The 288,358-nt window shown below is 43.3% G+C and overlaps 1 protein-coding gene across 5 annotated transcripts; it reads left to right on the top strand.

Moving 5' to 3' along the window:
• The first annotated feature begins 124,978 nt into the window (after positions 1 to 124,978).
• SMOX (spermine oxidase) lies at positions 124,979 to 267,811 on the top strand. 5 transcript variants are annotated; one of them, XM_029593407.1, is made up of 9 exons: positions 124,979 to 125,183; positions 125,599 to 125,759; positions 184,613 to 184,847; positions 192,583 to 192,809; positions 213,126 to 213,194; positions 237,706 to 237,879; positions 248,880 to 249,576; positions 258,574 to 258,734; positions 267,301 to 267,811. In XM_029593407.1, the coding sequence occupies exons 3-9, from the start codon at positions 184,640 to 184,642 to the stop codon at positions 267,445 to 267,447; spliced, it is 1,683 nt and encodes a 560-aa protein (XP_029449267.1). In that variant the 5' UTR covers positions 124,979 to 125,183; positions 125,599 to 125,759; positions 184,613 to 184,639; the 3' UTR covers positions 267,448 to 267,811. The 5 variants fall into 5 exon arrangements, with proteins under 5 accessions (XP_029449267.1, XP_029449276.1, XP_029449286.1 ...); XM_029593416.1 differs by having other exon boundaries at positions 124,979 to 125,263; XM_029593426.1 differs by lacking the exon at positions 125,599 to 125,759 and having other exon boundaries at positions 124,979 to 125,263.
• The last annotated feature ends 20,547 nt before the right edge of the window (positions 267,812 to 288,358 follow it).

The following is a 288,358-nucleotide window of genomic DNA, read 5'->3' as shown; positions in this document are numbered from 1 at the left end:
GGCGCCGGCAGGAGATCGACTGCAGGAGGTCGTTCAGCGAGGGTTCCGGCGCCTCGCTGAACGACCTCCTGCAGTCGATCTCCTGCCGGCGCCATTTTCCGTACGAAAACGATTCGCGGCGGGAAATCGCTCCCTGACCCCCGCTGGACCTCCAGGAACTTTTGGCCAGCTTGTGGGGGGCCTCCTGACCCCCACGAGACTTGCCAAAAGTCCAGCGGGGGTCCGGAAGGACCTCCTGCCGTCCAATCTTTTTCGTCTATGGCCGCCGCCATTTTTCGGCACCATTTTGGAAAATGGCGCCGGCTGAAGACGACAAGATTCAGGAGCAGGAGCCCGTTCCGGACCGCTGCCGTTCCGGACCGCCGCTGGACCCGCAGGTTATTTAAGTTATTTGGGGTGGGGGATTTAATTTAAAGGGTCGGGGGTGGGTTTTAGGGGGTTTTAATGTGCCGGTTTTTCGATTTTTCGATTTTTAACGATTTTTAACGATTTTTCACGATATTTTACCCCCCCAAACGGCAACAATACGATTCCCTCCCCCTCCCAGCCGAAATCGATCGTTAAGACGATCGAGGACACGATTCACATCCCTAGCATCTTTTTCATTTCTGAAAGATAATTCAACAGAGGATCCTTTTAGAGCAATAGAGACTGCCATTTGTGAAACAAGAACTGAGCTGGAGATTATTTTTGAATACCCAGAAGCTATTAACTGTACTTATGCACTTCAGCTGATGACAAAGGAACATGAAGAGCTCTCAGAAATAAGAAAACCGCTACTCAAGTCAAAATCTACAATATCAACCTATGTTGACTTTGTGGTTTACACAGTGCTTCTGTAAACAATGGGAACACAGAGGATGAACTAGAGTGCAACTACCACCAGTTTTCGATAGTACTAGAAACATTACTGTTGGCAAGGTCATGAAAAATATTGAGCATATGAAATATGCAAGCTCCAAACATCTTAAGTCAGCTTTTTATGTTCTTACATTCCAAATGTGGACGGACAGGCACAGCGTTAGAGGTCAGGCCCTTGTAGGGACGTATGGCCTGGACAGTGGATAGACAGGCACAGCATTTGAGGTCAGGCCCTTGTAGGGACATACGGCCTGGACAGTGGATGGACAGGCACAGCGTTTCAGGTCAGGTACATGTGCTGCAGTGCTTATATTATCTGGAGCATAGGATGCTGTTGGAGCTGCTGCAAGGCTTTCAATTGCTTTTAATCATCTTGCCATTCACAGGGAAAATTTGGAAACCCAAGCAAAGGCAGGTTTACTTTCAAAAACACTAGCATTTCCATCAACTATGGTGACAGCCTTGAGCAGTGAGAGCTCATGATATCCCCTGTCATTGAAAGGACACGTTCACTGGGCACACTGGTTGGTAGACATGACAGATATTGCTGAGCCACTTTGGCTAGGTGTGGCCAGACAGTGGACTTGTGTGCCCAATATGCCAGCGGATCTGGCTGCATGTTCTCTGTTGGCTCTGAGAGATACCATGTCACTGACAGCTGTGCTGGTGTCCCCTTTGCTTGGGTGTGCTGAGAGTCACTCAAGCCAGCAGCTTTCTCTCTAGCCCGTCACACAACAGATAAATCTTTATGGGCAACATGCCTTTGGTGTTTTAAAGTGGAGGAGGAAGAGGTACTAGCTGTCGCTGATAGAGTACTACTCCTGTTTGGGCTAGCACAACTCTCTGAAGTGCACACTGTTTCCACCTCTGCTTCACACCTAATCTGTCTTTGCCTATGGTGCTCCTGTTCACGGACGTTTGCTAATAGCATGTCTTTCACCAATAAGAGACAATCATACTGTAGGGTGAGTTTCCCTTTCACATGGGGATCACAGACTGTGGCGAGCATATATGTGTTCTGTTCTGTTAAAGGCCTTAATCTCTCTTCCACTTGCTGCTGCAAAATGTCCAGACAATGCAGCACCTCAACTGTCATTCCCTCTTCCTGTTTAAAGGCCTCCAAATTGTCATATCTCTAGAGAACAGCAATCTCACCGCTTCTCATCCAACCAACCCACCAACCACTCAAGTGAGAGATTTAGGAGTGATAATTGACAACAGGCTGAACTTCAAAGCCTCCATCAACAGAACGACCAAAGACTGCTTCCACAAACTCCAAGTTTTAAAAAGGATAAGACCTCTCTTCCACGCCCAAGATTTCAGAACGATCCTCCAAGCAATTATTTTCTCAAAGTTAGATTACTGTAACGCTATCCTACTTGGTCTCCCTTCCTCCTACACCAAACCGCTCCAAATTAATTTATTTTATTTATTTATTTAGCACTTTTATATACCGATTTTCCAGTAACAGAATTACTAATCAAGTCGGTTTACATTCAAACAATAACCATGACAAAAAGTTGTCTTACAAAAAACAGGGTGATTCAAAACTTGGATACAAATAACTGGGGAATAAACAACATAAAATAAAATAGATAAGGTGCCTAATAGAGGCTGGAGTTAAGACCAGATGTTAAGTGTAGGACAAGGTTTTTTGAGATTTGACTGCATAGAGATAAATAGATAGAACGTTCTCTTGGGGGGGTTACCCTTGGAAGGGATCATTGGCTGAAATACAAATAAGACACTGAAGTTATGAGAATGCTTGGTTAAACAACCAGGTCTTGAGTCTTTTTTTAAATGTGGTTGGGCATTGTACTAGTCTGAGGTCTGTAGGAAGAGAGTTCCAAAGTTTAGGACCGGCAGTGGAGTAAGCTCTTTTACTTAATGCTGTCTTGATTGGTGGGGCCTGTAGATTGTCTCTATATGCTTGTCTCACCGGTCTGGCGGAGGTACGAGGTTGAAGTGGGATCATGAGTTCGAGTGGGGTGATGTTATGTATTGCTTTGTGGATTGATGAGAGGGCTTTGAAATGAATTCTGAATTTGATGGGTAGCCAATGTAGGTTCTTTAAGATGGGTGTTATATGGTCTCTTTTGTTTGTTTTGGTTAGAATCCTCGCTGTGGCATTTTGCAACATCTGTAAAGGTTTTGTGGAGTTAGCGGGGAGGCCGAGTAGCAATGAATTGCAATAGTCAATTTTTGTGAGAATGATTGCTTGTAAAACTGAACGGAAATCTTGAAAGTGAAGGAGGATGGTACAAAACACAGCAGCCCGTTTACTAACAAACACCAGGAAAAGAGACCATATTTCCCCAATTCTAAAAGACCTTCATTGGTTACCAATTCACTTCAGAATCATCTACAAATCCATCTCCTTGATATACAAAATCATCCATCAACACACAACAATTGACCTACAATTTCCTCTCCGCTTACACAACTCCACAAGACCTACCAGAGACGCATACAGAGGATCCCTCCATGTACCCCCTACTAAAACCACTAGTCACATTACCTTAAGGGATCGAGCCCTCTCCACAGCTGGCCCACCGTTATGGAACTCCATCCCTCCCGATCTCAGACAGGAGCCTTGCCTCCTAACCTTTAGAAAAAGACTCAAGACTTGGCTGTTTATGCAAGCTTTCCCAGACTTAAATTAATGCATCTCGCCATCAACATATCCAACACAGCAGCTGTACCTCATCTCCTTGTATATAATTTAGTCTCTGCTAAACTATCTTTATTTCCTCTGATCCCAGTTCAATTATACTTGTTAATTGTAACTGCTTTCTTTGACATGTTATTTCTGTTTTGATGTATTTATTGCACCCCTGTTTATTTGTAAACCAGCATGATGTGATCGTTTCATGAATGCCGGTATATAAAAACCTTAAATAAATAAATAAATAAATAAATAAATAAATGTCAGGGGGTTGCTTGCCTGCCACCTGACTGCTAGAAGGGGATGAGGGTGTGGGCTGACTCTGCTCCTTTTCAACCACTTTACGCTGCTTGGAAGGGGTCCCCTGACTGGTACTACCACCATCCCCAGATGGCAGTACTGTTGTTGGGTGTTGCCTCTTCATATGATGCGTCATGCCAAAATTAGATAGATGTCCCATTTGCTTGCCTCTGCTAATAGCCCTGCCACAATAATTACACCGAGCAAAATGAGGGTCCTCCATCACTTTAAAGTGGCTCCATATCGCAGATGTATTTCATGATCCTCCCTTCTCAATAGCCTTGGGGGTGGATGCTGGCACTAGAACTGAAGTAGTGGGTGCACCCTCAGAAGCAATGCCAGGGGCCTCAGTCACCCTCTGTGCCTGCGCTGACTGCTCTTCCTCTTCCTCATCAGTTTCATCTCTCCCCTGCTGCACTGAAGTGGAGGCTAAGACAGGACTAATTGATCCTCCTAAAACTTGGTCAGCTATTACTTCTTCCGTTTCTGATGAGAATCCCATACAAGATGATTCTTCATCGGAATCAGAAGCAAACAGTGCCTGCACTACATTATCAATGTTAAGTTGACACTGCTGTCCCACTGCTGCTTTTGGGTGTTGACATTTTGTCTGGCATGACTCAGCCTCCCCTTCCCTCACCTCCAAAACTACAGGGTCAGAAACAGGTGGTGGCGATGCATCATGTTTAGATTTCATTTTTTCCCAGATGGAACTGCCTGCCACTACAAAGAATTTGGATTGCAACAGGTCCCTTTTTAACTTTAATGAGGGACTGGCACTAGTACCTTTTGAAGTGCCTCCTCTGCCAGTCCCAATCACTCGACCACATCTAGCTTTCCCTGACATTATGGATTTAATGTCACTGCCTAGTGCCTACTGGCTGCCCACTGGCACAGTGACTTGATATGCACTAATGTAATGTGCGTGCACCAACACAGAGCTTGTAACTATAAAAGAGGCCCACTGGGGATTTGGCTGCACACACAGACCACTGCTGTCCAAATATATTTGAGTCTGCTAAACTACCCAGTGCCTTGATATGCACTAATGTGATGTGTGTGCACAGACCGAGCTTGTAACTACAAAAGAGGCAGACTGGGGATTTCACTGCACAGACTGTCCCAATAATATACTTGAGTCTGCTAAACTACCCAGTGGCAGTGCCCACTGTCACAGTGCCTTGATATGCACTAATATAATGTGTGCACAGACCAAGCTTGTAACTACAAAAGAGGCAGACTGGGGATTTTACTGCACAGACTGTCCCAATAATATACTTGAGTCTGCTAAACTACCCAGTGGCAGTGCCCACTGTCACAGTGCCTTGATGTGCAGTAATGTGATGTGTGTGCACAGACCGAGCTTGTAACTACAAAAGAGGCAGACTGAGGATTTCACTGAACAGGCTGTCCCAATAATATACTTGAGTCTGCTAAACTACCCAGTGGCAGTGCCCACTGGCACAGTGACTTGATATGCACTAATGTAATGTGCGTGCACACACACAGAGCTTGTAACTACAAAAGAGGCAGACTGGGGATTTCACTGCACAGACTGTCCCAATAATATACTTGAGTCTGCTAAACTACCCAGTGGCAGTGCCCACTGTCACAGTGCCTTGATATGCACAGCTGCTTTCTACTGCATTTGCTCTGCTCTGACCATCCCAACTCCCTCCCCCCCCCCCCCTTCCCTGGCGGTGGACGGACTGGCTCGGCGACTCTTCTACCCTTTCCTCCTTCTGTGTGTAATTGTCCGGCAGTCCCTACTCCCTCCCCCCTTCCCCAGCGGTAGAGGAACGGGCTGAGTGGCTCAGTCTGGTTAAATGGAAAAGAAAGAAAAGAGAAGCGGACGTTTGTACTATGTTTAATTTCACAATGCTTGTGGGTATACAATATTTTTTGTTGTTCCATTGTCTGTGCAGATATAGAGATTGTCTGGTTTGCCGACTCTAGCTTTGCTGGGAGTGGGGGTGGTGATGCCCATGTAAACTATTCCCATGGTGGCTGAGACCCACGGGCGGCTTGACAGCACTGCCTTCCCCCTCCAGCCCCCTCTCCACCCCCCCCCCCCCCCACAGTTGTGGGATTTTTACTTGGCTTCTCCTTATCTGCGGGACTCAGGGGGCGGGGGAGGAGGGCGAGCTGTTCTCTGTTCAGCTCTTTGCACTTTGGCTGCTGCAGGCTGCAGCTGCTTATGATCTCTTCACAGCCGCTTTCTACTGCATTTGTTCTGCTCCGGTCGTCCCAACTCCCTCCCCCCCTTCCCCGGCGGTAGACGGACTGGCTCGGCAACTCTTCTACCCTTTCCTCCTCCTGTGTGTAACTGTCTGGCAGTCCCTACTCCCTCCCCCTTCCCCAGCGGCGGAGGAACGGGCTGAGCCGTTTCTCAGAGCAGCGACTCATCTGCCCTTTCCTCCTCCCCTCTGTGACACCCAGCACGTAGCGCAGAGCTCTATGGTCCAACCACGCGTGGTAGAGCTTCTCTCTACTGCGCATTTGCGGTCCGTCGGTCAGAGCCCATTTATATTGTAGATATCATATATTGCTTTTACGTCCAACAGATGGCACTGTTTTTCCAAAAAAGTATGTTTTTACCTCTCACAGGTGTGACATCTATATAATATAGGTATATAAATACATAAAAACACGTGCGTATTTGAATGCAACGTTGTGTCAAAATTTCAAAGCAATCGGTGAAGAACTTTCGGAGATTTAAGATTTTGAACAAACGAACATTTACATTTTTATTTATATAGATAGCAGAGTCAAAATTGCATACCAAATTTTAAATGCAAGAGAATGCTTAGATAAATTGGTTTTCCTCAACTTTTTGTTTCTTGGGTGGTTTTTTTTTTATGTTCATTTCCTTTTTACCTATCTACTTTGTCACCTTCTCATTCATTTCTCTTCGAACTCTCAACTTTGTCCTTGTTTTACTATTGTTTTAGCATCTTTTCCTCTTTCTTCTCTCCATTTCCCCAAACCAACCTTCTGCCCCCTGAAGTTCTCTCTTTCTTTCCTCAATACTTGTTCCCTCTCTTTTTACTCCCCAAACTTCTTACTCTCACTTTCTTCAACACTTCATTCACAAATATTTGTTCTCTCTGCAACCTTCAGCCTTCCTTATCCCCCTCTTCATAATCATCTTTCTCTCTTCTCTCTTCTCACCTCTCCCTCTGCATTCTATTTTCCTTCTTACCATATCCAGCTTTTTATGACTCTCTTCACCTTTCTTCTCATTCCCTCTTGACTCTTCTGACTTCTTAAGCCCTTTCTTCTTCCTTCCTGGTCCAACTTAGTTCGTCCAAATTTTCATTATGACCACATTGGCCCCGTGTCTGCTCTAGCATCACCTCTATCTGCAGCCCCCGCAGCTGCAGATAGAGGTGATGCCAGAGACAGCCCTGCAGTGCAGCAGCAGTGCTCTCCCCAGTGACCCACACCTGCACCAGCACCACCTTCCCCAGTATTCCCATGGCTGCACCAGCACCACTCTTTCCTGTGGGCCTGTGGCCACACAAGTATCCCTTTTGCAGATGGCCCCCTCAGTACAGTTACATGAGCACTGTTCTCCACTGGCACAGCCCCTGGAAGAGGAAACTCAGCCAGTCTTCCCACTAGTACTCTCTGTTGTGTGGAAGACCTAGTCTCTTTCACACAACAGACGGAGAGGCATTGTATCAATGCTGGTTTGATGTTGCATTGTGGAAATCAAGTAACGCCTCAGATTTATTTATTTATTTTTTTTACATTCAGTATTAGGGAATTTGCTCTCTGACCTGTTAAATAATTCTGCTATACTGTAGGGATGTGAATCGTGTCCTCGATCGTCTTAACGATCGATTTCGGCTGGGAGGGGGAGGGAATCGTATTGTTGCCGTTTGGGGGGGTAAAATATCGTGAAAAATCGTGAAAAATCTAAAAATCTAAAAATCGCAAAACCGGCACATTAAAACCCCCTAAAACCCACCCCCGACCCTTTAAATTAAATCCCCCACCCTCCCGAACCCCCCCCAAATGAGTTAAATAACCTGCGGGTCCAGCGGCGGTCCAGAACGGCAGCGGTCCGGAACGGGCTCCTGCTCCTGAATCTTGTTGTCTTCAGCCGGCACCATTTTCCAAAATGGCGCCGAAAAATGGCGGCGGCCATAGACGAACACGATTGGACGGCAGGAGGTGCTTCCGGACCCCCGCTGGACTTTTGGCAAGTCTCGTGGGGGTCAGGAGGCCCCCCACAAGCTGGCCAAAAGTTCCTGGAGGTCCAGCGGGGGTCAGGGAGCGATTTCCCGCCACGAATCGTTTTCGTACGGAAAATGGCGCCGGCAGGAGATCGACTGCAGGAGGTCATTCAGCGAGGGTTCCGGCGCCTCGCTGAACGACCTCCTGCAGTCGATCTCCTGCCGGCGCCATTTTCCGTACGAAAACGATTCGCGGCGGGAAATCGCTCCCTGACCCCCGCTGGACCTCCAGGAACTTTTGGCCAGCTTGTGGGGGGCCTCCTGACCCCCACGAGACTTGCCAAAAGTCCAGCGGGGGTCCGGAAGGACCTCCTGCCGTCCAATCGTGTTCGTCTATGGCCGCCGCCATTTTTCGGCGCCATTTTGGAAAATGGCGCCGGCTGAAGACAACAAGATTCAGGAGCAGGAGCCCGTTCCGGACCGCTGCCGTTCCGGACCGCCGCTGGACCCGCAGGTTATTTAACTCATTTGGGGGGGGTTCGGGAGGGTGGGGGATTTAATTTAAAGGGTCGGGGGTGGGTTTTAGGGGGTTTTAGTGTGCCGGCTCACGATTCTAATGATTTATAACGATAAATCGTTAGAATCTCTATTGTATTGTGTTCCATAACGGTTTAAGACGATATTAAAATTATCGGACGATAATTTTAATCGTCCTAAAACGATTCACATCCCTACTATACTGAACTGCATTAGAAAGTAATTTAAGGTGCTTCCTATTCTGCTAAAGAGGTTGTTAAAAACGGAAGCCTTGGTCCTCAAAGTAGATCTTGTACAACCTTTATAACATTTGTCACAATTGGCTATAACAAATCTTCTTTATTATATAAACACATTTGTTGACGCCAAGCTGGTTTGTTATAATGAGGAATTGCTGTACCTAAATTTGAACAATTGCATGTAAAATTTGTCTCATATGTAGCAGCTTTGCAGATCCTGCACTTTGATTAGTTTGTAGCCTTAAAATGTACCTTTTGAGAGCTCTTCTTCTAGAGAATTGACTGAATGTCTGAGCCTGAGGACACACGTCAGCAGGTCTGGAGGACACTGCAGTGCTGCCACAGGTTGCTATGGTGTAATTAACATCAACGGTGCAACTACAAGTTGCCACAGCAACCCATGACAAACCTGCAGGACGCCACACAGTGCAGTCATGTTGAAATGGTTGTGTAACTAGGCACAGACTACTTTCCTTATGAATCATCTGCAAATTCCCAGCTTGGGTACCATGGGACTTATTGCACGCATTGTATGCATTCAGGGGTCCTGTACGATCACAAAAATGTTGCAGTGGGTACAAAAAGGGAGAAATAATTTTGAAAATAGGGCCCAAAAAGCCATTCTTGTATTAGGTGTGTTTATAAAGTCAGAACTGTATTCCAGCGTAGTTCAACAACAGATTTCAAAGCAGACAATATAGATGTTCTGATGAGAAATGTGTTATTAAAACAAATTTCAGCAAATATGTGTTTCTTTAAAACATTCTGGATTGAATAAATAGCATTCTAGGAAGCTGTGTGTGTCCATTTATTCTCTGCTTTTTATCTCTGCTCTGGTAAAGTAGGCCACTAACAAATAACAGAGCACATGTTTTATAGACTGACCTTTTCTCTTTTATTTTTTTTCACCACAAAAAAGGCACAGAAAGAATGAAAAGCCCATGAGGTAATTCCGTGGATATTATGAAAGGCTTCTGAATGCTCTGAGAGTTTGCTCATTTGTACTATTGCATATTCTTTGATATTTGTTAGTTATTGTAGACGTTTCGCACACTGCTGAATTTGGCAGAAAGGAGGGTTATTTTATTAAAACAATTAACCAAGTGCAGTTTTGCAGTAGCTTTTTCATCAACCCCCTCCCCCTTTGCTTCAATTACTTCTGAGGCTAGGAGGCTTTAAAACAGGAGTTTGACAAAAGTGAAAAACGTAATTAAAGTGCAGTGTGGTTGGCTTTCTTCATGACTTTTCTAAAACTTTATATTTATTCAAGCAAGCATGAGAAAAAAAAAAAAAAGAGCAGGTCCAGTTGTCCCTGCAGTACATAGGCATACTTTTCTCCAATTCAGCCTGGCATTCTGCAGGATAATTGCAAGCATAATTGAGCAAATTGTGTGTGTCTGTAACAGCTAGAGACTAAAGCACAAGCAAACTGGCATGATTAAATACAAACTGGGCACAGGGAAGTACATTTAGAAAGTCACATAAACAGAGATGTCCTCCCGAAGTAATACAACTGTCTAAAAGCAGTAGTTACAGAGAGAAGCCTGTGAAACTGGCTCTTAGCCAAAGAGCTCCAAGCCAGGGAGCTGGATGTTCAGGCCTAAGCTCCTTCTTCTTCCCTGGGTCAGCACCAGCAGCTGGGCTATGAGTTTCTGAATACAAGTCCAACCCCCGCCCCGCTGGCACATGCTAGGGATGTGTGTGGCCACCAGGCTTCAGGTGGAACCAGATGTGTCACCAGATAGGGGAAGGATACAAAAAGGAATTCTGCTTTCTACTGGGTCTCCTGTAAGATGGAAAAGGGGTCCAGAACCCATCCAGTACATCTCCCAGGGGCAAGGAGGAAAGGCAGAACCCCATGATAAAAGACAACGTTGAATGTAATCGGATGAAATCACTTTAAGCATTCAAGACACTTCAAAACCGATACATTTTATTTTCAAGCAAGAATTAACACTGGTCTATTTGCAATGAGAGTAATGCAAACAGACACACAATATAGCAGATATGTCAGCAACTGCTAACTAATAAGAGCTCTTTTCTTATCCTTTCTAGCTCAAGGATCTAGCAGAACGGGTCCTGAATGTCAAGGAAGCTATCAGATAAGTACCTTAGTAGTTCTCTCTTAAGCACCTCTAAATGTGATGATTTGAATCAGTAGTGGTTTAAAGAATCTGATTCTTTGTGTGAACTCTGTTTCCAGATGTTACCTGAATCAGGTACTAGGAAACAGCTGAATAGGAGATTTTCAGGTAAGCATTTGCTGCTAAATATTTGTGACTCTCTTGCTCTTTCTGTCTTCTCTTACTTTTGCTGTCACTGTTCTGATTTTGTTTCTTTATATTCCTCTTTCTTTCTCTCTCTCTCCCTCTGTTTTAATTCTTGTTTGAAAATAAACTGTATCCATTTGGAAGTGTTTTATATGCTGAAAGTGATTTCATCTGATTACACTTATAGTTTTATTATTTGTTGTTTATTATTTTTACTGTTGCATTTCTTGTCTGGAAGTGTCTTTTCCTTTTCTTACAGTCCCCCAAAGGTCACCTTGGTGGTAACAAGGCTGCCCTCACTTGATCACCTCCATCAATTAGCTTGAATTTTGGCTATTATTTAATGGGATATTGCATCTGTTGTTTCCTCGGGGTCACCAAAGTCACTTGAGAGTCCTAAAATGCACAGGGGGCCACCTCAGGAGGTCTCCCTGGCATGTACACAGTCTTTATTTTACCAGATTTTTAATTTTTAAGGGAGTTCTGGGCAATTTAACTGATGGGTCAAGTGACTTTCACCCAGAACTCTGAGTTATGCAGAAGCATTTTCAAGGTCTCTCCACCCCAAAACAGCATTTATTTTTTAATTTCAACACTTATTCACACTTTTATTTTAAAATGAAAATCCCCCAGTTTCAACAAAATAATGGGTCACTTCCAGTTCACGGCCCACATACTTTTGGCACCAGGGACTTGCCTTGGAGTATCTGAAGTTCAAATCTAGCCTCTCTAGGCAACAGCAGTGTCCGCAGTGCTGCCACTGCAGCAAAAACAGTACCTCAGGGCTTTTTCCTTCAGCCACGGGTGATTGTGGTCCAGGTCCCATCCCCACCCCATCACTCAACACCATGGCCTGGTTGGCATATTGCTGTCATTTTTATTTATTTTTTTATATACCAACATTCATCTCAATTGAGATATCACACTGGTTTACATTCAGGTACTGTAGGTATTTCTCTATCCCCAGAGGGCTTACAATCTAAGTTTTTATACCTGAGGCAATGTAGGGTAAAGTGACTTGCCCAAGGTCACAAGGAGCGACAGTGGGACTTGAACCTTGGTCTCCTTGTTCATAGTCCACTGCTCTAACCACTAGGCTATTCCTCCTCCCTTATCCCTCCTCTCTTGTCATAGTTCCCCAAACAGCCATGAAGCAGAAAACCCTTGTGGCTGTTCCAAAAACAGCTGATGGCTGTCTCCTTTAGCGGTGGGGAATAGGAGGACAATCTCTAGCGCAACTCCTGTCCTGACACAACACTGTTTTTACAGCAGCTCACCGGCTGCCTCTCTCAGTCGTCCTATGCAGATCAGAGCCGTTGCCAGCTTTTTTGCTGCCCTGTGTGAAAAATTACTGTGCTAACCCTCCCCCTGATTCATTCAGAATCTGTCCCAGGCTCATCAAATAAAGCCCAGCTCCGTCCTGCAATCTATACTTTTAAAAACTGACATGATGTCCCACCCCAGAGCCCATAGATAGGGAAGGGTATTAGGTAACCAAGGCAAACCATACAGCCTTGCACACACGCCACCATGCCATCTCCTCTCACACACACTCACATCCCCACACACCCTTTACAGACACACACAATTAAATTATGCATTGGCAACAAATTTTACATGAAAAAGAACATTCAAAAGTACAGTCTTCTGAGGCAATAATAATACAACATGCATATTATATTTACATGCACTCCTGTGGTGCGAACCAGAAAACTCTGCGGAAAAAGACACTTGGAGCTCCTATGGAATTAGACCTTTTGTAATGCATGTTGGGTGTGAGCTTGGCACTCAGAAAGCCATTGATAAACAGAATTACCATTACAGTATAGTAAACCTCCCATACCAAAACACGTCTAACAACCTTATCTATGAAAAGGCAACACTGTTACGCTCCTGCCCACAAGAAGCATGGGCAGACTCTTACCTTGTCACAGACAGCCAGTCTGGCTGCTGACTCTGCTAGCTTTCTCCCTGAATCAGCTGGGGCCGTTTCCACAGCTCTTGCCATGCGGTCTGCCCCTCGGCTGCTGTCTCTGCATTTCCCCGACGTGCTGCTGCGATCCCAGGACCTTCAGCGAGCAGGCCGTCTCTCCCAGTGCCTGCTTCAGCCCGGGTCCTTGCCTGGCTGGGAAGCCGTCCCTGCCAGTGCCTGCACTTACTTCTGCTTCTGGGGCTGTCTTCACGGCATGGAGCCGTTCCCGCAGTCAGCCCTTCCCCCGTTTCCTCTGCAGCCTGCTACAGCTCCCTGCTCGTCATGCAGCCAGCACTTCTCTCTCTCTGCTTCAGTCCTGGTGGCTGGGAGCCGCTCCAGCGACCTGCATTCACCCAGCTCCAGTCCAGGGCTGCTCCACGGCTTCCTTGGGCCCTCCACGTGGCTGAGGACGCCACCAGCTTCCAGCTCTTCTCTCCAGCCTCCTAAGGCGCGAGCGCGCTCCTCTCTGCTTCTCTTCAAGGGCCAGCCAGGTGTGGCCCCCTGCTAACCCCTCCCTGGGCGTTGTCCACCTCAGCTCTACTAAAGGGCTCAGCTTTCAGTGTATCTTTGCCTTTGCAAGGAGTTGGTCACTCCTGAGTTCCTCGTTCCAGGAGATGCCTTGTATTCCAGCCTTCTGCAAGGTCCAGTGTTCCATGTTTCCTGTTGAAGCTTCTTGTCAACTTGTTCCAGTCCTGATGTCTTCAGTGTTCCAGTCCTGATGCCTGCCTGCCGTTCCAGTCCCAAGGTCTGTCTCTTGATCCAGTCCTGATGTTCCTGATGTCCATGTTCCAGCCCAGAGGTGTGTCTCCTTTTCCAGTATATGTGTTCCAGTCCTGATGTTCCTGATATCCTTGTTCCTGATCCTGATGCTACTACCTGCCTTGAGCTGCCAGGAGAGCAGCGTATATCCTTGCCTTGTGCTGCCAGGAGAGCAGCGTATATCCTTGCCTTGTGCTGCCAGGAGAGCAGCGAACCTGCTTCCTCTTTCCTGTGCTCTCCCGCTCTGCGTGGTCCGCGACCAGCCTTCCAGGGCTGTGTAGGGTGCGCATGGGACAGGGTGGTCCGCGACTCAGTCCCGCGGGTGGCCTGAGTAGGGCGCCCTGAGGGTCAGTGCCCATGTCTTCCTTCAGCCCTCGTTCCTGACTCCACCTCTGTGCATCCAGTACCTCGACCTGAGTCCTCGTCTTGCCTGCGTCCATGTCTATGCATACTGCACCCCGTTCCTGAAGTCCACGTCTATGCCTGAGTCCACGTCTAAGGATCCTGCATCTATGCCTTTGCCTGAGTCCACGTCTATGGATCCTGCACCTCGTCCTGAGTCCATGTCTAAGCCTGAGTCTACGTCATTCCTGAGTCTCGTCTGAATCCATGTTCCAGTCTTCACTGCCCTGGCCTCCATCCGGCCTGCCGCTTCGTGCCGTACCCTGCGGCAGGTCCGAAAGGGCTGGGAACGGTCGGAGGACTGTTCACAAGACCAACATTGCGTTGTTGGGTCTTCCGAAGCGTGCAGGTCCGGAGGAGGGCCTGTCAGCCTGTCTTCACTCCAGCCCTGCTCCCGTCCAGCCCATGCTCGGGCATGCCACGCCTCCCACGGCACCTCTTCAGAGCCCTCTGGGGTCGAGCCGTGGCCCAAGGACACACATCACCCAGGAGTGGGATCGCTCTCCTAGCGCTCCACAACAAACACTGCACATATTACACCAGGCCCTAGAACATCAATTAAACTCTTACTAGGAAACCAGGATCCTATAGATCCCTACTCAGAAATTACATGCCAGCAAAATACCGCACCTAAATACCTCATCTCGGTCACAAATGCAGAAAATAGACAGACCCTCACCAAATAAAGAATAAAGAGATCAGAAAGTATAAACAGAAATGTGCTGAGAAGAACTGAACTGGAACCTACAAAAATCCAGCCTCTACATGCAGAGCAACAATGGAAAAACAGAAACATTGTATGGAAAAATTATTCATTCAATATGTCAGCTTAACTTTATTAATTCTTAAAAAATCTTAATATTTTATATATATTTTTAGAGCGATTTCTTTTCCTAAACGCTTTGGACCATTCATACCACCCCACCGTCAGACAAGTTTTTAAGTCTTCACTTGCATGTCTACCGCTCGGAATCATTTTTAATCATCGGTCCACTGAAAACATTTTTTTAAAGATATATATATATATAGAAACGAGTTCCTCTTTTTCTTAAAAACAAGGAAATGGTACTTCCCTTTGCGTGTTGATTTAAAGACCAGAGCCAGAGCCCGAGTCCCATAAAGAATACAAAGCTTAGTAACAAGGAAATGCACATCACAGACGACCTGATAGAAGCCTTTAGCGAAACCTGCTTACCCGATACTGTGGCCATTCTCTGCTTCAGCGTTTATGTATTGCCGGGCTGAAATCAGATCTAATTTATATGTTAGTCACTTGGCCATTACCATACTATGATTGATAGACAATTTCATGTAGATTAGAACAGAGGATCACATGAACTGGATCCTCTCTATCTCCTTATTTAAGCCATCTGGAGCGACTGAGTGTAATTGGAAGATTCATTTTTTGTTCTTGTTGCCTAAGTCCTTTCACTCTATCGCCCCCTCTCCAATACAGCAACACTCTCTCTAACACTGTCCACTGAATATCCTCAAATAAATGATTAAACTCTTTGAAATAAGCCACAAGAGGTGCTTCCATTTTGCCAGTTTTTAAGCAACTTTTGTGCTCTGTCAATCTTGTGCGGATCTGACATTTCGTCATGCCGACAATTATCAGCTGACACGGACAATATATTGCATACACCACAAAGGTTGTTTGACAGCTGAATTCGGTTGGTAATGTAATTGTCTGACCCGATGAGATCTTGATTGAGGTTTGTGTTGATTTGAGTAGGCAAAAGGAGCACTTTGAACATAGTTTAACAGTCTCTGCTACAATAGAAGGATTATGACAGCTAGTGTGTACAACATGGTCCTCCTTGATGTTTAAACCTCTAGAGAACGTAATTTGAAGTGGCGCCTTAAACAAAGGGTGAATTTCTTGAAGGATGGTCCAGTGTTTACGGATAGCTCGACTTACAGGGGCGGATGCCAATGTATGTCACAGCCTGTGTTTGTGTGTGTGTGTGTGCGTGCCTGTGAGAGCCTACATGTGACACATTAGTTCTCACAGCCACACAAACATACATACACAAACACACAGGCTCTCACACAGATGCATTCTGTTATAATCTGCTATGCTGATGGGAGGAGCAAGCAGATGGAAGTTAGCAATCTGTTAGGAACTGGCTGCTGGATACTCCCATTGAAGGAGGAGTTAGCAATCTGTTATGGACCTGCTAGGGAGTTAGCAATCTGTTATGGTCTGCTCCTGTAGAGGGAGGAGTTAACAATCTTGTTATGCTCCAAAGGCAGAGTTAGTAACATAGTTAGGATATAGACTGCAGAGTTAGCAATCTGTATCAGTGGAGTGTAGAGAGAGCACTCAGCTATAGAGGAATGGAAATAGGTGGATTCTTGGGCCGATGACAGATGACAGTGCCCCCAGGAGGATAACCTGAGAGGCACCACCAGCTAGGCTTGGTTATGAAGACAGACCAGATAGTTCTTTTATTAGACAGGTTAGTAGAACCACCAGAGATAGTGAGCTGTTGTGCCTGGCAGGGCTGAAGTCCCTCAGATACTGGAAGCACTCCCAGGGTTGCTGAGCTGTAGAAAGACTATAAATAGTGAGTAGACAGGGTATGCTGTATTCATAGCCAGAACTAGATGACAAATCTCACATAAGGTCTTAAGGAGGCTCAGTAGCTGGAAAGAGTTAGGCCCTCGAGGAGCGAGTACCTGGTTCCAGGGAAAGCTCTGAGAGAGTGATGGTAACTCACAAATGTCTGTATCTGCGATAGCTTCCAGGCAGTAGAGAATCTTCAGAGTGTCCAGGAACATGGGCCCTCGAGGAGCGAGTACCAGTTCCTATCTGCAATCTGAAATAAAGAAAAGAGAGTGAGGCCCCCGAGGAGCGGGTACCCCTGGTAAGTCCGAGGAGGCAGAGTAGCTTGGATGAATCCATAGTGAGTCCGAACTGAAGTCCGAATTTGTGTCTGATTCGTAGTCCTTGCTAACTCAATCTGTTAGCGAAAGTATGAGACCTTTTATATTGGAAGCAGATGACGTCATCTCAGGGGACGCCCCTGAGGTCCGCGCCCTTGCTGGTACATACATTGGAGCGCGCACGCGCGTTCTACGTCATCAGGAACATGGCGGATCCGCAGCATTGAGCCAGTCCGGGTGCGCCGGAGAGAGGCGGCATGGAGACGCCGCGGCAGCAAGCCGTCCATCAGACCCAGAGGGAGTCACCACAAAGGTAGAGAGGGTGGAGTGAGGGCGTAGAGCAGCCAAGAATGCAACATATTCACAGGCACACAGGCTCTCACACAGAACACACACACAGAACACACACTGGCTCTCACACACATACGCACACATAGGCTCTCACACAGCCACACACACACATGCACACAAACACAGGCTCTCAAACGCACACTGGTTCTCATTTATTCACACACACATACAAGCTCCCACACATACATACATTGCCTCCTATTGTCATCGGGCCGTGGTGGGATGAGCTCCTCCATGGCCCTGTATGCCACCTGTATGCCACCCCATGCAACTGCATAGTATGCATACCCAGTCATGGCGAGCCTGATGCAGATCCAGAATCGCCTAGGATCACCTTTCCTGTAGTAGGGCTATGACAGCCCTTCTCCGTTCTTGCCGGACACTACAACTGGATCAGCCCCTTCAGAAAGAACCTAGAGCAGGCAATTTAATTTTATTTAATTTTACTATATTTCTCAGGGTTCTTTTATTTAAAAAAAATTTACGCCCGCCTCCCCAACTTTAATTTTAACCCCAGGTGTTACACTAGCATGGTCTTTCCAAAGTAGACTTGGACATCAGACACCTCTCCTTCCTAAGGACACTTTTCGCTCTGTGATTCTTGCTGTGTATCTGTGCAGTGACTCAGAACCACTGGTAAGTTTCCAAACTATCTGATCTGTATTTTACAGGACACAAAACATAGAGTTTCCAGTTCACAGATGCACATAAGTGTTTACTCAAACTGCTTACAGGCATTTGTGTGGATGGTACATTCTCAACATCATAGCACTCATAACTCTTCCCTTTTGGAGTTCTCTGTAAACATAAGTGAGAAATTTCAGTGTACCTGCATAACCAGAATCCATGAAAGAGATGTTTCCAACATGGGGATTTCACAGGGGAATATGCTTGTCCCTCCTTAGAAGCAGTAGAAATGCTAGACCAGGGAGGTGAGATTCTTTCAGCAACTTTCATACTAGAAACTCCACTATACCAGAAGGACAGTTTATTCCCTGGAACACTCTCCAAGGATCTCTTCCAGTACTACCTCCTATATATATAGTAAACCCAGAGCACACCTTGGCTAGGCCCTGGAACCAGCCAATAGCGGGTGTAACAGGAGCTTACACATGCACTCCTGTTAATTTCTGTTTTCAAATGTTTTCTTGTTTTTTGAGAATGTAGGGTAGAGTGGAAGAGAATTTTTCAGAGCAGTGTAAGGCAACTTGTACTGTCACTGCTCATGATACACTGGAGCTTTGGATAAATAGAGAATATTGCATTTTTTGTGTCAGTCCTGTTCCTTTAATAAGTACTAAATCCACAACAATTTAAAAACAATAATACACCATTATTAATGTCAAATGATGAGATGGTGTTTCCAGCCTGTAAGTGGTTTTTTCTTTACAATATGGGGCAGATTTTAAAAGCCGTATGCGTGTAAATCCAGCTGCATTTACTTGCGTAGGGGGGGGGTTACACGCGCCAGGCCTATTTTCAAAAGGCCCGGCGATACGCATAAAGCCCCGGGACGCGTGTAAGTCCCGGGGCTTGAAAAAGGGATGGGACATGGGCAGGGTGTGGGTGTGGGTGTGAGTGGAGCTGGATGGTCCTGGCAGGGGCAGGGCCAGAGCCTCCAGGCACAGTGGCCATTTGCTGCTGTGCCCTGGATCCGGCCGGCGCGCGCAACCTACGCCTGCCCAGAGGCAGGAGCAACTTATAAAATAAAGGTTGGGGGGGTTTTAGGTAGAGCTGGGGACGAGTTAGGTAGGGGGAGGGAGGGGAAGGTGGGGGGTGGAAGGAAAGTTTCCTCCGAGGCCGGTCCGATTTTGGAGCGGCTTTGGAGGGAAAGGGGAAAGCCAGCAGGGCTCCCCAAGGGCTTGGCGTGCACAAGATGCACTATTGTGCCCCCTTGCGCGTGCGGACCTTAGATTTTATAACATGGCCGTGGCTGCGTGAACATGTTATAAAATCGGGAGTACATTTGTGCGCGCCAGGTTGTGCGCACAAATGTATGCCCGCGCGTAGATATTAAAATCCGGCCCTATCTGTGTGTGTATATATATATATATATATATATATATATATATAAATCAGAGTTTCCCAATCTTGTCCTAGAAGACCCCCATCCAGTCGGGTTTTCAGGATATCCACAATGGAGACAGTGCATGCAGATTTATTTCATGCATATTCATTGTGGATACCCTGAAAACCCGACTGGCTGGGGGTCCTCCAGAACAGGTTTGGGAACCACTGATATAGATAAACCAAAGATAAGTTTTGAAACCATGCTGTACATGTCTGGGATTAACATATCCCTACCCACACTGACCAGCATTGAGTAGAAGAATATATATGCAGAGCAAATATGAAATCCTATTTATGTCTTCTACTGCCCCTATAGTTTAGCCTAGATATTTTAAACAGTCTCTCAGGATTAGATTTTTAAACATATATATCTGGCTCTTTAAGAAGTTAGCTAGTGGGATCCACAGGGGTAAAAAGCTTCTTCCTTTCACTAGGTGGTCATATTTAGCAGCATACCGAAAGGTGTGGATGGATTGGGGGTGGAAGGTAATATAAGCATCTTTCATATATACAGTACATTTATATTTTCTGGCATGTAACTGAAGTTATTTATATAGTAGGTACAAGCTATGCAGATGTGTTTGTACCCAGTTAACTTTTAGAGTATTTTTAAAGACAAACTACCTGGGTAGTTGCTAAAAGTCATGCAGAAACAAAATTACTTGTGCAATTTACTGTTAGGCAACTTAATGAAAAACTTCCCAGTGAGTAACCATAGACAACAACCCTAAACTGAAGGTGAGGATTTGCAGCATCAGATCAAAGGTAATTAAAAGAGACCTCACACACCAAGAGGTGATTTAATTTTCAAACATGAAGAACGTTTGTATAACACATTAGAAAACTTAGCAATAACTTCTCTACTAGTACATTTATTTCCTCAATTGTTATTATGAATAGTATGGATAAGCTGCATATCAACTACATTAAAAAAAAATCTGAATCAATAGCCAATTGTTCTAAAATTGTAAAAATTAAATATAGAATCCTTGTAGAGGTATAGATAAACTAGTATTTGATACATGCAGGTGCCATAGTATTTTGTTCAGTATCAACATTTTTACTGTCTGTGTGGCCAGAAATCATTCCATGGCTTTGATGTCAGTGTGCGTTCCAAAATATGATATTCTTTTGTAACCAGGATGTCGATATTATTAGCTTTCCTGTGATTCAGCCTTCAGATGTTCTCCAATGGAAACCATCTCCCAGGACCTTATCGTGGTGTGAAGGGATGCAGCATCTGATTGCACTTAATTTTAGGTTCTCTTTGTGAATCATGGATAGGAAGTTGGGGAGCGGGGGAATGTTTTGGGTGTGCTTAAGGATCATAAAAAATTATTTTTGCCTCTGTGGTGGAAGCAGAATCAGGACTAAATAAACATGGAAAACACTAAGAATGCTTCCAGAGAGCCAAAATACTCAGAGCATTCTGAGCGTGGAAAGTGGAAACAGTATTGTTTCGGAAATCTTTTTATTTGTTTGACTATATATTTTTAAAAATCTATCAGTGCACACTCCTAAATAATGTCATAATGTCAGCTGTGTCCTAGTCGTTCAATTAACATAATTATTACAATAAACATTGTATAATTTTCAAATGCTTTCCCAAGTTTTTGTTAATGAACAACACTATGAGAGTGACTTTTAAACAAGAGTGCATGCGCAAATGAAAGTGCGTTCTTCAGCTCGGACGCAGGGACACGGCCATTTTATAACATACATGCGTATATGTGAGTATGTTATAAAACAGCCTGACCGGATGCACATATATGCAAAATTTTAAGTGTACAGGCACCTATGCACACAAATGCCACTTCTACCATGTTAAGTGTGGGGATTTTAAAAAAACAGGCACGCTGCCCCCATAATTACTTTTACCACTTCATTCCCAGTTAGCACATGTAAGCAATAGGACTTTCATACCCTCTAGTTTAATAGCATCCCTAGGGCCAGTGCAATCATTACACAGGATTAGTTAGTCGCCTAGGGCGGTGTTAGGGACGGGATGCTGCCAGGATACGAGGGCGATATTTTCAAAATGTGAGGGTCAACAGCAGTCATGGAGCACTCGCTAGGTTTGTGCAATGAGAGAGAGAAAGAGAGAGAGAGAGAGAGATGAGACCGCACCTTGAATACTGTGTACAATTCTGGTCACCGCATCTCAAAAAAGATATAGTTGCGATGGAGAAGGTACAAAGAAGGGCTACCAAAATGATAAAGGGAATGGAACAGCTCCCCTATGAGGAAAGACTAAAGGGGTTAGGACATTTCAGCTTGGAGAAGAGATGGCTGAGGGGGGATATGATAGAGGTGTTTAAAATCATGAGAGGTCTAGAATGGGTTAATGTGAATCAGTTATTTACTCTTTTAAAAAGGTCCGGCATGCGTAGGGCTTTTAAAATCCGGCCCATAATTCCTTTGAAGATTACCTCTGTTTACAGAGAAAATAATAGTAATTAATTTTGAGGTGAATATTGAGTAGGGCAGTGAGCGGCAAGCTACCTGGGAGATATTATTCAATGGTATGTGTTTCTTGCTGCATATTGTAACCCTCCCAGGGAGGGATGAGTGCTCTTACAATCTCCTGGGTCCCTCCCATTGCCATGCTGTACATAAAGGCACAGTGAGGGTTTACACTGAGCTGACACAAGATAGAAATACTAGGGACCCTGATGATCTTCCTCAGAGAGCTACAAAAGGTGAATGGTCCTACACCTCTGCAGGTTTACTGGAAAATTTAGAGAAACACCACTTTGTCAGTGTTTCTCATGGAGATTAAGAGGAGAGTCTAAGATGGAAAATTATTTAAAAAGAAAAAAAAATTTTCTATTCCTTGTAGATTAGAAGTTCAGTAGTGTGTATGCTTACACTTATAACAAGAACCAAACAGTAAGTAGTAATTAATTAGCATAGATTTTTATTGTTCCCTTCTGCGAAACTGAGAATGGCATTCCAGCACAAGAAAACAATTCTAGCTAGGTAACAGTTGTTTCAAATGATACCTTACCTCTTCTTTATGTTTCTTTTCAAATTCTGTTATTGCCTTCAGTATCAATGCTTTGCATGCAACTTGCCAGTGCTTATGCTGTTTCCCGTTTTCTCCATTCACACAAATATGATCACACAAATATAATCATATATACTACTTGAACATTTTTTATTTTAGCATATGAAATAATTCTTCTTTTAAAGCAAAGACAAATTTCAAATGAATATATCACCCAGCTGCATGGCATGATTATTGCTGAATTTTGGTAACAAATGCTTGCTTTGGGAGTCCAACTTTATCTATAAAAAGAAAGGATGTATTCTTCTTTTTTTTTTTTATTGTTAAAGCCAACACATAGTTGATTCTGTAGAAAGTATCCTATCTGCTGCAAATCCTTAGACAAAAACATGCTGATGAATGGGCACATTCGTATACTTAAGGTGGACTGGGCCAGGCCTCTGGATCTGGTCCTTTAGGGTATGCTGGGATTTTCTTGTATATACCTTGAAATATCATCCCCCTCAGCTTAACCTTATTAGGTTGAGCACTTTCCCTTGCTAAGGGTATTTTCTTAAGAAAAGTCCCCATTTCTCTCTTCACTCCCATCCTATGCTGGGGCTGCTTCACCCGTTTTAAGGTTTTCCCTCCCCATGTCATTTGGGAAACCACTCCATGGTTCATGGGGTGTCCGCTGTTCCAGTCTGGCTTGACTGTCCATAAGCTGACCCCACAGAATTTTAAATGGGAACAATCACACCCTAAAACCACTGGATAAGGGAGCTCGGGGAGTAATCCCGCTTCCATAACCATTTGTCCTGCTGGTGTTTTCAGCAGGATCTGACTGGTGGGGAACTGCTGCCTGTCACCATGCATACAGATCAGCATTGCTTCCTTCTTCTCATTGATATCCGCTCTCATGATCAATTCCTTATGACTAGTGTCTTACTACAGCCTGAGTCTACCAGGGCTTGAATTGGAACTTCATCCAGCTCCACCTGGACCACAAATTCCTTAAGTTCCTGATATGGGATCTCCACCAAGTTACAGCTTTGAAGTTTTTGAAAGTGTTTGTCCACTCCTCCTGTTCCCACTTTTCATTCTCATTCTGGAGCCCTGCCTCTGCCCTTTGCTCCTTTTTGCACTGTTCCACTAGCTTGCACTCCCATTCAATGTCCTCAAGCCATAGGCACTCTTCATCCATATGGTCCTCTGCCTTACAGTAGGCACATGCCCATAGGGCTGGATCTTTTTTTTTTTTACTTCACCCAATCCTCTCAAGGGCTCTTCATTGTCTTACCCATATGGGCATCAATTGTCCATATGCCGATTCCCTGCATAAAGGGTACAGAAGGAGAAAGTAGCTGTACCCTTATAACCAGATGTGTGAGTCCCTCTGAGATGTCCTTTTTTTTTTTTTCTGAGACTCCCTTTTTTTCTGACTTGAGGATCAGCCTTGCTTTGCAGAATTTCCTTTCTCCATATGGGCTTTAGTCATTCGTATTTACTGTGTCACCATATTGACATCCATTACTTCACTTCAAACATATCAAGTGTCCCTGGCCAAGAGGTATCTCCTTCTACAGTTGTAGCAAGTGGGAGAAGCTACGTCTTGTGAGCTGTCCGCTCCTGAAACCCGGTGCTGGGAATCCTCTGCTCTCGTTACTGTGCCATGAGGCCTGTGCAGGCTGCCTTTCTAGCCTTTGCAGCAGGATAGGCATTAAGTAGACCTGGTGGATAGCTGCTGCTAGTTCTAAAGCTTTGTCCAATGTGAGTCTGGCATGTTGACAGACCCAATTCTGCAGCGAATGGTTGAGGCCATCTAGGAACTGTTCCAGAAGCACATGGTTGGCTATCTCAGGACCAGTCTTTGTCTTAGGCTGAAGCCATTTCCATCCAGCATCTTTCAGTTAGTGGAAAAGACTTTGTGGACTTTTCCCAGGCTGTATCATGCCCTTACAGAACTCCAGTTGGAAAGTTTATGAAGTATATACTTCCCTTTTGAAGATGGCTGACTTGATTTCCACATAAGTGGCGCTTCCCTCTGGATTGGCTTTTTTTGCCCATAAGCAAATTTGCCAGGGAAGTATTCCATTTAGCTTCAGGCCAACTCATCATCCGGGCTGTCCTTTTGAAGTTTCTCAGGAAGACCTCTGGTCCTCCACTGCCTTCATCTTATATAAGACAGGAGGAGGTGCATTCATTTGGGTTGGGGCAGTGAACTGCTGGGTGAGCTTTTCACCTAAAGTTTGAAAGGCTCTATGGAGGTGCTGCTGGGCTGTGCTGGCTCTCCACTAGGGCTTGTATCATCTGGTCCATGATGGCTTATTAGTCCTGGATGCTTCGTGATTCTGAGAACGGCTCTGCGCTGCTTCTGAGCACTTGCGTTAAAAGCTTTTCCCTCCTCTCTCTTTTTCTTAAAAATTAAATCCTGCCTGTTCAGCACTGACTTACTATTAATTCCCTCTCTGCAGCTGGAGCTATTCTCCTTAGGCTGTTTAAAACCTTCTTCTGGACAGCTGCTATCTCTGGGCCCCAGGAAATAACAGAAAAACTATTTTTTTTCTTCTTCTTTTGGCATGGGTTTCTGGCTGTGAAAGCTTACCTCAGTGATCCCACTTCTTACACCATATGTGACACTATGTGCTGTCACAATGGCCAGAGAATAGATGTAGGCTAGGCTCTGGCTGGTTACTCAAGAACTTTTTATTCATTCAGAACAGAAAAATAACTCTGCAGCTCTCCACAGCTTATAAACAAAGCTAGCTATGTCTCAATTTATAGTCTGGGCTTGCTAAGGTTCCCCCTCAATCCCTGGGGCCTCCTGTTTCCTCCTGTGGCTGGCTAGATATAACTCTTCACAGGATCCTCCTCCTGAACCAGAATTCCCTGCTGTCTGTACTTAAGGTGGACTGGGCCAGGCCTATGGATCCGACTCTTTAAGGTATACTGGGGTTTTCTTTTGTATACTCTTTCACAGTGGGTTACAGCATATTATAGGATTTAGTCTACAAACAGCTCAGTTGTACCTCAAAAAAGCCTCAAAAAAGGATCCAGAGCAACTTATAACAACATAACATAGATACAATAAAAACACTGAATACAGGTGACCCCCCCTCCCCCTTCCTTTTCACAAGGGGGCTACACTTCAGATACTGATGATCATTTTCCAACTTGGTGCAGCATTTGGAAACTGGATTCTGCTCATGTGGCGGCAAGTTAACTTGTAAGACCCAGGGGATCACACTCAGTCACTCAAAAAATACAGTCCACACAAGGAGTTATCTTCCAAAACAAGAGTGACATTGGTTAAGAAAAAAAATAAACGAAATTCAGCAGTACAGAAATGTACAAAACATAACAGCAGATTCAAGAATAGGACCGACAACAGTCCTTTAAACAGTCCACTATCTCAAAATACAATTTCATGTATCTTGAGTAAAGTTAACCTTGTCCTTTATTTCTGAGCATTCCTTTAGCTGACAGGATTGATTGGACTCATAAATCTGGACAAGTCAATAGTAGGTTAATCTAATCAGTGTAGGCTGTATTCCACTGTTTAATAAGAAGGCTGCATTGTTTTTGAAAGTGTGACTTCCTGCAGAACTATGAGGGAAATCAGGAATTTGTAGGTCTTTAACTGTACTGTGTAAAGATCTTTTGCATCTCTGGTTACTGGGCTTTTAACAAAGAACTGAAGCAGTCACAATGCGGTGTGAAAATAAGATGCTTCCAAATTATCCAGGCAACCTGAATTAGTTTATGAGCCAGCAACATCTGGGCTCTGTTGAATGTATAGACTCCCAGATTAGTGTCAAGAGTCTCCATCAAGGTAAAATTGACAGCAAAGGTGACCCTTAGTCTACAGAGTGGAAGCATTTGTTCAATAAAAAATATACATGGTATTGTTCTTCTAGTGAATTTAGTTTAGCAAAAGATATCTAATTGACATACTTTCCCTGGATCCATGCCAAATCAAGCCTTGGGGGCCAATGTATTAAACAGTGAAGCTCTCTTTGTCAAAATGAGCCAGTACCACCAGCTCCTTTAAATATTAAAGAAATGGTTTAACAGGGATTTTTTTATTTTTTTGTGATAAAGTCCATACTAAATCATGGGCTTTATCACAAAACTATACCTCCCTTAGGTATAGTTAGGTTTCGTGGAGAATTGCTGCTTTACGTGAATTTTTTGCATTTTATTTTGCTAAGGCACAGTCACTAATGAGCTGCATGATTCTTCAGCTCATTAGCAATTTTGCACAATTTTTGTGAACAGCTTAACAAACGCAAAACTATGCATGGAGAAACAGCAAATAGCGCATGTAAAGATTTACAAATGTGATTTATGAATGCTATTTGCCATTTTTGCACTGTTATGCTAGTGGACCATTGGACCAAGGGGGAGTTGGCACTACCTGTGGGGAGGAGCACCCCAGGTCCCCACCGTTGGTAGGTGAGGCTGATGGAAATCAGAGACCTCACTGGAGCTTCACCACTACCAGCCCACGTTCCCCTTAGATTGAGCCCTCAGGTGCCAGGGCTGACTGGACTTACATGGGGGCTCTGCAGAGATGGATATCCAGAAGGAAGACACCATGGCACAGGTTGAGGTCAGGCACAGGCAGTGAAGCTCAAAGTCAAGAACCAGGCATGGGTCGTGGCAGGCGGCATAACTTGTGATCAAAATTCCAGGCAAGGGTCATGGCAGAGGGCGTAGCACATGGTCAAGTATCCAGGCAAGAGTCGTGGCAGGCGGCGTAGCACATGGTCAAGTATCCAGGCAAGAGTCGTGGCAGGCGGCGTAGCTCATGGTCAAGTTTCCAGGCAAGAGTCGTGGCAGGCGGCGTAGCTCATGGTCAAGTTTCCAGGCAAGAGTTGTGGCAGGCGGCGTAGCTCATGGTCAAGTTTCCAGGCAAGGGTCGTAGCAGGTGGATTAGTTCATGGTCAAGTTTACAGGCAAGGGTCTTGGCCAAGATCAGTCTAAGGACCAAAGGATGGAACTCAGGAACTCTGGAACTCAGGACTGCAAAACACTTTGCAGAAGCGAGGAGACCTAATGCCAAGGCAAAGGCTGGAAGCAGGGTCCATCCTTATATAGTCTCCAGTGGTAATATCATCAGGGAGGGCTGTGGTTACTTTCCTGCCATAGGCCCTTTAAATGACGCGAAGAGGCATGCACGCGCGCCTAGGAGGACACCAGGTGGAGGAAATCAGCAGCATCAGGTCAGTGACTCAGGCCATGAGGAGGTGTGGCAGCATTGGCGGTGTTCCAACAGTGAAAAGGAGGGATCCTGTGGCGGCAGCTGGCGGCTCAGGGCCGCGGAGTCAGCATGGTAGTGGCGGCGACTCCCTGCTTCAATTAGGAGGCCTGGGGATGGCCCGACCACCCTGATATGGCGTCGGGTGAGTGAGGCCGCTGTGGGTTCCCACGACTGGCAAACTTAACAGTACCCCCTTCTCTAATCCCCCCTTCTGAGGGTTCCGGCTCCCTGGGGTGAGAGGCATGGAACTGCTTGATCAGGTTCTTATCTAAAATGTTGGAGACCAGCTCCCAGGTATTCTCCTCTGGGCCGTACCCTTCCCAAAAAGGGAGGTACTCCCATCTTCGGCCACTTCTTCTCACGTCCAGAACTTCACACACCTGGTACATGGTATCACTCTCCGAGGCTATATTCTTTGGTTCTGGAGTCCTCTGAGAGGGCCAGGAGAGTACCAGGTATTTCAGAAGAGAGACATGGAAGGAGATATGGATCTTTAAAGAGGCAGGCAGGCGGAGTTGCTATGTTAATGGTGCCAATTGATAGAGCACAGAAAATGGTCCAATATATCAGGGAGCAAGCTGCATTGATGGAACTCTGAGCTGGATATGATGGGTGCTGAGCCATACTTTCTCTCCCTTTTTGAACTGGGGTGTGGGTCTGTGATGGAGGTCAGAAAATGTTTTGGCTTGCTTTCTGCAGCATCTGCTGCATATTGATCCAGAGTTTTTTCTACTCCTCCACTGTCATTTGAGCTGCCAGAGAAGGGACCATTAGCGGATGTGGTAGAGGAGGAAGGGGCTGCTTTCCATAGACTATTTGGAATGGAGAGGCAACCACTGCAGTGCAGGGATGAGAATTATGGGAGTACTCTGCCCAGGGAAGTAGATCTGCCCAATCATCCTGTTGGTTGTTGACATAAACCTAGAGGAAATGTTTCAAGATCTGACTGGTCCATTTAAACTGGCCATTAGCTTGTGGATGGTATGCGGTAGGGAATTCTAGTGTGATATTGAATTTTTACATATCAAATTCCAATATTTTGCAGTAAACTGAGTGCCACAATCAGAGATAATATGTTTGGGAAGTCCATGGAGACGAAACACATGTTGAACGAAGAGTTGCGCTAGTTGTGAAGCTGAAGGAAGACCAGGTATTGGTGTGAAGTGTGACATCTTAGAGAAACGTCAACTACCACCCAGATGACCGTGTTGCTGTTTGAGAGGGGTAAATCCATGATGAAGTTGGTGGAGATGTGAGTCCTTGGGAGCTGGCAATGGCTTTAACAGCCCCCAAGGTCATCCCACATCCTTTTGCATTTCAAGCAACCAGTAGAACTGCTGGAGTAATGCAAGGGTCCAGGCTCATTTAGAGTGGCCTGCAACATAGGAATCATGGGACCAGCTAAACACTTTGTTACAGAGCTTATGTGGAATGACCATCTTTCCTGGAGATCATGGGGCTGTGAAGAGAACCCGTGCAGGGTCTATGATGTGGACCCTGGTTCAACAGAATCCTCAGTCAAAATGGAGCAAGAAAGAACGTCTGCTCAGATATGTTTTGCTGTGGGCCTTTATCTGAGTTTGAAATCGAAGCAGGTGAAGAAAAGTGCCCAACGGGCCTGTCACGGGTTCAGACGCTGGGCCTGGTGGAGATGCTCAAGGTTTCTATGGTCAGTATAGATAGTGATACAATGCTGAGCCCCTTCTAACCACTGGTGCCATTCTTCCAACACGAGCTTAATGGTCAGTAACTCCTTGTTGCCAATTCCATAATTACACTCGACTGATGAAAATTTCTTCCAGAAAAAGGAGCAAGGATGCAAAGTTCCTGAGGGAGAGTATTGACTCAAGACAACCCCTACTCCTTTGGAAGAGGTGTCTACCTCCACGATGAAAGGATGCTGAGGACTGGATGCCAGAGACAGGGTTCCTGGAAGAAAGCCGCCTTTAATTCTTGGAAGGCTGTCATGGCCTCCTGCAGCCACAGTTTGGGCCGATTTTAATAGCTACGCACGGGCGTAGATTTGTGCGTGCAACCTGGCGCACACAAATCTACGCCCAATTTTATAACATGCGCCCACAGCCGATTGCGCATGTTATAAAATCCAGGGTCAGCGCGCGCAAGGGGGTGCACACTTGAGCACCTTGCGCGCGCCGAGCCCTAGGGGAGCCCCAATAGCTTTCCCCATTCCCTCCGAAGCCGCTCTGAAATCAGAGCGGCCTCGGAGGGAACTTTCCTTCTGCTTCCCCCACCTTCCCCTCCCCTCCCCTATCTAACCCGCCCCCCAGCCCTACCTAAATCTCCCCCTACCTTTATTTTGCTATTTACGCCTGCCTATGGCAGGCGTAACTTGCACATGCTGGCCAGCTGCCAGCATGCGATCCCTCGGCATGGCCGCTGTGCTGGAGGCCTCGGTCCCGCCCCCGGACCAGCGCCCCGCCCATGCCCCCGCTCCCTTCCCGCCCCTTTTTCAAAGCCCCAGGACATACGCGCATCCCGGGGCTTGTGCGCGTCACTGGACCTATGCAAAATAGGCTCGGCTCGCGTAACCCCCCCTGTATGTGTAAATCCAGTAATTGGTGAAGCCGAGGAACCTCTATAAGGCCCATAGATCACTAGATTGTGGCCAGTCTTGTTTATACTTGAGCTTCTCAGGGTCCATGTGAAACTCTCATTTGGAGACTATATATCCTAAGAATGGGAGGCTTTTTCTCTCAAATAGACATCTCTTGAGTTTAGCGTAAAGCCAGTTATCCCAAAGATGTTGGAGAACTTGAGAGACATCTTGGCGATGGGTATTCAGGTCCTGTGAGAAGACTAAGATGTCGTCTAGGTATACGACTAAATATTCATATTCTGAAAATATTGCTCATCATATTTTAGAAGACAGCGGGTGCATTGCACAATCTGAATGGCATGACTAAATATTCATAATGGGTGTCCCTGGTGTTGAATACTGTCTTCCATTCGTCTCCTTGTCAAATTCAGATTAAATTAAACACCACCCTGGAGATCCAATTTGGAAAAGATTTTAGCCCCTTGCAGACGGTCGAATAACTCCAAGATCAGGGGCAAAAGGTAACAGTCCTTCCAGATAATGGCGTTCAGTCCCCAATAATCAATGCATGGGCGATCCCCCTCCTTCTTCACCACAAGGAAAAACCCGACACCTGCAGCAGACTTAGAGCAGCAGATAAATCCTTCGTCAAAGTTTTCCTTTATATACTCAGACATGGCCTTTGTCTCAGGTAGGGACAAGAGATAAATCCTACCCTGAGGAGGTTTGGTACTGGGTAGCAGCCCAATGGTACAATCAAACTTGTGGTGAGGAGTTAAGATGTTGGCTTTCTGCTTAGAGAACACATCAGTGAATTGAGCATACTGCCGAGGGAGACTCAGTGGTACCTTGGTGGTGGTGAGACACGGCCGAGTTTCTACATTCTCCATACAAGTCATCTGGCAATCAGGACCCCAGTGGGACATTTAATGCAAAGTCCAATCAAACTGTGGAGAATGTTGCTGGAGCCAGGGTAGTCCAAGAACCATTGGGTGGATAGACTTTTCAAGAACATGGAATGCCAGGTGTGCCAAGGGAGCAGTGATTTGCATAAATCTTCCCAGCAGGGATCTCTGTGGATGGAGGAGAGAATCAGAGGAACTGGGCAGACCTCTGTGGGAATCTGAAGATGTTCCACTAGGGCCAACATGAGGAAATTTCCACTTGCCCTGGAATCTATTATGGCCAGTGTGATGAATTCCTGGGTGCCCACATAAAGCGTGACTGGGAGCATCAATGGGGGAACTGGAAAAGTGATGACAAGGAACCGTCCCCCAATGAGTCCTAGGCCTGGAAGTTTAATAACTTTACTGGGCATTGTGCAATTACATGACTGGCCTTGCCACAGTATAGACAAAGTCTGGCCTGGTGGTGCCGAAGGCATTCCTTCGGAATCAGCCAACCACTGCCCAATTGCATAGGCTCCTCTGTCAGTGTTCCAGATTGGAAATAGTTGAAGTTGAAATGGGGAAAACTCAACAATGTAATGGGAAAATTATAAAAGATCTAAACGTAGTATCCAAAAGGCTAGAATATTTAGAAAATTATTCGCGTCATTTAAATCTAAGATTTCTTAATTTTCTGAAAATGGTAGGAGAATTACCCTATGTTACCCTTATGAAATATTTCAAAGAAGTGTTGAAATTTAAAGAGGATGAAACTCCTTCTGTTACTAAGTTATATTTTTTGCCTGTATCTACGAGAAATAGAGAACAACATCAATCTGTTGATATGAATAAAGGTAATCTGACTAGGTTCCTAGAAGATTCAGCTTGTGAATATTATGAATGTGCTACGCTTTTAGTATCATTTATAATTGAGAAAGATATTACTGAGGTCATGAAAAGATATTTTAAAAATGCGGATCTCCAATTTAGGGGATCACAGATTCGTGCATTTCCTGATTTTGCTCCTGTTACCCAAGACAGGAAAAGAGAATTCCTCACAATGAGATCACAAGTGTTGGCTTTAGGGTTTTCTTATGTTTTATAGTACCCTTGCAAGTGTGTAGTAAAATCCCCAAAGGAGAGTTTCATTTTCTTTTACCCCGAGCAACTAAAATCTTTTCTAAATGCTAGGAGGGTAACTGTTACCCCCGGGTTAAAGCTGTAAAATGAGGATCACATTTTATGAATGATGGTCATTAATCTATGTAAAGGCAATACTTGCATTATATGTTTAATTGTTTAATCTTCCTATTTTCTGCCCCTAAACAAGTTTTCTTGATAGGAGAATGCATTACACTGTAATTAGGTGAGGTAATATTTTGCAATTTGTATTTCTTTTTTGAATGTATAATGCATTTCATTTTCTGTAAGTAAGTTGGATAACTTGCTGTATAATTTAAAATGATTAAAAATAAAATTAAAAAAAAAAAAAAGCTGAAAATGTGCTTGCCGATATCACTTTTATCACCTCCTGGTATGTATGCAACACAGAGGGATTGATAATCAAATGATTTATACTGTTAAATTCAGCTTTTAACTGCATAAATCTAACTGGTTAAATATTGCCCCCATCCAGCTAAATGTTTTTCTATGTAAAATCTCAGGTTGCATAGATTTATCTGGACAAAGAAAAGCTGGGTCAGGGTATGCCTAGGGTGAGCTTTTCAATGCAATATTCAGCACTACCTGGCTGAATTTGGAAGAACAACCTCTGTTCTTACAAAGGGCTGTCCTTAATCTAACTGCACGTTTATGCAGTTAGCGCTAAACAAATATTCAACCACACACTTAACTGGTTAAGTGCAGCTGAATACCCAGACAAAGTTAATTAGTTAAAGTTGACCAGTTAACTTTCTCCATTCTACTGCTGCTGCTGAAGATCGATCTCATTGTTATAAATGGCAAAAGCATATTAAGCCTCCTTTTCTAAGGTGAAGGTATAAGTTAATGGCAACCTCCCCATTCCCCCAATAACTCAGAAGTCAGTGTTCACCAGGCTGCTACCCAGATAACTTTACCTGGATAGTCAATGAACCATACCAGAGAAGTGTCCTGATGAATATACCTGGCTGATGTTACACCGTACGCATGTAATCTTAGGATGGCCATTTTTCTGACCAGACGTACCTAGCTTTCTTCAGTTGCGTAGCGCTAAATGTTAGCCAAAGTCTAGCCCACCTCCAGATTGCCCTGAATCCCACCTCTTTCTAGCCGTCTAAATTTTATCTGGATAATGAGTTACCTGCATAAAATGCAGGTGGGGAGTGAGGGGAAATATTTACCTGGACAAACCCTTTAAATATTGACCTTTCAAATCTTTTATTCTGTCAATGTGTATCATTATGAAGAGAGAATAACAAAATAGGGCAGGCAGAGGCTTGCAAACAAAATCCGTTTTCCTTCTGGTATTCAGACTCAGAGCAGGTAGTTTAGGGCTTTTTTTTTCTAAAAGAACACATTTTCCATTCGGTGTCTATGGAAAAAAAAAAATCTTTAATTGAATAAGGCTCCATAGAAGCTTAGCTTTATTACTAGGGATAAGGTTCATTAGGATGCAATAGTAAGATCATGTTTTGGAGATCCTAATATCAATAGTGCTATAATGTTATCTGTGCAAGGGCATTGCTGCAATAAGTTGGTGTGATGGAAATATGTGCCTGGAGATGTTGTTGAATTCAAAGATATGGGAAAGAACTTCAAGTCTTAAGTATCTAATAACCTGACTTCAGGGACAAAGTTACAGCACAGGCTTTCTCAGCACTAAAAGAAATACCGGTAGTCAAAATATTGCAATGAAGGATGCTTCCAGGGTCTAGATAGTTCAATGCATTGGCAGTAGACCATGGCTGTAACACCAGATTGCTGCTATGAATCCAGCTTAGACTGGTAGGGAATTATGACCTTGTTCAAATACGGTTTTTTTTTCCCCATAGGCACAGAATGCTGCATTAGGTGGCTTACTGGGAGGAAAATTGATTAATGTCTTTTTTTTTTTTAATAGATTTTATATTGGATATTTATTTCAAAGAATAAACTACAATACAGGACCATGTCAGGAATCCTGCACAGTGTCGTGTAAGAAACTCCTTTCCGTCCATATTTTGCTTATTTTACTTTTATTTATTTTACCTGAAGAGTGCTTAGCCTTATTCAATGTCCTAGTGGATAGGTGGCAACATTAGAAACACTGAGGGGGTAATTTTCAAAAGGAGTTACACATGTAAATGTAACTACTATTGTAGCAATTTTCAAAAGCCATTTACTGGAGTAAAGTGCACTTACACAAGTAAATCCTATGGACAATTCAATGGCATATATTATAGCAATTTTCAAAAGCCCACTTACTCAAGTAAAGTGCATTTACTCGAGTAAAACCCTGTTTTACTCGAGTAAATGCTTTTTAAAATCAGGCCCTTAGAGTATAACTGGGCCTGCCTGACAAGATAATATCCAGCCCACTGGAGGGATTCTCCAATGCCCACTGGAGGGATTCTCCAATGCCCACTGGAGGGATTGCTTACATCGTAGGGACCACCACGCAGTAACAGAGAAAATGATGGCAGATAAAGACCCAAATGGCCCATCCAATCTGCCCAGCAAGGGTGGTAATTACTGCTCCTTGCAAGTTACTCCCATGCTTTCAGTTAGGGTTTTTACTGCTGCTCCATGAATATTAACCCCTTTTAATTAATACCTTTTAAGGTACTTAAATATTGCTAACATATTCTCCCTCGCCTCTCCTCCTCTCCTCTGTCTCTCCTTTCCTGCAGAGTAGACATGTTTAGGTCCTTCAATGTCATCTCATACAGCTTTTGCCGCAGGCTAGGGTGTGCAAACATTCTTTACATTTTGTTTTGTTTTTCCTTTCCATTATTTTTAAAGTTTTTCTATTTTGTTTTACCTGAAATGAATGAAAATACAAACATAATTAAAAAAAAGAAATGAAAATAAAAAGAAAACAAAAAATATTGCTGGGTTACCCCTGTGGCAAAACCAAACAAACAAACCACAAATTCCTCCCAGACTTTCCCTCGACCCTCCCCCCCCCCTTCCCTCCAGCATCCCCTGTTCTTCTTACCCCAATTCTTATTTCTTCACAGGGCGGGGATGATCTCAGTTTGCTCCTGCCCCAACAGAGTTACAATTGTAAATGGTGCTGGCAGATTGATAGCGGAATCATTATCAATTTTTTCCGTTCAAGAAAATGGCATGGGCCTGAACTCTTGCCCTTTGAAGAAAGAAGATTTGAAGTTAAGACAATCTGAGGAGGCAGAGGGTGGGGGAAGGGGGTAGCGTTCAAAGATTTTTGTGTTTTGTTTGTTCACCCCTGTTTTTAAAATGGAATGAATGAAAAACAAAATTTTAGTCATTTTCTTTCATTTCATTTTAAAAACAAAATGAAATGGGAAATTTCATGTCTAACGAATGCACATTTTAGTTGCTCTTCTCTGGATCACCTCTAGTCTATGTTTATCCTCGCTGAGATGCTGCCTCTGGAACTGAACAAAATGCTCTAGGTGAGGCCTCACAAATGAGCTTACCTTACCTCCTTTTTTTTTCAAATGGTTAAGCCTTTCCCTATGTACCCCAGTATCCCTCTGGTTGTGGCCACTGCCTTATCACACTGTTTTGCTATATTGAGATCATCACACACTATCACCTGGAGGTCAGTATTTCCTGTAAGTTGTGCACGTTTGCGTGCGTACACAAGTCATGAAACAAGCAAAATGATAAAGGGGATGGAACAGCTCCCCTAAGAGGAAAGGCTGAAGAGGTTAGGGCTGTTCAGCTTGAAGAAGAGATGGCTGAGGGGGGATATGATAGAGGTCTTTAAGATCATGAGAGGTCTTGAATGAGTAGATGTGAATCGGTTATTTACACTTTTGAATAATAGAAGGACTAGGGGGCATTCTATGAAGTAAGCAAGTAGCACATTTAAGACTAATCGAAGAAAATTCTTTTTCACTCAACGCACAAAAAAGCTCTGGAATTTGTTGCCAGAGGATGTGGTTAGTGCAGTTAGTGTAGCTGGGTTCAAAAAAGGTTTGGATAAGTTCTTGGAGGAGAAGTCCATTAACAGCTATTAATCAAGTTTACTTAGGGAATAGCCACTGCTATTAATTGCATCAGTAGAATGGGATCTTCTTAGTGTTTGGGTAATTTGCCAGGTTCTTGTGGCCTGGTTTGGCCTCTGTTGGAAACAGGATGCTGGGCTTGATGGACCCTTGGTCTGACCCAGCATGGCAATTTCTTATATTCTTATGTTCTTAAGCATACACAGGAAAACATAGCACATAGAAGAAAAGGAAACTAGAATGTTGTTTCAAAGAACACTGTATTCAGATTTGTACACTATGTTCCACACAAGAGCATTTTTGCTCATGCAGCCCACAAAAAATTGGTGGGAACGTCAAGGTCCCTCTCCTGGAGCGTGCACATCTTATCCCCCATCACGAACAGCTCCTGCAGATTTCTGCATCCAATTTTGGATGACTTTGCACTTTTTCGCATTGAATCTTAATCCAAACATTTTACCATGTCTCGAGCTTTCTTAGATCACTTCTCATTCTGTCTACTCCCTCAGTGGTGTCCACTCTGTGTCAGACTTAGTGTCATCCACAAACAGACAAACATTTCTTTCTAACCCCCTGCAATATCCATTTTACAAGTAGAACTGGCCCCAAGGGCTGATCCCTGAGACACTTCACTAATCACATTTTTATCCTTGGAGTCAGTTCGGTTTACTACTACCCTCTGTTGTCTATCACTCAAGCAATTTCTAATCAAGCCCACCACCATGGGTTCCACCCCCAAGCTGCTAAGTTTATTAACAAGCCTCCTGTGTGGGACAGTATCAGAATTTTAGATGAAATTCAAGTAAACCAGATTTGTGATATTTATTGCAAATCCTGTTTCGGGCAGGAAGAGGGGAGGAGGAGGAGGAAAGAGAGCCTCTGGGGAGGGACACACAATAGTCTACTTTCTATACCTCTGTAAGAGGGAACATTCTGAACTCGGGGTGAGGTTTTGGTGGTGAGTGTATGTGAGAGAGAGAGAGAGAGACTGACTCTTCATATAAGTTTACTATTTATACCACTGTAAGAGGGGGCAACTAGTTACTCGAGGTGAGGTTTTGGTGGTGTGCTAGGTTGTGGGGGAAGTTTTACATTCACAGTCAGTGGTATGAACAGCACAGTTACCATCGGTAAAGATTTTATATGAGTTTGGAGTGATCTAGGCCTTTGAGGTAAGGCTAACTGGTCTGTAGTTTCCGACCTCCTTTCTTACTACTTTAGTGAAGACAGACCACAACCACCTGCATTCATTTGAAACAAAATAGAAAATACTGACTATATTTCCTATTTTGTTTCATTTCTGAATTTAAAAAAATCAATAGAAAATAAGAAATCTCATGTTGGTTTTTCTATCTTTTTTTTTTAATTTGAAAATGCAACATAAAAAACAAACAAACCCCAGACCTTCCTTTTTAGTAGAATATTGAGCCCCTCGTCTGCCAGCCCTTTGTCTCTATCATGTGACAGGGGCTGCCCAATGGCACCAGTAGCTCCTTTTACAAGATAGGTGCAAAGGGCGGCCAGTGTCATTTTGACTAATGGCAGCCACAGGCCCAGGAGTGCGAGATTGCTCCCAGGCCCCCTGCTAGACTACCGGGTCAGTATTGGTGAGTCCTACGGGGGGTTAGAAAAGTGAGCTAGGGAGGGCTAGAGTTTTCAACTGGCGTGGGGGCGCAATAATTCTACTAAAAGGGAAGGGTTAGGGCAGGTTGGGGTTTTTGGTTCTGTTTTTTAAAACAAAAAAAATAAACCCAAACCAAATATAAAAACCCAATCTGGGGGTAGAACCAAAATGGACCAACCCCCTAAACAAAAATAAAAAAACCAAAAAAAAAATGTTTGAAGGCTATCACCTCTATCTTTCAGTAGACCCAGCAGAACCTCGCCAAGCTCCCTTAATATCCTGGTATGTATCTCACCTGGTCCCATGGCCTTTTTTTTCACTTTCAATTTGCTAGGTCCAGTCCACATGAAAACTCTCTTCTGTAAATGGTGCTATATCCACCCAACTCCATAATCTATGTACACTTCTCCAAATTCTTATTCAGTGAACAGAAATATTGTTTAGCATTTCTACTTTTTACTCATTTCTTTCTCTTTCCATATTTTGTGCCTTATCCCCTTTTAATCTTACAATTCTACCCCTGATCTTCCTCTTTTCACTGATATATCTGAAAAAATTCTTAGTACCTTCTTCTACCTCTTTAGTTATCTTTCTTCCACTCTTGCTTTTGGCATCCTGATTCCTTTCCCATGTCTCTCTACCTTATGTTCTTGTTTTGAGATCCATTGTATTTTCTGAGTGATTAGAGCCTAATTGAGCAGTAGAGGGGTGACTGAACTGCTACTTTCTACACTATGCCTGTTCTAAATAGTGGACTTCTGCTTATCAGTTTCCTAAACAAACAAATCATTATATAGAATTAAAATGAGAAAAAAAAAAGAGAATTTGGCACTTTACAGAAAGTTCTGACAGAGATTACAGGGATTCTTGGAAAAGGAGGAGGAGTGAGGGGTTGCATGCTAGAATAAAAAGAAAAAATCTTTGGTTTAAAATGAGGGCATACACTGCCTTATAGCCTTATGCTTTGTTTCACATTGACTACAGATAGGGCGCAGATAGCAAAAACAAAAATGTGGGAACAGGTTAAAACATAAGTATACCCATTATGAGCAATCAAAATGAAAAAGACTTAATGTACTACACACACAAAAGTTTGCCTGCGTAGTCATAAATTAGAATGCTCAACCTCATATTACAGCCTAATCATACCCTTTATTTAATTATACTCTAATAGGTTTTCCATTCTCTGAGTTGAGGACGTGTTATGTTCTTTTGTTTTCCTGCAAACAAAAGCAGCTAACAGAGCTGTGCTACAGACGTGCAGTATGTCCCCACTGTCTAAATCTTCTAATTGCTGCTACATCATACTTTACAGTCCTGCTGGTGACAACTGGGGCTAGAGCTATGACTGCCCACAGTCACAAGTCCAATGCTTGCACTAATCACTCCCCTTGCCTCTGCTCTCCAGGGAGTGAAGGGTGAGCGCTATTCTCCATATTGGAACCTTCCTACTCAGTTCCTACCACAATGAGAGAATAAACAGACAAGAACCATTAGCTCCATCCAGCCTTTCCTCCCTCCCAGAGCAATGCCACAGATCCCAGCCTCACCTTTACCTCCTTGAACCTAGTGATCTTCTCTGCTTATTCTATGTTTTGTTTAATTTCTGTTACTGTTTTTATCTATGCCACCAACTCCGGGAGGACATTCTATGCATCCACCACCCTTCCCATGAAGAAATATTTCCTGATGTTGCTCCTCAGTCTACCCCTCTGGAGTGACCTCTCATTCTATAGCACACTTTCTCAGCTCAGCTGAACCAAACAGTTGGCTAGGCTGAAAAGCTCCCAAGGCAATATAATGCTAACAAATACCTGGAAAAGAACATGTATAGGGGTTAATGTACTAATGTGCAATAATTTTGTTACATTACCCTTGGCAACGTATCAAATTTATCTCGCAAAATAACCCCCAAAGAATCATAAAAGCTGAGCCAGTATCACACCATGTACAAAGTTAATGAGAAGCAAAAATATTATGAAGTATTATAGTTACCGCATGGGAACCTTTAATTGCTGAGTAAAAGTCAATACTGTGCAGTGTTTGACTTTGCAAGACACAGAAACTACTGCAGTAAACACCATCTCACCATAAAAGAAGAAAAGTCACTTGCTGTCAACAGTGAAAGAGGGAAAGAGCTATGGGACCCAGACATAGAGGATATGTTTGTTCTAGGAGAGAGAGGGAAAAGAGTGTTTTAAGTTCTGAATATGGTGTTTCTTATTGGTCTATTCCTTTAGTGTTTCCCTTACTTTTAGCTTGTCTTTGCAGGAGTATTTGAGTGTGCAAAAGTGTCTGTTGGTTTGTCTTCATCTATCCTGATAGTATTTTCTGTCTCTAAGGTGACAGATCAGTGTATGTGTGTACATGAGATTTTCAGGAAAGAAATGTAAGTGGTGACAGTGGAGTGGCAAAAAGGAAGGCATAGGAATAAGGAGTGGATGAGGAAGGAGAGAATGAGTGAGAATAGGAAGGAGTAGGAGGAATGAGGAGGGGGTAGGATGGGTTGATGCTAGCAGGAGGGGGTGAGCAGATGAGAGATAGAGGGTGGAAAAAGGAGAAAAGAGGAGGAGGGGAGGTGAGAACAGAGAAAGGGGGAAATGGCAGGAAGGATGGAAGCCTCCTCAGGAATCTGAACTGGAATACGAGCAGCGAGAGGACACCTTGACCCCCATCCAGACCAAAACCTAGATCCAGGATCTGAAACATCATATTCAACATGGTGGAGAACAACCATATTCTGGAGAAGGTCCTAGAGCAATACCATGTCCTTTTTAGAACAGTCCAGCAAGAGGTCTATGGAAGCCAAGGTCAAGATGTACTGATGACCTCCAGAAAAAAGAGATAGGGGGACCTCAATTGAGCATGCTGGGTAAAGGAATAGATTTGAGCTCATGAATGCTAGACTGGAGGAGCAAGGCTTTGCATGACAATGCTTAGTATGATGGAAGAAAGGCTGAACATGTCAAAGGTCTCTTGGGAAATCAAGACATGGCTTCTGCCCCAGCTGCAATGAAAACAGGTGAGAGCTCATACTTGCTTTATATGTCAACACATCTTTGGGACAAGGAGCTTCAAACTAATACCAAGGGAGTGGTGGGGTGTGGCCATCAACACACAGGTCTTCACATGGCACAACAATATTGGTAGTTAGGAGACACTAGGGGAATGCTTCTCAACCAGTCCTCAGGGCACACCTAACCAGTTAGGTTTTCAGGATATTCACAATGAATATGCTTGAGATAGATTTGCACACAATGGAAGCAGTGCATGCAGATCTATCTCAGGCATATTCATTGTGGATATCCTGAAAATTTGATTGGCTAGGTGTGCCCGAAGCACTGGGTTGAGATGCCCTGATCTAGAGGGACCAAAGCCAGTGCCACAGAGCTCAGGAGAACATTTGTAAACTTGACTTTGACCATTACATTATTTATTTATTTATCATTGATCTGATTTCACAGCACAACATAATCATTGACATCTATACCACAGAATAAGACAATCACATCTCCCCAAGAAGGCTTTGCCATGATATCCCACATCAAAACAATGTATCCAAAGTAAGTATCCAAAATACAACATTCAAGGACCCTTTTCTCCATGATCTTTACCAAATGTAAGACCCAAATGCGACTGGGACTCCTGCTCCCTGCCCCCTCTGAAAGATGTCTTCAGAAGCCAGAAGATGAAGAGGAGTGAGCAAGCTGGCTCCCAAAATACATCTGAGGGCTCCTCTCCCACTCCCCTTACCAGTGGTAAGGCCTAAACACAATTGGGGCTCCTACTCCCTGCCCCCTCCAAGGAACATCATGCATCATGGCCGGCTATGATGTTGGTGAGCCCCTTCTCCAGTGGGTCTAAATCAAAGGGTGTGCCTCTTTGTGTGCTCCTTCATGCGCAACTATAGGGAACAGCCAAACCATGCAACAAGCAACTTAACCTATGACCCCCACCTGCTTTCACTTTCAGTTTGCTATCAGTGGTTCCTGAGTCTATAGTGGGGGGTATGCAAAGTCTCTTCATCCATTCTAGTGCCCCCCTCCACCCAGTTCCAATTTCTGCTCAGAGCTGTGCTGATTCAAAGAACTTGGGATCACCTGCAACTGAGTTTTATCAGTACTCCTGCAACCAACCAACTCCAAATGCCACACCAAAGGGCACACCCATTGTGCACTCAGGGGGCTAGGCCCTATACTCAGACTCTGATTCAATATGATCCATACTATCAATACTACTGCTAACATTTCAGTCCATTGTTCAAATAAAGAGTTTGGCACAGCCTAGAATTCTTGGGCATGCTATGGCCCACTGCACCTGCCTCCTACCCCCTCTGAATTGTCTGCCCACACAAACAACCTTGTACTTTTACTGCCCCACCATCCACATGATGTGTTATACATGGAATCTAACTACTACCACTCTCCCATCATACCCAATACCTACCATTACGAGCCTAGACAAACACTCACTTCACTACAAGTCAAACAACTACAGGCTGAAGTCCCTGCTCAGATCCCTCCTCCACCCACTGGCAAACTGTTCTTCCTGGAACCAGGACACTGCTCTTAAACACTTGCTCCATCCACAAAACTAACCGTCTTGAAAACCTACTCATAGACAAGAATGCAGACATCCTATGCCTTACAGAAATCTAGGTGCAAGACACCAGTAGCCCCCAATGCAACCAAATTTGTCCCACCCACTACATCTTTGCTCACATCCCATGCCAATAAAGGAGGGGTGGATGGGTAGCCATCTTCTCCCAAAAAATGCTGAGCCTAATACCTCTCCTTACATGAAAACCTGAATGCATCAAAACTATCCTTCTCCAGGCAGACACCCTAGGGACTATTCTTAATATATATTACCCACCATCAAGCAAACATGAAGCTTTATATGGCCTCCTTCAACTAATTTTGGAAAGTATCCTAGAATACCTAAGGAGCCTGGTCCTGGGTTACTTCATCATACAGGTTGATGACCCTTATCTGGTCCTCCCCCAAGAGTTCCTTACCTCCTTAGAACTCTTTGCCTTATCCAGCTTATCAATAACCCAGCATTTCATCAACCTGTTACTGACACTATTACAACTATAACAAGAATAATTGCCAACAAATATACAGACTACTCAACTCTCTAGTTCAACTACCAAGTAGTATGTTTTGTTATGCACCCATCTCTTATATGGAAGTCAGTCCAGGAAAAGACCACAAAACCATTCCACTCAACATTACATCTTTACTCAGAATTCCTACTACTTGCTTTGCCATGTCCACTTGAAAGCATCCAGTCTACTACCACACTGATAAACACTTGGAATAATGATCTTAAAAGAGCCATAGACAAGATCGCACCTTAGAAAACCATCAACTCTAAAACTTCCAAACCACTTTCCTGGTTCACACAGGATTTGCTTGAAATGAAAAGAATTGAAAGAATACTCAAATGGAAATGGCAGAAATCAAAGTCACAATGTGATAGAATTGATTGCAGAAAACACCAGATTGCCTACAACCAGGCAATCAAAGAAACAAAGAAAAAGCCTATTATACCAAGCAAAAAGATCACCTATAGAGTTATTCCAAACCACTAACAATCTCATGCAGTCTCAATCTCCCATATCTACAACATCCAAGCCATAACAAACATCTCACTTGCAGAAGTCCATCTATCAAGCAGCCTAAAAAGATCAATTGTGTGTAACCACCCCCCACCCCCTCAGCTTCCAGCCCCAGAGAACAGTGATTTGACTCAACCAGAGTGGAAAGATAAAGTTTCTGGGTCCCATTGAATAGGGCAGGATCTCCTGCATGGCCAAATTGGGCAGATATTTTATTTATTTATTTATTTATTTATTCAAACATTTTATTTATCTTCATTCCATATAATGATCACAACGGTTTAATGAGGTAACATTCATAACTATTAATCAACAAATCTTGATGGTTTACATAGTTATTAGTAGTGATTATCATATCTCAAATGAAATGATATGTTCCAATACATATTATATAGCTTACTAAAGATCTAAGACTTAAGGCAAGTAATACAGGAAAATATTAATATAACAAATCTAACATATTAGTCTGTATATTTTTTTACGATTCTTAGGTTCTGTTGTGGTCCCGACCGCCTTCCCCATGTTCGGGGTCGGGTCCGCTTACCTTTGTCTTGGTCCACGGAGGACCGCGCCGGGCCCCCGGTCCAGCAGGCCACCAGGCCACTGCCTCGCCACGTGGAGAACGCCGTCCAGGCCGCCAGAAGCTCCGCCCCCCTTGTTGCCTCGCGCGAGGAAGGCCCTTATGTGCGTCCAGCACCCGGAAGTTCAGGATGGCCCCTTTCTCTGACGTCACACCCCGGACCGCATTTAACCGGCGTCCAGTCTCCGACTAAACGCCTTGCAACGAGGTTCTCTGAATACTAGTTGCCTTCCGTTCCTGTACCTGCTTCAGTGACGTTCTCGTTTGACTTCCTGGTTCCAACTCTGGTTTGCTTCAGTACTCTGCCTGCCTGCCTGCCGCCTGCCTCGATCCCGGTTTGCTTCAGTACTCTACCTGCCTGCCTGCCGCCTGCCACCTGCCTTGATCCTGGTTTGCTTCAGTACTCTGCCCGCCTGCCTCCCGCCTGCCTTGATCCTGGTTTGCTTCAGTACTCTGCCCGCCTGCCTGCCGCCTGCCTCGATCATAGTTTGCTTTAGTACTCTGCCTGCCTGTCTGCCGCCTGCCTCGATCCCGGTTTGCTTCAGTACTCTACCTGCCTGTCTGCCTGCCGCCTGCCCTGATCCTGGTTTGCTTCAGTACTCTGCCTGCCTGCCTGCCGCCTGCCTCGATCCCGGTTCGCTCCAGCACCCTGCCTGCCTGCCGCGAGTCCGGTTTGCTTCAGTACTCTGCTTGCCTGCCAGCTGCTGGCCTAGACCCCGCCTTGCTACTGGACTCTCTCCTTTGGACTCCTGCCCTGACCTTGTCCACGGAGCTTTGGCCCTGTCTCTGTTCAGTATCTGAACTTCCTCCTTGCAGCCTAAGTCCCAAGGGCCTGGGTCCATACAGGCTCCTCCCGGGGGGATTCCGGGTCCCGGGTGAAGTCCTACCTAGCCTCTGACTCCACCTCCCGGCCTGCCAGTCTCTCTACCCTGGCAGCCCGGTCCAAGGGTCCACTAACTGACTAGCACTCCCCTTGAACGATAACAGGTTCTCTCATAATGTTTTATTTCTCTTGCTTCAATTAATATCTCTCATCTATCTTGTTATTGCATTTCTTTACATTCTCATGTTATTAAGTTAGGTTACATGCATTTATGAATAGCCATGTTTGTAGCTCACATTTAAATCTCTTTGGGGCCAATGCAATAAAAGTGCGTCGAAAGTGGGCACTCAGTGTTGAGCGCTTGCTTTTCTAACGCACACCCAGGCACCTCTCCTGGGTGTGCGATGCAATATTTAAATGAGGGGTCTCGCTGCCAAGGAGGCGCTAGGGTCGATTGCATGCCCCTAGCATCTCCTTTGCAGTAGGTGCCCAGGAGAGGTCAGCTGTCTACAGGTTAGGAAAGTGGATGCTCAATTTTACAAGCATCTGTTTTCCTAACCGGTGCACAGCCATGGGTTAGGAAAATGGAGGCTCCTTAACTGAGCATCCTTTTCCCTAACTTGACCACAGGCACTTTTTTTTTTTAACTTTTTAAACTTTTGGTTCCTCCAACTTAATATTGCCACGATATTAAGTCAGAGGATTACAGAAAAGCAGTTGTTTGATTTTTTTTTCTTGCATGTGGGGTGAATAATTAATAGCCTCATCAACATGCATTTGCATGTGATGAGTGCTATTAGTTTCACGGCACGCTGGACGCACATTCTGGATGCCCTAATCCCCTTATAGCATAAGGAGCTGTAGACGTGCATCAAAAATGTGAGTCCAACTGCTGGTTAAACAGTGCGCTTGGCTGAGCACATTGTTTTAGGGATGTGAATTGTTTTTGAACGATTAAAATTATCGTCAGATAATTTTAAAATCGTACTAAATTGTTAGAGTGCACGATACAATACAAATGCCCCCGATTTATCGTCATAAATCATCCTAAATCATTAAATAGGACACGGGAATTATTTGGGGGAGGGCGGGAAAACCGGCACACCAAAACAACCCCTAAACCCACCCCGACCCTTTAAAACCAATTCCTTACCCTCCCCCCACCCTCCCAAACCCCCCCAAAATGTTAAATTACCTGGTGGTCCAGTGGGGGGGGGGGGGGTGGTCTCGGCGCGATCTCCCACTCTCGGGCTATCGGCGCCATTTTGGTTGCCACTAATTAAAATGGCGCCGATGGCCCGATAAAAAAACCCCACCCGACCCTTTAAATCGACCCCCCTTAGCCTCCCCCACCCTCCCGACCCCCCCAAAAACCTTTTAAAATTACCTGGTGGTCCAGGGGGGGCCTCGGGGAGTGATTTCCCGTTCCCGTTCCCAGGCATCAGCTGCGCTAAAAAAAATGGCGCCGATGCCCCTTTGCCCTTACCATGTGACAGGGTATCCGTGCCATTGGCCGGCCCCTGTCACATGGTAGGAGCACTGGATGGCCGGCGCCATCTTTACTCATCAGCCCCTATTATAGAGTATAGTATAATAGGGGCTGATGGCCGGTGCCATCTTTAAAGATGGCACCGGCCATCTTTACTCATCAGCCCCTATTATACTATACTCTATAATAGGGGCTGATGAGTAAAGATGGCCGGCGCCATCTTTAAAGATGGCACCGGCCATCAGCCCCTATTATACTATATATAATAGGGGCTGATGAGTAAAGATGGCGCCGGCCATCCAGTGCTCCTACCATGTGACAGGGGCCGGCCAATGGCACGGATACCCTGTTACATGGTAAGGGCAAAGGGGCATCGGCGCCATTTTTTTTTAGCACAGCTGATGCCTGGGAACGGGAACGGGAAATCGCTCCCCGAGGCCCCCCTGGACCACCAGGTAATTTTAAAAGGTTTTGGGGGGGTCGGGAGGGTGGAGGGTCGATTTAAAGGGTCGGGTGGGTTTTTTTTTTAGCGGCGCGGGCCTCCCTAAAAAAAATTAGCGATGTGAATTGGAATCAGAAAGATTCCAATTCACATATCTTAACGATCAGATTTTTCCCCCCACCAGCCGAACCTGATCGTTAAGACGATCTGGCACACGATTCACATCTCTACATTGTTTTGCATAGCCCATTGCTATCTGATATCACATGTAACATCTCAGGTAGAGAATTCCAAAGCTTTGAACCTGTTATGGAAAATGCACTTGTGTCATATGTGTATAGTTGGAACAGTCAATAGTCCTTTATTTTGAGATCTTAGTGTTCGCTGAGATGTATATGGTTGTAATGTCACACCAATCATACCAGTGTTACTAGAATGAATGATTTTGAATATTAACATGAATACTTTGTAATAGATTTGGGATTGTACAGGAAGCCAGTACAGTGAGATCAGTGACAGTGTAATGTGATCATTTCTATAAAAATAATAACACACAATCCACACAGTAATTCATGCTCCATAAAAAGGAAAGGTTTACTAGAAAAATAACCAGTTCAGCAAGTACAACAATCAAAGTCCACAGCAAAGCAGTAGAAAAAAAATCCAGATCAAAGTACAGAATTTCACCACTCCTTCAAATTACATCTTCAAAATTCAGAGCTCATACTCTGCTAAGTCACTCCCAAGGTTAGCTCCCTGCTTTTCTTTCCCCAGATCCTCTGTGGTCACACTTCGTGCACAAGTTATAAAATAGCTGCATGCCTGGGTGCAAGCCGATGCACGCGCACACATGTGTGCCTGCATGCCAATTTGAAAGTTACCGTCCCTGTGTACAAATTATGTATGTGGGTAGTTTTGGTGGGATAATTTTCAAAGGGAAATAACGTTCATACTTTTCCTTTGAACAGTGCTGTAACTTATGAAAATGTATGCAGGCTGTTACAAAACTAACCCTATAGTGTATATTTCATTTATATGACCTATGCCACTTATATCTGTTATTGTCCATATAGATTTATTTTTTTTGGAAGGTCTTTTATTGTCTCATCATTCTTTGGTTTTGGGGTGGGATAGATGGCTCTAAAATGATTATACATCTCTCTTGTACTCAGTAACCCAGATGAATATTAGTGCCCTTCATAACAACTTACTAATCAAAAGGGCCTGTAGATTGGCCCAGGGTGTGTCAAGGGCAATTTTCAAAAGTTTTTACATGGGCAAATGTTTTTATCCATGAACAAATGCGTTATGTTTGGGGGCTCGCAGGATGGCCCTGCAAGCCCTGCACTTATCCCCTGCACCGCTGGGCAAGAAGAGTGTCCTGTGCACGCGCCGGGCCCGCTCTCCCGCATTTTTTACTATATCGGCCCGAATGAAAGTGAAATAAGTCATCCTGTCAAGCATGGGCTTTTCTCCCTCATGCAAACGGCACAAAAAGGGTAATTTTCAAAGTCATTTCCATAAGTAAAATGGTACTTTACCTGTGGAAATGGCCTATTATGAAATTGCCTACTTGAATTGCAAGAAAAGTTGTGCACATATGTCCTGTATGCATATAACTTTACATGGACTGAATGGAGGTGTTCCCAGGGATGGGGGTGGGGGAGGGGTTTGCAATTGCGCATATGCAGGTCAGTTTTAACAGAGTTGCTCACACAAAATTGCCCACATATGCAGGTATATGGGCTGCATGCTAGCAATGGAGTAGGGAATGGGTGGAGCAGGGGCACTGTGGGGTGGGGCCATGACAGGCACGTAACTCAAAATTTTAAAATAAAAAAATCACAGCACGCAAATGCTAGATATCCGTGTAACTTTGCTGCTGCTCCTGATGAGGAACAAGCCTGTAGATCTCAATTTTAGGGCTTGTAGAACAGATGAGGGGTCCAGGTCAACTAGGGGCATGTATGATGAAGAACTAGAGAGGTTTGAAAGAACTCGTTATTAACTGGACAAACTAGTGGACTAATTGCAAAACTGTGAATGTGCCTTGTGCGAGCAAGTTTTGAAATTCATATTTATACGTGTGTAAAAGCCAACAAGGTCCTATGGAAGGCACACGCGCAGTAGCTGTGCTCAAGTAACCTCAGTTAGGAGCATACTTACGTGCGCTTGGTGCATTTTAAAACATATGTGTGCAAGTGTGCACATGATTAAAAATTCCAGCGTATCCTTGCTGATGCGTCCGCACTTGTTTTAAAATCAACCTCATATTTTTGCATTTTCAAATGTAGTGCTTACATTTTTCCCAGAAAACATCTGAGCACAGATTAGCAGGTGCAATTGTGTGCAGGTGTAATTTTCAAAGTTAACATACATATACAAGTCAATTTTAAAAGAGTTGCTCACACAAAAATACTCAATATGTGCGTATGTGGACCACGTGAACAATGCAGAATTTTAAAAAAACATAAAATACATGGATACATACCGGTGCATGCGTGAGGAATAAGGGGGTGGAAAGGGGCGAGTCATGGGTGGGGCATAAGAGTTCCGGGGCAGGGCCTAGACTTACGCATGTATCTCCATATTTTAAAACCAAAATCGGCAGCACGCATATGCAAGATATCCCCGCAACTTTACTGCTGCACCTGAGGAGGAGCAAGTCTGTAGATCTCGAGTTTTAGGGCTTATAGAACAGGGGTAAGGGGCGAGGGTCGATTAGGCAGCGTGCAGGATGAAGAACCAGAGGGGTCTGAAAGACCTCAAAATTAACTGGAGAAACTGGAAGACTAATTGAAAACTGGGAACGGTGCCTTGGACGAGCATGTTTTAAAATCCACTCATATATGCTCGTAAAAGTTGACAAAGTCCTATGGAAGACATACGGGTTTTAGCTGTGCTCAAGTAAATTCTTAAAATTAGGTGCATACTTATGCGCAGTTGGTGTACTTTGCAACATACGCACTCAAGTGGATGCACAATTAAAAATTCCAGCATATCTTCGCTCATGTGCCGATACATGCGTGAATGGGTGCATGCGTGGTCATTTAAAAATTACCATCAGAAAATGTACTCATGTGTTTTTGCTCATACATGCATAAATTAGAGGGGTGGAGATACACACAGAATTTAAAATATGGGTACAGATTTAGGTGCACTAACTTATGTGTGTATATATTGACTTAGAAGTACTATTGAAAATTTCCCTCCCTAGGACAATATATAGACAATTTCACAAGTTTTCTCAAACAAAAATGTTTTAAGCAGTGAGTAGAAGCATTATCAGTGAGGTTTTCCTGCATGGTAAGAGGAAGATCTATAACAGTATGGAGTAGACTGATGCAGCTTTGCCTCCTGAAGCTTAGTTTCTTGAAGATGATGATACTTTTGCTGGTGAACATCAGAAAATCTTCTTTGATAATCTTCTAATGTGTTATTATTAGACTCTATACATTATCAAAGAGCAAAATGTTAAATAAATATTTGTGATAACAGCCAGGCTCTCAAATTACAGTACACTCTGTCAATAAGAATAAGATCCATTCAGCTGATAAGTAGGAAGCCTTGTTCCTTTCTGATTAACTTTAATATTATCTTATTTCTTTGAATGACAACCAGATGTGTAAACAGGAAACTACCACAGCTGGAATCTAATGACACATAAATGTAATGAAGCACAAGTTGCAGTAACATTCACGTAACAGTAGGAAATCACTACTTTAAAGCTCCTTTTGGAATGAGAAGTTAAAATCTTTATTAAAACTCTATGTACAATAAAAACAAGAAATTGGGGGGCTGGTCCATAGCTTGTCTGCTGTCTGTCAGAGCTCACTAGAGACATGTGGCCACAGAGGCGATGTGCTTGATCCTGGGGAGGGTGGCCGTTGCCACTGTGGTGGCTTCATAAAGAATGGTACCGAGGGATTGTCTCATAGAGAACATTTACCTTGGGGCCCTAGTGCTGCCCAGACAGTCTGCCTGAGGTAGGGCGGGATTTTAAAAAGAAAATAAAGAGGCCATTTCACCTTCCTACCCCTTCTTTCCTCCCCCCCCTCCCCCCAAAATGGGAAGAAGGCAAAATGTAGCACAAGATATGCTACACAATCAACTTGATGATTTCCTATTGAGCACAGCTTTTACAAATGCCAGTGCTTGTCTTCTGACTGTGCAGTGAGCAGTCTGAATGTGTGAGGCTCACTTTGTTGGAAGGACAAACAGAAACCATATCACCTAAAGTAGCAAGTCAGAATCATTTGATTTAACCTGTTGAATGATTAAATGAGGTTTGAATATAATTTTTAGATATACTAGAATGGATCTCATATTACATTTGCAAAATTTTTGAAGTCCATGGAGCTGAATGACATGTCTAGGAAGGCAGTGATCTAACTATGAAGTGTTTTCACCTCTTGAATAAGGCATCTTTTAAACATTTTAGCAAGAAATCCTCTTTTAATATTCAAGCCAGGGGCAGACACAGATTTTCCTGGGACTGTCGTTTGGACCAATAAATATTTCTACCAAAAAAGTCATACATTCAGAGTTCCTCAGAGCTCAGTCCTTTCACCAATCCTTTTTAACATTTACAGTACATCCAGCCAATCTGTGACATCATTTAAACATATAACATTGAATGTCATTTATTTGCTGACAATATCCAGCTACATATTAAAATAAAAAATGACCAGTACTCAGCATTTCTAATCTTAACAACTATCTCTCAGCAGTAGCTCAGTGGCTCAGTAATCACAAACACACTCAACCCATCCAAATGCAAGTTTCTTTGGATAAACTGGTCTGGATGATCTCTGTTACTCCCATTCTCCATTTCAGAGACCACCCTTGAACTCTCAGGCTCTATGCATACTCTGGGGGTCCATCTTGATCACCTGCCCTCAATTGAAGCCCACATCTCAGCCGTGATGAAGTCCATATTCTTCCATTTATGTTAACATCAACAATCATGCAACTTTTTTGAAAAATGCCCTCTAGCCACAATTATTTACTCCCTGATCACCAGCTGTAATGACTATTGCAGTTCCCTATCACATGGTATTCCATAGCACAGCCTCAAGCACCTCCAACTTTTGTAAAACACAGCAGCAAAGCTTTTAGCAGGGGCCAAATCTGGCAATCCAGTCTCAAATTTAGGTATAGCAAACATATGCAATTGCCTAATATGCCAAATTTTGAAGGTATCTAATAGGCCAAAGATGAACTTTCTCCCACTTACTTTAGGCCATGGTGGTGCCACTTCAAAGAAGCACTACCATGGCACTATGGTACAATACACCTTCCTCTGTTTTCCAATGTTGGAGGGTTAACTCCTCCCCTCCCCCCCCCCCCCCCCCCCCCCCCCCCCAGCTGTCCTATCTGTGAGGGTGGCCCTGCCCTCCACTCTGGTCCTCTTAAATCTAGCCCTGTAGCAAATACATGAAGACAATCCTATAAAAGATTCATTGGCTTCCCTTTGACAGCAGGATATTGTATTGTATTCAAATGCCTGATTCAAACACCACCAGCATACTTTTTTCATCTCCTGCCCACATGCAATTTAATGAGGAAACTTCAATCCTCCCAAAAGATTTCTTTATCCACTCTTTCACTTAGCTACAGCAAGAGTAGCCTGTGAGAGGCTTTATGCAGACAGTTGCTTCGCATCCACCATATAGAACAATATCCCAGAGGACCTGTGCAAAGAAAGCAGCTACTCTTCCTTTCAAAAAAGAATCAAAACCTGGCTATTCAGCCTAGCCTTCCCCTGAACTCTGCATGTTCATCCATCTTATTGCTAGGTATCCTCTTTTAACTATGAAAACAGTATTCTAATTGTATGTGCCATACCTGTTTGTTTTATTGCTAGATATCCTCCCTATACTATGAAATCAGTAGACATTGTCTATTGCTCTCTATACAGTTTTGCATTGTTCAATACCCAATTTTATATTATTAGGTACCCACCACCCCACCCCCCACACACTCCCAGACAAATGCACTGCAATTCACATGGAAACAAATAAATAAAGACAATTTTATAACTGGCCTCTAAAGTTCTCAGTCTAGTCGCGCCACCTAATTCACATGTCATATACAGCTTAAAGAAGGTAAACTCAGGAGTAACATCAGAAAATATTTCTTCCTGTAAAGGTGGTGGGTGCATGGAATAGCTTCCCAGTGGAGGTGGTGAAGAAAAGAACAGTAACAGAATTCAAAAAGTCATGGGATCAGCCCAAAGGATCCTTAGTTGCGAAAGAGTGAATAGGAGGATAGCAATCAACTGGGAACCTATGACAATATTGTAAGCCCCATCGTGGGATAAATAAATTATGGGAGGGAGTTACCTATATGTGGAAGGGTTCTTCTCCCACATTTATTTAGGGTATTTCTGTAGTTTGGTCATGCAGATGGTGAAGTGGACCTTAATAGAGACAACAGGTGGGTAGCTCACTACTCCCTTCTACTGACTGGGCAGGGACTAGGACACTATCCTATTCAGGCCCCAATACTATTCCCTACTCCCTAGCGCTGGCACAAATAAAGCATAAGCAGAGACACACCACTTTCAAACAAGCAAATTCTTAACTTTATTTTTTCTGGCTCTGACACCAGGCACTAATAACAGGTATAGCATGGTGCAAAAATACTTATACTGAATAATCAGAATTCATGGGATACATAGTAACATAGTAACATGGCAGTAAAAGATCAAATCCAGTCCATCCAGTCTGCCTAGCAATTTTCTTATGATAGTAACTGCCTTTCCATGCCAGTTATCCCTAAGCCTTATGTTAAGACTAGTAATATTTACAATCAAAATCAAGCAACTGTCAAACCCATAACAAAATTACTGCTAGCAACATATTTACAGGAAGAGCAGCCTTCTTGATAATTCAGACAGTGCTGTTTGAATGTGCTTTGTTTTTGGATTTGGCCATAGAAGCTGTCCTGTGCTCTTTCCCTAATGTCTACATATCAGTATCCCAGACCATAAACAGCATTGAATGTTGACTGAATCCAATTCCTCTTTTTACCCCCTCCATCAAAGAGGAGAGCGATATTGCAGTCGTGTCAAATACATTGAGGCTAATTGGTTAAGAATTGTAATCTCCATGCCTTCTGTTAAGGGTAGTAACTGCCGCTCCATGCAAATTAACCCATTTGCACTCTTTTTCTTTATTTTCAACTTCTTGCCTTGAAGGATCCAGTGTTTATGTTGTCTCAGGTTCATACTCTGTCAGGTAGCACTGGATAAGAGAATCATTAACAATGAGTACCTTTATAGTTCACCCTCTCTTTCTCCAGGATCCTATGTCATATAAGTATAACACATCATTGCTCCTAAGAGATAATGTATTAGTGTGAGAGCAATAATTATTTATAAGGATAGAGCAACTAGTAATCAGACAAAAGACTATTTAGTAAAAGAAAATGCTTATATATTATGGGGCGGATTTTAAAAGGCGCGCGAATAGCCTACTTTTGTTTGCGCTCCAGGCGCAAAAAAAAGTACGCTGGATTTTAGTAGATACGCGCGGAGCCGCGCGTATCCACTAAAATCCTGGATCGGCGCGCGCAAGGCTATGAATTTTGTATAGCCGGCGCGCGCCGAGCCGCGCAGCCTACCCCGTTCCCTCCAAGGCCGCTCTGAAATCGGAGCAGCCTCGGAGGGAACTTTCCTTTGCCCTCCCCTCACCTTCCCCTCCCTTCCCCTACCTAACCCACCCACCCGGCCCTGTCTAAACCCCCCCCTTACCTTTGTCGGGGGATTTACGCCTCCCAGAGGGAGGCGTAAATCCCCGCGCGCCAGCGGGCCTCCTGTGCGCCGGGCCGCGACCTGGGGGCGGTTACGGAGGGCGCGGCCACGCCCCCGGGCCGTAGCCACGCCCCCGTACCCGCCCCCAAAACGCTGCCGACACGCCCCCGAAACGCCACGACGACCGGGCCCGCCCCCGACACGCCCCCGACACGCCCCCCTCCGAGAACCCCGGGACTTACGCGAGTCCCAGGGCTCTGCGCGCGCCGGGAGGCCTATGTAAAATAGGCTTCCCGGCGCGCAGGGCCCTGCTCGCGTAAATCCGCCCAAAACCGGGCGGATTTACGCGAGCAGGGCTCTGAAAATCCGCCCCTATATATGAGTAAAATTAATCAAGTATTTTCTAAAATGGATACAGAAAAAAAAATGGTTAAACTCCCATACAGGTTAATGCCAGGTCTTGTACTGCAATTCCCCAATGCATCAGAGAGAAGACAGCAGTAGTGAGTTCACAATTTGCATCATATGTATTCTTTATTTGTTTAAATTTATAATCTTAGAGACTCATTTCTCTGAAACATATAGACTTATTTCTCTGAAACTTATAGTCTTAGTACTCTAACTTATGGGCTCAGTATTCAGAAATGTATGGTCTCAGTACTCAGAAATGTATACACAGAGGTTGTTTTTTTTAAATGTTATTTTTACCATTTTCAACAATATTACAAGTAAGAAACAACCCTTACTTCCAGAAAAATATAGGAAAGAATGCTTATACATACAATTATTAAAGCAGAAACAATTTAAATTTCAATAAGCAACTTTTCCATCAACATAGGTAACAGTTGAAGGGGGAAACAGAATATAGGAAGATAATAATAGTAATGAAATACTAAAGAAATAGGCAATTAACGTGATCTCTGCTTCAAACGTAATCTAATATCTTCTCAACCTAGATGGTAACCAGAGTTAGGGAAGCTATATTCCTTGAATTTATGAATGATTTCAATTGCTCTGGAAAGAAAAATATGAAGGAATCATCACGTGAAGGAATCAAACATTTACATGAATATCTTAGTTTAAAAGAATATCCAAGAGATAGAATCTGTGACTTTAACTTAAGAAACTTACATCTCCTCTCCTGGGTCACTGGTGTGAAATCCGGATAGACTCGGATTTCTTGTGTATGAAAACTTGCAGAGATATTTTTAAAATATCTGCGCATCACATTACTAACATCATACTCTGATGGAAATGTAACCAAAAGGCTTGCCCAATCATAGACCTTGGATGAGGAATTTTTCAAAAACTGTATCTGGTTCTCTATCCCCCCAAGTTGATTCTGAGAACTTTTCAGTTTAGAGGAAATGGGCAAAAACAGCAACTTACTAACAGCGGGACTTTATCCTCTTCTCATTTAATACTTCCCTAAAGTAATTTCTTAAAATAAGGTAGGGATCTTTAGGGATGTGAATCATTTTTGAACAATTAAAATTATCGTCAGATAATTTTAAAATCGTCCTAAATCGTCAGAGTGCACGATACAATGCAAATGCCCCCGATTTATCGTCACTACCCGGTAGTGGTAACTACATTGGCAGCAAGCGAGGAGAGAAGCCCGGCAGCTGGAGCGATGCAGACCGAGAGAGGACTTGTATCCCCAACAGAACGGTCAACTCAAGTGGGTACTTTGATCCTGGGTAGCGAGGCAACAGACAAGGAAAGTAAAAAGGTTAAATGTCCATCAGTAATTCCTATTATAAGAGATGAGGAGGGTGAAAGTATTGTTGAACCAGAAAATGTGACTTTGTTGGATGTATGGAAACTGTCAGCTAAAATAGATAAGAAAATGTCTGGGTTTATATCCAAAGTGTATACGTTTTCTGTGGAAACTAAAGAGAAATTTGAAGATTTAGAAATAAGAACAGAAAAATTAGAAAAGGATGTTGCAAATTTGAACCCAGTGGTGGATAAATTACAGGCTGTCAATATATCCTCCATTAAAGATAATATGATGTTACATAACAGGATTGAAATATTGGAGAATGAGATGAGATCTAGTAATCTTAGATTACTTAACTTTCCGATTTCAAGACTGTTATCTCCTGATGAATTATATAGAAAATATGTAATGGAGGTTCTGTTATATGATGAAGGGAAAATACCAACACTTTCGAAAATATATTACTTGCCAAGGAAAAAAATCTTGCAAAAAGTGGAGGGTGAAATAGATGTTTTGGATAGTCCAGGAGTCTCCACTTTTTTGGAAGACTCCTTGGACTTGATAAATTCAAGGGCAACCTTGTTAGTTTCCTTTGTATTGAAACGGGATAAAGATTTGTTTTTCCTTAAATATTTTCAGAATAAAGACCACATTTTTTGTGGTCACAAGATACAAATCTTTCCCGATGTTTCCCGTGCTACACAAGCACGGAGGAAACAATTCTTGTTATTAAAACAATCTGTGCAAGACATGGGAGTTAGTTTCTTTTTGAAATTTCCCTGTAAATGCCAGATAATGTTTCAGAATAACAAGTTTATTTTTCTTGATCCCTCCCATTTGCAACGTTTTATTTCTGATAAATCCCAAGCAAATTGAGTTAGGGTAAAGGGAGATTTTGATTGTAAAAGAGAAAGTCTTAGCAAAATAGATTTAATTTCTCTCCTTTCCTCCTAGATGTGGGCTGGAATATATTTGTTTTCCTTAAAAATTTGTGTAAATGTAATTATTGCTATAAATGCTTGATTATATCATTTTCTTTTGTAAATGCTATAATTTCAAAAATATAAATAAAAAAAAAAAAGAAATACTAAAGAAATAGGCAATTAACGTGATCTCTGCTTCAAACGTAATCTAATATCTTCTCAACCTAGATGGTAACCAGAGTTAGGGAAGCTATATTCCTTGAATTTATGAATGATTTCAATTGCTCTGGAAAGAAAAATATGAAGGAATCATCACGTGAAGGAATCAAACATTTACATGAATATCTTAGTTTAAAAGAATATCCAAGAGATAGAATCTGTGACTTTAACTTAAGAAACTCACATCTCCTCTCCTGGGTCACTGGTGTGAAATCCGGATAGACTCGGATTTCTTGTGTATGAAAACTTGCAGAGATATTTTTAAAATATCTGCGCATCACATTACTAACATCATACTCTGATGGAAATGTAACCAAAAGGCTTGCCCAATCATAGACCTTGGATGAGGAATTTTTCAAAAACTGTATCTGGTTCTCTATCCCCCCAAGTTGATTCTGAGAACTTTTCAGTTTAGAGGAAATGGGCAAAAACAGCAACTTACTAACAGCGGGACTTTATCCTCTTCTCATTTAATACTTCCCTAAAGTAATTTCTTAAAATAAGGTAGGGATCTTTAGGGATGTGAATCATTTTTGAACAATTAAAATTATCGTCAGATAATTTTAAAATCGTCCTAAATCGTCAGAGTGCACGATACAATGCAAATGCCCCCGATTTATCGTCATAAATCATCCTAAATTGTTAAATAGGGCACGGGAATTATTTGGGGGAGGGCGGGAAAACCAGCACACCAAAACAACCCCTAAACCCACCCCGACCCTTTAAAACCAATTCCTTACCCTCCCCCACCCTCCCAAACCCCCCCAAAATGTTAAATTACCTGGTGGTCCAATGGGGGGGGGTCCCGGCGCGATCTCCCGCTCTCGGGCCATCGGCGCCATTTTGGATGCCACTAATTAAAATGGCGCCGATGGCCCGATAAAAAAAAACCCTCCCGACCCCCCCAAAACCTTTTAAAATTACCTGGTGGTCCAGGGGGGCCTCGGGGAGCGATTTCCCATTCCCAGGCATCAGCTGTGCTAAAAAAAAATGGCGCTGATGCTCCTTTGCCCTTACCATGTAACAGGGTATCCGTGCCATTGGCCGGCCCCGTCACATGGTAGGAGCATTGGATGGCCGGCGCCATCTTTAAAGATGGCGCCAGCCATCTTTACTCATCAGCCCCTATTATAGAGTATAGTATAATAGGGGCTGATGAGTAAAGATGGCCGGCGCCATCTTTAAAGAAGGCGCCGGCCATCTTTACTCATCAGCCCCTATTATACTATACTCAATAATAGGGGCTGATGGCCCCTGTCACATGGTAGGAGCACTGGATGGCTGGCGCCATCTTTAAAGATGGCGCCGGCCATCTTTACTCATCAGCCCCTATTATAGAGTATAGTATAATAGGGGCTGATGAGTAAAGATGGCCGGCGCCATCTTTAAAGAAGGCGCCGGCCATCTTTACTCATCAGCCCCTATTATACTATACTCTATAATAGGGGCTGATGGCCCCTGTCACATGGTAGGAGCACTGGATGGCCGGCGCCATCTTTAAAGATGGTGCCGGCCATCTTTACTCATCAGCCCCTATTATAGAGTATAGTATAATAGGGTCTGATGAGTAAAGATGGCCGGCGCCATCTTTAAAGATGGCGCCGGCCATCCAGTGCTCCTACCATGTGACAGGGGCCAGCCAATGGCACGGATACCCTGTCACATGGTAAGGGCAAAGGGGCATCGGCGCCATTTTTTTTAGCGCAGCTGATGCCTGGGAACGGGAAATCGCTCCCCGAGGCCCCCCTGGACCACCAGGTAATTTTAACAGGTTTTGGGGGGGTCGGGAGGGTGGGGGAGGCTAAGGGGAGTTGATTTAAAGGGTCGGGTGAGTTTTTTTTTTTAGCGGCGCGGGCCTCCCTAAAAAAAAAAATTAGCAATGTGAATTGGAATCGGAAACGATTCCAATTCACATATCTTATCGATCAGATTCCCCCCCCCCCCATCCGAACCTGATCGTTAAGACGATCTGGCACACGATTCACATCTCTAGGGATCTTCCCCTACAATTTAGGGAAATTCAAAAACCTAAGGTTTAAACACCTGTTGTAGTTTTCTAAATATTCTAGTCTTCTTAAGATAGTGCTTGAATCTTTAATTAATTTAGTGTTATAGACCTTTAATTTTATAGAGGAAGTTTCAAGCTTCTCTAATCTTGTATTAGCTTCAACAAAGTAATTGTCCATTTTTCCCTCTAAATCAGTAAGTCTTTTTTCTAAGTTTATCATTTTTGTCCCTTGGTCTTTGACAGTGCAGCCAAAACTGGCTACAAGGTCCCATAACGCGTCCAGTGTTACCACCGCCGGTTTAGTTGGAAAAACAAAGGACTCCCTCTCTGTTTCCTTTGAGGGGTCCCTTTTTCTCCCCTGCTGGTCTCAACCTGGCAGCCTCCACATCTCCACATCCATCCTGGCTCACGCTTGGGGTCGAAGTCACAGGCAACTCCTCTACACCGGCTCCAGCGAACTCCAGCATCTGCAGTGGGGAACTGTGTTGCTCCAGAAACGCTCCTCTCAGGTCCCTCACCTTCCAGGGCTGTCGCAGTGACCTCATCACTTGGCGTCCTGGGCGAGGGAGGAGCTCTAGCAGTCGAGGTCGACGGTGGGTGAAGATCAGGGGGGCTAAGCAAAACTTCCCCAAGTGATTTCACTGCTCCCTCGGAGAGAACCGCAGCAGGGTTAGCACACCTCAATTGTGATGCAGGACCCGGGCTGAAGGATGTGATCAGATGTTGTCCCGGTAGGGAAGTCACTTCGGTGGAGTAAGTCCTGACTTTACCCTTTCTTCTTGCAGGCATCTTCAAAGAAAAAAATAACTCACAAGGGACAGCGTTGCTTGACCCAGGCTCACGCCACCATCTTGTTTCCCCGTCTAGTCATACATAGAGGTTTATACTCAAAAACTTGTAGATACAGTGGCATACAGAGTCTACTTACATTATCATCATCTATAGATGGCTGTATACCTAGTCTTTCTACATTGCTGTAATATAGTTATATTATTCAGAACTGACAATAAGAACTTGTTGCTACATTGCAATTATAATTACTTATAGTTTATATTACTAGTTTAAAGCTTTTAAGTATTAAGTATTAAATGTTAGCCTATACGCTATTTTTCTTTGTTTTAAAGAAACTGTTGCTTCTCTTCAATGACAAAACATAGCAAGTCAATTGCTTGCAACAAATTTTGTATTAAGTTGTATTCTGGGATGTCTACCAAATCTGGGATTCCTGCCAATTGAAGACATGTAGTCTTGTGGAAAGATAACAGTAAGTCCAGCAGGCAAAGTGTGAGAAACTTCATTATCTCATTGTTGCCCATTTGTACTTGTCTGGGATTAAATGGTGGCCAATGTCAAAGAGTGCTGTCTGCAAAGCTCTACTCTGTATCAACGGTGCTTTAACAGGCAGTATTGGTCTTTGGGTTGGTAAGGGGTTTCTTAACATTTGAGACCCCCTTGACTGTGATAATCCCCTGTCCTTTTTGAATTCATTTACTATTTTTATCCTTACCACTTCTTCCAGAAGGGAATTCCAGGCATCCACCACCCTCTCTGAGAAGAAATATTTCCTGATGTTGGTTCTGAGTTGTTGTCCCCTGGAGTTTCATTTTGTGACCCCTAGTTCTACAGGTTCCTTTCCAATGGAAAAGGTTCTAAGCTTGTGCATCATTAACCTTTCAGGTATCTGAAGGTCCAAATCATAACGCCCCTGCACCTTTTCTCTTCAATGATATGCATATTCAGATCCTTCAGCCTTTCCTCATAAGTCTTCTTATACAGATCGCATAGCATTTTAGTTGCCTTTCTCTGGACCGCCTCCATCCTGTCTCTATCCTTTTTGAGATACGGACTCTAGACCTGAACACAGTACTCCAGGTGATGCCTCACCAAAGACCTGTACAAGGGCATTATCACCTCCTTTTTCTTAATGGTTATACCTCTCTCTATGCAGCCCATCATTCTGCTAGTTTTAGTTTTTGCCTTATCACATTGCTTCACTGCCTAAAGATCACCAGACATTATTCCCCTAAGATCCCTCTCCCAGTCCATGCACATCAGTCTTTCACTGACCATCACATACAGCTCTTTTGGATTACTAGATGCATGACTCTGCACTTCTTGGCATTGAATTCCAGCTGCCAATTTTTCAACCACTCTTCAAGCTTTCTTTACTCACTTTTGATTCTCTCTGTTCCTCCATACATATCAGCAGTAAAATCTCTTTCCAACACATAATATATGGTACTTCCTATGACTTAGTGTACTAGTTCCTCAGCCTTTATTTGAAAAATCATTTAGACCTCCTCATTTCAGCCTTTTACAGGAATATAAGGTTTACATTCCTCACAGTAACATCTCACTTCTTCCAAAGAACACTCCTCATTCTCCATATAGCTGTCTAGTTCCAACTCGCAAGAGTCAAAACTAGACTCTCATATTCCTCTTAAAGTTTAACTCCAGTCTCCAACTCCTTAAAGTTTACTCACAGTACTTCTTCACTTCACCGATCATTGATCCTTTACTCCAGACTTTGCATGCCCTGTTTCTATTGCTCACTCCTTTTTCCTGTCCATTTTATTCAAAGGGAGGAATTGCCACTTCTCTATTCTGGACTCCTAGACCTTTCCTCAGCAGGAGGAAAAGTCTTCTTCCTCTCCACGCCTTCAGGCCTTTTCCCTTGAAGAGAAAAGTCCCTGCAGGGCCCCAATCCCAAACTAAGATGATCTCTGGGGCCATCAGCCTGCAGGCTGGCTACTCCAGGCCACCACATCCTGCATCCCAAAAAGGGCAGTAAATAAAAGGGTAAGCTCCTGCCATATCCTCCAACTTTTATACCTCCTGCATATCCATTTCACCTAATTACACACTCTGGGTTCTTAAGGAGACATCCACCTCCCTTAAGCCAACTACATTAACACATCCTGATACTTTATTCACCTCCCACAAAATGCCATCCAGTGGTCATTTAATAGTATTACAATTACAAACAGTCAAAAGATTTCCCAAATAGAATAATCTCAGAATATCTTGTGTGAATATAAATCAAACAGACTCAGCTCTTGAAGATCTTCACCAAAATATAACAGGAATTTATTGATCAGATGAAATGTGCCTTATGTTCCTCATTTGCCATCATAATCTGTTTCTATTGCCAATTGAGTACCTGAATTAGAGCGGGCAGAGGGGGGTGGGGTAATATCAATGCAGCCCAACTGGGACCAGCACCCACAGCATGGGTACGGCACTGCAGCAGCACTATAGATAATGTTGAATAGGGAATACAGTGATAGTCGTCAATTTTTACACATTCTTTTTTTTTTTCTCTTGTTTTCTTCTATCACTTCTTTATGTGTCTTCCTCCTCTTCTGTATCCCATGGTCCACATCTGTCTCTTATTTCTCCATCTCTCCTTTTTCCACCTCTCCATCTGTATCTCATTACAATTGCTCTTGGCATGTCCTCTATCTCCTCACTGTCCTTTTTATCAGCATTCCTGGCCATGCATCTCTCTGATTGTTAAGAATCTGTTAGGAATCTCCTCCAGGAGAGGGAGGAGTTAGCAATCTGTAATGAAACAGCTCCCTTGGTGGGAGGAGTTAGCAATCTGTAATGTTCTTCTCCAGGAGAGGGAAAAGTTAGCAATCTTGTTAGGGTATAGACTGCGGAGTTAGCAATCTTGTTGTGAATCTACTCCTGTGGAAGGAGGAGTTAGCAATCTGATATGCTCAGCTCCTGTAAAGGGAGTAGATAACAATCTGTTATGAACTGTTGCTGAAGACCCCTGATGGAAGGAGTAGCAATCTGTACCAGCGGAGTGCTTGGAGAGGGCACTCAGCTGTAGAGGCAGGTAGATAAGTGAATCCTTGGGCCGATGGCAGATGACAGCGCCCCCCAGGAGGATATCCTAAGAGGGACCACTGGCTAGGCTGGCTTATGGAGACGGACACAGATAGTTCTTTTAATAGACAGGTTAGTAGAACCACCAGAGGTGGCAGTAGTGAGCTGATATGCCCGGCAGGGCTGAAGTCCCTCAGGTACTGGAACAGCGATCCCAGGGTGGCTGAGCTGTAGAGAGACTATAAATAGTGAGTAGACAGGTATGCTGTGTTCATAGCCAGAACTAGATAACCAATCTCACATAAGGTCTTAAAGAGGCTCAGTAGCTGGAAAGGGTTAGACCCTCGAGGAACGAGTATCCGGTTCCAGGGAAAGCTCTGAAAGAGCGATGGTAACTCACAAATGTCTGTATCTGCAATAACTTCCAGGCAGTAGAGAATCTTCAGAGTGTTCAGGAACATGGGCCCTCGAGGAGCGAGTACCGGTTCCTATCTGTAATCTGAAATAAAGAAAAGAGAGCGAGGCCCCTGAGGAGCGGGTACCCCTGGCAAGTCTGAGGAGGCAGAGTAGCTTGGACGAATTCGTAGCGAGTCTGAATCCTTGTCCTTGTCCTTGCTAACTCGATTAGTTAGTGAATACTGAGACTTTTTATATTGGAAGCGGCTGACATCAGGCAACATGGCAGATCCGCAGCGTCGAGCTGGTCCGAGGACGTCGGAGGGAGATGGCATGGAGACGTCAAGGCTGTAGCCGTTCATCAGACCTGGAGGGAGTCACCACAGAGGTAGAGAGAGTGGAGTGAGGGCGTCAAGCAGCAACGGACGCAACACTGATACCACCTCTAACTCTCTCTTTCCCTTACCAACCTCACGTTTTCTTTCCCTTACCTCTCCCCATCTTCCATCTTTCACTCCTTTCCCAGCTTTCAACTCATTACTGCTGAGCGTTCCATTTCCTCCTCTTTCTCACTGCCTCTCCCTCCATCTCTACCATCTCACTCATTTCCTTTTCATCGTATCCTTTCTCTTTCCCTCTACCCTCCCAGTCTGCCCTTTCTCTCACTTCACAATACCTCTCGCTTCTCTTTACCCCTTCCTTCTTCTCACATCCTTCTTTACTCTCTCCCTCTTTCTCTAATTCTTTTTTCATCTCTCCTATCACTTTCAGATCCAACCTTTTTTCTGTCTTCCCACATCTCTATCTCCTATTTTTTATTTTTCTCATGGCATTATGTCATAAGGAACAGGGTAATCCTGATCTGGTTTTATCCTATTGCCGGAATGGACTTAAAGTTCTGATTTTCTCATCAGATCTACAAATCTGTGCATGCATTGGAGTAAAGACATGACTGGATTACCATATTCCTTATGACTAGGAGTTAGATGGCAATCTTACTTGTAATGCTCGAACCCTTCTGTCTCCCGTTCCTCTTCACCTCCTATTGTCTCTTCCCTTTCTACCCTCCTTTCCACCAGGCTGCAGTCCTCTTCCTATGTGTCAGCTTGTATTCCCTTTGAGTGCCAACCCTGCTCTTTTTCACTGCTTGCCTTTGTTCCTCCTGCCAGGAGTCTCCACTCTTCATCACAGCCCTTGGCCTTTGCTCTCCTTCATCACCAGCAGCTTAAATTCCTCCCACCAGTAGTCAGTGATTCTCTTTACAACCAATGACTCACATACCTCCCAACCACCAGCTATGGTGGCCAACTGGCTTCTCATAGAAAACTGACCTGAAGGCTACAGGGCCATTTGCACATCATGAGGTTACATTAAGGATCTGAGACACTAAAGCTTTTTTCTATAGTCACAGAATTATAAAATGGCCTCAGTGAATTGGGGCCTAAGGCTGTTAATCGCAGAAGCTCTAATTTCATTTGGTGGCCTATGTAAAATCAGTTGCCATTCTTAGTCTAGTCTGCACTGATAGAGCATGAAATCTAATTTAAATAAATAAATTAAGAGATAACATGTCAGGATCTTTAGAAATACCATCACAATAAGCACTCTTCTTGGCAGACTCATCCTGCATGCCAAAAACTAAAGTAGCAAGAAGTCAATTTTTAAAGATTTAGGTGCCTAACTTGGAAAATTGGGAAACTAAAATGCCCCCTTTGAAAATAGACTAGAACTGAGTACCTAAGTTTAGTAGTCTATTTTCACTGGGCACCCGCATTTTGATGCCTAAAACGTAGGTGGCCCTGGGGACAGAGTTAGGGCAGTACAAAGAAGTTACATAGGGGCTGATATAAAAAAAACCTGCGCTAAAATTTGTGTTTAATTTTAGCGTGAGTTTTATCTATTACGCATATTAAAATTGGGGGTCTCCTCGGGATACAGTAAGCTAATGGGATGCAAATCAAACAGGAATTAAAAATGTGCGCTAAATGAAAAATGCACACTAAATTGTGAGCTAAACTGAAAAATCTGGACTAATGCAGAAAAGTGTTTTTAAAAGTGCTTTAAAATGAGAGTAAAGAGGTAAGTACTTGAAGTGACCAAAATGACCTTGCATGCAAAATTGGCACTGGGCATCCTGACTAGGGCACAATCTCACTTGCAAGGTCATTTGGACAAGGCATGTCATGTAAAATCAAAGGGTAAGATCTCTAGGATAGACACCTACAGCTGAAAAGTATTCATTTTGGTGCTCTGTAACTCAAATGGATTGTAGTTGCCTGTTCCAGAAGCTTACTCTTTGATATCATTTGGCAAAATGGCCTTGCATGCAAGATTGGCACTGGGCATTTATTTATTTATTTATTTATTTATTTATTTATTTATTTGTTTGTTTGTTTGTTTGTTTGTTTGTTTAAACTCTTTTCTAAACCGTCGTTAAGCTAGATACCATCACAACAGTTTACAATAAGGCACATAAATTAATATTGCTAACTGTATTAAATTATAACAACTAAACAGGTGCCATTAAGTTACGGTAACATAGTTTCGTAAAAAATACTAATTGGTGGGTGTAAAAATCATGTCCATCCTTATCTGTATCAGTTTTAAAATAGATTAATAATTGTATCTTATCCTTTGTTGGTGAGCGAAAATAAAAATAAAAAATAACATACACACATATTGATTAAGGTGATGTGTGTGGGTGTTCTACTGGCCGCATCCTACATTTCCCTGTATTCTATTCTCCATTCTCTTTTTGAAATGCTTGTTTAAATAGCCATGTTTTTAAACTTTTCCTGAAGGTTTTACTGTCTCTTTGTAATCTGATTTCTAAAGGCATGGTGTTCCATAGCATCCCAACTTGCGCACAATCTTGCATGCAAATCCATTTCGATCATTCTCCTTCCAACTTCAACTGCTTACCTCGGTACTTCTGGTTTAATACACTTAATTGGATTTTCAGGTTAACTCCTTGGCCTGGTGGCCATGATATTCTATTGCTGAGCCCATATGATACTGCTTTTCTAGCAGACTGGGCTCAGCATTAGAATAAATTTGGCCCCCAGAAATGTGAGTTTACTCCATCTCAGACCAGAGAAGGCATAAGTTCTCTGGGGCTTGCACCTACAGCTGAACAAAACATATGCTCTCTTGGGAAAGCACCTCCAGCACATAGGTATGTACTTGGTGTTGTGCATCCTGACTTTTAAGTACTGTTCAGCTGTAGGTGTCCACCCCAGAGAGCTTACATTGGAAATGTAAATCCTCCTGTGTCTGAGAAGGAGTACCACATTGGGCACAACAATAGACATTTGCCACCAGAAATATGAGTTTACTTTTCTTCAGACCCAGGCATTACATTTCCAAAATAGGCTCTCTAAGGCAGGCACCTGTCACAGGTTTTCTTTTTTCTTGAACATCTAGACAGCACACGCACATGTAGTGCTAAAGTGTGTGCTGTTCAGCTTTTAGTGCTCACCCAGACAACCTATGCTTTGCTCATCCAGCTGTAGGTGTGGTCCCCAGAGAGCTTATTCTTTTATTTTACTTGCCATTCCTTATTAAATTGGCCTTAATGAGCGAAAGTGCCCACAAGTTGTGATGCACAGAACCAATCTCACATGCGATGCCATTTTGGCAAGACATGGCAAGAAAAATCAAATCATAAGCTCTCTGGGGTGGACACCTTCAGCAGAACACTGTGCACTTTGGCACTGTGCATCTGACTTTGGCATCCTGTTCCACTTTTGGTGCCCCTCAGATAGTTTATGCTTTGTTAAGCTAGCTGTAGATACCTTCCCCAGAGAGCTTATGCTTTGATTTTACTTGCCAATCTCTGCCAAAAAAGCCTTGGAATCAAGAATTTGTTCTTTGCAGTGGGCACTTACAGCTAGCTGAACAATGTGTAAGCTCCTTCGGGCGGGCATCTACAGTTAAACAATACGCCAAAGCTGGATGCACAGTGCCAGTATACTATTCAACTATAGGTGCCTTCCCCGAGAGCACCAGAAATTAAACTCCTGGGTCTGAGGTGGAGTAAACGCACATTTCTGGTGGCCACAGTTATTCTATTTTTTTTGCCCAGTGTGGTAGAAACAGAAAGATACTACCACATTGAGCACAACTCTGGCAACCAAACTTGACTTAAGTTTTACTCCTGCTGTGACCTAGGAGTTACATTTCCAGTGTTAAGAAAATGTGCTTAAGGTGTCTGCCCTTTAACGCACTTCCAAGCATTGCTGAGGAATAGCTAATGTCTCCTTTTACACACAGAGGGGAAGATTTTCAAAGGGGTACGCGCGTAAGATACGCGCGTACCCCCCAAAAACCTGCCCCAAGCTCCCCCTGCGCGCGCCGAGCCTATGTTGAATAGGCTCGGTGGCGTGCGCAAGCCCCGGGACACACGTAAGTCCTGGGGCTTTGCTAGGGGGGCGTGTCAGGGGCATGTCGGGGGCAGCGCGTCGTTCAGGGGCGTTCCGAGGGGGCGTGTCGGAGGCGTGGTGCCAGCCCGGGGGCGTTCTGGGGGCGTGGCCGAGGCTCCGGACCAGCCCCTGGGTCGGGTGATGGCATGCCAGCAGTCCACAGGTGTGCGCGAGTTACGCCTGCCTTGGGCAGGCGTAACTTTTCAAACAAAGGTAGGGGGGTTTAGATAGGGCTGGGGGAGCGGGATAGGTAGGGAAAGGGAGGGAAAGGTGCGGGGGGGGGTGGAAGGAAAGTTCCCTCTGAGGCCGCTCCGATTTCGGAGTGGCCTCGGAGAGAATGGAGGCAGGCTGCGTGGCTCGGCTCGACGCGCGCAGGCTGCCGATTTTGCACAGTCTTGCGTGCGCCAACCCCGGATTTTAAAAGATAAAATCCGGCATACTCTTGTTTGCGCCGGTCGCGTGAACAAAAGTACGCGCAGGCGTACTTTTTTAAAATCTGCCCCAGAATTTGTATGCGCTAATCTTAGCGTGGATTTTTATGCCTGTTTTAACATTTTTTAGGAGTTAAAACTCCTGTTACTTAACAGAGTTAATTTACTCCTGAAAAATGTATACGAAAACAGGAGTAAAAACCCACATTAACATTAGCGCCCCTTATTACATCGGTCCCATAGTAACATAGTAATGACAGCAGATAAATAGTCCATCCAGTCTGCCCAGCAAGCTGCTTATAGTAGTAACTGCTGATCCATGCAGGTTACCCCAATGCTTCTATCAGGCATAGTAACTGCCACTCTGTGCATGTTACCCAGGGGAGGGGCATTCACTGGACCACTAGGGATCATTTTGTGTATGCAGGAGGGGTGGTCCGAGGGGGTCCCAATGTCCTGCCCTAAAGGGGCCGAATTATTTTAGTAAAGGGGAGGTGTTGGTGGTTGGGGATTGGGGGCAGGGCTTGTGCTGATCTTTAAAAAATAAATTTTAAATTTTGCTACATCAGCTGCCTCCAAGGGCAGTGACGGGTGTGCGACAGGGAGTCGATGCAGACCCTTGGGTGTTTGTTAACCTTCCAGGGGAGTTTACTCGGGGCTGTTGGGCCCTTTAAGACAGGACCCCGGAAGCCTCAGGACATGCATTAACATCTGATTCTCCCAAGGGAAGTTACCTACAACTCTTGAGTTGTAGCTAACTTCAATTCAAATAACATGGCTTGTGAATTTTTCAGCAAGCCGCGTTATTTGATTTACATAGTTTAGGGTATTAATGAGCTCCTTAGAATGCTAAAGAGCTCATTTAAATACACAAGATGCCAAGATTCAAATAAGACAAGATTTTTAAAATATCTCGCATTATTCCCACTTTATGCTATTTACCGCACAAAAAAAACAGCGATTTTCGCACTGTAAATGGCCTAACATGGTTTAGTGAATGAGCCTCTAAGTCTGGAGTCTGGACAGTGAATTCCAGTGTAACCCCAATCTGGAGTACATAAAATGATGGAAGGGATTTCTCCATGTGTGAAAGGGTCATTCTCGCAAATTTATTTTGTGGGTTCAGAATTTAGGTCATGCAGATGATGACGTGGACCTGAATGGAGATAGCAGGGGGTAGTTCACAACTCTTCTGTTGACTGGACAAGGAGAGCACCATCCTTCTCCTCTTCATGAACTCTGGCCCCAGTACGACCCCCTTCAGTGTTAGCACAAATAAAGCATAAGAAGAGACACTCCTCTTTCAAACAACCAAACTTTTAATTTTATTTTCTGGTTCCAGAGCCAGGCACAAATAACAGGTATACCATGGAGTAATAAAAATATACTGAATAGTAAGAATTTTAGGACACATACTCAGATGATTACATGGAATAGACTTAGTTTTTGGGTACTTGCCAGGTTCTTATGACCTGGATTGGCCACTGTTGGAAACAGGATGCTGGGCTTGATGGACCCTTGGTCTGACCCAGTATGGCATTTTCTTATGTTCTAATGTTCTTATGAAGCATCTCACAATATAACTCATGAGAACAGTCTCTCAGCCTTCCTATGAAAATTAATTTAATCTCCCAATCTCTCCTCCAATATCGAAATAAGAAACATAGAGGCCAATATTCAGTTGGCCGTTTAGTGGACAAGTTATCTGGTTAAAGTTAGCCAGATAAATTGTTCCGGATATTCAGTAAGCTTCTATCATAATAGCCTAGCAATGGCAGAAGTGCAAGCAGAAATACCAGTCCTGGATCACGGTAGGAGGCTACCACGATCCAGGAGACCAACTACAAATAAAGGCGAGGGGCATAGAAGGGAAAGGGTTGGGGTGAGCATTGGAGGGGATTTGGAACCCGTGAGATATGCTGAAAAAGACGTCACGTGATTCCCGGCAAGTTCGCGGGGTCACGTGATTCCCGGCAGCTTGGGGGGTCAGGAGGCCCCCCCAAGCTGGCCAAAAGTTCTTTTTGGGCCGAACGAGCCGTCCGGCGCGAACGAGCCGGGAATCACGTGACGCCGCGTCACTCGACGTGCCACCGACGTCACATGCTTCTCGCCAAGGATTGCAGAAATGGCGTCCTCACTCCTCGCTCCATCACCAGGGAGTTGTGGTAAGTCTGGGGGGGGGATTAAGGAGGGTGAGGGGGTTTAAATTTTTTTTTTGCACATATGTACATATACCCAACTCATTGGATTTTTTTTATGTCCATATTGGCCGCAAGTGGGACCCCCTTTCGGACATAAAAAATATGAACATAAAATTTTGCTCTGCACATCCCTAGTCATTACTATTATTATAAATTCTTTTAACACATTCCCCAACAAGTCAACCATGATAAGTCCTGGGTTTTCCCCACCCGGAATATCTTGTGCAACTAGAGGCTCCAAATTTTGGGATCTCCCTATACCAGGGAAGTAACTTGGTATGACAAAATTTGGACAAAAACACCCACTGTGAGTGATTGCTGAACTGGGTTTTGTGTGACTTGTAAAGAAAACCTTAGTCTGTAAATAAAACTCTGGCATTAAATATGAAGCAGAGCTGCGACTTTGTCTGTGTTGTGTTTGGCAGTCTGCGGGCTCCTGCTACGAACCGCCACAATTATCCCTAGGGCCAGACCTTGCCTTTCATCCCCCAATAATGCCGATCTGTGCTTCCCTCTAGCATGGCGGGACACTGCCAATAATCTTCACAGTGGGATGCCATCGACACTCAAGGCAGGCTCCCCTAAGGCATGCACGTGTCCAATGTCTCTTCTTTTAAAGGACCCATGGTGGGAAAAGGCTGGTGGTAGCCCTTGATGACCTCATAATACTAGGCATATAAAAGGCCTCCAGTACATCCCTTCTTGCCTCAGCAACAGGCTTTCCTACTTGCTAAGTAGTGTGGGTGTTGTCAGTGTTCCCTGTCTTTGGTCCCAGTGCTCCAGTATCTTCATTCTCCAGTTCCTATACTTCATTCTTCAGTTCCAGTGCCTTTGTTCTCCAGTCCCAAAGCCTTAGCTCTTCAGTTCTAGTGGTCTTTGTCTTCGTTCATCAGCCCATGTGGTCATGTCTTCTGTTCTTCAGTGTGCTATGCTTTCTGTGCTTCTTCTCTTCTGACCTGCCCTGCCTATCCATCCCACCTTTCTCTTTGGACTACGGTTGCCAACCAGCTCCAAATTTTCAGGACAGGTTTTACCCCATTGCATACTGGGACTTATTCTGATTTACCTATTGAAGTCCCTCTGAAAATCACGACTATAAGTACCTGCGTGCAGGGGAGTAAAACCAGGACCGGATCAACCTGTCCTGAAAATCTGGATCCAGTTGGCAACCCTGCTTTGGATGGATACCCAGTATTGGCTTTGGTCTGACTCCTGGACACTCTCTTGAATGCTGCCTGCCACTAACTCCTGCCTGTTTCCAATTAGTCTGTGCAACCTCTACTCCAACACAGTGCCTCAATGGATCCCCATCCCATCAGCAGAGGTCCCTAGCTAAAATCTGCCAGCCCCAGCACCCAAATGCTCAGCCCAAGGGAAACTCCATTTGGGACTCTGCCTCATCTGAATCTGCCTGCCGACGGTGGGGACCTGCAGAGTTTCTCCCTGCAGGTTGCATCAACTCCACTTCAGCCTAAGTGTACACAAAATCAACAGATTGCCGAGGTCATGGACCCAACAGACCTGACTTCCCTGCAGGCCATCCCAGGCCTTGCCTATAAATTACAGGACCAGCAAAAGATCCTGGATTTCCTGGTGGACTGGATGACTACTCAACTGGATGCTCTGGCTGCCTCAGCAGCTCCATCACTGCCAGCTTCAGTGACGCTACTGCCTGTGGTTGCCATCTGTCCTAAACCCCAACTACCAGCTTCGCCCCAGTACATGGGAGACCCCAAGCAATGCCAGGGATTTTTGAATTAGTGCCAGATGCACTTTTCTTTACAAGCATCTTTATTTTCGGATAACAAAAACAACATACATCCTCTCCTTATTGAACGGGATGGCACTAGTGTGGGCCTCTCCCCTATGGGAGCATATAGACCACTTACTGCATAACTTACAGCAATTCATAGAGGTATTCTGAACAGTCTTTGAAGAGCCTGGCTATATGGCCACCATGGGTTCTGACCTATTACACCTCTGCCAAGGCTCCTGAACTCTGGCCGAATATGCCATTGAGCTTACTTGACAGGAGGTGTGCCTCACTACAATTTTTATTGAGGGCGTCTCCTCAAGTATCAAAGATGAACTCGCTGCTCAGGACCTCCCAACCTCCTTGGAAGGACTCATCGCGCTCATTAGGAAGACTGACCAGCAGAGGGTAGGAGAGGTTCAACCTCCTTGGAGGAACATTATCTTGGCACCCCAGTTCCAGCCACCACCTTGTCACCAGCCTCTGCTCCTCCGATCTTTACCTTTCCTGAAGAGCCCATGCAGATGGACCACAGCTGTCTGTCCCCTGAGGAGAGGCTCCACAGTAAACAGCAGGGCCTGTGTTTATATTTCGCTAGCCAAGGGCATCTGCTCACTCAATGCCCACTGAAACTGGGAAAATCCAATGCCTAGGGTCTGGTGAGAAGGTGATCCTAGGCCTTACTTTTCCAGCTCCCCAACTACTACTACCTTTGAGTTTTGTCACATCAGATTCTCCACACAGGCATTTGTGGACACGGGTTCCAGCAAGAACTTTATCATAGAAGAGCTAGTAGATCAACTCCTCATCCCTACAGACTGGCAAGCCTCTCCCTTGATAATCTCTTCTATCCATGAGGACCTTCTTCCTGGCCATATCACCTTGATGACTGAGCTGGTGAACTTATGCAGGGGTCTGTTCCACCAGGAAATACTCCGTTTTCACATGATCACCAGGGCCATAAACCCTATTGTCCTGGCGTTATCCTAGCTCCAACAGCATCATACCCAATTTGATTGAGCCACCCTACAATTCACCAAGTGGGTCCAAGACTGTACAAACTCTTGCCTGGAGCACGAGGAGCCTCATTGCTGCCTGACCATAGCTACAACCCTGCTGAGGCTTCCCCCTCAGTATGAGGAATCCGAAGATGTCTTTTCAAAGAAATGGCTGAAATCCCGCCGCCCCACTGCTTATACAACTGTGGGATTGAGTTCCTCCTAGACACCAAGCCCTTGCGCAGAAGAGCCTACCCATTGTCGCTACCCATTGTCGCTCCTCTCTGCAGGTTGCATCAATTCTACTTTAGCCTAAGGGTCCACAAAATCAAAGGTCTGGGAGAGGTCTTAACCTAACACATTAGCACTAATACACTTTGATAAAGAGACCCCTTAATATGGTAATCCAATGAATTGAAAAATCATATGTGCACTTTTTACCAATTTTACAGTATAGTGAAAAAATTACATTATAATCGCATATACAATGATCATTTAAAGTAATTAGATCAGCACTCTTCTCTGTAATCTAACAGTATCATCATACTCACTAAATTTTTCTCCTACAGTAATTTGATGGGTTTCCTTTTAAAGTTATGTAATGTTACAGTCATTTTGGGAAACAATGCCAAACACATTTTGCTGTGTCTAGTGTATAGATAAATGGAAGACTTCAACTAGCATGGAGCTGGCCCTTTTCGAAGAAAATCTCGTTTTGTTTCTTGACCAAGGTTGGAAACACAGGCGAATGGATAAAAGCCAGAACAAGCATCTAGCGGGAGGTTTGCCAAGGTTGACACCAAGAATAAATCAAAGCTTTCCTTTCTAAACAGAATAAATCCTACTTCCCAGCAGAATTTCCAGATGTTCCCATTGACTGAGTTTTTATTTTTGTCATTAGAAATAGTGTTTCCACAGGAAATGTCACTCATTTATGATTCTTCTTTAGGATCAGGTTATGAGACATTCTGTTGACTATTGTAATCTTTTTTTTTTTTGCTTGGAGTGGGAAATCAAATAATAAAGCTTAATGTTTTCCAGTATACTTATTTAGGGCCTTTTCTGTCTAATTGATGATCACATTTCAGTCCAACAGACTTTCTCAGTTAGAGTGTCTCTACCACCAGTTCAGCTGGATTCTAAGTAGTCTGATTAGTCTGAACACAGAACATTAATTCTCAAAATTCCCTCAAACACGAGGTCTGGAATGTTTGTTTTTCTGTTCCTTTTCTAAAATTGGCAGGAAAACATAACAATATATAATGCAAATCATATGTAACTTGTTAAGGATGGGCTAACTAACAAATAGTGAATATGAATCTTTTAGCTAGAGATATGTGCTTTGTTATTATTATAATTATTTTTTGTGGTTGCATTCAATCATTTCTGTACATCATGATTCATGGATAATTTGGGGGAATTTGTATGTGCAAGGGTAACTTTTTTTTTTTTGGTTCATTCATTCGTTTCATAGGCCACCTCCATTTCTTTCATTAGTTTCAAATGAAAAACAATTTGTATTCATTTGTTTATCATGAAAGTCTATGGAAGAAATAATGCAGTCTATTTTGAGCTTCAAAATTGTGGTTTTGTATTCAATTCTAATGAAAATTGAGGGTAGACAACATCAGAAGGGGGAAGACTGTGGCATCAAAAGTGGCATGAATAGCCTAAGGCACCATAAAGAGGCAAAAGTACTAGCAGTGGCAGGAGCTCACTAAGTCATCCTCAGAGGAAAAAGCAGCAACAAGAGTGAAGAACATCCCAAGGCTTCAAAAGAGAGCAACGATAACAGTGGCATGAACCCCCACAGACAGCACAAAAGGGGCAAAGTGGCACCAAGTGTGACATGAACATCCAAAAGCATAAAGGGGGAACAAAGAAGCCAAGATGCAGAAATATCCCAGGCTCTGACAGAGGAAAAAGCAGCACAAAGAGTGGAGTGAAGAACCCAACTATGAGAGGTACAAAGCAGCCATCCACAGTGGCAGGAACACCCCAAGGTGTAGAGTCAGGGGTATGGCTGCAAAGCTGAGTGGCAGAATAATCCCTAAGATGTGGTATAATTGATATACCAGCAAGGCAGATTGACAGCAAGACCTTCGAGGTGTACAGTCTGAGGTTCGGCAGCAAGCCAGAGAGGCAGAAAGTACCCCAGGATGTAAAGTCTGGGGTATGGCAGCAAAGCAGAGTGGCAAAAAGACCACCAAGCTATAGCATAAGGGGTTCAGCAGCAAGGCAGAGTGGTACCAAGACTCTCAAGGTGTAGCATAAAAGGTATAGCAACAAGGATGAGTGGCAATAAGATTTCCAAGGTATAGCATCAGGGGCAAGGCAGAGTGGCAAAAAGATGTCCAAGGAGATGTCCAGCAGAAGAAATACCTTTACAGATGTGAGGATTCTGTTACATACTTTGGGTGATTGATTATTCATTTTATTTATATGAGATTGTCTATTTCTGTTTCTGTGAAACATATGCAATTCGTGTGTTATTGTATTTGTTATTTTTATGTTTTTATTATGTATGTTAAGGTTGTAAATCGCCTAGGCCTCCCTGTGGTAGGCGATCAATAAATTTTAATAAATGAAAAATGAAATGAAGGAGTAGTGTCAGAAGCAGGTTTGCAAGTAGAGTGGCAGCAAGACCCCCAAGGTGTAGAGTCTGAGAGATGGCAGCAATGCTGAGTGGTTGCAAGCATGGTTTCCTTCTTAGCTGTGTGCATGTGTATGCACACACAGGTCATGGCAAAACCTAGTGTGCATAAGAAATCCCAATTATTTTTGCATTATATTGGCTTGTTGTGTACAAATTTGAACTCAGCTTATAAAACGTTATACATAAGAACATTTTTTGCACATGGGCTTTCAAAAATTAGAGAGAACATTGGTTGCAAAATGCCCAAGATGGTAAATCAGGGGTATGGCAGCAAGGCATAGAGGCAGCAAGATGCCCAAGGTGTAGCAAAAGCATTAAAGCAGGAAAGAAGAGTGGCTACAAGACCCACAAGGAGTAGTATATGGGATATAGTAGCAAGGCAGAGAGTCCATAAAATCTCCACATGTAAAACATCTCTAAGAAAAAGGGCCTTTTCTACTGCAGGTCCTTCTAACTGGAACACTCTCCCTCCAGACCTCCGACAAGAGACTTGCCCAATCTCGTTTAAGAAAAAACTTAAAACTTGGTTATTCAAGCTTGCTTTTCCAGAACCCTCTTGTTAGTTTATAGCATTCCCTCCTTCTCTCGCTACACCTCTCTGTTTATTCCTCTCACCTATTTGGTTTGATATGTTTTTAGTCTCTCACATTTACTCAGGTTCCCTTTTGAAGAGTCCCTCAGTCACTTTTTTGACTTTTCCTTTATTTTATTTTTATTATTTTTATTATTTATTCATTTATTTATTTCTACTTATCTTCTTTCCTTATCCCTAACTAAGCTTAACATAAGGACAACAAATGTTTACCGTGATTACTATGTAATTCAAATTGTATACTTGGTTTTTTCTTCTCTTGACAATGTTATTTAAAGTTGCATAAATGTTCATTGTTTCATGTAATGCCATCAGGCAAGTTTCTTTTTGTTCTATGTAAACCAGTTTGATTTGCATCTAATGTAGGAAGATTGGTATATAAAAACTAAAAATAAATAAATAAATGTAGTATCAGGGGCATAGCCACTAAATAGTGTGGCAGCAAGATCCCCAAGTTTAGCAAAAGTGGTATAGCAGCAAGGCACACTGACAACAAGACCCCTAATGTGTTTAGTGTGGGTATAGTGGTAAGGCTGAGTGGTAGCAAGACCCCCGAGGTGTATCATCAGGAGCAGGGCAGCCTCACCTTGATTAGTTCTCCATCCTTTCTACTTGCCCTCTTCTTCCGCCTTGGCAGTGTCCTGGCTACTACATCACTCAAGAATTTCATGCTTGCAATACTTACTAGTCTCACTGCAGCATTTTTCAATGGGCCATAGACTTGAATGGTAAACAAACCGATGTAACTAAAATTTTTGTTTAATTTGTGAGCACACTCCATTCATTTCAGGAATCCACAAATTAAACAAAAATGGTCTCACTCATTGCATTTTACCCATTTGTTTCAAACAGATGCAAATCCCTACTACTTATGCCTGAGTTGCTTATAAACAAGCCAATACTGCTGAATGAAGCTTTTTTGATGTAATAATATAGATAAATGTGAGAACTAAAAATAACAAAACAGAGACCTCACACCAAGATGCCAAAATTAGTGAGCATAACTAAATAAAGTCAAATAATGTCTGGATAATGGAAGCTGGAACTGCTGTTATTCTAGCACTAGGGATGACATAGTTTGCTTCTTCCACTTTAGGAATCTGGAGGTCAATATTCATTAAGCCGGCTAGCGTTGACCTAGCCAGCTAGGATTATACACAAAAAAGAGCTTGAATATTCAAACAAACAATAAATATCCAAATACATTTAAATGTCTGGCTGCAGGTTAATAAAATTATAGATGGTTAACCTTGCCTAGGAATATCACCACATAGCTGGATAACTGAGTTATGCGGATATGGGTGAATATTGCCACATAGCCCAAAAACCTTTATTTATTTATTTATTTTATTTATTTAAAATTGTTTATATACTGCCTTTTCAATTAAAAACTGATCAAAATGATTTTCATTCGATCATATGCATAATATAATAAAATAACAAAATCCATGAAATCAGATAAAAAACATACCGGAGCATCACAGTCTTGTATGGACGTATGCCCTGTAGGGGACTGTGTGTTCATTTCCCAAAATGGCAGGCAGGAACAGAAAAAAAAAAATTTCTGCTCGAGGATAAAATACTTCTGGCTTGCTTGTTGCTGCCAGAAGAGAAAGTGATCTATCCACCTGGCCTCGAAAGGGCAATCTAAGGGCTTGAATCACCATCTGGGCTGGAATCCAGCTTGCTTTTAATCAGAAAGCATACAGATTTTTCTGTTCAACCCCTGGGGGAAGACTGCATGTCAAATGTTGGGGAGTTACTCCATGAGACTGAATTCAGTCTCATGGAGTAACTAACAGTTGAGTAGTGCTTGGGAGTGGTTTCCATACAGAAGTACAGTGGCATCAATGAAAAGGAAATGAGGGGTTGATAGGTAAGAGTGTGAGCACAGATCCGTCATAGGTCAGCCTCTACATGGGTCTTAGTGCAAAATGGATAATAAGGTAAGAGGGTGCTGAGATTCAATAAGAACATAAGAACATGCCATACTGGGTCAGAGCAAGGGACCATCAAGCTCACCATCCTTTTCCAACAGTGGCCAATCCAGGTTACAAGTACCTAGAAAGTACCCAAACACGAAATAGATCCCATGCTACTACTAACGCCAGTAATATGGCAATATGGACTTGATTTATCACACTTACAAATTAATATAGTCTACAAACAATGTTACTGAACCTTTACGGCACCTGTGTAATTTGATATATTTTAGCAGCATTTTTATGTGCCTTACTGTAAACCGTTGTGACAGTATCCATCTTAATGACGATATAGAAAAAAAAGTCAAATAAATAAATAAATATCAGTAGCTAGTGTCTAAGACAACTTGATTAATAGCCGTTAATGGTCTTCTCCTCCAAGAACTTATCCAAACCTTTTTAAACCCAGCTACACTAACTGCACTAACCACATCCTCTGGCAACAAATTCCAGAGCTTAATTGTGCATTGAGTGAAAAAGAATTTTCTCCAATTAATTTAAAATGTTGAGGTTCATAAGAATAAGAAAATGCCATACTGGGTCAGACCAAAGGTCCATCAAGCCCAGCATCCTGTTTCCAACAGTGGCCAATCCAGGCCATAAGAACCTGGCAAGTACCCAAAAACTAAGTCTATTCCATGTAACCATTGCTAATGGCAGTGGCTATTCTCTAAGTGAACTTAATAGCAGATAATGGACTTCTCCTCCAAGAACTTATCCAATCCTTTTTTAAACACAGCTATACTAACTGCACGAACCACATTCTCTGGCAACAAATTCCAGAGTTTAATTGTGCGTTGAGTAAAAAAGAACTTTCTCATGTGGCATAGCTGCCATATGTTGAACCTAGCAGCTCCAAGAGGGTGCCAGATGTGGGGGAAGGGCACAGGTTCACATCTGGTGACAGATGAGGGTAGACCAAATGTTTTACTATGCTGTTAGTTATAGTAAATATGCTACCTTCTTATGTGCTGCTTGCCAGGTGAGCTAACAATGATATTACAGTGCTTGGTCTCTAGGGCAGCAGTTCTCAACCGGTGTGTCGCGGCTCACTAGTGTGTCGCGCACCCACTGCTCTCCCCCCTCCCTCCTTGCACTGCTGCTGTTCCTGTCCGGGATATCAGCACATTCAAGCCCTGATGGATGGATGTCCTACAGCACTGCAGACAAAGATGGACACCATCTATAGCTTGGGACTCCCATACAGCATGGCTAAATCAGCCTGCTATCGATGGGAAAAAGCAAGTTTGCTTACCGTAAACGGTGTTTCCGTAGATAGCAGATGATTTAGCCATGTGTTCCCGCCCTCCTCCCTAGACAGTCAAAAAAAAAAGGGCATTTGCTAATGCATTCCATCTTGGATACAAAGAGACTGAAGAGGAGATGACTGATTCGCGTGGGAACACACCACACAGCTGCACAGAGTTAAACACTCTGTGACTCACTGAGGAAAGCTCCGCCTACCAGGATCGCGACACACTCCTATACAGCATGGCTAAATCATCTGCTATCTACGGAAACACCATTTACAGTAAGCAAATTTGCTTTTATCACTCGATCCCGTGGCAAGAATGCTTTCTGCTGGACAGTATCGAACCTCACTATAATGAAGTCCAACTGTAATGACAGCTGGAGATGAGATTTTGGTTAATTGATTTGAAATCTCAGGTTGTCCAGAATATGTGTGGTAGAATGTAGGGAACATAACACCCCCTGACAATCATCAAGGAAGGGGAAGACATGTATCCCTTGCCTCCTGAGATAAGCCCCCACCACCGCCAGGCATTTTGTGAAGATGCAAGGCACTGATGCCATGCCAAAAGGAAGCACCTGATATTGATAGTGCTCCCCTTCTACCATGAATCGAAGATACCTTCGATCTGCAGGAGAAATGGGAATATGGGCATATGTGTCTTTGAGATCGAGGGTGCAGAGCCAGTCCCCAGCTCTGAGGAGAGGGATCAGAGTTCCCAACGAAGGCCCACGGTTTTCTTGGGAATCAGAAAATACCTGGAGTAGAACATCGCCCTGCTGGTCTGGTGGTACTGGTTCGACCACTCGAGCCATTAAGAGGGCAGAGAGCTCTACTTTAAGTATTTGCTGATTCTCTGAACATCTCTACTGAGGACACAGAGGGGAATGAAGAGTCTATTGGAAATGCAACCTATACCCCTGCTGCACGATGGAGAGAACCCATTGGTCCAAGGTGACTGAAATCCACCAGTTGGCAAAAAGCTGCAGGTGGCCCCCCACTAAGGGGTCGGTATCCTGGGGTAGGGTTTGCTGGCTCAAAACCCCTCATCACCAATCAAAACCCAGTGATGGGGTTCTGAGGTGGGGCAGGGACCGGTCGAGGGGCATGTGGCTGCCATGCCCTTGATCGAGCTGGTGTCCACTGGGGTCTTTCTTGGGGTGCTGGCAAATAATACTTTCATGGCCAGTAAAAAGAGCATCTAGTGTATTGCCTGGGAGGCTTCTTGCGTGAGGGCTGGGTGTCTGAGGTGCTAGCTGAGAACTGCTGAAGGATTTTGTGATAATTTCGTGATAATCCTTCAGCTGTGCAACTGCCTCTTTAATTTTGTCCCCAAAAAGGTTCTTCCCTGTACAGGAGAGATCTGCCAGATGATCCTGTACTTCGGGATGGAGGTCAGAAGCACGAAGCCAGGCCATGCGACGAGCCCCAATGCTTGTTGCTGCAACCCTCATTGCGATTTCAAACACATCATATGCGGAGTGGATTTTGTGTTTGTCACACTCTAGGCCCTGCTGAATTACCATCTGGAAATTGTCCTGAAGTTATTGTGGAAGGTGTTCCTCCAAATCTTGGACCTGTTTCCAGAGGTTTCTAGAGTATTGGCCCATATAAAGTTGATAGCAGGCAATCCTGGCTTCCAACATTGAGCCCTGGAATAACCACTGTCTAAGAGCGTCCAGAGCCCTGTGCTCAAGACCCAGGGGAGCCAAAGCATGAGTCTGGAGCCTCTTTGCTTTCTTCAAGGCCAATTCCACCACTACCAACTGGTGTGGAAGTTGCTGGTGTTCAAAACCTGTAGAGGGCTGGACGAGACAGACAGCGTCGGTCTTCCAGTTCACTGGTGGGATGGAGATGGGATGTTCCCAGAGCCAGACAACTAGCTCTTTAAAAATGTCATGTACTGGCACAGCCACCACTTCTTTAGGAGCATCAATATGTAAATAGCATAAATAAATAAATAAATAAATAGATGTAAACTTTACCTCGAAAAAGGAAGAGAAATGCTGGAAAAGCCAGCGATATATGTTTTTGTTGTTTTCTCCGTTATGGTGAGCAGTTGTTTTCCACATTAAAAAAGTGCAAGCTCCACAGCTGCAAGTCTTCAGCTTCGCAGAAAAAGAGAGACTGGAGAGGGACCCCACATGGATGCGTGGATAGTGGCATGCTGGGCATGCTCAGTGTGTCAGTCAAAGTTTCCTGTGCCGGGCTCCATCTGATGATGTCACCCATGTTTGAGGACCACCATCCTGCTTGTCCTTGGAGAAGGACTATTAACAGTTTCTGCACCAGCAAATCGGCTATTCAATTGTCAAAAAACATGCTCAATATACTTGTCCAGTTTTCAATATAACCAGCTAAGTGCCAAAACCATCTAAGACCTGTTTATCTGCATAAACTATATTCACATTTTAAATTAAATTTCTAACCAGATAAAATATATCTGGCTATGTGGTAAATCTTTATCCAGCTATCATCTCCTTAAAAGGAAGATAGCCATCCATTTTACAAAGTTAGGGTCTGTTTCATCAAGGTAATTTCCCAAAGTCATAGAATGGGAGAAAAGCCTTAGTGAATCGGGCAGTTAGACAGATATATATCTACTTGCTTCTTCCCAGAGGTTAGCAGGTTGGCAGCAAGTGGAATAGTGGGGTGAAAACCATTGTTACATTCTGAGCACTGTTCCTATCTGTGTACCTTTTGCATCATCCTACACTGTCATTATGAAGTTCATGTTTACCTAGAAATGTTCCTCTATTAAGTTTTGTCTTAGATGTTGGCCAGCAGCTGGTGCCTGATTTAGTATGTCTTGTACATCAGTTTCTGAGTTATCATCAGAGTCAAGAAGTTCTCCTTTGCCCTCCTCTGGTGCTGGGATTCCTTGTTGTGCTACTCTGTGGTGAATATAGCAGATGATAAAGATCTGGCACACCTTGTCTGGACTATAAAGTAAGACTCCTCCCCTCTTATCCAGACATCTGAAAGATGTCTTCAAAATGCCAGAGGTTCGCTCAGTGACAGATCTGATGCATTTGTGAGAGCTATTGTACCATTCTTGTGCTGGAGTCTGTGGATTTCTAAGGGGTTGAACAGCCAGGTTTTTTTTTTGTGGGTAGCTTTTGTCACCTGTGCGGTGGAGAAGATAGGTAGATCACAGCATCTAATCTTTATGGAGACCAGCATAGTGTAAAGTGTAGAGTCTGAAAAGAGGACCCCTAGTATCATGCATGTCTGTCTGTATGATGTAAGGCACTTCTAGACAGCAGGAAACTCCTTCATAGATCAGAGGTGACTATGGGCCTGAAGTATCTTGTTTGTGCACAAGCCAAAAGAAGCTCCTGGGGGTACGTCATAAGGAGAGAATTCTATATTTCGGATTTTCTGCATTATTCCCAGTGTCACATGCCAGATTTGTACATACTAAGCCATATAATAGTATTGTGAATGTTTTTTGGGAGCTCTGACTTACCTAGGAGCCAAGCCCTTGTTATTTCTCTAGTCACAAAGACCTCTGCCAATCCAGACTGTGATTAATTTATGACCCAGGCATTACAAGCTACTTGCATATTCATTGAGTGAAAACTTTTCCTGTTCCTATAGACTCTGTCCTGCTGCATTGGAGGCCTTAATGCCACATGCGTGCAATCAATAACACCAATCACTGATGGAAAATCCGCTAAGTCATAGAAGCCCCTCATGATTTCTTCTCTGTAATGTCTTGCTTATGGCAAGGATCTGTAGTCATTCATTCTTTGGCACAGAGCATGAATAAATTGGTTTATACAATGAGAATTGGCTGACTGAGGTATGCAAGTAATATCACCTACAGTGGTCTGGAAACTGCCAGTGGCTAAAAAGGCCAAGGTGACTTTTATGTGTATTGGCAAAACATGGCTTCTCTGTGTGGCATTCGCTCGATCCTCTTTGAGCAAGCTACAAATATCTAAAATAGTTTGCTTGTTCAAACAATATATAGGGAATATTTACTCTTCTGAGAAGTCAAAATAGTTCATTCTGCACCTGTACACTTTTTCAGGGTGATATCTTCTTCTTGTTTACTGCCTTTGCTGCGGAGCCTGTCTCCTTTGCTGCCAATGATGAAACCAACACAAAATGTTCTCTTGCAAGCCTACAAGCCAAAGCTACTCTGCTACAGACTCTTAAAATGCTATCCAGATAAAGTTCTTCATGTATATTGAAAGGCCTGCTAAATAGCTGACCTACGTTTTGCTGGACATATGTCAGAGTTAGGTACCTCAGAAAAATATGAATACCTGACTTGTCCAGCTATATTTTGACCATGCCCTTGATAGGCCCTGAAACGCCTTTTTTCTTATGAGGCTAAATGGCACCGCTCATCTAAGATATTCGGATTAGTTGCAGCCAATGAAATGTCCTGTAGCCAGATAAGTGTTATTTATTTGGCTTTGCACTGATTTTATTCGGATATGTGGCCCCTAAGTTTTTCAGTATCGACCTCGACTTTTTAAAGAGTTTATCACTGTGCAACTGCAGGAATTGCTGCACTGATTTGCTGAAGCCAGTCTTTGAGTTAAATTAGAGAAGTGTGTTTGGTGTTCTCCAGGTTTAACTTCTTGGCTATACTGGGCCCAATATTCAGCATCATTTGTTCGGCTAAATTCAGACTTAAATGAACAAATGGTGTCATTCAAATACTGGGCCTTGGTGAGTGGCCAGCACTTATATGGTTCAATTTTTATACAACTAAAATGTAAAAGACAGAGCAAGGGCATTCTGGGACAGAGTCAGCTATCCAGTTAACTTGGGATCTCATTTTCAAAGCTGTTTTAGGCTATTTACCATGCAGAAAATGACCTAATGCAGAAATAACACACTGTATTTAAAATATTATGCGTTATTTTGCCCTTGGCACTGGAAGTATGCTAATGAGATTATTAGCATGTATTAGGGTAGTATTCAGTTCATTATTACCCTAATACATGCAAATCAAATAACATGGCTTGCCTCAAAAATTGCAAGCTGCGTTATCCGATTCAAGGTTAGCTACCACTCAAGAGCTGAGTTAACTTCCCCTGGGAGTATCAGCATGCTAACACACATTCGGACGCTCCCAGGGTCATGTCTTAAAGAGGAAACGTCCCAGGGGTCTCCATGGAACCCTGTCTCACCTATCAATATCTCCTCTTTGATAAAATATTGTCCCCGTCCTCAGCCCCCCCCCCCCCCCCACTCCAGATTTACCAAAATAGCTCTGGTGGTCTCGTAGGGGTCCATGGGTATGGGCGCACATGTACTCATTTTAAAATCGATCTCAAAGGTTTTTGCCCATGTTACTGAAACGTTATCTGGACAAACCTACTTGAATATGGATCTGACAGTGAATAATGGTACTCTGGGTGCTATGGCTATTTCTTTTCTGCTGCTGTACACACAATGCCAACAACAACACCCTTGCAGGCACCATGCACACGTTAAGAAAGCGGGCACTGACTTTTCAGCGCCCGCTTTCCGCAGGTATTTTTTGCATCTGCCCCTAAAATAGAAAAGTAAGACATCACTGCTAAGAATATGACAATCCTACAGCAGGATATAACATGCATACAGATATACAGTATTGGTATAAGGCTGGTTTTCACACTTCTTAAGGCTCCTTTCACTCTCTCACTCTCTTTATCTTGTTTTTTTCCTGATTTTATTTGTCTGTTTTTACCATGTTTTTATTATCTTTTAATCACCTTGCTTTGCTTTCCAGTCTCCCATTTATCTCTTGCTTTGCCCAAAACCCCTCTCAGAAAATAGGGAGATGCTTTCATTGTCCAAAGTCTTTGGAGAAAACAGCAGACAGCACTCCAGGCAAGCGTTGCTTTCAGCACCTCCTTGCAGCAGCCAGTGTCCAACTTTCCCCTCTGAAAGCTATTTAAAATGGTGGTTGCACTGGGAGTATTCAGAAATACTGGGAAGCTGAAATACTGAATGAATTACTGGAAAAGTTCATTTCTGGAGTCTTGCAGAATGAACTGGAACTGGAAAAAATGCAATTTATGCTTATGATCTGTGGGTCAAATCTGCCTCTTTCAGATTGATTTTGGATTACAAACAATAAAAAAAATCCCAGATCAAAGAGGATTTCAGAAACATTTTTGAGTCACATTTATCACAAGTTTAGAATATTAGAATACGGTGGATATATCAAAAGGGATCATTTTTACGGCCATTTGCATGCAAAAAAACCCCACAAGTTTTATGCATGCAAACGCTGTTACAAAATTGGGGACGGTGCTCTGTATGCATAAAAGCACACGCCTAGCCTATTTTTACAGGCCTCTTTATACGACCTGAGCAGAGATGCTCGGGGGGGGGGGGGGGGGGGGTGCGCAGAGTCAACCTTTATACGTACAATTTTTGGGATTTTGAAAAGCATGCAAGCAAGTGTACGCACACAAGTTATTCTCTGTAAAGAGGAGGAATAACTTTACGCCAGTGAATCTCTGTGTGCACCTGGCCACTTACCTGAGAATTTACAGCATTGCCCCCCCCCCCCCCCCCCAAATTCCCCTTTGACACAACGTTAACCGATCGCATAGCTCCAGTTCTGCGGGCCACTGTGAAATGTCTTATGAATAGTCTTTCAGGCAGAGCTGTTATGCTCCCTCAGTGACTGAAAACAACTGCACAGGAAATACAAATTGATAAACAAAAGCTCCTAACCACTCTGCCAGCTCTGTTTCTTTCTGTTTGGAATAGGAAAGTAACTTTTATTTCTTGTGGCCCCCGTGATTCCTAGCTTCTTTCCAGGAGGGAAAAAAATGTACCCTCTCACATGGCTGTGGAATACAGTGCCTTCTTTATAGGCTCGCACCAAGAGCCCGGGAACAAAGAACAGCGTTTCCAAGCAAGAATTGGCAACTGAAGCAACAGCAGCATTCCTTCCCCTTCACAGCGACTCCACACCATCAGTGAACGGAAATCCTATCCCATTGTTGGCAGAGTTAGTAAAGCTCAGTAAAGCAAAGTGGGATTGTGATTGCTCGCATTTGAGATGGAGGGCACTGGCATTGCTTTCAACAGCTGCGCGCATCAACATAACTCCCCTGGACCCTGAAGATGAAACTCCAGAGTACATCTGGCAACACAGCTGCAGATCAGGAACATTTTGCACCTATTTTACTGTGCAGTTCCTGAAAAGAAGGTGCCCGGTTAGGAAATACCTACCAACTGATGTCGCCACTGGATTGAACTCTATGGGGAGGTCTCGAAGTTTGCTTCAGAATAAACATTGTTCTGGTTTGAATTGGCTTTTTCCCACTGAAAAAAAAACAAACTGTGATTTTTTTTTCCCTGAAAACTTTGAGATAGTTTTTTTTTTTTTAACTGGAGCTAAACTTTTTTAGAGAGTAATTTTCAAACAGTCCACAAAGGGCTAACATCAGCCAGTACAAATTACTTCAGTTCAGATTTTTCAAAGCAGACTTAACATGCACAAAATTTGTGGTTTGTCTCAATGCATGCAAACATTTGCACCCAGGACATTTCACCTGCTCTGGAGCAGCTGTAACCTTCTGTATGTACATTTCCATGTATTCTTTCAGAAATGAAATGTATGCACGGAAATGCTTTCCCCGCCCCTCAACTCTGCCCTCTGGAACACCTACTGCAAATGTGGGGAAAAGTACTTGTGCAAGCAAGTTATGCATGCACATTTTTCTGCACACCCCTCTACACACAAACCTGCAATTTTCTAGTTAATCACGGTTTATGCGCATAAATCATTTTGAAAATTTCCCCATTATGGTTATGCATATAAGCTACACCAATTTTCAAACCAAACGTATTTGTACGCACTGATTTCATCACTAAACGCTATGATATAAAATTGGGCCCTCTATGGTATGTGACCTTGGAAAATGGTGTTTGACATGTTTATTCCAGGATATATTTTTAACATTTAATTTAAATTACATAACTAGTAGCTGCGGAAATTCAGCTGGGAGATCTCGGCAGTATCAAGAAATAATTGGAGTTATCCCGATCAAGCTGTATTATTGTTTTTCTCTTTACATAAGGGCGGATTTTCAGAGCCCTGCTCGCCTAAATCCGCCCAAAACCAGGCGGATTTAGGCGAGCAGGGCCCTGCGCGCCAGTGAGCCTATTTTACATAGGCCTACCGGCGCGCGCAGAGCCCCGGGACTCGCGTAAGTCCAGGGGTTCTCCGAGGGGGGCGTGTCGGGGGCGGGCCCGGTCGTCGCGGCGTTTAGGGGGCGTGTCAGCAGCGTTTTGGGGGTGGGTACGGGGGCGTGGCTATGGCCCGGGGCGGTCCGGGGGCGTGGCTGCGCCCTCCGTACCCGCCCCCAGGTCGCGTCCCAGTGCGCAAGAGGCCCGCTGGCGCGCGGGGATTTACGCCTCCCTCCGGGAGGCGTAAATCCCCCGACAAAGGTAAGGGGGGGGCTTAGACAGGGCCGGGTGGGTGGGTTAGGTAGGGGAAGGGAGGGGAAGGTGAGGGGAGGGCAAAAGGAAGTTCCCTCCGAGGCCGCTCCGATTTCGGAGCGGCCTTGGAGGGAACGGGGGTAGGCTGCGCGGCTCGGCGCGCGCTGGCTATACAAAATCGATAGCCTTGCGCGCGCCGATCCCGGATTTTAGCGGATATGCGCGGCTCCGCGTGTATCTACTAAAATCCAGCGTACTTTTGTTTGCGCCTGGAGCGCCAACAAAAGTACGCCTATGCGCGCTATTTGAAAATCTACCCCATAATGTCTAATCTTAATGAGGGTGATAGCTCGATCTAGCTGGATAAGCAAGGATTTATCCAGCTAATTGGCAGCAGCTGAATATCAGCTGGGGATCAGTGGCTGCCACTTAGCCAGATAAGTACTTACTGTTGTGGGAGACGCGAGTAGCGATCTCATCTCGTGAGTTTTTGTGTGCCCCTGGGCCCCGATACAGTCGCAGAGGAGCTCCGGCAAGCACCGAGGCAGGTGAGAGGTGCCCCAGCATGGGCGGAAGATGGAAGAATGATGGCCTCGACCACAGCCACACCTGTACACAGCAGAGAGAGACCCAAACAATGCAATGTTGGTCTCATGAGTGGTCCTCTGACTACTCCAAGCCCTTTCGGACCTGCCGCAAGGAGCAGCAACTGCGACAGGGCAGACAGTGGTCAGAGGATGAGGACAACAAAGACGAAGACGAAGTGAGACAAGACTCTGGATACGTGAAGTGGAACATCATTCAGGATACGTGAAGTGAGACGAGACATCTGGTTCCATGAAGAGACAAACTCAGGATAATCCAATGAAGGGATGTAGAGTTGTAGGCTAAGGCGAGCCTTGGATATACGGAGGACTCAGACTGAGTCACATGATATGAAGTTCGATGTAGAAATCTGCAGTGGTACTGCCACATCACGCGCCCTACACTACCAAGCAAGGCAGGTCGCGGACCACACATACACGCGCCCTACTGAAGGGATGGGATCTCTGAGAAAAAGCTTCCCTATAAGGACGAAATCGCCTATAGTCATGAGAGTAGTCACTTGTCTGAAAGGGCTGAGAAGATAACTTTTCATCCTCTGGCAAACGAGGGACCTGGGCTTCCCCCCATCTATTTCCCATCTTTTCCAACTCACTGCCAAACAAAAGGAAACCCATGAAGGGCAGTTTAGTGAGATTGGACTTAGAAACAGTGTTGGCCGACCAGTTATGCAGCCACAACTGCCATCTACCTGCTGTTACGGAAGCAACCTCTCTGGTGGTTGTGCGAACCAGGTCACATCCCACATCAGCCAAGAAGTCTATTACTGAAACGGCTCCGCCAGAGATTTGTGAAAGATGCAAGGTAGCTCAAGCCACCTAGGCACAACAAGAAGCAATCTGCAAATTCATTGCCATGGGCTCAAAGGCTAGTTTAAGGATAGCCTCAATCCTCCTATCCTGAGCATTCTTTAGAGCCCCTCCTTCCACTGGGATGGTGGTTCGCTTAGTGACAGAACACACCAATGCATCCATCTTTGGGAAATGCAACTGCTCTCTGGCTTGCATATCCAAGGGGTATAAACCCACCAAGGCAGCCCCCCCCCCCTTTAAAAGTCACTTCTGGTGCATGCCATTCAAGGTCAATCAACTCTTAAGTAGCCTCCAGGAGGGGAAAGAAACGTGAAACCTTGCGTAGGATGACCAATATGGAGCCCTTTGTCTGCACACTTGAAGAGTTCTATGTGGCTCTAAATCCAGGGGAATCTCCCCTTCCTCAAGCTAGGAGCCACTCAGATCATCAGTGTCATCTTGATCCACATCAACTCAAACACCATCAGGATGTGGAGCTCCATGGCATTTGCCCACGGTGGCAGACACAGGGGAACTCAAGTATGTGATCCTAACTTAGAAGGTATCACCAACTCAGAAGAAAGCCCGTGTAAAAAGGCCTATAATCCCTGGAAGAATTCCACCCAGGAAAAGGAGGATGGCTCATGCCAGGCCCCATAGGCCCAAACCTGATGACCTGAGAGCAAGTATCTCCTGAAGACAACTCAGCCAATGGATCAACTGAAGAAGGGGACACCCTTTTTGTGTTGCCTTTGGTCCCACTCTACTGAAACTGAGGGGATGGACCACTGTCGGCAAAATCAGAAGGAAGCAAATCTCCTCAAGCATTCAGGCAGCACTGACACAGGCTTGTAGAAAGCTCTGGCTGTATCACCCTTATGTGGCATGCAGCACAAATGGCTAAGTGCTTTGACTTCTTTGACGCCAGTGCCATGGGTGGTATGTGCTCAATACACATGCAGTGGTCAGGTACGTGCTTAACTACATGCACACTTATTTACTTAACAATACGCACAAAACGCGCTGAAATACGCGCACAGAAAATGCACAGCTACACGTGCACAAAACATGCTGAATGACGCGCTCAACTACGCAAACAATACACACACAAAAGTATAGGCACAACAGGGAACACGGATTTGGGGCACAAGAAGGCATACAGGCACGCGCCAACTTCACAGACAAAAACATGCAAAGGAACCGCTGTGGCCTACTACGCAGCCCAGGAAGGAGCCTATCCAAAAGGCTGCTCAACCTGAGCTGCCTTCACACCTCACATAACTCCCCAGAGACGTGAACAGCAGACACCGAATGCCATGGAGAAGGACCTGGTAGGAAGGAAGTAGCCTTACTAAAAAAAACTTCCATTTTCTTTTTCTTCTTCTTTTTTTTTTTTTTAATAAAAACTTTCACCTGAGCTCAGCCTCCCTGGCTGAGAGCAGTAACAGATTCCCAGCTATGGGGGGAGAGAGTGAAATATTTCACTGCAGAGCTTCTCTCAGCCTGCAACTGCTTTTTTTTTTAAGTCCATGCCAGAACAAGGCTATTGGACTGAAGGTTCTCAACTGAGGAAGGGACCTAACGGTATCACCTCAGGAGGCAAGCGGTGCTATATAATCATCTCATCTTTCTTCTGTTTTCATCTATTTTTTTTTATTTTTTTTTACGACAATCCCCAGTAGGTAAATGCATGTCCACCATTTGCTGGAAACGGAGAATACTGGTTGGCTGATATCAGGGCAAGACTATATATCCATGACGTCAGATTCTTACTACGTGTCTGCTGGCAGAAGTGCATAACCCACTGGTGGGGATTGACCTGCCTGAATGCAGAGGAAGGGGGCTTTGAGCCAATGATTGGCTGAGTGGTTGCCTGGTGAATACCCTTCTTGTATGTGTATGTGTGTGTGTATATATATATATTTTTTTTAAATAAATTATAAATATCTATATATATCTATCTATATACTAAATAAATGCTTGATCTCCCTCTGATTTAAATGAACAACCTAAAAATACCCTACCAAAAAAACTTAACTTAAAATGCATATATTTAAAGAATTTTAATAACATTTAAAAATTAATACGCTTAAGTGGCTGGATTATAATCAATTTATTTCTTGTAACCATTCCTTAATAAATAGTATCTATAAATCCATAGTTTCAACAAATAAAACAAAAAATAAAACAAACATATGACGCAGTACTTCATTCATCCCAATCATTCACACAATAATACACTAATTAATGTATACACGGTATATTAGATCAGCAATGTGTGATTATTTAAAACAAATCTTTAAAGCTATTATGACTACAACTAATACACAGTGAATATCCTAGAATAGAACAATATGCATATTCTCTGTGCATGTAGCTGTAACATGTATGTGTCCATAAATAATGGCTCCTAATGCCAAAGGCCTTTTTGTTGAATTTAGATTTCATGGACCCTTGAGCCGGCTCAGACAGGTGATGGCGCACTGTGTGAGGACCCACAGTGGAGTTCGAAGCCGGGAGGTGGTATGGGGCAGGAGACCAGTTGAATCTTCACCACTGGAAGCCGAGGTCCCCCCAGGAGGAGCCCTTGATGACCCAGGCCACTTGGAACCAGGCCGGTCTCCTGTGGGTGAGTCTTGAAGAGGAATCCAGGGATCCTGAGGAATACCAAAGCTGAAGCCAGGAGGCCAACTGGAACTTCACTACTGGAAGCCCGAGGTCCCCCCAGGAGGAGCCCGTGAGGACCCGAGCCACTTGGACTTAGGCGAGGCCTCCTGGACGTAGTGGAACAGGACACCAAGAGCAAGTTGAAATCATGGACTGGGAACAGAAGCTGAAGTCAGAAGCCAGGGACGAAGCCAAAGTCGGGAACCAGGAACAGCAACTAGCAACCTCTGGAACAGAGAGAACCTCGTTGCAAGGCAAGGAACAGGACTGGCTGCAGGGCTTAAATCCCTGCCAGCATCTGATGTCCTTCGGGGGTGGAGCAGCAGGTTTCCTTGCTGGTTCCTTTAAAAGCTGTGCCCCAGCGTGCGCGAGCGCCTAGAGGGATGGAGCCAGAGGACATCGGTGGTGTCTCCCTTGTGAATAGAGCACCACGAAGAGAAGCCAGCCAGGCCCGAGCAGGCCTCATGGATGCCGCTGCTGCCGCGAGGCAACCCGTAGTAAGTGGGGGGCCAGCCCGCGGGGGTCCGCGGGTCGGAGGCGCAACACTTTTACTAGTGCACAAGATGAGAGTGGCCCAGTAAGATGTCTCCAACAACTTCCTTCATTTAGTTCTTTGTGCTTATGAACTGGGATTTTTTATGAGATTAGTATCCATTAAAGAATCCTTTTACAGGATGAAACAAAGGCCTTTGTTGGGGTCTTTTGGATAATTAAGGTTTCTATGATTATATAACCCTTTGGCAACAGGAGCCATTATTTATGGACACTTGTACATGTTACAGCTACATGCACAGTGAAGATATAGCAGAGTTGCTTATCTGTAAAAGGTGTTCTCCAAGGACAGCAGGATGTAGTCCTCACATGTGGGTGATCCCATCCTCTCCTACCCCCATAGTAAACTCCCACCCTAACTCTAACTTGATTTTGAACTTCTCTTACAATAGCAACAGGGAAGATAATTTTCAAAACTGCTCGCGTGTACCCATTTACGTGTGTATATGGGCACATGCAATGTTGCTACTGTATTTTATAACCTGCACAGAAACTATGGGGACGATTCTGAAAGGAGCGCGCATGCGTCCATGTGTGTGCGGTTCCCGGTGCGCGCACTTGGAAGCGTCGATTTTATAACATGCGCGTGCCAGCCTTCCGGTATTGAAGTCCAAATACCGGATATAAGGTAAAATTATTCAATGACGTTGACTGTAACACTGATCACATTGTTTATTCACTTCAGTGCCCATGTCCAAAACTTTAAACGAAAAATAAGAACACGGCTAACAGAACATAAATGCCACATTAATAATGGAGATATTAAGGCACCTACTGTACAGCATTGTATTGATATTGGACACAAGTTTGAAGAATTTAAATGGGCAATCATAGAACATGTTCCCTCATCATGGAAACAGGAAACAGAAACACAATTCTCAATCGCAAGGAAAACGAATGGATCCACCATCTTCAAATGATACAGCCCACAGGTCTTAATGACAAGATTGAATGGTTCTCATTGATATAAATCCACTTTAGTTTTGCAAATTCAACTCACAGTGTCACAATAATGACATCACTTCCGCCTGTCAATCCTTGACAGATTTATTTATTTATTTATTTAGAGGCTTTTTTATACCGAAGATCATGTACAAGTACATATCGCTTCGGTTTACAGAGAACCAACAATAGGAAATTACAGCAAACAAAATGAGAGAAAATCGAACATGGATTACATAATAAGGATTAAGGGGAACTTCGAGAAGGCAAACACGAAAAATCAAACATGGATTATATAATAAGGATTAAGGGGAACTTCAAGAAGGCAAACACATCCGAACTTAAGAACTATAATGTAGGATGAGGTCTAATAAGGACTTTAAGTAAATGCTCTTGAGAAGAGCCAGGTCTTCAGTTTTCTTTTGAACGTCCGCAGGCAGGGTTCTAAACGGAGTTCCGGGGAAAGATTGTTCCATTGTATGGGACCAGCAATTGAGAAGGCTCGTTTCTTGAGAGCTGACTTGGCAGGGGGAACATGAAGGGTACCTAGGTATGTTGTTCTAATTGGTCTGGAAGCTGAATGATGTTGAAGAGGGCAAGATAGTTCGAGCGAGGTTAGGGAGTGAATAGTTTTGTGAATCATGGTTAGAGCTTTATACAGAATTCTGAATTTAATAGGGAGCCAATGTAAATTCATAAGAATAGGAGTGATGTGTTCTCCTCTGCTGGTATTGGTTAAGATCCTGGCTGCAGAATTCTGTAGCATTTGAAGTGGTTTGGTAGTGATAGCTGGAAGGCCGATTAGAAGGGAATTGCAGTAATCTATTTTTGAGAATAAAATGGCTTGGAGAACTGTTCAGAAGTCCTGAAGATGGAGAGGCTTCAAATTTTTTAAAATAAGTAATTTATGAAAACATTCTTTTGTTGTGTTGTTGACGAATCTTTTTAAATTCAGCCGATTGTCTATAGTTACTCCCAGGTCTCTTACATTTGTGGTGGTGGACATTTGGAGTGAAGGGAGGTTGTGGATCACTTGAGCGGGATTGTTGTCCTCTTGAGTGATGAGTAGAAGTTCCGTTTTTGACGTGTTGAGTACTAAATTAAGGTTGGTAAGGAGGACTGTTATAGACTGTAGGCAACTGTTCCAAAAAGTGAGCGTTTTTGCGATTGATTCTTTGACTGGTATCAGGATCTGGACATCATCCGCGTAAATGAAATGAGTAACCTTTAGATTTGTGAGAAGTTGACAGAGTGGAAGGAGGTAGATGTTGAATAAGGTGGGGGAGAGAGAAGATCCTTGGGGGACTCCGAATGTGGCTTTGACAGGCTTTTAGTCTTTGTTGCTAATTCTGACCTTGAATTTCCTATTGTTGAGGAATGACTTGAACCAGTCCATGGCTGTTCCTGATATACCCCTTTAAATCCCCCTTTCAAAATGGTGCAAATCCAGCGTTTTTTGGTCAGTTAAGGGTACAGCACCCGCACCGCACCGGTAGCTCGCAGCACCATAACAGTAAGTACCAAAAACGCATAGGAACCACTCACTATCCATTTTGAATTTTCCTCTCAAGCCCGCTCTTTAAATTCTTTTTTGTCACAGCATTCATTGTTAGCGCGATTTGACCACACCGCTAGCAGCTGTCAGCTAAAGCAGAAGTCTGGTGGCAAAACTGACAGCATAGCGAACAATAAGTATGTGTCACAACCTTTCTGTACTAGCCTTCTTAGTTAATTACGCCTGCAAGACTTAAGAACTCTTTGATTTCTTCTCGCACAGATCAGTTTACAACTACGTCCGCATCTATTCACGCCAAGTCACCCTGAAGAAGGAGCCGCAGAGCTCCAAAACATTGCGACGTCGGCTTGATCTTCAGAATAGTGGACATTTGCAGATAAGTGTGACTTTTATGACAAAAGCTCTCACAAGAATCGCTCATAATACCACTATAAGTGACCTAATGATTAAAAAAAACCCCGCAAGCTTATAGGGTTCATCTTCACGATAGCCACATAATGAATAGTGGCTACGTATGAAGGTCACTTATTACGCAATGAGTTCCTCTATGTAGCAAGTCGAGATTTATATTGTATTTGCTTATACATGCTACCACGTGGGGTTTCTTCATTATAGCAAAAGACTTATACGCATCACTTTGGCAGTTTAAAAAATATCAACTTACTTGTGTAAATGTTGGCCCCTGGCCTGCCCCTTTATTTATACATGCAAATTTGCTTGCAGCCCCTGTTTATGTGAGTATGTTACAGTTTTTAAAATATCATGTACTTGCATATATGCTATTTTATGCATGCAAGTGCTCATTTTTTCACGAGCAATGTTTGAAAATTCACCTTTTAGTCCACATCTGCCCCCCCCCCCCGAGAATGCCCCTAGACTGCCCCCTTTTTAAAGCACATACTTCTGACTTCTATAAAATATCAATGATGTGAGTACAGGCTTCTTATGCACATATACGCTAATTTTTACATGTGCAACTCTTTGAAAATTCAGCTCGCTATGAATTGTAGAAAGGTACAAACTGAAGGCTCAAGCTCTACGCCTCCATAAGGTCTTCCTAAGCACCAGAGTCCCACAGTTTTCACACTGAATAAATCCCATTGTTTCAAATATTTGAATTCTTTGTGAAATATATGTCTGCTTGTAAAGAATTTCAAATATCCCTTAGATCAGCATTTCATTTACATAAGCAAGCCCACTTACAGAGAAATCTTGGCTCAGATATTGGTAAAGAACATAAAAGTAGCAGAAACTGGGTGGGTGGGTGTGGGTAGGGTAGGGTAGATGAGACCCTGCAAGGCAAGCAGCACTTCAGAACCAGTCTTATCTGGTATGCCAATTAAGCTTCCCCAGCTAATTCTGTTGAATAAAAGCTGAAAAAAATCACAGCAATAACAAAATTTTAAAGCTAGAAAATAGATGACACAATCCCTCAGAGACTCAGTTTTGTTTTGTTTTTTATGTTTTTTTTTTGCTTTTTTTTATCTCTGCAAAGAAGGAAATGGGAAATTAGCACTGGTCAAGCACAGGCCCTGAACCTAATGAAACTTGTCTCCACTTGAAACTAACCTTTAAGACTAACAAAAGCTTGTGGATACTTTCCCAGAGACTCTTGTGAACAAAGGTAAAGAGCAATGAGGACTTTTTAAATCACTTTTTATCTCTTCATAAAAACAGGAAATGGAAAATCAGTGCTGACCATGCACTGAGCCTGAACCTAATGCAAGTTTTCTCCACATAAAACAAAATTTTAATGCACACAAAAGCCCCTAGACATTCCCCCAGAACCCCCCCCCCCCCACCCCGGAAACAGGTGAAAAAAAAAGCATGGTACAGCAGTATAATTATATTGTGTTTTATATTGTATTATGTTTATTATATATGCTTATTGCACATCATTGTTCTCACTACCCATATGAGGTGGCTGCTATTTGTTTCGCATTTCAGTGTGCCATTGCACTAGTCTGCATTGAATATACAATATAACTGTGAGTCTGCATGCTGGAAAAATGGGGCCATTGTTTTCCATTTAATTCCCCAAAATAAAAAAAACTAGAGCCCCTCGTGCAATGCAGGAACCGTTCGCAAGTAAAAAAAGGAGAAAAGCTAGGGAAGCAGAGAAAATAATTCAAGCCTTCAGCTCAGTTGTTTCTAGGCTAGAGGAACAACAAGGTCTTTTTTTGTGACATCTCTCATAAAAAAGAAGCCCATACAAGTATTTTGCTATTCATGGGAATACAGTATTTCCACTCTTTCAAGTTACGTAGGCTTTTCCTACCCACTGGAGAGCTGCACCATTGTTCCAACTGTGCAGGCACAGTGAAGGCCCCAAGCACTTGCTGCCTTATCACATCAAAACTAGTCATACTTTCGAGTTTATGACCCAGGAAAAAGTGGCATAAAATGTGAGGAGAAATATGAATTGACCAATAAAAGCTATCGGGTAGATTTTAAAACCCCTGCGCGCAGAGATCCAGGGGTTTATGCGTGTGGCCAGGTCTTACGAGTGCCGGGCAAAATTTTCAAACGGACCCGGCCACACGCGTAAATCCTGGTACGCGAATAACTGCCGGGGCCGGAAAAAGGAGCGGGACGGGGGGGGCGTGTTCTGGGCGGGGTGGGGCGGGACGGAGGCCAGCCGGAACAGCGGCCATTAGCCACTGTCCTGGAGAAGCGCGAGCTGGCAACCAGCCGGCGCACGTAAATTACTTCTGCTCCAGAGGAGAAGCAAGAAACAAAATAAAAAAAAGAAGTAAGGTAGGATAGGTTTAGGGGGTGGGGAAGAGAGGGGAAGGGGAAGGGGAAGGAAGGTTAGGTGGGGGGTTAGGGAACTGGGGAAGTGCAGATTGCATCATCGCGCAGACTTCGCAAAAGTACATCCCCCCTTGCGCGCGCCGCACACAGTTGCGCGCACGGATTATAAAATCAGCAGGTCCATGTGTGCGCACCGGGTAGCACGCGCACAGGGACGCATGCGTGCACGTATTAAAATCTACCTCTTAGATTGTAAGAATAATTGTAACTAAACTGGAATGGCAGGGAGAAATGCTCCTGGTCACAACAGTACTAGGGTATATTTCAAAAACATGGAATTCCTAAATAGATCAAACCTTCTCTAAGTTAAAGAATTGTGATAGATTAATCATAGAAATATCAAATAGATGACTAGATATAATAATGTAATTATGCTACATTAGCACCTCTGATTCTCCAAGGCAGACACAGAATGGTTAGCAGCAGTTACTTTCAGTGCAACTGAATAACTTGAGGTTGTTGCTACCATGTGGGGATTACGTATATTATTAATAATTGGATTTTACTATTTGCCTTTCTAATTCCAGTCTCAAGATGAGTTACATTCAATTAGAGTAGACAGGGCTGGATTTAGGATTTTGCCAACTGTAGGCACTTTTGATGATTTCACTCCCCCATCTCCTGCAAGGGTTTGATACAGGGTAGCAGAGGGCTGTTCCCTCCTGAATGAGATTCAGCAGAGCTGGAAGACAGCAAGTCTTAAGTCAGCCTGCTACCCCTAAGAGTTTGCTGCCCTAGGCCCAGGCATAATGGGTGCATATTGACAAATCCAGGGCTGACAGTAGATCAATGGTTCTGAACCCAGTTCCTGGGACAAACCTAGCCAGTCAGGTTTTTCAGGATATCCACAATAAATATGTATGAAACAGATTTGCATGTATTGCCTCCTTTGTATGAAAATGTATCTCATACATATTCATTGTGGTTATCCTGAAAACCAGACTGACTTGGTATGTCCTGAGGACTGAGTTGAGAAATTCTGCAGTAGATAGTTCCCTGACCAAAGAGGGCAAAAAACAGTGGTGTTCACTCCCAGCCCTTGAGGGTCGCCAGCAGGTTGGGTTTTCAGGATATCCCTAATAAATATGCATGAGATAGATTTGCACACAGGGATGGTAACTTTTAAACAGGTGCGTGCGTCTGTTGGCCCGTGCCCAGGGACATGGCCATTTTACAACATATGCATGTATATGTGCGCATGCTATGCAATAGTCTGACCACGCACACATGTGCGCACAATTTTAAGTGGAGACAAGCCTAATCATGCAAATGCCGCTTCTACCACTTAAGTGGTTGGATTTTAAAAGACAAGCACGCAACGCCATCATCGCCTGTTATACCAGTTCATTCCCAGTTCTCCCAGGTAAGGAATAGGAGTTCCAAACCCCCATAGATGAACAGCCTCCCTTCTCCCCTGTTAGCCCTGACCTTTAAAATCCCGCCGATCTGTCTATTTATCTTTATTTTATAACTCGCATGTCATCCATGGCATAAGTAAAGTGATGCGGCAGGGGAGCCTGGTGCGTGCCTGTGTGTGTGTGAGTATTTATGCGCAGATTTCAATGTGAAATCCAGGAATGCCCATGTCCCACCTGGACCACGCCCATGCCTGGCCACTTTTTTGGGGAAATTTCCATTTGTAGGGGTAGCGGAAAGTAGGCATGTACTGGGGTGGCTTTTAAAACCCGCTCAGCGTATGCTGGCCCAACTTGTGTGCATATCTCCTGATTTTGGCATAGGCCGGGGCTTTAGAATTTACCTTAAAGGAGAAGGGGGATAACTCTCAAACAGAGCCGTGGACGGACATGTGCGCACACATGCCGGCTCGCGTCCAGAGACACGACCATTTTATAACATATGTGCGTATATGTGCGTATGACATAAAATTGGCGGTATGCGCAAACAAGTGCACGCAATTTTATATGGACGCATACATTTCTTGCAAATGCCGGTTCTACCACGTAAGTGGAGAGATTTTATTAGATACGAGCAATTACCAGTTTCCCCAGTCCCCAGTTTGCCCAAGTAAAGCATAGGACTTCCTAAACCCCCCCTCCCCCCCAGTTAATATGATTCTCTTTTACCCTTTTAGCCCCAACCCTTTAAACCCCGCTAACTAGCCTCATTTTTTTTTGTTTGTTTCATTACTTAACACGCCAACCTTAGCAGAAGTAAAGTTACACGGGAGGGGACTCCGGCATGCGCTTGTGCACGTTAATACTTATGCGCATATTTCAAGTTATATACCTGGAACCGCCCATGTCCTGCCCAGACCCTGCTCAGGCCCTGCCCCTTTTTTTTGCCTTTGCCATTTGTGCACATACCGGGAGATGCGCACGTACTCGAGCGCTTCCCGCCGGCCCAAGATACTTGCATATCTCCAGGCTTTGGAGCATGTAGGGCTTTTAACGTTTGCATTAAAGTGTGCATGCACATCTACCTCATATATATTCATTAGGGATATCTTGAAATCCCAACCATTTGGAGGCCACTGGCTTAAAATCTAAGAGGCCCATTCACTAAATATTTTCTTCCATTGTGTGCCTATTTTTTTATTTATTTATTTAAGACTTTTTTATACCGAAGATCATGTACAAGTACATATTGCTTCGGTTTACAGAGAACCAACAATAGGAAATTACAGCAAACAGAATGAACAAAAATTTGAATTGAACATGGAATTACATGAGAGGATTAAGGGGAATTACGAAAAGGCAAACGTGAGAATCAAACATGGATTACATGATAAGGAATAAGGGGAACTTCAAGAAGTCAAACACATCCGACCTAAGTACTATAATGTGGGATCAGGTAAAAGGGACTTTAAGTAAGAGCTCTTGAGAAGAGCCAGGTCTTCAGTTTTTTTTTTGAAAGTCCGCAGGCAGGGTTCTAGGCGGAGTTCTGGGGGAAGATTGTTCCATTGTATGGGTCCGGCAATTGAGAAGGCTCGTTTCTTGAGAGCTGACTTAGTGGGGGGAACATGAAGGGTACCTAGGTATGTTGTTCTAATAGGTCTGGAGGCTGAGTGATGTTGAAGAGGGCAGGATAGTTTGAGCGTGGTTAGGGAGTGAATAGTTTTGTGGATCATGGTTAGCACTTTATACTGAATTCTGAATTTAATAGGGAGCCAATGCAAGTACATAAGAATGGGGGTGATGTGTTCTCCTCTGCTGGTATTGGTTAAGATTCTTGCTGAAGAATTCTGTAGCATTTGAAGTGGTTTGGTGGTGATAGCTGGAAGACCGATTAGAAGGGAATTGCAGTAATCTATTTTTGAGAATAAGATGGCTTGGAGCACTGTTCGGAAGTCCTGAAGATGAAGGAGAGGCTTCAGATTTTTTAAAATAAGTAATTTATGGAAGCATTCCTTTGTTGTGTTGTTGACAAATCTTTTTAAATTCAGCCTATTATCTATAGTTACTCCCAAGTCTCTTACATTTGTGGTAGTGGTCATTTGGAGTGAAGGGAGGTTGTGGAACACCTGAGCATGATTGTTGTCCTCTTGATTGATGAGTAGTAGTTCCGTTTTTGACGTGTTGAGAACTAAATTAAGATTGGTAAGGAGGACTGTTATAGACTGTAGGCAACTGTTCCAAAAAGTGAGCGTTTTTGCGATTGATTCTTTGACTGGTATCAGGATCTGGACATCATCTGCGTAAATGAAATGAATAACCTTTAGATTTGTGAGAAGCTGACAGAGAGGAAGGAGGTAGATGTTGAATAAGGTGGGGGAGAGCGAAGATCCTTGGGGGACTCCGAATGTGGCTTTGACAGGATGCGAGTCTTTGTTGCTAATTCTGACCTTGAATTTCCTGTTATTGAGAAATGACTTGAACCAATCCATGGCTGTTCCTGATATACCAATGTCTGAAAGGCGGTTGATGAGGATGGAGTGCTTCACCATGTTGAAAGCTGCAGATATATTGAGTAGTGCTAGCATGTACGGAGTTTTTTTATCAAGGCCTGTGAGGATTTTGTCCGTTAGAGAGATTAGTAGAGATTCCGTGTTGAAAGATTTGCGGAATCCGAATTGGGCGGGGGCGAGAATCTTATGTTCCTCTAGGTAATCCGATAGTTGTTTGTTCACTATTTTCTCCATGAGTTTGGCGACAAAAGGGAGGTTAGCAATGGGGCGATAGTTAGCAGGGTCCGTTGGGTTCAAGTTTGGTTTCTTGAGTAGAGGTTTAAGGGTGGCGAGTTTCAGGACATCAGGGACTGATCCTTGTGTTAGAGAGCAGTTGATAATCTTCGCTAGAGGCTTGGAGATAGTTTCTGGGACGGTGAGCAGTAATTTTGAGGGAATGGAGTCAGTCGGGTGTGAGGAGGGCTGCCTATAGAAAAGATGCTAGTAAATCAGGGCCTCAGGGGCTGTTTTACTAAGGCTTTTCCCCCATTATTCTGTGTCTATGGAAAAAATGCTTAGTAAATGAGGCCCTAAGTTTGTAGCTGACACAATGGAGGGTGAAGTGACTTGCCCAAGAAACATCAGAAGAAGAAGTGGAATCTGAAGCCTGGATTCCCTGGCTCTTAGCCCACCCCTCTAACCACTAGGCCACTCCTCCATTCCACAGTTTCCATTACAAAATTTGAAATCCTTCGTTGTGCCATGAACAGAATCTCGTTTAATTTTTAGTCAGCAAAACAGTTAGATTATCGTAAAGACTGATAACCAGTTAATCAGACATCGCAACCAGAACGGGATAATTAGTGCTAATACGAGTTTAATATGTATATTATAGTAATTATATTGCTTGTATGTTAATTTGTGTGTTCTGACTAGTGAAGATAAATCATTAAGTATAGAATATGATCATCTATTAGGGATGTCCTTGGAACAAAAACATTCAGATTGGTTCATTTTTTTTTCATTTTTTTCAAATTTCTTTTCATTTATTTAAATCCTTCATTCAGTTACCATTAAAGTTAACAGGGGAAGCAATGCACCATATTTTGGTCTCAAAATTCAAGTTTAGTGAAATTTTCAGGCAGATAGCAGCAGCAGCAGCAAAGGGAAAAGCGCTCCGAAATATCAAGAGTGGAACAAAGTGCCACCAAGAGTGGCAATGAATAGAGAAAAAGGGCCCTGTGACAGGGCAAGGTAAAGCCCAAACAGAGGCCTCAACACCTCAAGGCACTTGTAAGATGAGCAAAGGAGCACGAAAAGTGGCAAAAGACACCTCCCCTAGGCTCCAAAAGAGAGGCAAAAAGCACCAAAAATAGTGGCATGAACAGCCCAAGGCACCAAAAGAAGGGCAAATCAATATCAACAGTGGCATAAACATCCCAAAGGACCATGAGCGGTGTGCGGCAAGTGTGTAAAGCATCTGATTGGCATGGCAAAACCAGTCGGTAAATAGCATAAGGGAATTTGAAAAGAACTTGGAAGACAGTTGGAGAAGAAGCAGAAACACTCCGCTTGAAGCAAGCTTGAGCACTGGCATTTAAAACCACAATTATAAAAAAAAAAAAAATAGTGAGAAAACCAAAATTTCTTCAAAATTTTCTGTTAAAAAATGCAATTTTAAGGAGTAGAATCAGAATATAATATGCGCTGAGGGTTAAATCTACAGTCTTGTGCCCGCAATGAGTTTCAGACATGCCCATACATCAGCCTTCGATATCAAATCATTTACTGCTCTACAATTCCTCTAATATTAATTTTGTACCCAGACCTCCTATTCAGTGTGAAATCACTGGTATATGAATATGTGAACCTGCAAAAGAATAATTAATTTATTTTCTATGTAGATCTAGATGCAGGGTTGTCCGAACCAGCAAACACCCACATAAGGCTGCCCATCGCCCGTCGCCCGACACTGCAGTGTTCTGCCTGCTTCAGGGGCATCACTCCTAATATTGCACTGGCAGAACAACACAGCAAGGAGCTGAATCGTGAGAAAAGCAAGGCACAGGGAGCTGGCCGGGCAAAAGAACGGCAAATGGCAACAACACAGCAAAGTGCTGAGGGCTTAAACTGGGAGGTTGATGAGAGACAGCAGTCACTGAGGAGTGACAAGAGCGTCCATCCCCTAAAGGTCTTCTCCATTCCTAACATTCTGTTTGCTTTTTGACCACTGTTGCATCCTGAGCTGAGGAAATCAAGGACAAAGTCTTTTGACTGGGTGGTGTCTCCCAATACAGAACCTAGCATTGTGTACCTGTAGATGGGATTGCTTTTCCCTACGGGCATCACTTTGCACTTTTCTACATTAAATTTCATCTGCCATTTACATACCCAGTCTCCTGGCCTCACAAGGTCCCTTTGCAGTACCTCTCAATATGCTGTGCTTTGACAATTTTGAATAATCTTGTGCATCTGCCAATTTGATCACCTCATTTGTTCCCTTTTCCAGATCATATTAAACAGCATAGATCCCAGTACCATTCCTTGTGGTACTCCACTAATGAGCTTTCTCCATTTGGAAAACTAAACCTCTGTTTACACAGTAACATAGTAATGACGGCAGAAAAGGACCCAATGACCTATCCACTCTGCCCAGCAAGCTTCTTCAGGTAGGATCTGTAGAGCTGTGTAAGTTACTCCCATGTTTCTGTTAAGAGTAGTAAATGGCTCTCCATGCGGTTAACCCCAAGCCTTATGATAAGGGTAGTAATATTTAAAAACAAAACCAAGCAACTGCCAAAACCATTAAAAATTACTGCTAGCAACATTTTCACTGCATGAGCAGCCTTCTTGGAAATTCAGAGAATGCTGCTTGATGTGCTTTGCTTTTGGACTTTTGCCTTAGAGGCAGTCATGTACTTTTTCCCTTATGTCTGCATATCGGTATCCCAGACCGTAAAAGTCGGGGCCTGTATTGGTTGTCATCTGAATCCAATTCCCCTTTGTTACAAATCCATAATAGGACATTGCCTCCTATCCTATGATGTTTTAATTTCCAAAGTTCTCATGGGGAACTTTCACAAATACCATCTGAAAATCCAAATAACACTATATTTACACTTCATTTACACCTTCAAAAAATAAAAAAAATGGGTATGGCAAGACTTCTCTTTGCTAAAATCATGTTGATGCTTCCCCATTCAGCCATGTCTGTCTATATGGTAGTGATTTTGTTTTCAAGAATTGCTTTCACCATTTTGCCTGGCACCGGCATCAAGCTCACTCATCTATAGTTTCTCGTATCAACCCTGGAGCCCTTTATAAAAATCGGCATCACATTAGCCACCTTTTAGTGCTCAGGCATTGGAGCTGTTATAAATGATAAGATACAGATTAGTAACCTATCACTGAATCATAAGTGTTCATGATTCAGAGGAACTGATAAAATCACTGTGACACGAGAAGATGTAATGAGGCAGATTGACAAATTAAAGAGTGGCAAATCACCTGGACCAGATGGTATACACCCCAGAGGTCTGAAAGAAATTGTTGATTTGTTACTAGTCATTTGTAACTTATTGTTGGGGTTATCCACCATGCCTGAAGACTGGAGGCTAGCCAATATAACCCTGCTCTTTAAAAAGGGCTCCAGAGGTGATCTGGGAAACTATGACCGGTGAGACTGACTTCAATGCTGGGAAAAATTGTAGAACCTATTCTAAAGAACATAATCACAGAACATATAGAAAGACATGGTGTAATGGGGCACAACAAGCATGGATTTACACAAGGGAAATGTTGCCTCACCAATCTGCGAATAAATATTAAACTTTAAATAAGTCTTTAAATATTCCACAATCGCAGATAAGAGTTTCAAAAGTACCGGTTATTTATTTTAAAGGTAATTCACATTGGTATATTCCCCGAACACGGCCGTTTGTCGCCGATGGGGCTGTGTTGGAAGGGACCCAGGAAAACCTCTCAAAAGTGGAATAAAGCTAGGCCACCGCCAGAGTGGTTCAGCAGCTCTCAGTACATTCACTGATGCCCTGGGGTTGCATTAAATACTTACTATTGGATTATTTATTTGCTTTTGCTACATTCCTTTCTATTGATTTAAACTACACTTCGCCTGTTTCAAGCTGCTATTGTGTCAGCATCCTGCAGGATTTTAATCATCCTTGACTCTATGCCATCTTTTGCATATAGTGGTACCCCTTTACCAAATTGATTTGCCTTTTCATATCAATATAATTTCTGCCCTGGCATCACAGTATCCCACTGATTGTCCTCCTTCTGCCCTGTCTCTGAAATGCCTATAATGTCTACATATCCTCATATAATCCCATACATTCTAACTCACCAGTCTTACTTTTCACACGTCTGGCATTCACATACTGACCGTACATTTTTTAATTGTGCTTTCATTTCACTTTGTATTCACAACAACCTGCTTATTAGCAGATGATAAAGGCAGAGTAAAATCATTCACTTCTGTGTGCTGTTTATCTACATCCGTCTGGGTTACTTCAGCCTTAACCACAGCTTCTCTACTGGGATATTCTAACTTCCCTGTTTTGCAAGTATCTTTGGAAGATTCCTCCCTTTAAACCATGCGCTACTGAGAGACTGTCTTCTTTCCCTCATGGTCTAGTTTAAAAGCTATTCTATCTCTTTTTTAACGTTTGGGCCATAAGTCGGGTTCCACTCTGGCTAAGGTGGAGTCCATCCCGTTAGAATAGGTTTCCCCCTTCCCCAGAATATTCCCCAGTTCCCCGTTAGGACCCTACAAGGTTATCATGTCCCCATCACAGAATCTGTATGTCCCTACACTTTCAATGAGTGCATCGGGACTCTGCAGGTATTAGAAGGGTCTGACCCCCCCCCTTTAGTAAGTGGGGAGGGGGTGCAGGGGTTACATATGCAAACCATATTATCTATTTGTTTTTAAAATCTTTCAAACCATCCTTTCCTAGCAGTAAAGGTTTCTCTTTCAGAGTTCGCTCTGTTCTCACACACTGCAAGTCTCCGGTTTCCAATCCAGTGAAATGGGCACTCATTCCTCTTAAGCTTGATGGGATGGGCAAAATGTCCAAATAAATTTAAATTTATGATTGAGTCAATGCAGTAATTAAAAAAAAAAAAAAAGGGATGCATAATCTAACCATTAAAAGAGAAGAATCTCTTACAACTGGATTGCTTTAATCATTGGTCAATTTTCAAGCTGTCTGCATGGGACACAGACCATGCATACATTTACCTGCAGGATTTGTGCCAGTTCTCAAAGCTATAGTACAGGAATGCTTTTGCTTTGAAACTCACTGTGGGTATAAAGTACATGCATTCGCTAGCACCTGCTTCTTCTGCAGGTGGCTTGTTAATGTAAAAGTAAATGTGAAGATTTGGAAATACCATCTACATGCGTTTTCCTATTCGGACTCTAATCCAGGATTGCTAGAAGTGCACACACTGCAGAAAAGTGCACAGATTTTTAGCAAATTTCAGACAGCTGATGAACATGGATAAAACCTTCTACCCATTTAAATCGCTTTTAAAATTGTCCTTCAAGAGGGTAATGTTTGCAGCTTTTCATACAGGTAGTGTTTACCCGCATTAAAGAGGCCCTTTTAAAACTAATCTTCCTCACTGCAGTTAAATGTGTGCATGCTGTGAATTGCATGCATACTTTTAGCTAAAGGGGAAAAAGGCTGGGGGGCGGGGGGAGGAAAATTATGCACTGGCATTTTATTTTAAATCCCCATGCATGCTTTCTCAGCGGTACTTTGCATCTCCTTCAAAGCATATGCAAAGCATGTAAGTACAAGGTACCCATTTTCCCCGCTGGCCCGAAACTATGGGGATTCCCTTTGAAAATTAGCTGGCAAGACCTGCAGGCAGTCTCAACATTGTTCTCTAAAGGCTTTTGGTGTTTACTACACAATTAATTTCAATAATGCGCAAAAAGCAAAATAGATCTTCTGCGTAAAATTCCATATAAAATGTATAAAAGTGCTAGAGTATCAGTAGTATAAAATCTAGGAAAAAAAGAGAATGCTTGCTAAACACAGTACTTTAATTGAAAGTGAGTTGTAATAAGCAGGATAAAGAGTCCTCAAATGCCCCTAGAGCCTTTCAGCAAAAACCAAGTTGTAGTACGAAAGAAAATATCCAGACAGCCCAACTAAATAAGTTCAAAATAAGGCATACTTGTCATCAGAAATTTATATTAAAACATAGTACCGACCGAATGGATAGATTATAATTGTCCAACAAGCGGTCCATTTCATAAGAACATGCCATACTGGGTCAGACCAAGGCCAATCCAGGCCATAAGAACCTGGCAGGTACCCAAAAACTAAGTCTATTCCATGCTATTGATGCTAGTAATAGCAGTGGCTATTTTCTAAGTCAGCTTGATTAATAGGAGGTAATGGACTTCTCCTCCAAGAACTTATACAATCCTTTTTTAAACCCAGCTACACTAACTGCACTAACCACGTCCTCTGGCAACAAATTCCAGAGTTTAATTGTGCACTGAGTGAAAAGGAACTTTGTCCGATTAGTTTTAAATGTGCTAAATGCTTACTTAGTCCTTCTATTATCTGAAAGAGTGTCCCTTAGTCATTCTATTATCTGAAAGAGTAAATAACCGATTCACATTTACCCATTCTAGACCTCTCATGATTTTAAACACTTCTATCATATCCCCCCTCAGCCGGCTGAACAGTCCTAACCTCTTTAGTTTTTTCTCATAGGGGAGCTGTTCCATCTTCTTTATCATTTTGGTCGCTCTTCTCTGTACCTTCTCTATCACAACTATATCTTTTTTGAGATGCGGAGACCAGAATCGTACACAGTATTCAAGGTGTGGTCTTCCCATGGAGCGATATAGAGGCATTATGACATTTTCCATTTTATTCACCTTTCCCTTCCTAATAGTTCCTAACATTCTGTTTGCTTTTTTGACTGCCACAGCACACTGAACCTGTGATTTCAATATGTTATCCACCATGACACCTAGATCTCTTTCCTGAGTGGTAGCTCCTAATATGAAACCTAACATTGTGTAACTATAGCATGGGATATTTTTCCCTGTATGCTTCACATTGCACTTATCCACATTAAATTTCATCTGCCATTTGGATGCCCAATTTTCCAGTCTCACAAGGTTCTCTTGCAATTTATCACTATCCACTTGTGATTTAATTACTCAAAATAATTTTGTATCATATGCAAATTTGATTACCTCACTTGTCATATTCCTTTCCAGATCATTTATAAATATATTGAAAAGCACAGGTCCCAGTACAGATCCCTGAGGCACTCCACTGCCCACTCCCTCCACTGAGAAAATTGTCCATTTAATCTTACTCTCTGTTTCCAGTCTTTTAACCAGTTTGTAATCCATGAAAGGACATCGCTACCTATCCCATGACTTTTTACTTTTCCTAGAAGCCTCTCTTGAGGAACTTTGTCAAATGCTTTCTGAAAATCCAAATACACTACATCTGCTGGTTCACCTTTATACACGTGTTTATTAACCCCTTCAAAAAAGTGAAGCAGATTTGTGAGGCAAGATTTGCCTTGGGTAAAGCCATGCTGACTTTGTTCCATTAAACCATGCCTTTCTATATGTTCTGTGATTTTGATCTTTAGAACACTTTCCACTATTTTTCCTGACGCTGAAGTCAGGATAACTGGTCTGTAGTTTCCTGGATCGCCCTGGGGCCCTTTTTAAATATTGGGGTTGCATTAACCACCCTCCAGTCTTCAGGTATAATGGATGATTTTAATGATAGGTTACAAAGTTTTATTAATAGATCTGAAATTTCATTTTTGAGTTCCTTCAGAACCCTAAGGTGTATATCATCCGGTCCAGGTGATTTACTACTCTTCAGTTTGTCAATCAGGCCTACCACATGTTCTAGGTTCACTGTGTTTTGGTTCAGTCCATCTGAATCATTACCCATGAAAACCTTCTCCGGAACGGGTATATCCCCAACTTCCTCTTCAGTAAACACCGAAGCAAAGAAATCTGCGATGCCTTATCTTCTCTAAGTGCCCCTTTAAACCCTCGATCATCTAACGGTCCAACTGACTCCCTCACAGGCTTTCTGCTTCGGATATATTTTTTTAAAGTTTTTACTGTGAGTTTTTGCCTCTACGGCCAATTTCTTTTCAAATTCTCTCTTAGACTGTCTTATCAATGTCTTATATTTAATTTGCCAATGCTTATGCTTTATCCTATTTTCTTCTGTTGTATCCTTCTTCCAATTTTTGAATGAAGATCTTTTGGCTAAAATAGCTTCTTTTTTACCTCACCTTTCAACAATGCTGGTAATTGTTTTGCCTTCCTTCCACCTTTCTTAATGTGTGGAATACATCTGGACTGTGCTTCTAGGATGGTATTTTTTTAATAATGTCCATGCCTCTTGCACACATTTTACCTTTGTAGCTGCTCCTGTTGTGAGTGAAGTGTTTAGTGGACCCTTTGGCCGACCTGTGAGAGACTGGGGAGAGGTGTACTATAGTCTCTGGGGAGTGACAGGTCAGGAGGCAGATACCAGGCAGGAGCAGAAGGTGAGGTTCACCCTGGAAGCCGGTACTCCCCCGGGAGGAGCCCGGCCGCTGGGACTTAGGTGATCACTGAAGCTGGAGCTGAAGCAGGCAGGCAGGGCTCTGGTGACAGGCAGGAACTGAAGCAGGCTAGGACTTAGGCAAGCAGGAACTGGAGCAGAACTGGCTACCGGAACCAGACAGGAGCTGAAGCAGGACTGGCTACTGGAACCAGACAGGAGCTGAGGCAGGACTGGCTACTGGAACCAGACAGGAGCTAAAGCAGGACTGGCTACTGGAACCAGACAGGAGCTGAAGCAGAACTGGCTACTGGAACCAGACAGGAGCTGAAGCAGGACTGGCTACTGGAACCAGACAGGAGCTAAAGCAGGACTGGCTACTGGAACCAGGCAGGAGCTGAAGCAGGACTGGCTACTGGAACCAGACAGGAGCTGAAGCAGGACTGGCTACTGGAACCAGACAGGAACTGGAGCAGAACTGGCTACTGGAACCAGACAGGAGCTGAAGCAGGACTGGCTACCGGAACCAGACAGGAGCTGAAGCAGGACTGGCTACTGGAACCAGACAGGAGCTGAAGCAGGACTGGCTACTGGAACCAGACAGGAGCTGAAGCAGAACTGGCTACTGGAACCAGGCAGGAGCTGAAGCAGGACTGGCTACCGGAACCAGACAGGAGCTGAAGCAGGACTGGCTACCGGAACCAGACAGGAGCTGAAGCAGGACTGGCTACTGGAGCCAGACAGGAGCTGAAGCAGGACTGGCTACCGGAACCAGACAGGAGCTGAAGCAGGACTGGCTACTGGAACCAGACAGGAGCTGAAGCAGGACTGGCTACCGGAACCAGACAGGAGCTGAAGCAGGACTGGCTACCGGAACCAGACAGGAGCTGAAGCAGGACTGGCTACCGGAACCAGACAGGAGCTGAAGCAGGACTGGCTACCGGAACCAGACAGGAGCTGAAGCAGGACTGGCTACTGGAACCAGACAGGAGCTGAAGCAGGACTGGCTACTGGAACCAGGCAGGAACTGGAGCAGAACTGGCTACTGGAACCAGGCAGGAACTGGAGCAGAACTGGCTACTGGAACCAGGCAGGAACTGGAGCAGAACTGGCTACCGGAACCAGACAGGAGCTGAAGCAGGACTGGCTACTGGAACCAGACAGGAGCTGAAGCAGGACTGGCTACTGGAACCAGACAGGAGCTGAAGCAGGACTGGCTACTGGAACCAGACAGGAGCTGAAGCAGAACTGGCTACTGGAACCAGGCAGGAACTGGAGCAGAACTGGCTACCGGAACCAGACAGGAGCTGAAGCAGGACTGGCTACCGGAACCAGACAGGAGCTGAAGCAGGACTGGCTACTGGAACCAGACAGGAGCTGAAGCAGGACTGGCTACTGGAACCAGACAGGAGCTGAAGCAGGACTGGCTACTGGAACCAGACAGGAGCTGAAGCAGGACTGGCTACCGGAACCAGACAGGAGCTGAAGCAGGACTGGCTACTGGAACCAGACAGGAGCTGAAGCAGGACTGGCTACCGGAACCAGACAGGAGCTGAAGCAGGACTGGCTACCGGAACCAGACAGGAGCTGAAGCAGGACTGGCTACCGGAACCAGACAGGAGCTGAAGCAGAACTGGCTACCGGAACCAGACAGGAGCTGAAGCAGGACTGGCTACTGGAACCAGACAGGAGCTGAAGCAGGACTGGCTACTGGAACCAGACAGGAGCTGAAGCAGAACTGGCTACTGGAACCAGGCAGGAACTGGAGCAGAACTGGCTACCGGAACCAGACAGGAGCTGAAGCAGGACTGGCTACCGGAACCAGACAGGAGCTGAAGCAGGACTGGCTACTGGAACCAGACAGGAGCTGAAGCAGGACTGGCTACTGGAACCAGACAGGAGCTGAAGCAGGACTGGCTACCGGAACCAGACAGGAGCTGAAGCAGGACTGGCTACCGGAACCAGACAGGAGCTGAAGCAGGACTGGCTACCGGAACCAGACAGGAGCTGAAGCAGGACTGGCTACCGGAACCAGACAGGAGCTGAAGCAGGACTGGCTACCGGAACCAGACAGGAGCTGAAGCAGGACTGGCTACCGGAACCAGACAGGAGCTGAAGCAGGACTGGCTACCGGAACCAGACAGGAGCTGAAGCAGGACTGGCTACTGGAACCAGACAGGAGCTGAAGCAGGACTGGCTACTGGAACCAGACAGGAGCTGAAGCAGGACTGGCTACTGGAACCAGACAGGAGCTGAAGCAGAACTGGCTACTGGAACCAGGCAGGAGCTGAAGCAGGCTAGGACTTAGGCAAGCAGGAACTGGAGCAGAACTGGCTACCGGAACCAGACAGGAGCTGAAGCAGGACTGGCTACCGGAACCAGACAGGAGCTGAAGCAGGACTGGCTACCGGAACCAGACAGGAGCTGAAGCAGGACTGGCTACCGGAACCAGACAGGAGCTGAAGCAGCACTGGCTACCGGAACCAGACAGGAGCTGAAGCAGGACTGGCTACCGGAACCAGACAGGAGCTGAAGCAGGACTGGCTACCGGAACCAGACAGGAGCTGAAGCAGGACTGGCTACTGGAACCAGACAGGAGCTGAAGCAGGACTGGCTACTGGAACCAGACAGGAGCTGAAGCAGGACTGGCTACTGGAACCAGGCAGGAGCTGAAGCAGGACTGGCTACTGGAACCAGACAGGAGCTGAAGCAGGACTGGCTACTGGAACCAGACAGGAGCTGAAGCAGGACTGGCTACTGGAACCAGGCAAGAGCTGAAGCAGGACTGGCTACTGGAACCAGGCAGGAGCTGAAGCAGGACTGGCTACTGGAACCAGACAGGAGCTGAAGCAGGACTGGCTACTGGAACCAGACAGGAGCTGAAGCAGAACTGGCTACTGGAACCAGGCAGGAGCTGAAGCAGGACTGGCTACTGGAACCAGACAGGAGCTGAAGCAGGACTGGCTACTGGAACCAGACAGGAGCTGAAGCAGGACTGGCTACCGGAACCAGACAGGAGCTGAAGCAGGACTGGCTACTGGAACCAGACAGGAGCTGAAGCAGGACTGGCTACTGGAACCAGGCAGGAGCTGAAGCAGGACTGGCTACTGGAACCAGACAGGAGCTGAAGCAGGACTGGCTACTGGAACCAGACAGGAGCTGAAGCAGAACTGGCTACTGGAACCAGGCAGGAGCTGAAGCAGGACTGGCTACTGGAACCAGACAGGAGCTGAAGCAGGACTGGCTACCGGAACCAGACAGGAGCTGAAGCAGGACTGGCTACTGGAACCAGACAGGAGCTGAAGCAGGACTGGCTACTGGAACCAGGCAGGAGCTGAAGCAGGACTGGCTACTGGAACCAGACAGGAGCTGAAGCAGGACTGGCTACTGGAACCAGACAAGAACTGAAGCAGGACTGGCTACTGGAACCAGACAGGAGCTGAAGCAGGACTGGCTACCGGAACCAGACAGGAGCTGAGGCAGGACTGGCTACTGGAACCAGACAAGAACTGAAGCAGGACTGGCTACCGGAACCAGACAGGAGCTGAAGCAGGACTGGCTACTGGAACCAGACAGGAGCTGAAGCAGGACTGGCTACTGGAACCAGACAAGAACTGGAGCAGAACTGGCTACCGGAACCAGACAGGAGCTGAAGCAGGACTGGCTACTGGAACCAGACAGGAGCTGAAGCAGGACTGGCTACTGGAACCAGGCAGGAGCTGAAGCAGAACTGGCTACTGGAACCAGACAAGAACTGAAGCAGGACTGGCTACTGGAACCAGACAGGAGCTGAAGCAGGACTGGCTACTGGAACCTGGAACCTGGAACCAAGCTGGAACTAAAGCAGAACAGGTTACTGCAAGCAAGCCAGACAAAAGCAAGACTTGAGCACGGAGAGAACAGAAATCTCAGGCAGGAACGGAGTCGCTAACGCAATAGCGCACTCCGAGGCATGGAGCAACAGAGGTCCGCAAGGAACCCCATTGCAAAGCAAAGTCCTGGGCTCCACGGTGACCTTACATAGGCCGCGGCGTCTGACGTCATCGATGTGGCGGAGCTTCCGGTGGTGGGACATGGCCTTCATAAGCGCGGACTGTGCGCGCGCGCCTAGGGAGAAGGCGTCCAGGCAGGGCTTCTTGGCGTTGTCCCCCCCGCGGGGATGCCGCGAAACAGGCCGCAGACCCTCGGAGACAGACCGGGGCCAAGGAAGTAAGGGCCGCGACTGGGACTGCAACAGCTCCTTTCAGTTCTTTTCTATTTTTCTCATTTTATCAAAGTTTCCCTTTTGAAAGTTTAGGATCAAAGACACATCCAAAGACAAATTAAGTAAGGTCATCAAACAGGGATATGGTAAAATACACAGTCCAGGAAGACTCTCATTTTGGAAGCTCCCCCTGATGCTGATACTTTGAGACATTTCCATGTGTTTCCACTGAGAGAAGCAAAACCTCATACATAGATGTGGATCTGGCCGCAGTTTGAGAAAACACAGAAAAATAATAACATGGCATTCAGAGATGGAGCAGCATAGGTAAAAGCTCTTGTTAACTAGGACTTTGCTGTTCACCTTCAGAAACTCAAACGGCACCAGCAAAATTAATCACAAAATTAATTATAAACTGCAACTCTTGAATATCACATTCATAAAAATCCTATCTGCCTTTAAAAATAAGACTGGAGTGGTTTCAAAGTGCCACTTTATGTAGGGTACAAAGGGGCAGTTCAACCTGCTTAAATATCCAATTGATTCAAAATGCCTTGACGCAACATGACCTATGACTCATGGGTTTACAGTACCTATTTGCTGGCATTTTTCATCAGTATTATTCCTTTTTTTTTTTATTTTGCTACAGTACATTCATAAATTGCACCAAAGATAGTGTTTTCCCCGTAGCTGTTTTCTGCACCAATGCCTTGGCTAAGCGGACCGATAGCAGACATTAAAGGACTTCAGCCCCCTGGGCTGGATGCCTGGCCTGACTGACCTGCCAGTGCAGGAAAAGGAAAGTCTATGGCACGGACAGCAGCTAAATAGGAGGAAAGGCAGAGAACGTAGAATCAGGCTTGCCACTGTTGAGTGCTTGCAAGTGATAGCCTGGCACCTGCACTTGTCTTGTCTTTTAAAGACAGATTCAGATTTAAGCCAGTTCACCTGCTTAATCTGCAACTGTTCATTGTTTTTCCATTACTTTGAATGAAAACCATACTACTGCTTACCTTAAGAAGTGGTTTAATACCACCTTTTGCATTCATTGTGTCATTTATTGATGCGTGGTTAAACATGTTAGGGTACTATGTATATTGTATCTATAATTTTATTGTAATTACCTAGGTATTTGTTTGATTGGTGTGTAATTAAATCTGAATGAAATGGAATAATTAACATTCAAGTAATGCGAAAAAGGTCAGTAGCCTTCAATCCCTTCTCTGGAGGGTATCTCTAGAGGTGACAGATTTCTTTTCCTAACCATAAAAGAAACACTGTTATGTTTTCCGCTGATTTCTCTTGATGCAGGACCTTTAAATGTTCTGCCTGATACTGCATTTTCTGCTTCAGCTGCTTAATTTCACTTCTTGAAATTCTCCCTGCTGGTTTCCTTCTTTAATAGCTCTGTCAGCTGATGCCTTTGTGACTGTCCATGGTTTTTCTGCTGTCCCTCTCACCTTTCCAAGTGAGTTTCAGCGTCCAGCTCTCCATCGCTAGTGGCAATGGGCCGCCAGCCCCGACCTGGGGCTCCCGCCTGCGCCTCTGGCCCTGCCCCGCTGCCCGGAACCTCCAGCCAAGATGCCTCCATATGTCGGGCCTCTCCGCGGGACTCACAGAGAGACGCTGCCAGCAGCACCGCGCCTCTCCCTAGACCAGGGGTCAGGAACCTTTTTGGCTGAGAGAGCCATAATCGCCACATATTTTAAAATGTAATTCCATGAGAGCCATACAATATGTTTAAAACTAAATACAAGTAAATGTGTGCATTTTATGTAAGATCACACTTTTAAAGTACAATAAGTCTCTGAAAATATTACACCAGGCCTTAAGACACCAATACATCTCCTATTAGGAAAACGGACCAAGTCAGGCTGCTATAGAGTCCTACACAGAAACTACACGCCAGCAGAATACCTCACCTGAATCACATGTGCTGTCCCTCACCTAACATAGAATAAAGAGACCAAAACGCATAACAAGAAGCATGCAGAAAAAACTGAATTGGAAACTGCAACAAGCCAGAGTCTCTGTATGCAGTGTAACAAAGGAAAAAAGAACATCACCCATCCTTATAAAACAAATCAAGAAATATAAAATCATCAGCAGTAAAACTGTACTAACAAAAAGAACATATTTCGAAACAGCTGATGAGTGGAATATCCAATAATTAAAAACGCATATAAAACATTTCCAGATACCAACAAAATATTTCAAAATAGCAGACACAAAGACCCAGTAATGAAAAATAATAAGGATACAAAATTTTTTTTGCTCTGCATACCTGGGAACGTTTGATATCCAGGTGTCCTGAGATTGTTCTGAATTAGCAGGAGGCGGGGTGGTTTGCTTGGAACTTTCTCCTCTCTCAGTCACACCAGCGCTCTCTCTCACACTGGCTCTCAATTACACACCTATACACACATGCTCTACTCACATATACACATGTTTTTTCTCTCTCACTTATATAGGCTCTTAATTACACATTTACACACATGCTGTCTATCTTTTCACGCTTACACACACACACAGGCTTTCAATCACATAAATACATGCTGTCTTTTTCTCTCACACACAGACTCTCATTCACATGCTTACAAACATGTCCTCTCTTTCTCTCATTTACACACAGGCTCTCAATCACATACTCACATGCTACCTCACCTAAATCAGCTCTCAATCACACACAGACACACATGGTCTCTCTCTCTCATTTAAACACAGGCTCTCAATCACATAAACCAGCTCTCAATCACACACAGACACACATGATCTCTCTCTTACTTATACACACAGGCTCTTAATCATACATACACATGATTTCTCTCACACACAAAGGATGTCAATCATACACACATACTCTTTCACACAAACAGGTTTTCAATCACAAACTTACACATACAGGTTCCCAATGGTAAACTTACATTCATGCTCTCTCTCTCACAGGCAGGCTCTCAATCACAGACATACTCTCTTTCACATGTACAGGCTCTCAATCATTCACATACATGCAATCTCTCTCACACACACACACACACACAGGCCCCCCCGCGGCCCGGAAGAGGAAGTGGAGAGCGAGCAAACTCATTCACTCTCTCTCTCCCCCCCCCCCCCCCCCCACCCCGGGAACTCACGGCAGCAGCAGCAGCAGCCTCCTCCCAACGCTAACCTCTTCATTTTCAGCCCTCGCGGAGGCGGAGTCCCATCGGCCGCGGTTGAAGTTCTTCATTTTCCTCCGAGCCGCGCTGCAGTCTTCTTTTCTTTGGGCCGATGCCGAGCGCACTAGCGTGGCCTCTTCTTGCCGTGCACGCACCCGATACTCTCCACTTCCTCTTCCGGGCCGCGGGGGGCGGGAAGAAGAGACCACACTAGCGTGGTCTCTTCTTCCTGGCCGCTGGGGGGGGGGGGTCTGGGAAGAAGAGAGCACGCCGGTGCCGCTGACTCCAGCTGTCCTGCCGCGTTCCGCCCGGGCTGACAGCATTTTAAGCCCGGGCAGAGGAGGACCGGGGAGCAGCTGGGTCAGCGGGAAAGTGTGGCGACTGTCTGCGAGCCAGATGCAGCCCTCAAAAGAGCCATATCTGGCTCGCGAGCCATGGGTTCCCGACCCCTGCCCTAGACGCATACGCACGCATCAGTGAATCTTTTAAAGGGCCCGCGGCAGGAACCTGGCCACAGACCCGGATCTCATATCAGATCCTTCAGCGTATAAATGCTCAGGCTTCACCCCATAGCATTGCCTTTGCAACAGGTCTCCTCTGGGTTCCTGTTCCAGGTCTTCGAGTACTCATTGCCTCTTTGCTTGTCTTGCTCCATGTTCCTGTTGATTCCTGGTTCCTGATTCCTTCTCAGTTTCATCTGAGTGTTGGATTGACTTCCTGGTTCTGACTACTGCTACGTCTGACCTTGCCTGCCTTCTCCAAGCCTGACCACTGCTATGTCTGACCTTGACTGCCTTCTCCAAGCCTGACCACTGCTATGTCTGACCTTGCCTGCCTTCTTTGTGCCTCAACCATTGCCTCGCCTGACCACGCCTGCCTTCTCCATGCCTTTACCATTGACTTGCCTGACCATGCCTGCCTTCTCCGTGCCTTGACCATTGCCTCGCCTGACCACAACTGCCTTCTCCGTGCCTAGACCATTGCCTCACCTGACCACGCCTGCCTTCTCCGTGCCTTGACCATTGCCTTGCCTGACCACGCCTGCCTTCTCTGTGTCTTGACCATTGCTTCGTCTGACTTCGCCTGCCTTCTCTGTGCCCTGACCATTGCTATGAATAACCATGCTATAGACTTCCTTGAGTCCAGAGTTCTAAGTTGCTTGTTACACCTTCCATTTGCCGACAGCCTTGGTTCAAGCTTGACAGTGACGCCTCTGTCCCTATCCTCTGGACGTTGGCTATTAAGGCTGTGGCCTTTCCTTGCTCAGGCACCTTCAGTCTCTTCTTGTTCCCTGGTGCCTGAGTTTCTGTACCGGATCCCGTCTGGGATAGACCTACGCCATCTACCTGCTGCTGTCTCTAGGCTGAACCACCTATTGACTTTATCTAACCTCGAGGCCCGCCTAAGTCCTGCCGGCCCCGGCACCCAAAGGCTCAACCCGAGGGGAATGTGGGCTGGTATAGGTGAAACTCCAGTGGCCTCCAGCTTCAGCCCACTCCACCTGCTGACGGTGGGGACCCGTAGGTGCTTGCCTACGGGTTGTGTCATCCCCACCTCAGCCCAAGAATCCACCTCCAGCGCAACAGTATTGTCATATCTCTTGTTTATTGCACTTTTTATTCCAGCAGCTACTTCTGTAATATTGTGAGAACAGCTGCAAGGCCTATGTGTGGACCTGGTTGAGGTCACCTGGATCCTGTCTGATTGTCTCCTTCCCAGTGGTGTAGCCAAAACTGAATATTTTTGGTGGGGCCCAAGGTTTACATGAGTGGACAGTAGACATACAGATCTAGGCCCTACTAGTTGTACGCATATTGATAAATAATTTATTAGCATGCACCTTACAATGTATTTCTGAGTAATTTGCAGCAGCCCTCCTGCATGAGTGACATTTTTAAATATTTTACTTCACGAGCAGGACCTGTTGCCAAGGCAAGGTGCAGGAAGCTGATGCGGCCTTAAATAGCCCTGAGCTGTGATGTCACCTTTGGGGCCAGGCAAAGGTTTCCCGCCGCAGCTCCTTTAAGTAGGAGCGAGCGCCGCGCACGCACACCTAGGGGAGCACATAAAGAGAGGAAGTTGGCGGCGTCCGGTGGGAGAGACGCAGCCACTGGATTTGGGGCCCAGATGCCCTGGGCTGTCGAGGAGGGAGTCTGGGTGAGGCGCCTGCCGGTCTGGGTATGGGGTACCGGCCATGGGTTGCTGCGGTCGGAATTCCCAACACATGCTGAATTATTTGGAAAAAGAGAATCAGTAATCACCGTTGAAGAAGACTTTGTTTGAAACGGGGCTATGTGAGGATAACGATTAGAATTTTCTGTTTGGATAGCTAAGTACAAAGAGTGTGATTTGCATTGGTGTTTTGACGGCATCACAGCAAACAAATGAACGATTAAGGCGATCACAAGTGATTTTTCATAAAGGTTTTATAAATGTTTGAATTTCATAGGCATTTTTTATGTGCAGAAAGGAAAAATAGGGTGGGTAGGTGACAATGATTACACAGATGGCATCGTAACTGTGGTTGGTACAAGCTTCACCTTTAAAAGTTTTTTCCATTCCACATTTTTTGGGTAATTGCAGCAGTATGTTTAGCTGCACAGTCGGGAATGTTATTTGAGAAGGGTGTTGGGAGGGGGGCGGCATTTTAAATTAACTCATCCCAGCAAAACGCATGCACACATGTGAAAAAGTACATGCATACTAAAGTTCCTGAGTACACACTTAATACTGCATGTACTGTAAAATATGTGTGCACTTTATGGGGCAGAGACCAGAGATAGGCAAAGTTTAAAATCTAAGCAGATGGGTCTGTACAGGTTGTAGATGCTATATTAATTCTCTGCAGATCCCTATATGCACAAATATTGGGCCACGTAGAAATGTTTGAAATTTAGGTCTAAGATTTAGCCTAGCTTTCTCTGGTAAATCTATTTTCTCTATTAAATCTATCACACACACTAACAATTTTTATAGCTTTCTTTATTTGCAATTTTCCCCATAAAGCATTATTTGAAATTTGTAAATGTAATATTAATATGGCATTTGTAAAGTGGATGGTTTAAGTGTCTGTTAATTCATGCAAAGGCACTTACAAAACTCTGATTTTTACAAATGGATAAACTGGCTTTATACAGTTCTGTAGAACACTATTTGAAAAAATCACAAACCCCAGGCCATGAGCTATTATCCACAAAAATGTCAATTATCCAAATTTGTGCACTGCAAGATGCCATAAACCAGAGCTTTAGTGGATTTTTAGCTATTTGTACCCAAGACTGCCATGGCAAATCAACATTTCTCCTCTCCTGTTCACAGTGTTTCTCAATATGCTGAGGCGGAGAATTGGATTGACCGTGGCAATAATGTTAGAGTTCTTAAACTCTAAATGACTCTGAAATTGTGGCTATTGTTTTGAACCCCTGGGATGCAGACAGTAACAACAGTGATGAGGAAGAGCAAACACATAGTAGATGATGTTATATTGACTATAAGCTGACTGATATACTTTCTGGAGCAGAAATCTTATATTACCCAGTAGGGAATCATACAGATGTAAAGACTGCAGGAAAGATTTAAAAGAGAGAAGTCTAGTTGTATGAAGAGATGACATTGAGGGAATTATTCCGAAAAGTGTCAAGTAATTGTGGGTAGCAGACTAATGTAACATCGACCTTCTCAGTCATTAGTGACAAGCCTGACACTCTAGCCACCAGCTCTGAAGATCTGTCTGTCACATTTCCAGATGCAATAGATTCTCCTACCCCAGATAATACTTAAAATGGATGGACATTGTTACTACTCATGCTAGAATGTGCAATTTGTTTTACTGAGATTGCATATACTTTAGCCTTGATATGTGGTTAGGATATACAGGCTAAAAAATGTTGCATGTCATGTCATGTTGGGGGTCGATTTTCATTAATGGTTTTCCTTTTTTATTTTTCTGTTTTTTTACTGTTTTCAAATCATGTACACTATTTTGAAAAAAACATACCCACAAACACTACAAACAAGACAAACACATAATGAGGAAATACCCTGTGTAGCTGTCCATAAAGGCTCTTAGGGACATAGCCCAAATCGGGCCCGATTCTGATTGAAATGAAAGCTTGAAGCAGCAAGAGGAAACTGCCAGCCCATTAAAGAAGATGACAAGAAAATACAGGCAGTAAATCCATCATTGAACCATGGTAACAAAAGACCCATGAATTTATTCATAGTTCTCTGTTCTAATTTGCAGTGTGATAATATAACTACATTTTGATATTTTCTGACCAGTTATATGTCGTTTTTAACAAATGCACATTCCTAATATGTAGTAACTGGTCAGAAAATATCAAAATGTAGTTATATTATCACACTGCAAATTAAAACAGATAACTATGAATAAATTCCTTGGACTATGGCATCATGAGTCTTTATGGTTACTTGAGCAGGGTGTTTCCGCATTATGGATTTGTCTTTAAAGGTTTTCTTGTTTGTTGGTTTGTGCTGTTTTGTCTTTTTTATGCTGAGATTCTGAATGAAATATCCTCTGATGTACCTGGTGTTCCAAATAAAAGCTACAAGAGGGAACCCCATCTGCTATGATTACTCTGCTCCTGACATTCATCTTTCAGACAAGCACTGGACAATATAGTATGACATATAGGCTTTATTGATATTTTTCAAAAGATATTATTTTTTTGCATTGTCTGCTACATCAGCTCATCTTTTTTTTTTTCACAAGGTGCTGCACTAGCTGATCATCTGGTTGAAAATCTTTCTTCGTCTTTGGACTATCTTCTTTCAGAAGGAAAACATTTCTAAATTTGACTTTGCGTTGACTATTTCCTTGCCATGTCTGAGAAGCAGGCCAGTGGATTCATTCTGCCCCAGCTCTCACAGAAGATGTCCATTGCTGACCATTACCAGGCCTACTACAAACCTCTGCGCCAAGACCACAATGACTTAGGATGTGATATGTGTACAAAGATGTCGCCCAGTGCAGTTCACCTCTGGAAGGATAGGCTCCAAGCTTGCTGATGAGCTCAAGTCCAACTCCTCGAAGCTAGCTTTGAAGGCCCGATACAAGGACAAAGCCATTTGGAAATGTATATTCTTAGGTTCTAAACCTTATGGAGGAGGTATATCAAGAAGGATTATACAAATAAGAAATATCAGTGATCGATGGATTATACAAATATAAGTTACACACTGGCATGTAATCACCATTTAATTGGTGTGATACTCAGAGCCCTGGATTCAACCTGAGTGGGGGAGCAAGATTTTCTTAGTCTCCTGGTCCTATCCTGAAGACATTGAGAACCTCTTCAATGTATCCTGGTCACTGGTGGTGTGATCATAATGTAACATTTTATCTGTAGCAAGCTTTACCAGAACAAATCCCATAACAGTATCCTCAATAACAATATAGCAAGGGAATAAAAACAGTTATAAGATATAAATGCCAACATAATATAACCTAAGATTTGCCATACTGTGTCAGATCAAAGGTTTATCAAGCCCAGTACCCTGTTTCCAACAGTGGCCAATCCAGGTCACAAGTACCTGACAGGTTTGACCTATGTTTTGATGTAATGTCTGTATTCTATATCTTGAAAGCAAGATATATTTGCTATAATACCTGTATTCTGTGAAATCCTGCAACTACCAATTATAACTTTGACCTACTGACTCTCTTTTTCAGAGGCACCCTTTTATGTAATGTTTAAATATGATGGAACATGCTTTGAATTCTTCTGCTAGAAAAGCATAATAGAAATAAAATAATGTTTTTAAATTGCAATTTAATTTATTATATGTGTTGTGATCTGTAAATTGCTCAAGAGTTCTTAGGAAGCTGGATGATACCGGTAGTTACATCTTAAGGAAATAAACATTTACATTTATTTGTTTTCTCCCTTTCATCTAGCTCCAATATCATAGTGACAATCCTAAAATGAAGCTACAGACCATGGCCTCCCTTGAAATCTGGTATACATGATGAACCCTAAAGCTGGTCAGTGGTAGTGGTTGTTGCTGCTGTTGCACCATTGTTGGCGTTCTCTCCCACGGTTGTCCCATTTTGTTGCCCTCCTGACTGGACGCAGCTTTCAGAGTATGTACTTGGGTATACTCAAGAAAACAATGATGAACATGCACCAGTGTGAACATATTTAAAAAAAGGTTTAGAAATAAAGACTAAAACAAACAAAAAAATGTTTTTAATTGGATTAACAATACATTTCTTGACTAGATTTTAGGAGCTATATTCTCTCCTTCCTGCCAGAACAGTGAGCTGTTCATGCAGCTCTACTTTCTTCGCATCTAGGACCACAAGATTATTATACATTTACACCCCCTGGAGAAGCGCTTACTTTCTGTAGGGCCAGGGGACGCGAGAATTTTCCCATCGCTGAAGAACTATTTTAAAAAGCTCAGCACAGTGCAAACATCTGAGAGTGATCACAAACTACCTCTATTGTGTTTGACTATGCCTCCGCCTCTCAGACCTTCATTCTTCAAAGCTCTGCCCTACGAGCATAAGAGCATGGAAAGTGTTGCATTCCTGCACCGCACGGTGTTAGAAAATGATAAGGTGAAACCGACCTGCCTGCTAACCACCTACAGTACACACAAAACGACTGAATGACGCTGCGCCCCCATCCCTCCCATTCGGCCACCCGTGCTGAAACCGGATCTCTACTTCTCCGGAGCCAGGGCGGGTAAACATCCGACCCCGGCCCCGGCTGAATGACGAAATGAAAGGGGCGGGTCCAGGCGGGATGACGTCGGCGAAGCTCCCGCCGGCGATTCTTCCTGTAAGGCGGAGGCGGGGCCACGGGGGGGAGAAGGGGCGGGGCCTGGCTGGTTAGCCGTGGGGCAAAAGTGTTGGTGGCTGCCGTGAGCGGTCAGTGCTGGCTGCGGCGGCGGCGGAGGTGGTAGAGGTAGCGGCAGTGGGGGAGAGCTGAAGCCTGAGTCGGAGCGAAGCGGAAAGTGTAGGACGTGTAGGAGGAGATCGCCGGGGCAGCGAGGCATCGAGATCGCCGGTTCTCTTCGGGAAGCTCGGAGACAGGTATCCCCAGGGCGATCGCCTTGCTGTCGGGTGGAGAGAGGCAGCAGAGGCCGGCGCGGTGCTCCCTTGTTTGAAGACATGTACTGTATCTTAAATCTGTGTGTCTTTCTCTCTCACCCTCACACCCCCCCCCCCCAACTCTTCCCCCACCCAAGCCCTGCGGGCGCCATAATCATTTATAAGACGGAAGAGAGGAGCGTGTGCTGTGTGCCCTGTAACCGCTACGTCCGCACTGTGCGTGTATGTGTGTGTGTGTACAGACATAAATATTTATATGTCTCTCTGTCTGTGATGGTTTCACTCCTGATTCATGGGAAAAATTTACGGTTGCACCGGCTTCATCTTCAGGAAGAGCAAACACGGGCGGAATCATTGTTCTCCTTTTCCTTGTCTGATTTATTTATTTATTTACAAGGTTGCTGAAGATTATTAACGCGCTGCAGTCATAAATTTCACCCATGAAGTGGGCATGTGAATGTGAAGACAAGAACAACGGCAGCACGCGCGTATCGGAGGACATGTACAGCCACGGAACAAAGACAGATGATAAATCACTGATCCTTAATGCTGTTTACGGTATTTGCACTGGAAGTATATGTGTATGTACTTTTAGTGAGCATTAGCAGTGAATAAAGCTACCTCTATCTAGTCTTACCTACTGTTCAGTGTGGCAGGCTAGTCCAGTGTTAGGATGTGCTAGAGCATTCTTGACTACCTTTTTAGTTTTGTAAACATGGTGTGCAACTTGGAATCTGAAACAAAGCTTTGTGGTTTAGGCTTTAGTATGCAAAGCTGCTTCCTGTAATTCCATTTCAATTGAAAATGCCTTTGTCTGTCTTGAGGCATATATCCTGTGATGTGTTGATATAGGGTACAACATTCACGTTTAGAGGTTTCATATAGTTTTCGTATATCTTGGTAGTTCCAAGTATGTACTGGCTCTGGATAGAGTAGTTGCATGAGCATCCTCAGTGTGGAACAAACTCTTTCAGTGTGTTCAAGAAGGGGCAATTTGTGTTTAGCATCTCCTAATCATTTTGAAAAGTTGGCTTCTGTGATGTGGGTATTCTTTAACATGCATACTTATGGCTAATGTTCAAAGATAAGCATTTACTTTTCTCCTGTTATTTGGGCAGGGTACAAAAAACATGCATAATTTTGAAAATCCTGAGTACAAGTACTGTTTCTCCCCACCCCCAGGAATGCCTCCTTTTACTCTTAACGCTGCATACCTCTTCTACATGAGCAGAGGATGGCAATTTTTCAGACTGGCCACTTTACCCGAGTAAATGGCATTGCATAATGCCCTTCACATGACTTGTAAAGTCATATGATCCAGTCTGTGTTGTGCATACATCCGGTGCAGAAAGATCAGAATAAAAAACAATGTAGATCTAGAAATGGTTGAGGTGCAAGGTTTTATTACAAAGCCCTATTGTCCCTATGCTGCCGCACTACAATAATTGAGTAACCGAAAGGGACTCTAAAAGAATTCCTCTTCAGACAAGGAAAAGGTATTTTCATGATCGCTTCTTACTGCATTTTTGTTCTAGGAGTGGTGCTGTTTGGGCTTTTTTTTTTTTTTAAAGTTCTCCATCAATGCAGTTGTGATGCTGTGTAAAAACTTAGGTGGTGAACAATAACAGGTGTTCAGGTATGACCCTGTGGAAGAAGAGGGCTGTATTGTTTTCACATTGCTGTCCTAATGGAATCCAGTCAGCTCTGCTTTTCTCTGCCTGTCTGTCCTCTGGCTCATAGGAGAAACCACAGTGTGAACAGTGGTTTGGTTTAGAAATGGGTTTACAGAGACTGCTTTTCAGAATGGTGTAAAATTTGAAACATCCTCTTCGGCATTGTCTGTCTGTGTGTACCTGCTTAAGAAGCTATGCTTCTTCACACAAGTCTGTACTTGCTGAATAATATACTTTTGCGTAAAGAAAGACAATAAAACTGGACCCTCTTTCTTTTAAGGCTGCTCTGCTTTAACATGCAGCTCACTTGGACACAATCTTTCTCCTCATTCTGTCATTCCTGCTGCCTGGTTTATGAGACTAGCTTCATGGGATTAGTACCATGTATACTGTCAATGTAGAACTTAACAGTTGTTAAGTGCATACAAATACCTTTAGTGGACTGATGACATTAGTTTTTATACTTTTGGCATTTTTGCATGGTTACTAGTACCTCAACACCACTGTACTCCACTTTGAAATTGTACATGCCATTAGAAAATGGAGCCATGTGTCTTTTTCAGTACAATTAGCAATGTGATGAAAACTGTCAAAGCTGATTCACACTGCAGCCTGCTGATAAGCATTTGTTCCTCCTAGCTATCAGCCCCATGTGTGATAAGAGAATGGGAGATAAACCTTTGGATAAAGGGTAAAAAGTAGAGTTTATGACCCATATAAAGTGGCAATTTGTGCAATAAGTTATGCCATTAGACTTCCTGCTCTAAAAGGTGTGCAGGTGTCACATGAAGACGTGTTTTAAGTAGCTGTCACTCCTTTGCTCAACCAAAGATTTTTCACAATCTGTCAACAGTTATCCTGCTCTCAGGTTTTATGTGCATTTGTGCATATTTTTGTGTGTATAGTAAGACTATTCTCTTTTCCACCTTGAGTCCTGAGCAATGTTGTCAGTCACTGCGTCAACAGATTTACTGAAACTTGCTAGGGAGGATAACATTTTCTTTCTAGGGTCAGGCCACCTTCCAAGCAAAGTATCTACCTGGAGCATTTCTCTGGGCCGCTTATGGCAAAACATGTCTATTCTACCATGACCCAATACACAGATGTCTTGAAAATCCAGTTTTTCTAAGGAGGGTTGAAATACATTTTAGAAGTTGTTGCTTCCCATCTTCAGCTCATCTCCAAACAATAAGTGATTTGGCTTATCTTATTTGTAGACCCATCAGAAAAATGTGGTTTATTTATTGTGGGTTTTTTCCTTTTATTTAAAAATTACTACTGAGAACAAAAGATTTTGAGAGAGAGAGGAGGGAGCAGGTTAGGGAATTTCTATTAAAATCAGAAACAAACTAAAAAAAAACTTTGAGGGCCTGGGTGCTGGATTAAACATGGGATCTGTAAGAACCAGAGAGGAAGAAGATATCTGAAGTGTGTTATCAGCGGAAGTGAGGAGGCCAGCACTGTAATGGAATTTAAATGTGCATGGGGTCGAGATAGAGGGTAGTATCTGCAACAGGGTTGAGAGGTTGGCTATAAAAAAAACACAAGAAAGCGGGAGCTGCTGTTTAAGTATGGAAATTCATATTTTCATTTATCCAGCATGATAAGAGAACCAGAGATGAAGATAATTGAGCACAGTGCATGGGCCAATTTGTACTTCTTATCTACTACCAGCATCTGTTATGCTACCTGACTTTTGATAGGTCAGAATAAGATGGTAGACCTGAATTTCATTAGAAAGACATACTATGCTAAATGGGGTAGATTTTAAAAGGGGCATGTGCGTGCACATGGATTTGCTGATTTTTAAAACATGCGCATGCATGTTATAAAGTCCGTGGGCGGCACGCACAGGAGGGAAAATTTTTAGTAAATTACGCATGGCGACACAATCAGGCCTTCTCCAATTCCCTACCCACCTTCCCGAAATTTTTTATTTTGCGACTTACGGCTCCTCCTGAGCAGAAGTAGTTTGCGCACTCCGGCCGGCTGCCAGGCATACACTTCCCCAGGACAGCATCTAATGGCCATTGTCCTGTCCGGCCTCCGGCCCGCCCCTTTTTCAGGGCCCAGCACTTGTGCGCATATCAGGACTTATGTTCATAAGCAACCGATTTTTATGTGCGCGGCCGTTTGAAAATTCGGCCTTGTATCTATATCTTGAGCCATGTTTTGGGCGTCTGTTTCACAGCATGCATTCTGAAGTGTTCTGCCAATTTTTATTATTTTCATTCAATTTCATTGACTATTCATATTTTTGTGGCTTTTCAAGTCATGTAAAAAGGCAGTGCTTACAGCGCCTTGAAAAAGTATTCACTTCCTTGTACATTTTTCACATTCTGTTGTCTAAAAAATATTAATTCAAAATGCATGAAAGCAGGAGTTTGTCTTGCTGATCTACACAACATATTCTACACTTCCATCATGAAAGAACAACTATAGAAATATTCAAAATTAAGAATAACAGAAAAAAAACGTAAATCCATGCATACATAAGTGTTTCTACCCCTCAACTCAATGGAAGGCCCCTTTTTCTGCATTTATAGCCACAAGTAATTTAGGATAAGTGTCCACCAACTTAGCACAGTGGGATGGCATAGTTTTTGCCGCCCTTGGCAGAAGAGCAAGCTCTTTTAGGTTGGCTGGGGATGGTCTGTGGACTGCCATCTTAGTCTTATTTATTTAACATTTTGATATACCAAACATTTTGTTTATCACTTCATGTCAGTTTACATTGTGACTAAGACCAGGTTTTAATCCTGGTCTAATAAAACAAGTAACTTTAATTATATAAAAGCATTTGTAAATTATCAAAAATAGTAGATAACATAAAACTAAAATACAATAAAATAAAATCTAAAATTAAAAATTGCCCAATAAAATATTTAAAAAGAGTAAGCAAAACAATAATACAAAATAATAAAATACATAATGTTTTCTAAAAGCTTCCATAGAAGCTTGCCACAGATTTTCTATTGGATTCAGATCTGGGCTTTGACTGGGTCACTCGAGGACATGCTCTTCTTGCTAAGCCATGCCACTGTTGCTTTTGCTTTGTGCTTGGGATCCTTGTCCTGCTGAAAGGTGAATCTTCTCCCTGGTCCTAGGTCTGTGGTAGACTGGAAGCAGGTTTTCCTCCAAGATCTGCACCAGCCATGTTTTTCCCACAGTCTTCACAAGCATCCCTGTCCCCGTTGCTGCAAATCATCCCCACGAAATGATACTTTCGCCACAATGCCTTGCCATAGGGATGGTGTTAAAGTGGTATTTTGTTTGTTTTATGCCACATATAGCATTGAGACGAAAATGTTCCATTTTGACCTTCTCCTGCATGTATACACTGTCTCTTAAGAGTTTCTTTGCAGATGCTATGCGGAACATTTGGCTTTTCTTCAGCAGTGGCTTCCTTCTTGCCACTCTGCCATACAGGCCATGTATGTGGAGTAATCTTGAAATCCGTCAACATTTTTCTCAATATACTTGAGAGACCTCTGTAATTTTTTTTATAAATAAGCTTAGGCCTCACAGGGATCTTGCGCAGCAGTTTCCTTAACCCACGGCTGCTGGATTTGGCGTGACAGCCTGATCGCAGCAGTGCCTGGGTGGTGCCAAACTGTTTCCACTTTACAATGATGGATCTGACAGTGCCCCAAGGGATATTAATACACACTGAAATTTCCTTATAGCCGTCCCCCAATCTGTACCTTTTGAATATCGTTATCCCAGAGCTCTTTTTAGCAGCTCCTTGTTCAGCATGTTTTGACCTTTGCTTCACAGTGACTTCATAAAACGGTAACAGTTTGATTTGTCATCCAGGAGTATAGAGACCAGCTCAGCTACTGTGACTGTAAACAGGCAGGCTCTACCTAACTTATTATGTTCAGTAGTTTAGTGCCTATCCACACCTCCTCCTTTTTTTTTTTTATATGGTGTTGGTTCAGTCTGCAGCTATTAGTTCACAGGTTAATGCCCAAGTTTGCAACAGAACTGAGCCAACCAATGTAAAGACCACCTTTTAAACAAAACACTTAGAGGTAGATCTTTAAAGTACGCGCGAACAAAAGCACCCCGGATTTTATAAGATACGCGCGTAGCCACGCGTATCTTATAAAATCTGGGGTCAGCGTGCGCAAGGCTGCGCAAAATCGGCAGCCTGCGCGCGCCGAGCCACGCAGCCTGCCTCCGTTCCCTCCGCATCCCCCCACCTTTGTTGGGCAAGTTACGCGCGCGCCGCCTCGCATCTCCCGGCACAGGCCGCAGTGCCGGGGGACTCGGGACTGCCCTCCCGGCCCGCCCCTGCACCGTCACCAGGCCCCCTCCCGCCCCTTTTACGAAGCCCTGGGACTTGCGCGCGTCCCGGGGCTTTGCGCGCGCCGGCGGCCTATGCAAAATAGGCCGCCGGCGCGCGAGTGCCCTGCACGCGTAAATCCGGGAGGATTTATGTGCACAGGGCTTTTAAAATCTAGCCCAATGGGTATGAAGAGTATGCATGATCCATCATTTGTATTTATTATTATTTATTTATTTAGAGATTTTTTTATAGACCGCGGCACATACAGTACATCACCTCGGTTTACAGCAAACAATAATTCAGCAACAGGCTTTACAATAAGATATTAAACGGAGCAAAGCATGCAGCATGCTTAACAGTCAACTTAGCAACTAGAACCTTTTTTTTTTTTTTTTTAATGTTTTTAAATTTTTGTAACACTGGTCTTCAGTTACAATCCAGGCTGTTTCTCATTTTCCATTAGAAGAGTTTGTTGGTGAATCTTCCATGTGATTTTCTTATACAGCTGAATGACTGTTCAGTTTTTCTGCTTTTCTTTAACTATGTCCTCCAGTAATGAATTCCAGAGCTTAATTGTGCATTATATGAGACTTTCTCTGATTTGTGTTTTGAATTTTATTTATTTATTTAAAAAATTTTCTATACCGTCGTTAAGTTAAATACCATCACAACGGTTTACAGAAGGGCACGATAAAGAGAAATATGGGTGGTATAGATTACAAATTACTCATGTGCCATCATAGTACGGTAACAATTTAAAATAATAAACTAGGTGTGTAAGTTAAACCTGATTGTTAGGAACAAATTAGGCAGTTTGATTTTAACATTAATATGCTTATGTAGGTTACTAAACTTCTAGCTTGGTGCATCCTTATCACTCAACTATTTTTCTCTTGTTAACTTCATGGAGTGTCCCCCTAGTGTATGTATATGTGTGTATGTATATATAATATAATTGGGGGTTTTTTGTTTTTTTTTGAAACAGTAAATAACCAAAATACATTTACTTGTCTTTTACTCATGATTTTATAGACGTCTATCATATCCCACCTCAGCCATCTTTTCTGAACAGTCCTAACCCCTTTAGCCTTTCCTCACAGAAGAGCTGAAACATCCTCTTTATCATTTTGGTCACCTTATTCTGTAGTTTTTTTCCTGTGCAACTATCTGATCATTTAGTCCTACACTCAGTTTTCTATTTTTTAACCAATTTGCAATCCACAATAGGATATCCTGTTGACTTTTATCCTGTTTAGAGTAGTTTACATGATTTTTCCTGGCACTGAAGTCACTCGCCATTCTATAGTTTCCCAGATCACTCCTGGAGCCTTTTTAGATTGGGGTTACATTGGTCATCATCTAATCTTCAGGTACAGTGGATGATTTTAATGATAGATTACAGATAATTAGTAATAAGTCTGCGGTTTCATTTTTTAGTTCTATGAAAACTCTGAGATGTATGCCAACTGATCCAGGCAATTTATTACTCTTTTTAGTTTGTAAATCTGTCTTATTATATGTTCATAATTCACTGTGACTTGTTTCAGTTCTTCTGAATCATCACCATTGAATACAGTTTTCAGCATAGGTATCTGTATAACATTCACTTCAGTAAAATCCGAAGCAAAGAATTAATTTACTCTTTCCATGGTGGCCTTATCTTCCCATGGTGTCCTTTGTTCATCTAACAGTCCAAATGACTCCCTCACATGCTTACTGCATTGGATATGTTTTTAATAGATTTTGTTTTTTCAGTCTCTCTTCAAAATCTTTTTTAGTCTTATCAGTGTTTTTTTACATCTAAATTGCCTCATTTTGAGTATTATGTACAGTTCTGGGCCCTACATCTCAAAAAAGATATAGAATTAGAAAAAGTCAGAGAAGGGTGACCAAAATGATAAATGGGATGGAATGATTCCCCTATGAGGAAAGGCTATAGAAGTTGGGACTCTTCAGCTTGGAGAAGAGACAGCTGAGGAGGGTGATATGATAGAGGTTTATAAAATATTGAGTGGATTGAAACAAGTAAGCATTAATCAGTTGTTACTTGTTGTGACCAGGGAACACACAATAAAGTTAGGTGATGTATTTAAAACTAATAAGAGAAAATAGATTTTAATTAAGTTGACAGCCTACACAGGAAGTGCACTGTGTGACTTGCTGCCCTGAGCCATCGATCCTCCTTTTCCGTGGCATCTTCAAGAATTATTGGCATTATCCCAACTCCTGCCAGTTATAAGCCAAGGTCACGATTTATGGAATTGTTACACTACTATACTCCTCCTACTCACGTTGATTGATCCAAAATGTTTTTGATTTTATTTAGTCATAGCTTCTACTTTTAGGATGTGGGGAATTTCATTACCTATCTACACACCCTCAAGGTCTAATTGCTTAACTAATGTATATAGAATGTTCCACAGACAGTTGTTTGATTGCTTAACCCAACTTTCATGCTTTTTCCCATTCGGTTGTATCCTTTTTCCAATTTTTGATAGAAGTTCTTTTGGTTAAAATAGCTTCTCTCCTCTCACTTTTTACCATGTCAGGCATTGTTTGGCTTTCCTTCTGCCCTTTTTTTTTTTTATATGCATGGAATACCTCTGGACTTGGATTGTAAGATGGTATTTTTAAAACAACCTTTGTAGCAGCACCTTTTCATTTTTTTTTCTCTTTTGACGGTTTAACTCTACAGCTGTAGATTTACTTAAATGTTCTGCTGCTAGTCACTAAATCAAATTTGATCACACTATAACTGTTTCTGAGCAGCCCCAGTATAGTTGCTCCTCTCACCGAATTATGTCTAAAATAGCTGCCCCTCTCGTTTGGTTCCTGGTCCAACTGCTCCATGAAGCAGTCATTATTTCCTCTATAACTTTACCTTCCTAGCATGTCCTGATGTTATTTAACCATTAATACAGTGCTTACAAATTTGTTAGCTTCCCTATGTTCTGTTTAGCATTTCATTGTCCATCTGTTTGTTTTGGCCTAGTAGATGGTAATATACTCCCACTGCTATACTCTTTCCCCATCATACATGGAATTTCCACTCATAAAGATACTGCTGTGCATCTAGTCTCCTGCAAGACATTTATCCTGTTGAACTCTATGCCACCACCAACATAAAATGCCATCCTAACGTTGTGATATAACTTGTATCCTGTGTAGCACTATCCGATTGGTTATCTTCCTTTGACCAGGCCTTTGAGATGCCATTTATGTTAATCTCTTCATTCACTGATATGTATTCTAAAATTTCCATCTTACTTTTTGGACTTCTTGCATTAGTATATAGACATTACAAAGTATGTGTTTTGTATTAACAACCTGCTTAACAGCTGACAGGGTAATTTTGGAATTGTTTTAACTTAGGTGGTTAAATAGACTTATGGGCTACTTTTGCTTGTATTGGAACCTCTCTATCGGAATGTCCTAACTCCTCTGTTGTTTTAGTGTCCTTTGAAGATACCTCCCTCTGAAACAGGCGCTGCTGAGCAACTGCCTGCTTTCCCCCATGTTCCTGTTTAAAAGCTGCTCTGGCGTCTTTTTGAAGGTTAGCGCTACCAGCCTGGTTGCACCCTGGTTAAGGTGGAGTCCATCCTTTTGGAATAGGCTCCCCCTTCCCCCAAAATGTTGCTCAGTTCCTAATACAACTAAAGCCCTCTTCCCTGCGGTGTTGTCTCATCCACACATTGAGACTCTGGAGTTCTGTCAGCCTTCAGGGTCCTGTGCGTGGAACAGGGAGCATTTCAGAGAATGTTACCCTGGAGGTTCTAGATTCCAACTTTCTACCTAAGAGTCTAAATTTGGCTTCCAGAGCAATCTCTGAAATTTTATTTTTATGGCTGTATGCTTTTTTTTTGTTGGCATCTGGCTATTTTTAGAGAGCTGTGAAGTAATAGCATTAGTTGTAACTTTGGATGGTCCACTTGTGGTATGCACAAGAAAAGCCATGTTGAGGCAGACTAAGGTCCATCGAGCCCAGCATCCTGTCTGACAGTGGCCAGTCAGGATCACATGTACCTGGCAGACCCTAAAAAGTAGATCTGTTTCTTGTTGCTAATTCCCAGGGATAGCAGTAGCTTTTTTTTTTAATCACCCTCCTCTGCAACTATTCTAGTTTTGCTAGATTTCATCTGCCATTTAGATGCTTAGTCTCCTAGTCTCTCAAGGACTTTATGCAGTTCCTCATATTTTAACATCTTTGAATTTTTGTCTCATCTGCAGATTTGATAACCTCACTCCTTCCCCTTTCCAGATCATGTTATGAATATGCAAGACAGCAGAGAGGTCCCGGTACTGAGCCCTGTAGTGCACCACTAATGACCTTTCTCCATTTGGAAAACTGATCATTTAGTCCTTCCCTCTGTTTCCTGTCTTTTAATCAATAAACACTGCCTCCTAGCCCATTCAATGTTAATGTCCTGTGAAATACCCTCTGAAAATACAAATACCTTATCAATGGGCTCGACTTTTATCTACAATTTTAATAGATTGAAATGGCCTGTGCTGTCTATTTTTATGGTCCTACAAAATGTCAGTAAGACAATCTGCCTTTTGCCTTCACATTTCTATTTTCAGTTGATAGATGTAGATAACTGGACCTGTTCTGAGTATGAACAGAACAGTTGACCTGATAGTAGGTTTTCTGGCCATTTGATAACATTATTGTGTTGATGATGTTATAGGAAATTGGCTACTTCAAGAATACTTAACAGGAGCAGCAGGGGAAGGTTGTCTTGCCCTCCATCAGTATGTATTAGAAGGTGAAAGGGGATCATGACATGTATGTATATGTAAATATGTGTGTGTGTGTGTCCCTGCATGGGACTTCTTGTTCTGTTTTATTCCACAAATGTTGTTCTTAATAGGTAGAACAATATACACCACCATGAGCAGTTTTTTCCTACTCAGTTGGGACTAGCCTCTGCTGAGCTACAGTACCATGACTCATGTGCAGCTACCTGGGGCATTCCTCTGTTTTGTATCTCCCTCCCAGCGCCGGCCTAGAGACAGTCCTCTGCCAAGGGCCACAAACCGCTGAGCACTCTAGTGCTTGCCTAATGTGGGCCCCTAAGTCTGGCCGCTGGGTGTTTGGCTGTTGAGTGATCTCTGAGAATGGAACCAGGGTCCTCTGCATGGTAGTATATGGCTCTCGTCACTGAACCCACCCATTACAGTTCTTATTTAAACTTGTGCACAATTTAATCTGTCATCTGGCTTCAGTACACTTTTAAAATAGACAACATTTCCTTCAGCCATCATGGAACACAAGTGAAACTGGTTTGAAACCAGTTTTAAAATGTATTTGGGGGGGGCGGGGAATTAAATAATTTAATTTGGATAGAATATCTTCAATAGAGGTCTTGGTACAGAAAACATCTAGATATTTCCTACTCGTTATTGATCTGGACCTTTTGGTGATTGACTGATCAGGCTTTATATTTTTTTTTTCACAGGAAGTGGTTTGAGATCTTAGGTATCGATCTATTTTTTTTTTGGTTTGTTTCTGTTCGCCTATACATTGATGATGATCTTGGTATGGGGGCCAGTTCCTTCTCACTCTGCTCTTTTCGGCAGCATGCTCTCTCTAGTTTGTCCTTTCCCCTGCTCTGCTTGTAGACCGCTGACAGGAGTGTAGAGGATGAGATGCAATTTAGTCATAACACACCTCTGAAGAAGGTACAGGGGAGGAGATTGCCAGCAGAACCCTTGCCAGCACGGCCTTTGACCCGATGCCGGCAGAATTCAGCGTGCTCAGGTCTGTCTAGTCATTACTTACGTTTTAAAAAAGATTTTTTTTTTAAGTTCAGGAAAATATGTCTTTAAATAAAAATATCTAATTTAAGTGTATTATTTAAAGGTAACAGTCTGGCTTGGGGAATTTGTGCTGGTTTTTTTTTTTTTTTATTCCAGATGAAAAGTACGCTGACTGTTTTTAAAGTCCGATGGAGCCTTCATATCATATTTGCAGCATTTGGGGTGGAGAGGAGCTCTTGAGACTATTTGCATGCTTGTTTAACATAACTTGTGGCCAAACAGAAAAAATGGAGCAAAAGCAAATTGTTTTTTGGTTTTTTTTTTTTGGGTTCTGTGCCTGAAATCTTATTTGTGGCTTTCGTGTCGTGAGACGATTCTCAGTGTGCAACTCAAACACCTAGAGACCTCGTCTGGAATCCATTCCGTCTCCCTCTCTCTCATATTTATTCTAAGAGCTTTTTAGTTTTTCTTGGTCCATATTGCCCTTTTGGGGATAATTTTGTAACAGCCCACAGAATTTTGAAGGCAATTACTTTATACTAGTTTTCAAGTTCACTCCACAAAGTGTGCCTGTACTTTTTCCTCTTGAAAATTATCCCGCCAAAACTCTGACACAATTACACCTGCTAATTTTTGCACAGTTATTTGAGGAAAATGTACAAACACGTTTTTGAAAATGCAAAAGCGTAAGCCAAGGGTGGACAAATTTGGTCCTCAAGAGCCATAAATAGGTCTGGTTTTCAGGACATCCACAATAAATATGATCGGGAGAGATTTGCATTTGCTGCCTCTATTATGTGCAGATAGCTCATGCATATGAATATCCTGAAGACCAGGCCTGTATGGGGCTCATGAGGACTGGAGTTGGCCACCCTATAAGCGTAAGTCCCAATTCCACCCCTGGGGAATGTCTCTGCCCATAGGGATGGCAACTTTAAAATATGTGCATGCGTGCCCATAAACGCATGTATATGAGCATGCAGCCAGATGCCCTGCAATTTTTTATCCTGCATGCAGGTACGCATACAATTTATAAAATAGGCCTGGCATGTGTGTGCGCCCTATTTTAAGCATGTACGTGCACAACAGGGAAATTTCGGCTTTGCGACATGCAAGTGAGGGAGTTTAATAATATGCGCACGTCCAGGGCAAGACCAGTTTCGCCAGTTTGTCCACTGGTTTGCCCAGTCTTCAGCTAATTCCTCAAGACCCCCCCTGGTTGTTTAGCCTGCAGTCCCTTCAGTTAACCCAGACCCCTCAAGCACTTCCTAGATGGCTGGAAATAATGTTTGTTCAGACTCAAACCTCATCCATAATAGCAGAAGAAACTTTGCACTGAAAGGGACCTGGAGCTACATATGCCCATGCCCCACCGTTATTCTGCCCCTTATTTTTTCCTGATGTGAGGCAGCGCATTGCTACTTGTGTGCGTATGTGGCTGGTTTATAAAATCGGGTGGCCACAAATAAGCAATACATGCGCATCGCTTTTAAAATTCACTTTGAGGGTAAACCTCCCTGTGCACAGGCCACACATTTTGTAAGTTTGTCTGTGTATCAGGCAGACAGTTTTATGACAGGGCATTTCCATAGATGTTTTATCCATGGAAAAGCCTTTGGAAATTACCCTCCCTATGTCTTGAGGTACTGAGCAACTTAATACAGTGGATCCTACTTTTGGGAAAAATTTTAAATATATTGTTAGAGGGTGGGAAAGGCAGAAGTGTTGGAGAATGTTTGTTTTTTCTTAAAAATAAATAAAAATTCTTATTTCAGAGGAATAATACCTCATATTGTAGTGGCATTACATTTGTACACTAAGAAAAAAACCTTCAGGCTTTGCTGCTTGTTTTCTGCTGGTTCCTAGTTAGGTGTGGTTGTAAAGACCTTTTTTTTTTTTTTTTTTCAATTAAAAATATTTTCCTCCTGAGGGTGCTTAACACAATATTGTAAATCATGAAAGTTTGGTTAAGCAATCAAACAACTGGCGATGGAACATTCCGTATACAGTTAGTTAAGCAATCTGACCTTGAGGGTGTGTAGGTAGGTAATGAAATTCCCCACATCCTAAAAGTAGAAGCTGTGACCGTCAATAAAATCAAAAACATTTTGGATCAATCAACTGCATTTGTGAGTAAATGGAGTATGGTAGTGTTACACTTCCATAATTCATGACCTTGGCTTTTAACTGACAGTGTGTAGTTTTGGCACCTGAAAGCGTGCAGCTTGAGTCTTGCAAGACTTGGCATGCTCAAGAGCGAGCCCAGCTTTGCGGCGGGAGTGGGGAGAATGTTTGTTTGTTTTTGCCAGAGTTTTGGATGGCGTAAGGGGATGCCAACAGTTCTTGAAGGCGCCACGGAAAAGGAGGATGGCTCAGGGCAGCAAGAACACAGTGCACTTCCATCACAGCATGTACCCTCTGTGATGCCATGGGAGACCGAGCAGCAGGAGGAAAGGACATCGAGTAAAGTGTTTGTCTTCATTTTATTTTATTTTTTTCTAGTAAAGAGGAATCTGCCTTTGCATCCCTTTTAATGCATGTAATTTTGTTTCCATCCAATCAAATATCTGAATCTCAGCTTTTATAATTTGGCAAATAAGCAGCCTCATAGAGCAGCCCTATAGTGGAAAACTTGTTCTATCCCAGTGAACAGCACAATGTTTATGAAAGGATTCAGGATTTCTTACAAGCGAATCCATCAGTCAAATTGGGTTTTCTTTGACTTCTCAGCTTTAGAGATTAGAATGGCCGAGCTTTACTTATCTAGCCAGTTTTCCTAGATCCAAATGGTTCCAAAAGCACCTGATAATTCAGCGTAGAGATCACAGCACCTTATTTATAGCTTATTTCATGCTAAAGGGCCCCTCTTTTAAAATGTCATGTTCTTTAGAATGTATTTAAAGATTGAGATGTGATAACTAACTTATACAGGACTTTGGTGGCTTCCTGTGTAGAGTGACAACTTCCTGTTTGTTTGTTTTTTTTTTTTCTGCTACTCGTAGGAGGTTTGATGCTGGATGTAGAAGCTAAGGCTGGTGTAGCAGTGATTGGCAGCTGTCCAATAACCCCCCAGGGATATTTTGTCTGTCTGCCACCTATCTGCCTTTTTTTAAATAGCAGTTTTAGCTCTTTTTTTTCTTCTTCAGCTATGTTAAAATGCAGTTTTATAGCAGTGACATGTTGGGAGTGAGGTAATTTGTTATACTTGCGTCTTTCCATGGATGATTCATGGTGTGTCCTTGTTTGCCTCCCGTACTGTAAATACTGCGGAGGCGCTCCTTTCCTGACTTCCGTGGTGCTCCCACTGAATGAGTTCCTGAACAAGTGAGTCATTTTCTCTACCAGCAAGAAAAAGGCAGAGTCAGACTTCATGCTGCCAAAACAAGATGCGAGCTAAGGGGGAATTGCATTCCATTAATCCTTATAGCATGTATATTTTTTTAAAGCTTATTTTCTTGAAGAATGATTTACAAATTGAGATACACAAGACAAATTGGCTGGTAAATGAGAATAGCTCCCACTGTCTGCAGATGTTACAAAATGTGAAAACCTCCTTGTATCTCCATTTGCACATGCTTTTGCATATGTCTGTGGGTATGTTGAGAGATGGATGCGCACACAATTATCTCCCAAAACAGGGCCACCCCAGCCCCCTCTGCTCACCATCACATTTCAATAACCCAGAGTTGGGGTCGCCCCGTGATGGACTTAGTCAAGTCCAGACAGGACCCCTCATCTCCTTTGATCTCCCAGTTTCCTCTCCCCCCACCTGCAAAATATCTGGGTCCTTCCCTGCCCTCACGTCTCTTTCCTTAGGGGCCTTCATTCTAGGAGCGATCCCCAGCTGCTCCTTCACATACATACAATAGTCCCAAGCTTGGTTGACTGGCACTATTTTTAAAGAACAAGCGTGCAGGACAGGAGTAACTGGGAATCACTGCAGGCCCTTCCTAAGATGAAGACCTCCATGGAAAAGGGTTAAATAAAAGCCAGCTGCTTTGTGGGGGGGGGGGGGGTAGAGGGTAGAGACTCTGACTGGGCTGCCTCAGCTCAATCTGAGGAGGAGGCCCAGTCAGGGTTATTGGTGGGGGTGGAGGCTGGAGAATAGCGGCCCAAGGGAATCCCCTGGACCTAAAGAAGTGTCTTGGTGGCCCAAGGAGATCCTCTTATATTTTTGGGGGAAAAAACAAATATGTCTGAAAATGTTCTGATGTTTTCAGGTAAGTATTTTCTGTCAAAATGAACCAAAAATAGACTCTTCATTCCGAGAAAACATTCATTTTCCAGCAATTTCACATTCCTAGTGTATATTTATTTAGCTTCTGTATGAAGTCTCCGATTTGTAATTGGCTTTCTGATTATTTCAGATGAGGTTACACCTGAAGACAGAATTAACTGCAATGCTCTCTAAGAAAACAGTGGTTTAGTTAGCAAGTGTTTAACCTCAAACTTTTTTTTTTCCTCCTTTGCTTTGTGTGTGTTTTTATGTCACAGAAAAAATATATGGTAATTGAACAGTGCTGTCCTGTACAATCAAAAAAACTATTGGTGTCCTTGAGTGAGAGCATGGTGACCTCTTCAGGCAATTCACTTTCAGTCCCTCCTCTGAGAAGGAATCTATTTTATTTTATATCAGGTTTTTTTTTTTGTTTTGTTTTGTTCTTGATGTTGCAGCAGGGAGTCATGGTAGGCAAGCAGACAACAAAATATGGGGCAAAGACTGCTGCTGTAATGGTCCGTTGGTGCAAAGTTAGCCTGGACTACTGAAAATGCAGCAGTGCGCGATTGTGGCAGGGTAACTCTGTGGAAGAATCGCTGGGACAGATGGCTGACCCAGGACCCCCCCCCCCCCCATGGAAATGTGAAGGTGGCGGCAATATAAATACCCTACCTGCCCCATCTGTTTGAGCACCCGCAGCCACCCTTAACACAAATGCATATCCTGGAGCTATGAAACATGCACTTTTAAGTTGGCATGCAATTATAGAATTCCCATTTGCTATACGTGTATGAAATAATCATGTATTAAGCATTCTTACTTTTCTTTCCAAACTATTTTTCTTTTCATCCTACCAGCCCAGTCTACATTAGTGGGATTTGCCCCTCCTACCAGCAGATGGAGGCAGAGTGCTAGATTTCTCTCTGACATCAGCCTCCTATCAAGGCTGGTGCAGCAGGGAAACAAGTTCGTAGTCTCTGCCTCCAGCAGATGGTAGGACACTAAACAACAGGGAATGGAAAGGTGGCTCCAGGGCACCTTTCTTCAAGTTGGTTTCTCCTAGGGAATCCAGGGGCAGGTCAGGGTCCACTTGGATAGCAGTCCTCCCTAGGACTGATCTTCCCTTCCCCAGGGCAATCAGGAGCAAGTCTGCCTGCATTTCCCAAAAAAGCAGTTCTCTCTCGCTGCAGGGGGGGCTCTTAATCTGGGATCCGGATCTAACCAGCACACAACCACTGTGCCAGAGAAGGTATGGAGAAGGAGAGTAGCTGTGCCAACTCCGGGGCTCAGTGCATCCTGAACATCAAAGGTTCCTTCTGTAAGAACTGTGATGGCACTGAGAAAGGAACAGCTTTGGAGGAGGGCCCAGGCCTATGAAGCAGTGCATGTTACCCTCTGTTGTATTTCCAGCTCTTTTTGAGCAGGGAAACATGGCCCAGGCCTATGAAGCAGTGCATGTTACCCTCTTGTATTTCCAGCTCTTTTTGAGCAGGGAAACATGGTGGACTTACGATCCAGGCACTTGGCAGCATTGGAGGCAGGTGCCATGGGACTGCAGCCGGCATAAGGCCCATAGGTGGAAAAGGATGATTTCGTCTCAGTTCATCCTGGCAATGCACAAAGCTGTACCAGAGGAGGTCACCAGCAGGGAATGTCTGGAAATCCCATCAGGCAAGAGTCCTAAGAAAGCTTTCTCACTGCAGACAGGCAAAGAGGAGAATCCCCAGAAGAAGAAAAGGGATTTTCCCCAAGAGGACTCCTTGGACAAACGTGAAGGAGACCCTGAATACTCGCAGTAGGATCCTGCAGTGAGGTTATTTAGAGCTAAGGAGCTTGGGGCACTTATAATTAAGGTTTTTCAGGTCTGAACCTAAATGAGCACAAGGGGGAAACCCTGTTCTCATTGGAATCAGGAAACCTGCTAAGGCTTATCTGATTCACTTGGCGATACAAGACATGATGACAGAGGAATGGGAAGTACCAGAGTCTGGATTGAGAAGCAGGAGGAAGATGCAGAAAATTGTATGTGGTAGACCAGGATAAGGACAAATTTCTCCAGCTTCTAAAGTAGATGCTTCAGTGTCAGCAGTAGCAAAGAAGATGACTATCTGGTGGGGGTGGGTGGGGGGCAGCACTAATGGACCCCCAAGACAAGAAGGTGGAGGCATTGATAAAGAGCCTTTGAATTGTAATCACTAGCCCTGTAGGCAGAGTATGTGGAGGTTATGTAGCCAGGGCATTGGTGATTTGGATACAGCAAGGTTTTCTGGAGTCACAAGGAAATAGGTCTGACACGGCCCTTATGGAATCGGCAGCAGCTTTCCTTACTGGTGCATTGTATAATCTGATTAGGATGGCAACAAAACGGCGGTGACGAGTTTATGGCCAGGTGCATATTGTGGACAAAGAACTAGGCAGCAGACTCTGCCTCTATGGCCAGGTTAAACAAATTTCCATTTAAGGGGAAATTTATTATTTGGGGACAAATTTGACAAAATTAGTGCTAAACCACAGAGACTGCTAGAAGGTTCACCCAATGGGGACCAATGAGACAGTGGCCCAAAGATGGTAGGCAATGTAAACTAGGCAGGGGTCAAGGTTCTAGGTCAATTAGATCCCCCAGGCCAAGGGCAACCATTTTGTGAGACCAGAGCTACATCAAGACAAGGGAACACCAAGGCACCTCTGGTCAGTAAAGGCCCACAATGATTGTTTGAAAATCCTCTCCTTTGTGCTGCTAGTTGGCAGATTACAAGGAGTGGGCCAGCATCACAGGGGACCAGTGGGTATTTGATATCATTCAAAGAGGTTATTCCCCAGAATTGAAGTTCCCGATTAAGAGACCTTTTGGTCCTCACCCTGCAAGGCAGGCAAAAGGAAAGCAGTTCAAGAGATATTAGACAAGTTAGTACAGTTGCAGGCAATTGTTCCTTTACCAGAGGAAGAAGAGCTTATTCGATCGATTTTTTCATAATTCTCAAGAAAGAAGGAACCCTTTTGATCCGTTTTAGATTTGAAAAAGGTGAACAAGGTGCTAAGAATACCATTTATTTGCATTGAATCATTGGCAACAGTGAGATTGGCAGTAAGAAAAGGTGAATTCTTATTCTCTCTAGATCTGTCAGAGGCTCCTCTCCACATTCCCATCAGGTAAGAATTTCAGTGCTCCCTGTGCTTTGAGTTAGCAGGACAGCATTTTCAGTTCAGGGCACTGCCCTTTCGTCTGTCAGCAATACTAAGAACATTTCTGAAGATAATGGTAGTGGTGGTAACCTTTCGCAAAGAGGGTATTGGAGTGCATCTGTATCTAGACGATTGGCTAATGAGGGCAATTCCTTACAAGAAGGTAATCCAGATTCTGGAAAGGTGACCTGGGTAGTAAATAGGGCCAAGAGCCAGATGCGTCCCTCCCAGTTTTCAGTGTATCTGGGGGCACTGTTCAATACAAAGTAAAGGGAAGACTATGGGCCTCATTTTCAAAGGGAGTTACCGCGTGCGATAAATTCGCAAATCGCGTTAACGGCTGTTAGCGCGATTTGAGAGAGAGAGAGAGAGAGAGAGAGAGAGAGAGAGAGAGAGAGAGAGAGAGAGAGAGAGAGAGAGAGAGACTTACTATAGTGCCTATGCCCTAGACAGGTATTTGTATCCCTATGGGAGGGCCACCTACTAACTCGGGGTGGGGATTAGGTATGAGCGTCGGGGGTTGGGGGCCACTTTCGCATTCCACATGAGACGTATGGAAAGAACAGTGGTCCCTAGTGAAGATTTGCTGGCTGTCGGAGTGAGGACGCTCACTCCAAGAAGAGGTTTGGGCACAAACCTCTTCTTGGAGTGAGCGTCCTCACTCCGACGGCCAGCAAATCTTCACTAGGGACCACTGTTCTTTCCATACGTCTCATGTGGAATGCGAAAGTGGCCCCCAACCCCCGACGCTCATACCTAATCCCCACCCCGAGTCTCCTCTCTCTCTCTCTCTCTCTCTCTCTCTCTCTCTCTCTCTCCTCCCCCTGAACTGCAATACCCCTCTCTCGGATATCGTGCGCCCTTGGATACTGACAAATATCTCTCGGATACTGACTGACAAATATCGTGTGCTGCGATGATTCTTCGGGTGTTTTCTCGCGCACCGGGAAAACATCGCGAATGGCGCTAATGTTTTCGCAAACGGCGAAAACATCACCGCACGCGATGTTTCCCCGCTGCACGAAAGAAGCCTCATTTGCATTGGAAACGCCCCCTAATGCGTTATCAATGCGATATTGGAAAATGAGGCCCTATATTTGACAAAAGAGAATAGGCAAGCTTCAGTGGCAAACAAAGAAGCTGATGAGCACCCCATCCCCTCAGGCATGGTTGTACCTACAGGAGTTGGGTTTGGCAGCCTCTATAGAACTGGTACCTTGGGAAAAGTCCCACATGGGAGCACAGCAGGAGGCTCTGCTGTCCAGGTGGTCTCCACAGAGCCAGGATTTTGACAGAAGAATAGTTATGACAGAATAGGTCAGAAGGAGTCTGTAATGATGGCTGTCAGACCAATTTGACCAGAGGCTCCAGCTTGAAGCGCCCGCAGTGGATTACTGTGACAACAGATGCAAGTTTGCTAGGATGGGGATCTCATTGTGAGGATCAGGTAGTACAAGGGACATGGTCGCAACAGGAAGAATCTTAATAAACCATCTGGAGATTAGGGCAGGCTCTTGCCAAGATTGGTAAGAAGAGCAGTCAGGGTACTTTCAGACAACATCACAGCAATGACATATGTGAATAAGCAGGAGCCCACAGCTAGCCAGAATACTGAGGATAGCAGAGAAATACCTACAGAATATTTCAGCAGCCCATATAGCAAGATCAGTCAATATTCGGGCCGATTTTCTCAGCTGTCGGACGCTGGACCCAGGGGACTTGGAGCTGATGAAGGTAACCTTTATGCAAGTAATTCATGCATGGGGACACACCAATGGGATTTAATGGTAACGCAAAGAATACCAAGGCAAGACAGGTTTAAAGTTGAGAGAGTTGGGGTCTAGGGGGATAGATGCTCTATCTGAGATGGCCCTCATGTTGCTCTGTGTTTCCTCCCTAACCAATGGTGGGAAAAGTAATCGGATGAATAGCTCAGTACCCAGGACTAATGATATTAATTGCTTCAGATTGGCCAAGGCGGCTGTGATATTAGGATTTAGTAAGACTAAGAGTAGTAGATCCCATCAGTTTCAAGGGAATGAGGGGTCATCTAAAATAAGGTCCAATAGCTATGGAGAATCTGGAGAGGTTCTCTTACAGCCTTGCTATTGAAAGAGGCAGATTTACAAGGAAAGGATATTTGCCTCAAGTAACAGTAACATTGATAAAGCAAGAAAAGATTTACCTGCCAGTAATACAGAAGGATCTGAAAAATCTCTGAAAAGTGGTGAAAGCAGAAAAAGTTAACACCCCAAAGGTCAGAGATTGCTACAATACTGCATTTCTTGCAAGAAGGGCTAGAGAAGGGACTAGCTGTGAGCTCACTGAGGGTTCAGGTGTTGACAATTGCCTACTATAGAGGTCTGCCGAAAGGGAGGTCGTTAACAGCCCTGACACCTGCTTTTTAAAGGCAGCGAAGCAACTACAACCTCCACACAAGTCATTTGTTCCACCTTGGGACTTAAACCTGGTGCTGAAAGTTCTAAAGAGAGCGCCATTCGAAGAAACCCCTCGGAGAGATTTCAGTAAAGGACTTAACACTGCAGATGGTTCTGTTAGTAGCAATTTGTTTGGCAAGAAATATTTCAGAACTGCAGGCACTCTCATGCAGGGACCTTTATCTGGCCTTCTCGAGAGAAAAGGACTATCAGACCAGTCCCCTCTTTTCTACCCAAGGTAGCATCATGTTTTTTACTTCAAGATCTAGGGAGTGAGGATGTGCAGGGAAAAGCAAGAACGTCTGCAGACTTCTACTGAGATACTTGGAAGTAATGAATGATTTCCAAAAATTGGACAGGCTGTTTGTTTTGTTTGCAGTAGAGATGAAAGGAGAAGCAGCATCCAACGTATCAGTTGCCAGATGGATCAAAGAAGCTATAGCAACAATATATATAATAAGGGGGTGACCGGTGCCAGAGGGCCTGAAAGCACACACCAGACGGGTGCAGGCAGCATACTGGACAGAATACAGAGCATTAGATCAGTTTTGATATTGCAGGGAGGCCACCTGGGTCTCGGTACATACATTCACAAATCATTATAGAGTGAATCTGTATGAGAAAAAGGAAACAAAAGTTCACTACAGGAGTCTTGAAAGCAGTACTTGGTATTTCCTACCTAGCAGGACGCACGTTTTCCCTTACCCCTTATTCAGTAAGGGGCGGAAAATGTGCGTCCAACCCGCGGCACCTAATAGCGCCCTCAACATGCAGATGGATGTTGATGGCCCTATTAGGTATGCCCGCGCGATACAGTAAGTAAAATGTGCAGCCAAGCCGCACATTTTACTTTAAGAAATTAGCGCCTACCTATGGCGATATTAAGTCTGAGGTCCCGAAGAGTGAAAAAAAGAAAAACAAATTTAAAATGGGCCGGCGGCTGTCGGGCCGAAAACCGGATACTCAATTTTGCCGGCATCCGGTTTCCGAGCCCGTGGCTGTCAGCGGGCTCGAGAACAGACGCCGGCAAAATTGAGCGTCGGCTGTCAAACCCGCTGACAGCCGCCGCTCCGGGTCAAAAGGAGGCGCTGGGGACGCGCTCGTGCCCCTAGCGCCTCCTTTTGCCCGTTTCTACCGCACCACCTAATTTAAATACAGAATCGCGCGCACAGGCGAGTGGCCTGTGCTCGCACCGGGAGAGCGGGTGTTCATCGGCTCTCCCGCGGACTTTACTGAATCGGCCCGTAGGATAGCTGTAGCTTAAGCATATCCTGCTGGTGTAGACGGGTCTGGCAGGATGAAGAAGAAGATACAATTAGGGCTTACCTGCTAATTTTCTTTTCTCAAGTCCTGACACACTAGTCCAGATCCCTGTCTAAATATAGCTAATAGAAGGGGAAAGTGGAGAGATCAACAATAGGAGGGCTTCCCAACACAAAATAAAAGATTTTTGGTTTTGAAGTTCATTTAAAAAAAAAAAAAGAAAAAAGAGGAAGATGAAGGGAAAGACACATTGGGGAAGGAAAAATCAATCGAGGTTTAAGCAATGGACTCTGAGTTGGGTGGGCAAGAGAGAATTGCCTTTGCCCATGATATTGTTTTGGATGTATTTGAAAAGAAAAAAAAAAAAACATAAGGAGAAAAGGGGAACCTAAGAGAAGGACCAGTTCTAGCAGTAGTCAACTGACTCTCCCTGCTGCAGCACTATTATAGGAGGGTGACAGAGAAAAATCTGATGTCACCCTCTGACTGGTTTAGACTGGTCTGTCAGGACTTGAGGGAAAATAAATTAGAAAGGTAAGCCCTAGTTGTAGCATTGTCAGCAAGTTGCATTTCTTATCTCTGTCAAGTTTAGAAGCAAGCCTTGCAGGGGAGGCATTGAGGAGGATGAGTTGGAGTTTCTTTTTTTTTTTTTTTCTCTTTTGCATGTGTTCATAAAAGACTGAACACTTAAGTGTCCATTTTAAAAGAATTGTGTTCGTAATGAGCACACTTGCACAAATAGTGCTATTTGATAAACCTCAAACAAAGAAATGCAAGTATTGGTGCTTGAATAAATTTGCTCATATAAAAAAGGGGCAGGCCAGGGACGTTCTGGTGTCTAAGGTGTTATTTTATAACCTGCAAAAGCAATGCACATACAGCTGTTACCTGCATATATTTATAGCTGCTAATTATGGGGTAGATTTTAAAAGCCCTGCACGCATAAATCCTGCCGGATTTATGCGCTCAGGGCACTCGCGCACCTATTTTGCATAGGCCACCGGCGCGCGCGTAAGTCCTGGGGCTTCGTAAAAGGGGCAGGAGGGGGCGTGTCCGGGGGGGTGTTGGGGGGCGTGCCGATGGTTCGGGGGCAGGCGGGAGGGCGGTCCCAAGTTCCCCGGCACTGCGGCCTGTGCCGGGGGATGCCGAGGTGGCGCTCGCAAGTTACGCCTGCCTCAAGCAGGTGTAACTTGCACAGCAAAGGTGGGAGCGGGGATTTAGGTAGGGCTGGGGGGACGCGGAAGGAAAGTTCCCTCCGAGGCCGCTCAGATTTCGGATCGGCCTTGGAGGCAACGGAGGCAGGCTGCGCGGCTTGGTGTGCGCAGGCTGCCGATTTTGCGCACCCTTGTGCGCGCCGACCCTGGATTTTATAAGATACGTGCGGCAACACGTGTATCTTATAAAATCCGGCATACTTTAGGATCTACCTCTATCTCTAATAAGTCAGAATAGCATGCTTTTATAGCCAAAACACTTAGCTGGATATGTAAGCTAGCTGGATAAGTCCATCTTACTTATCCAGCTAAGTAGCACTTTTCTTTTACCTATCCAGGTAACGTACTTAGCACTGTAAGACTTATCTGGCTACTTAGCCAGCCTTTTGTTGACACTTAGCTGGATAAGTCGAAACTTATGTGGCTTATGTTTGAAATACTGCGTATTTTTTGATGTGCAACCAAATATGGGTAGATTTGTGTATTTTATATAGTGTGCACGCACAGTATAAGATACATGTGCACGCACGCGTGCGTTCATATAGCTGCATATGAGTGTGCTCACACATGTTTTAAAGTTATGTTCCCTATAAATTAAACCTAAGCTGATTGTAGAGAACACTGTGCTTTCTTCCAGAGTTCAGAAATATTGAAAACCTAATTCCCAAGCCATTTAACTCTTTAGATAAAATTGGTTGTTTTAACAATCAGGGAAAGACTATTTTGAAAATCTTCATAATGCTGCAATGATAGTTTTAAATGATCAGTAAGATCTGCCTTCCCAGGCTTCTCACCAGACCATCACCATTTATATTGGCTTTCTTTTCTTTTATAATTTTTTTTTTTTTAATTTATATTCTGCCTTTTTTTTGGCTGGATAGCCATTTTAAAGCAGATTAAGGTACCATAAGTATTTCCCTGTCTACCAGAGGGCTTACAATCTAAAGGGTCTATTTACTTACAAGCATTAGGCTTTTACCATGTGGTAAATGCCTTAGCCATATTTTCATTAACCCCCGATTTTAAGTGTAGTAATTGAACTGCTTTGCATGCACAGCAGCTCATTACTAGGCAACCCCATGTAAATAAAATAACATGGCTTTCCTGAAAAATTGCAAGCAGTATTGTTTTCTGGAAAGTAAGTTACAACTCAGGAGATGTAGCTCTTTCCCTAGGAGCACTGGGATGTTAATGTGCATCCTGATGCCCCCAGAGCCAAGCCTTAAAGGAGCTGATCAGCTCAAGTACCCCCAGCCAGTAAAGCCACAAACCCTGGGGTCTTTCAAGACCCCCTGCTCCCCATGAAGTGGCATATCATTTCAAAATGATGCTGGCTGGCTGAGGTCCTACCATTACCTTCATAGATTTAAAACTTTTATTACATACTTCAAGTACCTCATGGGATGGCAGGGGGGGGGGTATTTAGGCTATTTGTGAAGATAGTGGCCCTGGGCTGCGGGGGCCACAATTGCATGGCATTTTTTTTAGGTGTTACTAAACCATTGGTATTTTTCCCCATGTTTGTGGAGTAATCTTAATCCTCTCATGTGACCTTCCACAGCAGTTTTCTTACCACACAACTACTGACTTTTTGGAGGAACATCCTGATAACGACAGTATCGTGGTAGTGCCAAACTGTTTCCACTTTACAATGATGGCCCAGACAGTGCCCCCAAGGGATAGGCAAACACATTGAAATTTCCTTAGAGCCTTCCCCCAATCTGATGTTTGAATATTTATTCCAGAATCGTTCTCCTTGTTGAGCATATTTTGAACTTTTGCTTTAAATTAATTTCATACAATAGAAACAGCTTGATTCTTCAGGAATATTCAAACCACTTTTACTACTGTGATTGAACATAGGTGGACTCTTATTTATTGTGGGTCTTAAGGCCGTTTTTTGAACCAAAGCTAATTTGGGTTTGCTACAGCAAACGTTGTAAGGACATTTTTGCAATCGGATTTCTTTATCATCCATACCAAACTGGTCAAGGCAAACAGGTTATGTCCTCGTACCAGCAGGTGGAGACAGAAGAAACATAGCTAAAAACTGATTTCACTGCCCCTGTAAAGGTCTGGTGCTGCCTTTAGCTGTTCAGTATTTCTCTGTCTCAGCAGATGGTGCAGACGTGTGGATGGCTGCCACTGCTAGAAGTAGGCTGCTCCTGGGAAGGCTATAGGCCCAGTTTGCCAGATGAGCATAGGAAGAGTCCTGGGAGTGCTCCAAGTGATGGTCCTGTTGGACTGATTCTCACTTCGTCCTTGGGGAGCCAACTCAGTTAGGGTCTGAGCTCCAGCACCAGCAGCAATGGGTGGTTCCCAATGACTTTGTTCACTTGGTGGAGCCAGCAACAGGAGCTACTGATTGGGCTTCTAGGGCAACAGTCTTCAGATCAATTTCACTTGGCAGAGCAGGATCCTAAATTAAAAAGGAAAAAAATAGGCTGGCAGCACAGTCTCTTTCCCCAACTGCTTCTCAGTGTCCTATAGTTCTGTATGGATTTGGACTCTGAGGAAGTCGGGGGTGATAATCCTTCCCTCTAGGTTCCGATTTTCTCTTGGGGGGGGGGGGGAGAGATGAGACCCTACCAAAAGCAAAACTAGGTGGGTTTCCCAGTTCAAGTCCTGGCCCCTATAGTGGAAGGCAGCTCTGTGGTGCACATGGAACAAGGCCTGGTCAGCATGCCCAATTTGCAGGATTAACTGCTATTTTATTGCTCCTTTGAGCCAAAAAACAGATTATATAAATGTCAGGCATGCCAAGCTCTTTACCTATCTTCTCTCAGGTAGTCAAAAGGAGAAGTTCCTTGCGGTCAAATATTTGCCCTCAGGCATGGCAGAGTCTGCACAGTTCCAGTTCGCTAAGGAGTTATTACAGCAAGTGACCTCAAGGCATGTTGGAGTTTGCTCTCCCATCCAGTCTGCTAGTTGAGAAATCAAGGGAACAGCTTCTAGAACAAGCTGTCTTCCCCATCTATACAAATTAGGTTTCCCTGATGGGGGTCTTAAGACCGAATTAGGCTTGTGGTGCTAAAGATGACCATAGCCTATTTAAAATAAATCAATAAAAATATTGATTCTTCTTGGGCAGCACCTTTTTAATTCCTCCTTGAGCGCTTTCCAGCCATTATTCATGTTCTCATATGGAAGAATCTCCAGTTGGCCTTGGCAGTGTTTGAGGTGCTAGAGCACTCTTCTGGCTGGGACAGTCCTAGGGAATCGGCAGGATAGGAGGAGGAGCTAGCCCCGCTTCCTTAGAAGTGGGAATAATACCTCCATTTAGGAGGCCATTTAGAAGCCGGTGACCCTTAATTCTGGGGTATGACCTCTTTTGTGAGAGAATCTGTTGGGGGTCCTATATTCCTGGGTGTTCATAGCCACCCCGATACCCCTGAGTGCTTCCCGCTACATCTAATTGTTAAAGATGGGATCTCCTCAGTGTGAGACACCCAATTCCAATCTTAAGGTGACCAAGACTATGATAGATCTATATTCCCTTCCTAGGGAAAAGGATAGGATACTGAATTATTGGTTGGTGGAGAGGAAGTTGGCCTCCTCTTTTAAAACATAATCTGTGCAGGAAAGGAAAATGTTCAGGGTCCCCCATTGATAAAAAGAAAGTCTCTGTGGAAACACTCTTTTTTTTTTTTTCCCTATGGTGTCTCTTCCCAGTTAGCTATGGGCACGGCTTTGAGATTCAAGTCCCCTTGCACTGGGTAAAACTTGCCTCAGAGGAGGCCATGGGGACCTTGATATGCAGAAATGGGAGGTCTTGAATCTTCCTATAGTGGGACCAACCACATCCAGATGGATTCATGGCTTGTGAGTTTTTCATGGTGGAGGTAAGTGATGCTGGGGGTTACTTTTGGTCGTATCCCCCATCTGGTCTGATCAGGACTTGTTCAGTATGGGGCCACAGAGTTTACAGCCATGTTTCTTGGGAGCTCTGCCACAGCAATCTCGGCCTTGTTGTACAGTTTCTTCTTCTCTAAGAACTCTTTTGGAGGGAAATTAGGGACCAAAGTTCAGAGGCTCAGCTAAAGGTGCTTATTGGAGGCTCCTCCACCCCTACTTTCCAAGTATTGGTTGGGGGTTGTTTTCAGAGGCTACAAGCAATCTGCTTAGGTATCTCTCTATCCTGAGGAATTATTCCAGGACAATGAGTTTGGCTGGGGCAATTCATTACTTATGGGCTCCTGTGTTCTGGGCATGCTCCTTCATGGCAACACTTGAGTCTTCTGTACCTCTTGGGAACCGTCCCCGTCCTCCTTAGTATAGGCCTCAGGGGCAGTGGTATTAGGCTCTATATTTTCACAGGTTTTGGGGCTCTATATTTTCCTCGAAAAGAGGTCTCCAGTAGAGGCAATGTGTTCTCCTATTCCTGTGGTTCCCATGGAGAAGGTCATACCTCAGGATTATGCAGGTTTGGAAACCCTATGCTGATTGATGACTATCTTGAATAGCAATTAGGCCTTCCGAGTCTCTAATATAGGGAATTCCTTACATCTCCAAAGAAAAGTAATCTTATGGCCTTATGTTATGGGCTCAAGGTCTCACTTCTAGTGTCCAATTCTCCCATTTCCACATCTGCCAAGAGCATGGTCTGTTCTGCAGGTCTTACTCTCCAGGGCAGTGTACCTGAATGTAGTACCTTAGGTACAGACTCATGTACAGCTCACTCAGTTTACTTTTCTCTTGGGGATACTCAGGAGCCCAATCTCGCATGGCTATTTTTTCCCCTCTCTCTAGGGAGATTCTAAGTTGCCAGAGCAAGTGGCTTTTCGCAGTTGCCTCTTGCAGGAAATGAATCTCTAGCTTCCTTCATTTTTATTTCATGCCTTGGGTGAAAGCCTTGTAGGCTAAGAAGTGTTACGATCCAAGGCAGCTGAAGCAGGATATAAATCCTAATGGAAAACCAATTGGTATAGGCTGAGGGCCAGAGCCAGCCATCTAGCATTTCAGAAATCTTGGCTTCTAGCTCAGAAGAAACCAAGTGTTAGTGGTCAATTTATTGACATTAATTGATGTGAACAAACTGAGGGAACTAGTATCCCTCAGGTACTCTGATAAGTAAGTCAGATTTGATCTGGGATAAAGTAACCTGAAGGTCATTGTACAGACATGTTTTGAGCTGATGCTTTTTGAGACTATGAAGTATAAGGGCCAGCAGAGGTGGCCTTTGCCCGACTAGGGGTCAGGTAGGCATTACCATGAGTAGATTTCAGATCAGCCTGGTGAAGCGCCAAGATGAGAAAGTCCTTCAGCCGATTAAAGGAAAGCAGGAGCCAAGAGATTCATATATCCTGATAGAACCATGACCAGCATACAGTCTTCAGTGTGTGTTTCTTCTGGAAGCCTGAATTCTGAAGGTACAAGCAGGAATGCTGCTTCACTCTTTCCCATAGTCAGAGGATTTTTCTCTAGAACAGTGATGGTGAACTCTAGTCCTCGAGTGCCACAAACAGGCCAGGTTTTCAGGATATCCACAATGAATATGCATGAGAGATTTGCATACAATGAAAGCAGTGCATGCAAATCTCTCATGCATATTCATTGTGGATATCCTGAAAACCTGGCCTGTTTGTGGCACTCGAGGACTAGAGTTCACCATCACTGCTGTAGAAGATCCTTTCCATTCTCTGTTACAGCCTTGGCTGTTAAAAGAACCAGGCTAATATCGAGAGTTACAGCCTTTGTGGTATGAAAGTGGACAATGTAGCAGAGTTTGGAGCCTCTGCAAGGTCAGTTTACAGGAAGAGACTATTTCCCATGGAGATCTATTTCTTCAATTTTGTCCTTCCACCAGAAGAGATTGAGATGAAGGCATATCTCAGAGGACAGAGCCAGCTTTGGCTTGCTGCAAGAGACACAAAAGCTCTCTTGCTACTCTCTCAGATCAGATATTTTCTCTCAAGAAGTCAAGGTCTCAGGTCCTCCACTGCAAGAGTTCTCCTCATCTTGGAAGTAAGCTTAGTTTTGAAGGGATCTGGCATCCTGTCTTTTTTTGAGCTTCATAGGATAGCATCTCTTTGAGGTTTGTTGTTGAAAGCAGTCTCCTTAGTGCCTTTGATAATTTGAAAGGAAAAGGTATCTCTGTGCCCAATACGCTTTTTTTGAGAATAGTATTTTTCGCATCTGAATTGGGCTTTTCTCACTTATGTTGGTGAGAAAGTCAGACAATGTAATCTCTGGCCAGGGACGACCACTTCAAGTCCATTGTAAGTCATTTTTGAGATGTTTGTAGATGACCATTTTCTTAGATAGGTCTTTGATTTATTAATGTGTTCTATTAAAGCACAGTTGTTTCTAAAGCATAAATTTCAAGAGTAATCAGGGAGAGGAGCACTTTGGCCTGCTCCAGCAAGAGTTTTCAGGTCTCAAAGGGCCAGTAATCCCACTTGATGAGGACACTGGAGTCATCATCTCTTTCCAGAAGATAATGGAAGGGCAGTACTCTTACTTCAATCGCATCCTTACTCAAAACCTTTCAGTGTGGGTATATAGGCTAGCAACATCTGTCTTGGATGCAGGAGTCATGAGAGCCATCATGGCTTCCTTCCGCCCATTCTGGATGGAGCTTTGATAAGTCCCACTTGTCTGGATTCATCTGGCATGAATTATGAGGAAGGTGGAAATTAAACTTACCTGTTAATTTCCTTTCCTTCAGTTTTGCCAGACTAGTCCAGAACCCACCCAAGGAAGCTGTGGCCATCAAGGGTTCTCAGTCTGATAGACTCAGAAATCTAATAGCGAATACATTATTGCCCACTCTGAAGGCAGCTGGCCTAACTGTGAGCTTGGTGTAGGGATTCTTATTTCTGGGTTAATAAACATGGAGTTAAGTTTTTTGGTTGTGTCAGTTTTTATCTTTATCTTTAGGCTTTGGTTGTGATAGGGATTGGGAAACCAAAATAAACAATTGCCTTTGTTTGTTGTAGCTTTGATATAGGATACTGACCTTTTTATAGGAGTAGTAAAGTCAGATTAGGGCTTTTATTCACTGTCTTCATCTGCTGATAGGACGTAACACACATGTCTGGACTGGTCTGGCAGGACTAAAGGAAAAGAAAATAATGGGTATGTTTAAATTTCACCTTTTTGTTCTTAAATGCTTTTGAAATATTTCTATAATTCTTCTTTCACAATGACAGCATAGAGTACGTTATGTAGATTAGTGAAACAGACTTCTACTTTAATGCATTTTGATTTGTATTTTTTAGACAGAAGATTGTGAAAAATGTTCCAGGGTGTGAAGACGTTTGCAATGCACTGTAAGTGAATGTGTAGCTGAGATCTGAAGCAATAGGATACCAATGGGGATAGAGTGACCATCTGTAGACATTACTGTTTGTCACGCGCTCCAGCATAGACAAACAGTCCCCGTGAGATTCTCTAGCTAGAGATTTTAGAGCGTGTCAACTGGGTATCAGAATGGATTTCTAAAATCATTTGTCCATTTACATTGCTGGCTAAATCAAGTTGCCAGAAATGTAGTGCAAGGTGTGTATCTTTAAATTCTGCATATCAATCCTCTCGACACCAAATTAGGCTATTGAGAAAAAATGACTGTTGATTGGAGGATTTAATGAGGGCTTTGGTTCTTGAATAGTTTTTCCCTTGGAACAAGTAACACACAGAAGAGTGTAGCAAAATAGACTGGATGCAATCATTCAGATTCTTGCTAGGTTTATATTGTAATATGTGTGAAGATGTAGTATTGGCAAGTAGTGGTTTTTTTTTTTTTGTTTTGTTTGCAGCCCTTCCTCACCATCTGTTGCTTTTTTTTTTTTCTTTTGTTTTGGATGATTCATCTGCTATTCCAAATAACCCTGCAGGATTTACTTCTTGGAAATAATTTCATTACTTTTTTTCCTCCCTCGTACACATTTTCAGAATTTGTAACATCCTATGATAATGTGTGGGTGTACTTTCCAGGCTTGTTCATATTGAGTTCAAGCCAGTGCTTTACTGTGATTTCTCTTCTGGTTGTCATCCACCAAAACTCATTCACCTGGTCTTCTGTGCTCCCTTTGTGCTCATGTTAACCCCTTTCCTTCATAAGCTTCCTCTTCCCCCTCCCCTCTTTCTAGTACCATACTGAAGAGATACATAAGGTCAGAAAATAAAAACTTTTTTATCCCTCTCTTTTTGAATTTCAGCTTCTGCATGCTGAGAATATTTTTGAACCAGTTGACAGCCAAACAATATTAAAAAGTGGATAACGAAGAATAAGAAACTTGTATTTAAAATAAAAAGCTGGTATATGCCAGCCAAAGTGCTGCGCTGCCCTCATTTGGTTTTTAGTCTGGGCCACTGACCCGTCCAGCTCAGTGCTGGCTCTTCCTGCTACTTTTGACTTTCAGAAGGCATAGATTATTTTGTGCCTGTGTGAGAGATTTTTTTTAAATATATATTTGTTCAGTGCTTTTGCATGTTAATTCACTAAATGAATGTAAAAAAAAATATCCACTTAACATCTAGATTTTTCTGACTGCTTGAAGCATCCTAGAACAAAAATGCCATACTGGGTCAAGCCCAGTATCCTGTTTCCAACAGTGGCCAATCCAAGTCTCATGTATCTGGCAAGTATCCAAACATTAGATAGATCACAAGCTACTATTGCTTATTAATTACCGTCATAGCAGTTTATGGATTTAACCTCTAGGAACTTATCCACACCTTTTTTAAACCCAGTAAGACTAACTGCTGAAACCAGATCCTCTGGCAATGAATTCCAGAGTTTAACTATGCACTGAGTGAAAAAGCATTTTCTTCGATTTGTTTTAAATGAGCTACTTGCTAACTTCATGGAGTGCTCCCTGGTCCTTCTATTATCTGAGAGAGTAAATAATCGATTTACCTTAACTTGTTCAAGTCCTTTCATGATTTTGTAGACTTCTATCATATCCTACACAATTCTTGTCTGGCTTAAACCTTTAGAAATAAAGTAAGACTTGTCTTATTTAATTTTGCATAGGGCAGTATTCTTATAAAGCTGAAATGCTAGCAAAAAATATTTTTAGGTAAGTCATTCAGTAGCTAAAACAAGTTTTCAAGAATTCCTCCTATTTAAGCAGCTCACATAATATTGGTCCAAATAAATTGTGTGATGGCAGTGTTGACCCTCATCAAAGTCCTGGGAGGCAACATACCAAGACATGCAAAGTATGAATATTGCATGAGCTGAAAAGTGAAACATGAAAAGAGATCCTTAAAAGAATCAGGCACTTTTTTTTTTTTTTTTAATATATATCTTTTGATTTCAAAGCAATGCGAGAGTAGAAGAAATAAAATATATTAGCACAAAGGATTGTGGAATTCTTGGGATATGAGCAAACAGGAAATAATTTAGTCAAAAACCAGGTAAGATGATATATTGAATAATTTGGTTCTGCTTTATAAGTTGCTGACATTTCCCTTGTGTCCTGGAGGAATTGCAATTGTGTTTGTGCCAGCTGGGAATGACACCTTCACAAACTGGAATTGAGTTGTATATTTAAGGATATTGAGCTACACAGGCACACTAAAACAAAATCATGTTAACTGTGGCTTGCCTTCAGTGGCATTGTCTGTGCAGCAGCTAGATTTCTGGCCATGATGGATATGTCTAATCTGTTACTATTGAAAAGTTAGAATTTATTTAAATAGTAATAAAAGTGTTTAGTAGCATCAAGATGCTCAGCAGCTGACTAACGATATGTTGTAGTACACTAGTGTGCCAAATACCTAGCTTTATTTTTAAACAATTTGAATTGAATTTTAAGAGCTGATTTTGTTAAAAGGCCCATCTGTTAGCATCGAGGCCAAGCACAAACTCATATATTATAATGTCCCAATTATGCCTGTAGATGCATGAGAACCAAACAAGCAGGAAGAAGGATGGATTTAGAATATGGGGACATTCTGGGGTGGGCCCAAAGGTTGCGCTCATAAATCCGTATTTTACATCTGGTGGCCACGCTGCCTGGTGTGCTGTTAGCCACGTGTATTTACTTCTGCATTTGATCAGGCGTTAAGTCTGCAGAAATCTTTGTAGGCCTAAAATCACTGGGTGAGGGGTCTGGGTAAACGGGGGCGGGGGGGGGGGGGGGGTGCAGACAGGAACCAGAGGGTTTTGATGACCTGGAGAGCGACTGGGCAAACTAGTGGACTCAATTGGTAAAACTGGGAATATCCTTCACATGGACATGTTTTAAAATCCACTTTCCTGTGTGCGTTAAAGCCGACAAATTTCTAAGAAATATACATGAATGATATATATGCACGCATGTTACAAAATAGCCTGGCCGCGCATACATGTGTGCTGAATTTTGAGTGGGTACGAGCTTGTGCGCGCAAAGCCTGCTTCTACACAAAAGTGGGGGGATTTTAAAAGGGTCGTGCGCAGGTGCCTTGGCCAGTTTTACCAGTTCTACCAGTTCGTTCCCAGTTTGACCAGTTAACAGGTCCTCCAGCCTCCTCTGGTTTGATAGCCTGTACACCCCACAGTTACCCCAGACCCTTTAAAACCCCTCCAAAATGGCTCTTTTTTTTGGGGGGGGGGCACGGGGGACTTTCACGACATCCATAGCGGAAGTACAGTTACATGGCAGGGTGTCTTGGCGCACGTCACCGTAAGTATTTTAAGCGCAAAAAAATTCTGGTGAAAGTGCTGAAACGCCCACGCCGTGCCCCTTTATGAGAAATTTCGAGATTTGCGCACAGCATTTACGGCCGGTGTTTCGCGATAAGAATCGCTTCCTCAGGAGTAATTTACGAAAACATTATCATGGCAGATGCTTTCTGATGGACACGTATGTCTCCGAGTTGCTGAAAAATACCAGAGACATACGTGTCCATCAGAAAGCATCTGCCATGATAATGTTTTCGTAAATTACTCCTGAGGAAGCGATTCTTATCGCGAAACACCGGCCGTTGTCGGGTGTCATTGTTTGACATTTCGGGGCATATGATGCACTTTATTCATATGGGACTCAGAAGGCAGTTTCAGTAATACCTAGCTGATATATACATAAAAACAGCTCATTGACCATCACGCCGCAAATGACAAGTAGTCCGGACGGCAAGTGGGTTCACTGCCGTTGTCTGGCTTGCTGATGCGGTTTCAATTTCAAAGTACAATATAATATTTTCTAAAATTTTGTTTGACAGCACATTGAAGATACGGTTCATATACTTGTTTTTTTGGTTGCATATTGTTTGACAAAACAAGCGCTTTGGTTCTTTATTCTTTGGCAGATGTATTAAAGCCATATTTAAAAGAAAAAAAAAGTGTACAAAATATTAGCATACATTTTTAGCACAGGGATAAATCATTCCATTTTCTTAATTTCATAGTAAATAGTGGATATGCATGGCGCACAAGTGCTATGAAAAATATGCTACGAAAAGCGAAGCGAACATAGCATCCATGTGCAATGCATACAGACTATAAAAATGGTGATCCATTATCTGTGAATCCCTCTTCCTCCCCCCCCCCCACCCCAGTCAAGAAAAGAGGACCTCATCTCCCCCCCTCCCACTCACTTGAAGTTTAAAAAATAATCCCCCATCCAATGGTCAAGGAATCCCTTCCCCCCCCCCTTCACATTTCATCCGCTCAGTGGTCAGAGGAACCAAACCTCAAAGGTTTCTACTGCTGAGATGGCAGAAGGTGCTGGCCTTGCCTCATATTCACCCAGAATCCACTGATGCTCTAGGCTTGCCAAAATTGAGGTCTGGGGCTAGGCTAGTAGGAGGTAGAGCTGTCTTCTCCTGCCAGTTCTGCATTCAAAACCTTTTGAGGGATTTTTTGAGAGTGATAAGAGGTGGCTGTTTTTGTTTTTATTCATATTAAACATGTACTTGGGGGATTGTGGAGGGTGAGGATGTCTCGCTGCCCCTCCTCCCACCCAAAAGTAAAGTGCCAGTGCATGATATTGGTGTGCTAATAGAATTTGCTTCTTTTGGGGTTAGTAGTAAATTTTAAGCGCTTAAAAAGTACTTTAAACTGCTCTATGGCGTATTGTACATGCATGCTATAGACCTCATTCATATGCTATGTATCTGTTTTGTACATAGCGCATTATTATTCAACAACTACATAGCACTAGTTTGCAGACTTTTGCAGGGCTTGTTGTGGGATACCAGTTATACACAGATGCTGTACAGTTCTCTATTGAAGCATGGGATGCAACCTCCAATGCGGTTTCTTATTGTATCTATCATTAGACAATGACTGACAAACAAGTTGGCTTTGAATTTATTTAGAACGGAAGTGCTAGTGCTATAGTGTGGCAATTTACTATGCATGTTTCAATGTACAGAATGTCCATTGATCATTCTAAAGTGTAAATAACTTCTGCCAGAAGGAGTAGTGCTCAATCATAAGCTGACTTTCAAAGCTCAAATTAAATCTGTGAGGTGAGGCTTTTATAAGTTATATATGTAATGTAATTTAAAACATTACTGCTTGCTTCAGATTTTTGTGCTCTTGTGCAAATCTTGATATTACCCCTCTAGATTATTTTAACAGTCTGTACCTCGGTTTTCCAAAATTCGAATTGAAAGCTCTGTAAATACTTCAAAACTCTACAGCAAGGTTGATCTGTGGATGAAAGATATATTTTGCCAGTGTTTCACTGGCTATCTGTCTCCTTGAGAATTTCTTATAAAAAACATTGCTAGTACTGTATAAACTGATGCAATGGATTCGTTGCCATGGCCAAATGCCCTGCTTAATCACAAGCTTTGCAGAGAGGTCTCTTAGACTTTTCATCTGTTTGCCAGGCAGGATTGGCTGATACCAGAGAAAGGGCTTTATCTGTTGCTGCCCCGGGGCAGCAGAACTCTCTGCCTTAGGAATTGTCTTATGAGCTGCACAAAGACCTTTAAAGTAATGTTGAAGACCTATCTTTTTAGACTGGCCATTTGAGTGAGTGGGGTGTAGTATGGGGGTCTGGTTGATACTGCTTTTGTTATTTTATACTATTTTGCTGATTACATTTTACGTTTGATAATCTGAATTATGTATGATATGTTGTGCACTACTCTGGGCTTCAGTAGTGGCCGTATATAAATGACTAGAATTATATGAAAGAAACAATTTTATACAAAGGCCTGCAACGAGTAAATAGTGCTTTAATGTGTATTCTAACAGGAGTTAGCGTGTACATTATTTTTAACACGCCTTTCTTACTTTGTCCCCAAAGAAACTAGAAATTGAGGTTTACCAATTCCATTCACAGGCTTTCTTTGGGCCTGATGTAATAAGTTTGACATAACTTTTATTTCCGGTATAGCTCAAAAAAATGTGCATGCAAATATGGAAATGCATTTAAGCCCTGAAGGTTTAACTCTCAATTTTAACGCTGGAAATTTTAATTTCTGGTTCTCAGTCGACAAGCAGGGCTGAATTAGCCAAGAGACGTGGATGATGTCATCAGAAGGCACCAAACGGATCCATCTCTCTAGCTCTGTGCTACTGAAAGTCTATGGGACTTTCCATGCATTAGCTGCCTTCTGAACCCCTCATTCTCTTTTGCCTGCACTTCTGCACAGATGTGTACCCTCTCTCTCAATTCTATATTTCTGCTGTCTGCAGTCTTTTTTTTTTCTTTCTTCAAACTCACTTTTGTGTTTACCTCGTTTGTTTTGGCAGCCCCTCCACAGCTATTTTCTGTGACTGTGTGGTCAGATGTCGCCTATATCTCAGTGGAATTGGCCTGGAAGATGGAGGAGGTTTGTAAATTGGTAAAAAGGTAGTTTATTTCTTTTCTTTGACCGGGCCTCTTCAGGTTCTTTCTTTGCCAAGTTGAACAGCAGCTCCTTTGGCTGAGCTTCCACAAATGCAGCACTGGACTGTAGATCCGCTACAGTTCATCGTTAGAGCAAGATGCAGAAAAGTCAAATGTAGGAGCCAGTGCACTCCTCAGCGAATTCCTGCATTTCCTCTTCTAAATGTGGCTCATTGGCACTGAAGAAGCGGTGCCACTTGGCTCGGTCAGAGCCAGTGGTACTTGCACTGGGACCCCATCAACCATCTGATGCTTGTGACACAAGAGTATTGAGCATAGTCTATGCGAAGGCAGGTTGTGACTTAGGTTCCATGGGGTCCCAGAGGAGATGCTTTGCAGCTACTCTTCTCTATGTTGATTCCCTTGTCTCCATCTTACTTTCTTTCCCCAGATCTTGCAAGGGTTCTTCAATGTCTTTCCCGAAGCATTATGCTGGGGTCTCTCCCACTGTGGATGGAAAATTTGGATCCTGTCTGCTGAATCATGCCTATGATATCCATGTGACTGTCCAATAATCTTATATAATCGTATACTGGTTTCAGAGGGGGATGTCTTCAATTACGAGCCAAAGGACACAACAGTCCATGACTATATAGCTGAATTGGTGAAGACTTTATTAACCTTGTTGGCAGTCAGTGACAAGGAGGACAACCTGTAACTTCTCTTGTCTAGGATGTCAAATTTGGTCCTCAAAGGGAAGTCCCTCCCACTTCTATGCCTTGGGAACCCTTATCAGAAGACCCGGTGGTGGAGACTAGCCCACTTCAGTCAGGCAGGCCTTCCCTCTCAGCAGAGGAGTCCAGGCAGCTTTTAAAGATGGAGTGTGGGGCACCTCTGATTGGGATGACCCACAAGAGCTTTTCCCTCTGATATGACCAATGTCTCCACCCTAGTCAGCATCCTCTTCATCGGGGTTGCGATTTTAGCTTCCCTCCACCTCTTGGTTCAAAAGAAGAATGTACGGGGATCATTTCAGACCTCTTACCTGACTTGCAGGAGCATTCATCACTACCAGAAGACCCCTTACTCCAAATTCCTGTACAAGTTGGATAAGGCAATCAGAGTCCATGTCTGCAGGGACACTCACATCTAGGTCTTCACTCCTCTTTGGATTCTGAGAACTCCTCCCGAACCAGCAGTGATCCCAGTTCATCAAATGTTTCAGGACAAGCAAGAATGTGGGATGGTCTAGCTGCTTGCTCCCAGAAGCCAGGAAATTGGACCTTTTTAAATATCAAGTTCCGTAAGCTCCTGGGTTGGGTGTGGTCCAGCTTCTGCAGCAGTTTATGGTACTGGAGCTATTAATAAAAGAATATAATTTTTTCCAAAACCCCCAAGTATGGACCGAGGCTCTACGATAATTTTGGAAAGAAGGTCTTCCAGAGCTTGATGCTCATCGCTTGTATTGCAGTTCATCTGCTTTATATAGTGCAATACTTACATAACTGCATTGTTAAGTTGAAGCCTCTTGTTGAATCTCTGTATGGGGAGCAGGTTAGCCGTAGGCTCTCCTGACTGCAGAGAGTACAATTGTCTCCTCATCTGATAAGTCCATGAGTCTTTTGACACCATGGCAAGATCCTCTGCAGCAATCATTGGTGCAGGCCAGAAGGCATGGTTGAGAACCAGCAGCCTGCATGAGGATTTTCATTGAAAAATCACAATCACACTTCTGTCCTTAGATTTTGTATTGGACAATTTGGCAATCTCTGATATGTTGATAGTAACATAGCCATGTTGGGTTTTAACTGTGATTTTTGTATTGCATTTTATTTGTATTAAAAAATTAAATAAATAAATCAGCCAGATGAATTATGCTATTTTATTTTATTGATTTCTTGTGTGTATCACCACCCTTCCTATTAAACCTGAACTATCTCGATGATGCTTTTTTTCCATTTTTGATCCAATTTGATGCTTTAAGTTTACTGCCAAAAGTTATTGATTAGATAGGAAGGCTGCATAAGTCGTAAAATTTTCCTGTTTACTCCTTGACTGTTCATGCCTCTTTATACCAATGAATCAGGTACATCTTAACCAGTTTGGAACATTTGGACTCTGATCTGAGTTGGGTGAGGTCTAGCTTCGTAGTATTCCACATAGGACTAGTCCTCTGAGTACACACTTCTCAGAACTCATTAGACAACAGTATTGAATGCAAGCCTAGTGTTACTTTCTGTTGTATTCATCACTAACAAATAAGCCTGAACTAAATGCCATTGTGTCACAATGCTGAAATATATATTGCGACATAAAATATAAATTCAGTACTGTGTTTCAGTTGTGAATACAGCAGATTTTAACATCAAGAAGTAATTTTGGATAGAATTTGTTGTAATGCCAGGCCTATATAGAATATTGTCTAATGAGATTTGGGAAGTGTGAGCACAACAGAGACATCTTTTCTTTGTAACTTGAAACACGAAGTGTTCTCTGCTGCCAGAAGACTGTTTAAGGATGCTGCCCTTTGCATCCTGCATCTCACCTTCCTGGGCGCCTGCTCCTTTCTCTGGTGTTTGGTTTCGTCATCAAATCCAATGAACAAAATGACTTTTATTCAATGTAACAACTATGGTGCCTTTATCTTGTGGCAAACCATCTGGAAGTTTATGGTTTGCCCCATTTATTTGCAATTCCCCTCAAGGAAAAGATGACTCACCTTAAAGTTGAATTAGCTACAATAAAAAAGAAATTTAGTAACCACCAAGGAAGTTTCATACACTTTATAAAATTCAGGAATCTATCCCCATACAACAGAAGATTCAGAAACAAGTGGTTTACAGTGGGCTCAGGTAGGATAAGACCTGTGATCCAAAGTCACCCATTCTTCACAATTATGCAGCCCAGATGCCTTCCTCCACTTGCACAGAGCATCCAAAAACCCAAGAATAAATGGATTATAATGGGCTCTGGTAGGATAAGACCTGAGATGCAGCATCATCCACTCTGTCAACTGACACAAGTACAAAATGCTTTCTCTGTATTGGAAATAAAGACTCTCTAGCAATGGAGACTGAAGTAATATCTGAAAAGAAAGAAGAAACCCAGTGCACATAGAAATTCCATAACACAACCAAAAACCATAAGAAAAAGCTCATTGTGCTGGGAGACTCAGTCATTGGAGGCAATAAATTGGGCATTCTTTTTGAGGGGGAACACTATAGTTAAATGCCTTCCAGGATCCTCAGCTGATAGAAATGCAAATCAGATAGTCAATGTAATCAATGAAGAAAATAGGGACTTTGAAGTTGACATTATCCATCTGGGAACAAACGACCTTGCTAGAAACAGCATCCAAGTGGTACAGAGAGATTTCTAGATGCTGGGAAAGCAGATTAGGCACATGGGGAAGACTATTGCCTTTTCAGAAGTGTTACCTGTTCATGGAAAGAGGAAGGAGAGGCTAAGCCATATAGATAACTTCAAAACATGGCTCAAAATCTGGTGTAAGGAAGAAAGTCTGGATATATTGGGGGCTAGGGCCATGTATGAAACAGCAAAAGGCTCTATATCAAAGATGGCTTACATCTGTCTATAGCGAAAAAGATCCTAAGTGATAAATTCAACTCATATGCCATAAAGCATTTAAACTAGAGTATGGGGATGGCAGAAGGAAATTGGAATGTCACCCCTGACATCTCCAAGAAGTGGGTAAAGAAATATTAACAAATCAGCTGAATAGGGCAGAAAAGATGTCCAAGAAGAGCAGTAAGATGAGGGTGAGAAACTGGAAAGCTACGAGCACAAATGCTCATAGTCTGGGCAATAAAATCCCAGACCTGCAGGCTCTAATGGTGGAAGTCGATTTGGACATAGTTGCAATTACCGAGACATGGGTTTATGGAGTCTCATGACTGAGATAAGGCCATCCCAGGTATAACTTTATTAAGAGAGGACAGGAAAAGGGGAGGAGTAGCGCTTTATGTCAAAAACAATATTCAAGCAACTGAAATGAGGGACGTGGGTTAGAGAATAATCATTGTAGGCTGTCATAAAAAAAAGGAGATGGTGCTTCCATTTACATCAGTGTGGTCAACATGCCTCCAATTCACACACAAGAGCTGGACAGAGATCTGCTCGAAGACATCCAAAAGATTGGATAAAAGGGAGAAGTGTTGCTTGTGGGGGATTTTAATCTGTTGGATGTAGATTGAATCTCTTCTGCAAAATATACAAGATATAGAGAGAGAGTTGATGCCTTTGAAGGGGCTCTGCTCGAACAAATGGTAAAGGAACCCACGGGGGAGGTTGTGATACTCTACCTGAATCCTCCAACTATCGGCCCATTGCCAAAATCATGGAAAAAATCGTCAACACCCAGCTCACAGATTGCCTTGAAAGCCACAACATCTTATTTGCCTCACAATTCAGTTTCCGTAAGTTCTTCAGTCCTCAAAGGACTAGACAATGGCCACTCCTACATACTTGCCTTACTAGACATCTCCTCCGCCTTCGATACCATTAACCACAACATCCTAATCAATCGCCTCAGAGATTTGCATCTCTGGGACAGCTCTACTCTGGTTTACTTCCTATCTTAAAGGCAGATACTACTCAGTGAAGATCGGAAACGCCTAATCTTCCCCTATCCAACTCAACCACGGTGTCCCACAAGGTTCCTCCCTATCATCCATCCCCTTCAACATATAACTTCTGGTCCTCTGCCAACTCCTCTCTGACCTAGGCCTCCCCACTTCATCTATGTGGATGATGTCCAAATCTTAATTCCCATCCAAGAATCCATCTCTAAGTCCCTCCAGACTTGGGAAAACCGCCTCAATGAAATAAACTGCCTCCTTACCTCTCTCCACCTTTCCCTCAATACAGCAAAAATTGAACTCATCATAATATATACCCACAATAATACTACGCCCCCCCCTTGACCTCCCTCCAGCAGAACGCTCACAACCTTAAAGTAATCATTGATAATAAATTGAACTTAAAAGCATTCATCAACGCAACCCTAAGACTGCTTCTTCAAACTCCACGTCCTCAAGAAACTGAACACCCCCCCTTCACCTCCATGATTTCTGCACAGCTCTTCAAGCCACTATTTTCTCAAAAATTGACTACTATAACTCCCCGCCTCAACCCTTAAACCCTTACAAATGCTGGAAAACAGCACCGCCAGAATACTATCCAACACCTGCAAAACAGAACACATCACCCCAGTCCTCAAAGAGCTCCACTGGCTCCCTATAGCCTCCTGTATCCTTTACAAGACTCTCTCCATTATACACAACCATTCATAACAGTAACATTCAATGGCTTGACAATAGCCTGCGCGTCTTCACTCCTAATCGCCCAACCAGGACAGCATAACTTGCAACTCTACACCCCCCCCCCCTCCCAAAACTGTCTGTCTCGACACTACCAAAGAGCGGGCCCTCTAGATCGCTGGTCCCACCCTCTGGAACAACATGCCACCGGACCACCGACTAGAGCCATCCACCCACCAATTCAAAAAGAAGCTAAAAACCTGGCTCTTTAAACAAGCGTTCCCTGATTAACATCACCCCCCCCCCCCCCCCACATTACATACTTCCCCGCCCCCCCTATGTTCCAATAATGTCATGTTTGCTTTCTGACATTGTCCTATATTGCTCATCATATATTCTCATGTAATGTACATTCCTTAATGCTCTACCTCTTATTTTATTATTTGTACTCCTCATCCCACAACTTCAGATCTAAATCTGTATAAATTTCGCTTGCCCTTTCCACCTTTACCCCCTCCCATTACCTCCTCCCTCTCTGCCCCTTTCAAGTTCATATTCCCTTACCTTCTACATCAATCATGTTTTTGTTTCCATTATTTTCCTGTTACAATTAATGTTACCCCTTCCAAGTTTTGATCACCCTGTTTCATGTACTGTGTTCAAAGTTACTTGTAAACCGATATGATGTACCCACAAATACTGGTCTAAAAAAACCTTACTAAATAATGATGTCACCCATCTCTGAGTACTAAGATCCTGCTTGTTTAGAACACCTGTTACAGGTAAGCAACTCTGCTTTTTGGTGGTTTCTGATACCTTTATTGCAGCTAATTCAGCTTTAACTTGAGCTAACTCCTTTTTCATGGAAAAGAGTTTTGAACAAATGGGGCAAGCCCTAAGCTTCCAGATGATTTGCCTCAAAATAAAGGCTCCACAATTGTTACATTGGATAGTCCTCATTTTGTGCAACTGAATTGATGTAGAACACCTAAGGGATTATCTTGTTTTCAATTATTTATCCAGGCAGACAATATTAGAAGAACAAACCCAAGGGTAGGGTGGGAGGGAAGTAAACAGTTAACACTTGCCCACAGCTGTTCACCAGACTCTGTATTTGCTATTGAGTTTGAATAGCCCTCCCCCAGACATGCAGACTACCAAGAAAAATAGAGAGATTACAGGGCTTGCACTACAGAAATGCAGAAGAATATCGCCAGACAGTCTAACATAAGGCTAACTAGCTTTTTTACTTAACTGGCCTCAAAAATCTGTAGTTATGGGTATCTCCTTGCAATCCAAAGGAGATTGGGGCAGATGACTCAGGGCATTGCAGGGGGCCATTAAGAGCTCCTCAAAGGAGAAATGCCCAATGCAGACAGTTTTGCGATTAAACACCACAAATAAACAAACATATAACAATAAGTAAAAAATCACTTAGTGAGTTCTGGAAGGCTACTGATCTGGATCAGCTCACTGGTCCAAGGACCTAGCTTCTCCTCAACCCAAGTCCAAAGACCTTGCTTCTCTTCAGTACAGAGACTTATGTCCAGGCTAAACCAATTGTCCCAGCTGGTTTTCAATGAGAAGGTACCCATAGGCATTGTGTTACAAGATCGGATTATTACTGTGTATGTAAAGGTAGACATGCAGGCAAGTGATGAGTGTGTACCTTAATGATGAGTGCATCACATTAATACATAGCATTGAAGGAAGACTGGCAGGGGGCCTGAGGATTCTCCTCACTGTATCCCGAAGAAGAGGCCATTTGGCAGCAGTGGTGGTGTGGGATTTTATGAGCTGATGGGTTGAAAATTTCATGTTGTGCTGTAATAAATCATAATCTTTGCTTGACACAAACAAGCCGTTTTGGATTTGTCTGACTTCTTCAATATCTAAAAGCTCACATACTTTGGAGATTGATGTGTATATTTTTTGACATCAGAATTCAAGTGCAATTTGGCAGTGCCCTTGGCGTACTCATGTTCTAAAGTAGTAGGATGCGTATTGATTTGGCGACTTTTTTTCCTCAAGTACTTGTCAGTGGAGTACTATCTGTAGACTTGCTCTGCCATATGTTCTCCAATGAATATGAAGTATTTCAATTGCTGTGCTTGCCAACAGGCCTGAGGGCTTGTGAAATATCTCAACCTTGTCAACACCCTACAGTTTTTGGTTTTTTTTTCTCTCTATAGAAGAGGCCTTCATGAGTCATTGGAAAATACATTTAATGTTATGGTAGTGTTACCTCCAGCAATAAAGCAAGTGTGTTTAAACGTGGCAATATTCAGTTTCATCATATTACTTTAAGACCTTTTTTTGAGCTTGGAGATTTATGTAAGAGTCTGCTGTGGTAGATTAAGGGGAATTAAAATCTTTTGCCATTGTTGATAGATTCTTCTTTTGAAAAAAAAAATCTTTTCAAATGGTCTTCCTTAAAACTCAAACATGCAAAATGCTTTTTTTAAATAATGTACAAGAAGTTTAAATTTAAAGGGGGCCTTTTTAGAAGGATTTTTCCATAAGGAAACTGGGGTTTAGCCCTGTAAGCACACTTTCTGAAAATTCCCCACCCCCACAAACCCCAGTGAGCGTGGGGTAGGAGGAAGCATGCATGCTCTTATCAACAGCCCCCATACGTTTCCCCTCAGGGAAAAGGGCTGAGGCCATTCTGGCAAAGTATGGATGTGGAGGGGTTTTTTGTCTGCTCTTTTTTTTTTTTTTTTTTTTTTAATTCTTCCTGTGTACTTACCAGTGGGGAGTTGCAGCTACAAACTCTGATCACTGCCATGCCAGAAATGTTCAAATGGAAAGTCCATGGACAGCTTCCTTTTGTAAATGAGCTTGTAGGCCCCTGGATTCAGTGTACCTGCAGGCAGTCTGAAAATGGCCTCAATGGCACAGATTTTTTAAGCACAACTCGTGCAAGCTTCAGCACCCACAAAAATCTTGTGTTTTCAAGAGAGAAATAAGTTTAGTATTCCAGGTAAGCAGAGACATTTTTTTTCCTGCATTTTTAGTGCTTGGATGGTTTGCTTTGGAGTTGGGATTCTAGGACAGAACTAGGGCATGGAAGATTATTCTTGTCTGCTACCCCATCTTTCCAAGTGACCATTTTCCGATCTGCATTGCCACGAGTGACTGCATGCATTTATTTTCACGGGTTTGCTCTGCAGATGAATAGAATCCATCTAGTAGAGGTGTGGTTGTATTTGCACGTTTTGCTGTCTTTCCTGCTTTGCAGCTGGTGCTGTCGGTGAATCATCCTTTCCTCTTTCAGCCTCGTCCAGACACGCTTATGCTTTGCCTCTGGGAGCAGCAGGAGGAGAAGATTCTTCCCTACCCCAGGGGCAGCAATAGGACACCTGTTTTGCCACCCCTCCAAAGAAGGGAACATTTTCTAAAGACCTTTTGCAAGTTTGTTTAAATGCTTTAATTTGTAGAGCCTCTGTATCCTGCGTGTGCGATTCCATAGTTTTAGTGATGTGCGAGTTCATGTTTGCAGTGTAGGGGCTTGCAAATGAACGGGTGACTTATGGATGAATGCTGTGGGAGGTGAGCATGTGTGCTTTATGACTGAGCTGCAGTGCTTGCCAGAAAGATAGGGATGGTGAAAGCCGCTTTTCAGGAAACAAGTGTTATGGTGTGTTGTGGCAGTCTTGAGATTAAACCTTTTTTAAAAAAAAAAAAGCTCAGAAAGGGGTCCAAAACAAATCTTTTGTCAAAATTTTTCCTGATATTTTTTTTTAACTATTCTCCAACTTGATGGCAAACAGAATGAGAAGAAAGAGGGTAGCATAGGCTGGCTCCAGGGCTTTCCATTGGAGTAAAAGAAAAGGAAAAAAGCACCTTTTTTTCTTCCCATAGGAAATCACAGGAGTTACAGTACATGGGCAAAAGGGAGGATGCCCAGAAGAATGCCCATGTGAAACTGGAGAAAAACCATTCAGGGTAGAAGCCTCAGGAAAACAAATAGCTGTGCATCTAAGTGGGTGAATAATCCTTTTGCAGTGAGGTTGGAGACAGAGTGGAGTCTGATAGTGGAGAGTATTGGCGGGACCTGTCATTTCAAACATTTTTGATTGTTTCAAAACAGTATGAATAGCAGACCAGTTTTCTCTCTTACAGCAAATGATGTGTAAAATCCTGATATTGGGTCATCATTCTCCTATGTGAGAGCCAAACCTCCAGGGTTGAATTGAGCCTAGTTTTATTTGTAATATTTTATACAATAATGCTGCCTTGATCTGGCAGAATCTAAACCTGAATCATTACTCAAAATACGTCTCCATCAAGCTTTTAGGTATATAAGCCGCCTCCTAGTGACATAGTTCTTTGAATATCTTAGAAATTTCTGATCTATTAGTTAAAATTTGTAACCTATCATTAAAATCATCCATTGTACCTGAAGACTGGAGGGTGGCCAATGTAACCCCAATACTTAAAAAAGGCTCCAGGGGCGATCCGGGTAACTATAGACCAGGGAGCCTGACTTCAGTGCCAGGAAAAATAGTGGAAACTATTCTCAAGATCAAAATTGTAGAGCATATAGAAAGACATGATTTAATGGGACACAGTCAACATGGATTTACCCAAGGGAAGTCTTGCCTAACAAATCTGCTTCATTTTTTTGAAGGGGTTAATAAACATGTGGATAAAGGTGAACCGATAGATGTAGTGTATTTGGATTTTCAGAAGGCGTTTGACAAAGTCCCTCATGAGAGGCTTCTACGAAAACTAAAAAGTCATGGGATAGGAGGCGATGTCCTTTCGTGGATTACAAACTGGTTAAAAGACAGGAAACAGAGAGTAGGATTAAATGGTCAATATTCTCAGTGGAAAAGGGTAAACCGTGGAGTACCTCAGGGATCTGTATTGGGACCGGTGCTTTTCAATATATATATAAATGATCTGGAAAGGAATACGACTAGTGAGGTTATCAAATTTGCGGATGATACAAAATTATTCAGAGTAGTTAAATCACAGGCAGACTGTGATACATTACAGGAGGACCTTGCAAGACTGGAAGATTGGGCATCCAAATGGCAGATGAAATTTAATGTGGACAAGTGCAAGGTGTTGCACATAGGGAAAAATAACCCTTGCTGTAGTTACACGATGTTAGGTTCCATATTAGGAACCTAACATCGTGCAACAGGAAAAAGATCTAGGCATCATAGTGGATAATACTTTAAAATTGTCGGCTCAGTGTGCTGCAGCAGTCAAAAAAGCAAATAGAATGTTAGGAATTATTAGGAAGGGAATGGTTAATAGAACGGAAAATGTCATAATGCCTCTGTATCGCTCCATGGTGAGACCGCACCTTGAATACTGTGTACAATTCTGGTCACCGCATCTTAAAAAAGATATAGTTGCGATAGAGAAGGTACAGAGAAGGGCAACCAAAATGATAAAGGGGATGGAACAGCTCCCCTATGAGGAAAGGCTGAAGAGGTTAGGGCTGTTCAGCTTGGAGAAGAGACGGCTGAGGGGGAATACGATAGAGGTCTTTAAGATCATGAGAGGTCTTGAACGAGTAGATGTGACTCGGTTATTTACACTTTCGAATAATAGAAGGACCAGGGGGCATTCCATGAAGTTAGCAAGTAACACATTTAAGACTAATCGGAGAAAATTCTTTTTCACTCAACGCACAATAAAGCTCTGGAATTTGTTGCCAGAGAAGGTAGTTAGTGCAGTTAGTGTAGCTGTGTTTAAAAAAGGTTTGGATAAGTTCTTGGAGGAGAAGTCCATTAATGGCTATTAATCAATTATACTTAGGGAATAGCCACTGCTATTAATTGCATCAGTAGCATGGTTCTTCTTAGTGTTTGGGTAATTGCCAGGTTCTTGTGGCCTGGTTTTTGGCCTCTGTTGGAAACAGGATGCTGGGCTTGATGGACCCTTGGTCTGTCCCAGCATGGAAATTTCTTATGTTCTTAAGAGCTGTACTTGAACCGGTGCTTTTCAATATATATATAAATGATCTGGAAAGGAATACGATGAGTGAGGTTATCAAATTTGCGGATGATACAAAAGTATTTAGAGTAATTAAATCACAAGCGGACTGTGATACATTACAGGAGGACCTTGCAAGACTGGAAAATTGGGCATTCAAATGGCAGATGAAATTTAATGTGGACAAGTGCAAGGTGTTGCATAGAGGGAAAAATAACCCCTGCTGTAGTTACATGATGTTAGGTTTCATATTAAGAACTACCACCCAGGAAAAAGATCTAGGCATCATAGTGGATAATACTTTAAAATTGTCGGCTCAGTGTGCTGCAGCAGTCAAAAAAGCAAACAGAATGTTAGGAATTATTAGGAAGGAAATGCTTAATAAAACAGAAAATGTCATAATGCTTCTATATCGCTCCATCGTGAGACTGCACCTTGAATACAGTGTGCAATTCTGGTATCCGCATCTCAAAAAAGATATAGTTGCTATGGAGAAGGTACAGAGAAGGGCAACCAAAATGATAAAGGGGATGGAACAGCTCCCCTATGAGGAAAGGCTGAAGAGGTTAGGGCTGTTCAGCTTGGAGAAGAGACTACTGAGGGGGGATATGATAGAGGTCTTGAACGAGTAGATGTGAATCAGTTATTTACACTTTTGAATAATAGAAGGACTAGGGGGCATTCCATGAAGTTAGCAAGTAGCACATTTAAGACTAATCAGAGAAAATTCTTTTTCACTCAACGCACAATTAAGCTCTGGAATTTGTTGCCAGAGGATGTGGTTAGTGCAGTTAGTGTAGCTGGGTTTAAGAAAGGTTTGGATAAGTTCTTGGAGAAGTCCATTAATGGCTATTAATCAAATTTACTTAGGGAATAAGCACTGCTATTAATTGTATCAGTAGCATGGGATCTTCTTAGTGTTTGGGTAATTGCCAGGTTCTTGTGGCCTGGTTTGGCCTCTGTTGGAAACAGGATGCTGGGCCAGCATGGCAGTTTCTTATGTTCTTAAATTTGCCAGCTTTTGGTTTATTCTTTCAATTCTAAACAGAAGACTTGGGGAGATACCTGCTCGGAGCGACAGCTGCAATCCAAATAAGCAGTGGTACGATTTAAGAAGTGAGGTGTGTTATAAAATGGCCATATCCCTGGGTGTGGGCCGACGAATGCGCACACGTGTGCTCCCGTGCGCGCCAGTTTAAAAGTTACCATCCCTATGTACGTCACTGAAGATACTTCCTATTACTTTCTATCACCTGGAAGGCAATAGCTAACAAGATGTCAATCTATTTTTGGAAGCTTTGGAAAGAATCTATAGTATCCTGATGTTATAGGACAGCGATTATCAACCAATGTGTCGCCAAGCACCAGCTGGTGTGTCGCGGCTCCTGGTGTCCCACAGCCCCAGTTAGATTTCCCTTTACCTTTTTCCTGCCCCCGTGGGCCAATGGGAAACCTCCTCCCTTCTTCCTGCCAGTGGTAGTAGGAAGAAGGGAGGAAACCTCTGATTGGCCGGTGGGGCAGGAAGAAGGGGGGCATCTCATAGCCCGGGGGTGGGGTGGTTTGAGGGGGGCTGGGAGGAGACAGTGTCCAGGCTCGTGGTGGTGAAGAAGCCCAGCCCTGTCGAAACAAGGCCGCCACGGGCTGTGAAAAGAAGAGGCCAGCCACACCAGGATTTCCCACTTCCAAAGCGGCAGTGAGTCGCAAGCACGAAGAGGCCGGTTGCTCCGGGGATCCCCCCCCCAGGCAACAGTGAGCGTGGCAAAGCTGCGAGTAAAGTAAAAGTGGCACTCAGCCATGCTGATTACAGATGAGTCAATTGGACCTCCCCGCGGCCGTAAAAGCAGGCAGATGGGGGGCCGTGGGAGCCTAGGGATATCCCGACAGAAGAAAGGCCTGAGTGCCATGGCATATTTTTCTAAAATAAATGTTTGTTTTCAGTGCGGCTGAGAAGGCAGCGGCAGCCCTGGGAAATCTGCCACTGTGAAATTAAAGGGGAGCACAACATTGGGGCTCTAAGCAAAGTGTGTGTGAGAGACAGAGACTGGGCAGGGAGGTGACTGGGGTGTGTGTGTGTGTATGTGAGTGACTTGTTGTGGGCCTTAAAGACGAGGACAGTGAGGACAGAGCTTCAGCAGCCGCTGCTGCTCCTGGTATGTGCTTTCAAGGGAAAGGAGTAGGAGAGTTGCTGGAGAGGGTAAGTAAAGGTGGCATTTTAAGTTTATTTTTCTTGATTGACTGCCATTTTAAATATTGAATTATGTGATGTGTCTGCTGTTTTGAAACATTTATTAATATAGTTTTACAGTTATTTCTGTGCGGGGATCTATAGCAGCTTGGCTTGTTCTGTTTTCCTAATAGGAGGTGTATTAGGGTTTAGGACCTGATTTAATATTTGTAGTGTTGCCTTTTCATAGATAGGGTTGTTATATGTTCCATAATGCAGGTGTAACTTTGTGCAGGTTAGTTTCTGTGCATTATTGCAGATCCTGGGCCTGTGTTAGGTGCTATATTTCTCTTTCCATTTCTCCAGGTTTGGACTGCATGCAAAGTGGCTGTTTTGGTTTTCCATTCCAGTATCTGTCTCCATATTTATAATTTGTGGTCTTTCTGTACTTGGTGAAGGTCAGTTCTGGGTGTGTGACTGAGGTGAGGTATTTTACTAGCATGTAGGCAATTGTATCAGTCTTATTTGCTGTGTTTTCTCCATAGGATATGCATTAGTGATAAATTATTGCCTTTTCATAAGGAGGGCTATTGTGCCTGGTAGTAAAAAGAGATTTATTTTTTTTTGCTTTTACTGAGATGTCATCGGAACCAGAATATATATATATATAATTTTTTTTTATTTTTTTTTGCATGGTGAGTTGTATGGATAATATCCTAGTTCTGCTCTGTACCCATTGTCGGGGGTCAAGGTGGTTCTCGTGTATGTTTACATATAGCCCTGTGATGGTCACATGTTCAGTGTGTCATGCATGTGAGAACCATCTGTCAGGTGTGTCCAGGCTGAAAAAAGGTTGAGAACCACTGCTATAAGACATTTCTAAATCTGTTTAGTATGGGTCTGATGTCCTAAACATTTGTCCCCATAGACACAAAACTGGGAAATCTCTTTAGTACATCTGACCTTTTATCTTTAACCTTATTGCAAATCTATTTCCAGAAATAAAATATTAAGGGACCATCAAACAGTATGACTCAGCCTGTGGACATCTCACAAACCTGACATCTGTTGGAGTCTTTCAGTCATGCGCTGTGTAATTTTTGTACAGTGACTGTATGAGCAAGACAGTATAAAGACTGCTAGAAAAGACAATTTGTATTCCTTTGTGTTTTGGTACCAAAAGTGAGTCCATTGATAATTTTCATTTGTCGTCCACAAATCTTTAATCCATACTTTATCTGCTTAAAGTGCATCAAACTTGATGAAGATTTCAAGAGCTATCTCTCAATCTTTCTGCTTTCTACTTTTTTTGGAGAAGAAAATGTGCCCCATTTTTGTTTTTTGCAGATGACACAAAATAGTTCAGAGTAGTTAAATCACAAGCAGATTGTGATAAATTGCAGGAGGACCTTGTGAGACTGGAAAATTGGGCATCCAAATGGCAGATGAAATTTAATGTGGATAAGTGCAAGGTGATGCATATAGGGAAAAATAACCCATGCTATAATTACACAATGTTAGGTTGCATATTAGGTGCTACAACCCAAGAACGAGATCTAGGTGTCATAGTGGATAAAACATTGAAATCGTCGGTTCAGTGTGCTGCAGCAGTCAAAAAAGCAAACAGAATGTTGGGAATTATTAGAAAGGGAATGATGAATAAAACGGAAAATGTCATAATGCCTCTGTATCGCTCCATGGTGAGACCGCACCTTGAATACTGTGTACAATTCTGGTCGCCGCATCTCAAAAAAGATATAATTGCGATGGAGAAGGTACAGAGAAGGGCTACCAAAATGATAAGGGGAATGGAACAACTCCCCTATGAGGAAAGAATAAAGAGGTTAGGACTTTTCAGCTTGGAGAAGAGACAGCTGAGGGGGGATATGATAGAGGTGTTTAAAATCATGAGATGTCTAGAACGGGTAGATGTGAATCGGTTATTTACTCTTTCGGATAGTAGAAAGACTAGGGGGCACTCCATGAAGTTAGCATGGGGCACATATTTAGAGGTTTTTACATATAGCTAAATGCAAGTTTACTTGTGTAAAAAAAAAAAAAAAAAAAAAGCATTTTAAAAATTCCCCCTGAATGCAAGAAAATGATGCACACTGTTACCCCTGTATAGGTCCCTGGTGAGACCTCACTTGGAATACTGTGTACAACTCTGGAGACCGCACCTTCACAAGGATATAAACAGGATGGGGTTGCTGGCTACTGAAGTGGTCAGTGGTCTTCGTTCTAAAGCATATGGGGATAGACATAAAGATCTAAACATGTATACCCTAGAGGAAAGGCGAGATAGGGGATCTATGACGGAGACATTCAAATATCTCAAAGGTTTCCATGCACAGGAGGAATGGAAAGGAATCTAGAACATGAGATGAGGTTGAAAGGGGGTTGAGTCAGGAGTAATCTTAGAAAATATTTCCTTTACGGAGAGGATGGTAGATACGTGAAACAGCCTTCTAGTGAAAGTGGTGGAGACAAAACAGTATTTGATTTCAAGAAAGCATGGGGTCTCTAAGGGAATGATGAGAATTATAATGCTAAATTAATTGGACTCATGGGCAGACTGGATGGGCCATATGGTCTTTTTCTGTAGTCATCTTTCTATATGTTCTGTTTCACAGCACATTCACTTTTTAGCCATGTAAAAAAAAGGGGCGGAGTTAGCTCGAGGTGAGGGTGAAAGTTTGTGCAGAGATTCATTTTCACATTTTTTTTGTGCATACTTTCTAGCATGTGCTTTGCACCTGCTCTCAGGCAGGCAGGAAGTACATGGGCACCAAAGCACCCACGGTGTGTGTGATGGCTGCATTTTCAAAGGGAAAATTTGCTTGCAGGCCAGTAGGCCCTCAAGCTGACAATGGGGTTTCAAAGTTGCCTTTCTGAAGATGCTGCTAAAATAGCTAATACCCCTATTTTTACTTCATCTAAATGTATGTGTCTGCATTTACCCGCATAACGGTCTGAGTTTCTAAACTTGTTCTATGTGAGTACCATTTGTTTAAAAGTCACCATGTTCTGTGCAGGGCTTTCAACACACACACCCTCTTGCACTTAGGCACTTTACTGATAATTTAATCTCAGGTTTATAGGATTTGTATAATTAGAACATTTTGATTCCTGTGTAGAAACACACTTATTTTATTAATTGGATCTTCTCTGGGAGCTAATTATGAGGAGCTTTCAATGTCAAATACTTTTATTATACTTTCCCTGAAGTTTAAATAAAGGGTGGGACTGAAAATACTCTATTTGTGCTATGTTAAGCCTCTCACCTCTGATCTGAAGTGTCTCTCACAGCATACTGTTCCAAGACCCTGGGATAGAACTTCCTGTAAATTTGGACTTCCTTTATAGGTCCCATAGCCGGGACTTCCTGAGGCACTGGTTGATATCCCATCCTCCATGAGTAAATAAGGAACTCCTTTGCAACCCACCAGCACCTCAGCAATGGGTCTCCTGATACCTTTATGTTCCATTGTGTGTTGCTATCCTTGTCTTTTTCTTGCCGTGTTCTTTGTCTTGTCCTAGCCTATTCTGTGCTTTGTTCCTTTTCCAGTTCCTTGCCTGTCTGCCTTGTTCCTGGCCCTATTTGTTTCCTCCCTTGCATGTCATGTTGGCCTTGTCTGTCCTGTATGTCTTCGACTGACTACCTGGATCCTGACCCTGGACTGGCCCCTGACCACCTTCTGCCTGCCACAACCCTTGCTCAGGTCAGATTCTCGCTCAGGATAGCCCTAGGGATCCACCTAGATCCTGCTGGCCACCAGCAACCCAGGGCTTAACCTGTTGGGGAGACAGCTGGTAAGGGCGAAGCTCCTGCTGGTCCTGCCTTTGTGCTTTTCCGCCAGCTGCCGGCATGGGCCTAGCGAGCTCGCTCAATAGGTGGCACCAATCACACCACATAAGTTACATGCTAACGAATCTGTATTTTTAGGTGAATCTTCAAAGGATTTCTGTGCTTGAGTGTAGCATACTTTCATAGCAATTTTCAAAAGCCAATTTATGTGTGTAAAGTACACTTACGTGGGTAACTCCTATGGCATGTATTGTAGCAATTTTCAAAAGCCCACTTACACGAGGAGAGTAAAAACATACATGTGTAAAACACAATTTTATGCATGAAAATGCTTTTGAAAATCAGGCCCTATGTTAGTATGGTTGCCTTTGTGTGCTTCTGCACATGCTGATTTATCACATGCAGAGATTTGTGGTTATTTTTTATCAGTGACTCAAGAAACCCCACATTTTTTAAATTTATTGTAGCAAGAACGTGAATGGCCAGAGACACTTTTTTTTAGCTTTACCAAAAGATGGTAGGGTTCCGATGAGTGTGGCAGGATTGCCAGTTTCTTAAAAATATCACTGACACACTCTTATCTGCCACAACTCTGGAAATTCTGACCCCTGTCTGACCACTTCCCCAGCATTTCAAATCATTGAAAGGACTAGACTTCAAGGAGAACATCACCTCTTTGCCATCTCAGTGATTTGTCCTGTGCTATGACATGCCTTGGGGGCGGGAGGGAGCAGCAGATCACCGAGAGCCTGTATGCCTGTGAATGTGTTTGTGTGAAAGCCTCTGTGCTTGTGTGTTTTATGTATGTTTGTGGGCCTGTGAGTGCCCATGTGTCACACACAGGCTCTCATAGGCACATGCACGCACACACACACACACAAAATATTATCTGTGGGGGAGAGGGAGCCTGTGTATGTTAGAGAGGGGTGTGTGTGTGAGAGAATGAATGCATTATTGTGCATGTGTCTGGGAGAGAAGATAAAAATTTGTGCGCCCCTGCCTTCCCCAATCCATGGCAATCTGAGTGACTGGAAATTAGAAGATCACAGATACGGAGAGCAGAAGATTTTTTTGATCCTTTTTTTTTAATTATTGGGTGTAATTTGATTCTGTTCTTTTGAAATATTTAATTTTGGGTGGGAATAAAACTTTTGTAATTATTGGATTTTTTATTCATTAGATGTTTTGAAATATTTTATTTGTGTCTGGGAAATTTTGGATATTCTACTCATTAAGTAGTTTGAAATATTTTTTATTTTTATGAATGATTTTACTATTTTGATGTTTTATATTTCTTGATGGTGATGTTTCTGTTTTTCTATTGATGCTAGAATATAGAGGCTAGCTTGCTGTGGGTTCCAGTTCAGTTCTTCTCAGAAAGTATAAACAGAAATGTGCTGATCTCTTTATTCTGTATTTGGTGAGGGTCTATCTCTGTTCTGCATATGTGTTCAAGGTGAGGTATTTTGCTGGCATGTAATTTCCGTGTAGGGATCTATAGCAACCTGGTTTCCTAATAAGAATTTTATTGGTGTTCTAGGGCCTGATGTACTATGCACATAGATGAGGTTGTTAGGGTATGGGAGGTTTACTATATTGTAATGGTAATTCCGTTTATTCATGGCTTTTTGAGGGCCAAGCTCACTCTGAGCACACATTACAAAAAGTATAATTCCATAGGAGTTCCAAGTGTCTTTTTTGCAGAGTTTTCTGGTTGTCACCATGTGCATGTAAATATAATGTGCATGTTGTAAGTTATTGCCTCAGACTACTGTACTTTTGAATGTTTTTTCATGTAAAATTTTTTATAAATGCATAATTTAATTATGTGTCTGTAAAGTGTGTGTGTGTGTGTGTGTGTGTGTGTGTGTGTGTGTGTGTGTGTGCAAGGCTGTAAGGTTTGCCTAGGGTACCTAATACCCATCTGTATCCATGCGTTCTGGGGTGAGGGGGGTGACAGTTTAAAAAAAAAATATATATATATATATAAATTTCAGGATGGAGCTGGGCTTTATTTGATGGGCCCGGGACAGACACTGAATGTATTGGGACAGACACTGAATGTATTTTTACTGCCCTGTGCATTTTTTGCACAGGGCAGTAAAAAAGCTGGCACTGGCCCTGGACACAATCGAAGTTTATAAAATCATGACTGGGGTGGAACATGTAAATAACCTACGAATTGCCATTCTGAGTAAGACTAAGGTCCATGGAGCCCAGCATCCTGTCTCTGACAGTGGCTAATCCAGGTCGCAAGTACCCGGCAGATCCCATAAAGTAGATCCAGTTCCTGATGCTCCCTTCCAGGGATAGCAGTAGCTTTCTGTAGCCTACCTGGCTAACAATGGGGCGGATTTTAAAAGCCCTGCTCGTGTAAATCCGCCCGGATTTACGCGAGCAGGGCCTTGCGCGCCGGTGCGCCTATGTTCCATAGGCCTACCGGCGCGCGCAGAGCCCCGGGACTTGCGTAAGTCCCGGGGTTTTTCGAGGGGGGCATGTCGGGGGGGCGTGTCGGATCGGCGCGGCGTTTCGGGGGCGGGCCCGGGGGCGTGGTTTCAGCCCGGGGCGGTCCGGGGGCGTGGCCGCGCCCTCCGGAACCGCCCCCAGGTCGCGTCTCGGTGCGCTAGCGGCCCGCTGGCGCGCGGGGATTTACTTCTCTTTGTCGGGGGATTTACTTCTCCCGGAGAAGTAAATCCCCCGACAAAGGTAGGGGGGGTCTAGATAGAGGAAGGGAGGGGAAGGTGAGGGGAGGGCGAAAGCGAGTTCCCTCCGAGGCCGCTCCGATTTCGGAGCGGCCTCGGAGGGAACGGCGGCAGGCTGCGCGGCTCGGCGCGTGCCGGCTACACGACATCGGCAGCCTTGCGCGCGCCGATCCTGGATTTTAGCTGATACGCGCGGCTAGGCGCGTATCAGCTAAAATCAAGTGTACTTTTGTTTGCGCCTGGTGCGCCAACAAAAGTACACGAAGGCACACTTTCTTAAAATCTACCCCAATGTGTGATAGACATTTCCTCCAGGAATTTGTCCAAACCTCTTTTGAACCCTGCTGGGCTAGTCACCTTGATCTCTGTCCTTCGGCAACAGATTACACGGTTTGATATTATGCCGAGGGAAAAAATACTTCCTCCAACATGTTTTGAATCTGTTGGTTGTTAGCTTCATGGAGTTTCCCCTTGCCTTAGTATTATTTGAAAGGGTAAATAACCATCCTTTTATTATGTAGGGGAAGCAGAGGAATAAGGGTTAAATAGCTTAAGGGTGGTTCTGCTGTATTTCAAAGTAGCCTCTTTCGGTGAGGAGAGAGTAAGATGCAAGGTATTTTTTTCTAGGTTATTGAGTTAAAGTAGTCTTTTAGATAGACCTCAGTATAAAGGGTGAGTTTCTAGGTGACATCCAGATAAGGTACAATAAGTTAGAGGCTGGAGAAGAATCATGGGGGCATAGCGGTAGAATTTACTATGGCAGTTTTTGCTGTGTGGGTTCTGAGCAGTCGTCGGCACACACTCAGAGCTGTCATTCACTTTGCGTGTCATATTCTTAGATCTCCAGATTGGCTTTGCAGACAGAAGACCAGATGTGCGAAAGGGTTTTTCTTTATTTTGAGATTCACAGAAGGATGTTACCTAAATGTAGTCTTCGGTGTCTGTCACGTAATAAAACACAGCTTTTATTCTGAGTCATTAGACCTCATTCTGAATGTTTGTAATTTTGGGAACTATGCACTTTTTTTTTAGTTCTACTTTCCTTGCTGGCTCAGATATAAATATCAATATCTGCAACCCACTTTGCGGCACAAAGCTTAGCATCTGTATGATAAAACACATTTGTTTTTGAGTTATAGCCTTAAGTTTTGCCATTCAAAGTCTTGTACAGACTGTGATCCGGAGCTCAGCACACAGTTGGCATACACATTTGGCTGCTTTCTGAAAATCACCCGCAGCATCCGTGGCAAAGCTAGAACATTGAGAGCCAGCCATGCCTTCTTTTATCTAATTATCCAGTCACAGTCGAAGCTTATGATTTGTGGCTGCCACTTTGGCAACGCTGTTAATTCACTCGGGTGCAGAACTATATAAAGCAATTTTTTTTTTTTTCCTTCAACCACATCTTAGCCACCACTTTTTGTTAAGAAAAAAAGCAGGAATTACAAGGGGTGGAGTCTGTGTGCTGAAATACTGTATCCTCCTGATCACTCTTGTGATCTTTAGCACATCTCCCTGGCTTGCATTCCTGACTTCCTTTTTTCTTAAGCTAGTTTTCCACAATTTTTGATTTTGGAGATCTTCTTGTTTTATTATTGCTCAAAATTGTGTATTTTTCGGGAATCTTGTAGAAGATATTCTTAGGGCAGGTTTGTCCAGAATTGCATGCTATTCAAAGGCAGGAAAATCTGCTTCTGATTTTAAGGATGTTCATAAACCATGTCCTTTTCCTTCTTTTTTTTCCTAGGTCCCATAAAAAGAGAGCTTGGACGGCATGCAAAGTTGTGAAACATCTTCAGACAGCACTGATGATCCTCTTAGTAGTGGCCTACGGAGAAAACGACAGCCTCGAATAGTAGTTATTGGTGCTGGGCTTGCGGGCCTGTCAGCTACAAAATCCCTCCTGGAGAAAGGTTTTACGGATGTAACAATCCTTGAGGCATCTGACCGAATTGGAGGCAGAGTGCAAAGTGTGAAATTTGGTAAGGAGGACTTCTCACTTACATAACGTTTAGACTGTAATTGTCATGTCTGAAGTTTGTGAAAGGATCAAGACCTAATCACTGATCAACAAATAAGGGAACCTTTCTATTTTTAGATTTTTTTTATTTTTTTTTAATTTTTTAATTTTAACAAAGTTGAAATATAATGGTTAAAACAAACTAATTCTGAGTTATTTAGGTATTGAAATCTATGGATGCAAGTGAAGCTGTAGGAATAGAGGGCAACTGTTTTAAACTAAGAAAAGTTGAAAAAAATCATTATTAAACCATTTTGTTAGGGAAAGATATGACAACATGATTGTAAGGGATTAATTCATTAAGGCTTTTCTTCCATTCTCTTCTATATTTATTTTTTAGATTTAACACCCTTTTCATTCGTAGCTCAACATGAGTTACATTCAGGCACAGCAGGTATTTCACTGTCCCTAGAGGGCTTACAATCTGTGCTTGAGGCTGTGGAATATGAAGTGACTTGCCCAAGGTCACAAGGAATGTCAACAGGATTTGAATCCTGACCCCTGATTCTCAGCCTGCTTCTCTAACCGCTAGGCTACTCCTCCACTAAGTCTAATATATGTACTGAATTATTACTTAATGCTTTATTATATAGTTTTGATATTATACTTTTGTATTTATACTGTTATATTTATTGTAACGAAATCAGGATGATGTGTTGTATGATGTGCCCCCCTTCCCTCCCCTAGTGAGAGTGGGAGATAGGGAGTGCTGCATTTGGGATTGTTCATATTATTTTGTATGTCTTATACTGTGCTGTCTTGATGTATTTTATATCACATTATGTAAACTGCTTTGGTTTTCCTTATGGGGAAATAAGGCAGTGTATAAGCCTATGAATAGAACAGGAAAAAGACTTTGAAGAATTTGGTCCTAAACATATATAGTAAATACTGTACAAAACCTAAGCAGATGATCAGAGAATATGCTGTAGGCTGGAGTAGAGAATCATAAGTTTTTAACTTGGTCAAAGATAAATTTTACTTGTGAATAACGTGGTAGCAGACTGAGTCGTGCCTTCAGACCCTATGAGTGGGGTTAGCGAATCAGATATTTCGCCTCTTGGGGAGCCCGTGCAACGGGAAGGAGCCTCTGTTCTGCTCCCTGTGCAGGACAGATGGCAAACCAGCCTCTGATGCCCTTACCCGTCATTGGAGCAAGGGTCTTCTGTACATGTATCCTCCAATTCCCTTAGTGGCGAAGACTTTCTTGAAGCTTCATGAGGACAAGGGGACTATGATCTTCATCACCTCTTATTGGCTGAGACAGGTCTGGTTTCCACTTCTACGGGAGTTGTTCATCCAGAGACCGCTCAGTTTGGGGACTTCCCCAGGTCTCATCACGCAAGATCGGGGCAGGTTGTGACATCCCAACCTCCAGGCCCTGTCGCTTTCAGCCTGGATATTGAGAGGTTAATTCTGCAACCACTAAATCTCTGAGGATGTGTCTCGGGTCCTGGTGGCTTCTAGGAAGCTTTTCTTTAGAAAGTCCTATGGACTGAAGTGGAGGAGGTTTTCCTTGTGGTGTGAGCAGAAAGCCCTAGATCCATTCTCTTGCCCCACACAAAAACTGCTTGATTACCTTCTACATCTATCGGAAGCTGGCTTAAAAACCAACTCCATTAGAGTTCATCTCAGTGCAATTGGTGCATACCACCATGGTGTAGATGGTACGCCCATCTCTCTGCAGCCTATAGTTGTATAGGGCCTGCTTCAATTGAAGCCTCCCCTAAGGCCTTCCGCTGTGTCTTGGGACCTCAACGTGATATTAGCTCAGCTGATGAAAGATCCTTTTGAGCTGCTGTGCACCTGTGACCTGAAGTACCTGACCTGGAAGGTCATATTTTTTCGTGGCAGTCAGTGAGCTCCAGGCCTTAGTGACTTATCCACCTTATACCAAGTTTTATCATGACAGGATGGTCTTGGTATGCACCCTAAGTTCCTGCCTAAGGCAGTGACGGACTTCCATCTTAACTAGTCCATCATCCTGCCAATGTTCTTTCCCAGGCCCCAGTCATGCCAAGGCGAACCAGCACTGCACAGTTTGGACTGCAAGCAAATCTTAGCCTTTTGTCTGAGCGGACAGAAATCCATAGACAGTCCACCCAACTTTGTATTTATTTTGAAAGGAATAGGTTGAGTGTTGACATTGCCAAACAAATGCTATCCAGTTAGCTAGCAGATTGCATCTCTTTCTCTTCTCTTATGCCCAGGCAGGACTAGATGTTGGGGGTCCTGTCAAGGTTCATGCTGTCAGAGCCATGGCAGCGTCGGTGGCCCACTTGAGACAGTTCCCGTGGAGGAGATCTGCAAGGCTGCAACGTGGCGTTCTCTCCACACATTCACATCTCACTATTGTCTGGATATGGATGGCTGATGCAATACTAGGTTTGGCCAGTCTGTCGTTCAGAATCTGTTTGAGGTGTAGAATCCAACTTTCTCTGACTAGGGTCCGTTCTTTGGGTTCAGGCTGTCTGCCCCCGCCCCTCCCCCCCGTTACCGCATGAATGAGCTGATTATATCGCGGATTGGTGCTGTTCATGCGTGGTGTACGTCATTCGTTGTTTTTGTTGTGGACACCTGGTGATATTTCTCCTGAGGCGCTTGCATCAAGATGCGTGGAGTTGGAGTCATGTCATGTGTGTCGTGCGTCGGATGCATGGCACGTTGTTGGTGCGATGCATTCATGGGTGCTTCCTGACCCTCAATTCTCTTAGATAACGTACTTTCTATCGACTCATGCACCGCTTTTTTTGGGGTTTTGTAGTGGCCAGTGCTGCCTTGTGCTCGCTCGGAATTTTGCCCACCTGGCTCTGCTTATTTGACCCCCTGAAGACTCTTGTTGGGCCAACCGATTATGCCTGCTTCTCCTGAGTGCCGTGCTACCTCTTAGGCCCTGGTGACAAATGGGCGGAATAGTACTTTGAGGCATAGGATCCCGGTAAAGTCCCCTCACCCTCTCTCAGCCTGGCAATTTGTTTTGCTGCTTGCTGCCTCTGGGCTGTCAAGAACATCCTGCCGCAGTCGTGCCACATCAACCGGTCATGGTCAGGCCCCAGGCACAGGTAGTAAAATTGTCCATCTGTGAGGGACATATTCTTGCCAGTGTGGCAAAATTTGAAGCCGGGGGTTTTTGGTGCCATGATAGCACTGAAAAATGCTGTTGTGGGTTCAAGCAAGGTGAAGGAAAAACAATAAAAGCACAGAGATGATGAGAGGAGTCCTTCCGCACGGCTGCTGAGCTACAAGGTAAAAAAAACGAGGAGAAGAGGTAATCGCATGGGAACAAACATGCATGCGCACAGAGCTAAGTTCTGTATTCTTTGAGAGAAGCTCCAGCCCGAGCCGCCTGGAGGTTGTCATCCAGAGAGCAAGCCTAATCCTAAGGCCCATAACTTCTTTCCCACCCCCCACAAAATATTTGGAAAAAAGCCCCATAATTCTCTCCGTATCTGGCTCCAGTGCAAAAGAACGCATCACAGTGACATTCACAGTTGTGTCTGGGATAAGGGTATACTATATCTCTTTGTACAGAGATTAGGGATGTAATAGACTTTAGCAAGTAGCAGTAAAATTTCCCTAGGAATAGCTAAACAATCACTCAAATAATTTGAATAGTTCTCTCGAAACAAGCTGTAGATTAGAAAAGTTAAATGTATATAAGTAAAGGAGTAATTTTCAAAGGATCTTCTGAGGATAAAATCATGTAAACCAGTGTGAAAGATTTTACTAAACGACGGTCTAGAAAACCTGGTAAATATTTAAAAATCTCAGTTTTAATCAATAATATGCCCCATATTTTCAGCATTCCATTGTAACAGCTGATTGTCTTTAATACTGCATTAGATTGCTTACTAACCCAACCATAGGTTTTATCATTTCGCTACAAATATAGCGGAATGATGAGCTGCGGGAGGAAAAAAGGGGCGGGGTGCGATAGTGAGCAGGCGGCCGCATCGCGGCGGTGCGTTTTCGCTTGCCACGTTTGCGTCCGTGCCGCAGCGCCAGTGAAATAGCTGTAGCTATTTCCGGCTCTACTGCAGGTGATTTAATGTGCGATACATTATCGCCTGCAGTGCTACAGGCCCCTAAATCTTCTTCACCCCACCCAAACCCCTCCCCTTTCCCTCATTTAAATTTTCAGCTCGCGATGTGGTAGTTTTCACGTGCGTTAGGGCGTTCTCGCACATGGGAGCACCCTAACGTACACGATAAAGGCCCATCGCGATTTGAAAAATTTACCCCCTCCCCCAAGTCAGGTAATTTATTGCCTTGCTCTCAAGTAGATGATAAATGTGAATCAACCGGTGTAGATAATCCACTAACAGAATTCAACATTGAACCTATTTTTGAAGAGACGGATCTTTTCCAGGCTAACAATGGCTGTCCATAAAGTATCAAGAGTCACTACTGCTGGCTTGAGAAGTTGTTGATCCAGTTCTTCCCCTATTAACGAGGGGCAATGATATCCGAGCCCACTTGCAGAGAGCTCCCCATCTCACGTGTGAAAGGGAGGGTTTGATCCAACACCTCATCCCCACTCTCAACTCTCTGACATCAATTCAGCCTGTGGAGGGAAAGGACCTTCCTGACTTCAGGATACCAAAGCATCCTCTAGATTATGGAGCCACCTGCTGCCTCAGGTTCACAGAGACAGTAATTAACTTCTAGGCTCACAGCAAAGGGTTCCAGAGACATTTGGGAAGAAGAGGGAAGGTATGGGCTCAGATGGGTAAACATGCATAACCTTTTCTCTTCATACCCATAATTAATCCAGAATCCCAGGAAAAAAAAATGGAGCGTTCCAGATGAAAAAGAAAAAAAAAATCTCTTACCAGGGTGCACGGCTTCAGCATGCTACACTGCCTGCAGAGTTTAAGTAAGCCCAGACTCCTCCAGATGACTTCAGCACAGGGCAGCTCTCGCAGCACACCTCAGGGGAGGGGGTTAGGGATGGCTTCAAGCAGCAGGTAATGCTGTCTCCATCTCTTCCCTGGAGTTTACACATAACTGCTTACTATTGTATTTTCATAAAGGCCTGATTTTTAAAAGCATTTACATGCTTAAAATTGGGTTTTACACTTGTCAATGCGCTTTACCTGTGTAAGTGAGCTTTTGAAAATTGCTCTAATATATGCCATCGAATTGTCCATAAGATTTACCTGTGTAAGTGTACTTTACGTGGGTAAATGACTTTTGAAAATTGCTATAATACTAGTTACATTTACATGTGTAACTCCTTTTGAAAATTGCCCTCTAGGAGCATAACATTTTCTAAAAATTTCTGCTCAAAAGTTTTGCAGGTATAATTGTGTGTGGAAGTTTTGAAAGGATAATTTTCAAAAGGGAAAATATGTGCATATGCATACACTTTCCTTTGAAATTTGGTATAACCTATGCACATATTTTCTATCTTATTTATGTAGGCTTTTAAAAAATTACACCAAATTCTTTACTTTCAACATATTCTGAATTGCTCGCCATTTTCCTAGCCAGGATTTAATTATCCTTTTCTAGCAACATTTCTAAAGATTTACAAATAATCTACCTGAAGTTCTAAACCTCCCATATTCCGAGAACATTTCCCAAAATAACTTTGAGCTAAACTTTTGCTCCATGTCACCAACTTTTATTTTTTCAAAGAAATGAAACTGAGGACTAGTGTTCCTTTTAATTTCACAGTCCCTCCTTCTAACATTTCCAAAGTTATTTTGATTGGGGACTCACCCACAGCCATGGTGGGCTCAGAAAATCTCAGTGAACAGTAAACCTTATTTGATTCTGGCATCCACTGTTGGCATTCCCAGCCCTGCAGACACCTCAGCTTCACTGTCCAGCTGGTAAAGTGAGAGAGAAGAATGCATATTGTCCCTTGCTGCAAGGTCTCTTTCTATCCTAGTCAGCAATGCTGACTTAGGGGCCCCTCATCCTCTGCCAGCATTGAGGAAGATGAATGATTACATGGATGGGAAGACTTTGCAGGGTATGAAAGATGAAATGGCTCCAAACAAACCAGTTCTTCCAGTGCCTTCTACATGTGCCAATCCAGATAAGTATATCTGGCTAACTTTAAAACAGCTCTGTGGCATTCCTAAAGTTATCCAGCTGTGTTAACTGAGTAATGCAGAAAATGGGCACTTTACCTGGCTAACTTAGCCTGGTAGCCTACTCCATCCCGGAAGCCCTCCACCCCACACTTGAGCTAGCCAAATAACTTTTAAGCCAAGTAAAAATGTATCTGTCTAACCTGGAAGCCGTCAGCACAGTGGGATTTTCAAATCCCTCTATTTGTCTGTTAGACTAAACATAGCCGGACTAATGGCTTTGAATATCAGCTTCTAAATTTTTGCTCTTGTCATTGGCCATCATCAGTCTACTGACTTTTGTGCCACCTTGCATATAAGTTTAAGCTGAAAACCATTTTCTTTGTGCCCATTTTTCCTAGTTTATGTAATTTAGGTAAACTGATTTTGGTATATACTCCATATCATATATTCTGTCCCAGTATATTTAAATAATGTTAGCTTCTCCTACCCCAACACGCACAAATGTGTAGGGGTACTGAATAACCCTGGCTTCAAAGAGCATTTTCTGTATTTTGTACTATTTCTGCCACTTCACTTTGTGTAGGTAAACAGCGCTCAGATAAAATGCTTATCACATGATATCTAAATTAAATTGCACCAGAACGACTTGGCAAACCTTGGTTTATTTAGTTTTATTTATTTAAAATTCACTTTTAGCCTGCACCCTCAAACGTTCAGGGTGGGGGTACAATAAAAACATACATAATAAGATGAGAACAAACTAAAAGAACATATTAATATGACATGGATTGGGAACCAAGGGAAGCTTATTAATAAAAAATAATACAGAATCAAAATTAAACTTGGTTCCGGACTGTTAAGGATGGACAGCAAGAGATAACTCATCTATCAGGTTATTCGGGCAGTAGATCTTTCAATGCAACTGAAGAGGAAAGTTTTTTTTTTTTTTTTGTTTTTTTTTTTTTAATGCCTTTCTAAATTCTCTAAGGGGCTCAATATTGCATAATTGTAAAGGAAGGGAGTTCCAAAGGGAGGAGCTGGCAATTGAGGAGGTCTTTTCTCTAGTCGAGTCAAGTACTGCATGTCAAGGAGTTAGAATTTGTAAAAGTTATTGACTGGATGATTGAAGAGAGCGACTGGGGGTGTATAACTTTAAGATAGCGTTAATCCAGGGGAAGGATCCATTGTGGAGGAAATTGTGAATAATGGCAACTCTCTCTCTTGTACTGTATGTGCTGTTCAATTGGAAGCCATTGGAGACAGAATAAGACTGGGGTAATGTGATCATTGAGCTTTGTACACTGCATATTTATCACTTTCAAGCCAAACAAATATATATGCATTTGGATTCCAGTTGCTGTTGAATGTCACGATTTTCTAAATTTACTCTTCTGTTGCCTGTTTAATCTCCTGAGATACTTAAGCCTATGAACAGGAAACCGTGGGATATTGCTTTAAAACATCAATTGGAAAAACTTTACCTCCCTTTATTGGATGCAGATAATTAATCTGTGTAACAGCAAATGTCTTTATTCTGCAGACTTCAGAGTTATTCACATTCATATTCATTGAGCATTGTCCCTTGCATTATTTGGTATACTGACTTGGTTTAGTGGGTTGACTGATGGATTACCTCTTTTTACTGTATCTTAGAACACGCTACCTTTGAACTGGGAGCTACGTGGATCCATGGTTCAAATGGCAACCCGATCTATCATCTAGCAGAAGACAATGGCTTGCTGGAAGAGACTACTGATGGGGAGAGAAGCGTTGGTCGCATCAGTCTTTACTCCAAGAATGGAGTGGCCCATTACCTTACAAACAGTGGCCAAAGGATCCCGAAGGATCTGGTTGAAGAATTCAGTGATTTGTACAACGAGGTAGGTTTTGCGATTTTTGTGATGATGAAAAGTAGATACCATATTTCTTCCAAGTGCATATAAGCCCTCTGTTTATTTTAATAAACTTATGTAAATGGCTTCTCTCCTATGGTTTAAAATATGGTGGTGAAATTGATTAGAAATTATTTGTAAATTTAAAGGTCTGGGTTCAGTAAGCCAGTAAGCAGACAAGTTATTTAATTTAGGGTCAATATTCAAAACCATTTAGTTGGATAATTCATAATTTGATTTAAGTAGGGCAGAAGGCATTTGGTTGGTTGAAACTGATTAATATTTGACAATTTTAAAATATATGGTGTTACTTTATGGAAATCTTTGACTTTAAGACAGAAAATCTTATATAATTGCATTGTTGATAGGAGTGTCTTTTAAGCAAGGCTGAATTTGAAAAGAGCTGTATTGTAATAATTATTGGAGGTATTAAGAATTTAAAAGTAAGGTTTCTTTGTTTTGAGTTAATTGTAGGCATTTTGTAAGACAGGTCGTGGGGGAGGGGAGCAACTTGTAATTAGCAACTCAAACAAGGCTTGAGCACGCCAGACTAAGGTGCCCACTGTTTAATTCCCACCCACCCCAGGGCTTGTTCTTCTAATATAGTCCACCTGGATTAAGAATTGGAAACTAGTTAATTTTAGTAATTCTCCATCAAATAAATTGATCAAAATGAGGACTATCCAATGTAACAGCTGTGGAGCCTTTATTTTGAGGCAAATCATCTGGAAACTTAAGGTTTGCCCCATTTGTTCAGAACTCTCTTCCATGAAAGAGGAATTGGCTCACTTTAAAGCTGAATTAGATGCAATAAAGAAAATATCCGCAACTAACAAGAAATCCACACCCACTCTTCAGTATAATTCAGAAATCGTTTCACCATTACCAAGGAGAATGCAAAAGTCCATGAAAAAGTTGTTTACAGTGGGCACAGGTAGGTCAGGATATGTGACCCAAAGACACCCATCCTTCAGAAGTCCCCCTCCCCCGACTTACAAGTAGCAAACAGCAACCCAGGAGCAAATAGATTACTGTGGGCTCTGGTACAGTAAGACCTGTGATAAGGAGAGACATACACCCTCTCAAGTGACACAAATACAAAATGCCTTCTCTGTATTACATAATGTAGAAGCTAAAGTGACTGAGATTGAAGAGGCATCTGAAAAGAAAAGAAACCCAGTGCACATAAAAATTCCAGAACACAAACAATAACCATTAGACCAAGCTCATTGTGCTGGGCGACTCAATCATCGGAGGCACTAATTTGGAAACTCTTTTTGAGGGGAACACTAGCCAAAAGCTTTCTGGGATCATCGTCCAATAGTAACGCTATTCAAATAGTTAGTGCGATCAAATAAGAAAGCAAGGACTCTGAAGTTGATATTATCATCCATCTGGAAACCAACGACCTTGCTAGAAACAGCATCCAAGTGGTACAGAGAGATTTCCAGTCTCTGGTGAAGCAGATTAATCACATGGTGAAGATTGTCTTTTCAGGAGTCTTACCTGTTCATGGAAAGGGGAAAGAGAGACTAAGGCATATACATAAATTCAATACATGGCTCAAAACTTAGTGTAAGGAGCAAAGTTTTGGATATATTGGTAGCCAGAGCAATTTATGGAACAGAAAAGGACTCCATATCAAAGATGACTTACATCTGTCTGTGGCAGGAAAAAGGATACTAAGGGATAAGCTCAAATCCTATGCCATAAGGCAATTATACTAAATGATGGAGGTGGCAGAAGGACATTGGAATGTCACCCACCCCCCCAACAACAACAACAACAAAAACAAAGGAAAAGGATGAAGGGGATAACAAACGTCAGCTGAATAAGGCAAAAACACAAGTAAAAGAAAAGCAGTAAACGGAATGAGAGAAACTGGAAAGTTATGAGCACAAATACTCATAGTCTGGGCAATAAAATCCCAGACCTGCAAGCCCTAATGGTGGAGGCGGACTTGGACGTTGTTGCTATTACGGAGACGTGGTTCACGGACTCTCATGATTGGGATATGGCCCTACAGGGCTATAACTTGTCAAGGAAGGACAGAGGACAGAAAAGGAGGAGGAATAGCTCTTTTTATATTAAAAAAAAAAAAAGAATATCCAGGCAACTGAACTGCAAGGAATAAGGGGTAGAGAGGAAGCATTATTGGCCATTCTAAAAAAAGAGGATGGTGCATCCATTTTTGCTGGAGTGGTTTACAGGCTTCTGACTCAAACAGAAGAACTAGACAGAGAGCTGATTGAAAACATTCAAAAGGTGGGAAGGAAGGGAGATATGTTGATTGGAGATTTTAATCTGCCGTACATATTCCTAATGCGGAATCTAACAGAAGTGGAGAAGTAGAGAGGTAGTGGATGCCCTACAGGGAGCTTTTTTCAAGTAAATGGTAATGAAACCCACGAGGGAGGGAGTGATTCTCGACTTAGTGCTCTCAAACGGGGATATGTCTCAAATGTCCAGGTAGGGACCCACCTTAGCACCAGTGATCATCAAATGTTATGGTTTGATATTGCAAATAGGATACAGAGAAGTCACACGAAAACCCGAGTTTTGAACTTCAAAAATATGGACTTTGCTGAAATGAGAAAATTCCTCAAGATGGAACTTGAAGACTGGGAGAAAATGGGAGAGGTGGAACAACTGTGTGCCAAGCTAAAAGGAGCAATTACAAAGGCAACTAATCTTTGTTAGAAAAGTTAACAAAAGCAAGAGAAATAAGAAACCTATCTGGTTCTCAAAGGAAGTGGCTGATAAAATAAAAAGAACAGCGTTTGAGAAATATAAAGGATCCCAAAAAGAGGAACACAGGGAAGAATATCTGGTTAAACTGAGATAGACAAAGAAAGTAAATAGGAAAGCAAAAAATCTGGCAGAAGAAATAATTGCCAAAGAGGTAAAGAGAGGTGACAACTTTTTTCAGATACATCAGAGAAAGGTCCAAAGTGGTATAGTGAAACTGAAAGGTGAAAAGGATCAATGTGTGGAAACAGACAAAGAAAAGGCAGACATATTAAATACTTCAGTTCGGTGTTCACTAAGGAAAACCCTGGAGAAGGACTGTCTCTGGCTTTCAAGGCTGTGGATGGGGGTGGATTTGACGAAACCCCGTTTATGGAAGAGAATGTATGGGAAGAGCTAGGAAAACTGAAAGTGGACAAAGCCAAGGGGCCTGATCGGATTAATCCTAGGATACTGAGGGAGCTCAGAGATGTGCTAGTGGCTCCGCTGAGTGACCAGGATGGAGGCGGTCCAGAGAAGGGCGACCAAAATGGTGGGGGGTGTCTCCATCAAATGACTTATGAGGAGAGGTTGAAGGACCTAAATATGTATGCCTTGGAGGAGAGGAGGAGCAGAGGAGATATGATACAGACCTTCAGATACTTGAAAGGTTTTAATGATGCACGATCATCAACAAATCTTTTCCACTGGAACAAAATAGAACTAGGGGTCACGAAATGAAACTCCAGGGAGGACGACTCAAAACTAATGTCAGGAAATATTTCTTCACAGAGGGTTGTGGATGCCTGGAATGCCTTTCCGGAGGAGGTGGTGAAGACAAAGGTGAAAGATTTCAAAAGGGCATGGGATAAACACTGTGGATCCCTAAATGCAGGGGGGTGGGGGTGGGGGGGGGAGATGTAGTAAGAGGCATGGGGGTAACTTGCTGGTGTGGCGATACTTCCCTTAACAAATAAGGCTTCATACTGCTGATGCAACTCCATCATTGCTTGCTGCTTCAATGGCAGGGGGAAAAGAGGAACTGGATTCAGACAACAACCAACATTGACATTGAACTGTACAGTCTGGGAAAACAAATTAGCATGGGAGTAACTTGTTTGATATGGCGATTACTACCCTTGACCAAAACGCCTGATGCTACACTTCTGATGCAACTCCGTTGTTCTCTGTTTCAACAGCAGGGGGTAAAAGGAAATTGGACTCAAACAGAAACCAACAAGAGCCCTGACCTTGATGGTCTGAGTAACTGATAAATATGGGAAACTGGTAACTCTGGGAGCTTGCTGGGCAGACTGGATGGGCCACTAGGTCCTTTTCTGCCGTCATTTCTATGTTTCTATGTAAGTTATTTGACTAAATACCAACTTTTTAAATATTGGGGATAAAATCTAGCCAAAGAGGCATTCTGGGGCAGGTCTAAATTATTCAGCTAACTTAGCCGATTTTCAGCTGTATCTAGTTAAATTAGCTGGATTAGGCCTTCCTCAGAGCAGGGTTAGTTATCCAGCTTCATATGTTTGGATAACTAGACTTAACTGGCTATATTCAAAAGAATATAGCCAGTTAAATGGCCATGATGACTTAAAAAAAAAAAAAAAAAAAAGGTACTTTATGGGCCTAGTAGGCTGAATCAAACCCCCCCCCCCCCCAAACACCCCTCCAAACTGCATAATAAGGGCTTTGCCAGGCTGAGCTTCCAACCCTTCTGATAGCATTTTACCACAAGGGTGGCCTCCCCACACCTGCTCACCAGTTCCACCAAAATTTCCAAGAATCTGCCCTCCTGAGCCTCTCTCCCTCCCTCCCACCCTCCTGGTAACTTTTTAATTCTCTGTCTTCTGCTGAAATCATGGTACATTGCTACCGCGATCCTAGCCGGTGCTTTCTCTGTTGCTATGTCAACAACACTGGACAAATTACTATGCGCAAACTAGAGCACGCTAGACGACATAAGAAATGGAGGAGGGTCAACATCAGGAGCTCCTGCATTGCAGCATTTCATGCGCTCTAGATAGTCTCTTAATGTTGTTTTTGACTTCCATTAGGCCTAGCAAGAATTTGTTCTCAACTACATGTCCAATTTAAAAATAATATATGCCTTTAATATGCTTTTAGAGAGCAGTTTTCAAAAGCCATTTACACAGGTAAGTGGGTATTATGCACATAAATTAGCCGTGTGAAAATTGCTCCTCACTGTTGTTCCACAGCACATGTACTTCTGCCTGCACGAAGTGGGGGCAGAGTCAGGAAAAGGAAAGCTACAACGTTTGTAGTTTTTGCATTTTCAAAACTATGGTTCTTTGGAAGGGAAAAGTGTCTACAGAAAATGCAGGTGCCAGGCTCTGTGGGTATTTTTCCCCAGTTCTCAAATGGAAAATATATGTGCACTTTCCGTTTTAGAATTAGTGCAAATTCCCTGAGTTTAAGTACGGATGGGCTTTACAAGCATTTACCTGCATTGTTTTTCAAAATTGCTTCCTTAACAAAAAAAACTGGAGACTATGCAAGACAGAATTCAACAGATCTGCTTTTGAGGCTGTTCTTGCCCTTTTTCTTTTTTCCACACCTGATGGCAAATTTAGTGAAGTGATTTCCAATTGCTAGAGGCTGACATTTTTAAGTGCAAAGAGTTAAGAATACTTGTGATATCCGCATCCTTGGGGGCAGTGTTACATGTAGGGCCCCAAGGCTGAAGCTAAGGAGTTGGTGGTCCCTTTCTCCCGCTGAGACCCCCTGGACCTCCTTCCCCACATCTCTTCGCCTGTTGTCCCCAACCCAGTCCTGGGTCTTTCTCCCTCCCATCCCAATCCTAAGTTCTTCATACCTACGATCACATCCTTGCCTGTCAGATTGCTGCCGAGCTGTAACCTTACAGGCAGCTCTGACCTCGGCCTTATCTGCCCTTTAGCCCTCCTCTGTCACGCATCTGAAGCTTCTCTTCCAGACGCAGTGACTGAAGGGCCCTGCGTGTTCCTGGAGGTGGATGCAGTCGCTGCAGCATTCTCCGCAGGGAGGACTGAAAGCACTGCCCAGGCTGGCTACCAGAGATTGTTGAGAGAGCACAGTGCTTCCTTCGGCTCCAGGCTAGCAGCATTGGACTCGCAGGAGCCCAAGGCAATTGCCCTACTCACAGACTTTTCAAGCCAGCCACAGCCCTGCTTTATTCAAATTCCTTCATATCATTCAACAATTAAGAAAAGAAAGGTGATCATCAGGAGGGGTATGCTCTGGGGAGGGACCCCTGTTTTTCTGAGCCATGACAGTTTTTTTAGGCAGATGCATCCGTGAACTCTGTCGCACGAGGAAGTGTCTTGTGATATGATTGCGGCTTGCTAAAAAAGAGGTTTGTTCTAAGGTTCCACTGTAAACTGGGCAGTCTGCCACATGCCTGCGTACTGAGTAGTAATTCTAAGGCTGTGTATAAAAACTGTTTTTCTGTGTCTAGACAGCCACTATATGCTGCTACTTCATACTGTAGACAAGGTCTTTTTTTTTTTTTTTTTTTTTTTTTTTACAGCTGCTGGTATTTGTTTGAAAAAGTGCCTGAAAAGCAGATTATAAATAAAAAAGATAAATGTTTGCTAATGTTAAAAATGTTTTACTTAATTCACTAAGCATCTAAAATGTAAATCTTTATTCTGTATTTGGTTTGTTTTTTTTTAATGAAAATTATTTTATTAAGAGCAATAACACTTATAGGGCCATTTATCAATCGCATTATGGTGTTTTCACATGTGAAAAACATGTTAACACATGCGAAAATGTGTACATTTTTTAAAGGGGAGGGTATAGGGAGGAGTCCAGGATGGGATTTCTGAAAGTGGGCTTATTTATAAGGCCTTGTAGTAGTTAGCTATTTATGCTTCTATAGGAGGCCCACCTAGTAACTCAAGGTGAGGTTTAAGAACATAAGAAATTGCCATGCTGGGTCAGACCAAGGATCGATCAAGCCCAGCATCCTGTTTCCAACAGAGGCCGAACCTGGCAATTACCCAAACACTAAGAAGAACCCATGCTACTGATGCAATTAATAGCAGTGGCTATTCCCTAACGGGCCGATACAGTACAGTGCGCTCCGGAGCGCACTGTTAACCCACCATTGGACACGCGTTTTCGACGCGCTAGCGTTACCCCTTATTGGTTTAAATCCTTCCTACAAGACAGGTTCTATAAAGTTAAGATCAACAACTATGAATCTCAACCGATCAGTTCTAACCTTGGCGTCCCTCAAGGATCCTCTTTATCTCCGACCTTATTCAACATTTACTTGCTCCCTCTCTGTAACCTACTTTCTAAGCTAAATCTAACCCACTACCTTTATGCTGACGATGTCCAAATTCTTATTCCTATCACCAAATCCTTGCAAGAAACTCTGCACTTTTGGAACTCATGCTTCCTCTCCATATCAAATCTCCTTGCTGATCTCTGCCTAGTTCTCAATACCAACAAAACTGAATACCTCCTAATCACCCAAGAAGGCAACTACCAACTCTCCAACACACTTCCTTTGGCACCACACCCTCTATCTCCCCGGGTCAGAAACCTAGGAGTCACTATGGATAACCAACTGAATTTCAAAAGCTTTATCAATAACACCGTGAAAGAATGCTTCTTCAAACTCCAGGTCCTAAAAAGACTCAGACCCTTACTGCACCCCCAGGATTTCAGATCAGTTTTGCAAGCAATCATATTTTCTAAAATTGATTACTGCAACACTCTGTTACTTGGGCTCCCAGCTATCTCCCTAAAACCTCTACAAATGCTCCAAAATGCCACTGCCAGGATTTTAACTAAAGCAAAAAAAAGGGACCACATAACTCCAATTTTAAAAACTCTCCATTGGCTCCCTATAAAATATAGAATCATCTACAAAACCCTCTCATCCATTCATAAATCTATTTACAAAGCCTCATACCTTGACCTCGGGATCCCATTCCAGCTACATTCTTCCTCCCGTCCGTTGAGATCAGCACAAAAAGGCTCTCTAAAAACCCCTCCACTCAAAATTTCGTCAAACAAAAGAGCCCTCTCTACTGCAGGTCCGATTCACTGGAACTCTCTACCATCAGATCTCAGGCTTGAACAATGCCCCCTCACATTTAAAAAAAGACTTAAAACTTGGCTTTTCACTCAAGCCTACGACTGAGTTGTCATCACAATTCCCCCCTCCTGGACAATTTCATATCATACCACTTTGTTCAATAATTCTAGAATTAATTTTCTAAACCCTCTTGTCAATTTTTCAAATACTTTATTCATGATTGATTCATTCTAATCGCCTGTCTATAAGATTGCTGTTATTTATTGTTGTTTTAATGTTATTTATTTCAATTTTTTTCTCCAAGTTCATTTTCCTGTTCAATGTAAGAACCACATGTTAAGTCATTCCAATGTTATATGTAAACCGAAGTGATTAGTAACATTGTTACTAGAACTTCGGTATATAAAAAAAATGTTAAATAAATAAATAAATAAATTCAGTTAAGGGCCGAAAATGCCTGTCCAATCCCCCGAACCTAATAGCGCCTGCAACATGCAAATGCATGTTGATGGCCGTATTAGGTATTCCCACATGATTCAGAAAACAAAATGTGCAGCCAAGCCGCACATTTTGCTTTCAGAAATTGGCGCCTACCCAAAGGTAGGCGCTAATTTCTTCGGGCACCGAGAAAGTGCACAGAAAAGCAGTAAAAACTGCTTTTCTGTGCACCCTCCGACTTAATATCCTGGCGATATTAAGTTGGAGGTCCCGAAGGGTAAAAAAACCAGATGCTCAATTTTGCCGGCATCCGGTTTCCGAGCCCGTGGCTGTCAGCGGACTCGAGAACTGACGCCGGCAAAATTGAGCGTCGGCTGTCAAACCCGCTGACAGCCGCCGCTTCGGTCCAAAAGGAGGCGCTAGGGATGTGCTAGTGTCCCTAGCGCCTCCTTTTGCCTGTTTTTACCGCCGGGCCTCATTTAAATACAGAATCGCGTACACAGGAGAGTGGCCTGTGTGCGCGCCAGGAGAGCGGGCATTCGCTTTTTCTCCTCCCCTTTTTCTCCTCCCCTTTCAGGTAAACCCGCACTTCCCAACTGATCAAAACTATGGGGGGTGGGGCTTGAAAAGAGGTGAGGGAAGAGGTCCCAACCCAGTTAGTGGTATATGTGCGAGGGGCGGAGAATAGACAGCATCATGTTGTTTTTGGCTTCTGTGCACTCAGCCCAGACCCTTTGAATGTCTCACTAAAACTTAAGCTCTGGAAGAGACAGAGACTCCAACGCATGTTCTGAGAGAAGGGTGCTTGTTGGTACTATCGGATGACGTCACCCATGTGTAATGGCTAATTGATCCTTCTGTTTACTGAGAACCCTGCATACAGGTAAGCAAACTAAGCAGAAACACTGCTGTTTTCACATAATTACTTTTGGATAAAATAAATCAGATATTCCTTTTTTCCCATCTTGGATCTCAAGAGGGTCAACAGTCACTTGAAGGTGACTCATTTTCAAATGGAAACCTTATGCTCTGTAATAATGGTGGTACAGTTGGGGGAATTTCTGACCTTCTTGGATCTGTCAGATTTACCTTAATTTTTCCATCCGATTGGAACACCAAAGCTTTCTACGCTTTGTGGTGCCTTTTGGTCTAGCCACCGCTCCCAAAACATTTTCCAAGATTATGGTGGTGGTAGCGGTGGACTTACGAAAAGAAGAAATCCTGGTACACCCATATTTGGACAATTGGCTGAATTGAGCCAAATCTCAGGAAGAGAGCCACCTGGTGACACAAGGTGATCTCCTTATTACAGGAACTCGGTTGGGTAGTGAAAAAGAGCAAGAGCAATCTTCAACCATCCCAGTCGTTGGCATATCTAAGGGTCTGGTTTAACACGGGACAGGGCAACAAAGTGGATAAGACACCGTGTAGTCCAAAAATAACCTTTTAATTGAGTGGAGACAAAATATTCAAACAAATGCCCGACTCCGGCCGAGTTTCGCCCCAACAGGGGCTGCCTCAGGGGCTACAACAATAAATACATTTATTAATCAATAAATAGACATAATATATAAAAAATAAATAAATAAATATCACAATATTTCATAAAAGGGATACTAACGAAAGGTACTAAAAAAACATGAACACACTAGACAAAATCATTGTTAAAAAATTGATTATTGTTAAAAAATGTTACTACCTGTATGAAGAAATTCTTATTGTGAAACAAACTTCATTCAACATCTGTATGAAGATGTATGGATCTAGAGATTGATGTCTCAAGTGCGTCAGTTGATGAACATCATACGCCCGACAGTGTTGTCCAATCTACAGGTACTCGGCTTGATGGCAGCTACCCTGGAAGTGGTGCTGTGGGCAAGGGCGCATATGCATCCTCTTCAGCGCTGCCTGCTATCTCGGAAACCGCAGTCTCAGGATTATGCAGTTCGGCTCCACTTGCCAATGGAAATCTGCTCCCACAGGAGGCTCGTCTGAGAAAGGGAGTTCCTTGGTCCTCTCCAGCCTGCTTGGAACTCACGATAGATGCGAGCCTGCAAGGTTGGGGGCTCACTCTCTGGAGTTAAAGGCCCAGGGGCGATGGAATGTCAAAGAGTCCCGCTGGAACATCAATCGCCTGGAGGCCCGGGCAGTTCAGCCATAGGCTGTGGAATCCAGCGGTTTGCATGATGTCAGACAATGCGATGACTGTGGCCTATATCAATCACCAGGGAGGAACCAAGAGCCAGCAAGTGTCGCAGGAAACAGACCAGCTAATGGAATGGGCAGAAGGTCCTCTTCAGATGATCTCAACCTCTCACATTGCAGGAAAAGACAACGTAAGAGCGGACTTTCTCAGTAGGGAGAGTATAGATCCAGGAGAGTGGGTGTTGTCAGCTGAGGTGTTTCATCTAATTGTGGATCGCTGGAGCCTTCCGTTCTTAGACCTGCTGGCAACTTCTCAAAATGCGAAGGTTCCTCGCTTCTACAGTCACAGGAAAAATCCATGGTCCCTGGGAACAGAAGCTCTCGTAAAGGTCTGGCCAGAAGACAGATTGCTTTATGCCTTTCCTCCATGGCCCTTGCTGGGCAGGATAATTTGCAAGATTGAAGGCCACAGGGTGGTGCCGGACTGGCCCAGGCATCCATGGTATGCGGATTTTGATGACTCCAGGTGGAGGCCTCCCTTCATATGCTGCACATGGATCAGTTTCAGCAGGGACCTGTTATTCAGAAGAATCAGACTCTATTCTGTCTTACGGTTTGGCCCTCACAAGGGCTTGCCTGTTAAAGCGTGGTTATTCCTCTGCGGTGATTGTCACTTTACTCCGCGCTCGCAAGTTCTCCACTTCCTTGGCTTATGTGCAGGTTTGGATAATTTTTGAGGCCTGGTGTGAGGAGCGGGGTATTCTTCCTCTTTCAGTTAAGATCACTCTCATTCTGGATTTTTTTTTGCAGGATGGATTGAATAAAGTCTTGGCCCTTAATTCCTTAAAGCTGCAGGTTGCGACTCTTTCCTGTTTCAAAGGCCTGGTGAATGGTATTTTCTTGTCGTCTCATCCTGACATGGCTCGTTTTTTGAAGGGCATGAAGTACCTTAGGTTCTCCCTTGAGGGTTACCGGTTCCATTGTTGGATTAAGGAGGTGTATGTTGATGCTGGAAAGCTGTTGCCTACTCATGTTAGGGCTTATTCTATTAGGGCTCAGGCAGTTCCATGGGCACAGTTAGTCTGTTCTCTCCCTTCGATATCTGCCGAGCTGCGACATGGTCCTCCTTATGCACTTTTTCCAGGTTTTATCGTCTGGATGTAAAAGTCCAGGAGGATGCAGCCTTTGCATGTATGGTGTTGACCGGACCGCGGGCAGCCTCCCATCCTGTTGGGGAGTAACTTTGGTACATTTCACTGGTCTTGAGTCCATCTGTCTACACAATGGGGCAGATTTTAAAAGCCCTGCTCGCATAAATCCGCCCGGATTTACGCGAGCAGGGCCCTCGCGCGCCGGTGCGCCTATTTTGCATAGGCCGCCGGCGCGCGCAGAGCCCCGGGACGCGCGCAAGTCCCGGGGTTTTTTGAAGGGGGCGTGTCGGGGCGGGGCCGAACGACCCAGCGTTTCGGGGGCGGGACGTTGCGTTTCGGGGGCGGGACGGGGGGCGTGGCGCCGGCCCGGGGGCGTGGTCGAGGCCTCCGGACCAGTCCCCTGGTCGGATGACGGTGCGCCAGCAGTCCGCTGGCGCGCGTAGATTTAAGTCTGCTTCTCGCAGGCATAAATCTAGGGACAAAGGTAAGGGGGGGTTTAGATAAGGCCGGGGGGGTGGGTTAGGTAGGGGAAGGGAGGGGAGGGCGAAAGAAAGTTCCCTCTGAGGCCGCTCCGATTTCGGAGCGGCCTCGGAGGGAACGGAGGCAGGCTGCGCGGCTTGGCACACGCAGGCTGCCCAAAATCGGCAGCCTTGCGCACGCCGATCCAGGATTTTATAAGATATGCGCGGCTATGCGCGTATCTTATAAAATTCTGCGTACTTTTGTTTGTGCCTGCTGCGTGAACAAAAGTACGCGATCACGCTTTTTTTTTTTTTTAAATCTACCCCAATAGGAAAATATATATATATATATATACACACACTGCAGTGATCCCAGCCTGCCAGTGTTCTCTTCAAAAGTAACTGTGGATAGACTAGCAAAAAACTTGATTAAAAACATGATTAAAAACAGATAACCAGAACTGTAATCAACCAACTCTAAACACTGAACTCACAAGATTCTAGGTACCCCAAGCTAGGGACTGGATGAACACTTACCAGTAATCCCTTGGGACCCAGAGCCCCACAGGAGGACTATTGACACACTCAAGCGGCAGCTGAGGGTGGGAAGCTGAGTCCATCTGTCTATACTAAGGAAAACAAAATGATCAGGTAAGTAATTTCTCCATTTTGGGAAAATCACTTCACCAAAAAAGTGCAACTATTTAACCAGAAAACTAACTTCATATCTTTAATGGTGTTAAGACTTTTTTTTTACTTGAATAGCTATGGAGTTTAAGAAACTAAGCAGTGCCGCACTGGGTCAAATCAAAGGTCCGTTCAGCCCATCATCCTGTCTCTAACCGTGGCTAATCCAGGTCCCAAGAACCTGGCAGGATCCCAAAGAGCTCCGGGGGGAGGGAAAACACCTACTGTACCTGAATGTAATTAGCCTTGACCTATCGACTAAAAGGCATGAACTAAATACGCAATAAATAGATCCAATCCTTCCTACTTACAACCAGTGGTTTCCCAAGTCTATATGGCTAATGTTTTCCTCACCGTTTGGGCAGTTCAGTCCCCACAAATGGATTATGCCCTTCTGTCAGCAGATGGAAACAGAGCAAAAGCTGACATCATGGCCTTATAGTCCCACCCTGACATAAGCCCAGCAGTATTCTCAATCTCCAGCAGATGGTGGACATGCATTTCCCTTCAGGGGATTGCTTGGGAGTAAAAAAAAAACCAAAAAAGGAAGAAGTTGGAAAGGAGATAGATGAGATGTCCTTATAGCACCACTATATATTGCTCTTGGCAAGATTCACTACCCAGCCTAGTTCCTGTAGCAAGGTAACCACCCTTTAGGAGGCGCGAAGACTCTCTTCTACATCCTTGGTTCAAATCAACCAGTCGATGTGCTGTAATTTGCAGCCATCTCAAAGTATTTTGGGGTTAGGTTTGATATAAAGCAGGGCAGAATATTTCTGCCAGAGTTTTGGATCCACACATTGATGGTGCAGGTTCGATTCTTGCAGAACTCTATTCGTCTGACCGTGCGGTCTTATCTGCAGGTCCTGTGGTTGGCTGCTGCATTGGGAATGGTTCCCTGGGCGAGGGCTCATATGCGCCCTCTTCAACACTCATTGCTCTCCCAATGGAGTCTGCAGTCACAGAACTATGTGGTGAGGCTGATCCTTCCATTAGAGATGAGGTCTCAGTTGGACTGGTGGTTATATGCAGATCATTTCAGGAAGGGAATTTCCCTGAAGACACCAGATTGCTTGGTGCTCAAGACAGATATGAGCCTCTGGAGCTGGGGGCCTCGCTATCGGGAGCTGATGGTACAAGAGTGTTGGAATTCTACATCTACAGTCTGGAGGCACGAGTGGTTCGTTTAGCGTGCCTGCAGTTCTCCCACTTTTGAAGGGGACAAAGATGAAGCTGAGTACCGTCTTTTGCGTTAATTGGATGTTAAGCGTCATTTACTATGGTACTTGGAGATGACTAAAACTGTTTGGAAGTCTGATCGCCTGTTTGTGCTCCAAAGTGGACGTAAACAGGGAGCACCAGCAATGCGGGCAATGATAGCCCCCTGGGTTAAGGAAGGGATTACAGCAGCCTATGTGGCTGCTCAGGTTGCATTACTGAAACAAGTTAGGCCGCATTCCATGAGGGCTCAGGCGGCATTGTGGGCGGAACTTCGTTTTGTTGCCTGCCGAGCATTGACATGGTCGTCTTTGCACACCTTTTCCACGCATTACCGCTTGGATGTTAGGGCTAGGAAGGACACCATGTTTGTGTGGGCAGTATTGATTGGACTGCTGGCATCCTCCTGCCCTTCTGGAGATTAGCTTTGCTACATCCCACTCATGAGGATTGACCTGCCCAAATGCTGAGGAAGAAGAAATTACTACTTACCTGCTAATTTCCTTTCCTCTACTAAAGGCAGGTCAATCCCCGACCCACCCTCAGCTGCCAATGTTTTAGTTTGTGGTTAGCCTTTCTTCAGGCGAGCTATGCAGAATGTGATTCCTGCTCTTTGTTGAAAACTGGTAAGTGGCTTCTCTAGCCCTTAGTTTACTAGCTATGTTCCATCTTTTGGCTGAGCTCGGTGTTCCTGTTGGTTGGGAAACATGAATGGTTGATTGTTAATAGTAATGTTCAAGTATAATAAGTTTTGTCCACAGTTTGGTTTTTCCAGAGAATACTGGCAGACTGATGTCGTGACGGGACTATATGGCCATGACGTCGGCTTTTGCTCCATCTACATCTACTGGTAAATGTGCATAACCCACTCATGGGGACTGACTTGCTCTTACTAGAGGAAAGGAAATTATCAGGTAAGTAGTAATTTTCTCCTTATGGACTTTTCTTCCAGGAACTTGTCCAAACCCTTTTAAACCCAGGTACACTAACTGCTTTCATCACATCCTTTGGCAACTATTCTACAGTTTAGGGACACTAGTGAGCACCAAAGAAGATGGCTGCTTAGATAATCTGTTTCATGACTACTGTAAATCTACTTTTTTTTTTTTTTTTTCAAAGTGTGAACTTTGTCACTTCCTAAAGATCTAAGTGTTGTCCCAGCAGGATGTCTAGCAGTAAGAACAGCAAGTCTGAAGCTGCTTTTACTCTAAAGACCGGCACTAAAAGATCAAAGCATGATCCTCACACTCCAGAGAAAATGGCATCTACCAAGGAGCTATGCAGCAAAGCTGACACTATAGGGCAATGCAATAACTTGTGGGTTAAAACTTTGCACTGAAACTCTGTGCACAGTTTAAAATATATATATTTTTTAACTCCCAGTGCAATAAGCTAATAGTATGCTAATGCAAAGGGAGTTAAAGTGTGATGACTGGAAAATGTGCGCATAAACCTAAGTTAAAATGTGCACTTAGCACAGGCTGACCATGCATTTTAAACTTGGAGGAGTCTCTCAGCTGCGATTTATGTGTATAAAACATATTTTGTGTGCAAAAAGGGATAGATTTAAAAAATGCGCACACGCGTCCATGTGCGCACGCTACCTGGCACACACACACGGACACCCGATTTTTATAACGTGCGCGCATGTAATAAAATCGGGGGTCAGCGCACGCAAGGGAGTGCACACTTGTACATTCTGTGCGTGCTGACGCCTGCGGCCTTCCTCAGTTCCCTTCAGTTTCGGAGCGGACTGGGAGGGAACTTCCCAACCCCATATACTAACCTCCTTTCCCCTTGCCCTAACCTAGCCCCTCCCCCAAAAACGTTCTTACCTTTTGCTCCTTCCTCGGGGCAGGTGCAGGTTGCGCGTGCCAGTAGCCTGCCGGCACACGATCCCCCAGCACAGTGGCAAATGGCCGCTGTGCTGAGGGCCTCTAGCGACGCCCTGTCCCCTCCCCGCCCCTTTCCCAAAGCCCCGGGACTTGCGCGCATGGCTGGGTCTTTGAAAATAGGCCTGGTGCGCGTAAGGCCACCTACACGCATAGGCCTTTTAAAATCTATCCCAAAATGTTTTATATGTAGAAAACATGCTTTATGTGTGCAGAGCATATTTTCTGCACACAAATCCCAATTACAGATTTCGGTGTCAGAAACTTTACTCCACCTCTGACCAGGAGTAAAATTTCCAGCACTAAGAAAACCTGACTTTAGCCAGCGTATCTCTCTGTATTGTTTGTATCTTCATTTGTTTTAAGCGAACCTTCAAGTTTTAAGTCAAAAAAATTTCCCAGCAAAGCAATACTCACAGATCCTGTTTACTCATCAGCTGAGGTGGATTCTGCTCTCAGTACTCCTTCAGGATTGTTTACTTTTTGGATTGTTTTGTTTTGTTTGGTTCCGGTCACAGTTAATTTATTCAGGAAATTAAATGCCCATAAGCCAGTCATATGAAAGTCTCCTGTTTTTATTGTGATGCATTAATTTCAGTTTTAGGGCACACAAGATACCCAATCTTATTAGACTCTGGCCAGGGTATTAAGATCTTCCCAATATGCAGTGTTCTCCATCCCAGCAGTAGGAACTGGGAAGTTGACTCAGATAAGGCAAAGGGCTTTGCTTCTATTAGACCAATTTTCAAAAGATTTGGAGCTAGGTGTCTAAATTGTCCCTTTTGAAAATTTACCAAGTTTTAGCACCTTCATTTAGGTGTCTATTTGCATTTGTATTTTGCATTTGCATGTTGTGGGTGAGGAAAAGAGGTGCTGTCAGATTGTGGAGAAAAAATGTTAGGCACTTAGTGCAGATTTCTTACACTTGGATGGCCAAATGTAGGTGCTGCTAGAGCAGCCGAAGGTTTGGCCATCCAGTCCTCCCTTCATCTGCAGCATATAAAAGTGAAGCCAGGAGGAGAGGGCCCAGCATCCTCTCTGTAAACCTTAATTTGCTTGGGATTTCCATGCGAGGGAGCAAAGCAGGATGCACAGTTTTACACGCACATTTTTTTTTGTGCACAAAACTCCTTGCTGCATCAGGAGTAACGCGCACAAAAAATGTGTCTTCAAGTGAGGGTAAAACTGTGCTCTGCTGAATGCCCTTTATTATGTATGAATAAGTTAACCAGAATTACCCATGATATTATTTGTGAGATCAAAAAGAATGTAACTGATCTTAATACACAATTCCAGCATTTTCAGGTGTATGTTCAGATGACTGAAACATGGGTAGATAGCTGAAAAGTCTGAGCAAGCACAATTTTAAAAAAAAAGTGGATTAGCTGCAGCAAGATTTGGATGATTTATCCAATTTAAATCGCAGGAATAATATCTACTTCCTGAGCATCATGAAGATGCATGCATGATCTTTTTTTTTTTTGAAGATTGGATAGCAAATTATTAAATTTGCAATTTACTAAGGACTTTTGAAATTGAATATGCTCACTAGGTCCCCTCACATCTTAAAAATGCACATTACCTGAAGCCACTTGCAAAACTATTAACGTATCCTCAAGTGCTTGAGATTTTGTCAGTGACTTATCTGAAGTCGTCTTTGGTCCATGAAAGGAAGAAAATGCTTATTGTTCCTCACTTGATTTGAAAAAGCTTTATGCCAGAGCACGGTATTTTTCGATAAGTGGTCAGTTTAAGAATTTGGGAGCTCGATACGGGATTAATGTATCCTGCTTGTATGCGGGTTAAAGTGAACAGTTCCACCCAAACTTTTGATGTACCTGAAGAATTGCAGTCATTCATTGAGGAAAGAGCTGGACAAACACTTGGCTCAAACTGCCAGAGCACCGAGATTTTCAGCTCTTTATCATCCTTATTAGCTGGATAAGTGATCCTCAATGCTGAAACTCTTCATCGATATCCTTTTTTTTCCACATAATCTTTTGAACATATACGTTCAGATAATTGCTGTACTGCTGTTTGGGAGATGTTTAGAGATTTGTTCATGTTTGGTTCTGTAGATTTTGTTTGTTCTGAATTGATGAAAATTTAGAAATATAGATATTGTGTTTGTGGGTACTGGATGTTTTTGGGGTTTTTTTTTCTTTACTTGTAACTATCAGTATATTGTTGGGCTATTAACATTTGTAGGTTGTTTAAACTAAATTGACATTATGTGATTATCATTTTCTATGTGTAATTCTAATGATATTATAAAGATGAGTTCTCAGGACTCTATTTTACTTAGGTCCACTTGATCCAGTGTCTTGCGTTCTGTTTAACTATACTTTTGTTAGTGTTCACTGTTTTGGTTCTGTGGCTTATTTTTCTTTCTGCTATTAGTCGGGGTATGTGTAGAAATCTAATGATTTATGTTTTATTGCAAGAAATGTGTTCTTAAAATTTAGATGTTTCAATGCATCATCTTAAGTATGTGAATGAGATCATTAGCATTAAGTGACACACAAGTCAATTCTGAGCTTTTAGCCACAATTATCAGTAGCCCGATTAAGCGAAATAAACTTTTGAATTATGTTAAGTCTAAACCTGAGGTGGTTATATTTCAGGAAACCCATCTTTCTGCAACAGAATCTTTAAAATTAAAAGTGGATGGATTGGTGAGATGGCTTTTTCTACTGCTTTGAATAAGAAGAATGGTATTACTATCCTTTTTCATAAGTCCTTAGATGCTCAGATTTTGATTCAAACATCTGACCTAGAGGGAAGTTGGATAAGGTTCTAGTCTCAATTGTAGAAAAATCATGGTGTTTTTTGTTTTGTTTTTGGGTTTTTTTTGCCCCTACCTCTGACAACCAGATTTTTTTTTCATGATATTATATCTGATGTTTTTGAATGCACAGATATTCATTATTAAAAACATAAGACTTGCCATACTGGTTTAAACCAAAGCTCCATGAAGCCCAGTATCCTATTTCAAACAATGACCAATCCAGGTCACAAGTACCTGGCAGGATTCCAAAAGATCAATAGATTCCATTGTGCTTATCCCAGTGATAAGCAATGGATTTCTGCAACTCCACTGTATTAATTTGCAGGAATTTTAATCAGATTTTAGATTCTATTATAGATAAGCAATAAAACAGTAACTTAACCACATCGAAATTTAAATTACTGTAGTCTGTTCATGGTCATGGATTAGTTGACCCCTTTTCATCCATTCAGAAAAAACAAAATCTGCAGACCCCATCATGAACAAGTCTCTAAACATCTCCTGAACAGCAGTATGCTCTCCAAGATAAGGATAAAGTACAGCAATTATCTGATATGTTAAAAAGATTATGTGGGGGGAAAAAGGATATCCATGAAGAGTTTTAGCATTGAAGATCACTTATCCAGCTAATAAGGATGATAGAGCTGAAATAATCTTGGTGCTCTGGCAGTTTAAGTCCCTCAATTAATGACTGCAATTCTTCAGGTACATCAAAAGTTTAGGTGGAACTGTTCACTTTAACCCACATACAAGCAGGGTATATTAATCCATATTGAGCTCCCAAATTCTTAAACTGACCACTCGTATTTGAAAAAGCTTTATACCACAGCACAGTATTTTTCGACAAGTGAAGAACAATAAGAATTTTCTTCCTTTCATGGACCAACAAATATTTTCAGGTAAGTCACTGACAAAAACTATACACTTGATCCCTGGAGATTACTACAACCCACTGCAAAAGGGATTCTTTCCCATCATGCTTACTCAAGAATTAACCATGTGTTGTTTTTTTTTTCACTGTGTAAAGATGTCATTCCCTATGTCTCATCCTTACCCTGGAACATCCCCTGAAATGCCCATAACATATTTTGCTAAATTTTAGAGAAATTGAAAAGTCAGCAATTAGCTGGATAACTCACTAGTTAATACTTTTTTTTTTTTTAATTTTCAAATTTTCACATAATTACATGTAATACTTTCTCAAAGAATTGGGTAAATATACCCAAAAAGTATATATATATCACATATATAACTCTACCTATATATTTATACATTACGCAGAATATATTAACCTAAATATAGGCAATATGGGGGCAAAAGAAACGAAGAGCGAAGAAAACAAATCCTTACAAAGATAAGTAATCGATAGGTTCTAGCAACATTATCACATTAAGTCAATCCTTCAGTGGGGGTACTATGTGAGTGACCAATCAGAAAATCCCTGAGCTGGTCAGATTCAAAAAACACATAGTTGTTGTTCATATACCTAACACAGCACTTACTAGGATATTTTAAAACATATCGGACACCTAGACTTAGGACCCTCTCTCTCATTGTAAGAAATTCCTTCTACGGTTTTGTGTTAGTTTTACTACATCTGGATACATCTAAATTTGTGCTCCATAAAACAGAGCCTGCCTGTGTCTAAGAAACAATTTCAAAATATGGTTTCGGTCTGAGACAAAGGCAAACGATACTAACATGGATTTCCTTTCCTTAACTTCTGAGTCTATAGATAATTCCAAGAGTTCAGATATATCCAAGGTGTCTCTCCCTTCTTCTTCTCCTCCACTTCCTCTTTGAGGTAGGTAGTATATTTTTGTACAAACAGATAAATGTGTTTCATATATGTCTTGAATAATTCAATTGGGGAGATCTTTCTTATAACAGGAAAATTTATTACTCTTAGATTCAATATTCTTAAAATATTCTCCATCTTTTCCATTCTCTTCTCAAAAACCAAATCAGTCTTAATGATGTTTTGTTGTACAGATTCAACTCTAGATATCCTTTCTTCGTGATTTTCAAACTTAAGATTATAAGTACCAATCAAATTATTATTTATCATTGTTTGGTTTTTGGTTTCTATTACTGTGTTTGCCAGCGATTTCAGTGTGGCCTCAATTGCCTTCAGGGCAGACCAAACATTGCCCAAGGAAATACTTTCAGGCTGGCCCAAATTTATACTCACTGTCTCTGGGTCTAGCTGGGCTCCTCTCACCTCCCCATCGGTTCCCTTCTGCATTTCAGCCTTCGTTGTTGCTGTAGGCTGCGTCAGGCTCCATTCTCCCAAGGAGCCATACCTCTGCACAGGGCGAATATCTCCATAATCCGGGGTGCTCGCGATTCCCGCAGCCATCTCTCCTTCTCCCCCGGCAGCGATTTCCACCCGAATCGCTTCCTCAAGCTCTCGGTGTACTCCACTTCAGGCGCTTGTTGTTGCAAAGGAGTCTTTGACCTGTGTAGGATGCACTGGTCTGACTGGCTCGCCAGGGCTCAGGGTGACATCCAGGGTCAGAGGGGACATGTTCGCTCAACTACTGTCCCCCCAGCGACCAGCCCTAACGGCGTCCGTGTTGCTCTGTCGAAGAAGCCCTCTATTCGTCTCTGGAAGGGGTCTGTCTCAGGTAAGCTTGTCAATGTTCCCCTGACTTTCCCCTTCCTCTTTGTATGTGGCATTTTTATCCAAAGAAAAGTATTATAAGAAACAGACACCAAGAGCCTGCTTCCTCGGCGTCCTATCGAGCGGCCATCTTGCCCCCGCCAAGTTAATACTTTTTTAATATTGGTCTCCCTGAGTGTGATATTTAGTGCTGCATAGCTGGATAAGTTAAGACTTAGCCACTGCTACTTAGCTGTATGAAAATCTGGTCCTGCTGAATGGCCGCCACTTATCCAGATAACTAGTTTGCTGGCTAAGTAGCTAGCTAAGTGGGGGGTGAACCAGACGCATTTCAGGGAGGAGCCGACTTAACCGGATAAGTTATCCAACTAACTCTGATATTCAGAGTTTGCTGGATAACTTATCTGTCTAAGCCTAATTTGCCCCTAGGGAAGTCCTAGAGCTAGCTGGATAAACATATTCATCTAACTTTAAGATATCTGGATATATTCAGTGACGTGGCCACACCAATGAATATATGGGCTATGTTAGCCAGGTAAGTTTATCTAGCTAACTAACATGAGGCACACAGCAGCTGAAATGGACCTTCAAGTTTTTAAATTGTTAAAGCCTAAAGACAAAAATGATCTAGTTTTAATTCTAAAAGCTAGAAGACCCAGGAATTACTAAATTACCCAACAAACTCTCTTCTCTCGCAAGTTTTAAGTAAAAAAAACAATTTCCCAGCAAAGCAATATTCACAGATCCTGTTTACTCATCAGCAGAGGCGGATTTCGCTCTCAGTACTCCTTCTTCAGGATTGTTTACTTTTTGGATTGTTTTGTTTGGTTCCAGTCATAGTGAATTTATTCAGGAAATTACATCCCCATAAGTCAATCATATGAAAGTTTCATCTTTTTATTGTGATGCATTAATTTACTCGCTAACCTAAAGTTAACTCACTACCTCTATGCGGACGACATCCAGATCCTCATCCCTATCACAGAGTCTCTTCACAAAACTTGGTCTCATTGGATAGCTGCCTTCAATCAATCAACCAACTTCTTACCAGCCTCAACCTCATCCTCAATACCAACAAGACAGAGATCCTTCTAATAGCTCAGGACAACAACAACGTTCTCAACTCCCCAAGTTCTTCCCAACTATCCAAAACAGTTAATCACTCACCACATGTGAGAGACCTGGGTGTTCTGCTCGACAACCAGCTCAACCTGAAAAAATTCGTAAATAACACCACCAAAGAATGCTTTTTCGAATTGCAGGTACTAAGAAAACTAAAACCACTCCTACACCTCCGAGACTTCCGCTTGGTGCTCCAATCCATCATCTTGTCTAAAGTTGATTACTGAAACTCCCTTCTTCTGGGTCTACCTGCTAACACCACTAAACCTTTTCAGATGGTCCAGAACGCGACTGCCAGGATTTTCACCAATGCTAATAAAAGAGAACACATCACCCCCATCCTTCAGAACCTTCACTGGTTACCAATTAAATTCAGGATTCTCTTTAAAGCCCTCATGTTGATCCACAAGGCCTTGCATAATATCTCCCCCCCTCAATCTAACCTTCCAACTACGGCTGCACATCTTGAACAGACCCGTCAGAAGAGCATACAAAGACACTTTGTATACCCCACCTGCTAAAACCTCATTAAGGAAGCGTGCCCTTTCCACAGCTGGTCCTCCCCTTTGGAACTCACTCGCTCCCTCCGGACCTCCGCCAAGAACCCTGCCCTCTAGTTTTCAAAAAGAAGCTGAAAACATGGCTTTTCAGCCAGGCCTTTTCGGAGAGATAATCCTCTCACTGAGGCTTCTCTGGTCATGTCTAACTATAGACTAGTTTTTCGACTCTAAGCCCTCTTAATTATACCTGCACTCCATATATCTCCCAGCTCTTTAACTACACCAGGAGCCAGAGACTACATTTAATTCCTTAACCTAGCTGCGGATCAAAACGTAGCCAGAAGTCACTTAGTCCCTCTATGAACTTGTAAGTTAAACGTTCTTAATGCATTACTGTTTGATTTCTTCCCTTTTAATTTGCCCGCTAGTTAAGTTAGCTCTACCAGTTATCCATCAGTTACTACAGTTTTCCCGTTACTATGGCGTTCACCAAAAGTTTATTTTGAAGTGTCATCATTTATAACCCTATGTTTCTATTATATTATAGTATATTTCTATTGTACCACATGTTCATTGTATCCGCCTCACGGCGACAGTTCAGTTTCTATGTAAACCGGTGCGATATGTATCCTATACAGGAACATCGGTATATAAAAGTTAAAAATAAATAAATTTCTGTTTTAGGGCACAAGCTACCCAATCTTATTACACTCTAACCAGGGTATTAAGGTCTTCCCAATATGCAGTACTCATCAGTAGGAGGTGAGAATTTGACACAGATAAGGCGGAGGGCTTTGCTTCTATTAGACCAATTTTCAAAGAGTTTACTTGTCTAACATTTGGAGCTAGGTGCCTAAATTGGCCCCTTTGAAAATGTACCAAGTTTTAGCACCTTCATTTAGGCATCTATTTGGATTTGGTGTCTAAATGTAGGTGCCTGAAAAATGGGTGAAGAAAAGAGTTGCTGTCAGGTTGTGGGGAAAAAAAGTTAGGCACCTAATGCTGATTTCTTACACTTGGTGCCTAACTTGGATGGCCAAAAATAGGTGCTGCTAGAGCAGCAGAAAATTTTGCCAACCAGCTCCTCCATGTGCAGCATATAAAAGTGAAGCCAGGAGGAGAAGGCCCAACAAACCAGCCCCATCCCAGCATCATTCCTGTCTTATGTCATGAAAAATTGATGTGCTGGGAGGCATCACCAGTTCCCCCAATATCCCAACTCTGAAATGTCTAAATTCAAGTTGATTCATTATACCATCAGCTCCCTCCACTCCCTAAAAATCACCCAAAACATCCCTAAGCCTAGCTAGGAGGACATGTGCTTATGTCTTCCCAGCTAGGTATCCAGCTTTGTCATACACCAGGACAAGAACCCTCCTGGTGATATCTAGTGTTGCACTGACAACCATACATGGTGAAGCACCTCTTAGCAGCAGAATTCACTGTTGCTTGTGCTGAGGGCAGGAGGGCTCAGACATCTCTCCTGCTGCCATTAAAGACTCCAAACTGATAAATTGATAGTTCTACAGGGAGAGGTGGGGGTTATGGGGTTGAGATCTAGCTATAGGGAGGGTGGAGCTTCTGGGGAAAACACCTCACTTGAAGGTATGTCTCATGTGAAGGGGGGGGGGGGGGTGTCTTCCCAACTTGCAGGCATAGAGAAACATGATGACTCGCCAGGTTTGAGAATGGTGCTGTGAGAATATGGTCAAATTTTTTCACTGTGTCTTAGGGGGAGATGGAATCTTTTGCCCTAACTGGTGCTTTCATTTTGGGCTGGTGAGGTGAAAGAGGCTATTTTAGCTAAAAAAAACATCCTTCAAAAATTGGAAGAAGGATCCATCTGAAGAAAATAGGATAAAGCATAAGTATTGTCAAGTTAAGTGTGAAACATTGATAAGACAGGCGAAGAGAGAATTTGAAATGAAGTTGGCCGTAGAGGCAAAATCTCATAATAAAAACTTTTAAAAATATATCCGAAGAAAGAAACCTGTGAGGGAGTCTGTTGTACTGTTAGATGACCGAGGGGTTAAAGGGGCTCTTAAGGAAGATAAGGCCATTGCAGAAAGTTTAAATTAATTCTTTGCTTCCGTGTTTACTAATGAGGATGGGGAGACACTAGTTCCGGAGATGGTTTTCATTTGTGATGAGTCAGACAAACTGAACCAAATCACTGTAAACCTGGAAGATATAGTAGGTGTTGTACTTTGGACATTGATGCATGGGCCCTTGGTCATTGCAAGAGATGGCACCTCCCACAGGGCGGAGCCCTGCGGGGACTTTCAGCGATAGGCTAGCTCCTGAGCAGAGATGGACACACAAAAGGTAGCTTTTATTATACTGCAATGTAGATGGTAACCTGAGGAACAAGTAATAATTTCAGCCAGCAGAGGAGATGTCTGATGGCAGTGGTCTGTCTGAGGGCTGCAGCGAGAAGGCAGCTTCACAATCTCACCAGGTCCTGAGAGAGAGATGGGTCTGGTAGTGGTCCGCGAAGCGGGGTAGGCCGAGAACCCAGGCCAATGAGATTAGATCCGGTAGTGGTCCGCAGTGCAGGGTAGGCCGAGGATCTATGGAGAGAGAGGTGAGACAATGCAGAGACAGAAATGGAGCGGTAGTACTCACTCTGATGCTGGCAGTTGTAATAGAAGAGAACCCCCGAGGAGTGGAGGTCCGGGACAAAATAAGGCCCTCGAGGAGCAGGTACCTTGGGCGTCCTTGTAAGTGGAAGGCAACCCCAGAGGGTAGATAGGAGCGAAGGAAGGTCCTCGAGGAGTGGGTACCTTAGGCGTCCTTGTTGGTAGTAGAAGACCCCGAAGGGTGTAGAGGAGCGAGGCAAGGCCCCCGTGGAGCAGGTACCTAAGTCGCCCTGGAGCGAGAGTACACAGAGCAGGAGCATCTGGTACCGTAGAGAGATCGGCATGGAGGATTCCTTGCTAACTCATATTCGGATTCGTGAATGGAGATTAAATACCAGAGCTTGTGATGTATTGTGGTGGGGAGGCCCCCGAGGTTCCCGCCATGACGCATGTAAAGGACGAGGCTGCGCGCACCCTAGGTGACTCCAGGAGAAAGATGGTGAACGTAATTGCCCAAGCAGGGCTGGGGACACTGGAGGGGGTCGACATCGAGAAGCAGAGGCAGCCATCTTCCCGAAAGGAGCTGAATCAGGCAGAAAAAAGGTGAGCAGTAGAGGGCGCAGCCGTCTGTGACTTGGCACAACGGAAGGCCAGATTGACAAACTAAAGAGTAGCAAATCACCTGGACCGGATGGTATGCATCCCAGGATACTGAAGGAACTCAAATATGAAATTTCTGATCTGTTAGTTAAAATTTGTAACCTATCATTAAAACCATCCATTGTACCTGAAGACTGGAGGGTGGCCAATGTAACGCCAATATTTAAAAAGGGCTCCAGGGGTGATCCGGGAAACTATAGACCAATGAGCCTGACTTCAGTGCTGGGAAAAATAGTGGAAACTATTCTAAAGATCAAAATCGTAGAGCATATAAAAATACATGGTTTAATAGAACACAGTCACCATGAATTTACTCAAGGGAAGTCTTGCCTAACATCTGCTTCATTTTTTTGAAGGGGTTAATAAACATGTGGATAAAGGTAGATGTAGTATATTTGGATTTTCAGATGACATTTGACAAAGTCCCTCATGAGAGGCTTCTAAGAAAACTAAAGTGTCATGGGATAGGAGGTGATGTCCTTTCGTGGATTACAAACTGGTTAAAGGATAGAAAACAGAGAGTAGGATTAAATGGTCAATTTTCTCAGTGGAAGAGGGTAAACAGTGGAGTGCCTCAGGGATCTGTACTTGGACTGGTGCTTTTCAATAAAGTTATAAATGATCTGGAAAGGAATACGACGAGTGAGGTTATCAAATTTGCGGATGATACACAATTATTCGGAGTAGTTAAATCACAAGCGGATTGTTATACATTACAGGAGGACCTTGCAAGACTGGAAGATTGGGAATCAAAATGGCAGATGAAATTTAATGTGGACAAGTGCAAGGTGTTGCATATAGGGAAAAATAACCCTTGCTGTAGTTACACAATGTTAGCTCCATATTAGCAGCTACCACCCAGGAAAAAGATCTGGGCATCATAGTGGATAATACTTTGAAATTTTCAGCTCAGTGTGCTGCAGCAGTCAAAAAAGAAAACAGAATGTTAGGAATTATTAGGAAGGGAATTGTTAATAAAACAGAAAATGTCCTAAATTCTCTATCGCTCCATGGTGAGACCGCACCTTGAATACTGTATACAATTCTGGTCGCCGCATCTCAAAAAAGATATAGTTGCGATGGAGAAGGTACAGAGAAGGGCAATTAAAATGATAAAGGGGATGGAAGAGCTCCCCTATGAGGAAAGGCTGACGAGGTTAGGGCTGTTCAGCTTGGAAAAGAGATGGCTGAGAAGAGAGATAATAGAGGTCTTAAAGTCATAAGATGTCTTGAACGAGTAGATGTGAATCGGTTATTTACACTTTTGGATAATAGAAGGACTAAGGGGCATTCCATGAAGTTAGCAAGTAGAACATTTAAGACTAATCGAAGAAAAATCTTTTTCACCCAACGCACAATTAAGCTCTGGAATTTGTTGCCAGAGGATGTGGTTAGTGTAGCTGGGTTCAAAAAAGGTTTGGATAAGTTCTTGGAGGAGAATTCCATTAATTGCTATTAATCAAGTTGATGACTTAGGGAATGGCCTCTGCTATTACTGGCATCAGTAGCATGGGGCCGGGTCTTCTTGGTGTTTGGGTACTTGCCCAGGTTCTTGTGGCCTAGTTTAGCCTCTTTTGGAAACAGGATGCTGGGCTTCATGGACCCTTGGTCTGACCCAGCATGGCAATTTCTTATGTGCTTATGTTCTGGTTAGCATGGGGAATTTCTGCTGGTAGTGTTCAAGGTAGGCTTCGCGTTTGGCTTTTTTTTTTTTTTTTCTTCATTATTGTGCATGGTCAAATAATTTTTTACTGTGAAGTTTATTACATAGGCACCAATATGCACCCTGAAATAGAGAATATTGAACATTTTGTTAAACTTGCATTTTCTAAATGTAGATGAGATGGAATTAGCATTATGCTTACTAATATAACTGAAAGCGTTTATAAATGTTGAGTGATGTAAAATGGGGACTTTGGTGTTGAACAAATGACCTTTTATTCCTTGACAATCTGTTCAACATTACTGTCCTCTTTGTCCTCTTGGCCCAGAGCCTTGGGGCTCTCCTTTTCCCTTATCTGAATACATCTAGAACATCATTAAGGTGTTATTACTTTCTCTACACCTTCTCCAGAATCTGTCGCTTTCTGAACATATCACCAGAACCTTTATCTAATGTTCTCTTCACCTCATATTTAGACTACTGCACCATGCTCTTCATGGGATAAGCAGTCCTGGAATTGTCAGTATTTATGCCTCTGACGACAAACATTTAGAGGCAGCTGGCGGGTTAAGATTTACTGCCTTTCAGCTCTGCTGAAGCTCATTCAGTAGAGAACAGCCCTTTGCTACCAAGTAACAGATTCTTACAGAAGATGGGGGAGTGAAAACACCTATAGTGCCTAGAAGCAGCAAAATCCTAAATTTGTCCTTGTGCCTAAGACTGAATGATCTCTCTATTAAAGTATGTACAAAATTCAGTGACATGACATATCTGCCACTGATACTGTTATCATGTAACCCCTCTTCTCAAATCACTACACTGGCTTCTTGTTTGCTTCCACATAAAATTCAAGCTTCTTATACTTGCCTATAAATGCATACACTCTGCTAGTTACCTTTTCTCTCTGACTTCCCTATACATCTCCCTTCCCAAACTGCTCTCATCTGCACCTTTTTCCCTATCATCAAATCTTATCTGTACACCTTTCGTCTGGCTGCACCAAATGCCTGGAGTGGCCTTCCTGAACTTGTATGCCAAGGCACCAGAAAGGTTTTTTGATGGTGATGATGCTAAACTAGATAGATTAACTGTAAAACTGAAGGATATAATAATTCAGCTTAACAGTCTAAAGAATAACAAATCACTGGGTCTAGATGGTATTCACCCCAGAGTTTTAAAGAAGCTAAAAAATGAAATTGCAGACCTGTTTCTGGTGATCTTCAGCCTATCATTTAAATCAGCCACTGTACCAGAAGACTGCGGGGTGGCCAGTGTGACACCAATTTTTTAAAAAGGGCTCTGGGGTAATCTGGGAAACTATAAAACGGTGAGCCTGACATCTCTGTTGGGCAAAATGGTCAAAGTTAGTCTTAAAAACAAAATTACTGTCCCCATAAATAGACATGGTTTAATGGGGGAGTGTCAACATGGATTTTACAAAGGAAAGTCTTGCCATACCGATTCACTAGATTTTTTTTTTTTTTTTTTAGGGTATAAATACACATGTAGTTAATGGTGAGCTGGTTGACATTGTATATTTGACATTTGACAAAGTCCTTCATGAGAGACTCTGCAGGAAATTTGGATCTCATGGGATAATAGGCAATGACCTATTATGGATTGGTAACTGGATAAAAGAGAAATAAAGGGTTGTTCTGTCCCCAGCAGTGGGTACATGTTTGTATCTGTATATACTGTAGTTTAACTGTGTTTAGTGCAGTCTTCCCTTCTGAGGATTCATGATACTGAAACACTTTTTGTAACCCATGATAAGTCTGAGCCTTGCCTCTAAGAGGAACCTTTGCCCTTAAGAGAAGCTCCCTCCCCCCCTCCACTTTCTCTCACTATCTGAAGAGCTTGAATGACTCAGTTATGCCCCTCAATCTAACTTGAGTCTTCTTAGGTGCCTTATAGGCTCAAGGGACTGCCCTTCATGCTTCCCCTGTGTCACATGGTTCTTAGGCTCTCTGCCATTGGACCTTGCCCTCCTGCTCCTAGCTTTTTGGAGGCATTTTCTCTAGCAGCTCTCAACGAGAGCTCAGTCTTGCCCATGCTTTCTTCTGAGCCAGCAGCGCTCTGTAAAACCCTGTAAAACGATCGGGTTTTTACCTTTTCTCTTAATGCAGGGGTCGGGAACCCATGGCTCGCGAGCCAGATATGGCTCTTTTGAGGGCTGCATCTGGCTCGCAGACAAGTGTCGCCATACTTCGCGGTTCCCCGCTGACCCAGCTGCTCCCCGGTCCTCCGCCGCCCGGGCTTAAAATGCTGTCAGCCCGGGCGGAACGCGGCAGGACAGCTGGAGTCAGCGGCACCGGCGTGCTCTCTTCTCCCCCCCCCCCCCCCCCGCGGCCCGGAAGAGGAAGTGGAGAGCATCGGGTGCCTGCGCGGGAAGAAGAGACCACACTAGCGTGGTCTCTTCTTCCGCGCAGGCACCCGATGCTCACCACTTCCTCTTCCGGGCCGCGGGGGGGAGGAGAAGAGAGCACGCTGACTGGAGTCATCCGGGTGCCTGCGCGGGAGTCATCGGGTGTCAGCCGGGTGCCAGCACTGGAGTCATCGGGTGCCTGCGCGGGTCTTCCTGCGCAGGCACCCGATGCTCTCCACTTCCTCTTCCGGGCCGCGGGAAGAAGAGAGCACGCCGGTGCTCTCTTCTTCCCGCGGCCCGGAAGAGGAAGTGGAGAGCATCGGGTGCCTGCGCGGGAAGACCCACGCAGGCACGCTAGTGTCCGATGGGAAGAAGACTGCAGCGTGGCTCGGAGGAAAATGAAAATCTTCAACCGCGGCCGATGGGACTCCGCCTTCGCCTCCGCGAGGGCTGAAAATGAAGGAGGTTAGCGTTGGGAGGTGGCTGCTGCTGCCGCGAGTTCCCGGGGGGGGGGGGGGAAGGGGGAGAGAGAGAGTGAATGAATGAGCGAGCAAGCATGTGTGTTTGAGATCCTGTGTGTGTGAGTGAGAGATTGCATGTATGTGAATGATTGAGAGCCTGTATATGTGAAAGAGAGTATGTCTGTGATTGAGATCCTGCCTGTGAGAGAGAGAGCATGAATGTAAGTTTACCATTGGGAACCTGTATGTGTAAGTTTGTAATTGAAAACCTGTTTGTTTGAAAGAGTATGTGTGTATGATTGAGATCCTTTGTGTGTGAGAGAGATCATGTGTATGTATGATTAAGAGCCTGTGTGTATAAGTAAGAGAGAGATCATGTGTGTCTGTGTCTGATTGACAGCTGGTTTAGGTGATGGAGCATGTGAGTATGTGATTGAGAGCCTGTGTTTAAATGAGAGAGAGAGACCATGTGTGTCTGTGTGATTGAGAGCTGATTTAGGTGAGGGAGCATGTGAGTATGTGATTGAGAGCCTGTGTTTAAATGAGAGAGAGAGACCATGTGTGTATGTGTGTGATTGAGAGCTGATTTAGGTGAGGGAGCATGTGAGTATGTGATTGAGAGCCTGTGTGTAAATGAGAGAAAGAGAGGACATGTTTGTAAGCATGTGAATGAGAGTCTGTGTGTGAGAGAAAAAGACAGCATGTATTTATGTGATTGAAAGCCTGTGTGTGTGTAAGCGTGAAAAGATAAGACAGCATGTGTGTAAATGTGTAATTAAGAGCCTATATAAGTGAGAGAGAAAAAACATTTGTATATGTGAGTGACTGAGAGCATGTGTGTATAGGTGTGTCATTGAGAGCCAGTGTGAGAGAGAGCGCTGGTATGTGACTGAGAGAGGAGAAAGTTCCAAGCAAACCACCCCACCTCCTGCTAATTCAGAACAATCTCAGGACACCTGGATATCAAACGTTCCCAGGTATGCAGAGCAAAAAAATTTTTGTATCCTTATTATTTTTCATTACTGGATCTTTGTGTCTGCTATTTTGAAATATTTTGTTGGTATCTGGAAATGTTTTATATGAGTTTTTAATTATTGGATATTCCACTCATCAGCTGTTTCGAAATATGTTCTTTTTGTTAGTACAGTTTTACTGCTGATGATTTTATATTTCTTGATTTGTTTTATAAGGATGTGTGATGTTTCTTTTTTCCTTTGTTACACTGCATACAGAGACTCTGGCTTGTTGCAGTTTCCAATTCAGTTTTTGTCTGCATGCTTCTTGTTATGCGTTTTGGTCTCTTTATTCTATGTTAGGTGAGGGACAGCACGTGATTCAGGTGATGTTTTCTGCTGGCGTGTAGTTTCTGTGTAGGACTCTATAGCAGCCTGACTTGGTCCGTTTTCCTAATAGGAGATGTATTGGTGTCTTAAGGCCTGGTGTAATATTTTCAGAGACTTATTGTACTTTAAAAGTGTGATCTTACATAAAATGCACACATTTACTTGTATTTAGTTTTAAACATATTGTATGGCTCTCATGGAATTACATTTTAAAATATGTGGCGTTTATGGCTCTCTCAGCCAAAAAGGTTCCTGACCCCTGTCTTAATGCCTTCGTCTGAAGACTAAATCAGCCTCATATCCCTCATGCTTCCTACCTCTACCATAAACCAACTCCTGCAACATAAGACTCCCTTCTCTCTACTGCTACCCTGTCTCCAGTTATCTTTGCCTTGGGGCTTATGTTTGAGATGCAACAATTGTAAGTAGAATTTACCTGTACAATAAATAATTTCAAACTTAAAGAATCTTTGTCTTGAGGACTGATTGGAGAAAAAGTTTAGCTGCCTGGATGGCAAACTCGGATGTCTGCCTGATCCAGAACAAGGGTAATTCTAAATGGTCAATTTTCCACATGGAGAAGGGTCATTAGTGGTGTACCCAAGGGCTTTGTATTAGGATCTCTGCTGTTTAGCATATTAATAAATAATCTGGAGAAAGGAGCAAGTGAGGTGACCAAATTTGCAGATACAAAATTGTTTAACATCATTAAAATAGTAACAGATTGTGAAGAACTGCAGAAGGACTTAGATTGGACTTCTACATGGTAGGTGCAACTTATTGTGGCTAAGTGCAAAGTAATACATGTAGGGAAAAATAATCCCAACTGCAGATACATGATACTGGTTTCTGTGTTAGGAGTTACCACCCAAGGAAAGGATGTTGTGGACCATACTTTGAAATTGACTCAGTGTGCAAAAGAGCAGATAGAATGTTGAGAATTATTTGGAAAAGATTAGAGAACAAAATTGAAAATATCATAATACCTTTATATAGATCCATAGGGCAGCTGCACCTTGAGTATTGTGTGCAGTTATTGGTCGCCCTATCTCAAAAAAGACATAGCAGACAGAAAAGTTACAGAGAAGAGTAGCAAAAATAAGGGAGATAGGCTAAAAAGATTAGGGCTCTCTAGCTTGGACAAGACAATTGAGAGGGTATATGATTGAAGTTTTTATAAAATCATGAGTTGGGTGGAATGAGTATATAAGGGACTGTTATTTACCTTTTTAGGACTAGAAGACATGCCATGAAACTAGAAACAAATCATAGGAAGTATTTTTTTCACTCTGTACCCAGTCAAGCTATGGAATCTATTGCCAGTGGGTATGGTCAAAGCAATTAACATAGTGGGATTCAAAAGAGGATTGGACAAGTCCCTGAAGGAAAAATCCATAAATATTTCTTAGACAGTGCTTATCCCCTGGGAGTGAGATATAAGAAATAGATCAACTATTGAGGATCTGCTGGGTACATAAGAACATAAGAAAATGCCATACTGGGTCAGACCAAGGGTCCATCAAGCCCAGCATCCTGTTTCCAACAGTGGCCAATCCAGGCCATAAGAACCTGGCAAGTACCCATGTTACCATTGCTAATGGCAGTGGCTATTCTCTAAGTGAACTTAATAGCAGGTAATGGACTTCTCCTCCAAGAACTTACCCAATCCTTTTTTAAACACCACTATACTAACTGCACTAACCACATCCTCTGGCAACAAATTCCAGAGTTTAATTGTGCGTTGAGTAAAAAAGAACTTTCTCCAATTAGTTTTAAATGTGCCCCATGCTAACTTCATGGAGTGCCCCCTAGTCTTTCTACTATCCGAAAGAGTAAATAACCGATTCACATCTACCCGTTCTAGACCTCTCATGATTTTAAACATCTCTATCATATCCCCCCTCAGCCGTCTCTTCTCCAAGCTGAAAAGTCCTAACCTCTTTAGTCTTTCCTCATAGGGGAGCTGTTCCATTCCCCTTATCATTTTGGTAGCCCTTCTCTGTACCTTCTCCATCGCATTTATCCTTTTTGAGATGTGGCGACCAGAATTGTACACAGTATTCAAGGTGCGGTCTCACCATGGAGTGATACAGAGGCATTATGATATTTTCCGTTTTATTCACCATTCCCTCTCTAATAATTCCCAACATTCTGTTTGCTTTTTTGACTGCCGCAGCATACTGAACCGACGATTTCAATGTGTTATCCACTATGACGCCTAGATCTCTTTCTTGGGTTGTAGCACCTAATATGGAACCCAACATTGTGTAATTATAGCAGGGGTTATTTTTCCCTATATGCATCACCTTGCACTTATCCACATTAAATTTCATCTGCCATTTGGATGCCCAACTTTCCAGTCTCACAAGATCTTCCTGCAATTTATCACAATCTGCTTTTGATTTAAGGTTGGGACTTGTACAAATACTTTTGATTTTTAAACAGTATGCATATAAATTCTCTCTCTCAGGAAACCTATTTGCACAAAAAAAACAGGTTTAATTGCAAGTGTGTAGTTATGTTGTGATAATTTTCAAAACAGACTGATGCATGTAAGTCCGCTTTGAAAATTGTTGCAACTTAGGTGCATATTTGTCAGCAAATTTATGCACAGGGTTATAAAATTACCATCATATGTATCAATACAGCACTGCATACATCTGATATGTGCAGTAGAAATGATTTATTTTAGAACATTTTGGATAACTTGAATGGAGCTGAAGAAACAGTGAACCTAGGACAAGCAGGATGATAGTCCTCACACATGGGTGACATCATCAGATGGAGCCCGGCACGGAAAAGTTATGCCTAGCATGCCACTATCCATGCATCCACATGGGGTCCCCCTTCAGTCTCTTCTTTTCCACATTGCCATCTTCTCATAGTTGTGGAGCTCTGCTTTCTTTGCAGTGTTTTTTTCAAAATCTGTAGGTTTCGACTTTGCCTGCGCTGAGGTTCTCCTTCCCTCTGCCAGATAGTTAGTAAGTGGCACGGTAAGCTTTTATTTTCTCTTCTCTGCGGTCGATTCCCTGTGTGTCTCGCTTTCTGTGTCCGCTGGACAGGTATGTTTTGCTATGGCGTTGGGTTTTCGCTGGTGCCCCCAGTGTCCACAGACCTTGTCCATCACGGACCTGCATGAGGTTTATATCCTCTGCCGGGGGGGGGCATCGCATGATGTCCGGGGGTGTCGTTTTTGCGACCAGATGACTCCATCTTGTCCACGCCCGGTTGGACAAGATGAAAAAGCTCTTCGCTTCCAAAAAATCTGAACCTTCAACTCTGGCAACAGGGGCGTCAACTCTAAGAGGCCGCAGGGAACCAATGGACACCGAGCCCTTGCTGTCCACTCCCCCCTCTGGGGCCCCCTCTGGAGAGAGGGGGTGGGAGATCGCCATCATCTGTATCTTCCCGCTCCAGGATGTCGGGATCATCCCCATCTTCCTTGGCATTGGGGAAAGACCAGGTCGAGACCACGGGAAGTCACAGAAGCATCATCAGTGGTCGCAGTCTTCGCATGGCACCGGGCTCGGGTCAGTACTGGCACCAGCTGTGATGCTCCCGAAGTGACCCCGTGGAGAGGAGGCATTGACCTCTATCGAACCCGGGAGTAACAGGCATTCCCCACAGATGTCAGTGCCAGGCACCAATCTTCCTCGGGACTCTGAGGGCGAACTGGTGATACCTCCTCCGACCATTTTGTTTTCAGCGGACTTCCAAGAGGAGTTGGATTGTCGAGTGCAATTGGTGGTGATCTGAGTCCTTCAGGGCATCGAGCTGCCGACCCCACCAGTACTTCCATTGGTGCCAGAGCCTACACCCTTGATGTTGGCTTGCTGCTGAAGTGCCTCGATGTCCTTCTTGGCATCCTCCCCATGCAGCCGCAGCAATCGTTGCCTCCTCCATCCGGGGCAATTCCCATTGTGTGTTCCTCCGAGGAGGGCCTGGCACAGCCCCCGGCACCACTGAGGCCCTTGGTTCCAAGACTGGCGTTCCCTGGTCCAGTTTCCAGGTCCTTTTGGGACCTCTGTGCCTGCGGTGCCCTCAGTGCCAAAACTGAGGGGTCTGGGTAGGGGCCCTCCACTGGTGTCACTGGATGATCTTAGTGAAGAAGATGCCCTGTATGACCCGTGGGGGGGATGATACCTCAGAGTCCAAGGACTCCAGGGATCTTCCCTCAGACCTGTCTCTGGAGGAGCGGCTCAGGTGCCCACCTGAGGACTTAACCTTTGCGGGATTTGTCCAGGCCATAGCAGAAACCATTCCATTCCAACTTCTGACAGAAGAGAATGCCAGGCATAAGATGCTGGAGGTTCTCCAGTTTGAGGATGCCCCTGAGGAAGTGATAGCTGTTCCTGACATGACATCTTCAAGGAGCTATTCCTTAGAATTTGGGAACACCCCATCTCCATGCCTCCAGTAAACAGGAAGGCAGATGCTATCTTATCTGGTGCAGCAGGCCTTGGAGTTTGAAAGGCATCAACTCCCACATCAGTCTGTTGTGGTAGTCTGCGCTCAAGAAAGCCAAGCGTTCCTGTACCCATGCTTTCGCCCCTCCAGGCTGAGAGCATAAGGCACTGGATGCGCTGGGCAAAAAGTTATTCCAGGGCGCCATGCTGATTGCCCGTATTGCTTCCTACCAGTTGTATATGACATAGTACTCTCAGAACCTCTGGAAGCAAGTCCAGGAATCAGAGTGTCTGCCCCAGCAGCAGCAGGATGCTTCTATGGCTCTTGTCCAGCAAGGCTTGGAATGTGGCAAGCACGAGGTGCTCTCAACTTATGATGCATTTGAAATGTCTGCTAGGATGGCAATGGCAGGCATTGGTGCCTGCAGAATGGCCTGACTCCGAGCCTCAGATCTCTGGCCAGAGGTCCACGAGAAGCTCACGGACCTCCCATGCACTGTCACCCAAGAAATGTCGTGGTTCAGTTGAAGGATCACCATGAAACCCTCCAGAGTCTGTCGGCCAGTACATTGGACCCTCTGTCCTCTGCCAGGAAATCTTCACAGTGGTGCTCGCAGAGGTCCTTTTACTGCTAGAGGAAATATCCTCTGGCTGCCCGTGCCTGAGCTCAACGAGTGAGTTCTAGGAGCTGCCCCAGACAGTAGTGGACCTCCAGGCCTCAGCCGGTGCCCTAGCCGAGTCCCGCTATGGGGTTTTGACTTGCTATGGGGGAGCATAAGCCAATTGATTGTACCCTCTACGCCAAACCCTCCAGTCAGAGGCTGGCTGCGGTTCTTTGTGGACCACTGGCCTGGTGTCACTTTGGACCTATCCATTGTTCGTCGATAGTATTGACTCAATTTTCTGGGTGTTCCTGTGGACACTCCCCCAGGACCTTCTTCAGGTCGGTCCTCGCATCAGGAAATCCTCTTGACAGAGCTCGCCGCCCTCATAACAGCTGGAGCAGTCGAACCCGTACTGTTGCAGTAGCAAGGGAGGGGGTTCTATTCTCACTATTTTCTGATTCCAAAGAGAACAGTGGGACTCCATCCTATTCTGGACCTGAGAACTTTGAACCAGTTTCTAAAAAGAGAAAAGTTCAAAATGGTCTCTCTGGGCACCCTGATTCCCCTTTGGCAAGGAGGGAACTGGGTTTGCTCCCTCAATCTTAAGGATGCATATGCCCACATCAAAATCTTCCCCAGCCACAGGAAGTATCTTTGGTTTGTCATGGGTGAGAGGCATTTCGAATACAGGGTGTTGCTGTTCAGCCTAACCCCAGCCCCTGGTGTCTTCACAAAGTGTCTGGCAGCAGTGGGAGCACACCTCTGCCATCTATGGTGTGCAGGTGCCTACTTGGATGACTGGCTGGTTAAGAGTGACTCCCAGGTGGGGGCGCTTCGGTCTCTGCACTTGACCATTCAGGTGTTGGAATCCCTTGGGTTTGTCATCAACTATCTGAAGTCCCAACTGACCCTGTCACCACAGTTGAGCTTCATCGGCTCCCAGCTGGACACCGCTCAGGCCAGAGCCTATCTGCCCAACAATTGGGCACTTGCACGGGCAATCTCATGAGTCTGGTTCGCCAGACCCGGTGGGTTTCCGCTCACGTCATGCTCCGCCTTCTGGGTCACATGGTGGCCACTGTCCATGTGCGCAGGGCTCAATGGTCCCTGTGGTCCCAGTGGCAGCAAGCCACCCAGGACCTCCATGTGTGCATCAGTGTTACTCTGCCGCTCCAGGCCTCCTTGTCTTGGTGGGAGAGCTTGCCCAATCTGGAACAGGGGGTTCTTTTCCAGTCTCCTCCTTCCCAGATTGTACTCACCACGGATGTCAATCCTGGGGTGGGGCTTCCATGTGGAGGACCTCCACACGCAGGGTCTGTGGTCTGTTCCGGAAGCTCAGTGCCAAGTCAACTTCTTGGAGCTTCGAGTGATTCGTTATGTGCTTTGGGCATTCTAGGATCGCTTGTCCAACAAGGCAGTCTTGATCCCGACCGACAACCAGGGGGTAGTGTGGTACATCAACTAACAGGGAGGTACAAGATCGTTCCTCCTGTGTCAGGAAGCGGTTCAGATTTGGTCATGGGCTCAGTCTCAGGGCATGCTACACCGAGTCATGTAGAATGTGGTGGCAGGCCACCTCAATCGGGCCTTCCAGCCCCACGAATAGTCCCTGAATCTGGTGGTGGTGAAACGGATCTTCTGCCTCTGGGGAACCCCAGACATGTATCTCTTAACCTCCCTCTGCAACAGGAAGGTGAAACAATTCTGTTCCCTATACAGGGGGGACAGCTAAAGAGCCACAGACGCCTTTGTCCACCTTTGGAGCAGGGACCTCCTTTATGCATATTCTCCACTTCCTCTGGTGATGAAGACTATCCTGAAGTTCTGGCAGGACAAGGGAACCATGATCCTCATTGGCCGAGGAAGATTTAGTTCCTTCTGTAGGATCTCTCTGTCAGGGACCCAATCAGTCTGGGGACCTCCCTGATCCTTGTCACACAGGATCAGGGTAGGCTGCACCATCCCAGCCTCAGGGCATTGTCCCTAACGGTCTGGATGTCGAAAGGCTAATTCTGCAGCCTCTTGACCTGTCGGACGATGTGTTTTGGGTCCTGGTAGCTTCCAGGAAAATTTCCATAGGAAGTTTTATGGACTGAAGTGGAGGAGGTTTGCTGTATGGTGTGAGCAGCACAGTTTGGATCAGTTCTCCTGCTCTACAACGAAGCTACTTGACTATCTGCTGCACTTGTCAGAGGCTGGCTTGAAGACCAACTCCATCAGGGTGCACTGAGTGCCATTGGGGCTTACCACCAGGGGTGAATAGTTTGCCCATCCCTGTGTAGCCCTTGGCGGGGCATTTCATGCAAGGTCTGCTTCAGCTAAAGTATCCTCTGTGTCCTCCAACTGTGTCCTGGGACCTCTCTGTGGCGTTGGCTCAATTCATGAAGGATTCTTTTGAGCCACTGCACACCAGTGACCTGAAGTACCTAACCTGGAAGGTCACGTATTTGTTTGCGGTCACTTTGGCATGCAGGGTCTGTGAGCTTCAGGCATTAGTGACGTATTCACTATACATGAAGTTCTTCCATGATAGCATGGTTCTGCGTATGCACTAGGGATGTGCAGACAAAAAGTTTATGTTCATAAGTCCATAAGTCGAAAGGGGGGGTCAATTTCGGTCAATATGGACATATGTAGAATTCTATAAGTTGAGTCTATGTCCATACGTGCACAGATTCCCTAAATAAAAATTTAAACCCCTCACCCTCCTTAATCCCCCCCCAAGACTTACCAAAACTCCCTGGTGGTGGAGCGGGGAGTCAGGACGCCATTCCTGTATTCCTTTGCGAGGAGCACGTGACGTCGGCGTCACGTCGGAGTGACGCGGACGTCACGTGATTCCCTGCGCGTTCGCTCCGGGACCCTCGTTGGACACAACCGGAACTTTTGGCCAGCTTGGGGGGAATACAGAAAAGGCGTCCTGACTCCCCGCTCGACCACCAGGGAGTTTTGGTAAGTCTTGGGGGGGGATTAAGGAGGGTGAGGGGTTTAAATTTTTATTTAGGATCAACAATCGCGATTTCCAACGTATTCAACATAGCTATGTTGAATAAGTTGGAAATCCGATCGTTTTCGCCTCATCACTTTTTTAAGTTAAAAAAAAAAATTACGTTGCATTTTACATATGCGTTCAAAACGAATGCACACCCCTAGTATGCACCACAAGTTCCTCCCTAAGGTGGTGACAGATTTCCATCTGAACCAGTTGATCGTCCTACCCATCTTTTTTCACAGGCCTTATTTGCACCAAGGCGAAAGGGCTCTACACACCTTGGACTGCAAGAGAGCCTTGACTTTTTACCTGGAGCAGACAGCAGTCCACCAGCAGTCCACGCAACTCTTCATCTCATTCGATAAGAACTGATTGGGAGTTGCGGATTGCATCTCCTGCTATGCGCAAGCAGGTCTGCAGCTTGGGGGCCTTGTCGAAGCTCATTCTGTCAGAGCCATGGCGGCTTCAGTCACCCACCTGTGGGTGGTCCCCATGTCTGAGATCTGCAAGGCTGCAACGTGGAGTTCCCTCCACACTTTCACTGTTGGACAGAGATGGCCAACACGATAGCTCCTTCAGCCAGTCTTTCCTCTGGAATCTCTTTCAGCTGTAGAACACAACTCTTCCTGCCTAAGGCCCTTTTTCGGATTCAGGCTGTTTCCCACTGTTACCAACACCACTTGTGTTGTGCCCATTGGCACTTGGTTGGGTGTGTGTTAGTCTTGCTTGTATTTGGGAACAGCCTGTAGCTAGGGATTCACACATGTGAGAGGACTACCAATCCTGCTTGTCCTAGGAGAAAGAGTTGCTTACCTGTAACAGGTGTTCTTCTAGGATAACAGGATGTTAGTCCTCACAAAACTCACCCGCCACCCTGCGGAGTTCGGTTTCTTCTCTGTTTGTTTTATTTTTTCGTAAATTCTATGTTACGAGACTGAAGGGGGACCCCACATGGACGTGAGGATAGTGGCATGCTGGGCATGCTCAGTGTGCCAGTCAGTTTCTAGTGCCGGGCTCCATCTGATGATGTTATCCATGTGTGAGGACTAACAACCTGCTGTCCTAGGAGAACACCTATTTCAGGTAAGGAACTCTATTTTTCCATCTGGTATTGTAAAGCAGTGGTAGACTCCAGTGGCTGAAACAGTTCTCATTGTGCTTGATTGTTCCAGTTGTATCACATTTTTGTGTGCAAGTTGTTATGTGTTTTCCACTGCAATCACAAATTTGCATGTGTTGTGAGGGTTGATTTTTTTTTTTTTTTTTTTTCCCCCAACTGCTAAACTAAGTTGAGTGACTGAAGAACAATCAGTAATGAAAATATGCCCATGGTCAATTTCTGCACCTGTGGTAAATGGTAAGCTTCTTAGCTTAATCTTGCTATCCTTGGTAGTGCTTTACCTGCTTGGCATTGATCAGTGTGTAGTAGTTGAACTGCATTACGGTATGTTGTAACATGGTTGACAATGGCATCTGGCTTTACTCTTTGGAATAATTTAGGCCGGGACCTGTAGCTGCACAGCTTAAGTACAGTGGAAGATAGGGAAAAAAATTTGCATCCATCCCACAGCTCTCTCTAGTTTTACATTTCTGTAAGATGGTGCGCACTTACTGCAATTGTGTATGCATACAGTCAGTTGCACATTCTTCAAAAATAGTAAACTGCCAGTATAAACTAGTGACAGGAACTGCTGAATGTCTTGCAGAAAAGGTTTATTTTAATTTAATTTGAGCAGTAGCATGCAGTGTGACATTTTCCTTCATTTAGAAAAGCCAATGATTGCTTCTCTTTCACAGACGGTAGTGCCATCACTACCAGACCATCTTTGTCCACCAGTCTATTACTTCATTGCCATTTTCTTACAGCAATACCATTACTATAGACACCGCTCTGTCCTACTCCTTCTCAATACTTTTATGCTTCTTATATAACACTGGGGAACAATTTTTAACATAATTCCTGTTGAGTTCGATTTTTCAGCTGTTTTAGATTTAAAAATAGGCATGCTGATTTCAAAACTGCAGTTAGTTTTCTTCTATCACGTCAAGTTTTTTTCTCTACAGCCTATCTTAGGCCTGGATTTATCAAAATGCACTAAATATCGCATGCGATAGGAAAAGGGGCGTGTTTTATGGTAATAGGCTGTTTATTGCAAAGTGCGCTATCTGGTGATCCAAACATTCTACATGAGCCACTTGTTGACAGAAAGAACATTATATTCCCATCTCTGCACATAAAACTGGGTCTCATGAAGCAATTTGTTAAAGCTTTGCCAACTGAAGGAAACTGTTGCAAGTATCTCATTTTGCCATTTCCTAGCCTGTCGTTTGAAAAGAAAGGCCAGTGTGTTTGACAGTCCACAGATTCGGCAGCTCATTAAAGATGAACATTTCATCGGGACAATGTTAGAACTCCAAAAGAATGCTTAGTTGTCATTCAAAAACCTTGTCAAAGACTTTCTTGGAAATACACAAGCACAGAATTACACCAAAATTGTCCAGAAACTCTTGGAGAGCTTCAAAATGCTTCATTGCAACATGAGCATCAAGATGCGTTTTCTGCATAGCCATTTTGCTGACTTCCCGAAAAACCTTGGTGCAGTCAGTGATGAGCAAGGTGAACGATTCCACCAAGATTTGAAGGTCATGAAGGCACGGTATCAGGGTAGATGGGATGTACATATGATGGCTGACTATTGTTGGAGCATCAGGCGAGATTGTCCACAGATTGAACACTGCCGGAAAAGCTGTAAATGTAAATTTTTACCTTTAATATGTGTTTGGTAGCAGAACTTTACTACTTGTACACAATTTGACTTACAGTAACAATATATAGCCTTTGTATGAATAAAATAACTCTAAATAAACAGTATATTTAGGTAATTTTTTTCTTTTATTTTCTTTGTATGTACATTTTGTATGATTTTTGGGACAAAGGGAGGGTATCCTGTACCTTAAAAGGTTGATGTGATAGAGAAAAACTTGGGTCATTTTTGGATTCAAATGTCAAAAGTTAGTCAAAAACAAGTGTCGGATCTAACTCAACGAAAATTGTGTTCCCCGGTCTAATATTTCACTTGGACTCGCACCAGAGACCTTGCACTGTCTTACATGGCTATGGCACATTGAATCTGCGAAGGTTCTGGCAAAATCGCAGAGGCCAAGGCCTTATCCCATAGTCACCTCTAATGCTTGCCTGTGACATCCTGGAAGGAGAGTCATGCACACATTTGTCTGTACAGACAGACAAGGGATAGGCAATAGCTAGAAAATCAGAAGGATAGATGACAGGAGAATAGGAATTTGTTGCCAGAGAACATACTCAAGGTGACTAGCATAGTGGGGTTTAAAAGTGGTTTGGATGAATTGGAGGGAAAGGTCCATAAATAATTATTAGACAGGTAGACTTGGGAAAGCCAATCCTTATCCATGGGAGTGAGCAACAAGAAATGAATCTACGTTTTTGAGATCTACCCAGTATTTGCCAGTGTCGATGGACCTTGGTCTAACCCAGCATGACATACCTTATGTTCTCATATAATTAAGCATCTCTCATTTGCCCACCTAATCTCAAACAAGCAGTAATCTGTCACTTCAGATACTTTTATTATGTTGTAATAGATTTCCTCTGTCTTCTCTCTGGTAGCCATAGTGAGCGGAGCCAAGCCAATTGGAAATGTCCATGAAAATATTGGCTTCTGTTTTACCTGAGCTAGATCCAGTTTGGTATAATCTGAGTAACTTTTTTCCAAGTCAGCCAGAGTATAGCTGGGATAGAAAGAGGAAATAAAATTCAAGGATGTTTTCATATTGAAAAGAGTTGGAGGTGTGCAATAATCCCAGGTGACACATTTTGAGTTCAATTTTCAAAGTGATATCCACAAGTAAAAAAGTGTTTTACCTGCATAAATAAACTTCATTTTTTGCTTGGGAGGTGTGGGTGAAGTGGTAGAGCATCTAGGTGGACTGGAGAAAGACTGAGAGAACTGGTGGAGGTATCAGTGAACTGGTTATTCCAAGTAATTATGGCTCACTATGCCATAATTTAAAAAAAAAACACCTGCTTCTGCATTTAATTCTGTGTGTTTATTTGCCCAGTGTCACGGTTACTTTAAGCTTAGTATGCATTGGCAATGTATGCACTTACTGAAACATGTGTGTACTTTCGGAGTAGATATAAGTAATTTTTTATAAACTGTGCAGCTTCTGCCACACAATTTATAAAATATATATTTATTTAAAAACATTTGTTTCCTGCCCCTCCAATGTTTGGGGCAGAGTACAGTAAAAACATACATAATAAATTTCATGACAGTAGACAAGTTAACAAAACATGCTTAAATAAAATTATAAAAATCTACAAATGGGGTGAAGCTGGTGCAAAAAAGGACTACTTGAAGGCTTCCTTAAATAAATAGGTTTTTAATATTTTTAAAAATATCTTTATATCCTATGTGAGACGCAGAGAGAGGGGAAAAGAATTCCAAAGAATTGGACCAAAGATTGAAAGGAGCATTCATGATGGAAATTAGTCTGGCTGCCTTAGGTGGAGGAACATCCAATAAAAACTGACTGGAGGGCTAGTTGTAATCTCCTTGCATCCACTTGTGCACGCAAATGCTGCACATGAATAGATTTGAAAGTTAGCCTCCCTATGTATTAAAAAGATCACACTGAGTATTCACAAGATGTTGACTCAATTTGACCTTATAATTCCATAAAAGAATGTATCTTCAGTTTGATAGAGAAATTTGTATTTACTTTGAATGAATTAAATCATCTTCCTCCTGTTTTCTCTTCTTTAAGTAAGTTACTATTTGCTATATATTTTACTTTTGTGCTGTGTTTATACTGTGTGCCAAAGTAAACGGGGTGATAATTTTAGGCTTCTGAGATAAAAGCATATAAAAATATGCTTCAGTTTATAGAGAATTTGTGAGTTCCTCAAGGCTTGCACTTTGCCCTCCTGCTCATTTTTCTCTCTTCTGGTTTTCAGGTCTATAACCTGACTCAGGAATTTTTTCAAAGTGGAAAACCAGTTAATGCTGAGAGTCAGAATAGCGTGGGTGTTTTTACCCGGGATGTAGTGCGCAAACGTGTCAAAGCAGATCCAGATGACACGGAAACCACAAAGCGGCTGAAACTAGCCATGGTCCAGCAATACCTGAAGGTATGGATTTTTGGTTCCCTTTGTACAAATTTTGCTAAGACTTGATAAATTTCATATAATTGAAAAAGAAAAATGTTAAATCGTATCTTAGAAAACCTCATTTAATTGTTTTGGTCCTTTTCATTTGAACACTTGTAATGCACTATAAGGTCAATTTTTCAAAAGGGTTCCATGCATAAAACTATGTGTATGTAAATATCATGTATATGCTATGTTATAAACATTTCGAGTACATGTGTATTTTCAAGTTTTGCATGTACTTTATACCAGGGGGGAAAAGAAGCGGTCTAAAGGTGTTCTGGGGCCAAGGTTCAGAAGTGCATGTGGTAGTTGCTATTTTGTGAAATATTCTCCTATGCATTATCAGACTTACTCATGCACTTTTTTCCCTCCTGCTAATTGACTTGCACAAGCAAAATTGAACTTGTCTATTGTCTGCGCAATTTTAGGCTGAAATGTGTAAGTGAAGTTCTACAGGGTGTAGATGAACTGGAAAAGGACTGGGACATTTGGATATGCAGCCCGATCCACATCATGACGTCTCATGTGGGGCCCCTCAGCCTAATTTTTTCTGTAGAGCCTACAAAAGTGTTCCGTTTTTCTCTCGGCAGCTGTGGAGTGAGTGCCCTAATTCTATTGGAGCTGCTTCTTGTGGGGCTTTGAAGTAGTAATTCTCCCTTTTTAGCTCCTTTAGGTTGTTTTTCGTTCCATTTTTTCTAAGTTTCTTTGCATTTCTTCATTCAGGATTTGCACCAGTATCTGTGCATCGAGACTGCATCGATTGGGATTTTATCCAGTATTGAATTATTCAATTTTGCCTTATTGATTTTTCTACCCAATACCACAGCCTTCCTCACCCTCCATACTGTAGGCTCTTATAAATAACAAGGCAAATGCGATTTTTATCATGGCCCAGAAGGCTGCCAGATTCGATAACCAACAGCTTCAGTATTAATCGGTGGTGATCTAATGCGATCTGAAGAAGGCCAAAAGGTCTGTAACCCATTCTTCTATGCCATCAGGGAGGAATTCTCACACCCTTGACTTGCTTAGAAGGACAGGTTTTTCTTTTATTAGGGGCCTATGCTTAATGCAGCTCTTCATGTGCCAGTACCAGTACATGCAAGACATTCTGAAAGATGTCAAGGAGTTGTACGAGCAGCTCTCTCAGTAGCATGATACCCTGGAATCGTTAGTAGACATGGGATGGAGTGTGGAAAACACATAGTCGGTTTGACCTTTGAAGTTTCGAGATGGCATTGAGAATATCTGCAGTGAGTATTGGTAACTCCAAATTCACCTGGCTGTGACAGGCTGCTCAGGATAGGCTTGCTGACATGCCATGCAAAACGGAGAATCTCTTTGGCGATAAGATCACGGAAGTGATGGCCCAAATTAAAAACCACTGTGCATCGCTTCAGGCCCCCTCCATTGCAGACCCACCCTCCACAAACAGGAGGTATCTCGGTGGGGCACCAAAAAGACATCTCTATTCTTAAAGGAGATGCTGTCTTCTACCCCCTCATCCCCATCAAATACAGGTTTCTCTCTCATCTCGGACAACAGAGGGCACAGAAGCCATAGGAAGCATCTCAGCTAAAACCTGGGATGAGGTTTTTGACTGAATTAGGGAGTGCATAGCCTGGGTCCCTGTATTTGTACCAGAGGATCTGTCGCGGGGAGGCCGAGGTTATATAGAAACCATTGGATTCTTAGTATAATCAAGAAAGAAAACATATTATGCCTATTAGATATCCCTCCAAATTGCCCACTGAGAAGTGTTTGGGCTTCTTAGCATCAGGAACTGCTGCAAAAGAAGCTGTCCTCCCTCTGAGGTCATTGTTGATGACCTCTTCCACCAAGGGAAAGAAGGTGGGAATTCTACTGCAAGTATTTCTTGATCAGAAAGAGCAGGGCTATGAGAAAGTACATGGAAAAGTTCAAAATGGTTCCCCTTGGCATACTGATTCTCTTTCTAGAGAAAGAAGAATGGCTATGCTTACTCACATAGCAATATATCCAGTTCAAAGGAGGTTTCTCAGATTCATAGGAAAACACCACCTCCAATATTACCAGTATCCCTTCGGCAACAGCATACCATGTGTTAAAAAAAAATCTCTTGCAGTAGTGGTTGCACATCTGCACAGAGTAGTGGTGTGTGTATTTCCCTGCCTGGTTAATTTGCTGGTCAAAAGTACATTTTAAGGAGGTACTGCCGAATCAATGAGCAAAACTATCTGGGGGTGTTGAAGTTATTAGGGTTTGTCATCGGTTATCCCAAATCACACCTGAGCCTGTTATTTCTGTTGGAATTTATAGAAGCTCTGCTAAATATAAATTGAGCAAAGGCTTTTTCTTCCACAAGAAAGGATTGCCATATTTGCTGTCCTCTGTGGATAAGATGATGAGTCAGCAGATGTCAGGATGGGACATGTTGAGGTAGTTGGGCCGCATGTTTTTAACAGTGCACATTGCTCCTATGTCACGTCTCCACATGAGAAGAGCTCAGTGGACCCTAAGATCTCGATGAAATCAAGCACTTAAGAATCTTTAAGATAGCAACTACATCACCCAGCCTCTAAAGGACTCTCTGTCATGGTGGCTGATTCCCTTAGTTCAAATTGTCCTAAACACAAATGCATCCAACCTGGGCTGGAGAGCTCATTGAGAGGGGCTCCGCACCAGGGTCTTTAGTCTGCTTAGGAAGTTTCATCAGATACATTTCCTTGCACTAAGGACAATACAGTATGCTCTAAAAGCTTTCAGGAATCAGTTGTCCAAGAAAATTGTCATCATCCAAAGAGACAATCGGGTAGCTATGTTGTACATCAACGAGCAGGGAGAAACAAGATCATTCCTTCTGTGTCAGCAAGCTGTTCACATGTGGAAGCTATGCAGTATGCTTAGTGCGAAAGGGTTTTGAGACGCCATTCTGTTTGCTGAAACACACACCGTTGTGTGATACCATGGAACTGAATTTGTCTGAGAATTTTTACCTTAAGTGATTTGGACACTTGATGGTTTAAAGTGTTGCCACTCCATCAGTAGATCCTCTGATGCAGATGCAGATGATTTTTTTTTTTTTTTTGAATGATTGACTAATCAAGGCTGTGATTCATTAAGATAAGTTATGATTTTATATGCAAGAGAAAATGTTTTAAAAAACCTCTAATTTTGCTGGCTATGACCTATAATTATAGAAAGGGCAATGAAGACTGAAACGGCCAGAAGTGCCTAGTATGATTGGTCATTACACATGTGTTTACTATAGTTTTGATTATTCCTATATGTGAGGGATGTGTGTGTGTGTGTGTGTGTGTGTGTATTCCATGTACAAAATAACAAATATATAAAGAAAAAAAGAATTACAGGCAACTAGATTCCCATTTAACATTAGTCCACAAGACAAAGTGGGGAAGAGTAGAATTAATAGGAGAATACTAAGGTAGATAAAGGTATATAAGCAATAAGCGCTGACATTCCTGAATCAAAAGAAAAGCAGAATCAAGGACATCCACCTTGACCATCACTGGAGTAGAAGTGGACAGGTGCTTTTCAATATATATATATAAATGATCTGGAAAGGAATATGATGAGTGAGGTTATCAAATTTGCAGATGGTACAAAATTATTCAGAGTAGGTAAATCACAAGCGGATTGTGATACATTTCAGGAGTATCTTGCAAGACTGGAAGATTGGGCATCCAAATGGCAGATGAAATTTAATGTGGACAAGTGCAAGGTGTTGCATATAGGGAAAAGTAATCCTTGCTGTAGTTACACGATGTTAGGTTCCATATTAGGAGCTACCACCCAGGAAAAAGATCTAGGCATCATAGTGGATAATACTTTAAAATTGTCGGCTCAGTGTCCTGCAGCAGTCAAACAAGCAAACAATGATAGGAATTATTAGGAAGGGAATTGTTAATAAAACAGAAAATGTCATAATGCCTCTATATCGCTCCATGGTGAGACTGCACCTGGAAAACTGTGTACAATTCTGGTCGCCGCATCTCAAAAAAGATATAGTTGCAACGGAGAAGGTACAGAGAAAGGCAACCAAAATGATAAAGGGGATGGAACAGCTCCTCTTTGAGGAAAGACTGAAGAGATTAGGGCTGTTCAGCTTGGAGAATAGACGGCTGAGGGGGGATATGATAGAGGTCTTTAAGATCATGAGAGGTCTTGAACAAGTAGATGTGAATCGGTTATTTACACTTTCAAATATTATAAGGACTAGGGGGCATTTCATGAAGTTAGCAAGTAGCACATTTAAGACTAATCAGAGAAAATTATTTTTCACTCAATGCACAATAAAGCTCTGGAATTTGTTGCCAGAGGATGTGGTTAGGGCACTTAGTGTAGCTGGGTTCAAAAAAGGTTTGGATAAGTTCTTGGAGGAGAAGTCCATTAATGGCTATTAATCAAATTTACTTAAGGAATAGCCACTGCTATTAATTGCATCAGTGGCATGGGATCTTCTTAGTGTTTGGATAATTGCAAGGTTCTTGTGGCCTGGTAGGTGGTCTTATTCAGGTTGAAGAACCTGAATATGTACACCCTGGAGGGGAGGGGAGGAGAGAAGGAGCAGGGGTGATATGATACAGACCTTCAGATACTTGAAAGGTTTTAATGATCCATGGTCGTCAACAAACCTTTTCCATTGGAAACAATTTAGTAGAACTAGGGGTCACAATTTGAAAATCCAGGGAGGAAGACTTAGAACCAATGTCAGGAAATATTTCTTCACTGAAAGGGTGGTGGATGCCTGGAATGCCCTTCCGGAGGAAGTGGTGAAGCCTAAAACTGTGAAGGATTTCAAAGGGTCATGGGATAAACACTGTGGATCCCTAAAGGCTAGAGGATGGGAATAAATAAAAAAGCCTGGGAGTAACCTACATAGAGCAGCAGTTACTACCTTGGGAAGCTTGCTGGGCAGACTAGAAGGACGTTTTGGTCTCTTTCTGCCATCTTTACTATGTTATGTTATTCTTCTACAATAAAAAAAGCACCAAAGAGAGGGAAATAGAATGCAATCCTATTACCACAAACCAATTCAAACAAGAGACAATATCATAGGCAAATGCTCAAAGATTGTAATCTACTGTCTCTCAACCGCAATGGGCCTCAGGCAGTCGTCAGCCTTCTGAGCAGTTTTTTTATAATCATTTATTGTCTCTTGTGCTTCTGCTACTAAAAAATATATTCAATTTTTTAACAATACTTTATTAATACATCTATTAAAATAGTAGAGACCTAATGTCTCTGTCTTGAAAACAGAATACTTAGCCAATTCGGATGCTCATCAGCCACCAATTTTTGATTGGAACGAATTTTTGAATTTTCACTCGACATGGGCCATGTTTCGACTATTACAGTCTTCTTCAGGGGAAATAATTATTATCCACCATCGACACAATATTCTCTTAACCTAAAACAAGAACCATACAATAAAACTCACACACACTTTTCCAAAACTAATTCCATCTCGCTCATAACAAATCTCTATCTCAAACATCCAGCTATAGAAGAACATTGTCCTAACATATCTCAAACTTCATTTGCAAAAAATTGCTGGGTTAATATCTGCTTAATATCATAGAAATATGATATGAGTGAGATGGACTTAGTTTTGGAAAAGTGTGTGTGAGTTTTAAAATAATATATTTTTTAGTAGTAGAAGCACAAGAGACAATAAATGATTATAAAAGAACTGCTCAGAAGGTTGACTACTGCCTGAGGCCCATTGCGGGCAAGAGACAGTAGATTACAATCTTTGAGCATTTGCCCATGAAATTGTCTCTTGTTTGAATTGGTTTGTGGTAATAGGATTGTATTCTATTTCCTTCTCTTTGGTGCTTTTTTGATTGTCAATATTGAGAGGAGTTGGCATCTGTTTTTGGTGATTTTATTCTTCTACAATAGACATCTTCAAATAAGCTGTCAAGTCTAAGATATCCATAAATATCTGGGCCAATTCTTGACTCTTAGCTTGGGCTTTTTTGCATTTCCCAGTAGGAGAAAATAGATCTTAACAGGCAAAATTACATCCACTGGCATATGCAGAATCTCAAATACCTTTTGAAGAGCTCACTAGGTATATCCCAAGGAATTCAAGGGAAATTCAGCAAATGCAGGTTTAAATGCTTAATTTGGTTTTCCAAAATTTTCAATTTCTGACGCAGTACACCCCTATCTTGAATTGCTGCAGCATTCAGAGACTTCATCTGTCACTTCCTTTTCAAGTTTTTCAATCCTATCCGACTGCTCTTGCAAGACTAGTTCATAGCCCTTGGCCAAAAAATCAAATTTAGAAGATAGGGAATTAATTTTTGAAGAGCAATCAACTACAGAGGCATCCATTCTAGCCAAGACACTCTACAAGGAGCTTAATGTGACCTCCACTGTCTTTACTAATATAGCATGGGGTTCCTCTCAATCAAGCTCTGACAAACTCAGTATTGCCTTAACCTTTTGTCGCTCCACGGGCATCAAAGTCAGTGTAAAATTTCCTCCATCCGACTGGCTCAGCTTCTCCTGCAACCCTGATCCAGGGGTCTCCCTAGGTCTCACATCAGCCATCGTTAGAGTCGATGTAATCGAGGTGCGCTGAACCCTAGTTCCCTCTTCAGCATTTACGCCTGTGACATCATCAATCTGTGCTGTGATGACTGAGCTCCATGCACTCCTCTCAAGCAGTGGTAACCTTTGATCTGAGGACTCAATGATACCTCATTCACTTGGGAGGCCAATGCTCCTCTATCAGGCTCAGCGCAGGAATTCTCAGGTCCCCTATCTCAGGAATCTTCTATTGTTGTGGGATAAGAATCAATTAGAGGGATAGGCTCTGTCCCCTTCCTTTTTGGAGGCATCCTGAGAGGAAATAAGAAAAATCTTTAAAGGAAACCAAGACGTTGCAATCAACACTGTGGAGATGCACGTTGCCATGTTGACTCCTCTTTCCCCCCCCCCCCCCCCCCCCCCCGAGTATATGTCTTGTATTCTTATGGCTTCAAGGAAAGATTCCACAAAAAAGTCCTGTGGGTCAAAGTGGAGGAAGTTTGCCTTTTGGTGTGAGGGGGAGACCCTAGTTCATTTTTCCTGCTCCACACAAAAACTGCTTGATTACCTTTTACATTTTTATGAGTCTGGTTTGAAGATCAACTTAGGGTTCATCTCAGTGTAGTTGTCATATATTTCATTTAATTTCGTTTATTTAATTTATTAATCACGTAACACAAATTAGGCCTAAGCAATGTACAATTAAATAACATTCATGATAAAAACATATATTTGAAAATAAAAGTAAAACTCAAGTTACCAATTGAGAGAGAATCATGCTGACAAATGGAATATGGCCTCTGAATTAATAACAATTAGGTTTTTGACATATTTAAGTTTATTTTGATGTAACCACTGTATGACAGATGCAAATGTGCATATGTTCAAGAGTTTTGTCCCAGGTTGAATTTAATCGGATTAAAAAAACTAAATGTCAGCATATATTTTATATCCATCGGTAATGCTGGCAAGAAATTTTGCAACTGGAATCAAATAGATATTAAATAAAACTGCTGACAAAGCATAACCCTGTGGAGCACCAGATTTCAAATTCTGCCAGGTAGAAAAATTATTATTAAATTTGACTTGGTGTGTCCAATTGCTGAGATAAGCTGAAAACCAATATAAAACGTTTCCTGAGATTCCGCACTCTCGCAGTAAGAATCTCATGATTGACAGTATCAAAAGCTGAAGAAATACCTAGAGAAACAAGTAAAAATTGTTGACCAGTGTCTAAGTCTCATCTGATGGTGTCTATTAACGATACTAGAAGTTCAGTACTCATGGAACGTCTAAATCCAAACTGATGGGGATCAAGTGTTTCATTTTCTTCTATGAATTCAGTCAATTGCTGTAATATAGCACTTTCAATCACTTTTGAGACAAATGGTATAGATTAAATTGGCCTATAGTTTATTGACTAACCACTACTAGAACCACAGAATCACTTATACTTTGGAATGGACTATTGGTAAATACTGACTCATGATCGCAAAGCATACCAATGTGCCCAAAATATTACTCCATTCACCAAGAACCTATAAAATAAGTGATCTTCAATCTAGGCTTCATTGACCTTCATAATAGGCTTCATCGTATAGCATAATTTCACTTTCCCACTCTGCCTTATATATAATCATTGGTTAATACTAGTACATTTTTTTTGTTATGTTTTTCAATTTGCAAGTATCACATGTTAATGCCACTTGTGTTTTGCTCCTTTAAATCGCATTATAATTGCAAATTTGCCACATTACTTAACTTAGTAAATACAAGCCACTGTGTCCGAGTTGAATTTTGCCCGGTAAACTCTGCCCGACACGGGACCGTGTTTCGGATGTCAAAACGATCCTTTTTCAAGGGCTCAATTACTGCAATATAAAAGGTTCGGTATAATCCACAGGAAATGTTTATACTTTTTACTTGACAATAACAGATGCTAGGAAAGCGTTAATTTCTGTAGCTCAAGTCCAGAAACTTACTTTAGACGCTCTGGGCCGGATTTTAAAAGGGTTACGCGCATAAGGTACACGCGTAAACCTTTTAAAAACCCCTGCGCGCGCCGAGCCTATTTTGCATGCACAAGCCCCAGGACGCGCGTAAATCTCGGGGCTTGCCTGGGGGGGCGTGCCGGGAGGGATGCTGCGTTTTCGGGGCGTGTGCGGGGGCGTGTTTCCGGCTCTGGGGCGTTTCGGGGGCGTGGCCAAGTGCCCCGACACAGCGGCCTGTGTCGGGGCCTGCCGCGCCGGCGCGCGTAAGTTACTACTGCCCGGAGGCAGTAGTAACTTTTAAGATAAAGGTAGGGAGGGGATTTAGATAGGGCCGGGGGGGTGGGTAAGGGAGGGGAAGGTGCGGGGGGGTGAATGGAAAGTTCCCTCCGAGGCCGTTCCGATTTCGGAGCGGCCTCGGAGGGAACGGGCAGCGCGCGCAGGGCTTGGCGCGCGCAAGGTGCACAAATGTGCACCCCCTTGCGTGCGCCGACCCCGGATTTTATAAGATACGCGCGGCTATGCCTGGTGGGCGAACAAAAGTATGCGCACGCATAGATTTGTAAAATCTACCCCTCTGTTTGTTCAGCTAGAAACATGGTGGCATGATAGCGTTCATTTCCATTATCAGCGGAAAGACTGCCATTGTTTCACCATATTTAAAGGGCTGAAGCTGTCAATTAATAGAGCCGACGTAATAGAGAACTGATGTTGAATTGTCAGAACCATTGCAACCATAATGGCCGGGGTTGGAGACCTAGTCGGCCATGTTAAAAATGTCAATTGCCAAAGTAACATACTTAATGCACAATATGTAAATGTTATCAAAAATGAACTGAAAATAAACATCGCAATTTTTTCAACAAGTATGATCTTATCAAATTTAGCAAGCATCAAAGTGAGAAAGTACTAAGACGGAGTGGGAAAGTGAAGTTATGCTATACGATGAAGCCTATTATGAAGGTCAATGAAGCCTAGTATGAAGATCACTTATTTTATAGGTGCTTGGTGAATGGAGTAATATTTTGGGCACATTGGTATTCTTTGCGATCATCATCTATAATTTGAGTCAGAAGAATCCTGACCAGGCATTTTTTTAAATGGGTTTAACAACTGCCTTTTTTTAAACAGTCTGGAACACAACCAGATTGAAGCGATTTATTAACTATAGTTAATGATGAAAAAATGGTGTTATTAATTGCTTTAAAAAAGGCAATAGGAGAATTGATGGAGGGACAATACACATTGTTCATGGAGGAAATAATTTTGGATATTTCATTAAAATATGATCAAATTGAACGAGAGAGAGAGAGAGGATCATTATACCAAGGAGCAACATTGGCAAAAGTCAAAACTGAGGTTCTCAACTTTTAAGGAGAAAAATTTTAAAAAGGCTTTGGCGATGGCATATCAGTAGGAGATGGGCAGGATTTCATGGTACAGGTTAGATTTATAGACCATACGCCTGATTTTTTTCAGCATAAAAATGCTTTATAGCTTCTAATGTTTTTGATTGATACCTAGCCAGTAAAAGTCTGAAATTAGATACACTTATGGTTGATGGTGTGCTTCTAAACCCCACTCCGGAACACCTCTAAACTGGCTCTTTTTTTCTTTTTTCCCCTCTTGAGATTTATGCATGATACTGAAATACACACGTGCTTTCAAGGTTTATAAAATATCATCTACACCCATAACTGCTACTTACGTGAGCATATACTATTATTACACACACAACTTCCACACAATTCTTTGAAAATTGCCTCCATAAAACCAGCCCCTCTAGGCTTTAATGCAAGGAATTGCTTCCTCCTGTAATGGACAAATGGCCACACTGAAATTGATACTACTTTTCAGTGTTTTTTTAAGTATGTTTAAATACATTGAGCTACAGAAAATATATTGGGAAAACTTGTGTTAAGTGTGCAGTTCATATCTGGAAACCTATCTGTCAGAATTAAGTATTGTACTTTGATGAAACCTTTATAACCGTTAGAAGTACAATATGCAACCATCATAATCTAAAAATATCAAGAGTGCTAGTCTTTCTATTGCTCACAGATGATTAATTAAAATGGTTATGCAAAATTAGTGAAATAAGACTATGGAAGAAATGTCAGTTTCTCTTTTTTTTTTTTATTATTTTTTAATGTTTAAATAGCTTTAATTTGTTTCAAATGTTTTAATTTATATTTAAAATTTGTTGTAAACCGCCTTGAGCAGCTATATCAGTCTGATTGGTGTGGTATATAAGTAATAAATTAAATGAAATTATGACAATACACACTATCTGTGTAGGACTATAGGATGCTTTGTGTTGTAATTTCATCATTTCATAAGCATTCATTGCTATTGTCTGAGCAGCTGTGTATGTTTTCCATATAAGTAGATTTTATGTCTTTTATGGTAAAATGTTAACTTTTGTAACAATATGAATTTAATCTCTACTAGGTCGAGAGCTGTGAGAGCAGCTCCCACAGCATGGATGAGGTGTCTCTCAGTGAATTTGGAGAGTGGACTGAAATTCCTGGTGCCCACCACGTCATTCCTTGTGGCTTTATCAAGATTGTGGAGATCTTAGCCCATTCCATCCCAGAATCTGTGGTTCAGCTCCGCAAACCTGTCAAGTGCATCCACTGGAACCAGTCCATCAGCAAAGAGATTGAGCAGGTGGCCGACCATAACAGTGACCAGACTGAGGAGAAGGCCTACCCAGTTGTCGTGGAGTGTGAAGACTTCGAGTTTATCCCTGCCGATCACGTCATTGTGACCATTTCACTTGGGGTCCTGAAGAAATACCATGATACTATGTTCCATCCTGGCCTCCCTGCCGATAAAGTGACAGCCATACAGAAACTTGGGATCAGCACCACCGACAAGATCTTCCTGGAGTTTGAGGAGCCTTTCTGGAGTCCGGAGTGCAACAGCATCCAGTTTGTCTGGGAGGATGAGGCGGAGAGCGAGAGTCTAACTTATCCCGAGGAGCTGTGGTATAAGAAGATCTGCAGTTTTGATGTCCTTTACCCTTCTGAGCGCTACGGTTATGTGCTGAGTGGCTGGATCTGTGGCGATGAGGCTCTGATCATGGAAAAGTACGATGATGAAACTGTTGCAGAAACCTGCACTGAGCTACTGCGTAAGTTTACAGGTTGGTATTTCCCTTCTTCCTTTCTTTGGATTTCTTAAAATAGAAAGGGAAGACATCAATTTGTATGATAAAACTTCAAAAACATCCTTGACTTAGGGGCCGATATACTGACCTGTGTCTGGCTTTGCCGGAAAAGGCTGATTATCGTAAGAAGGGTTTGTTTTGGGTTTTTTTTTTGTGATACTGCTCATTTAAATATTATGGACATGAGATTTGCTCATTTATTTTGTGATAAAGTCAGCGCAAAATTGTGGAATTTGTTTAAAAAAAAAAGTAACTGTACCTTTCTAAGATAATTGTTTCATAAAAAAACACTGAATTGTGTAATTTTGCTGTCAAAATTGCAATAGTGAATGTAAAAATTTTCAAACTCAGTTACACATTTTGCCAATTTTGTATATGTTGTCGCATTCATGAAGGCATTTGACATTAGTACATAACCCTCTTCACATGGTTACCAACCAGACATGTCAAAACATAAATGATAGTTTTGTTCCCCCACGTGCCGGTATAAAGTTATTTTGATTATTTTCAGTAGATTTTCGTCTTTTTTTGAGACAAATGCTTGGAAGAAAGCCAAACTTTATCAACTTGCAAGTGCAGATTATCTGGGAACTTAGGAGCCAATTCTTCTTTACTTGATGGAAAAATTAGACTGAATAAAGTTTCAAAAAGCCACAGAGAACTATTACTGTAAGGGTAGTACTGAGGAAATCTGGATAATAGGGTTTGAGAATCCCTGACCCAAGGAGCTTTCAATTTAGGAGCTACATATGTATATTTTCATCTTGGTTTCTTGCTCATAACCTCAGGATAGCAGGGTGATTCAAGTTCCCTTGTTGGCTGGAATCTAAAAGACTTCCTTGCAAGGCTGAACCATATTCTGCAGGATTCTCCCTTAGGCATCAAGACCTTCATTCTTGGTGGTTGTTTGTTTTTTGTTTTTGTTTTTTTTATTATTTTATTTTTCCAGGAACTTATCAATAGTGTTAAGAACAAAAATGAGAAATCTTCAGTGGCCATTGTGCTTTCCCACACTGAACCAATAGCTACATCCCTCACTCTGATCTGAACTAAATATTTTATTTATGTATTAAACATTCTTATATTCCTCAGTTTCCATGCAAATCTCAACACGGATCACAAGGTAACATGCATAAATAAAACACAGTAAACAAAATTGACATATCAATAAATAAAATATAGTCATAAGCTTCAGCTTTGGATTGCTTCTTTGAATATTTCAGCTTCACTGTTAAGAAAAATAATGGCATCTTTCCTGTGCAGGCCTTTGCAACAGCCAAGAAAGCAAATAGAAAGCTAGGGATTATTAGGAAAGGAATGGTAAATAAAACAGACTATCATAATGCCTCTGTATCGCTCCATGGTGCGATCTCATCTTGAGTATTGTGTGCAGTGCTGGTCACCACATTTCAAAAAAGATATAGCATAATTGGAAAAGATCAGAGAAGGGCAACCAAAACGATAAAGGGGATAGAAAAATTTACCTATGAAAGGCTAAAGAGGTTAGGTCTCTTCAGCTTGGAGAGCTGAGGGGAGATATGATAGAGGTCTATAAAATGAGTGGAATAAAACGAGTAAACGTTAATCGGTTGTTTATTCTTTTGGAAAGTACAAAGACTAGGGGACTCACAATGAAGTTACTAGGTAATGTTAAAACTAATAAGAAAATATTATTTTATGCAATGCATAATTAAGCTCTGGAATTTGTTGCCAGAGGATGTGGTGAAAGCTATTAGTGAAGCTGCATTTAAAAAGAGTTGGACAAGTTCCTGGAGGAAAAGTCATTAACAATTATTAAGGTAGAGTTGCAGAAATCCACTGCTTATTCTTGCGATAAGCAGCTTGGAATCCATCTATCCACTGGGATCTTGCCAGGTACTTGTGACTTGGATTGGTCTGACCCAGTATGGCAAGTCTTATGTTTTTATATTCTTATGTTCTGCTGATAGTTTGTTTCATATGAGCAAACCAAGTAACAATCAGATAAAATTGTAGATTTCCCCTGCTCATTTTTTTTCTTGCTCTTTTTTTACATCCATTTGTCCCTCAGTTTTGACTCCATATCATCCTCAAAATGTCATATCAGATATTTCCAGCATTGTTGAAAAGGGGTCTAAGTTGCATTAAGTTTCACTTAATATTCTTAGCTGGCTGAATGTTCTTCAGGCTGAAAGAGATCTAAGCATCATAGTGGATAATACATTGAAATTGTCTGCTCAGTGTGCTCTGGCGGTCCAAAAAGTAAACAGAATGTTAGGAATTATTGGGAAGGGAACAGCAAATAAAATTGTGGATGCCATAATGCATCTGTATCAATCCATGGTGCGTGTACACCTTGAATACTGTGTGCATTTCTGGTCACCACATCTAAAAAAAATATATGTAGTTGCATTGGACAAAGTACAGAGAAGGGCGACCAAAATAAGGGGCATAGAATGGCTCCCCTATGAGGAAAGGCTAAAGAGGTTAGGGCTATTCATTTTGGAGAGGAGAAGACTGAGGGGGTGAAATAAGTTATTTACTCACTCAGATAATAGGACTAGGGGGCACTCCATGAAGTTAGCAAGTAGATCATTTAAAACAAATCAAAGAAAATTCTTTTTCACTCTGCGCATAGTTAAGTTCTGGAATTCATTGCCAGAGGATGTGGTTACGGCAGTTAGAGTAACTGGGTATAAAAAGGTTTGGATAAGTTCCTAGAGGAAAAATCCATAAACTGCTATTAATTAATAAGCAATAGTAGCTTCAGAACTATTTAATGTTTGGGTACTTGTGACTTGGATTGGCCACTGTTGGAAACATGATGCTGGGCTTGATGAATCCTTGGTCTGACCCAGTATGGCATGTTCTTATGTAAATGGGCGCTCTGATGAAATTCAAATATTTTGAAAATCATTGCCCCTCGGTTGAAATTCAAATATTTTGTGGCTGCCCTCTTTCAAAACATCTGGAAATAGCTGGTCCCACACTTCTTTGATGCCCATCCAATGTTTGTAGGTTTCTCCGTTAAGGCCAGTCCAAGATGCTCTTTCTAGTCCAGGCAAAACTTGGCCATAAAGCCATATTGAATGCACATGGCAGTAATGACCTGAAAGAAATGATGCAAACATCCTCTTAGTAAGTGCTGATATAGCCCTTCCCTTGCATAGTGTGCAGTAGCCTCACACTCTGCATAACAGATAACTTTGTTTTTCAAATTATCTTTCTGTTCTGTGAAGAATTATGAAGAGCTTATCTAAACTGACACTTGCTATTGTTTTATTCTTTGACCAGTATGTCCCAAACTTATGTGACCTTGTAGCTGTGAGTCCCTTTTACTTATCACTTGCAAATTAAATTTTTTTTTGTCAAAGAGTTTTTTAGTTTTCACAGTCCAGGAAGTGGCCCTTCTCCATTGGTCTTACTGTCCAAATGACTATCCAGGTTCTAAACGTGGCAAATCACTGCTGGTTACTCCCAGGTGCAGCACTTTCTCTTTCGGGGCTGGTCTGTTTTGGATCTCTGTAGCAGTGACTCTGATCATAGGTGCCAGCGATGTGGGTGCTGAGTCACCTCTGATGTTGTTGTCTCCTGTGCTCCTGCTGCTTGGGAACTAAGACCTCTGTGCTGCAGGCAGCAGGGGGGGGCAGGTAGGCAGCACTTTTGTCTCCTCTGCTGCTGCTGTTCCCACTCCCCCCCCCCCCCCCTGCAGGCTGTTGGCTGGCTGTGGAATGTCTGAGAGGTACAGCAGTATAGGACAGACAGGCTTCCAGCCTTTGGTTTGCCCTAAGGTACCTATGGAGATGGAAGAAACCACTGATAAGCGATACAAGGAAAAGGCAATGAGAAAGATAAGGATAGAGGTCTGTGCTGGGAGAGGAGATAAGGGAATGCTGGCCAGGAAATGGGAAGATTGCTTATAAAAAGGGGTATATATATTTTCACCGCCAACCCCCCACCTTGAAAGTGTGGCATGTAACTGGCAGTATGAGGGATTATTGTATCATGTAGTTCTGATGTATTTTATTATGCTTATTGATGTATTATGTTAACATATTTTACTACTTTTACATGTAAACTGTTTTGGGTCCCCTTTTTTGGCAGGGAGGTGGTACATAAGCCAAAAAATAGAATAGGATACTGACTGGGAGAGAATATACTGCTGGGGAGGTCTGGAAGAGGGGCTGATAGTGGGGCTGTGGGAGAAGGAGAGGAATAGACACAGGCTGTGAGGGAGAGAGGAGGTAAGAGGGTTGGGGGTGGGGACATGGTCTGTGAGAAAGCAAAAGGGGATACAAGCTTGGAGAGAAGACATAGGATGTGAGAAGTGTAAACTGGGATGAAGGGTTAAGGAAAGGGTATTTAAGAGGGTGAAGAGGACTGGGAAAGTTGCTGTTTGGGACAAAGGTGGAATGATAGGGGAGATAAACCCAAGAGAAGGTTTGTGAGAGAAGAGGGGGATTATGGTGGAGGGAAGAGGCATGAAGGGGTGAGAGGAGGGATGGAAGTGACAAACCAGTGAGCTGTGGAGAGACAGCCAGCATATAGAAAGAGATTTACACATGCAGGAAAAATATCAGGCATGATAAAGAAATGAGGAAGACGTGAAAATAAGTTTAGGAAAAATAAGGAATGAGATAGCAAGAGAGAAAACTAAGAGAAAGCCAAGAGTAAGCAGAGACACTAGATAGATTCAAACTACAAAACAAGGATTGGAAAATGGTTTATCTGAAGTTTAGTGAAGATTTCTGGGTTAGTTGGGATAGGGCAAAGATGAGGTTAGGTGGTATCTGGCATTTCCTTTCAGCACTGCAGTCACCAGGGAAAATATTTTACTAAAAGGATGGGGAAGGGGGAGGATGTTATGGCATGTGATGCTATGACTTGGAAATCTATTTTCCTCTGGGCAGTTCTGGTCTTGACATGGGCTGCAATCCGGGCTTGATTTGAGGAGTAATGGAGGGGAATTCCATTCCCCTTGTTCAAAAATAATAAAAAAATTATTCCCTTGTAGTATCCCACAGAAGACGGCAGTTATCTTGGGGGTTTCTGAGCTGAGTGTGGGAAGCACCACATACAGCTGTGGCCCTGGAGCTGGGGAGATACTGACTGATGAGCTGCCAGGGTTCAGGGCATGCAGGTAGCAGTGTCTTATACGGACTCTACAGGAATGGGACTGACTCTGGCTTGGAATCTGTGAGTGCTGGGAGAAGGGCTGCCAGAGTTTAGGAGGCAGGAACAATTCCAGAAGAAAAATAAAAGATGCCTGGGCTGAGCAGGGAAGTGATCCAATCCTGAGGAGGAGGGATCGCAAATTAAGGGTTGGATTGAGCCTGCCATTGAAGGGAAGAAGCTCAACATGCAAGGCAAGTGCATCCCATTAGGCTGGGTGCTGACCATTAGGGGGCTCTGAAGAGCAGCCATGTGAGGCCGCAAGCAGAGCCTATCTCGCTCGCGGCAAAAAGGAGCAAAGCACGGTGGATGTACAGAGAGGAGCCAGGGGAAGCAGACAGGTGGGTCCCTGGGAATAAAGAGTCCGCATACAGCGGCACGATGGAGGGGGATGGCGAGACAGGGGAGGGTGGGCAGAAGGTTCATCTAGGGCACCTAATACCCTTGCACCGGCTCTGCTAACATGCTGAGGAGGGGTGACGGGTGGGGAGCAGTGAAGAGTGGTGAATCAAGCCAGCAGAAGAGAGGACCTGGCTAACAGGCCGATACAGTAAGGAGCGGTAGGAAGAGCTGCGTTAGTGCCGGGCGCACCCGCGGTTGCCGCACGCACAGTCCAGCTCACCTACTGCTCGATATTGTATGTAAATAGCTTGCAAATGCAAGCTGCGTCTAAGAAGCGTTCGTGAAGCGTTAGGCCCGCGCAACCCATTTTACTGTATAGAACGCTATACAGTATCCTGGGTGCGCTGGCCTAACGCTTCATGGACACGCTGGTATCTGTCATTTCAAATGACATTTGAAATGACAGGTACCAGGAAGTGGACGGTTCTCCTACGCTCGGGATTGCCAGTCCTCTCTCCTCTCCTCCCGAAGCAAGCAACGAAAGCTGAAAAAGCGAAAAAAAAAAAAGTAGCAAGAGAGAGAGGGGAGAGAGGACGGGCAATCCTACGCTCGGGATTGCCAGTCCTCTCTCCCCTCCTCCCGAAGCAAGGCGCGAAAAGCAGCCTTGCTTTTCGGGAGGAGGGGAGAGAGGACTGGCAGTGAAAAGCAACGAAGCGACTTACTTTTTTTGCAGCCCCCCTCCGGAGACGGACATTGGCGAAGACAGACCCCCTGCCTCCAGCTGCCCGCGAAGATGGACGCATCGCACGGGCGAAAGCGGCCCCTGTGAGTGCAATTGGGCCGCTCAAGATGTGACGTCACGACGTTTGGCGTCACGGCATGCGACGTCGTCTTGAGCGGCCAATTGCACACACAGGGGCCGCTTTCGCCCGTGCGATGCGTCCATCTTCGCGGGCAGCTGGAGGCAGGGGAGCCGCGGTCCCTCGTCGCCGATGTCCGTCTCTGGATGGGGGCTGCAAAAAAAGTAAGTCGCTTCGTTGCTTTTCACTGCCAGTCCTCTCTCCCCTCCTCCCGAAGCAAGGCTGCTTTTCGCGCCTTGCTTCGGGAGGAGGGGAGAAAGGACTGGCAATCCCGAGCGTAGGATTGCCCGTCCTCTCTCCCCTCTCTCTCTTGCAACTTTTTTTTTTTTTTCGCTTTATTGATTTTTTTTCCGCTTTCGTTGCTTCGGGAGGAGGGGAGAGGACTGGAGCTGCCCCGGAGACCGGCACCCATGGACGCGGCCAGGGCAGGTGAGCGGGGGCTGGGGGAAAGTTTGCCGCCTATCCTTACCCCTGCCTCTAACGCAGGGGTAAGGGTAGGCGGTAAGTTAGCAGGTTAAACGCGCGGCAAAACGGCAAGGTAAAAAAGCGATAGTCGGGGCGCGCGTTACTGAATGGGAGGGAATAGCTAATCCGATCGTTTACATGTAATATACATGCCGCGGGCGGAAGGGGTTACCCCGTGATTTAAGGACGCGGTAAGAGTAGGTTAAAGGGGATTGTGTATCGCAGGAAGGGCTAACGCGGCCGAAAAGTGAGTAGAAAGCGGGTTAGGAGCAGGGTAACCGCGGCCGCACTTTACTGTATTGACCTGTGTGGAAGGTGAGGAGTAGCCTCCTTAGAAAATGGAAAAGACCTGAGAACTTGTCATCTCTCCTGGTTCTTACCTTTTGTGTCTGTTTCACCTTGATTTACTTATTACTTAGGCTCACACCTGCTCCAAAGTCTAGTCCGGCGGTGAAGGGATATCTTACTGCCTGCTGCACAGCAGCAGGACATCTTTATTTATTTATTTAAAAACTTTTTTATACCGGCATTAGTGGGTACATCATGCCAGTTCACATTGTAACTGGAGAAAGGAAAAGAAATACATCAAACAAGGGCGAGGGGAGAGGGATGAAAGGATAGAGAGGAGAAGGAAGGATTAAACAGCAGAATAGTCATTAACAATGTAAGGTAATAATAATAAAAGCTCGTATAGTGACAAATAATACTGTCACTTTAGCGGGTGACTGGGTAAACGCACTGCATGTAGGGTCACCACCTTTCAACTGTGAAACTCCAGACCCTAAGAGGAGCTGAGTAAACATTTTGCTGACCGTGTCCTTCCAGATCCACACATGACTGTTACTGCTGCCCTGCCTTAGGAAATGTGCATTTGATTTGAGGGAGAATCACAAATACTTGTCATTTATCAGTGTCACATAAACTTTCTAATAACTCACTGTACACTTAGATGTGAATTTTCAAAAGATGCATGCGTAAAATAGCATGTACATGAATTTATGCTATTTTTAAAAAACGCAACTCACGCAGTATATCGGGGATCGTGTGTAAACTTGCATGTGTTTAAAAAAAAAAAAAAGGGGGGGGTGGGGCAGGCTAGTGCCAGGAAGAGGGCCCAACAGTTACATGGAAAAGTTGGTATTTTACAACCTGCAAAGTGATGCGCATAAGTCTTTTATTCGCGTGTCCTGGATTTACCCCTGCTAATTATCTGGTGTAAATGATCGTAAACATCTTAAAACTCACAACACGACTGGTGAAATAGGGGGACTTCAGGCTGAAGAGCCAGAAGGGTCTTCGTGAGCTGCAGATGGACTGGGTGAACTGGTAGACTAATTGGTGAAATTGGTAATTTCGTTGCCGTTCATGTTATAAAATCCCCTGACTTGCACGTGTAAAAGCAGACGCATGGGGGTAAATGTTTAAGTAACGCGAAAAAAAAAAATCTATTCACATATCCCCTTAAAATTCAAAGTACAAATACACGGGTATATCGTTTGCGCACACTTACCCAGCTAAATTCCGACTTAATCCGGTTAAATAGTGACTTTTGCACTACTTGGACCGATTCAAGCTTATCCATATAAATAGCGCTTTTGTTTTAGACATATTTGGCTATCTTACGTACCCGAATAAGTCGAAATAGCGCTAATCGGAAGGACAAGTAGTGCTTTTCAGACTTGAGTTCCAATATTTAGCTGCATAAATCGGAACATATCTGGGTAAATGCTGCTGCTTTTCCAGATAAATCCGAATTTGCACTGGTCGTGGTTTTCACATGCACAAGCATATGTGCGCACATAAGTACCCGTATTTCATAACCTGCGCATGTCATTTACATGCAAACGCACACAGGAAATGGAGCAAAGGTGGAAAATAGAGCTAAGTATAAAAAAAAAAAAAAATGTAGGATTTGGTTTTTAGCTCAGTGATGCAGTTAAATTCTAAAGCCGTCCCCTCCCTTGCCTGCTTTCTGTGTAGTTGTATCGCAGAGGTGACTGCATGCTGAAGCAATTCAAATTTCAGAGCCAATTTTGAAATCGGACATGGGGTGAAACATGATGGTTACAATGCGAGTTATGAGGAGGAGGAGGATTATCAACTTTGCATGGGCCCTTATTCTGCTGATTTTCTTTAATCTTTCTGGTTAAAATAGGAAATCCAAACATTCCAAAACCTCGGAGGATTCTGCGGTCATCATGGGGCAGTAATCCCTACTTCCGTGGATCCTATTCTTACACTCAAGTTGGGTCTAGTGGAGCTGATGTGGAGAAACTCGTTAAACCGCTGCCTTACACTGAAAGCTCCAAAACGAATGTAAGTACCTCCTGACATTCCAGCTGCTAAGTGGCTGGAATAAAGGGAGTAGTTAAACTGGCTGATCTAAAGCTAAATTCCATGCTTAAGAACTCCTGTTCGATGCACATTCATTTTATCATACCTTCTTTTCGAAGAATTTAATGTGCTCCTTTTTATTGGCATGTACCAAGGAAGTAAGGGAAGCACACGCAATGCCCCCAGTGTGTTTCAGAAATCAGGACTGAGGCTGGAGACTATAGGAAACATGCAAATGGAGTTTACAGTTGGGGCAGTTGCTCTCCTCCTTTCTTAGACAGCTTGCTTGGAGCCTGAACCTGTGACCCTTGGCAGCTTGCTGGTGCTATTACCAAGATCTGGGGTGGAGCATACGTAAACTCATAGCAAACACAAACAGATCCTGGTCTGGATTGCTGGAATATGTCTCTCTCAAGTGCATGACAGCACTTTGAGTCTTGTTTTGAGGGACCTGGGAAAGAGGCTAGGGTAACCTGTCACAGGGGCCGATGCAAAACTATTCGCGGAAAGCGGGTGCTGACTTTTCAGCGTCCGCTTTCTTAACACATGCATGGCGCCCGCAAAGGGGGGCACTATGCAATATTTAAATTAGGGGGTCGCGGCTGCCGGTTAGGAAAACCAATGCTGGTAAACTCTCCGTCAGTTTTCATAACCTGCCTATCTGCCGAGTTGTTTGTTTATTTTTTTTAATTTAAAAAAAAAAAGTACAGAAAAGCAGGTTTTTCTGCTTTTCTGTACTTCTTTTCAAAGCGCTCAGCTATAAATGCCTGCTCCAGGCAGGTGTTAATATCTGAGCGATAAATGTGCGTCTGAGATGCACATTTATCTTTTTGCACTTGGAGTGAATGAGTAATAGCCTCATTCACATGCATTTGCATATGAGCACTAACTCCTTCACTCCGTGTCCGTGTGTTAAATAGGCGCTAATCCTCCTATTGCGTTAGGGGGTGGATTAGCGCCTATTTAACCTGCTTCCGACAGTGGGTTAAACAGTGCGCTCGGCTGAGCGCACTGTATTGCATCGGCCCCACAGATAGCAGCTACCAACAGTAGGTGCAGACATTTCTGTCATGATCCAGCGATTCTCCTTTGTCTTCAGATGGAAAGCTGAGAGCCATGTCTCTAGCTCTGGCACTAGTATCGCCTCTTCCAGATTAAATTCCTTGCCATAAGTCATGTCACACCCTTAAAGAGGCAATATTAATGCACTGCCTAATCACCGATAGTACTCTGTAGCAAAGGAGTCAATTAGGAGAGGGAGTGGAAAGGACAAGGAAAGGGTTACAGAAATGATTCCTGTTTCAGCAGCATCCTGTTGATAGGATCATTTTATCTGATTCCAAGGATGTTTTTAATAGGAGTCATCTGTATTACAATAGTGGATAAAGACCTTGTACACACCTACAGAGTAGTGTCACATTGAATGGGGGCAGGGGAGGGGGTGGGGAAAGCCATTGTGTTCATGTTGGAATAGGTGTACCTCACAGGCGGTTTAAGGCACTCATTAAAACTCTGGGTATAAGAAGGCCAAAGTATCCATTTATATATGTAAACACATGCTACATCAAGTGATGGTGCTCTCTGAAACGGTAACTTTTAAAGACTTCCACGTGACCCCAAATATGTGCGCATATGGGCATGCGGAGATCTACCATAGTATTTGATAATTTGCGCATATCTGTACTTTGGCTTTTGTAATCCAAATGCATGACCCTGCATTTTTTTTTTTTTTTTTTTAGAATTAAATTTTAACTGCTAAATTCTAGACCATTTTTCAGGCTGCACTAGATACTCTCTTCATGTTTTCACACCTTCCTGGTTGTTTATTCTTTTGCAAATTTTGGTAGTATCTGCAAAAAAGCAATCCTTTCCTGATACCTCTTCTGCAGTATTGCTGCAAAAATGTTAACCAGAGCCAGACCTAGGACTGATTCCTGCGGCACACCACTGGTACGTGACCTCCCCCCCCCCCCCCCCCCCCCCCATTTTCCTTGGATTGTACTCCATTTACCTTACACTTTGTCGCCTCCCACTCAACCAGTTTCTAACCTAGTCAGTCACTATAGGACCCATATCTAGGAGCTCTATTGGTTCCACATTGACACTGTTCATAAGTAGTCTAAGGTTTTGCTAGAATCCATGTTATATCTAGCGTCCTTTGCTGATCCAGCTCTCTGGTTACCCAGTCAAAGAAACTGAGTAGATTCATTTGACAATACCTACCTCTGGTAAAATCTTGCTGCCTCGGATCCTGTAAACTCTTGTATTCCAGAAACTGCACTAACCTCTGTTTTAGCAGCGATTACCACCCTGTGTTTTTTGTTATATTAACTCTCATTGCTAAGTCTTCTCTCATTAGTGTTAATTTTATATTTATACACCGTTCAATGTAACATGTTGTTTGTATATGTAAACCGGAGTGAAGGCAACTCTGCTATACCTCGGTATATAAAAAATACTAAATAAATAAATACTCCAATCAGACTAACCAGACTCTAGTTCACAGCCTCATACTGTGCAGAGGAACCACTTCTGCCCGCCTCCAGTCCTCTGGAACCGCTTTTGAGTCTAAAGAGTTTTTGAAAAAGTCAGCAGAGTTGCCAGAACCTCCTTAAGTTCCCTTAATACTCTTGAATGTATCCCATCCTGCACTATTGCTTTATCTAGTTTTAGTTTTGCTAGCTCCATGAACAGAATCTTCTGAAACTGAGGTCTACCTTACTTCCATTCCATAGTATCTGTGACAAGTCCTTCCTGAATGAACACCGGACATAATTATTTAACAATTACACTTTCTTGCTGTCACCTCTGATTTTACGATCCCACATATCAAAAAATGTCTCTTTTTTTCCCCCATAATATTTTCTTTAATTTGCATTTTCTCTCTCTTGACTGCTTTTCCAGACATTGTTGCCTGCCTTTCTCTTTCTGAGATCTTAGAGTTTATGAATGTGAACCTTCTTTTTTTTTTCCCTTTTCCAACCACTTTTTTAGGAAACCATAGACGCCTCTTTTTATTCCTCTTATCTTTATTTACTTTCGTAACAAAAAGAAAATAACTTTCAAACTCCATGCGACTCCATATAAGCACATACATGGCCGTGCTGAGATCTGCTAAGTGTTTTATAACCTGCATAGATCAGGTACGGGCAGAATATAACATATGGGAATGTCTACCCCCCAACATATGCGCATATGTTTGGTTATGTGTGAATACCTGCAATGTATGGAAAACACATACCTTTCCTACCTATTTTATAAACATATGCATGTATATTTTACATGCAAAAAAATAGAACTTGTTCAATTAAAATTTTGATTTATACGCAGAAGTCTGTATATTTTAAAACTTGTGTGTCTAATTGAAATCACCAGTTTGCCAATACCTCCTCCAGTTCACCCATTCCTTCTCCAGGGCACCAAGACCCTCCTAGTTCTTCACCCCAGTTCAGCCAGACTTCCCACTCAACCAATAGCAGACAACAGATGATAGGGATGTGCAGAGCAAAATTTTATGTTCATATTTTTTATGTCCGAAAGGGGGTCCCACTTGCGGCCAATATGGACATAAAAAAAATCCAATGAGTTGGGTATATGTACATATGTGCAAAAAAAAAATTAAACCCCCTCACCCTCCTTAATCCCCCCCCAGACTTACCACAACTCCCTGGTGATCGAGCGAGGAGTGAGGACGTCATTTCTGCAATCCTTGGCGAGAAGCATGTGACGTCGGTGGCACGTCGAGTGACGCGGCGTCACGTGATTCCCGGCAAGTTCGCGCCGGACGGCTCGTTCGGCCCAAAAAGAACTTTTGGCCAGCTTGAGGGGGTCAGGAGGCCCCCCCAAGCTGGCCAAAAGTTCTTTTTGGGCCGAACGAGCCGTCCGGCGCGAACGAGCCGGGAATCACGTGGCGCCGCGTCACTCAGACGCGACGTCACGTGATTCCCGGCAAGTTCGCGCCGGACGGCTCGTTCGGCCCAAAAAGAACTTTTGGCCAGCTTGGGGGGGCCTCCTGACCCCCTCAAGCTGGCCAAAAGTTCTTTTTGGGCCGAACGAGCCGTCCGGCGCGAACTTGCCGGGAATCACGTGACGTCGGCGTCACGTGATTCCCGGCTTGTTCGCGCCGAACGAGCCGTCCGGCGCGAACTTGCCGGGAATCACGTGACGTCGCGTCTGAGTGACGCGGCGCCACGTGATTCCCGGCTCGTTCGCGCCGGACGGCTCGTTCGGCCCAAAAAGAACTTTTGGCCAGCTTGGGGGGGTCAGGAGGCCCCCCCAAGCTGGCCAAAAGTTCTTTTTGGGCCGAACGAGCCGTCCGGCGCGAACGAGCCGGGAATCACGTGGCGCCGGCGTCACTCGACGTGCCGCCGACGTCACATGCTTCTCGCCAAGGATTGCAGAAATGGCGTCCTCACTCCTCGCTCCATCACCAGGGAGTTGTGGTAAGTCGGGGGGGGGGGATTAAGGAGGGTGAGGGGGTTTATATTTTTATTTTGGCTCAACAATCGCGATTTCCAACATATCGAACATATCTATGTTCGATATGTGGGAAATCCGATCGTTTATGTCGAATCAATTTTTTAAGTAAAAAAAAAATATGAGTTGCGTTTTACTAATGCGGTCAATCCGAATGCACACCCCTAACAGATGAATCTGATATTAAGTGCTCTTGATAATTAGCAGCTGTAAAATTGTGTGAATAAGTTGCCTAATGTGTTTGTGTAAATCTTTTATAAAATAGGAACTTATATACATGCCTCTTGGCCCTGTCCAGGAATATGCCTGGACCGCCGTTTTTTTGCACAGGTAAATGTGTGAACGAAACCGAAAATACACTCATAATTTTGATGATTATAAAATTGCATATGTGTACATATGCTAATCTTACATTCGGAACTCCTTTGAACATTCACCCCGAAGGTTTGTTGCCCTTACAATATGTATCATTTTGCTTATTCTGATATTGGAAATATTGAAGACAACACTGTGCCACAGTGATGTACATATTTAAATTTCCCTATATTAACATACTGTACTGATTTCTCCATCCAATGTTGCATAAACCTCAAACTATATCAAATTCTTAGATAAAAACATTCTTTGAACTACTAAACATTTTGTAAAGGCAACACAAAGGTAAAATTCCTTCATTAGTTTACACGAGACCTGTTTCCTTAAGACATTTTAGCATGCATCACCAATCACATATGGACCACAAAAGGGTCTCTAGAGCTATCAGCAAAATTTTGAGTTCAGTTTCTTAGAAGCTTTTGGACCTATCCATGTGAACTCTGATGATAACAAGTTCAAAAAACATCACAAAGATGGGAAAGCAAACACTGCTTGTTCAACTTGAAATACACCCAACACGAGTGAAGTTCTGCTTGAGTTTTCAGTACCACTGGTCAGCTTTGAAGCTTTCACTGGAAACGCACAAACTAAACCACGCTCTTATAGACTATAGCAGGGGTGGGCAATTCCGGTCCTCGAGGGCTGCAAACCAGTCGGGTTTTCAGGATATCCTTAATGAATATGCATGAGAGAGACCTGCATACACACTGCCTCAGTTGTATGCAAATCTATTTCATGCATATTCATTAGGGGTATCCTGAAAACCCGACTGGTTTGCAGCCCTTGAGTACCGGACTTGCCCACCCCTGGACTATAGGATTGCATCCTAGCATGATTATTATGTAAGAAAAGCAGAAGGCAAAAAAAAAAGATATTCAGATTTGTTACTACTGCACACAATTTAATAATGGATTTTCTACTGTTTCCCAATGTAATGGCAGTGTAGTTATTCTTCTTTCATTAACATGTGGGTTTGCATAAACATGCCTGTTCTGATGCCCATTGTCAGTAAGTATGGCAACAGTGAGTCAGCATGAGACAAAGTAGAAATGGTAATGGTCTGTAGTAACTAAACAAGAGTTTCTGGTCAAATTCTTAGTACTGAAAATCGAAGCAATGCTAAACATAAGATTTGAACAAGACAGGGAGTAGTAGGTAGTGAGCTTCTAAAAGAACTGTATTGCAAAATTCTGTATAAAGCAGAAATTCACTATAGCAGGGCTTACCAGACTTGTCCTAGTGACCCCGCAGCCAGTCAGTTTTTCAGGATATCCAAAATGAATATGCATAAACATTTATATACATTGGTGACTCAATAAATGCAAATTTATCTCATGCATATTAAGAACATAAGAAAATGCCATACTGGGTCAGACCAAGGGTCCATCAAGCCCAGCATCCTGTTTCCAACAGTGGCCAATCCAGGCCATAAGAACCTGGCAAGTACCCAAAAACTAAGTCTATTCCATGTAACCATTGCTAATGGCAGTGGCTATTCTCTAAGTGAACTTAATAGCAGGTAATGGACTTCTCCTCCAAGAACTTATCCAATCCTTTTTTAAACACAGCTATACTAACTGCACGAACCACATTCTCTGGCAACAAATTCCAGAGTTTAATTGTGCGTTGAGTAAAAAAGAACTTTCTCCGATTAGTTTTAAATGTGCCCCATGCTAACTTCATGGAGTGCCCCCTAGTCTTTCTACTATCCGAAAGAGTAAATAACCGATTCACATCTACCCGTTCTAGACCTCTCATGATTTTAAACACCTCTATCATATCCCCCCTCAGTCGTCTCTTCTCCAAGCTGAAAAGTCCTAACCTCTTTAGTCTTTCCTCATAGGGGAGTTGTTCCATTCCCTTTATCATTTTGGTAGCCCTTCTCTGTACCTTCTCCATCGCAATTATATCTTTTTTGAGATGCGGCGACCAGAATTGTACACAGTATTCAAGGTGTGGTCTCACCATGGAGCGATACAGAGGCATTATGACATTTTCCGTTTTATTCATCATTCCTTTTCTAATAATTCCCAACATTCTGTTTGCTTTTTTGACTGCCGCAGCCCACTGCACCGACGATTTCAATGTGTTATCCACTATGACACCTAGATCTCTTTCTTGGGTTGTAGCACCTAATATGGAACCCAACATTGTGTAATTATAGCATGGGTTATTTTTCCCTATATGCATCACCTTGCATTTATCCACATTAAATTTCATCTGCCATTTGGATGCCCAATTTTCCAGTCTCACAAGGTCTTCCTGCAATTTATCACAATCTGCTTGTGATTTAACTACTCTGAACAATTTTGTGTCATCTGCAAATTTGATTATCTCATTCGTCGTATTTCTTTCCAGATCATTTATAAATATATTGAAAAGTAAGGGTCCCAATACAGATCCCTGAGGCACTCCACTGTCCACTCCCTTCCACTGAGAAAATTGCCCATTTAATCCTACTCTCTGTTTCCTGTCTTTTAGCCAGTTTGCAATCCATGAAAGGACATTGCCACCTATCCCATGACTTTTTACTTTTCCTAGAAGCCTCTCATGAGGAACTTTGTCAAACACCTTCTGAAAATCCAAGTACACTACATCTACCAGTTCACCTTTATCCACATGTTTATTAACTCCTTCAAAAAAGTGAAGCAGATTTGTGAGGCAAGACTTGCCCTGGGTAAAGCCATGCTGACTTTGTTCCGTTAAACCATGCCTTTCTATATGTTCTGTGATTTTGATGTTTAGAACACTTTCCACTATTTTTCCTGGCACTGAAGTCAGGCTAACCGGTCTGTAGTTTCCCGGATCGCCCCTGGAGCCCTTTTTAAATATTGGGGTTACATTTGCTATCCTCCAGTCTTCAGGTACAATGGATGATTTTAATGATAAGTTACAAATTTTTACTAATAGGTCTGAAATTTCATTTTTTAGTTCCTTCAGAACTCTGGGGTGTATACCATCCGGTATACACAGCCTGAAAACCTGACTGGCTGTAGGGTCACCAGGATTGGTTTGGGAAGCCCTATACCAAGGGTGCCCAACTCTGGTCCTCAAGAGCCACAAACCGGCCAGGTTTTCAGGATATGCAGAAAGAATATGCATGCAATGGAAGCAATGCATATTCATTGTGGATATCCTGAAAATCTGGCCTGTTTGTGGATCTTGAGGACTGGAGTTAGCCATCCCTGCCCTAAATCATTGCCAAGGCCCCCATTTTCCTGTAGAAAGGGCTAGAACGTTCTATAGCAGTCTTCAAGTTCTGCAGCAATTCTGTGGCACATGTATACATTTAAAGAATAGATTTTCAATCAACTTTTGCTCTTTAAAAATTTTAAAAATGTTCCTTTTTAAAATATAATTTGTCCAGCCCATTGTAATAGCATGTAATATCAGAAACTTTGCTATATATAGGTGACAGGCCTATTCTGATTGCTGTGCTGTATTTATGGAACATGCTATTTTTGTGACACGATAAAACTACAGTTTTATCATGACATAGTAAATTCATTATCCAATGACTTAATCTGGTACTTCTGGCAATTTAAGTGTGAAATTGCAGCCATATTCCTTTCTATTAATGCATTTCTGTATTGTAAATGAAACTATCCAGTGACAATATTGATCCAATTTATTTTCTAGTGACTTTTTTTTTTGTGTGTGTGTGTGTATGTGCGTCTTTCCCCCTTCCCTTATCTAGCCTATGCAGGTGATGTTTTCTGGTGAAGCTACTCACAGGAAGTATTACTCCACTACCCATGGTGCTCTGCTTTCTGGCCAGAGAGAGGCTGCTCACCTCATTGAGATGTATCAAGATCTTTTACAGTACAGGAACTGCAAGGCCTAATGATTTGAAGAACACTAACTCGTGATTCCTTTTACAATTGTGTGTTAAATTTTTTTTTTGTTTTTTAATTTTTAATTTAAAGTAGAACAATTTTTATCTTTTTATGAAACCGTCCTAATGATTTTAAAATGTAGGGCCTCTGTAGCTTACTTCATGTACTGTATTGTTAACCGAAAAGGGTGCTCCTCCTGTTGGGTAACCGTTTTGTGTCTGTTTTAATTATGATCACACATTTTGGTGCCTCTTTGATTTTCTGTATTGTAAGTGCCTTCTCTACTAAATACTTTAAAAAAAAACAAAAAAAGACAACGAAAAAGTTGTAGTAATAAAAGTATTTCAAGTTGTAATGTGTGGTTTGTATTAGTGGGCGTGGCTGTACTGTGCTTGACGCTGTTAAAATCAAAGTCCAAATAGGTAAAATCCCTAGTCAGAAATAGTAGTGATCATGAAGTAGAAAGCATGCAGTTCTATGAAATGTATGTGCATGAAAGCAGTACAGAGTTTCCTTAAACTGAGCAATGAAAGAGGAGGCATGTTGTCATGCAGCTTCATCTCCATCTTTCTGTAGCTGGTGCTGTGGATTCCATAACTTAAGTCACCCTAACAGGGTAGTTAGTGGTTCTTATAATATGATTGATTTTTCCCTTTTTTTTCCACTTGATATAAATAAGAAATGCCAGGTTGGGTCAGACCTTTTTGTCTTTTTTGCATTTTACAAAGTATAAACCAGGGCTGGATTTAAAATGGTGGCACCCATAGGCAGTGCCATGGCAGTGGATGCCCCTTTGAAGCTGTGCTGGCACATGGCACTACAGCAAGCAGAAACTGACTTCTCTTTGGCCTGGATATTTCGTACCTTCAAAAATTTGGCACTCTGGGCAATTTCCTATGTTGCCTGTGTCAGAGGATCGCGTGCTGGCAGGCTGCCGGCAGGTGCAAAAGGTTTGGCAATTTGGAGGGGGGATTAGAGTAGGGGGAAGGGGTGGGAAGGTTAGGTTAGGGGGAAGCCTGCGGGCATCGGCGCACGCAAGTTGCACTAGGATGTACCCCCTTACGCACGCCGACCCCCGATTTTATAACATGCGCGCGCACCGGGTAGCGCGTGCACATGTATGCCCGCGCGTAGGTCTGTAAATCTACCCCAAGTCACACTTCACCTTTCCAGTGATATATTTTTATGCAGTGATTGTCTTGCCAATATATAGAATACTCCTCCATTAGAATAAACTTGCTTTTAAACATATGTTGCTTATAATAAATTTGTGATGACCTACCCCCTCCCATCAAAGTTAATTTTGTACACTTTAAAATCATTATCAAGCTTGTTTTATAACATGTTTCTTGGCCCACTTCTCATTCTATTATGAAGGGGAGCCATTATATTAACTATTATAGTACAGTTTTTTATCTAATTAACGGACTGATACAGAAAAACCTGCGGGAGAGCCGGCGAGCGCCCCACTCTCCCGGCGCGCGCCCAGGCCACTCTCCTGGGTGCTCGATTCAGTATCGGCCCGTATGCAAATGAGGGTCTGCGGTAAAAGGAGGCAGCGGTTGTCAGCGGGTTTAACAGCAGATGCTCAATTTTACCGGTGTCTGTTCTCGAACCCGCTGACAGCCACGGGTTCGGAAAACGGCTAAATTGAGCGTCCGTCTTTCAACCCACAGGCTGTGAGCAGATTTAAATTTTATTTTTTTTAAATTTTTGATTTTTTGTTTTGTTTTTGGGGCCTCTGACTTAATATCACTATGATATTAAGTCAGAGGGTGTACAGAAAAGCAGTTTTTTCTGCTTTTCTGTACGCTTTCCCGGTGCCGGCTAAAATTTGGCAGGCGTTAATTTCTGAAAGTAAAATGTGCGGCTTCACTGCACATTCTATTTTCTGTATCGTGCGGGAATGACTAATAGGCCCATCAACATGCATTTGCATGTTGCGGGCACTATTAGTTTCGGGGGGGTTGGCAGCGCGTTTTCCACGCGCTATTACCCCTTACTTTATAAGAGTTAAGAATAGCACGTGGAAAACGCGTGGCCAAACAGGGGCTAACAGTGCACTCTGTCTGAGCGCACTGTACTGAATCGGCCTGTTAGTGGGTGAAGGTCAGACAGGGAGCCAGCAGCAGTTCAAGTATGAGAGCACCTCACATCTTAATAGGAGTTTGTACATCAGGACCAGACTAAACCACAATCCACCCTCACAAACTGTTAATAGAAGTAATGACTGGAGCTTTTCTTTGTAGTTGCAGATGAAAGGGATTATTGATTATTCAACCATGCAGTGGCCTGCTATTCTTTTGACAAAATGCCATGTGTTGCATTCTGGGAATGATGCCATTGGGGAAATGACTAGCCCCAAATGATAACGGTTTTTACTGGGAGAATAAAGGCAATAGATTGCTTACAGCATAAATTGCATGTAGCACAGTCCAAGAAAATGCTGCAGATTCCCAGTGGGCATCCTGTGAGTGCCTGCAAGTCACTTTGTTATTGTACGTGGAACTCCCTGGGTTTGCCACAGATTTCTGCAATACTTTAGTGGTCTCAGCCTTTCAATGATGGGCATATGCTATACATGCTGCCATTAAAGTGCCAGTATGAATATGCAGGCTGTGTTTATGCAGACTCTTGAGCGTTGGCTGATATGAATAATCTGCAATAGTACAGGAGAACCTTGAAGCTCTTTGGAAAGAGAAACCACTGCTGTTCTGTTTCTAGCAGTAGTTTTGTTCCAAAAATGTAATCAAAGCATCAACGGATGTTAGCATGAAAGAATGGCATGCTAAGAAATGTTTGTGTTTAGAAAACCATCTGTGCAAACCCCAAGAGATTTTCAATTAAAACAGAGACTTCTTCAAAGAGCTAATTACTTTCTTAGAAGAGATTCATTATTGAATTAAACTGTGCTCACTAGACTTGGCAATATTTTGAGAAATATGTGTAATATTTGGGATTCTTTTTCTATTTTTTTTGTATCACCAAATATATGCTAACATATGTTGTCTGTTATACACGGAATACAAGCTATAGTATGCATGTGCTTATGGAAAAATATAGTAATATAGAGGCCATTACCAGTTCACACAGCCTTGGTGATAACCCATGGCTTTAAAGCTTAGACAGTGTTTAATGAATAAAGTGCTATATTTATTTGGAATTGAGGAATCGCCTACCCAAGACTCAAGGTGATGTACAGTAATAAATACAGTATATATAAAACTAGATAATAAACCACATTTCAGGACAAATAAAAAAAATATGAATAATACATCAGGTTATTAAAAAAAGATTTATAAATTAATACAGACAAATATAAGATAACCGGATACAACATAAATAACAAAATACATAGCAAAACTGTTAAATCTAGATTTTTTTAAACTCTGAATGCTGCAACATTTGAAATATATATTGGATTATTCTGATTTTCATTTGGTTATACAGGCTACATTTCTGCCATTGCTGGATTATAGAAAAGCTGTTTATATTGGTTTATCTTCAACATCATTGAAAGTATTACAGCTTCTGCAGAACTTGGCTGCACGGTTAATAACTTGAAAAAATATTGGTAGGGAGCATATAACTCTGGTCATAATGGACCTTCATTGCTTGCCAGTACATAATCATGTCCAAATCAAAATAGTGTTATTGGTACATAATGTTGCAACTTAACTCATTTCCTTGGATCAATGCATTACTATACATTTATAATCCTACTCGCCAACTGCGGTCCTCACAGAGAGGCCTTTTGGGCATTCCATCTTCTGCAGAACTCACCTTGCTGAAACCAGAGAGAAAGTATTTTCTGTGGTGGCACCAACTTCTTGGAACTCACTCCCTGAACAGTTATGGCTTGCAGATTGCACAAAATCTCTTAAGAATCTCTTGAAAAAGTTCTTGTTTAGGCAAGTGCATGTTTAGAGGTTTTATGGCAGGCTTTTTGATTATTTTTCTGCTGGACATGTACTTACCTGTTGAGATGATGTTATAATTTGACATACTGTTTTTTGTTTTATTATATTGTTTTATTTTGTCTTTGTAGGAAGATTTTGGTATGTTTTTGAATTTTATTTTTGTGCGAATCGTACATCAAATAGTGCCTCGGCATAGGCGATTCAGAAAATTAAGTAAAGATTGAATGTCACTGATTAATACTATAACCAAACAAAAAAGGCACCTCTTATATATTTACTAATATCGTGGCTCAAGAAGAATGTATACTGGTTGCGATATACAACAATACACCCAGCTGGTGTGTAGGCGCCGCATCAGCAAGCCTGCCGAAGTGTTCAATCTAAAGGACCTGAACCATCCGGTCTACACATCATTTGCAGCTTGACGGCTGTGATCAATGTTGAAAAACAAAATAAATTTCAAAATAGCTCAAAAGAGCTTCTCTCTTGTGTCAATTCAATTGTATCTTCTGACTAACCCGGCAGCCACCTGCCGCTTGTACTTCAGTTCTCTCTGCGTCTGTCCCAGTTGTATGGTCGAGGGTGACCCGAACAAATTTTTATGTGCATTCAGCTATTTGAAATATTTAATAATGTGGCAATATTAGCCTGCTGGAATAAACTGAAAATCATATGCACCCCGACTGTACCAATTTAGCCAACCCGACAGCGGCCGGTGTTTCGCTGCGGAACTGCAGCTTCATCAGGGGTCGATATCTAGGGAACAAACATATGGCCGTCGGGATACGAAAAACTTTTCAAAACAAAAACAATATACTTAACTGAAAATTGCGTTGACGAGCCGACCTGTTGATAGTGAAGCAATGGTCTCGCATCGATATCTTCAAATCGGGACAGAGACCGCTACACTCAGGCTGCTCAGAGGACCTTAAAGAAGATAGATGGAAGGTGGAAATGTCATGTAAGGCAACCAGAGTTCAGGTGCACATTTTTCCTAGGACAGCGGGATGTTAGTCCTCATGAAACTTGCCTGCCACCCCGTGGGATTGGGTTTCTCCTATTTTTTATTTTATTTTTATTGTAATTCTGTTAGACTGAAGAGGGACCCCACATGAATGCATGGTATAGGGCATGCTTGGCATGCTTAGTGTACCTATTCAAAGTTCTAGAAACTTTGACATAAGTTTTCTGTGTCGGCCTTCATCTGATGATGTCACCCCATGTGTGAGGACTAACATCCTGCTGTCCTAGGAGAGCACCTGCTACATATAGCAGAGTTACTTACCTGTATACCTGCATATGTACCCACCCTACCCGACCAGCTGCTGTACCCCAGACCTGCCTCTGTTCTACGATTCCACAGAGACCGCATCCTTCCACAGCAAGTGCTGAATGTGGAGCCTTTGTTGCAGACGGGCAGGGCCCCTGGGAATAGGTATTAAGAAACCATTTTCCAAATAGGATCGTACCATATTTGTTCTTTGTGCTTAGAATAAACTGGTACCTTTAGCCTGATGGCCTGGAAAGGAAAGGTTTCTTTTTCTGATTGGTACTTTTTGTTACAGTGTGCCTACCTGGATCAGGGTTGGGCAATGCTGGTTCTTGAGGGCCATCACTGAGTCAGGTGTTCAGAGCAACCCTAGATTTGCATGCATATACATTCAGGATATCCTGAAAACCTGACTGGTTGATGGCCCTTGAGAATCCGATCTAGATTGCAATAGTTATTCTTATTTTTTGCCTTTTCTCTCTTTTATTCCTTTACCTTTGACCCATGGCATTTGGCAGACTTAGGTCGCTCAGGGAATTTTTGCTGGTCTACTAGTTGGACTGCTCCTTTTGTTCAAAGATGTTTTGAGACGGTACCCGTCCAGTTATGAGGGATTTATTTGACAGATTATTCATGAATTGAAAGAATATTGTTACTGCACATTAGCTCCTGATGAAGCTAGCTGTTGCTGCGAAAACTTCGGCCGTATTTATTTATTTATTTAGCATTTTTATATACCGACTTTCCAATAACAGAATTACTGATCAATTCGGTTTACATTTTAACAGAACAATAACATTGACAAGTAAATGTCTTACAAAGAACAGGTCGATATAACTTGGATAAGTAAATATGGGGTTAACCACTAAAGATACATTGCCTAATATAGGTATAAGTAAAAGATACAGTGCCTAATGTAGGTTAAATAAACAGTTGCTAATTATAAGACTAGGTTATGATGTATGTTGAGCTTCTTTTAAATATTGAAAACCCTCTTGAAAAAGATTAATATAAAAAATCGCAAAAAAAAACAAAAAATAGAAAAAAAGACTGACCGCTGCAGATGATTAGAGGTCCGGGCGGCTCTCTTTTGAAAACACAGAGAACACGCTGACAGGCTTGATGATGCGGCTATACATTTAAAGAATAACCTTTTGGGAAGTGGCATTGCAATATAAGATTGATTTGATATAACATTTCCTTTTTGGACCTACTAGATGGACTGCCAGCATAATTTTAGTTATTTTCCCTCTCTGCCCCTGAATGCATCATCTGCAAGGCCATCCCAAGCTTGTTGTTGCCCAGGTAGAGTGTCCATCAAGATAGGTTGAGAGAACATTGCCCAAATCTCATCTTGGAGTGAGTTTTCTCACTCCGAAGGCCAGCAAATCTTCACAAGAGACCACTGTTCTGTTCATATGTCTCATGTTGAATGTCAAAGTGGCCCCCAACCCCCTACACTTATACCTAATCCCCACCTCGAGTTACTAGGTGGGCCTCCCATAGGGATACAAATACCTGTCTAGGGAGGAGACACTATAGCAAGGCTCTCTCTCTTCCCTGCAGCACACTGAAACAGGCTGTCCGGAAACATCGTGAACTGCAATATATACTCACAATGTAGCCCAAATTGGGTTAATAGCACAACTTGCGCTAAGAGTGTGTTGCATAGCTGTTATCACAATTTGTGATACACATGCTTATTAGCATAAGGTAACACCCCTTTTTGGTGCGATATTGGAAAATGAGGCCCTATGAGGTAGATCTTCAAAACATACGCGCGCACGTACTTTTGGCGCGAACAAAAGTACACCAGATTGTATCCGGGGTCGGCGCGCGCAAGGTTGCGCAAAATTGGCAGCCTGCTTGAAGCAGGCGTAACTTGTGGGGACCGCCCCGGGACTTACGTGCATCCCGGGGCTTTGTGCGTGCCAGCGGCCTATGCAAAATAGGAGGATTTACGCGCGCAGGGGTTTTAAAATCTACCCCTATATGCACTCATTTTCAGTCATAGGGAGATACACAATGCAGAGCTAAAAAACAAACTCTGGTGGACTGTGAACCTTTCTGGATTATCTCATCAGGAAGAGCTTCTGTGTGTCCCACTATAGCATTGAAATAATATGTTCTGGACAGAGTTCTTATAAGAACATAAAAACATTCCATACTGGGTCAGACCAAGGGTCCATCAAGCCCAGCATCCTGTTTCCAACAGTGGCCAATCCAGGCTATAAGTACCTGGCAAGTACTCAAAAACTAAGTATATCCCATGCTACTGATGCTAGTAATAGCAGTGGCTATTTTCTAAGTCAACTTGATTAATAGCAGGTAATGGACTTTTCCTCTAAGACCTTATCCAGACCTTTTTTAAACCCAGCTACACTAACTGCACTAGCCCCATCCCCTGGCAACAAATTCCAGAGTTTGTGCGTTGAGTGAAAAAGAATTTTCTCCAATTAGTTTTAAATGTGCTACATGCTAACTTCATGGAATGCCCCCTAGTCCTTGTATTATCTGAAACAAAAAGTCCAATACAAAACATTGTGCACCATACATAAGTTAATACATAACAAAAATGCAGACTGGTTAAATACAGCCCTTCGAGTACACGTCCCTAACAGAAACCTAAGGTCAGCAAACAAAGCACTGCTGACTATTCCATCAGTCAAAATGGCAAGACTAACACAAGTAAGAGAGAGGGCGCTAACTTTTTCAGGACCCATACTATGGAACTCCATGCCCTTGGATTTAAGATTACAAAGAGACAGCAAAACCTTTAGAAAAAATTTAAAAACCTGGCTATTTAAACAAGCTTTCCAAAAATAGAAGGGAGAATAGAAGCCAGGGATGGGCAAAGCACGAACAATTAAACAACCATACACACTGCAGAAATTCACTAAGGGGTAGATTTTAAAAATGTGCGCGATCGCGTACTTTTGTTCGCGCACCAGGCGCGAACAAAAGTACGCTGGATTTTATAAGATACGCGCATATCTTATAAAATCCGGGGTCAGCGCGCGCAAGGGGGTGCACATTTGTGCAACCTGCGCGTGCCGAGCCCAGCGCGCGCTGCCTGTTCCCTCCGAGGCCGCTCCGATTTCGGAGCGGCCTCGGAGGGAACTTTCCTTCGCCCTCCCTCCACCTTCCCCTCCCTTCCCCTACCTAATCCACCCCCCCCTTACCTTTGGCAGATTTACGCCTGCTAAAAGCAGATGCAATTCTGCGTGCGCCAGCGAGCTGCTGGCGCGCCATCACCCGACCTGGGGGCTAGTCCGGAGGCCTCGACCACACCCCCGGGCCGGTGCTACGCCCTCGGGCCCGCCCCTGAAACGCCGTGTCATTTCGGGAACGCCCCGACACGCCCCCTCCCCGCCCCTTTTACGAAGCCCCGGGACTTACGCGCGTCCTGGGGCTCTGCGCACGCCGGTGGCCTATGCAAAATAGGCGCGCCGGCGCGCAGGGCATTTAAAATCCGCCCCTAAGTGTATAGTTTTTTGTTTTGTTTTTTTTTAAATATATAGCGCATCAACACTAATGGATAAGTTACAATTGTAAAGTTAGTTCTGTACTTAAAACTGAGAAAGACATGGACATGATTCATCACATTTAACAATGAACATTGATAACAAACTATGTTACCGAACCTTATGGCACCTATGTAAACGGACAAATTGTAGTATCATTACTTTTATGTGCCTTAATGTAAACCGTTGTGATGGTCCCCACCAAACGACAGTATAGAAAAGACTTAAATAAATAAATAAAATAAATAAGTGTAAATAACCGATTCACATCTACTCATTCAAGACCTCTCATGATCTTAAAGACTTCTATCATATCCCCCCTCAGCCATCTCTTTTCCAAGCTGAACAGTCCTAACTTCTTTAGTCTTTCCTCACAGGGGAGCTGTTCCATCCCCTTTATCATTTTGGTCGCCCTTCTCTGTATCTATGTACACATAGGAGTAGTAACTTTAAAATGAGTGCATGGGTAGGTGGAGTGGGACGAGTCACTGCGAGGGCATTACCTGCTTTCCTTTCTAATCGGGACCATTTCTTCAATCACTTGCCGGTTGTGGAGAGAGCCAGTGGGACTTCCGGGTCTGACGCTAGGAGGCGGGACCAGTGAGGCGCATAAAATCAGACGCCCTGCGGCGCGGCGCACGCGGCTTTGTCCTGCAATCTCCTGAATAGAAAAGAAGGAAAGCTTAAACAGTGAGTAATTAATCTTTTTCCCACTCCGCCTCCACTTATGAAGTATTATTAAGTACTGAGAAAGGGTTGAAATCGGCCTATCCAAGGAATAATTGTGTCTGAATTAATGCCACATACTAAACGAAAGGCTAAGGTCAGGGAGATGTCGACGTCATCCCCTGTACCAGATGTCTTGCAACCTCGGATACCAGCCTTTTTCTCCCAGGCAACAGGTTCACAACCAGTGGAACGGGCCGCTGGAGGGTTTGGTGTAGAGCAAACACCTCCCTCCCTGGCCGAGACATCTTTAAGCCCTGGTGCTCCAAGCACTCCCCCTCCACCTTTACAGATTTCAGCAGATTTTTTAAAATTGAATACAATAGAAGTTAGAGAAGGAGCGTCTACTGCTAAAGGGGAAATGGAAACCCAAAAATTGGAACTTTCCTGTCTGCTTCCAGAAAAACCAGCTACAATTACCTTGGACAAATTATGGGATGCAATTAAGGCTTTAGAAGGTGCTGTCTTGAATCTTACAAAAGTTACTTTGGACTTTAATCAGCGTTTTCAAGTAGTTGAGACTTCTGACTCAAATATGAAAATTCAAATAGAGAATATGGAAAAAAGATTTGACAAATTAGAACTGAGCCAACAGAGGTTCACTAGAGCAGAGATTTATTTATTTATTTATTTATTTATTTATTTAAAAACTTTTTTATACCGGCATTCGTAGGACACATCATGTCGGTTTACAAAAAACTGAGAAGGAAAGGAAATTACAATGAACAGGGGAGGGGGTAACTGGGTGAATACACAAGTATAAGAGAGTATAGTTAAAAAGCAGCGATACAACTATTTGCATTCGATTAGGATTGGATATGCAAATGAACTAATATACAATGTTACATGGCATGTGCATTTGATACATTTAGCATATGGAACTTATTTACAGTGCAACATGGCATGTGCACTTGATATACAGGGATGGTTGCGGGGTGGGGGGTGAGGGGGGTAGGGGGCAGGGGGGTGGGGAGGGTTCTGGGGTGGTTGATGAGGATCAGGTAAGAGGATATAGGGTAGGGTGGGATTGAGGTGAATCATGGAAAAATCTGTTAGGATTGGGTGGAATTAGGGTATGCTTGTTTAAAGAGCCATGTCTTGATTCCTTTTTTGAAATGGCTCAGGGACGGTTCTAAGCGGAGATTGACGGGTAGGGAGTTCCAGAGGGTAGGGCCCGCAATGGAGAAGGCTCTATCCCTAGTGGAGGTGAGGTGCCCAATTTTAAGTGAGGGGGTTTGGAGAGTGCCCGCAAGGGAGTTTCTAGTGGGGCGGTTAGCTTGACGGAATTGTGGCATGTCTTCAAGCCAGGGTGAATTGTTGTTGTGTAGTGTGTTGTGGAGAATGGTAAGTGTTTTATATTGGGAACGGAAGGTGATGGGGAGCCAATGGAGGTCTTGGAGTATGGGAGTGATGTGGTCAGTTTTTCTAGTGTTTGTTAAAATTCTTGCCATGGCATTTTGGAGGATTTGGAGTGGTTTAATGGTAGAGGAAGGGAGTCCTAAGAGGAGGGAGTTGCAATAGTCGAGTTTGGTAAGTATGGTGGTTTGCATAACCGTGCGGAAGTCATGGGCGTGGAGAAGGGGCTTCAGTTTTTTGAGGATTTGTAGTTTGTAGAAGCCCCCTTTTAGAAGAGATTTAATGTGAGATTTGAAGCAGAGTTGATTGTCTAGGGTTACTCCTAAATTTCTGACACTAGGCGGTAATGTGTGAGATTGTGAGGCGTTGAGGATCATTTGGTGGATTGAGTTGAGGGGTTGGTTAGCTAGGATGAGGATTTCAGTTTTCGAGGTGTTAAGTGCAAGATGGAGATTGGAGAGGAGAGAATTAATGGATGTCAAGCATATTTCCCAGTATTGTAGGGTTTCGCTGATGGATTTTTGAATTGGAATAAGTATTTGTACGTCGTCAGCGTACAGGAAGAATTTTAGTCCAAGTTTAGAGAGGAGGTGGCAGAGAGGGAGTAAGTATATATTGAAGAGGGTGGAGGATAGAGAGGAGCCTTGGGGTACCCCTTGTGTGAGGGGAATGTGTGTGGATTCAAAATTGTCAAGCTTGACTAAGTATTTGCGATGGTCTAGGTATGAGGAGAACCAGGATAAGGCTGTGTTTGAGATGCCTATCTCTGCTAATCGTGATAACAGGATTTGATGATTCACGGTATCGAACGCGGCTGAGATATCGAGAAGGGCGAGTAAATATGATTGGCCGTGGTCCATGCCTTTGAGAATGGTATCTGTTAATGCGAGTAGGAGTTTTTCGGTGCTGCGGTCTTTACGAAAACCATATTGGGTGGGGTGTAGGATATTGTTTTCTTCTAGGAAATCGGAGAGTTGCGTGTTAACCACTTTCTCCATGATTTTAGATATGAAGGGCAGATTGGAGATGGGTCTGTAATTTGCAGGGTCATTGTGGTCAAGGGTAGATATTGTATGATAAGAAATTGGAAATGTTAGAAAACTCATTCAAATACCTTAATTTAAGAATAATACATTTTCCGAAACATAATCTAATTTCCCCATATGATATGGTTAAAGAATATTTAGTAGAGATATTAAAAATCTCTCAACAATCTATTCCAGCTTTCTCAAAGTTATATTATGTAGAAACCAAATTAGATGTACAGCAGAACTCTAACCCTGAAACATCATTGAATTTAACTGACATTATTGAGTCTAATGTTGACACAGTGATATCTACTAGAGCAGTGATGCATATATCTTTTTCCTTTGCAATTGACAGAGATAATGTGTTTAGGCTATACATGAGAAATAGAGAAAAACTTTTTCATGGTAGTAGAGTCTGGATATATCCGGACCTCTCTAGGCAAACCCAGGATAGAAGGAAAAAGTTTCTAGGTTTGAGATCGGAGGTTGAACAGAGAGGGGGGAAAATGTTGGTTAAATTCCCATGTAAGTGTGAGGTAGAGATCCAGCAACAAAAAACAGTATTTTTTGAGGTATCACAATTGCGATTATTTTTGGATTCCACTCCCCAGGGAACTGCAGTAGTAGAAGCTTGAGCTTAAGTTAAGAGATATACCTGTTAGCATTCTCTAGAATTTCAATTGTTCATTGGGTGTTGGGAACTTCCGATGTTTTCCTCGTATATGGCTTTTTACATAACTTCATGAGTTGTTAATTTTCCTCAAGTTATATGAATATGTACTGTGAATACTAGATTATTAATGTTATTCCTTACATTTATTTGTAATTTACAATCTGTATTTCAGCAGTTGATTATTGTTCTTTAATTGAAAATGCATAAATAAAAAATTAAAATAAATAAATAAATAAAATAAAATGAGTGCCTGTGAGCACACACATGCTGGAATTTTAAATCATCTACAAAAGTGTGCGTGTATTATATAAAATACACATAGCACACTATGTGTGCTCCAAATTTTAAGCAGTTACATGAGGTAATGTTATTCGCATATCTTTCCTTAGGATTTGTCAGCTTTTAACATGCTCAAGTGAGCACATTTTAAAACATGAGTACATTAAGGAAATAACCAGTTTGACACTTAGTCCACCACGATCCAACTTGGAGGCCAGGTCCCGATGCTGTGGCCTGGGCCCAGGTCTGACATTGCAACCTGACCCAGAGGCTGGGTCCCAATGCCAGGGCCTTGGTCCAGATTCACGCCTGATGCCATGACCCGACTCGGAGGCCGTGTTCCGACACCTGGGTCTTCGCCCAGGGACAGGCCCAGGCCTGGGAGCTGCCTCTTGGTCCTCTTTCTTCTTTGGCACTTGCAAGGAAATGGTGCCGTCTACCGGGTGAATGCGCTGGAGTTAATTAACTCTGGTGAGACCCCTGCAAACGGTGTCATTTTGATGTACAGCAATGTGTATGGCCTAGGCCGAAGCTGGCGGATCCCCACCGGACTGGATAAGTGGGGGGTGGGGGGGATCTCAGCTTCAGCATTTTTCAGGCTGGCAGGAGACCCCATTTTTGTTTTTTTTAATTGTTTGATTCATTTTTTTCTCACAAATGAAAATGAATAAAACAATCCACGAACCAAAATTCATGGGGGGAAAACTCCTGAAAACAAACCAAAAACATTTTTTTCTCTTGCATATCCCTAAGGAAGTCTTTAAACAGCCATGGGTAATTAGGGAGTGGGAACCGAATGGACAGTTACGGGCCACCAACCACTGTAATGAACTGCTGATGGACCATAACTTTGCCCAGAAGACCAGCATCTCCCTACCAATGGCTCTTTTCCTGGCATGCATGCCCTGCATCTCCCTCCCCAGGACAGATGTTGTCCGGCACAGTGCTGGAGTTCATTAAGAGCTTGCTAGAGCAGGTTCCTTGCCCTTATAGTTTGCATGCAAGGGGAAATTCGGTTCCAGCTGTAGGCTAAGCTCCTCCAAAGGGCTGGACCTCCTTTACATGATCCCACCCTGCCATTGCACTGTCTCCATGAGTCACTCAACTCGGAAGGGATTTGCCCTGATATGTTCAGAGTTAAACAATAGACAGATAAGATTTGCTTTACTCTATCCAGCAAGATTACGGGTCTGGTTTGAAAACTCTGCACACAGTTTTAATTCTGTCGAGGAAGCCCAGGCCTTTTTGAAGCATCTGGCGAGCCCAGACAAGTGAAGCTGTAATTGCACAATTATATTTTCACTTTCACACTCTAAGCAGAGAGTGCTCTTCTGTTTTTCAGTGGAGCTGGAACTACTGTGTTAATAACAGTATGGGCAGTGAAGAATCATGGGTTGGTTTTTTTTGTTTATTTTTTTTAAGTATTATGAATCTTTGATGATACGAGTTGAATTAGCACATAGGTATTACTGTTTAATTAATGTTGGAGAAACCTTTTTATTTATTTATTTGTTTGTTTGTTTTTATATACCGAAGTATTAGTGTTGGCCTTCACTCCGGTTTACATTTGAACAACATTATACATGTGAACTAAAGAACAGTATACAGTAGAACTAAAGAACAGTATACAGTAGAACTCAAGGACATTATACAGTAGAACTCAAGAGTATTATATATGAAAACTCAAGAACGGTATTATACCTATGAGCTCAGGAACATCATATCTGACAAAATGTGAGGATTGTAGTAACTGAAAATATTAGAATTTAAGGTTAGCTGTGGCAGGAGATAATATTTAAACAGTAAATGACAGGGAGATAATTTAACGGGGAAAGACGGAGTAACGAAGGGATAAAACTGATATGGTTATTCTGACGTGATCAAGGTGGTTGGAGTTGCGAGTCTGGGGAGGGGGGCAGAGCTGTGTGTAGTTGATTGTTTATCCTATCCCATCCTTAAAGGCTTGTTTAAAAAGCCATGTTTTGAGTAGTTTTTTGAAAGATATGGTATTTCGTTCGGCTCTTAGTTGAGTTGGAAGGGAGTTCCATAGGTGAGGACCAGCAATTGAGAATGCTCTTTTCCTGGTTGTGGTGAGTTTGGCGGTGGTTGCAGATGGGATTTCAAGGCAATTTTTGTTAGTTGATATGGTGGTCCGTTGGTAGTGTTGTCTCTGGATTAGGGTGTTGATGCTGTCATCGTCATTGTGGTGTGTGGAATTGTGTAAGATTGCTAGAGTCTTGTATTTGATTCTTTGTTCTATTGGGAGCCAGTGTAGCTCTTTTAGGATTGGGGTAATGTGGTCAGATCTTTTATATTGTTGAGGCACTTTTGTTATATTGTAATAGCTACAACTTGGGTGGAGGCCGCCCGTTGCATCTAGACTGATCTCAAGCCTCCAGAATAAGGAGGCAAGTAGCATGCTGAGGGATGTGTGAGTTCTATTGGTACTCGCTCCATGAGGACCTATGTTCCTAATCTCTGAAGACTCTCGTCTGTCTAAGATGTTATCGCAGGTACGGAGATCGTGAGTTGTTATTGCAGATTGCAGATAGGAACCGGTACTCGCTCCACAAGGGCCCATGTTCCTAAAACCCTTCACCGACTCTCTTCTATCTCAGAAGCTATCGCATACCCTTATCTTGTGAATTACTATTACAGATTGCAGATAGGAACCGGTACTCGCTCCACGAGGGCCTATGTTCCTAAAACCCTCCAAAGACTCTCTTCTATTCCAGAAGCCATCTCATACACAGATATTATGAGTTCTTATTCCAGACTGCATATAGGAACCAGTAGGGATGTGAATCGGGCTTTGGACGATTGAAAATATCGTCGGTATTTTCAAAATTGTCAGAAATCGGGGGCTCCCCCAAAACGATAGGAAAACCCCACGATATCGATCGTGGGGTAGAGATGTGAATCGGAACCGGAATCTGATCGATTCCGGTTCCGATTCAAAATCTTAAAATTTTTATCGTCCGGCTCGATTTTTTTTTTTTGTTATCGGCTGCCGGCGATCCAGTGCTCCTACCATCTGACAGGGGCCGGCCAATGGCACGGATTCCCTGTCACATGGTAAGGGCAAAGGGCCATTGGCGCCATTTTTATTAACGCAGCCGATGGCCCGAGAGCGGGAGATCGCTCCCCACGCCCCCACTGGACCACCAGGTAATTTTAAAAGGTTTTTGGGGGGGGGGGGTCGGGAGGGTGGGGGAGGCTAAGGGGGTCAATTTAAGGGTCGGGTGTGTTGTTTTTTTTTATCGGGCTATCGGCGCCATTTTTTTAGTGGCAGCCAAAATGGCGCCGATGGCCCAAGAGCGGGAGATCGCGCCAGGACCCCCCCCCCCCCCCACTGGACCACCAGGTAATTCAAAACATTTTGGGGGGGTTCGGGAGGGTGGGGGATTCATTTTAAAGGGTCTGGGTGGGTTTAGGGGTTGTTTTGGTGTGCCGGTTTTCCCGCCCTCCCACCTCCCCCGATTTACGATTTTTCACGATAAATCGGGGGAATTTCTATTGTATCGCGACTCTAACGATTTTTGACTATTTAAAAAATATCTGACAATTTTTTTAAATCGTCAAAAAAGATTCACAACCCTATCGTGGGGGTTCCCTTATTGTTTTGGAGGAGGGCAGGAAAAACGGCACACAAAAATAACCCCTAAACCCACCCCAACCCTTTAAAAGTAACCCCTTAGCTTCCCCCACCCTCCTGACCCCCCCCCAAAAACTTTTTACAGGTACCTGGTGGTTCAGTGGGGGTTCTGGGAGCGATCTCCCACTCCGGGCCATCCTCCCACTCCCGGGCCGTTGACTGCCACTAATCAAAATGGCGCCGATGGCCCTTTGCCCTTACCATGTGACAGCGTATCCGTGCCATTGGCCGGATCCTGTCATATGGTAGGAGCACTGGATAGCCGGCGCCATCTTGTGCTCCTACCATGTCACAGGGGCTGACCAATGGCACTGGTACCCCCTGTGACATAGTAAGGGCAAAGGCTATCCGCGCCATTTTGATTACTGGCAGCCGATGGCCTGAGTGCAGGAGATCGCTCCTGGACCCCCGCTGGACGACCAGGGCTTTTGGCAAGTCTTGGGGGACCCTCCTGACCCCCACAAGACTTGCCAAAAGTCCAGCGGGGGTCCGGGAGCGACCTCCTGCACTCGGACCGTTGGCTGCCAGTATTCAAACTGGCGCCGATAGCCTTTGCCCTTACTATGTCACAGGGGCTACCGGTGCCATTGGTCAGCCCCTGTCACACGGTAGGAGCACAAGATGGCGCCGGCCATCCAGTGCTCCTACCATGTGACAGGATACGGCCAATGGCACGGATACGCTGTCACATGGTAAGGGCAAAGGGCCATCGGCGCCATTTTGATTAGTGGCTGCCGACGGAGCAGGAGGACAGCCCGGAGCAGGAGATCACGGGAGATAGCTCCCGGGACCCCCACTGGACCACCAGGTACCTGTAAAACTTTTTTGGGGGGTCGGGAGGGTGGGGGAAGCTAAGGAGTTACTTTTAAAGGGTCGGGGTGGGTTTGTTTGTTTATCGGCTTGGGTGCAGCCGATAAACAAAACCACGATTGGGCCTGATTGAAAAAAACCCACATGTGAATCGGAACCAGAATCCGAACCGATTCCGGTTCCGATTCACATCTCTAGGAACCAGTACTCGCCTACTGCTCCTGTTCTTGAATATACTGAAGACTCCCTTTTGCATAGAAGCCTTTACAGATATCGACACCTGTGAGTGTATCATCTACTACTGGTTATGTATCCTGCATACCCTGTCTACTCACTACCTATAGTCTCTCTCTACAGCTCAGCAACCCAGAAATCGCAATTCCAGTATCTGAAGGACTTCAGCCCTGCCGTGCATATCAACTCACTACTGCCACCTCTGGTGGTTCTACTTCCTGTCTAATAAAGAACTATCTGTGTTTGTCTCCATACTCCAGCCTAGCCAGTGGTCCCTCTTAGGATATCCTCCTGGGGGCGCTGTCAGCTGCCATCAGCCCAAGGATTTACCAATTTACATTGAAGTGTTCATTCCTTACATTACTAGAGCGGTCTCATAACAAACTGCCACTCTGTGGGAAGCCAACCCACAACAGATCTACATCTCTGCTACTCCTCCCCTCTGGGGAAGAAGATGCATAACAAATTGCTACTACCTAGCAGGTTCCACAACAGATTGTCACTCCTCCCCTTGGGAGGATCTAATCGATAACAGATTGCTAACTCCTTCTCTCTGGGGGAGCAAACCCTAACAGATTGCTAACTCCTCCCCTCTGGGGGAGCAAAACCCCAAAAGTACTGTGTACAATTCTGGTCAGCGCATCTCAAGAAAGATAAAGTTGCAATGGAGAAGGTATAGAGAAGGGTGACCAAAATGATAAAGGGGATGGAACTGCTTCCCTATGAGGAAAGGCTGAAGAGGTTAGGGCTGATCAGCTTGGAGAAGAGACAGCTGAGGGGGGGATATGATAGAGGTCTTTAAAATCATGAGAAGTCTAGAACGGGTAAATGTGAATCAGTTTTTTACTCTTTCAGACAATAGAAGGACTAGGAGGCACTCCATGAAGTAAGCATGTAGCACATTTAAAATTAATCGGAAAAAATTGTTTTTCACTCAATGCACAATTAAACTCTGGAAATTGTTGCCATGGGATGTGGTTAGTGCAGTTATTGTAGCCAGGGCTGGTGCAAGGGGATTAGGCACCCTAGGCGAACCTTCTGCTTTGCTCCTCCACACCCCCCTCCCGGTCATGTTGCCACCCCACGGTCTCGGCCCTGACTCCTAACTCATTCTCGATTGTGCGCGCCAAATGTGTGGTTTTCTGAGCCGTGAACAGGTTGGGTACTGCTTGTAGCTTGCCAAATCGTCACTCTTCTGTGCCGCCGCTTGCGGCCCCATATGGCTCGCACCCAGTGGCGTACCAAGGTACTCTGGCACCCGGGGGCTAATGCATTTGTGTGCCTTTCCAGCATCCCCCAATCCTTCTTCTAATATTACTTAAGGCCACAGAAAATCAGTGGCGTCTCTAGACAGAAGAATTGGGGGGGAGCCAAAATGACATTTCCTCATCACATCCACCTCCATAGCATGGCCCCCTGCTTAATAAAAAAGACCAAAGGGTAATTTTAAAAAGCTGGCCAGTTTCACACTTCTAGTAAAACAACTATTAAAATTATTTGATAGCTTTATTTTACTAATTCTATATGGCTATGAGAGTGAAGTCTGGAACGTAAACAGGAAGGAAAAGAATGTCAATATAAATCCTGCACCTCCATTTCTGTAACATACTGTGCATCCAAGGAAATTCACCTAACAATGGAGCTTGGGTGTTTCCCTTACAACTCATCAAATAAAAAAATATTTTCAAATTCTGGTATCACCTCACAGTAATGGTAACACAAATACCTTCCACTGCCAGACAAATTGTAAATTAACAAAAAAGACACTCAAAATCTATACAGCAAGCCTATTGAAACATAACAGTAATATCACCAAGGATTCAAACAACAATAACCCTACCTGTGAAAAAGCAGCACTGTAAATATTACACTGGGTCCCAGAATACCAATGCACCACCTACCGAGGAAACAAACAACCCCGATTGCTATAGATCCCTATGCTAGCAGAATCTCTCATCATGGTCACATGCACAGAGCAGAGACAGACCCTCATCAAATACAGAATAAAGGATCACAAATTAGACAAACTGAAATGGAAACCCCAAGAAGCCAGATTCTGAGTGTAACAATGGAAAAACAGAACCACCACTCCTCATAAAAAACAAATAAAATCAAGAAACATAAAGAATCAACAATAATAGTAAAATCTTTCTAATAAAAGAATATTTTAAAACTACTGATAAATAGAATAACTTCTATTAATTAAAATGAAATACATTTTTTAAAAATTTCCCAAGCACCAGTAATATATTTCAAAACAGCAAACATAACAAATAACACCCAGTAATTAAAACTAATAAGGATTTTAAAAAGCCCCTGCTGCCCATACCTGGGAACTCTTGATTTCCAGTAACTCTGAAATTGTCGAGGATTAGGTTAGGAGAGCGCACAAACTTTATCCTCTCTCACACATATACTCACATGCTCATTCTTTCTCACACATACATTGTCACATACACACACACATATATATGCTCTTATACCCACCAAAACCTCCCTCTCTCACACAGACATTGACACACTTTCAGGCTCTAAGACCCTCTCCCCCCCCCCCCCCCCCCACACCACCCACACCCAAGCTCTCACTCCCCTGGATTCTCTCATACACAAGCTCTCACTCCCCTGGATTCTCTCATATACACATGCTCTCACTCTCACTGGCTCCCTCACATACATACAAACACATACACCCAGGCAAGCTCCCAGTCATTCTCTCACACACACACACACACACACTCTGACCCCCAGGAAGCTCCCATTCATTCTCACACCGCTCCCTCCCCCCAGGCATGCACACATTCATTCTCACACATACAGACCCCCAAGCAGGCACCAATTCATTCTCACACACACACATACACCACACACAGGCAGGCACCTATTCTCACACAAACAGACCCCAGGAAGACAACCATTTATTCTCATACACAGATACAGCCTCAGGCAGGCACCCATACAATCACACATATACACACCCCAGGCAGACTCCTATTCATACACATGCACACACTGAAGGCAGACCCCTCCCCCTCTCTTTTGCCAGCAGCCTCAGAGCCTCTCTCATTCCTCTGCTGCTGCTGTCACTGCTGCCATGTGGATATTTGGGGAGGTGCTAATTGCTGCTACTGGCACTGAAGCCCGTTCTGCTGCCTCCTCTGTGCAGGCCTTATGGTATAAACAATTTGCGGGCTTCCACTTCCTCCATGCCGATCTCGTACATTGTGAGATCCGCTTAAAGAAAGTGCAACTCTTGCACATTCCCAAAGATAATATATGCTAATCACTAAAAAGTAAATTTTTTTTTACCTTTGCTGTCTGATCTTAGTTTTCTAATTGGTTGGTCACAGGCTTTTTTTCTCCTCCTTCCCTTTCTTGTTTTTTTGCCAATTCCTTTTACAGGGTCTTTTTTTTTCTTTTTCTTTTCTCTCCATCTTCCCTCAAACA

The sequence above is a fragment of the Rhinatrema bivittatum genome, chromosome 1 (assembly GCF_901001135.1).
Source record: "Rhinatrema bivittatum chromosome 1, aRhiBiv1.1, whole genome shotgun sequence".
NCBI classification, from domain to species: Eukaryota; Metazoa; Chordata; class Amphibia; order Gymnophiona; family Rhinatrematidae; genus Rhinatrema; species Rhinatrema bivittatum.
This window is presented reverse-complemented; position numbering and strand designations above follow the sequence as displayed.

Excerpts from the sequence above, each read along its gene's own strand:
- SMOX (XM_029593407.1), top strand. The coding sequence starts at position 184,640 with ATGCAAAGTTGTGAAACATCTTCAGACAGCACTGATGATCCTCTTAGT. Across the intron at positions 237,880-248,879 it reads TGGTCCAGCAATACCTGAAG|GTCGAGAGCTGTGAGAGCAG; the intron begins GTATGGATTTTT and ends AATCTCTACTAG. Across the intron at positions 249,577-258,573 it reads GCTACTGCGTAAGTTTACAG|GAAATCCAAACATTCCAAAA; the intron begins GTTGGTATTTCC and ends TGGTTAAAATAG.